The 273,183-nt window shown below is 42.0% G+C and overlaps 2 protein-coding genes across 3 annotated transcripts; one reads left to right on the forward strand and one right to left on the reverse strand.

The window, feature by feature from the left end:
• Positions 1-128,102: 128,102 nt before the first annotated feature.
• Positions 128,103-220,006, reverse strand: LRRC2 (leucine rich repeat containing 2). 2 transcript variants are annotated; one of them, XM_048502713.1, is made up of 10 exons: positions 219,879-220,006; positions 206,718-206,863; positions 188,417-188,624; positions 185,709-185,865; positions 165,934-166,070; positions 144,413-144,558; positions 141,465-141,620; positions 136,654-136,790; positions 136,226-136,327; positions 128,103-129,911 (listed from the first exon to the last, which is right to left on the reverse strand). In XM_048502713.1, the coding sequence occupies exons 2-9, from the start codon at positions 206,840-206,842 to the stop codon at positions 136,302-136,304; spliced, it is 1,092 nt and encodes a 363-aa protein (XP_048358670.1). In that variant the 5' UTR covers positions 206,843-206,863; positions 219,879-220,006; the 3' UTR covers positions 128,103-129,911; positions 136,226-136,301. The 2 variants fall into 2 exon arrangements, with proteins under 2 accessions (XP_048358670.1, XP_048358669.1); XM_048502712.1 differs by lacking the exon at positions 136,226-136,327.
• Positions 220,007-253,993: 33,987 nt separating this feature from the next.
• Positions 253,994-262,209, forward strand: LOC125436713 (cryptic protein-like). Its single transcript, XM_048503942.1, has 6 exons — positions 253,994-254,221; positions 254,605-254,654; positions 254,792-254,971; positions 257,961-258,075; positions 258,172-258,278; positions 260,910-262,209. Exons 1-6 carry the CDS (start codon positions 254,199-254,201, stop codon positions 261,041-261,043), a joined length of 609 nt encoding a protein of 202 aa, XP_048359899.1. The 5' UTR covers positions 253,994-254,198; the 3' UTR covers positions 261,044-262,209.
• The last annotated feature ends 10,974 nt before the right edge of the window (positions 262,210-273,183 follow it).

Genomic DNA, 273,183 nt, shown 5'->3' on the forward strand with positions numbered 1-273,183 from the left:
TCAAAGCGGTTTACAAACCCCCCTCCCTTCCTCTCTTCACAACAGATGCCTTTTGAGGGAGGTGGGGCTGAGAAAGAATTGTCACTAACCCAAGGTCACCCAGCATACTTTGTATGTAGGCGCAGGGAAACCAATCCTGCTCATCAGGTAAGACTCAGCCACTTATGTGGTGGAGTGAAGAATCAAACCCAGTTCTCCAAATTAGAGTCCACCTGCTCTTAACTACTACACCACACTGGTTTAAAAAACAAAGTTTGAAGATTTGCATGCAGATGTGTAGATGTTTGTTCACCATTGACAACTGACACAGTTCTTAATTGGAATAGAAATTGACCGCAGCCTGTTTATTAATCAGCAACATAGGAAGCTGGGCAAGCATAAGGGCCACATCCTGGCCACCAGGCAGCAACTGTGCTGAACCCGACCCTCCGAGTGGCAACCATGCTGAACCCAGTTCCGTCCCCCAGGGGGATTGGGACAGAAAGTTACTAGGTGCCACTTGGGCATGTACCCATTTAGTGACAACCCTTCCTGCTAGGGGTAGCGAGCTCCGAAGCAGAGCCTCCGTGGCTTGTGCCATCAAACCCCCCACTACCCCCAGAGCTCTTATTGAGGGCCCCAGCCACGGGAAGGTCTGGCATGCAAGCTCAGCCTTCCTGATATGGATGTGCTCCCATGCCCCAAAACCGCCACTGAGCTGAGAGCTACCAGCTCCCACCCCAGCTTCTGGAACTTGGAGCCACCATTCTATTGCATACCACCTAGCCACTGCAAGCCTTATGGTGTGTAGCCAAATGTTCATCCTCCACTTGGACAGGTGGACCCCGTCAGGGCGAAAATATGCTTCATGTGCATGGGATATCACAGTCTGCAGGATAACCTCACTGCCCATATCCCATACCACCTGGGCTGTGGCCTGGCAAATTTTCCTCCTGATCCGGTTAACCTTCCCAGGGTTTATCATGTCCCACCATGACCTCCATTCCAGCAAACAGAACCATCTGGCCTTTGGCAGCTGCCAATGCAGCACCTTTAGGTCTGCAGTCATCCGATGCACCAACACCACACCCTTCTGAGCAAGGATGTCATTCTCCCCCAGCTGAAGCACTACACCATGGGGAGGGCCAAAGCACCAACTCATGTACCAAGGCAGCAGAGCGTCCCAAACCATGCCCCAATGTCCCAGCCAGCAAATGTCCCAGCCGTCAAAATATCATCAAGACCAAGGTTCAAGCCCCATCCAGACCTTGCAGTATAACAACTGGCCCAGTGCACGATGCTGTGTCCAACCAGCCATACACAGGTCTGCTGGCCTGGCATAACTATAGAACAAATCACAACAAAAGGTGAAGCTGTACATATGCTTGGTAAGCAAGTGACCTCCACCAGCCAATAGCCCAAATTTGGTCCGGAGAAAAGCCAGCTTGCTCCCCTGACATGGCTGCTCTAATCTGGAATGAGTGCTGGCCGAATTCCTCATCAGGAAGCCCAAAGTCCACCATACGCTGACGCAGCACCACCGTAAACTGGAACCAGAATAATGCTGACCCATCTCTGTGCATAAGGAGGGGACCTGGGATGGCCAGGCAGAAAGCCAAGTATGATACAGTCATGATAACTGGGCAGGGGGACCCCATGGGGGCTGTCGCTAAGTAAATTTGGGTAGCCTGGTGAAGCTGATCAGTCTTTCAACTGGCCAGTCATATGTACAAGCCATTCTCAGCCATTGTTATATTGGCCTGTTGAGTGGCCCGGGGTGCTAAAGACGTTGTCGAAGGCACCTCTAATTCACTGCAGCAAAAGGCAACAAAGAAGGACTAGGTGAAGGCTGCCCGAAATAGCGCTCCCTTCTTTTGGGACGAGCATACAGAGGCAGTGACCATGAGTGATGACTGCAGTAGATCTCTGGTAATGGGCCGATAGCCATCTGGAGTGTGGAGATGGGCCAGAATGTCTATAAATTGTATTTAATCAAGAAATATGGAAATTCATATGAACCAAAGATCCTAAGAATCAAAATGGGTGCTTCTGTATAAGTGACCAGAAGCCTGCATGTTTGCAGCAGATCAAAAGGAATGTTAGAAGCTTGCTAGTGACTATGCAGGCAAGCAAAGATAACATCTTTAAGATCTTGGCCAACGTGACAGCAGAAATATGCAATTTATAACTTTGTTAGACTAGCTATAGAATGTGATTAGTTAAAATAGGAAAAAGTGTTTTTCTATATAGTTAAATGAACTATAATGAAATGATAATGAGAGATTCACATGTATTAGTATTTTACTATAATTCTATTGTTTTAGAATAGAATATAGTATTTTACTATAATTCTATTGTTTTAGAATAAGTGTATGTAAAATCTTTTAAATGTTTTAACATTTCAAACTGGGGAATTGAAGGGAAGTTTTATGATCCTAAGGAATGTCAGAATGCTGCATGCCTTAAGGACATTTCTCTCTCTGGGAGCAAACTTAGAAAACAGGTTTTTCTTGGAGACAGAAGCTAGTTTTATTGCAGCCCTTTGCATATGGGTAGAGGTACATGAGCTAACAGCATGCAGCGTTTGAGTAACAGAAGGAATGTGAATACGTAGAATAAGAGGCTGTCTTACTGTGACAAGGAGACAGAGCTATCCAATGGGATTTTTAAGGTACAATCTTGTAGCACGTGAAAGAGGTATGGATTATGTACGTAAATCTTATGATGATGATTGTGTGACGTCTGTATTTTGTGTCTATAAAAATTGGTCCCTTTGTATGAAGGGGGTGTGCCTCTTACCCTTAAGGGGACACCCTGGTCAGATACTTATGCTGTCCAGTAAATTTATCTTCTGTTTCAAAACTGTTTCTTGGGTGTTTTCTAACTTTAAGTTTTTCTTAAACTAATTCAGCTGTGTAGGACCAGAGACGCGGTCCTGGCCCCACAGGAGGCTGAGGGGAAGCCCTGCGCCAGCCCACCACTACCCTGTGAGCTAGGAAAGATGTGGTTGGGTCAGGGATACCTAATGACTGGCAGCAGAAACAAGTGAGTGCTCCACTTGCTCACTGGCCTTGGAAAGAGGCCAAGCTGGCCAGATGTCACCTTATATAGGTGCTTCTGGCCACTCTTTTAATGTGATGGTCCCCCGTCATGTGACTTGCAAAACAGATCGGCCCTTGGGAGGAGAGCTGTTGCTCACCCCTCCCCTGCTGCAATGGTGCCTCAGGTAAGTCCAGAGGCATGTTCTCTTTAAACTATCAGTTTCCCATCCTTCTGCTTTTCCCCTACAACTCTTAACATTTCAGAGCCTTTCCTTTTGCTTTCTTTAGACTTTCCCCACCGCTTTATTTATAGTTTGAATTTCTGATCGCCAGGGAGTTCAAGATGGCATAAATTACAGTGAATGACAAGCAGTGATTGGCACCTGCTTTGGAATGTTATGCCCAAAATAGTACAGAAATATTCTAGATGAGGCATATGGCCAAGCTACTGTGATTTTGGGGGGGGGGGGGGGGTTGCACGATTTCATAAATAACTTGAAGATTTGTCAACAAAGACTTTTAAACTCGATTGCGAGCCTGACTAAACTCTATATGGAGATTTAATGCTGATCAAATTCTACTTGTCTTAGGCTCTAGCCCCTATGGCTGTAAGTTCCCAAGGTTTCACAAAAAGGCATCCTGCCTTCTCATCTTCCCTATGTCCTTCCTTCTCCCTATGTCTTCTGCACATCCAGGAGCCAAAGTCAGTATATAGCCTTCTCTGCTCCTCTTATGAAGGCAATACTAAAGATGGTGCCTGCTTCCTGAGCATTTCCTTCTCTTCTTTAACAACAGGCTACCATTGAGTATAGCTGGCAATGATTCCCTTCACCTCTAATAAACAACATCTCAGGTGGTGCCTTAAAGGGCTCAATATTGCCACTCTGAGATATGTGCTTTAAAAGGCAGTAGCTTGGGTTACCAACTGCTTAGAGAAAAATTGCCTGTCCTTTTAACAGAATCCTAATGAGACAGTGTTTACCAGGTGAAGTTATTTTCTTCCAGACTATGAAAAGCTTCAATGTCCTATTGAAAGGGACAGGACAATTCTATTAAATTGACAGGACATGCGGTGGTAAAATGTCACCTTGCATTGGCTAAAAAAACCAACAACAGTTGTAGGAACCTATCCTTGAGTTACTTAAGTGGAGTATCACCCCAAAAAATTCATCACCACCACAAAAATTCAAGCACCCAGATATCCAGACTGCTAGGTTTTATCACATGTATTTTCTGTAGCATTTAATGTACACCTCAAAATGAGGACACACATAAAGAAAGAGATCAGATGTGGGCATTTTTCCCTCCTGAGGGGTACAGATGATCTTCTTTCGATAATTCAGCATAGTCAAGATATTATTATGAAATTTGTTTTAATATTGCATGCCTAGCCAATGTTTTAAACAGAGCAATTAATAAGCACAGTGCAAGCTTTGCAAACTGGTCCAAAAACCAATACCAAAAGATTCCTCAGGTTCAGTTATTTATTTAGAAGCTGCAGCATTGGGACAAGAAGACAGGAGGAGGTTTGTGACGGATTAGGCCCAGGTAAAAGGGTTAATTTTAGAAGGTGCAGAAAAGCTAGCCTTAACAACACAATGTAAATGTAGACACCTCCAGATTGGCTGTTGGAGACGCAGTTAGCCTAGAGCCACAGGTTGGGGGAGCTAGGGACTGTAAAAACAGGGAACAGCCTGTCAAAAGGGGAAGAACAAAAAGAGTTTTTGTGAGAGAAGCAGCTGTTTGATTGTTTTGGGAACCGAGCTCTTGAACTGGCAGACAGAGGATCGCAGTTCTGGGCAGGTGGTCAGTCAGATCCTATCAGCAAAACAGATCCTTCAGTCTGGAGATCGTGTCTAGTGGTAGTGAGGCTGGTCAGAGACAGAGAGAAGAAGGCTAGGTGGCCAGATTCCTCTAAAGTAATTCAGACTGTCAGGGAGGAACAGTGGTTGTTATAGGCTAGATAGCCTGGTTCTCTGAATTAGGGAAATTTCACATGGGGGCCCTCCTAAAGTCAGTGACCCTTTTGTGATAAAGGGTGGGTGAACTAGGAGTGTGCTTGACTGCAGATGGGAAGTTTTCCCTCAAGAGGCACCCGTGGGTGAATAAGTCTGTTCTGAAACTGAAACCTGTAATAACTAAGAAGAAAACTGTTTTGTAACATCTAAGAAGTATCTGCCTAAAGTAATGCTTATATGCCTCTCTGAACCATCCTGAGAAGAGAAGTTTGTTAAATAAAAATCCAATTTTTGTGTTTTAAACTTTCAAAAGCCTCTCTATACGTTCCATTTACTTCAGCTTATAGTAACAGCACTTGAAAACTATAGTCAAAGTTTTCCTAATGGGATTTCTGTTAAAAAGCCGGTGTGTGTCAGTGAGTTGAGGGGAGTGCCTTAGGCCAACAAATTCAGCTACCCAAATATCCACCCTCAGGAACAAGCTTCACTCTCTTTTTGGGGCCTCTGTTTTCCCTCAGGGAGTGGGTGCTGTTACAAGGTTCAAAGTGCTGTTGTCTATGTACCTTATTTTATACCTTTACAACATCCCTCCCTGTCTTCTGACCATTGACTGGGCTAAGAGGATGTACAGACTGGTCATCTCATTACCATTCTTCCTCTCCACCCTTTGCCCACCTTCCTATATTTGGTCAAGACTTAAGTCATAAACATCCTACCTTCACTATGTAATGGTTGTTATACCAACTAAGCTCTATTTTGTCTTTATGTTTTTGTGCTCTTCTGCTTTTTCTTATCTCTTGTGGGGCCCTACCTTTCTACATTCCTGTGTGTTTACTTGGACTTTCAGAAAAGTTCAGAATTTTTCAGGCTGCCACTTAAAGTTTTCCGAGCTAGTATATTTTGCATATAGGGTGCTTTGTAAGTTACTCTAATATAATTTGTGTGGTTAAATATATTTCCCTTATGGATTAATACATTATAAGCTAATATCACAATCACCAGTGTCCCTAAATTATAACAACTCAAACACAGTTCATACTGAAAGTGCTGACATAATCTTGATTATAGCAGGTTGAATTGTGTGACTATAATCTAGCTGCACAAACATTTTCATTTAGCATAAATGTCATCTGCAGTTCGAACCAACTAAAGCTGAACACTCACTGAACACAGAGTAATTTGAGTGTCCTTCCATTTTAATTTCATCTCTGATTTATGAACATTTGGACACAGCTACAGATAATTTGCATTTACCACATTTCGTTCCAGTTATGATTCTTAAGCAATGTGAGGCCTGTTATCAGGTGTGGATGGCCTATTTAAGGAAAAAATTAAAAGTGTGTGGGCATGTCTGTACAGGGGGATAGAGAAAGGAACAAAAAAGCTATGATGAGCTGGCAGTTGAGATTCTAGTCAATATCCTTGCTTGGGACATATATCTATTTTTCTCTCATGTTACAAAAAAAGTAAATATTGTCCCCTGTGGAATTTTTCCAAATTCTTATTTGTGCTAAAGGCAAAATTGGTTCATAAAAAGATTAAATTAATTGGATTCCAATGGTGAAACTCAGATCTCTTGCTCTTTAATCTTGCCAATTTTACAAGGCACCATAAACAGAAAACTTAGATGTCCTAAGTGACTACAGTAATATTTACGCTTCAGTTTACCTCAGTCCATACCTAGAATGTGTCAGACCCAAGATCTTGGAAGTCAGTTTTTGGAACCAGGAGCTGAAAGTCAATAATCTCTTAAACAAGAAAGGGCAGATGACCAATGATGGTGATGAGTGTTTTTACCATGCTTGACGTTAATATTATAATCATTTTTTTGTGTACACCTGTAAAGGTCTTTGACACCCATGCATGCAGAATCTCAGGTGACTGAGAGTCATTGTGGAGACAATAAAAGAACACAGTTAAGTTCCAAGAGCTGCTGTCCCTGACAGTGACAGCTGTTGTACTGTACAAATAACAACTTAACACATAGCAGTGTGATATGCCTTAGCTTGCTTCTCAGATATTGCAAAAAGCAATGGAAATTGGAAGCAAAAGTGCACTCATTAATCCACTTTTGGAAAATACTATTTATTATTACTCACCAGGCATTTGCCATGCTCTGGCAGCTGGAGCATGTCAGGGCAAGAAATCTAATCCTGATGTACTTCCTCCCTGGCGTGTGCCTGGATTAGAAGCTCATTAGGGCAAAAAAAATCTTGTCCCAACATGCTTCCTCTTGCCCTGACTGTGTTTCTTGCTTTCCCTGCAGAAAGCAAGAGCACATCTGGCATGACTTTTGTGCTAGAGCGAGGCAAGGGTTAGAAGTCACCTCATTAAAAACAAACCCCCCAAAAGCAAAAAAACTAAAGACCCATGGACAGAATCGCCAGGCTAAACTAAGTTATTCACATACTTTAAACACTGAAACGGTGAATGACTGCAATGCAAGCAGAGGAAACATCTGTGGGAAGCCTTCAGCAAATGGCAGGTGGAATGGAGGATTACTACAGTGGCAGAAAATGATGGATGTAATTGGTGGAGAAAGTGAAAGCAAGAGCTTTGAAATTGGGCAGGAGAAATATGTTTCCTGAACTCCACACAGCAAGCAGGAAATATCTTGAAGCCACCTTGTGGGGAAAGAACACTAGTTTCATGTTTTCAGAACTCAGTGGATTGAGCTGAGGACGTCTTGGGGAAAAAGCTGTGGAAAGTTCTTCCCCAAAACACTTCTTACACCCTTAAGATGTTTTATCTGTGCTGTGCAGAAAATGCCATATTTATGCTTCAGAATATAATAAAGTAGAAATCAGTAAAGTCATAAGACTTGATTGCCATACCCAACCTTTCTCCAAAGAGTTCAGAGTGGCAGTCATGGTTTGCCATTATTCCTTTACAAAAGTAGTGTGAGGAAGGTTAGACTGAACATGTGTGACTAGCCCAAGATCACCAAATGAGCTTCCAGGGCAGAGTAGGAACAAAGGCCTCCCAGATGCTAGCTCACTACACTATGCTGCTCTACCAAGCACCAAGTTATCAAATCAAACATGCCTGGAATACTATACAAGTTACAGTCAGGAGACCTTAAGATAAGAACCTGATGCATCCTTTTTTCTTCTCCCTGCCCTCCTTACTTTTTAACATTTCACTTGTCTCAAAAGCCTGCACAGTATTCTATGCAATTTTTGTTCCTTAAATAGAAGTGTTACATTGCTTTTGTTTTGTATTTTGCTTTGGGCCAACACAGCTACCTGCAACCTCCTTCTAAATAAAGAGTCATGCTAATCAGCGGGAACTTCAATCCAAGCTCCATTGCTATTCTGGTTGTCAAAGTACATTTTGTGTGGCCTGTCTTAATTATCCTGCTATAGCTACAGAACAAAATGGCCAGCATTTATGTATGGGTTGCAGGGACAGTTTAACATACTGAGTTATTTTAACTACTTAAATGTGCAAATTAGCAGTCTCATGCATCCAGCACATTTGGGTCACCTGAAGGGCAAAAGAAAGTTGACACATTTTTAAATGTATGTTTTTGTGAGACAGTTTGCTAAAATGAACAGCCCCAGGGCCAAAAATGCTTTCAAGGTTGTAGGGGCTTGACAATTATTTTAAGCTGTAAACTTCAAGGAAAAGAGGGAGAGATAATGAAAATGATTTTAATATATCTGTAAAGAAACTCTTTACATAAGGAATTGCAGAAAACAATGCATTAGTTGGTTGCAGCAAAAACAATATATAGTCTTGAGGCACCTTAGAGAAAACATTTATTGTAACATAGAATTGATCAGATGAAATGGGTTCTAGTACATGAAAATGTATGCCACAATAAGGTTGTCCCAGTGTAGCAGAGCACTACAGCACAGCATGGAGGTGTTTCTGGGAGACGGAGGCTACTTTAGACAGATTCTATAATGCTTTCAGCCCAGGAATGCCCACAGCACAGCCTTTCACTTACACTACATAAACACATAAACAAATTCCTTTTTTTTAATGGAATTTTTCTGGGCGGCTGCAGGGGATTTCCCCCATTGCTTGCTGCACGCAAACACACACACACATACACAAAGCTCTATGGGAGATGGCGCAGTGTCGCCTCCCTCATGCCATCTTCAACCACTGCAGTGCTCCTCCCATCTGGATTAGGCTGCTCATTTGGTAATCTTTAAAATGGCACAAGAATTAGTTTATTTTTAAAAAAATTATAACGATTATTTTCCTGCCTAGGGTTACCATATGGGAGGCAGAGAGATAGGGCATCACGAATGAAATCGTTATGTCACTTCTGGGGAAACCATAGAAAGACATCAGTCCTCTCAAGAAATTTCTAGAAATTCTATGTTAATTCCTAGAGACAAGTGGTATCAGTTCTGGGTTTTCCCTGGAAGGGACAATCTGCAGTTTGGTTGAAGGCCATTTTTTTTTTTGGCTCTGGTGGGTTTTCTGGGCTGTGTGGCCATGGTTTGGTGCATCTTGTTCCTAACGTTTCACCTGCATCTTCAGAGGTGTATCACAGAGGGTTAGGAACAAGATCCACCAGACTATGGCCACACAGCCTGGAAAACCCACAACAACCAGTTGAATCTGGCCGTGAACGCCTTTGACAGCCATTGTTTTTGTTTTGCAGCTCTGTTCCATACAAATGATATGTAATTCCAGTTGTTTCTTAATATTATTCTATAGTTGTTTGGAGAGGAGTGTTTTATGTCTGCATTCATTCTATGGTTACCAACCTCTAAACAGGGCCTGGTGTTTCATCTAGAATTACAACTATCAGTAATCTCCACACTATAGGCATTAGTTATTCTGGAGGAAATGGCAGGTTCAGAGGACAGATTCTATGGTAAAACACACACACACCAGAGCTCCCTTCCTTTTCTGAGTTCTACCTTACCTAGGCTCTGCCCTCAAATCTTCAGGAATTTCCAAGCCAGAGTTGACAACTCTAATTCATTTTCTCATCTCCTTTATATTTATCTAATATGTTTTAGGGCTTCTGTTCTTTGCAATGCATAATAGTGATTAACCCACATGACTACCAAAAGCAATGATGATTTGCAAAGCTGTATTCCATGCAATGTGGGGTTTTTTTGTATTTAAGTAGACTTACCATGATTCAAACTGGGTCAACTGGCCACCCATCTGTGGATTTGCCCTTCTGCTGTAGCAAATGCCCTGGGGCAAATCCACCAACAAGGCCCTGCACCGGTCCTACCAGTGCACTCTCCCCTCCCTTTGAATGGGGCCATAAATGTATCAACAGGCACACAGATTAGATTATTTTGCTTAGAGTATGTTACACAATTATTTGGTGCCTCGCCAAGGCAAAGCTTGAAAAAAATCCATAAAGTCCTTTGTGCCCACATCACATTTTCATGCACTTGGAAATTTCTAACTTTACTTCAAAGGTTGTACATGCAGCATAGGTTATATGTACAAACAGGCACACTTACAATCTGACATACAGAACATGATGGGTAGCTTTGTTGTCTGTAACAGTAAAAAAAAGAGCAGAAGTCCAGTAGCATCTTAAAGACTAACAAAAATTCTGGCAGGGTGTGAACTTTTCTGAGTCACAGCTTAGTCCATCTGAGGAAAGCATTCTGAAGGTGCCAGTAGGGTTGGTAGAGGGGGAAAAAATTCGGCCCCAGTTCGGGTTCGGGCTTAGTTTGGGTGTATGGGGTCGGATCCGCCAAATTCGGAGCCTGTCAGGCTCGGATACACCCGAACTTGCATTGTCATCCGAGATTCTCGGATGCTTTTTTATTTTTTTGGCTGTTTTGTGCGTTTTGGCCTGCAGGGGGTGCATTTTTAGAGGTATTGGCACCAAAATTTCAGGGTGTCTTTAGGAGACTCTCATGATGATATCTCCCAAGTTTGGTGCAGTTTGATTTAGGGGGGTCCAGGAGTTGCGGGACTCCACAAAGGGGATGCCCCTCATCCCATTGTTTCCAATGGGGAACAAATAGTGATGGGGCTACTCCATTTGAGGGTCCATAGCTTTGTCCCCCCCTAAACCGAACTGCACTGAAACATGGGGTATCATAATGAGAGTCTTCTAAGGATACCCTGAAATTTTGGTGCAGATAGGTCCAGAAATGCGCCCTCAAGAGGCAATCTCCTAGAAATTTGGAGGGGATTCATTGTTCTGGTTGTATTTTCCTTCCAGCAGTTCTTCAGCAGTAGTGTTGTAGGGAGCTCCAGCCTGCTACTGTTCTCATTGACTTAATTCAGTTATGCTGAAGCAGCAAGTGCCGGGTGAGTGCAGTCTATTTTGGGGTGGAGGGGGCTTATTTGGTGGGGGGGATGGAGGGGCTCGGAGGGGTGTGTGTGTGTGTGTGTGTGGTGTTCTGCCCCCCCCCCCCCCCATTCTTGCCGGGCTAGGTGTGGAGTTTCCCCTGCCTCTTCCCTGCTTGTGCTTTTATGAATGAATGGGAGGCCTGGCTGGGATTTATGGGGTGGAGGGGGCGACGGTGGGGATGGAGTGGGATGCCAGGAGGTGTGTGTGTGTGTGTGTGTGTGTCTCCCCCATTCTGCCAGCTAGGTGTGGAGTTCTCCCGCTTCCCTTCCCCCTGCTTGTGTTTTTTTTTATGAATCGAAAGTGTGTGTGTGTCAGCTGCATCTTGCGACGCTTTTCTTTTGGGGGGGGGTCCTCGTTTCAGGCCACTTTGCAGGCTTGTGTTAGTGTGGTTTTTCTTTGCAGGGGATCTCGGCTCGCACTGCCCTTACAGGGCTTGTTCTCAGGCGTTTTTTGTTTTAGATCCTGCCACTCTGCTCTTGCAGGGCTGGGGTCTCGGCCCACGTTTTTTCTTTTGGGGGGATCCCGTTCACCTGGCACGCTGTTTTTTTCTTTTTTGGGGATCCTGGCTACTGCTCTTGCAGGGGCTGTCTCGCTACATGTTTTTTCTTTTAGGGGGTATCCCGCTTGCATTGCCCTTTGCAGGGCTAGTCTCAAGGCTGCTTTTTTTTTTCTTTTGGGGGGATCCCGCTTGCATTGCCCTTGCAGGGCTAGTCTCGCCGCTTTTTTTCTTTTGGGGATCCCGCTTGTACTACCCTTGCAGGGCTAGTCTCACGGACGGTTTTTTTTTCCTCTTTTGTGGGGATCCCACTCCGGCCAGTTCTTTGTATAATTTGTGCGTACGCAAGGGTATTTTCCCCGGCTCGGGCCAACACGGTTCAAGTGAACTGCCGCTCCGAACTCCATGTTCTCGGAGCGGCTGAAGTTCGGAGGGTGCAGGCTCGGGTAAGCAGTGCCCGACCCTCCCCCGAACACCACATGGCTCGGCCGATCCTGTGGGTCGGCCGAACCGAACCGCCAACCCTAGGTGCCAGCCTGCAAATGACTAACAGCACTCATGCCCCAAGAATTCTCTATGGTCTCTCCTGGCTTATCGAATGGCCTCCTGATGAGACCACAAATGGTACAAGTAAGCACTTTTATAAAGAAAATGAGAATGAAATCAAAAAGAGGAAATATTCTACAGGGTTTTTTTTGTTCAAAGTTCTCTAATACTCTAATTTTGTTTTAAAGCACTGCTTGTTATGTGTGTTACACTGGTCTTCAATACATTGTTTTCCAGTTCTGTCATCTGCCTTGAGATTCATGAGAAAAGTGGACTGTAAATAAAAAGACAGAATGAAGAAAAAAAGATGAAAAGAGAAAAAGGAGAAATAGATGAAAAGACAAAAAGAAGCCAAGAAAGGAGTGTGCGGGAGAAATCACTTATTTTTGCATTGTTTTAGGTCCACACTTTATTATTCCACTTTATCTTTGAGTCTTCCAAAGAATGTTCATACTACAGGGATCTATTATCCTAGATTCATTGGCCTTGAACCTTCTAAGGGTCTCTGAAATCCCTCACAGACCTACTGTTCCTAAAGAAGTACAATAAACTCTACTGGCCATGGTTTTATTCTCTGTGATCATCACAGGAACTCAAGTTTATGTGCCAAATGAACATTATGGGAAAGGAGCTTTCCCCCAAGATGCACTGGTAGATTTATTTCCCATACTACTACTACTGCTGCTGCTGCTGCTGCTGCTGCTGCTGCTGCTGCTGCTACTACTACTACTACTACTACTACTACTACTACTACTAATAATAATAATAATAATAATAATAATAATAATAATAATAATAATAAACAACTACCTTTAACTAAAGGAATACCTTGTTCTTTTTCGCACACTGTTTATACTACTAGGGCTGAGTGTGTAACCCCTTCCCCTTCTTTCAACTTTCTAGTTTTTAATTGGCTGCCTTATTCTCATCCATTGCAGCTGATCCTCTGATCCAGAGTGGGGAGGGAAGAGAAACTAGAGAGGTGGAAAGAAACTTTTTTAAAGTGCAGGTTTCTTTCTTTTTCCCGTCTCCCTTCAGTTAGATTGACTGCCTTCTTTCCATCCCGTTGCTGCTGCTCCTCTAATTCAGAGTTGTGGAGGGAAGAGAAAGGGTGGAAAAAACTTTCTTTTTTAAAAGTATGTGCTTCTCCCTCCCCTCCCTTTTTTAAAAGTAATGTGTTGTGTACTCATGACCACAAAGGTCTGTTTTAATTCTCTCTCTCTCCATTTTATAAAAAAGGCATTTAGAATAACCATTATTTTCATGGGAGGGTTAAACAAGAAAGTGATTCACCAAGAGAGGGAGGAACCAACAGAAAGAGGAAATTTTGTCAACTAGAAAAAGGTCTTGAGTGGAGACCATGGTGCTTGACCCTGTCAGTTGAGGCAGATTATTAACTGGTCAGGAAGCCATGACAGGCCCTTTGAACTAGGACTGTCCTGGTCAAACTGGTACATATGGTAAGCCTATGTTTAAATGACTATTCTCACCTCTTGAAAGAACCACAGAAGGTGTGAAAGTCCAATTTTTCAGGCGCTAATGTCAATCTCACCTTAAACTGACAACAATAAGAGCTGAAAATTGAGTACTTTATACTAATGAGTGTCGAAAACATTTGTCAAATTTCTTCTGATTGCAGATGGAGTCCACAGAGGTTATCAGTCTAGCCATGTTGAATTTGAGGAATGGGTTGATCACTATGGCCCTTTCCGCATGGGCCAAAAACGACGGCCTGGGGCTGTAAAAAACGCCACTTGCGGTCAGCTGCTCAAGACAGGCGCTTGCTGCAACGCGAGCAGCCGCTGACCTGACTGCTTTCCCCGGCGGGCGCCAGGGTCAGTTCTAAACAACCCTTTAAAGGGTTGTTGTTAGGGGAAAGCCGCCTTCCGGTGAGCTGCGCTTAACCGCGTCAGCTACAGGGCCGCGAATTGTCGTCTTCATTCGTCAGCGCTGCTGGCCATTGAAGCCCACGCTGTCCTCCGACCCCTGGAGGTCGGAGGGCAGCGTGGGCGGGGCTTCGACGGCCAGCAGGCGACGACGGGGACAAGGTGAGTGGGACGGGCCAGGGAGAAGAGGTGGCTCCATGCGGAGCCGCCTGCCATTTGCCGGCCTCTGCTGCGGCCGCCCGCATGCGTGCATGCGAACGGCCTTCGCCTCCACGTCGGCGGAGTTCTCGCCGGCGTGGAGGCGACAGGGAGGCCGTGCGGAAACGGCCTATGATTTGCCTAAAGGGTTATCTGAAGGATAGTCAGCAGCTTGACAAAAATTGTCCCTTGTATCTGTAGATGTTTCCCTGGACAGACTGTTCTAAGGTGGGTTGAGGCCATTGATTTGCAAGCAAGAAAAAGTCAGAGGAGGAAAGGGCAGTTTTAATTTTAGAAAAATACAATTGATTGGATAACCATGCCAGTATCAGCTAATGCTCACTAAGGACAGATTTGCCCATAATCTCTAGGGGACAATTTTTTTCCAGTCAGCTCTGTTTGAAAAGCATATTGTTTAAAAAGCATATTGAAAAGCATATTGTCATTCAGTACAAGTAAAATTTGCCGGTTTTGAAAAACACCTCCATGTCAGTATGGAGTTGCATGCAAAACTGGCTTCTGCTCAAACAAAATTAGTCAAGCTGTGGCTGCACAAGCTGTTTTTGTTGTGATGCATCCCAGCTGTCAATACTTCATTCTTTTCTTGTCCCACACTTTGTGTGTGTGTGTGTGTGTGTGTGTGTGTGTGTGTGTGTGTGTGTGTGTGTGCACGTGAGAGAGAGTGAGTGAGTGAGTGAGTGAGTGAGTGAGTGAGTGAGTGAGTGAGTGAGTGAGTGAGTTAGTTAATTAATTAATTAATTAATTAATGAAAGTTACTTATTTGAAAGATGGTAATGTTCAGGTGTATAACGTGAAGTATGATTTGTCCTAATCCTTGATTTTGAAGGAAATTAGTATAGGATTTAATGGAGTTTACCGTTTGAGTAGGAAAAGGCATTCTCCACCTGCTCAAAGGCACACATTCCTTCGCAAAGGCAAGTTACAACAAGGTACCTTGCCACTATTAAAAATGGAGACTAAGCTGAATGAGACTTTCTATGACCCAGTTTTCTCTTGGCTTAATTGCCTCATTGAAACACAGGAGGTAAGCCCCAAATAGTATTGATCCCAGGCAAATCTACTTCCTAGTGCTCTTCAGTCATATTGGTGTCAAGGGTGAGAGAAAATGCATAATGAAAGACAGGAACAAAAGATTAGTGGTGGTAGAAAGTGCTGTCATGTCAGAACTGACTAATGGCAACCTTGTAAGGTTCTCAAGGCAAGAGATGACCAGAAGTGGTTTGCCATTACCCTCCTTTCCATAGCAACCCTGATCTTCCTTGTGGTCTCCCAACTGAATACTAACCAGGCAAACCTTACTTACCAGCTGAGATCTGACAAGATCGGGCCAGCCTAAGCTATTCAGTTCAGGGAATCAAATGGTTATGGATGCATATGGGACTGAGTTCAGCTAATGAAGGGTTAACTGGTTCAGGAAAAGAACTGGTTCCTGGAAGCTTTCTATCTCTGAACCCTCGGAAAGTAATAGTGTGGCATAAGCTGCCAACTGGTATTACCTTATATCTTCATATGGCCATGAGCTAGATCTTTACTTTTCTCATGAAAGCTGGAATGTCACAGTGGGAATGGTGTATTTCTAAGGTGCATTCTGTGCATAAAAAAGATCAAGGCATACACTGCAAGAAGCAGGTCTGTAGACTGGAGTATGTTATGTTCAAGCTCATTTCCAGTCTCCAAAAAAATTTAATAGGTTCCTATACATTTCAATTCAGTTAGCAGACATTTAATCAAAAGGCATGAAATAGTTTATAACAAATACTTCTCCATTCAACAAGTAGTTTATAAAGACATGAGTAAAATAATATACATTTCAAAACATTATACAGAATACAATCACTGTGTATCAGTGTAGTAAAGGCCCAGTGAATAGACTTTGTCTCCTCTTTGTCTCATATGTCTTCCTGGAACATTTCATGGTGTGTGTGTGTGTGTGTGTGTTTGTGTGTGTGTGTTATACACTGAGATTTCTTTTGTGTTTGGTAAAAGAATAATAAATTATTACTTGGGGTCTTCATTCATCTAGGTAATTTACTGCCTAGAAATATGTCACAGCTTTCTTTTGTTAACATTTGCATGGGCTTCACTGGCTGCCAACACTGCTTCTTTTATATTTTGCCAAAATTTAGAAGTGACAGAACATAAAATAAGTGGGGGAATGGTGATTACATTCTAATGCAGTGTGTTTTAAAGAAAAATATAAATAAATAGGCAACAAGTACTAACACTTTGAGGAACGAATAGTCAAAGACTTGTATGACAAAAGGAGTGATTTCAAATTATGAAACAGATAATAATGGCTATTAATATTTTCTCCTGAAATATAGTCCCATTAAACTTCACCAGAGTTTGTGGTTTATGCTTAGTGACTCTTCTGTAAAAAAATGCTTAGTGACTCTTCTTTAAAAAATGAACACATATATGCTTAAAACCCATAGATATCTTTTCTTATCTAATTCCATCTTGGCACATAGCAGGACCAAGTCTTTGTGTTGTTAATTCTGATTTATTAACATTGAAGCAATTATTACTGAGTTATGTTCAGGGCACAAGGCATCCCTGTCCCTCCTCCTCAAATCAGATTCAAACCACATGTGCTGTTTCTGAAGAACCTATTTGTCTAGCTAACTCTGGCATATTGACAAGCAAGGGGCCTGCAAGTACTTGTACAGAGCATCTCATTTAATAGCCCTTTCCCATTTCCTTTTCCTTTCCCCACAGAGTCTCCCGCTTCCCTACTTCTTTCTCTCCTTTCCACCCACTAGCTAACTTACATGTTATCTTCCATCCCCCCTTCAGTTTTTCCTCCTTCCCTTCCCCTGGCAGCCTTTTTCTGAGAAAAGTGGAACTCACTGAGCTGAATTAGTTGTGTGGTAGGGGAACTACAAGGACCTAGGTCCTTAGACATCTGGCTTGGCCATACAGCTTATCTGATGTATTATGCCAGTGTTAGTACACCACAAAAACAAAGTACACCTAAGTCTGTTGGAATAAAGAGATACCTTGGCTTGAATAAAAACAAGTACCTTCTCTATAGTAAAAAAAACCCATATGGGTGCTTAAAATGTATATAAAAATATTGAGTGGGTCTACTTGTACCACAACTAAAAGTGGAAAATACCATTCAATGGACCAACACCACTGGAATTTGAGAGGAAATACTTTTGTTACCCAAGTTCATGCTTGCACTTAGATTTTTTTTTTAAAAAACTAATGCTCTTTCTTCTGCAGTGCAATACACACTGCTGCTGTTCTTCCTGCTTTGTTCAGTGATACATAACATTTATGTATTCATCTGATTAATAAAAATGCAGCATCAATAATATAAATAATTCCATAGCATGCCATATATATCTAAAGGTTTAATTTGAGGTGTGGGAGAAGAATGATCATTGAACTTTGAAAAGGCTACCGTTTGTTTTACTAGTGTTCTATGCAACAGAAAAGAGGATCTAACTAGGAAGGGGACAGATATGTCATAGGAACAGCACATATACTTCAGTTTTACATTCCATGAACTATTATGAGAAAATGTAGATTCCAATGAAAAATTACAAGGCCAAAATATGTCTCAAAGGAGCATAATTACCAGAAAAATGCTCTGAAATATCTTCTAATTAAAAAAAATGTTACAGGGATTCCAGAAAGAGGATTCTGGCTATTGAATGGGTTCGGCAGAATCACAGAAATGCTAATGCTTCTGTTAATTGCCATATTTGCTAGAGGGAGAAAGTCAATTACATTCCTTCAACAGAGATATGAATCTACCTTATACTGATCTAGATACTGTCAAGGTCAGTATCACCTACTCTTCCTGGCAGCAACTTTCCAGGTTTTTAGATGGAGATCTTTCACATCAGCTACTACTCTATCCTTTTTTTTTTAAGTTGTGGGTTTAACCTGCAATATTCTGAATGGAAAGCAGCTACTGGATCACTGAATCATGGCTCTAACTGAAACTATGTTTATCGTTCGGCTATAGTATTATGCTGAGTGATCGTATTCTCTAGGGCTAAACTAGGCAATACCACTGGTCAAAAAGCATGTTCAGAAGGTCAGTTTGGGAAAATGGGATGGAGAAGAGTGGAATACTCAGGTGGTTTCTGACTGAAAAATCTGTTTGTTATCTTGCTCACACACATACGGGAGCCAGAGTGATATAGTGGTTAAGAGCATGTGGACTCTAATCTGGAGAACCAGGTTTGAGTCTCCACTCCTCCATATGAGTGGCAGACTCTTATCTGGTGAATGACATTTGTTTCCCCACTCCTACATTCCTGCTGAAAGAATGCTAAATCATGCAGTAATTATGTGTTAGGATCATACGTAGAGCAACATAGTACATACTGACACAATAGTATTGTATTCAGTTTCTATCCTTTTATTAAAGCATTTTTATTAATCATTTCATTATAGCATAGCCCTAATACCTATGTAAAAATGCCCTCATGAATAGTTCAGTTTTACTTAGTTTATAAAATGGCAGGAAAGTTGGAGACTTCCTGATCTCCTGAGGCAGGTATGTTGAATGTGTAGGGTGGCATTTGTAGAAGGCCTTCTCCTGTCATGGAGCTATAACACTGTGCACCAACTGAAGTTTTTTAGTTGTCTTTGAGGAGAGAACTATGTGAAGTGCATTACAGTAGTCTAGTTTCAATGTTACCATAGTATGGATGAAAGCAGTCAGATCCACTATGTCAAGGTAGGAGGCCATTTTCTGGGCTAAACTGAGTTGGAAGAAAACATTTTTGTAGCTGCATTAACTTGGATCTTCAGCAAACAGCATTTGATCGAGTATAACCCTCTATCTATTAACCAAGTCTGAAAGGGAAAGGGAAAATTTCAAGTCTGAAATGGAAACCACAATGTCCTTCAAGGTCACCACCTTCCCACCCAACACTCAGTCATGTTAGGATTTAGTTTCAATTTGTTCATTCTCTCATGGATTCCTCACGGGCCCTACAGTGGCTTCCCACTGGCATATATGATGCTGGTGGAGCCCCGGGGCCATTCACACACTGAGGTACAAGCAGTCTCAGAGTGGCTGTAGCCCATGGAGGTGCCTCCATTTTCTTTCCCCACACTTACCTTCTCTCCACAGAGACAGGGAGACATACCCAAACTGCCCTCTGACCCCCGGGGGTCAAAGGGCAGCATGGACATGCCTTCCCATCCCTGCAGAGCTCTGCAGGGAGAGAAGGTAAGTGTGCGGGGAAATGGAGGCACCTCCAAGGGCCAAAGCCACTCTGGGACTGCTTGTACCTCAGCATTTCCCAAAAGCCTTGCTCATTGAGCGAGCCAGGGAAACAGCGTTTCCACCCCAGTGGGGGGGGGAGCACGGGGCTGCCTCATTGTGGAGGCGGCAGCCATGCAAACAGCGCCTCTGAAATGGTGTTTTTACCATTCCAGGGGTGCTGTTTTTGGCCCATGCAGACTCTGCCTTAGTCTTTTAATCACAGCAGACAAGACCAATTCAGGACCCCTAGTGCATCATGAGGAGACTTGGGTAAGTAAATATAGAGCAGATGTAGTTAGCATATTGATGGCAGCCAAACCCAAAACTATAAATGATTTGTCCTACAGACTTTAAATACAGGTTGAAAAAATTGGGGATGGGGTGCAATTGGTGGAACCCACAGGATATGGCCCACACTGGTGATAGTGGCTGTCCAATGGCATCCCTTTGAGTCTAGTTCATGAAGAATGATTTGAACCACTCCAAAGCACATCCCATGATATCTGCTTCATCTTCCAAATGCCTGGCATGGTCCCTGTATCAAAGACTGCTGATAAACCCAGTGGGAACAAAAGAGAAGCATGTTCTTTATTTACATTCTTGCAGAGGTAATAAATTAAGTTACCAGAGCTTATCCCATAGCTTGGATTGAAACCAGATTGAAAAGGATTCAGAGTAGATAAGTTATTCAAGAAAACTTGAAATTGATCCATTACTTCTTTCTCAATCACTTTCCCCCAAAAGAGTAAATTAGAGACTTGATGATAATTGGCCACCTATTTTTCTGTAGAATTTTTTGTAAAGTAGTGTATAGATAACTGTCTCTTCGGGCCTTTCCACACACAGATGGAAACGAACCTCCACTGGCATAATTTATGCCGATGGAGGCTCTGGGACCTTTTGCACACTAGCGTGCAAGCGGCCCCCACTCTCCCCCAACCGGAGAGGCAGTTCCGCATGGAGCCACCTCTCGGTCAGCCCCCTTGACTCACCATCATGTCCAGCGTCGCCCTGGAAGGCTGCAGGGACCCACCCTCCAAGGGTCGGAGGGCAGCATGGGCGGGTCCCTACAGCCCTCCAGGGTGATGCTGGACATGACAGTGAGTGGAGGTGACGGGGGAAACAGCATCTTCTGAGCGGTGCGGTTCACACAGCGCCACTGGAAAGACGCTCCTTTGCAAAAACCTTGCTTGTTTTGCGAGATTAAAAGTGGCAGTGTCACGCCGCTTTCGGGCAGCCAGGATGGTGCTGCTGCATCACGGATTGCGTTTTTGCAATCCCTGGGCTGCTGTATATCGCCCGTGCGGAAAGGGCATTTGAGTAGCTGAGAGAAAGTGCACTGGTTTAGTGACTGATTTATGATAGATACAAATGGCTTGTTGATATGGTTCTTACAAGATTTTAGCAGCCAGAATGGGTGAGGATCCAGGGTACAAGTAGTACCCCTCACACAGCCCAAAATTCTGTCAATATCTCTCAAGGAGACTGGAAGCATTATATAGCATAGCATGGATTGATATCAGCATAGAAGTTCTTTTTGTTTGGATTAGCATAGAAGGTTGCAGTGTATTTTTTTTCCTTTTTGCTTCTTGCTTTGAAATTCAAACTTCTGTAGCTTCCTTGGCCATTCTGTGAACAATACCATTATATTACACCTAAAGGTTGGCCAGAGATTCTTTGATCTTCAGGCATATAATGACCACGCTGTTGCTGTGAGCTGTAATATTTGAAGAAAATCTGATCTGAAATTCCAGGCTGGAAACTGTGCTTCAGTGATTTGCAGGGGGGAGTGGGGGAGAGGCAAGCTGAAGATGCACAGCAAGTACTGGCTTATTTGTACAGTCTCTGGAATAGTAAATGTCAAGGATCCTGTCTGCTGGAAAGTTCTTTTCCATGAACAGCATTGAGATTAATATGAGCTTTGCCAATAAAGAAACTTAGTTGGTGTTTAAAGTATGCATAAGATTATTCTTTTCCCACTTTCTCTGAGCCTCTACCACTTCTTGTTATGTTTAGGATTCCTGCAGTGACTTAAGGTAACATCTACACAAGGAATGCAGTCTTGTTTACAAGGTGTTTTTAATGACCATGGCTTCCAGCAAAGGAATTCTAGAAATTGTAGTGTAGATTTTCCCTTAGAAAACTGGCACTAAAAATGTGCTTTGGATTTTATAGAAAACACATAGAATAAAGAAGATTTGCTAATATCCCAGAATAGGGACAGAATTATTAAATTCTGCTTCATTATTAAAAGAAGTCAGGAAGGCTCCCATTCACCTGGCTTTCCACAAACTATGCAAAACTGCGTTATTCAAAAGGGCTTTTCTATGTAGGCAATAGAGTAACTCTGCACTAAATGTTTCACAACGTTACTGGGACAAATTATTAGGAACTATAGTCTATACTACTGCATATAGCTTACCAAAACTAGGCTCCTACTGTTTAATTTTTGCTTCTTTAAGGTGTCATGATAACATTTATGCTTTGCTTTAGTTATGTTTTTAGACTCCTAGTTGGTTCTACAATACTAATTCCTATTGCATTGTTAATTGTCTGTCCCATCCTATTGATTGTATTGACTCAGTCTGTATAATCCATTGTCAGTTCAAGTGAGAATAAAATACAAAAATCAATGTAGTAAATAAATAAATAAAATTATAGCCTAACACTGCATTCCAGATGGGGGGGGGGATCGCAGAGATATTCAGGGATGTGCTGCCTCCATGGGGGCTTTGGATGGTGCCGAAAGGAGGGGAAGTTTAAATCCCTCCAGCTGCCTAAATTGGCCCACTGAATAAGAAGGCTTACATCACACTTATTGTGTGGCATAAATCTGCAGGACTGGGCTCTGCAGGCTAAAGGACAGCCACGACTTACTGTGGCTGCCATTGCCGACTGGGGAAGGGCAGTGCTCCTGGCTCCCTGCCTTTTTCCTCCATCTCTTCTGGGCGGCGCGGCTTCATGGGTCCCAACTAGGCATGCAAGGGTCTGTGCAGCCCATTGGACGCAAACCGACGCAGGGCCCCGTCCTGACGTCAGCCTGCGCTGACCTCCCTCTGCCTTAAAAGGCGGGGCCAGGCACAGGCAGGCCCTCTTTGCCCCACTGCCTGGCGAGCAATCCCTCCCACCACTCCCTATTTTCATGGTTTTGTATGCACTGTACTTTTTATTCTTTTGTCATAGCTGCCAGGCCATTTGCGCATGAGGGACTGATCCTTTGCTGGAGCTAGCTGCTTGCTATCCCCTTCTGGGTACCTCCTCACGAGGTTTGGGGTGGAGCAAGCCAGGGCTCAGGGTGCCCAGGCGTGGGTGGAGCTGGCTTGCACCCCACAGCAAATGGGGGAATCTCCAGGCAGCAGTCCACCGCCCATCTGGAATTTCCCCTCATTGCTGACCTTTATTCTTTCATGGTTCAATTTTTTCCTCATAGAGGCGGGTTTGAGGAAAGCGGGTGCTGGGGGACAGCCTTCATGGCTGCCCAGCATGGATCAGACCCCCATGCTGTGCCTTACGCTCTTTGTTCCTCCATGCCAATAAAATTTTGATGGCTATGCCCTATTTTATTTACCACAATATAGTGTTTGTGTGTTTTATTCCAACCTATTAGCCATGTTGTCATATCTAGGCATATGTCCCTCCATCAGGTGGCAATAACTACTCCACAACAGAAATCAGAAGAGCTTTAAGACCAAGGAACAACCAGAGGACTGAGGAGAACAACCCGGCACAGGAGAAATATTTCTACCATACATCAAGGGAATCACAGATCAAATAGGGAAACTGATGAAAAAAACATAACCTACAAACAATCTTCAAACCTACCAGAAAGATACAGCAGATGCTACACTCAGCAAAGGCCAAGAGAGATTCCCTCACTTCTGTAGGAGTCTATCACATACCCTGCAGGTATGGAAAGGTCTATATAGGAACTACAAAATGCAGTATTCAGACTCATATGGGGTGGAGGAGCAGGAGGGTTTTGTTGAGCCAGCGGAGATGTTGTTGCTCCCAAAATGTTGTTGCTCCCCTAGCCAGGATGGACTGTTTTGGTGGGCTGGCAGAGCAGTATGCACCAAGGTGCCACTGTTCCACTGGCTGGGATGGACTGTTGAGGGTAGAGGGGGGCAGGAGGGTTTTGGCAAGTTGGTAAAGCATCATGAGCCAAAATGCCACAGCCAGGATGTGCTGTTGGGGCTAGAGCAGAACCGGGAGAGTGTTGGCGCGGCTGCCAGAGCAGCAGGTGCCAAGGCACCACTGCCCCCCTGGCCAGGCTGGGCTGGGCTGTTGGGGGTTCTGGACAGGTGAGGGAATCAGGAGGGTGTTCGTGGGCCTGGCAGAGCTGGGCTTGCCCCTGGGTTGAGGGAAGGGGGGTGGGAGAATGAATGGACTGTCACCCACCAATGGACGAGCATAACTCACTTTGTCCTGCTTACCAATTGGTGGAGGGTTTTTCATTGTGACATTCCATCACTTAGACAATTATAGGTTAGGATATATGGTTTAAATTTCCTTGAGCTACAAGAGAGAGAGGGATATAGATATCTTAATAAATAATATGATTAGAGATAAGTACACATCTATATGGAAACATCTTATAGGACACTTATGAAAGCGAACATCTTATAGGATGCTTATGAAAGCCTATGAGATGGCGACGGAGGAGGTGAAGAGGGCCTTCTTCTCCTCCTCTCTCACATCCGCTAGCTCCCGCCCAGCACAATTATTTCGTATAATTCGGTCTTTAACCTCCTTATCGGAAGGTTCTTTAAATTCTACATTGAGCATTAGCTGTGAGGCATTTATGAGCTTTTTTGCGGATAAGGTCGCATTGCTCTGCCATGATCTTCCCTCCACATTAGCTACAATTAGTGAACTGGAGACTCCCTTGCCATCTTCAGGCCCTTGTTTGGCCCAGTTTTCCCTGCTCTCTGAAGCTGCTGTCGACAGGACCTTAGCTGCTGTTAGACCTACTACCTGTCCTCTGGATCCGTGTCTGTCCTGGCTTGTGAAAACCTGCCGGGCGGAGCTATGGCCCCATCTGTTGAGTATCATCAATAGCTCCCTTGAGCAAGGAGTTTTCCCGGATGGGTTGAAGGAGGCAGTGGTCCACCCACTCTTAAAAAGACCATCGTTAGATCCTGGGGATCTGGCCAATTACCGCCCCATCTCAAATATTTCGTTTCTGGGGAAGGTAATTGAGAGAGTGGTGCTGGAGCAGCTTCAAGGTTTTCTGGATGACGCATCGGCTTTCGACCCCTTCCAGTCTGGCTTCCATGCTGGGCATGGGACAGAGACTGTCCTCGTCACCGCCACAGATACACTCTGTACGCAGCTTGACCAAGGTGGATCGGAGCTGCTAGTATTGCTAGATCTTACCGCAGCGTTTGATGTGGTCGGCCATGACCTTTTGACCCACCGCCTGGCCGCCTTTGGAGTGCAGGGCACTGTCCTTCAATGGATTGTCTTGTTTCTCTGGGGCCGGAATCAGCAAGTGAGGTGCGGGGATGAGGCCTCCCGAAAGTGCCTGCTTCACTGCGGTGTACCCCAGGGGGCGCTATTATCCCCACTGTTATTTAACATCTACATGTGACCCCTTGCTCAGCTGGTACGGAGTTTTGGGCTGATTTGTCATCAGTATGCGGATGACACTCAGCCCATTCTGTTGATGGAGAGGGGAGCAGTCTTTGCCCCTGCGGCTCTACAGCATTGTTTGGAGGCGGTTGCTGGTTGGTTGCGACAGAGCAGGTTAAAACTGAATCCATTGAAGACGGAGATCCTCTGGCTCAGCCGCGAGGGGGAGGGCGGGATGTTTCAGCTGCTGGTGTGGGAGGGGGTCACATTGGCGCCGACCCCCTCCGTGCGCAGCCTGGGGGGTCCACCTGGATTCGTCTCTATCAATGGAGACCCAGGTGGCCCATATAACCTGGGTTGCTTTTTTCCATCCTCGCCAGGCCCAGCGGCTGGCTCCCTTCCTCTCCCAGGCCGACCTGGCCACAGTGATCCACGTAATGGTCATCTCCAGATTAGACTATTGTAACTCGCTCTACACGGGCCTTCCCTTGTGTTTGATCCAGAAGCTAAAACTGGTCCAAAATGCAGCTGCGCACCTGCTCACAGGCAGCGCCACCTGGGATCACATCCAGCCTGTGTTGTGCCAGCTGCACTGGCTCCCAGTAGAGTTCCGAATCATCTTCAAGGTGCTGGTGATGACCTTTAAGACGTTACGCGGCCTGGGGCCCTCGTATCTTCAAGACCGCATCACCCCATACATCCCTGTACGGCCTCTTCGTTCAGTGGAGGTCAATTTACTGGTGGTCCCTAGCCCCTCGATGATACGGCTGGCCTCCATGCGGGCCAGGGCCTTTACGGCTCTGGCCCCAGCCTGGTGGAACACTCTCCCACCAGCTGTCCGGGCCCTGCGGGACCTTACTGAATTCCGCAGGGCCTGTAAGACGGAGTTGTTCCACCGGGCCTTTGGAAGGACCAGCTGCTGATGGTGCCCCCCCTGGTCCTTTACATCTGGCCTCTTGCCATCTTGGGACTTGCCGCTTTTCCCTCCTGAGAGAGGATTTTTTTTAAAAAATGGGGTTGCTGGACGCCACTTCTATTCATAATAATTAGTTATGTTTAACCTTTACTTTTATCGCTGCTTTTAAAGGTTTTAGCTATTTTATTTTTATATGTGATTGTTTGTTGTACACCGCCCAGAGCCCTTTGGGGATGGGGTGGTATAAAAGTTGAAAGAATAATAATAATAATAAAATGTATCTATAAACACGAAATACCACTCACTGACTGACTCGTGCACAGAACTCAAAAACCACCAAACCTACAATGTTGGAATTTGGCACACTGGTTCATTATGTGGTTTAGGTGCTCGCTAAGAATGGATTTTTTCAAAATATTCAGTTTTACTTGAGTTATTACACATTTACTGTTTTAACTGCTCATCTCTGGCCATCTGCGCGAACATCCTAAGGGCAAACCAGCCCCTCATTCCAGAGACATGCTGCACGAACATTCTAAGGGTGACAGTTAAACACCACCAGCTTCAACAAACAGGCTGCAAAAAAGTATGCTGAATGTCACCCCAAAATTAACAGACAGGCTGTGAAAAAGTACTTCTCCACCCACCCTCACATTAACAGCACCGCTACAGCCAAATACAATCAAAACAGATTACAAACCACACTATCACCTTTGACTACTAAACATTTGTCGGGTTTTGCCTATGGACATCAGATTGATTACTGTGCAGACAAGTTTACTGCTCTCGGACTCCGATCACCCTGTGCTTGGTATCGTGCTCTGAAGTGGTGGGACAGTCCAGCTCCCTGCCCTTCAACCCTACCCTGAACCTCTTCGCAGCCTTCTCACTCATCAGCATCCAATGGCAGAACACTTCCTTTCTGCATCCCGAAAACACAACAGCTGCTTCCACATGACGTCTTTTGGAGCCCACCAGGTGAGAGAGAGCAATAACATATTGCATTAGAAAAAGACAACTACAGGAAGTTGCTGCAAAATATGCAAAAACAAACCCATCAGTCCATAGACAGGTTGTGAGAAGATATGCTACATGTCACCCCAAAGTTCACAAACAGGCTGTAAAAAAGTATGTTGAATGTCACCCCAAAATTCATAGAGAGCCTGTGATGAAGTATGCGTAGCAAAGCATGGGTGCCCTACTAGTATGTAATGTGGACAAGTTAAGTTCTGCCTCTCAATAACCGCAACCAGAAGAAGCTGACAGAATGTTGGTAAGATGCTGAGAGTTAAAAGCTGTTAGTTCAATTAAAGCCATGGTGAGAACTGGCTGAGGGAAAATGTAGGCTAGTGCCAGCATTGTGGCATAACAGCAGCCTGGTGCTGACTGGAAGAATGTCAGCTTGTAATAAAGAATCCTAAATGCCTGAATATAGCTATGGTTCAAAAGTTCAAGTGGGAAGAAACTTTGTATTCATCTACCTGAGGCAAACCAATGTTGGCTATAAGCCATAAATTTGAAAACCCCTCCTTATTTGTTTAATCCTGACAGCTGGATGTGCATGATCTCAGGGAAAGAAACACACACACACAAACTGAGATCATGGTCTATATGCATATACATTTTGATATGAGTAAATGACTGAAACAGTGTGTGAGTTCCAATCACAACAGCTCTGTGAAATGTTTGAGACAGGCATAGTAGTTAAAGGGCACTGAGCTATACTTTCTGGTGGGATCTCTCTGAATGAGAGAGAAGTGACCTTGCATGTGAAAGGGTTGGAGCTCTCTATTTTAAAATAGGCAAGATGAGTGGTGAACTGTGACCTACTTTTAACCCTGCACTTGTGTGACAGAGATTACATTGGATGGGAGGGTCTCTGAGTAAGGAGGGGTTGACAGAATTTTACTGGGCATCTGCAATGCAGAACCTTTAACAAATTTGATCTATTCTGTCCATTCGATTATTTTATCTTTGTTTAACTTTTTCAATTTCAGTGGACATCACCAGTGTAAAACCAGTAATACGGAATCTCCTATCTAGTCATCATGCGCAGAATTAGATTTTCTTTTTCTTTACAGAAGTAATATTTTGTCCTTCTCAAGAGTGAGCTGCCATTGCTGAAATATTGATCCCATCCAAAAGAAATACTGTAAGTCAAAAGCTGACCAGCCTACCCACATATCCGGAGATGCCTACATCAAATTGAGTTTTGCTAGCCAGGCTGTATATGGCCTTAAGTGAATATAAATTCAAAATTAGTGGTTATGATTTATGTCCTTCTAGCAGGGCAGCTATTATTTAAGCATCTTCTGGAGTCCAGGGCCATTGCAGCAATTGTTTCCTCTGTATTGATTAACCTTGAAGCTCCTTGTATGTTTTATCTCCTGAACTCTGTTGTTCTGTAATTAGTTAGTTATCAAGAGAGAGAGAGAGGATTGTTGCATTAAATTATTATCTAAAAGAAACAGCATTCATTTGTTAGATTATTTTTCTCCTCCCCAACGTAATCCATAAATGTGGGTGGGTGGGTCAGTGGTGTTTTTTTTTTTAACATTTTAACATTTTTGTTTTCTGAACCATTGGGCTGAAGAAGACATGCAGTTTGAAATAGATACTACTTGCTGAAGGATGGAACTTAATTATTAATGTCTTCTAGTTTTAAAGAGCTGGGATTAAGTATTTAATTAGCATCCTACAATGATTAATTGAATGTTCGCAAATCAATTAAAAGCTGCTTACCTGTTGTTAGATTAGCAATACCAAATAAATTGCCTGATATTTACCACAAATCTGCAGTCTGCAGAAGAAAGTTTTTTAAAATCCTGTATCAGTCCATTCCTTAGATATCCCCTTCTATGGTCATTCAGTGATCCCTGTTTCCTGCCCTGTTTTAATTGTTATTTTTATGTTTCCATATTTTAGATTGGTTTTAAGTGTTCTAATTATGCATTTTGTGTGGTTTAAATTATTTTTAAGATGTATTTTATTGTGTATGTTTTTACTTTGTTTTACTTTGTTAGCTGCCTTTGTGGCACTGATCAAGTCAGAAAGATGTGATATAAATTTTGTAAACAAATCTTTTCTTCTAAAGCATAATGAAAGTGGTTATGATCATTCACATCAGTGGTAGCCTCTTATGTCCATGAGAAACTTTTATCACATTGAATCATGTAAGTATTGTCTACATATTTCTGGCCTGCTTTGGTGGTTCCAGAATCTTTCATTGGAAACCTACTGTCCACAAACAGAAACCCAGTGGCTATTTGGGATGGAGAAATAGTCCAGCAGACCACATGTTAAAAGATTTTCTGGGATTGTGTACTTCAAATCAAACCACAGATGAGGAGTGGAAAGTTCCTGTTCTAAAAAAACCCCACAAAGCAGGGGTAGGGAACCTGCGGCTCTCCAGATGTTCAGGAACTACAATTCCCATCAGCCCCTACCAGCATGGCCAATTGCTGGAAGAGCTCCTTAGTCAAACAGATGTCACAAATCTAGGTTCCTCCACAGCATGCTAATTTTTTTATGTGCAGGGATTTTTTTAATGTGACCCTATCACTACATAGGTTGAAACTGAACATTTACTTTCTCCATGTGATTGCTGTCTATTTTGACACAAGACATGAACACTCATGAAGCTGCTTCACACTTAATGAGACTATCAAGGTCAATCTTGTCTACTCAGACTGCAGTTTCTCTCCTGGGTCTCAGGCACAAGTCTTTCACATGGTTCTTTTTGATGGAGATGCTGGATGTTGGGATTAAAAAAAATAGTGTGCTTCCTTCTTCTGGGGAGCATAACAGGGTTTACAGAAAGTACCTATTATCATCTTACACTGCCATATTAAAAGCACCTCAGCCCTTAAAGGGAAAAGGTGGGAAAAATCTGACAAGCCTGGTCAGCGAGTACTTTCCCTTCCTGGGTGATAGTGGAAGGTGTGGGGGTTCGTCTCAACTTGTTTTAGCATTCCAAGCTCATCCAGACTTGGAATGTGTCTTGTCTTAATTTCATCAACATGGCCCAAACCTCATCAAGAGTTGGGTTGTCCCAGGTCTTAATCCTATCAAGCCTTTTTCACCACACTGTCCCTGCCTGGGAATGGAACTTTGCTTTGTTTCAGGAAGATTGCTAATCTTATCATAGCCAGAGACTAAACTTTTCCTATAACTATTGCCCCCCGAATTAGGACACTTGGACCTCTCTCCTTGTGCATGACATTATTTCCTGTGAACAATGCTGGCCACTGTCTCTCACTTCTTCACACCTCTTCTGGATCAGTATCACCGTTCCCTCAACACCCTCTTCTGTTCCCTCTATCAATCACCTCTCTATATATCCTAGGCTTCTTAAAATTCTCTCTCTCTCTCTGGGTGTTTTCAGCTTGTGTGTATATTTTTATTATTTGTAAAACCTTTAATAAAATTGTAACCCTCTTCAGTTCTTGTTTTTGAGTAGATTTCTTTAGGAGTGCTTTGTATGCACAGGTTTGGATTTTCCAAATTACCCACTTCTTGCCTCTCAGGTCTTTCCTCAGCTAATTCCCCAACATAAGAGAACAGACCAGACTAATTCAGGTAACACTTTGAGGTTGCCAGATATTGACTTACTGAAGGCCACACAATGAGTACATGATCGAGAACCTACCCTCCCCATCATGTATTCAAATCCTAGTACTTTAAGAGTCACCCCGCTCTTATTCTTCCAGAACCCTTCTCCTCTGCAGTCAGGCAGTCAGAGAGTGAGCAGAAATATCTTACTTGCTAAAAAAATTCAAAATAAAAAAATATAGCCCTCATACGGGTATAGGAAATACAGTTGCCAACAAATCTTAGGGTATGGTTCTGGTCCTCGTTAGTAATTCCCACACCTCCTGCTTGCGGTTTAGGGCCACTTACTATACTTGGTTTCATCTACGTCCCTCCCCATGACTTCTGTGGCAGCAACTGTTTCTGGCGCTCGTTTACCGGTAATGTGTGTCCTGGCAGAACCTGGATGCAAGTGGGTTTAGGCCCGTTACCACAGTTTACGGCTGTTCGAGGGAGGAACAAGGTTTGGAACCTGGGTTGTTTTCCCTTAGGCGTGGCGTGCATTCAGCGCAGCCAATTGATTTGGTACCGCCCAGTCTACTTCGGGTTGATGGAGCGATCACGTTCTGAGCATGTGCAATACAAGTGAAGGATGCATGTTCACGATTACTTGGTAAAACTTTCAGAAAATAGTTTACAGTAAATGACAAGTATTCATAGTGGTTTGCACTTCAAGCGTTCGCTGGGTTTTTTAATGGGTAAAAATGGGTGAGTCGTGTTTCTGAAGTGGCTAACGGGTCTGCCAACTGAACACCGACCAATCACCTGAACACTGGGGTGGTGATGGCTATAACCTGGATAACTTTAAAGGGCTTGGACAGATTTATGGAGAGAGAATCAATCTATGGCTACCAATCTTGATCCTCCTTGATCACAGATTGCAAATGCCTTAGCAGACCAGGTGCTCAGGAGCAGCAACAGCAGAAGAAGAGGCCATTGCTTTCCACATCCTGCATGTGAGCTCCCAAAGGCACCTGGTGGGCCACTGCGAGTAGCAGAATGCTGGACTAGATGGACTCTGGTCTGATCCAGCAGGCTAGTTCTTATGTTCTTATGTTCTTATGTTCAATCAGATTAGGGCAATGAAGCGCGATCACATGGCTGTAGGAGGATTGCTTGATACCTGCACCGAGTGTCTGCTGTGTGTACTTTCGCTTTGTGGTGTGGAGGAGAAACTGCGATGGGAACCGCCAGTTCGAGGAATAGGTTTGGATCCGCTTGCAATTTTCAAGTGGGAATTTGCCCGTTAAGTGCTTTTTTATATATGCAAGAAGAAATTCACTAACATGTTTAATCAAACACTGCATCAGTATTGAGAACATCAATGAATAAATATTAATCTGCATAGTTTTCAATAAAAATAAGTAGTCAGTATCATATGGTTGAATGTGACAAGTGCAGTCTTGATTCCACACCTAACAGAAATTACAGACATTCAAAAATTTCATAGGCTGTTTAAGCAAGATACTCACATATAACAAACTGAACATCAATAAAGCTTTAGTGAACTTGCTGATGTAGTGATGTTTCAAATGTCAGGCTATAAGTAACTATGACAAAAACCAGATAAAGTGATAGATGCATCCCGATAAGCATAGTTCTATTTTAGGCCAGATTCTACAGTCAGCTTTTGCTTTGGGTTGTGGACAGTGAGAAAATGTAACAAGAAGTCCAGGTTTTTCTTCCAAAAAATGTATGAAGTGTGCTTATAAACACAATTTCTCAAAACACTTTCCATTTTCCTGCTGACAGTGGGCAATCCTCTGCCACTAATATCAATCCCCTGCTCTTGGTAATTTGAGGAGAAAGTGAAATATGGGGGAAGGGGGGTTGTAGCATCAATGCTAGCACTCTAAAAATTATCCAGATGTTATGGTACAGGCCACAGAAATTGTAGGGATTTCTAGACTATCACCTGAAGTAATCTCACATCCTCAGTGGTGTTCTAGGAACATCCCAATGTCTATGATGATGATCAAAGAAATTCTTCATGTCATGACAACAAATCTCTTGCAACTCCATTTCCTGCAAATCTGCAGGAATTTATTTGGAAGTGATACCACCAATGAAAACTCTGCAAAGGAGGACAATAGTAAACCACCTCTGCTTCTCACTTGCATTGAAATACCCTTTCTAGGTTGCTATAAGCTCACTGCAGCTGGATGGTATAAAAAGCTGAGGAAATTTTTTATTTTGACTAAAGCAATAATTTATGACTAAAGGAATTCTTTTTAGAAAACCAAGTTAGGGTTAGGTTTAAGTGTACAGCAGGGGATTGGATTCGGGTTAGGGTTGCATTGTGTTCTAGGGCATGGACTAGGAGTAGGCCTATGGTCCTTTTCAGCAATAAAGCAAAAATTGTCAATAATTGTCAACTAACTACAGATAGGACAGGGTATAATATTCCTTTAGAACAGTGGTTCTCATCCTGTGGGCCACGACCTCTTTGGGGGTCGAACAATGCTTTCACAGGGGTCGCCTAAGACCATCGGAAAACACATATTCATTACAGTTATGATGTAACAATGGAAACAATTTTATGGTTGGGGATCACCACAACATGAGGAATTGTATTAAGGGATTGCAGCATTAGGAAGGTTGAGAACCACTGCTCTAGAACCTGTGCAACAGTGCAGAATACGTCCACTGCCGTTGGCAACACTAACCTAACTTGGACAAAAAGAATTCATTTGAATCATAAATGTACAAAACAAACTCTGTGTCAGAAACTGACAAGGACCATAGGCCTACTCCTAGTCCATGCCCTAGAACACAATGCAACCCTAACCCAAATCAGATCCCCAGCCGTACACTTAAACCTAACCCTAACTTGGTTTTTAAAAAGAATTCCTTTAGTCATAAATTGTCACCCGAATCCTAACTATGAAGCAAAACCTGACATGGACCATAGGCCTCCTGCTAGTCCATGCCCTAGAACAAAATGCAACCCTAACCCAAATCCAATCCCCTACCATTGACTTATCCCTAACTCTAACTTCGTTTTTAAAAATAATTTATTTAGTCATAAATTGTCACCCGAAACCTAACTATGAGGCAGTACCTGACTTACACTAAAACCCGATTCCTAATCCATTTCCTAGAAAGCAATGCAACCCTTACCCAAATCCGATCCCCTGCTGTTGATTTAACCCTACACCTAACTTGATTTTAAAAAGAACTAATTTAGCCATAAATTGTCACCTGAATCCTAACTGAATAAATAAATTCACCTGAATCCTAACTATGAGGCAAAATGTGACATGGATGATCTGCCTACTCATAGTCCATGCCCTAGAATGCAATGCAACCCTTACCCGAATCCAATCTCCTGCCGTTGATTTAACCCTAACCCTAACTAAGTTTTCCAAATAATTTATTTAGTCATAAATTGTCACTCAAACCCTTACTGTGAGGCAAAACCAGACACAGATGATAGGCCTACTCCTAGTTCATGCCAAAGAACGCAATGCAACCCTAACCCGAATCAGATTTTCTGCCGTTGGCTTAGTCCTACCCCTAACTCTGTTTTAAAAAAGAATTCATTTAGTCATATATTGTCACATGAACCCTAACTATGAGGCAAAACTTGACATGGACCACAGGCCTCCACCTAGTCTATGGCCTAGAACTCAATTCAACCCTTACCCAAATCCAATCCCCAGCCCTTGGCTTAACCCTAACCCTAACTTGGTTTTTAAACGAATTTATTTAGTCATCAATTGTCACCCGAACCCAAACTCTGAGGCAGAACCTGACATGGACCATTGGCCTACTCCTAGTCCATGCCCTAGAACAGTGGTTCTCATCCTGCAGGTCACGACCCCTTTGGGGGTCGAATGACCCTTTCAAAGGAGTTGCTGAAGGCCATCGGAAAACACATATTCGTTATAGTTATGATGTAGCAATGGAAATAACTTAATGGTTGGGGGTCACCACAACATGAGGAACTGTATTAAGGGGTTGCGGCATTAGGAAGGTTGATATCCACTGAGCTATAGCATTACAGCCCAGCCAATCAGGTTGTGCTCTGGTTATCTCTGGGGTGCTCTTGTTCTGGCTAAGTGCAGCTTTGCAAATTAACCTTTTAATAGCCTAGTCCATCACACTCTCCTTGGAAATTGTTGATGTGTTTAATTGAATTATTTTATAATTTAAAATTTATTTTTAAATCCTCAAATGTTCCATTCTTTGTGTTTGCCACATTGTAAACTGTGATTGAGTGGAAAGATGACATTAAAATGTTTTAAATAAATAAATAAAGTAAATATACCAACTGGGATAATAAAGGACTTATTTATTTATTTATTTATTTATTTATTTATTTATTTATTTATTTATTTATTTAATTTTTTATTTATTTATTTATTTATTGGGTTTATAAACCGCCCTCCCCCGAAGGGCTCAGGGCGGTGAACAGTACATAATAGAGCACAATAATAGGTTAAAATTCAGTAATATAAATTAATATAATATAAATATAAATATACAACATAAATCATAAATATACAACAAAAATCATAAATCATAAGTTTTAGGAACTTTAAGTTTTAGGAACAGTAATATAAATATAAATATAAATATACAACATAAATCATAAGTTTTAGGAACTTTTTAGAGCACTTTGGTCCATTATGCACTATATGTCTGTTGTATGGCAGAGGTGAATGTCCATTGCAGCATATTTCTTGCACAGATGTATTTTCCCAAGACCCTCTTTCAATTTCCATTCTCCTGGAGCCAAGAGAAACCACTTTAAGCACAATTTTAATTTTCTTCACCACCAGAGTGAGGGAGATTTGCTAGTGAGCACAGTTTTGTCCTGGGCATACTCTCTCCGACCACCATCAACCCCTCCCACTCCCTCCCACTCCTATGCATCCTTCTCCCTTCCCCATTTCAGAATTATTACTTCGATTTTTGTTATTTATTATATTGATATAAACAGAGAATCACTGAAAATTGCTGTCTTTTATTGCATTTGAAAACCTCCAAATGGCAGACAACCATTTCCCTTGTGCTCTCACTTCCAGAACCATTGCAGTTAACAGCAGGTTCAGGGGATGTCTGTAAATTGAATTATGAGCTAACTCTTCTCCCATGGCAGCAGTGGCGGGAGGTGTGTATGTGTGTAGGGGAGGAGATATATCAGTTCTGGGACCCAGTCTCCTTCAGCAGAGTGTGGTCCAGGGAATTGCTTTGCTTCTTTTTTGGGGAAGGGGGTTATTTTTGGAAAAGGAATACAATACTGGTGTAACTGCAATCACAGGGGTGTTGATATAACTGCAATCTCAGTGATATTGCTATAACTGCAATTTGTTAAAGCCCTTTATCTTGCAACTACCAAGTGTGATGAGAACTGTGCCTTTAAGAGGGAATTGATGGGCAGAGTTAAGAGAACCAGGAAAAGCAGAAGCCCATTGACACCTCAGCAAGCAAGTTCCAGAGCAGACAGCGAGTGGCCCCTTGTATATAAACAGAGAGATGCAAGGAGGCCCTGCTATAGCCCCACTGTGCATAATGGGCCAATGTATAGTTTTAATTGGATAATTTTCAAGCAACGACTACAGTGCCATCTTAAACAGAGTTACACCCTTCAAGTCCATTGTATCACTTGAGGCTAGGCTTGCCAATAGGCCTGGAGAAAAAATGCCCAGTCTCTTTAATAGGATATTAATGTGTGGAAATGGATATGTGAAACTTTTCCCAGCATGGAAATTAATAACATCCTACTCACCCTCTTCAAATGGACAGGATTTTTTTTCTTCAGACAGCAAGCAACCCTATTTCATGTTCAAGGTGAAAGTTAAACATTTGAATTCTATCTTCCATGGTAAGGGGTGACCCCACAACTCTTACTTGCATAGTTATTGTAACAAGAAGAACGTTACTAGAGCATTTAGTCCCTTTCCCCTGAAATGCTATTTTTCTTAATGCTGAGAATTTTTTGTTTTTAATAGGAAAGCATTCAACCATCAACTTATAGCCTTAAAATGTTTTAGTTCATAAAGAGCTATTCCACTTGTTTCTGTTGATTATACTTTCTCAAAAAATTTCTGGAGAAATTGATCCCTTGACCTTTGCACTTCATTTTCTAAAAACAACTTGGTATTCCCACCACTAGCAGATTCCTGGCTTTTGGGGTTGATTAGTGAAAGCTGAATTCAACTTAGCATGTTAATTTCATTTGGGATTGTTCATTTTGGTCTCTTTAGTAAATTTAGTTCTGCTTGGGTGGTGAAAATGTGATCAGTAAACCTATGGTGTGAAATTTAATTATACAAACCCATTTGACTGAGGAAATTTTACTTAGGGGTATATTTTGATATGAATAACAATGCTGCTGTTTATAGTACATAGACTTTTCAGCATCACCATCATATGTCACATATATTATATTTTCCTACCTCCCTATTGGAAATATCCAATAATTTTATTCATAGACCAGTATATTTACTCCTATTAAAATAATTGAAATCTCAGCACATTTACATCAAAACTGTGTATCTTGAAAGTGATATTATGTTCTCTGTTGACTCTTAAATAATTTGAAAACTTGGTAATTTTACACACACACTGACAATGTCATCTTTGGTCTAAATTAGATAGACAGATACACATGCATACATACATATAAATATAGATATACATCATGTTTAGCCCTAATTAGGACAAAGTTCTCTGATTCACACATCACTTGAATGGAAGTTAGACTACAGTGGTCTTGATTAGTAACATTTTTGCATGATGAATTGCATTTGTAAGCTGCTCTGAGCCCTACTTCAGCCAGGAACTGGGTGGGGCATAAATTTAATACAATTAAAATTAAATAAATGTAAATATTAGAGAATGGCCCAAAAGCAAGCGAAATTTTTCATGCAATATAACATTTGCAGGACTGGTCCTTGGTAACATGCTAGTTGATATAGTCAAAGCTTGCATGGTGTAGTGGTTTAGAGCAGGTGGACTCTAATCTGGAGAACCAGGTTTGATTCCTCACTCCTCCACAATAGCAGCGAACTCTTATCTGATGAACTGGATTCGGGATGTTTTTCACTCCTACAAATCAAGCCTGCTGGGTGACCTTGGGCTTGTCACTGTTCTTTCAGAGCTCTCTCAGCCCCATCTACCTCACAAGGTGTTTGTTGTGCGGGGAGGAAGGGAAGGCATTTGTAAGCCTCTTTGAGACTCCTTACAGTTGAGAAAAGCGAGACAAATCCAAACTCTTCTGCTCTTCTGCAACCCTAAGCAGGATTTGTTTCATCTCATGATTGTAGGCTTCTGGGAAGCATTCCTTGGGCTACAGGATGCTGGAGGAGATGTATATATTTCTAGCTGGCCCTTATTCATTCATTTGTTCTTCATTAGCCAGTTGACCACAAAGTAAATTGCCAACCAACAAGGACCGCCAAATACACCATGGTTTTTTGGAGGAAAACTACCAAATCATCCTGCTATCTACAAGATGTCAGTTTCCCCATTCAGACAATAACTACCTTGAAGGGTTCAAGAACTTTATTGAAGACATGAGAGAGATAGGAGAAGACAGTTCTGGCGAAAGGGCGCCAAAACTGTTGATAATATGTTGCAGCAAATCTCCACCCCCACATGTGAACCAAGACAGTAGAAAAAGTCCAGTCCGAGAGCTCATCCCAGCCACAGAGTTCCAAGGTCAGGGAAACAGATAAGTGGCACCTGCAAAAAGTCAAGCTCTCCCCAACCATACCCCCCCCCTCCCAGCAAATGGAAATCCTGACACAAGGACTGAATTCACACATGCATAAAATGAAAAGATTGCTTAATTCCAGTTGTTTTATCATGGTGGCTTAGCTTCTAGGATAGAAGATCAAGAGAACCAAGCTTTCCTTTATCAAAGCAGTAGTTATTTTATTGCAACTACATTTGGCTACACGTGATATATACTTCCAATTGTTTGCCTAGAGATAAGGGCAGGTTGGTTGTAAAGTGCTGCGAAAATTGCCTTTGGAATAGTTTATTTCTGTATTGAAACAACTGGCATGGGTAGCCATTTATTTGCTTATAGAAGAAGGGTGGGAGAACAATTATACAATATGGAAAATTGATTATTTGCTAACAATCGCATGAATAAATGCAGCCCATTTCCTTGCAGTCAGTAATGGCCTGCCTGGTGAGGAAAGGTCACTTGGGGAAATCCTTCTTGCTAGGCCACAAGCATGGAACAATTTTGACTTTCACTGATTTCATACCAGATGAAACCAGATGAAACTATTGTGCCACATCTGCTGATGCCAAGATAATAATGGGTGTCAAGGAAGGCAAGAACTGCCAGCAGATTCTAATGAGAAATTTCAATCAAACACATACTTAGCATCCCAACAGCAAATGTGAATACAAAATAGCATAGAAAATATATTGGACATAATCATTCACACTGGATAATAGAGCCCTGGCTATCGAATATGCATTATAAAACTACCAGATGAGTGATCTCGCTAAGAAAATGCAGCATTCACTGGAGGAAAAAATGGGCTAAATAATTCATCAAAATCTATTTGCTTTTATGTTGCTTTTTCTCCCTCCCCCCCTTTTTTTTGCATATTTAAAAATTTCAATAAACATTTTCTTTGGCTGCTCTGTGAACAGCATTAGAAGCAGCAGCTCTCCACATTTCCTCTGGTCATGTCCCTTCTCCCCCACTGTCCCCATCAAACAAGTTTCACTTTAAAATACTGCTGTTTCAAACTTTAGAGTTCAGGAGACAAGTATCCCTCATTGGATTAGTTCATCAAAATATTTTCATCTCTGTAGTAAACCATCTAATTCTCTTTACTTACATAAAATGGGAGCCTGTAATCTCTGCCAACGTAACATGTTATTGAATCTCAGGAGGAACTGGTTAGTTAATTAGGACAACTGTCAATGAGACTAACTGTCAGTCTTCAACAACTTAGGCAAAGAAAACACTGGCAAGGGGAGTTAATCCTCATAGGCAGATTTTCTGTTCGCTTGAATACAAGTTTCCCTAGGTAATTTCTAAGTTGAGGACTGATCACATCCATTGACTTGAATGATTAACTCACTAATTGATTGATTTTCATCCTCCTACTTCTCTAGAGAGCACTTGCAACAGACATGGGGCCTTTCCCCACTTACCTTAAGCCCCGCGCTACTTGAGGAGAGTAGTGCGGGGTCCCCCGGCACTCCCCACGACAGGGGCGACGACAGCGCAGCCGCCCCGACGCTGACGCTGTCGTGCCCCCTCAGTGCGTGGCATCCCAGGTGCTCTTCTTAAGGGCGCCTTTTGATGACCCCACGCAGAGCGTGGAGTCATGGGGACACCCGAGAGCAGCGCGCGGCATAGGGGGGATCCAAGAGAGTGGGGAAAGGCCCATGATTCCATCTCCATTTAACCCTCTGTCAACTCCATAATATAGTTTAGGATGAAAGAATAGCTCAACATCATGCCATGAGCTTCATGGCAGAATAGGGAACTGAACTTGGGCCTCTTCACATTCCACACTCTAATTCAGTGATTCCCAACCAGGGTTCCGTAGTTCCCTGGGGTACCGTGAGCACGTCCCAGGGCTACCCTGACAATGCTACTGCCCCCCCTTCCAGTGGAATCAAATGGATTTGAGGGAGGGGGTTTGGAAGCCTCATGGGCCCCCTTTAAACAATGTTGAAAAGCAGCATTGTTTTATTTGCCTAAATTCAGCGTGTATTGGGGGAGGGAGCTCTCCCTTTAAATCCCCCCAATCCACGCCAAATTTAAGCAGCTGTCAACGCTGCTTTCCCTCCCCTTCCCCTGCTTGTCACTACCCCACCTTCTTCTCCCAGTGTCCCTAACCCTAACCCTGGTTGCCATCCCCCACCTACCCCTCCAAGTGCCCCTGCTTGCTACCCTCACCTTCCTCTCCCAGTGCCCCTGCTTGCCACCACCCCACAACAATCACTCATGTGGTAAAAATGCACAGATCATCATGGATCCTCCTGATTTTTCCACTTTGTCAACCCAAAATCACCATCACACCACAGCCCAAGACCATAGCTACATGCCTGAACACAACAATCATGCATCCCACATTTTGTGGTGCTGCAGTGGTGCAAAAAAAGCAGTGGGAGGTATGGGATGGGGTGATGCTTGTTGTTATGCCCAGCAGGCTCTGTGGTAGAGATTTCAGTGGGAGGGGCTGTACTGGGGGTTTTGCTCAGGGTAGGGGCACCAAATTTTCCACAGGGCTGCTGGTTAGTCTCCTGAAAGGAACCAGCAAACTTTTTTGAAATTTGCATGGGAGGGGCAAATGCTGAGGGCACCCAATTGAAGCTGAAGCTGATGTCCACAGAACAAGTGCCCAGCCATCCAAACTTCAGCAAAGTTGACTGGTTCTTTTTAGGAGACTCATAAGCATCCCTGTGGGAAATTTGGTGCCCCTATCAAGAACAAAAAAACCACAAGAGCCACCAATAAAATCTCCATCACAGAGCCAGCTAGGCATAGCAGCAAGCCCCACTGAGGTATATGGTGGTGGTGGGGGGGGGGTAACAATTTTTTCCCACCATAGAAATTGCTGACAGAAACTGGCAGATTCTCTGCTCTGAAGTGGCTCCATTGCAGCCAATGGAGAATTTCTGGGGTGTTTGTGGGGCGCACATTTTTCAAGGTAGAGCCACCAAACTTTCAGGGTATCTTCAGGAGACTCTGGATGATACCACCTTTTTGAGGGTCAATAATGTGGACCCCCTACACCAAACCTCACCATACCTGGGTGGCATCATCAGGAGAGTCTCCTGAAGATACCCTGAAATTGTGGTGCCGCTAGCTTAATTATGCGTCCCCTACAGACTAAAAACAGGAAAAAACCTAAAAAATACCTAAAAAATCAAACAAACCTCAAGGGTACCCTGAGATATGAAGAACGAGGTGAAGGGTACCGCAATGTCGAAAAGGTTGGGAAACACTGTTATAATGACATGATGTTCTAACACCGTGATGTGATGTTATAGCACCATGACATGATGTTATAACATCATGACGTGATGTTACAACACCATCATATGATGTTATAACACCATGATGTGATGTTATAACATCATGATGTGATGTTAAAACACCATGATGGGATGCTATAACATCATGATGTGATGTTATAACACCATGATGGGATGCTATAACATCATCACGCTATGTTAAAACATCATGATGGGATGTTATAACATCATGATGCGATCTCTTTTTTTAATCTTTTTTTTTAAAGTGAGCTATGCCAATTACAGATGTCCTAGGCCTGATGAAATATGTAGTTTGGTCACACATGACCAAGACTATTTAGATCCTGGAATTATATCTTATAAATTGCTCTTCTAATGCTAGGATTTTAACTGACTTACTAATAGACTATTTTCACTAAATTAGTTTTGGCACTTGTCAAAGCAAAATTTGAGATGTCAGCCTTTTGTACTGACAGAAATGATGTGAATCACGAAGCCAGTTTGTCAGATACAACAATAGGCTTCTTTTATTTTGATCTCCTGTCCATCATTATTCACTGCAAAAGACGGGAACACCTTTTGCAATTAAAGGTGGTTCTGTCAGCCCTTATTCCCCTCTAGCAACAAGAGAATGCATGAATACAACTAACTTTTTGACACTTCATTCCAGAGATATTTTTATTCATGGAGAACATGAAGCAGTGGAAAGAAAAGGAGATTAAGGTCACACATAATACTTAAATAGGTTATTTTTAATGGCTTCTGAAACTAATGTAAAAACTGCTCTGGCAACATGTATATTCTGTTTTTTCTTACTGTTTCTGATTCACATGCAACAAAAAAACCCAAAAAGGACTTCAATTAGTTTTTGAATCTTATGCATGAAAATTCCTAGAGATATAGTTGGCAAAACCTGTATTTAAACACGGAAATGCATGCTGAAGTAAGGGAAGGATAAACAGTGCATTCACACTTAATCATAATTTGAACTGTAAATAAGGTTTTAGTGGGAACTGCAGAAGCGTAGCGCCAACAGGGACGTCTGGGGTGAATAGTCCCAGGCACTGCCGAGGCGCCAGGCAGGGGAAACCCCTGTACATGTTGCTAGAGCACATACCTGCTCCATAGGGCAGTAGGGAAATGGTGGGGAAATGGCAGCCATGGCCTGCCCGGTGCTGCCGCCTCTCGTGCTGCAGGAGGCAGCAGCACCAGGCAGGGAAACCTCCTCTGCCCCACAGAGCAGGCAACCGCCTGCTCCATGGGGTGGAGGAGGTGGCGGCTGTGGTCTGCCTGGAGCTGCCACCTCTCACGCTGGGGGAGGCAGTGGCACCAGGCAGGGAAAACCTTTCTTCCCCACAGAGCAGGCAACCTCCTGTACCATGGGACAGAGGGGGAATGGCGGCTGCGGCCTGCCTGGTGCTGCTGCCTCTCGCACTGTGGGAGGCAGCAGCGCCAGGCAGGTAAAAAACGCCCTTTGCCCCACAGAACAGGCAACCTCCTTCTCCGTGGGGCAGAGGGGGGATGGCGGGCTCCAAATTTTATGCCCCCCTTCCATGGATCCCCATGCTGCACCATCAACCTAGAAGGTAAGGTAAGTGGTGGAACGGGGGGTGGGGGCGGGAAACTCACAGGCCGTCCCGGGCACAGCTTTGCCCAGCTATGCCTCTGGGGAACTGTTACCCAAGAAAGCAATTTTGCCCATTGTTAGGGATGCTGCAGGCTAGGCCAGCTCTGCCAAAAGACCACCCACTTCTTCTTGGAACTTTTGACCATTCACAACACATGCCTATTTTCAACATGTAGTTAAGCTCCTTGGTCAGGACTGGACAGATTCTTTCTCTACTCATTCAACTATGAATTCGATGAAAAATGTTGTCCTACAGCTTTCCCACAGCTTGTTCCACAGCTTTCATGCTCTTAAGGCCGTTATTGAGGGCCATTCATAGTCCTTTCATGATCACGAAAAATTGTTGTCCCTGCAAGCCACTAAAAGTTGTCTGCCAAGTGTAGAATAAAAAGAGGCCTTCATAGGAAAATTCAATTTTTATTGTTTTATACAGGAAAAAAAAGGACAAAGGACTCACACTCCAAATACGATGAATATGATGAAAAATGTTGTCCATACTTGTTGAATTTCATAATGGAAACATGACATACCATGAGAAACAGCAAACAACTCTTTGAACAAAAGTGGCCCAGGGAAATGGTTGTATACAGGAGTGGACATGTGCCTTTCCCATGTGGCTTCTTGTGACTGGGATTTCTTAAGGGAGTGTTACACACTGAAAGAAAGGGCACAACAACCCTTACGTTAAAGCTTTACAATAATGTTGGTTAATCCTGATTCCTTGTGAATGGGGCTTGCCAAATATGGAGAGGTGTAATTCCTAGCTTCAACTCTATCTCTACTAGGACAAGTCTTCCTGTCCTTGTTCCCTTCTCATTCCCAAAGTACAGCTGCTTATTCCCATGGTACAACACTCTGGGAGGGATATAAAATTGCATCCCCCATCCTCTTTTAAAGTAATTTCTACTTGAAGTTCAGACAACTGATTTCTGCCCAGAAAAGGACTGGGAACTTTGGCAAAAAGAAAACTGGTGGTCCACTAGGCCATTACCCATCTGATAAATGGCTAGTTTCAAAAATAGGTGCTCCACCATCTGGCCAGTAGATCTCCCACAAAAACCTTGTATTCTATAAGTGGTGTACATTTTCCAGGTATTACACAATGAGTGGCTTCTGTATCAATCAAGAATTCATTGGGATTCTTTGCACATCTATTCTATTGAGGAAATCCAAAGATTTTCCTTCTACCCCCTCCTCACAGAACTTGTTTTCCTTTTGTACAGCTCACTTTTCAGTGTTCTTTTTCTCCACTCAGTGCATACTGTCTTCCTAAATGCTTCCAATCTCAGACTTTCCCATAGCTTTCATGCTCTTTAGGCTGTTATTGAGGGCCATTCATGGTCCTCTGATGGTCCTTTCATGGTCATCCAAAATTGTTGTTTCTGCAAGCCACTAAAAGTTGTCTGCCAAATGTGGAATAAAAAGAGGCCTTCATATGAAAATTCAGGTTTTATTGTTTTGTATAGGGGGGTGGGGGGAGGACACAGGGCTCACACTCCAAATTGTGCCAAAATTCAAACACAGTTCAGACAATTATACAAATTCTCACACCATAGTGTGACATAATAATGTAATATAATGACATAAAGACTAGTATACGTCATATAACCAATAACCATTAATTAAAATAAGCATAACCAATAACATGAATCCCCTAAGACTCTGCCTTCCCCCTGCCTTTGGGATCTGAAATCTGTACAGCTACCCGAAGTGGAAGAAGGGAAGGCAACCTTTAACACAGAATGAGAAAGAATAATAATACAAGGATAGAAGCTGCTACAACTGACTGGAATTAAGGGGCAGGGCACATAGTTAAATGCTGGACAGGCTTCCCCCAGTTGAATGTCAGGCTCAGTCTGGCAGGGTCCAGCAGTAAATTGTCGGCAGCTGATAAAGGAGAGGGAAAAGAGGGGTTTTTTTTAAAATAAAAAGGAAGTGGGACAAAGTGGCCCTAAAAAGGTTTGATTTTTTTTCCAGGATCTGTTCATTTAACTGCTGCCTGGGGGGGGGGGGGTAGAACCCCCCTGAAGAATACCAAGCATCTGTTTTTGCCACTTTATAGAAGGAGTCCGTGCTGGTGTCTTTGGCACTCTTGGTGTGTTTCCCAAAGCCACCAGTGGGGTCACAACTCTGGATCCCCCTCTTTTTATCACATCTATGGTATTATATAACATTGATGTAATATGCTTGCTACTCAATGGGTCCCATGCTGCCATCAAGAAATTAAAGGTGGGGCCTAGAGCTGGAAAGGATTAAGATCATGCGAGTCTAATAGATTTTTATGATTTCTTGGGGGGGGGGATGGAATCTAAGAGTTATAAAAGTGTTAGTGTTGCAAAAGTATTTATATCCAAAGCAGCTGTTTTAGTTATTTCTTCCATGCATGGACTCAGACATGCCCCTTTGAGCTTTATAATTCACAATATTTAAAGTAGAATAAATCTGCAATAAAAGATACTTCCTTTTGCTGTTGATTAAGGCTTATATTTTGAAGACTGATTTCATTATTGTTAAACCACTTTCTTTTTGCTGGGCAAAGACTAATCTTGTCTCAGAATAATTCTCCAGAGAAATACTGTGGACCCCTCTGAGCCCCTCCAGTTCCTTTCAGTATGTTTAAATCCAGCCAAGAACTGAGATCTACCCTGCTAACCCTTCCCCCAGGTTACTCCCTTGCTATCATAGGTATCACCTTCCCAGCACTTGAAAGAGATTCTAACATTCTAAAAACCTCATAGACAACCATTCTCTTGATGAGCCACATCATGGGAAAAGCAGCAAACAAGAAGGGTTTCTTCTCAAGTTTCTGATTTTGCAATCCAGCCAGTCCCTGCACCTTGACAATGCTGCCAGTTTGACAGTTATCCTTTCTTGTACAGGATTTTTTTAAAAAAAATACAGTATGAACACCTGATATTCTTCTTTGTCTTACAAGGTTCACAATGAAACAGTAGACCAGAAAGTAAAGAATATTAGTCTTCTTTCGCAGCATCAGGTAGACACCATAATGTGATATTCCAAAGTAGTATTTGCAAAAAGGGTTGTTATCCCTTAGTGGAAAACCTCAGGAAGCTAAATAATAAAACTATTAGAAACATAGGCTCTGTGGTTTTCTAGCTGTTCCCAGAGTAATTCAGTTTGAAACAGCTTTCCCCCCATGTGGTTTCATATCCATTCATCACTTCTTTCCATTGCAATGTCTTATTCTACCTGGTAGACTTTTTCAGAAGTCTGAACTTCTGAGGCCAAGTCTGTGATTCTTTTCTTATACTGGAATGAAATAAAGACCCTGAATAAGCCCTCCTCTTGAGTATAAAAGTGGTTTTAGAACTACAGGCGTTTCATCTGTCTAATATATTTTACTCACTGTTGAATGTTCAATTATATGCAGAATAAAAACCTAAACAGTGATTCCACCAATCCATGGCCGATTATGCCAGGGAGTTCCACCAGTTAGCCAGTCGAATATGTAATTGGCCAGAATGAATCTTTATCCAAATGCTCATGGATGACTTGGATCCAGATATGCAAAAGTGAGCACTGGTAGCTGGGGACCCAGATACCCTAATGGGGTGGATTTGTCTGGCTGGAGATGCAGAGGGGCACCTGAAGGAGGTGCAACGATCCTGACAGCAAGTGAGGGGGTCACCATGCAGAACGACTCCAAAGAGCGAGGCCAAGAAAGCCAACCTTAATTGCGCCCTGAAGGAGTGAGAAGAAACCATAACTGAATGATGGGGATGTCTGGGGCTTTGCCTGAACTGTGGGGAGAGTGGGTGTGATGGATTACCAAACAAAATGGTTAATTTAAAAAGGTGCAGTTCAGACAGAACAGTAGCATGAGTTAACCAGAGCTCCACCTGATTGGCCGGCTGAGCAGCAGTTAACCAGAAACACACAGAAAGAGTGTTCTCACCACAGAGAGAAACAGATTGGGTCAGACACAGATTGAGTTAGTCTTAGATCGTGTCCATGAGAGTCAAGAGGCTTGGTGGCCAGAATTCTCAAAGAAATCTCTCAAAAGCTGTGAAGAAAAGATCATTATTTCAGCAGAGGCTAGGTGGCCAGGTGTTGGTGAAAGAACAGAGGTGAGTGTAATGAACTTGCCCCACCCTGAAGGGCTGGCGTACAGCAGGCCTAAGGGAGAAGGCCTTAGCAACAGCCAGAGTAAAGAAAAAGGCTCCATAAGCAGAGAACCCACCTGATTGGTTGGAAAAGGTCCAATAACGTTTGGCCAAAGCTAGGGGGAGCTAGTGTGCTTACAGCACTTAGAGTGAGGACAGTTCTAATCAGAGTCTGTCAGAGAGCAGTCCAGGACTGGAAAGACTCAGTCAGAGTTTGGGGTCTGAAACTGACAGTTGAGAGAGAGAAGGATTCTGACTCAGCTGTGTTAGCTGTCAGGATCCAGATAACTCTACAAGCGGAGGAGGCTTGCTAGAGGGTGGAGGCCCTGAGGCTGGGGGAAAGGGACCTGCTGGCCAGAGGCTTGTCAGTAGACCAGACCCCAGGAGTCTGTCCTGCCCAGTTCAACACCAGTCTTGGGAGGCCCAGTCCAGTGGCAGTTTGGCCAGTTTGGGACAGTGGGAGAGGGAGGCTTTGTATGCCAGAATCTCACAGGGCATAGACTGGGTGTGTGTTGATTCAGGGGTGAGGTACAGCAAAAGCATAGTGTCTGTCAGTAAAGGAGGTTAATATTTTAAAGGAAAACTTTTCTCTGAAGAAACACCTGCATGTGTCAGTGTGTGTGTGAAACTAAAGTGCCAACAATGTCTCTGAAACCTAAGTGAAAAGAACCTCTCTGTAACTGCCGAGCTTTAGTACCTCTCTGAGCCAGTTTTAAAGAAGCCTTTCTTTTGTTTTAAAAATAAATTTCAATTACCGTGTTCAAATTCCCCCGTGCCTGTGAGAGTCTCTCTCTGTGTGTCTTTAGAGTGGGTGAAACAGCCTTTTTATGAAACAGCTAAAAGTACTAAGATCTGAAGGTAACATCTAAGAATTCTCTGGACAAGCCTAAAACCTCTCTATACCATCAAATTGAGAAGAATCCTATAAATAAATTCTTGTTTGTTTTACTGTTTTACTATGCCACCAAAAGTCTCTCAAAGTTCCATTTTCCCTCAAAAAGGTGGCAGCATACGTTTCCTGCCATGAATTGCCTAGAAAGCTTGTGTGTGCATGTGAGTGGGGTGTGCCTGGGCTATCAGCAGCTATCAGCTGAGCCCTCAGCCTTCCCTCCTGTAGTGTTGGGCTGTGTGTGCACTGCAGTGGACACCTGATCCCTAGAGAAGGCGATAATTCAGTTCAGTGAATTCCAGTTACCTCAGCCAGGACCAGGGCCTTTTCAGCTGTGACCCTAGCCTGGTGCAATGCTCTCTCTGAGGAGACCAGGGCCCTATACTGTTCCACAGTTCTGCAGGGCCTGTAAAACAGAGTTGTTCTGCCAGACATATGGTTGAGGCAACTACAATTAACCATCTAGGTATTCCCCTTCGACCTCCAACCTCTGACTATCAACTTATTAGTCAGATCCATTAGGACCCCTTGGTGTTGTTGCTATGTGTATTTATTTAATTTTTACTGAATTGAAATTTAATATGCCACTTGGGTTTTATTATACTTTTTAAACGTTTACTATCAGATGTTTCTTATACTTTATTGCTAGCTGTTTCCTTATATTTTATTATTAGATGTTTTCTTATATATTATTTGATGTTTTACTAGATGTTTTAAATGTTTTATATATGTTATAAGCCATCCCAAGCCCAGGAGGAGAATGATTTAATCTAATCAATCAAATCAAGTAGTCTCAGTCTAAAAGTATGCCTCCAGCACATGACTTGCTCATAATTGTGCTGTGAAGGTTATATTTTCAAAACTGATTTAAGCTAACATGCAGTCTTCCCACTCTGTTTGACAATAGGAACACAACAGCATATCTTATGTTGGAATATCCAGTTATTAATACCTGTGTTGTGAATAAGTTACCTCATATAGTATAATCCTTTAGATAAGAAGCTGTAGCTGATTTTTTTCACAGTTTTAGATCAATGATAACTCTCTGTTTTATATTCCTGGTTAGGTCTCATCTATGCTTCATGAAAGCATCTGGCCAGCCACTTTTGAAAACAAGATGCTGAATCAGATGACTCCTCTGGTTTGATGAGGCAGAGTCTTTAGGTGAAACATTGGTACTTGTTACCATTTTAGTTTCAGATGGGTGTTAGCCTGTAGAAGTAGAACACAATACAAATCCAGTAGTACCTTACTTTCCAAGCTTTCATGAGTGAAAGGTCTCTTCAGCAGATGCCTGGAATACCCTAAAAAAGTTGGTCTTTAAGTTGCTTACTGGGTTCAGATTTTGTTCTATACCTATCTCATTAACCTTATATACCAAATTAAATATCCCTGCCCTTTATTTCCTGTCTTTGGTCTTTTCTTCAGTTTGAATCTAAAGTCTAAACTTGTTCCTGTTTGTTCCTACAAAATGAATACCTGCAACATCCTTTTGGACTCTGAATATTATTACTATCTATTTTACATTATGTTTTGTTTTTTTTTCTTTACATGGCAAGCTACCTAGGACACAAATCTGCAATGGTCTTTTGAACACAATTATTGATTGCTGTACATTGACCTTATCCAGCCAACTCAGCCTATATCTTAGCCTCTGACAAGATGAGAGGCTCTTGTCAGGATTTCCACTTTTCATTTTGTAAAACTTCTATAACAGCCACAGGAAAGATAAGCTTAGAAACCCGAGGGTAATATGTGATAAAAACTCAAAACCAATTTAAAAAGCCCAGCTTAATTACTGTTTTTGAGATCCATGCCCATTTTACAATTTTTGAAGAGCTAACTGTAGACTCATCTCCAGTAGTACTCCAGTAAGTCATGACACAATATCACAGACTACCAGAATTCATGCTGACACACAGAAAAACTGTTGGAGTTGGACTGAACTTGTCACTAACTAACCAAGAAGCTTTCACTCCAGTTGGCTCAGCCCCTATAAAACTCTTGAATAATAGGCCCTTTCCACACAGGCCAAATACGGCAAAAACGCCGTCCCCAGGGAGCCATTCGCACAGGTAACGATGACATCCCAATTATTAGGTTGGGAACTTTAAAAACATATTTTAAGCACATATTCAAAACCCTTAATCACTATATGGAATCCTTAAGTGGAAACTTCTGGTTGACAAGAAACAATTGTTCTCCACAGATTTGATTAACGTACAAGATAGATGGATGTGTGTATCAAACTTATATATTTTTTCTATATTTTTGTAGATAACCGAATAGAAATACTGAAACTCGTTTTCACTATTATATGGTTCTTGATTTTTTTCTTCCATGTTATTACAGAAGTAAATATTGTTAACATGTAATAAATCATTGGATTTCGTTGGTTTTCAATCTTATGTAAAAAAAAACACCCTCTCTATATTACTTTTTATTAAGATACACATTCTACCATCATACTTCAAGAAGTGTTATGCAGACCTCCAAGGTATAACTGCACTGAAAAAAATCATCTGTCTCCTGGAGTACAATATCATCATCAGACTTGGGTCTCTGCTGAGCACCAGTGGGAATGCTTCTTCAAGTATTCAGTCCCATCAAGTAGGTTAATGAGACAGTAACAAATCTTGTTGCAAGTGATGCTGCAACAACAATTCTGTATCCTCAAGGTACATCTCCAGTTTAAAGGCAAATCTTCATTTCCAAGCCTAAACATAATACAATTGATAAAACCCTGAGTTAATGCAGTGAAAATACACATTAATAAGGCCATTCTGTTTCTCATTATCCAAAATTTTTTAACGATGGCATCCCAATTATCTTAGATATGTCACCATGTCTGCAAGGAATTTTAAACAATTACTTTTACAAATGTCCTTTCATTCCCACAGCACCTTTCATTTCAGTGGCTTTGAGAATCATTTTTTGTCATCTTTGCTTTGAAAAGATCTGTTAGAACCTGTAAACAGTTTTCCTGATTAGGTGTCTTTTAACTGTATTATTCTTCTATACTTCAATACAAAACTTTTAATAACACAAATGTCAGTTCCGTAAATGATTAGTGTTTAGTCTTCTTATGCTCTGTAACATATGACTTTAGGGTCTTTGGTTGCATTAGTTTTTTTAAAAAAAAAAACAGCTCTTGCTCCATCTAGTGGCATTTTCTTTAGGAATTAAAAATCTACTAGAGAAATTTCCACATGCTATATATGAAAATTTCACAGGCTCTATACAATATGGAAAGGATATCATTACGAGTACATACTCCACTCTCACCTTCTCTGATTCCATTAATACAGTTAACTGCAATATATCTTGGTCAAGATGAGTGTATAAAAGTGTCTACTTTAATCTTTCTCTGTGGATTTTTTTCATCTTTTTTTTCCTTTAGACAAAAATATTCAGGCATATTGGTGAGAAACCCAAGCAATATGCATGAAGTTGCCTTGTATGGAGTCAAACTCTTCGGCCCATTCCACACAGGCCAATAAACATGGGTGCAGGATGGTAAAAAACCTTTTTGGGGAGAAACTTCACACAGATCCCACCCCTAAAATAAGTCTGCCCCATGTTATTTCCTTCAAACCAGGTTTATTGAGAGTCACAGTGGAATCCTGCAATCCTGGGTTGCAGACGTTCATGAGAGAAAAGTCAGACAGGAGCCACTTTATTCACCTCCATTTTCCTTTTTAAATATTTCACAGCTTACATCTACATATTTATGCGGGTGCAGATGGTCATATAGTGAGACATCAGAATGGCTGTGGGGGTTCATTTGTGCATGCCTGTGTAGCTACACATCAGTGTGAAATAAATTAAAAAAGAGAGATGCATCTCTGTGTGAAGGTGCGACAACAATCCAAATTATTTCTGTGGGCTCCAATCGCTGCCTGCACAGATGCATATGAACATGAAAACAGGAAAACGGGGTTACTTTATCCCGACTGCAACCCGTTATACATTTGTTGTGTGGAAGGGGCCCCAGTCTGTAACAGTCGGAATTGTCTGCTCAGACCGATGGTGGGACTCTGGAATCTTAGATGGAAGACTTTCACATCACCTACTACCTGATCCTTTTAGTTGGAGATGTCAGGGACTAAACCTGGGATGTCAGGGACTACACCTATATGGAAAGGCAATAGTTTACAACTGAGTTCCTACCCTAATAGGTTCAGCAAAAAAATCTGTCCCAATTGGGACACTAGTCTTCTGTGGAATTCTAACTCTCTTATTTCTTATGCAGCTGTATTTCAAAGAAAACCAGGAAGCTTACCAGAATATATGCCTATCATGTCATGTTAAGTGTTAGACTCTTGTACTCAGAACACTCTGCCTAGGTCTAGTGATATAGCAAAAGAAACCAATGATATAGACACATTTTAAGAGAAATGTTTTTGAAAGTTTACTAATTATATTAGTTAAGATTAATTTTTACTAGATTTTACTAAACTGCTCTATAGCTAACAGTATAGAGCTAAACAGTATTACAAGGGAATTTTCCCAGTACAATGATACAAGTTGCCCTGATCTCTGGCAATAACCCAATAGGAGAGAAGACATCCCTGTGTGAGTATGACTGAGACACTGTTGGCCTTGTGAAGGAGGGAGCCTGATGAATCTGGTTGAAATGCCTAACCCCTGTCTCATTTAAATGTTAAGATTATTGCTCCTGGCCACTAACTCCCCACCTCTAAATATGCATGTGCCCCATATAATGATCTGTCACAGGTGTAACCTGTAATATCAAGCAAAATATGTTGCTTTTATGATGTAATCAATGATGTACTGACTTTCCTGTATCTTTAAAACCATTGACCCTTCCATATATCAGGGCTTCTGCCACAGAGTTTGTTTGTGCTGCAGCCGAAATAGACCTTTTAAATTTTATTTTAATACCTCTCACATCCTGGTGATCTTATTGGACTTCAGAGTGCTGTGATCTTTCGCCTGTTCCCTAAAGTTGGAATAGCAGTGAGAACTTTATGAAACTTTATGGTATTCTCTGTCGGATAAGATACCTCTCCACCACAAAACATCAGAAGATTCACTTCAGGAAGATTCAGTCCAAATTCTTTCTTGAATGGAATTTGGCTACAGCTACTGATAAGATAAGATTTGTTGTTCCAATCAATTGACCCATAAAACATACATACAGCAGAAAACAGTATCCAGTTAGCAATAGATTAAAAGAACAAAGGAATAAAGTTACATAGACTTAGGAGCAAAATATTAGAACAGGAGAACAGCTTCCTGAGATCTCTGGTTTTTAATTCTGAAAACCTCTGCCAGAAATTTTGCAATCACTAATGTCTTCTAGCAAAAAATGTATGTAGGATTGTTCTGCACTGCCTCTAAATTTTGACAATAGAAAAAAAAATCCTCTGTTGACATTCACCAAGGCCCCTTCTGCATGGAGGCGGAAGGGGTTGGGTCGGCGTAATCTACGCCAACCCGATGATGCTGGGACCGTCCGCATGGACGGTCCCAGAACCGGCTGGGATGACCCACCTCTTCCCCGTCCCTCTCCTGTCGCCTCCATCGCCCTGCTGGCCTCCGTAGACCCGCCCATGCTGCCCTCCGACCTCCAGGGGTCGGAGGACAGCGAGGGAGGGCCTTCGGAGGCCAGCAGGGTGACAGAGACGACGAGGTGAGTGGGAGAGGGACGGGGAAAACAGCGCATTCCCGGCGGTGCCGTTAGCACAGCGCCTCCGGGAATGCGCTGTTGTGCCCAAAACCTCCCTCCAGGAGGGAGGTTTTCGGAGGCGGCCTGAGGCCACCCTGGGGGAGGGAGAAGGGAGCCAGGTCGGCGCTGCTGCATTTTGGCAGCGCCGCCTGTGCGAACGGCTCCCTGGGGACGGCGTTTTTGCCGTCCCCAGGGCGTCATTATTGGCCCATGTGGAAAGGGCCCATGATAAAGCTTGCAAAAAAATGTGGTAAGGTTTTGCTACCCTGAAAGTTACAAGGGCACAGTCTGAGAGGATAAGGAACACCTGTGAGCCTATCAAGAAGCTTTTCAGATGGAAATATATTTAGCCTTCCACTTGTGAACAGCCATCAATAGTGAAAACCCATCAGTGTTTTCAAGTAATTAGCGCAACAGAATGGGACTGCAGGTTAGGAAACAGACCAGAGATCAATGGGACAAGTGGGACCAGATATCAGTTGTAGCAATATCCTACAATCTCTGTGCTAGAGATTTAAGTGCAATGTCGTACTCCAAAAGAGCTAAAAAGGAGAGGAAAAGACCTATTGAGGCAGCTTTTCTTCTACCAGTCTCATCCAGTTACTGTAATAATCTTCCTGAGCTAAGTGGGTTAGTAAATCTTTGCCCCATGAGAAGATCTTTATTTTGCGCCAAAGGTTTAATGCTGTGGAGCAAGCTCTGTAAGTCAAATAATACTCACCCATTTCTATTGGGCAACTCCTAATAACCAGTGAAGAACTTCAGGGTTCTCATTTCATTTCAGGTATTGGAGGAAAGATCTTTAGCCCCTCTTTTTTTCCTGCATCCTATGGGACACAGATAGTCAAATCTATAATAACACACCTATGCTAATGAAAAGAAGCTCTCTTGCAAGGACTTGACTCAGTTACAATTGCTCAGGACAGAAAGGGCAGACATTCTCTACACAAGTTGAAGAAAGTGTCATGCTGATGGCCATGGTCCATTTTTGTATATACCCAAAACTTAACTGTTCATGAAATGAACCCTAGTATCTAGAGGATGAGGGGATATTTATAAAAGTTAACATACATTTAATTGAGAATATTTAATTAGGGTAATAGCACCCTGTCAGGAAAGCCCAAATCCCATTTATTTAAATGTCTAAAAAAAGTAAATCCGTTAAGAACTATCTTCCTCAATGTCCAGTTCTATACACAAGATACACTTTGTTACATCACTTGTGACAGTAATTTATAAGAGTACCTGCCTTCTTAACCCAACTTCAGATTAAGTAACCATGCTGAGTTAAATTCTTTTTTACAGTTGATCACCATGGAAACATCAACAGAACACATTAGTGAGTATTGTATCCACTGGTGGCAGCTTCAAACTTTCACATCTTACTTATTTAGCATTTCAATTATACTTTCACAGAAGTTTGGAAGGAAAAAGAGAAGCAAAGACAGCCTTACAGTCTGATTTTTTAAAAATTCAAGCCTGTTAAAACATTTTTCTCTTGCAATGTAATGATTTCCACAAGCATCCTACGACAGATAAGGCTGGCTATGAATAATATCACTTTGCTCTGCTGATCTCCCCTTCTATTCAAGCACCTTGTTCAAAATGTTGGTGGCTCAGCTCCAGACATTCTAGGTAAGATAAATTAACTGGACCTATTTCAATCTGGTCTCCAGTCTGGTACTGGAATCAAATCTACTTTGGTTGCCCTGGCAACTTTCACTAAGGGAGACGCAAGAACAACACTGTTGTTTGTCCTGAATTTCTCTGAGGCTTTCAGTATCAGCTTGGTATGTTCCTGGATTATTGGTCTGGAATTGGAATTGGAGATACTGTGCTCTGCTCATTTTGTTCCCATTTTGCATGTAAAAGTCCAGAAAGTAATGCAGGGGGACATTTCTGCTTCGTGGTATTCATACTATAAAGTGCTACAAGCATCTACCTTGTCTAACATACTATTTAACATGTGAATTCAACTGGAGGGGAGTCACTAGGAGTTTGAAGATAATACCCAGCTCTAGTCTCTTGCTCATCTGATTTGTGTACAGTAGTAAATGTTATGAACAGGTACTTGTAATTAGCAAAGAGTTAGATAGGAAGGGGCAATACATTCAGATGGAAGTTTTGTTGATAGAAAGGAAGGCCAGTTGTGGAGTTGGAGTTGATTCCAAAGATCCCTGGGCAAACAAACCCTCCTGCCCTCTCCCCACCCCAGCAACCCCAGATGTGGATGTGAAGGGGAGCCTTGCAAGTCTTGATCCCTCTGACCCAGGAGCTTAGAGAGCCCTGGCAGCACTCCCAAGCAATCTCTACTTGGTGACCCTGCTCTTTTCCCCAATGAATCAGGTTGTAGCAAATCTGTGCATCTAGCACTCAGTATTGGCATTGGCATTCAAAACAGGGGTCCCCAACCTTTTTGAGCCTGTGAGTTCATGTTAGTAAGTGCCTTATGTTATCACTATCAAAATTCAGTATCTGCAATTACTATGTAAAACATGACTTGAAATTTGTCCCTGACCTATCCCTCCCTCCCTCCTTCCTTTTCTTCCTGGCTCTGTGCCGTGTTTCCAATGCTGGGGGGCAATTGGGAGTGCTGGATATAACAACATAAAACATTTTCACACCAGTAATAAAACATTTTGAAAGCATTTTAATTCATATGATACAATACTTTAAAGTGTTATAGCAGCTGTTAAACATTTTGAAAGCATTTTTAAAATGTCAAAAATTTTATTTCCGCTGTGTGGCATGGACCATTGCTGTGTTCAGATTTGTGAGTTGGGGCATGTTCTATAATGTGATGTTGACTTTGAGATGACCTGGTGCAAAAAAATCATTTTTTGGTCGTGGTGGGGGAGGGCGGCTGCCCATACGAGGGAGGACAGAAAACTCAGATTTTGCCCCAGGCTCCATTTTCCCCAGCTATGCCTCTGTGTACAGTGCTTTCTTCCAGCATACATCTGCCTACTCATTTGATCTTTCAGCATCTGTTAAAGACCTCTTTATTTACTCAGACCCTTGGAACTTCATGACTCTCTGCAGTCTATAGAATCTGCAGTGTATAAAATCCAGTAACTGTTTGTTTGTTTGTTTGTTTTAAAAAGTGGATGAATTTTCACTGGGGGGGGGTATGATTTATGGTTTTGAATGTAATTCTAAGCCACCTCCAGTGCCTGAACTGTTTTTAAAAAAATCCTGTTCCACATGAACTGATGATGTACAGATAACGAATAGAGACAACAGATTTACAGTACTCTCCAAACACTGCAGTATCAGTCTGTCCATCACAATATGTGGCCCTGTGGGTGCCAGAAGAGAGACACCATGGTCCTTATGTTTACATACTGAGGCTGACACCAGTTAAAAAACTGTGAATACATCTATTTATGTATATTAATTGATCATGCCAATACTCACACATTTGCAAATGAATCATAGTCCTAAAGGGGGGGAAATGCATTGCCTCTAGACAGTATTTTCATGTTACAGCAGACAACATCTTAGGAAAAGCATTATTTTGTAGAAAAAGAAATGTTTCTAAAATGGTACCAAAATTCCTTTTAAAACATTTCTATCAAAAACCAATTCATATAAAATTAAGTACTCTGATAATCATATGAACTTTGTATCCTTTAAAAAAATAAAATTAGATTTAACTACATGTTACATCATAGAAAATTTAAAATGTTAGCCTTTATCTGAAGTTTGAATATTTCAAAGGGCATGGTATCTATTAAACATCTTAACAGAAGATGACATATTTGTTAAATGCCATATTACGAATAGCTTTATTACCATAATGTTGAAAGGTTTTAGTTAATTGATTCAACACATCCATTTCATAATCCTGAACTGTTTAAAACAATGTAGGAATCTGTCATTTCCATAGCAACCCATTCTGTCTTCCTCCCCTCTTCTTTTTCCCACTATGATTCCAAACTAAAGAATCTTCTTCTTAAACAACTGCCTTCTTAAATCTATCCCATACAGCATTCAGACCTGTTACAACAATGATTACAGACAACTTATGCAACTGCGTTTATTATAAAATTTCCAAAGGGTAAGCATTATTTGCAAAGGGAAAGCTGCTCTTTCATTTTCTGGATGTGTTTTGAGAGTCTAGTCCCTATATGCCTCTCCATCTATGGTGGAATACCCATGGTCAATTAATCACATGATACATGAAATATCAAGGTTTCAGCAATAACTCCCCACTGCTTAACTGCTGAACATGGATTCATCCCGATTCTGGCGCTCCCTCTCCCCCTTATCATGTGTTTTTTTAAGAACCTGCATGTAAGTGCACCTTTTTAAAAAAAACACGTGCCAAAGCCAGATCAGTGGGAGCTTCAGGGGTTGAATGTAGATTTGTTTTCCCACCGTTGAGAGTGACATGGAGGCTTCCAGCCAATCAGAGCACAGTGGGCTGTGTGTGATGTGTGCGCAGCCCTTTTCTTGTTTCGCGCTGGTGGCGGCTACGTTGACAAATGGCTGCATGGAATGGGATTTATGTGCCAATTGTAAACTAAAATTAGACTTTCGTCCCAGCACAGCTGTGTGGATAATGAGTGCCGAAGCCGCACACAAACATAGCTTAGCACAAAAAACAGCTACCGCTCTATCTACGCATGTGCGTGGTGATGTAGCTGTGCAAAAAAAAGTTTTTAAAAAATCCCACCCCAACACAGCAGAACAGACTATCAGGATGAGGAAGAACAGAATCACTGAGCTGATCACGCACTCGATCGTGGGGAATGTTGTGTTGCTCGAAACCGCAATAGACATTGAGGTCTTCAGTATAAGCTCGCTGCAGTGGGGAGGGAGAAACTGCAATTAAAAGTTGCTGTTTCCTTTAAAACCTAGTTGTATCTGCCTTTAATTTCTCAGTGGGGAAATCATCTATAACTGTCCTGAATATTAAGCATAATGATGTGGTAGACTAAAGGTGGCAAAACTGCATATGAACTGAATCACTTCAGGTTGCATATGGGAAAGTGGGTCATTTATGGTACTTTCTTCCTTACCATAAAATCCTTCATACATGTAGTACAGTACTATATCACAAACAGGCTATGTGAAGGAGCATTCAAAGTGATCTGAAGTGGTGCAGTACATAATTCAAGCATTCCAGATTATTTCCTTATTCTGTATTCAGTTCCCTGACCGGCCATATTATACAATACAAACAGATCTTTCTAAGACCCCAATGCCATTTTTCTCTGTAGAGAGTAATCAATACATCTTCACTGATATTAGGAACACTCATAAAATGCCAGCCACCATGGTTAGATTCCAAAGGAAATCTAGTGGGCCCTGATGTGTGTTAATAATCACTCCAAATAAGGTCTGGAGATGACCAGCATACTGAAAACCATGTTATAAAAACCATAATTGCAGCTATCTTTGAACAGATTCAATGATATAGTATGGTTTATCAAATAAATCTGTTTTATGGCTATGCTTTCATGAACTGTTCTGTACAAAAGGCCCTTAGATTTTAGTTAGCACCATTTTTTCTCAGTCCTTTCTTTTATACAGTGCAATCCTAAGAAAATTCCTCATAGAATAAGCACCACTGAACAAACATCTGTAGATGTGAGTACATCTGCTTAAAATAGCACTGAAAAACTCTGAACTGCCATACACTCCTTCCAGACCTAGTATTGTGACCAGATAGGGATGCCAGTCTCCAGGTGAGACCTGGGAATTCCCTGGACTTAAAGCTCATGTACAGACTACAAAAATCAGTTCCCCTGGAGAAAATGGATGTTTGTAAAATGGACTACATCCTTCAGGGGAGGGCAGTATACAAATCGAATAACACAATACAATACAATACAATACAATACATTGCACTGTACTCCACTGTATCCCAGGGTCCATCCCCAAATTTTCAGGAGTTTCCCAACTTAGATCTGAAAACCCTACCCCCCATCCCCCACTGGTGGCCAGGAGGGACCTGGCAACCATATAAAATGACCTCTTGACTACTTTCTTCACTTCTCCCTGTCTCTCACAGACATTTTAGCTGCAAGTATGATGTAAAAAAAATAACTGCTACTTTGAACTTTTTGATGAAATTAAATCTATTTAATTTCTCTATATGTATGTGCACATTCTCCCTCTCTTTGTGATTGTTATTATCAATCAGATTATCTCTTTTGCAGTCCTGGATTAAAATTAATCATAACAGATCAATTTATATACATATCATTGATACTCTTAGTCCTCATCTTTTTATTTACAACAAAGACACCCCATGTTTCAATTTTTTTCTACTGTCTTAATTCTACTATACTCCATTAGTGCAAATATTATGTAATTCTATACCCTGAGAAGATTCCAATAAACTTCAACTTTTTGAAATCTTCTCCTAGCCCTTCTATTTAGAGCTGTACATTCATCATATAGGAGCTCTTGGGGGTAGTGATCCTGTGGCAAGTATTGTATAGATATAGTTAGATTACAGTTTCAGAGTATAAACTTTTGTGAATCAAAGCTCCCTTCATCAGATGCAAGTACAAATAGAGATCTATGAGTCTTTTAATCTCAGTTATATTGTGGGAGGGTGTTGTGAAGAATTCTTAGAAAGGGCACACAGATACAACACATAGTGTAATCATCTTGATTAGAACAGAGGGAAAATGCTTGGGGGCAGAAAATTAGCACCTATAGTGAGATAATAATCCTATGTCCCTATTCAGGCCTGGAGGAGTCCATTATTCCCAACCTGTGAGTGAACTCAAATATAACAATCTCTCATAATTTACCCTTAAAATTTCTTTGCTTGAGGACCACCACTATTAGGTTAGCAATACAATGACCTGAAAGATTTAAAGCATTCTCCCACTAGTTTTTGAGTGTTGTGTTTTTTAATGTCAGACTTATGTATAGTTTTCCCTATAGGGACTGACTTATTGGTCCAATAAGGAGAGTGAAAGGGCACTGCTGGCATTTAAACACATTTATAATGTTGGAAAAGAAACAAGTGAATTAATCTGAGATGAACATAAGAACTTAAGAAAGAGCCTGCTGTATCAGACCAGAGTCCATCTAGTCCAGCACTCTGCTACTTGCAGGGGCTCACCAGATGCCTTTGGGAGCTCACATGCAGGATGTGAAAGCAATGGCCTGCTGCTGCTGATGGTCCCAAGCACCTGGTCTGCTAAGGTATTTGCAATCTCAGAACAAGGAGGATCAAGATTGGTAGCCATAGATTGACTTCTCCTCCATGAATCTGTTTAAGCCCCTTTTAAAGCTGTCCAGGTTAGTGGCCATCACCACCTCCTGTGGCAGCATATACCAAACACCAATCACGTGTTGCGTGAAGAAATGTTTCCTTTTATTAGTCCTAATTCTTCTCCCCAGCATTTTCAATGTATGACTCTCCCTTCCCCAAATGTCCCTGAGAAGCCTTCCCTCTGGCTAGTTCCGAGTCCCAAAGGTCGACCTAAAGTGTCTCCTCCCTTGCAACCCAATCTTTCTTTCTTCATTTCTGCTTCCCTCTGTCTTAGACAGATGCAAAGAATTCATTCAGCTTCTCTTCAATCTCCCTGTCATCCTTTAGCTCACCTTTTGTTCCTTCGTCATCTAACGGGCCTACCGCTTCCCTAGCTGGCTTCCTACTTTTCATGTACTTGAAGAACTGTTTGTTGCTGGTCTTGATGTTAGCAGCCATGCGTTCCTCATAATCCTTCTTTCCTCCCTTACTTGCTTCTCTTTTGCCATCATTTTTGTTTTTTTTCGTATTCTTCATCATTTGAGGTGGACTTCGATTTTCTAAAAGACATCTTTTTTTCTGATAGTTTCCTCAACCTCCCTTGTTAACAATGGTGGCTTTCTTTTGGACTGGGTGCTGCTTTTCCTAAACTGTAGAACACATTCCAGCTGAGCTTTTATTACTGTGTTTTTAAATAACCTCCAAGTATCTTGGACAGTTTTGACTCTCTTGATCTTCCCTTTCAGCTTCCTGCCCACTATCCTTTTCATCTTTGAGAAATTTCCCATTCTGAAGGTGAATGTAACAACATTAGTAGTTGTTACTTGCTCGCATGCAGAGATATTAGATCTGACAGCATTGTAGTCGCTGTTCCCTATCGGCTCAACAACATGACTTCCTGCACCAGGTCCTGGGTCCCACATAGAATTAGATCTAGGATCACCTCTCCCCTGGTTGGTTCCACAACCATCTGCTCTAAGGCACAGTCATTTAGCATATCTAGGAATGCTCTCTCCTTACTATGACCTGAACATGCATTTTTCCAGTTTAAGTGGGGATAGTTGAAATCACCCATTACCACTAAGTTTTTGCTTCTGTTGGCCTCTCTAATTTCTTTTTCCATCTCAGAATCCTCTTGTGCGCTTTGGTCAGGGGGACGATAATATATTCCTAATATTAGACTATCCTTCACACCTGGTATTGATATCCACAGTGCTTCTGTAGGGAATCAGCTCCCCTTGCATTATCTATTTTATGTGACACTATGCTCTCTTTGATGTAGAGTGCAACACCATCCCCGATATGCCCTGTCCTATCCTTCCTGTAGAGCCTGTAACCTGGGATAACAGCATCCCACTGGTTCTCCTCATCCCACCATGTCTCTGTGATGCCCACTATATCAATGTCCTCTTTCAAAACTCTGTACTCCAGCTCCCACATTTTAGGTCGAAGGCTTCTACTATTAGCACAGAGACACTGTATATTCTATCTCTGTCCTAACCTGGGATTTATTTGCTTTGCCCTCTAGCCCTTTGTAGACACTATCACTTATCATATGCACGTTGCTATGTTCCACGCTTGTATTTGATTGATTTAGAAAAACCTCCCCCTCTGTCTGCATCCCCATAGATACTGTATTCCAAACCGAAGTAACCTCAGCTCCTGTCAGCTTTTCCCTGGGATCAATTTAAAAGCTGTTCTGTTACCTCTTTAATGTTGAGCACCAGCAGCCTGGTTCCTTTTTGGTTAAGATGAAGCCCATCTGTTTTGTACAGATCTGCCTTGTCCCAAAAGGTTCCCCAGTTCCTAACAAATCTAAAACTCTCTGCCTTACACCACCTTCTCATGCATGCATTGAGACCCTGTATCTCCACTTGCCTAGCTGGCCTTGCACGTGGAACAGGTAGCATTTCTGAGAATGCCATCTTGTGGGTCCTGGACTTCAACCTGTTACTTAGCAGCCCAAATTTAGCCTCCAGAACCTCCCAGCTACATTTCCCAATGTCATTGGTGCCAATGTGGACCACAACTGCTGATTGCACCCCAGCACTGTCTAACAGCCATGAAGCGTGACATCCGCAATCTTTGAGATGGTACTGAAAGTGGTGTTAGGTCAGTTTAATCTGTTGTCAGAGTGGAAATGGAGACAGAGATGGCATCTTGGTTTGCTGCAGTCCCTATTCCCAGAATCTATGTCCATTTTTGGAAAGATATTATTGTCAGACATAAGAAGTTTTTAAAGGTTAGAAGGCTATCTGTGGGTAACAAAAGGTTTCCCTCCCAAAGCCTGTGAGAGACAAGTTCCATTGTCCAGAATAGGTTGTAGGTCATTAATGATGTGTTGAACTGGTTTGAGCTGAGACATGTACATGACCACCAGTAGAGTTTTGTTGTTGTTTTATTTGTACCTGTCTTGTGGCAGGTTATCCTTTGGTATCATTCTGGCTTTGTTGCTCTGTTTCCTTCTAAAATCAGGTAGGTACTGTAATTCCAAGAACGTGATGTAGATTCTGTTGTTTGCTTATTTGTTTTTACAATGTGGGTTTTCATTTATTGAGATATTTATTACACCCCATTTTCCTCTACATTGGCAATCCAAAGCAAATTTATACTATTGGTCTCCCTTCATAAGCAGCAATCCTGTTTGATAGTTTATACTGGGAGAATGACTGGCTCAAATTCACCCAATGACCAGACTGTATAATATACATTCCTCTTCATTGCCACCTAATGGCAGTGACTGACTTATTCTCCCGAGGAAGATGCAATTAATTAGGCCTGATTCGAAAATGGATACCTGGCTTAGGTTTTGTGTGCTGCAGTTCAAATGAAACAAATTTATACACTTGACCTAATGATGTTGACTCCAAATTTTACAAAGTGGGTCTCACTGATCCAAATCCAATATTCCAACTACCACACCACTATTTACTTTGCCGATACATCTATACTAGATTGTACCTGTGATTTTTTTCTATGAAATTCTCTGTGAACCTTCTAAAAATGAACAATTTATGACCCGATCTTATCAATTCTTACTTATGTGAAAATTCCAGTAAGTTGAATCAGGCTTACTCACAAGTAATTGTATACCAGATTACAACCTTAATTATTAAAAATATTAATGTAATATTAATGCATGTTTTCTCTTTCAAATCTTTGAAAAAGTCATTAATGAAAAAAAGAGAGATTCAACTACATATGCATAGGACACCACACATCTTCTATGGGGAAAATTGATTATTTATGTGGAGAGAACAGTACAAAATTGTAACATTAAGTTCAGCAAGATTTTCACATTTAATAAGCCTAGGCAACTTTCACCCCATACTTGCCTTGCTGTGATTCTTCTGAATTGTCACCAATTATAAAGTCTGTATAGGTCAAATCCTCTCCTAATTTATTGTTCATTGCACAGTTTTCCAGTTCTAATCTCCAGAGACACTGTGTTATATGACTTACCAGTCTGCTAAACATATCAGCCAAATTGCTGCAATTGCTGCAATTTGTGTGTGGATGTGTGGAGACTCGTTCCATTAATGAAACAACAACATATATTTGTTGGAAAAAAAGTTGGCCGCAGCCCAATTTATTTAACCATATAACAATAGCCTTGAAGCTGGGTGAGCATAACAGAGTACATCCTGGCCCCCAGGCAGTGAACCGCTGAACCTGGTTATAGAGCAGCCCTAGCTGACCCCTTAGGCCCTTTGGACAGAACCCCTGTCCAGAACATCCCCAAGGGAACTGGAACAGGAAGTTACTAGATGCCACATGGATGCAAACACAATTTGTGACACCCCTTCCTGCCGGGCAGCCAGCTCTCGGTGCGGCCCCAAGACTTGCTGTCAAGAGCTCTATCACCACCTCGGACCTCATATGGAGGCCTCCGATGTGGGAAGGTCCAGCATGCAAGCTACTGCCTTCCCAAATAGGATGTGCTCTTATGCCCAAAACCGCCCAGTGAACTGTGACAAAGCATAACAATAAAACCCAATAACCATACTACCAGGGAGGGAAGGGAGGGCTTTCTCTTTCTCTGAAGCCGGCCTTGAAAGAGGCCTATCACTGCCGGTGCAGCCCTTTATAGGCTTCCAGGCCCTCGTCACATGGCAGTTCCATGCCACATGACTGCCTCAGCTGGCCGGCAGGGAAGAGGCATTGCACTCCTTCCTCCCCCGCCGCAACGGCATCGCCAGGCTGAAGCCTGGGATGCGATTTATTTTATATAAAGAAAAGAATATTACAATTTGACTATCATACTGAAACTAATATATATGTTTTATTCACAATGTAAAATTTATTTTAAAAATTCATTTTATATTTCAAAAAATCTTTTACAAGGAGACTTCATTTAAAAGGAAGACAATGTATTTAAGGCAAATGCTACATTTCAGACATTAACAATCCATGCTGTACATTTAAATCAGTTGAGGTAAATCTGCATCTAGCATGTCATGCAATAGTTAGAGTGCTGGACTGGCACTGAGAAGATGTAAGTTCACTTGCCATGAACCTCTCTGGTAAATTTGAAGAAGTCACTGTCAGCCAGAGGTGGGATCCAGCAGGTTCTCACAGGTTCCCGAGAGTAGGTTACTAATTATTTGTGTGTGCCGAGAGAGGGTTACTAATTGGTGATTTTGCCACATGATTTTTACCTTAGTTACACCCCTCCTCTCAGCAGTAGTGCGCAGAACTTGAAGCAGTCTAGCAGGAGGTGCACCGGCGTGCGTGGCAGTCTGCACCTGCGTGCATTCGTTTCCCGCCCAAGGACCGGCGCAGTGGCTGCATCCTTGCCACAGCCCCGCCCAGGAATGCCCCACCTCGGGAATGCCCAGCCACGCCCCCGTCGTGCCCTGCCCAGCCCCATTGGCGCTACACCACGGTTTGAATCCCACCACCATGGGAACCTGTTACTAAAATTTTTGGATCCCACTACTGCTCATCCCAGTGTACTGAACAAAGTTGTTGTGAGGATAAAACAGAGCTGAGAGAACTATATAGGCTGCTTCAATTTCCTGCAGAAGGAAATCAGATAAAATGTGCTAAAATAAATTTTAAAAGATTGCAGTGTGAGACAAGGGCAGCCTAATCCACAAGCGGGGGCATAGTCTCCAAAGAGAACTCCTTTCTCCCCTGGGAAAACCTATAGGTGCACAAGACTATGCCACCCTTTTTGGTGGTATAAGTCTGCACCACTGAGAGGGGTGTTCCCCAGCCAAAAGTCCTTTGGGAGCTTACAAAGGCAACTCCACTCCATGGAATGCCCCTGGAACACCTCCTCCATGCTAGCATGGCCTCCTGTGACATAGCAGTGATAATGTAGAAGAAAATGTCTTGGTTCTTGTGCCATAAAGTCATGCAGCACCATGCTGCTGAGCTAAGTCCCTCTACACTGGGGTCAGTGCTGCTTTGCAGGGCACTGGTACTGATGCCAGCACAACCCTCCCACCACTTTCTGTCCGGCTTCAGCCCCCTTCCCCTTTGAACTGCAGCCTTAAAGTCATAGCATAACACATAGCATAATAAATCAAAAGAAGAATTAAAACAATGTTGAGGACTTAAACATTTGTTTCCCTTCATATTTGGACACAGTAAACATATTTGCATGTTCCAAAAAGGGAAAAGTTCTGTCCCATTGTTGGCTAAAGAACTAGAACTACTCCAGACCCACTCCTGCAAGTAGTTTCTAACATGCATGTTTTGAAAGAGACTGAATTGCTAGAAATACCAACATATGGAAGTCTTCAGATATTAAAATAAAATGTTATAAGCACTATATATGCACTTACTTATTTCCCTTCTTTGTCATATTTTTTAAAAAAGGCTCCTCACTTGATCTTTCTGTCATAAGCCAACAGAACGAAATGCCTACAATAATTTTAAGAAGTTAAAACCAGTTACACTCTATCTATCTATATAAAAATCTATCAGTTCGTTTTTCTGCTGACAGGTAATCTCCCAAACTACTGGACTGATTGCTTTGAAAGCCACCTGGACATGGCCCACGCACCCTAGCAGAGGAAGGGGAACATTAGGGAGGGACGGGGCGGGGTGCCATGCAAGGGAACGGGAGAGAGGGAGGAGAGCGAGGGCCCCTTGCCCCTCCCTTGCAAGCATTGTGAAATGACACATGTTTGAACAGTTCGCTTCCCCTTTTCTTTCTTTTCCACTTCACCAGACTGAGCCACAGCAATGCGTGGCTGGGCCCGCTAGTATATATAAAAATCTATCAGTGCGTTTTTCTGCTGACAGATAATTTCCCAAACTACTGGGCCGATTGCTTTGAAATTTTCACACAACATCGCATTCGCGTGCAGCCAGGTTTCCATACTGTTTCCACACCTCCTGTTGTGTACATGTCACAACTGTGCCAGTTATTGTGTACATGCCACACCTGTGACAGTTGGAACCACAATTCTGTTCTGCAACAGTGCTATCTGCTGGCCATCAAAGCAACACCCTCTGATACAAGGGAAACAACCATGCCTTCCTTGAAAACCACTGCCATCTGGAGTGAAAAAGATGGGGCCTGCCATCTGGACATGGCCCACCCACCCTAGCGGAGGAAGGGGAAGGTGAGGGAGGGTCCAGGGGTTTGCTGGACCAAACACTCTGAAATTTGAACACAACGTAGCTCATGCTTCCCAGCATGTTTTAAGCTAGGTAATTCACCTGCATGGGAAGGGAGTGAAAGAGACAGGTTCCGTCACCTGGACATGGCCCATCCACCCTAGCAGAGGAAGGGGAACGTTAGGGAGGGACAGGGTGGGATGCCATGCAAGGGAACAGGAGAGAAGGAGGGGATTGAGGGGCCCCTCGCCCCTCCCCTCCCTTGCAAGCATTGTGCAATGACACATGTTCGAACCGTTCGCTTCCCCTTTTCTTTCTTTTCCACTTCACCAGACTGAGCCACAGCAATGCATGGCCGGGCCCGCTAGTATGTTTATAGATAACTAGGTCATTAAAAATTTTAACTTAAAAAGAACTTCACAGATATATTTCAGGAATTAGAAAGGCTGAAAATATACTTCTAAAGCGGGTTTCATTATGAACATTGAAATGGAACCTCTTTCATGTTACTGTTGTACACAAATGAATGGCTTCCACACAAGAAATGAACAGGAATATCTAATCACTAATGCAGTCCAGTCAGTAAGTCAAACAATTCTAAACCATAAATAGAAATCTCTGTTGTCCAATAGATAGGTACATTCATATTGCACACTGTGATGACCAAAGGGGTAATGTCCTCTTCAAGAGATATACTGAATTGAGGAAAGGTTGAAAACATTTTTAAATGTGGTACGTATCAGAGGGAGGTTTGGGCTATTGCCCTGAGTGGGGAAAAAATAGATATCATGGCTGGATATCCTAGCCCAGATATCATAGACCTTGAAAATATTAAAATAAAATAACAAAAGAAAACGTTATGAAATAAAGACAGACAAACATATTCATCACATTTCTTTTCACAACTTATTGTAAGTATTATTATTTTAAGTTATTTTCTACTCTAAACAGAGAGATAACTTGCATTTTTTGTCCTCTATATAAACCTCATGGGGTGTCACTTCCCTCTTTAATGCATTCTGCTACCAGTGCTGTCCATTTTGAGTTATGCTGCTGCCTACAAGAAATGGGTTTTTAAAATGGCTTTCAAGAGCACTTCAGGAAAATAGAAGCTAAACATGCTTCTCAGTTCATGACAGCAAAAACCAGGTAAACAATAATTTTGTGTGTGGTGGAGTGAGAAACCATGAGAACTACAAATTATTAATTCAACTTGGAAATCATCTTAATTTAATGTCTGTGGTTTTGCTAGGTCTATTGAACAATGGTAAACATATTGTGATATTTAAGAAATGGATTCAATACATTAATTTTTAAAGACTTACAGTTCTCAGTGTTTTCAGCACTTAAACTACAACATTCCTCTGGCTGCGCATGAGCAGCTGGTTAAATAGATCAATAAGTCATCTTTCAAACAGCACAACTCAAAATGAATGTTTTATTTGTGTGTGGTACAGGCAAAGATTCCAGTGCTGTCATTCTTCAATATTCCAATTCATTTTTTTCTAGAAAACTTACATCATGTTTTTCCCCATTTGCCCCATTTTGAACATTATGACAAGAAGACATCATCATAAGAACATAAGAAAGAGCCTGCTGTATCAGACCAGAGTCCATCTAGTCCAGCACTCTGCTACTCGCAGTGGCCCACCAGGTGCCTTTGGGAGTTCACATGCAGGATGTGAAAGCAATGACCTGCTGCTGCTGCTGCTGCTCCCGAGCACCTGGTCTGCTAAGGCATTTGCAATCTCAGATCAAGGAGGATCAAGATTGGTAGCCATAGATCGACTTCTCCTCCATAAAAATATCCAAGCCCCTTTTAAAGCTTTCCAGGTTAGTGGCCATCACCACCTCCTGTGGCAGCATATTCCAAACACCAATTACGTGTTGTGTGAAGAAATGTTTCCTTTTATTAGTCCTAATTCCCCCCCCCCCCCCCCGGCATTTTCAATGTATGCCCCATGGTTTTAGTATTGTGAGAAAGAGAGAAAAGTTTCTCTGTGTCAACATTTTCTGCTCCATGCATAATTTTATAGACTTCAATCATATCCCCCCTCAGACGTCTCCTTTCCAAACTAAAGAGTCCCAAACATTCTATTTATTTATTTATTACTAGCGGGCCCAACCACGCGTTGCTGTGGCAATTGTCCTTCTCATCACAGTCTGCAACCCACACAGATGTCCATGCAGGTCCAATGATCCCCAGCATAGCCTTTTGGGGTGGTCAAATGGAATCCCTCTTTCCCTTTTCAATGCACATCGTTATATGGTGGTGTCTTATTTTTCTAGTATAAGGTAACCCTTTCCATTCCACAATGGAACTGTCCAGTGTGAATCCCACTGTCCATGAGGCTGGTTGACACACACAGTCCTGGCTTAGGTAAGGCAGAACCGGGGCAAGGAGGCTATCCCAGTCAGGCAGCAGAGGCAGGTTGGTGAGGCACTCAGATCAAGGCCAGCTCCCTGGGTTCTTAAAGGGCCATGTGCAAAAGAAGCGGAGCCAGTGGTGTTGGTTCGCCCCCACCCCGCGGATTTTCTTAGAGGAAAAAGGCAAACTCCAGCTCGCTTTTAGTAAAAGAGAGCTGTGGTGAACATGGGTGAGGAAGTGGGTAAGTGGTGGTTGGATGTGAGGGAGGGCAGAGTGAGGTGTGTGAGGATGAGCTGGATGTATATGAGAGTATGTGTGTTGTGTGGTAGTAGTAAGTGAGGCACAGAGAGTGAAAGTTACCTGCATGTGAGGGGGGGAACCCCACCTGACGTCTCACACGGCAAAGTGTGTATGTGTTTCACTTCCACTGTATTACCTAACAGTATTACCTATTTACTGTTTTCACTGCTCATCTCTGCCCATCTGCGCGAACATTCTAAGGGCATACCAAGCCCTCAGGCCACAGACAGACAGGCTGCACGAACATTCTAAGGGTGACAGTTAAACACAGACAGCTTCATGACCTGGTGTGCCAGGAAAAATATGTTTTACCTGGCTCAGGTATGGACTTTCGGCCATTTGAAGGTCCGATTACCTGCCCGCAACATGGAGGGACATCCTGTAAAAATTTGGGGGTGATCCGTCCAGCAGCTTCTGAGGGAGACCATCAGGGACAAACACACAGTTAGATTTTTATATATATAGATTACATTTATATACCACCCTTCCTCCAAAGGGCTCTGGGCAATGTACAACATAACAAACAACAATGAACCAGCGAAGCACATAAACAAATTATAAATAAATAATATAAGCCCCCAAAACCGTGAATACTAAAACTCCTTAAAGTACATTGCAGCCTCTCCTCATAAGGAAGGTGCTCCAATCCCTCAGTCATCCTCGTTGCCCTTCTCTGCACTTTTTCTATCTCTTCGATATCCTTTTTGAGATGTGGCAACCAGAACTGAATACAGTACTCCAAGTGCGGTTGCACCACTGCTTTATGTAAGGGCATGACAATCTTTGTAGTTTTATTATCAATTCCTTTCCTAATTCATCCCCAGCATGAGTTTGCCTTTTTCACAGCTGCCATATGCATTGAGTTGGCATTCCCATGGAACTATCAACTAAGACACCCAAATCCCTTTCCTGGTCTGTAACTGATAGCACTGAAATAAATTCTCAGTCACTTCTCTTCATCGAGACCAAATTCATATATTCTATAAAGTACTTTTCAGCCTCTCTGTTACTTTTGATATTCATATGGACAAAATGGAATGATTGTTTTAAACATGCTTCAATGGGGCTTCTGAATTAATTGGTAGTTATGCAGGAAGGTCTATTTGCAATTGTATTCCCTACTTGCTGCTCATTATAATACACATGTGATTTCAGTATAAGATTATGGTTCTGATAATAGGTGGCATAAATCCCATTGTTTCAATGTAAATTCAGCAGCCTGTTTTGACAAAACTGAATTAACTAAACAGAGCCATACCATATAAAATGTATTGCAATAATCCAAGCTACACGTAATCTGAGCATGGATCACCATGGCTAGAACATGCTATGAAGGAACAGCCATACCTGGCATAGCAACCAAAGCTGATAAAAGGCAATATGTGCCACTGGGAAAATATGGGCTTCCAGCTGTAGCCCAGAATCCACCATTCTCCCCAAGCTACAAACCTGTTCCATCAGGGAGAATCCTCCAGGGTTGGCTGACTCCAGGGGAATAAGCAGGGGAAATGGTGCCCAGGGCAAAATGGCACCAGTGCCCCACCCCCATGGGCCCCTGCCCCCTGCAGAGCCTTTCCCCACAGAGCCCCACCCCCTGCAGACTCCCCCCATGCCTACTTACTTTATTTCAGCCAGCAGCTGGCTGAAAAAACAGCCTGCTCTGGCTGCTGGGGTCTGGCTGCTGGGGTGGGGCAGGGTGAGGAGGAAGAAGGAGGGGTGTGGGGGCACCTTCCCTGTGGATCCCCACCCCCTGCATAGCCCTGCCCCCTCATTTACTTTATTTCAGCTGGCAGCTGGCTGAAAAAAATGCCTGCTTTGGCTGCTGGGGCCTGGCTAGTGGGACGGGTGGGTGCAGGGTGTGGGGGCACCCCACACAGACCCTCGCTCCCACCCACTTACCTTATTTCAGCTGGTAGATGGCTGAATAAACAGCCTGCTCTGGCCGCTGGCTGGTGAGGTGGGGCGGGGGTGGGTGAGGGAGAAGGGAGATGGGTGTGGTGCCAATTTACACCCCCCATGTGATCCCAATGGCATGCACCCAGCACGGGGTGCTCCACCCTGTCCCGTTATCACTACACCACTGGCTGACTCATCAGTTCACAAGCAGATTTATCACCTCATGGTGTATGGGTAAGGTTTTAGACTAGCACCTGGGAAACCCAGGTTTAAATTCCTACTCACTCCATGAAAGCTTGTAGGATGACCTTTGACCCTTCACACACTTTCAGTGCTGAATGACTAGTGTTTGGATGTGAGACCTCCAAGTAATACCAGGGTCATGATGTAGAGACAAGCAATGACAAACCACCTCTGAAATCTATTGCCTTGAAAACCCTATGGGTTTTAAGTTGTAATTTGATGGCCAACCCCCCCCCCCCCAAACCAAACACCAAAAAAGCAACAACTCCATTTTCTCTGGACTGAGCTTCAGTTTGTTGGCCTTAGTTCATTATCATCTCCAGTAAATATCGATTGGTACTACACATTATTTAATTTGGATAACTAGATTTAAGTCCAGTAACATTTTAAAGATCAACAACATTGGGTGTGATTATAAGCTTTCAAGAGTCAAAGTTCCCTTTGTCAGAGTATTTATTCTCAAATGCTTGTACCCCTAAAATTTTGCTGGTCTTTAGATTGCTACTGTAGCTGAATCTACTTATTCTACTGCAGACCAACATGACTGCCATCTGAAACTATGTTTAGTTTGGAACTTTCATAATTAGTTCATGCTATTTTTTTTTACAGAAGATTCAATGTCATAGTAAAACATTTTGTATTCCAAAAATCCCACAGCTCTAAAAAAAAAAAGAGGTCATTGTCCAGAACTACTATGACTATTCCCTGTAATTAATATAAATAAATAATATTTCAGAATACTTTCTCTAGCATGCATGCACTCAGCAAAGACTGCTCTTACAGTGTAATCATAAAAGCTAAGGAAAATATTAAGACCACATAATTGCTGAAAAGGACCAAGTGATGTTTTCATTTTGATAATCTGGCTTCAGCGATTAATAAAAAACTTATACAATCCAATAACTGATGTACATTAGGGGTTTTATAAAGCCAAACAATCAAAAGACAAGTGTACTAAATAGAGAGTCAGATTAGAATATTCAGGACTTAGGTTCAAATGCCTGTTCAACTATGAAGCTCCAGGGTGACTTTGAACCCATCATCCTCAGCCTAATCTAAGATTTTTCAATGATAAAGTGCAGAGGGTGAGTACAATGTATGCTATTTAGGGCTCCTTGGAGAAAGGGCAGGATAAAAAATACTAAATCAATAAAAACCCTGACCTGAACAGCCCAGGCTAGTCCAATTTTATCCAATCTTAGAAACCAAACAGGGTCAGCCCTGCTTAGTACTTGGATAAGAAACTACCAAGGACCTCCAGGGTTGCTATAAAGAGGGAAGCAGCGGCCAACCAACTGTGAACATCTCTTGCCTTGAAAAACCCATGGGTTCCCAAAAACTCAGCTACAACTTGACGGCAAAAACTAAATACAATTATACTTCAGGCCTATTAAAAAACCAGTCATCTGGTCACTTGTAGTAAAATATGGTCTCTAGGGACCTGAGTAATAAAACTTGACTTTAAAAAATCTCTTATTTCAAATCACATATGACTGAGCCAGAGTAAAAGTGGACAAGTAATTCTATAGCCTTGCTTGCAAGAATGTGTCAAGTTGCAATAGTAATTCTCAGATAAGTAACATAGTAATGCCAAAGACTCTATTTTCTTAGGACTCTGGCAGCTGGTAGAAGCATGGTGGGCAGACATGTCAGTTTCTAGATCTTGTGATTATTGTAACAAAAAGTGCAGCTTTCATTATGACTGGATTTAAGGTTGTATATTTGTTTGCAGGTTTCTGTACATTATGTTCTTTTTCTGTCTGCATGTTTCTGTACATCTTTTATTGGGAAAGGCAAAAACATACAAATATAACCATTGCTGGAAATATCAAAGATTTGTCTTGTGAAGTCAATAGACTTAATTGACTGAGTTACCAATTAAACATAGAGTTTCACCGAGCAGAAGGTCTTGAACTAAAAGAGCATAAAATAAATGTGTAGTTCGAACACCATTTATTACAGAAACAGTAAAGGAACTTTATAGACTTGGACATCTAGTCTGCATTCCTTGAAAATTGCTTCTATTTGAAACCAGCACCCCACCTTTAAAAGAATGCTAGCAATCACCTTTTCACCTTTTAAAGAATCATAACAGGCTTTAAAGTCATTGTAGAATAACAGGACCATAAAATCAGCATCCTTTTAAAGAAGGCATTCAAAGAAGTGACCACACATTATTTATCCCAGTATTTTCCCTCCATTTTAATGCATGAGAAATCAGGAGAAAGGAGTTTATATGATCTTTACCTGCATTGTTTGTATAGGACTAAATCAATAAGAATATTTGCAGGACAAATTAATTTAAACATAATTTCTTTACTGACTGTTGTGGTTTTTCCAGGTTGTATGGCTGAGGTCTGATAGTTTTTGCTCCTAACATTTCTCCTGCAGCTATGGCTGGCATCTTCAGAGACATGTCATGATAAGAAGTATTTCTCTCAGTGGTATGTTTCCATAGGTGTGGCAAAACATTAGGAGCAAAAACTACCAGATCTCGGCCATACAGCCTGGGAAACCCACAACAGGCAGTCGATTCCAGCTCAAAACTCTCCATTATATACAATACTACAAGAAAGTTTCATATAATTTCATAAACTTGCAACTGATACCCATATTATGTTCAATTAACCAAGTAGTTCTATCAGAAGAACTTAGCAGTGAACCAGTCTTCCAATTCTCCAAGTTACTAGATTCTTCCCATTCATTCCTTCTACAAAGGAATATACTTCCAACAGATGGAACAATATTGTAACAAGATTATTATTTGTAGTTTGAAAAACAGTCCCCTGAAGTAACAACATAATTTTCAACAATCATACCAGTTATACTAAATTTAATCTTTTCATACATACACATTCCATTATATAAGAAAATCTTATCCAGCTCTCCAACAAAGTGAGACAAGACAGCTGTCCCATTCCTGCTTGGCTAAACCAGTCAGTCCCAGCAGTTTGCAGTGGGGTGCAGTGGTTAAAGTGGCACACTAGGACCGAGGAGCCCTGGATCTGCCATGAATCCTGGATCTGCCATGGAAGTTTGCTAGGTAATCTGGGTCAGCCACATACCCTCAGTCTAATCTACCTCACAGGGTTGTTGTAAGAATAAAATGGAGGAGATGAGAATGACGTAAGTCACTTTGCATCCTGATTGGGGAGAAAGGTAGAATATAAATTAAGCAAATAAATAATTTAAATGAGCAGCACTTGGTGGAAGACAGTTAAGAATAAAGAAGCTTTAAATATAGTGAATTCACATAAATCAGTAATTCACTGTCTTAATTGTCCTTTTGTGGAAGTCACTGGTTAAAAATCTTTCCCAAGTCAGTACTCTCAAAAGTGTGTGTGTTTGTGCATGTGCGTGCGTGCGTGCATGTGTGAAGTACCCTCAAGTTACAGCCAGGAGTTTTAAAGCAAGGCATGTAAGAAGCAGAGGTGGTTTGCCATTGCTTTCCTCTGCAGAGCTTTTCATAGTGGTTCCCCTTCAAAGTACTGATCCTGCTTAGCTTTCAATATCTGACAAGACTGGTCTATACCATTCTGCCTTCCCTTGCCTTGAAATGTTGCTATTAAACAGGACTCTACTAGGCAAGTCCTACAGAATAAATGACCATGCAGATTTCTCACGGTCTAGAAGGTGGGGAAAATATTATATGCTAGTAATTAATTTTTTAAAACTACACCTCCTGTTCACTCATGTTCAGTAACATTTTCTTTGTTCTTTTATATTGTGAGTTTTTCTTCAAAAAATTGTTCTACTGTCTTTTGAAACAACTTACTGTCTATTTGTTTCAGATAAGTTCAAGAGTGTCTCATTAAAACTTGCATGTGTTTTAGAAATATTTATATCCACTGCAGAGATCTAGCTACTGTTCTGCCCAATAGTTTTTTACTTCCACATCCCTGGAAGTGAAAGAATGTACTGTACAATATCTATCTGTACCAAGCACACCGGAGAAGTAGAGCCGGTCATGAGGATAGGCCAGTTTCCTATGAATCCTTTCTCTTGCCTGTTCTCCTGTGTCTCTTTATTCACACAGATTGCTACTCACAGGGACTTCCTTTCTCCCAGACGAAGTAGGAGAAGGGGGAAAAAAACCCACAACATACTAGCTGCCCTGGAAGCAGGGGGGGGGGGCAGGGGGAGAGAATGTGTTTTAGGTTATCAACTAAACAATTATTGACATGTAGAATTTGCTGCAAGAGTATGTAGTACTAGTCACAAGTATAGATGGCTTTAAAGGGGGAATAAACAAACTTACTTTAATTACAATGAGCCTGCCTATCCCAGGGGAGTGGAATTCTAGGGTGTGGTACAGCGCCAAAGGGGACTCCTGGCTTATCACCTCTTCACAGTCCCCCAAAAAGGAAAGCCATATCTAGATGTTCCTTCTGCTAACCAAAAGTATTTGTGCAATAGATAATTTTCCAGAATTCTATATTTACATAGATTTATGTAGAAGCCTGACATGACTGCATTAGAGATTTCCTATGAGAAATCAGGATACCAGGAAACAGAAAAAGAGTAGATTTTAGGGTGTTGTAGGTTTTCCAGGTTGTACAACCGTGTTCCAGTAGCATATTCTCCTGATGTTTCACCTGCATCTGTGGCTTGCATCTTCAGAGGATCTGATGGTAATAAAGCAAGTGGAGCATATATACCTGTGAAATGTCCAGAGTGGGAGAAAGAACCATTTGCATTGATTAAAAGGGTAAAGGGTGCAATTTGTGGTAGATTCCTGCAGAAGATGATGAATTGAATCATCTAAACTGGGCTCTACAGGCTAATGGTTACTCTACTACAGACATCAGGAGAGCTGCAAGACCAAGAACATACCACAGGAATGAAGATAAACAGCCACCCAGAAGGAAGGTGTTCTTACCATACATCAAGGGAATCACTGATCCAATAGGGAAATTGATGGAAAAACATAACCTCCAAACAATCTTATGATATGATATGATATTTATATACCGCCCTCCCCCAGAGGGCTCAGGGCGGTGCACAACAGCAAAATAATACATAATGATACGTAATAACATAATAATACAAAACCATAAGGCTAGTACCCATATTCAGTAGCCTCCCAGCCCAACAATTCAGACAATAATGCAATCAGGTTAGCAAGTCATAACAAGCAAATCAACATATAATAACACCAACATTAAATATAACATTTCATAACAGCAGCAATATAATAATCACAGAATCACAATAACCTAACATTTCACATAGCATCGCATAACAACATGATAAATAATTACATAGCAACAATAACAGAACATTTCACCATAGCATAACATTACAATATTATGACCTACTAAGAAAATTCAACAAATGCTATGTTCAGCAAAGAATAAGAGGGATCCTCTCACTTCTGCAGGAGTCCTCCGTGTATCTTGCAGCTGTGGACAAATCTACATAGGAACCACAAAATGCAGCACCCAGACATAAATCAAAGAATATGAAAGGCATTGCAGACTAATTCAGCCAGAAAAAAATCAGCAATAGCAGAACACATGATAAACCATGCTGGTCACAGAATGTTATTTAAAAACATAGAAATTCTGGACCACTCTGACAGCCACTATGTCACAGAGAAGACATTGAAATCCACGAGCACATGGACAATTGCAACAGAAAGGAAGAAACTATTAAAATAAACAAAATTTGGCTACCAGTACTTAAAAATACTAGAATCAAGACAATTGTTAGTGAACACCACCCAGACACAGGATGTCTCTCTGCAGGAAGCAATTAAATGGATTAAAATGCCAGGCAACTGCTATGCAGATGCCCTCACTAGTTGATTATGCAACTTCACACATATATATGCTAAAATGGGTGGATTCCACTTAACACATGCAAATTACACTTGCAAATTGCACCCTTAACACTTTTAACCAATGCAAATGGTTCTTTTTTTCCTCCCTGGACATTCCACAGGTACATATACTTCATTTGCTTTACTACCATCAGATCCTCTGAAGATGCCAGCCACAGATGCAGGTGAAACATCAACAGAAAATGCTACTGAAACATGGCCATACAATCCAGAAAATCCACAACGTAGTGATTCCAGCCATGAAAGCCTTCAACAATACAGAGTAGATTTTGATAGGCATAAACCACACCTGTGACAAAAAATATTTTGGAAACCAAAGTAAATGCTGGTATCAAGACTCTTCATTAAAACGAGCGAGAGATACACAGCAAAAGTGCAGCTTAGCAACAGGATTTATTTGCAAGCAATAACTGCAGTAGATAAATTAGTAGGACAGAGCACAGAATGTTGTATGAAAATGACATTCCTTGTGTCTAGTGCATTTTATAGAAAAAGTTGTGCATGTGTAAGTTTAATTCACAGTTGGAGTTCTCCAGAAAATAGAAACATTAAACAAAAAGCTCTGCCCTACCATAAATAAAAGCTGACAAATCACAGTTGGAGAGCAGTACTTCTCCGAAGTAAAATACACTGATTTTACAATGGCTACCACTTTGCACTTAATAGAACGACTTAAGATGCTGTAGGCACCAAATGTGATACTTCCAGTTCTCACTATTGGCTGCTGCTCAGTTGTAATGCTTTTTAACACATGTCTTGTTTGGCAAGCAAGAAGCATATTATGTCTTTAATACAGAATGTTTCACTTCCAGCAATTTGGTATCTTTATTGAGAAACAAAAAAGTTGGAACTTTCATTTGGTAAGCTTCATTTTACAAAATAGATACCAATGTTTTGTTATATTCTATTTTTTACATACAAAGAAAAAAGGCATAAATGTATGCCCAGCTCTGGAGCCTACAGCTGGGATAACTATCCTCTGAGCAACACTTATTAGGGAGAGAAGTAGAGGTAAAGCAGATGCAATGCAGAGACTGTAAGCAGATTTTTTTTTGGCAAAGGGAATGAGACTGTATGAGGAACAAAGGAAAACAAGGTTAGCAAAAGGTGTGAAAACAGGATGAAGTGCAGCCCAATTGGAACCAAGTCACAACCATACATCATTCACTTGACTACGTGAAATGCCTCTATGAGAAACAGTTAATTTGAAAGTGTCATTTCACACATGGAAGTCATTGCTTGTTGCTGAAGTCATGCAAGGACAAATATTCATCTGTGAGTTTACCGACTAATCACACAATTTCATTCTGACAGACATGCTAACCGCCAAGTAAAGCTTGATAGTTCAGTCCTAAGTTTCAGGCACTGGCATATCACTGGCACTCTAGTGACACCACCCACATCCACCAATCAAGGAGCAGTGCCAAATCGTACCATGCCAGTTATATATGGAGGAAGCCAACCAACTTCGTTATACCTCCCTGATGTAATCTTCCCCCCAATCACACAGGACACAACAAGGGAGGGCTATGATGTGCCTACTAGAAGTACTTCAACTGCCAAGCCATGCTCCACAGGTGACAGCTTGAATCCCCTTTTGCAAGCACATCCCGTTTTTACAGGAGAGATACAGGGAAGGAACCATAACCATGATATCCACATCATCTGGACACCTCCACGGAATGCCTCCCAGTAAAGGTTCCAATTCAAGAGCTGATAGGAAAAAAATGCTATGAGCAAGGCTCCAGTTCCTTTCAAACATAAGAACATATGAAAGAGCCTGCTGTATCAGACCAGAGTCCATCTATTCCAGCACTCTGCTACTTGCAGTGGCCCTCCAGATGCCTTTGGGAGCTCACATGTAGGATGTGAAAGCAATGGCCTTCTGCTGCTGCTGCTGCTCCCGAGCACCTGGTCTGCTAAGGCATTTGCAATCTCAGATCAAGAAGGATCAAGATTGGTAGCCATACTGTCAGGAGGCCTGTTAGAACTGGGGATTTGCTTATGCTGCTTTCTGTATGATAGGGGGTGGTGGAATGGGTTAATGCATTATTGTCTGCCTTTTGACTGTTTATTGGGTGTGATTTCATTTCCCAGGTGCTGACCAAGGTCAGTGGTTGGGCATCTTCACTGTTATCTTTCTTATAGTTACTTTTAGGCATGCTTTCCCAGGATGGCGGGTGCAAGCTGTTTTAATTACTGGATTTTGCGCAGGCAAAACCAGTTCTGGCTTTGTCCAGAGAAGATCCACAATCCTGAATAAACTGCTGTTCTTACACATGAGTTTGTCTCAGTTTTTGGGATTCTGACACATACATCAACTTCTCCTCCATAAATCTGTCCAAGCTCCTTTTAAAGTTATCCAGGTTAGTGACCATCACCACCTCCTGTGGCAGCATATTCCAAACACCAATCCCACGTTGCGTGAAGAAATGTTTCCTTTTATTAGTCCTAATTCCCCCCCCCCCCCCCCAGCATTTTCAATGAATGCCCCCTGGTTCTAGTATTGTGAAAAAGAGAGAAAAATTTCTCTCTGTCGACATTTTCTACCCCATGCATAATTTTATAGACTTCAATCATATCCCCCCTCAGCCGTCTCCTCTCCAAAGTAAAGAGTCCCACTTGCTGCAGCCTCTCCTCATGGACTGTCAGACAACAGAACCATAGGCCAAATTATCCTTATCCCTGCATGTCTATGATAGATACAACTGAGCTGGTCAAACAACTGGCTATGAAACAGTTCACTGTGCTACAGGAGGCTAGAACAAGATAGTTGGCAACCATAGAGCAGGTCAGTTAGATGCACACTAGTCAAAGCAGCTGTTGGGTCATGCTGCAGTTTCAGCAAATGGTTGGCACTGAGTGAGATCCATCATTCCCCTTCTCTATTGGAAGACTGCCTGGATTCATTTACCAAGTTCCGTTGGCTTCCTGGCTCAAGCCTTTAGCTGTTTCATTGCATTAGTTCCTTATTAAAACCTTTCCTTTTCTATATGAACACATTTCAAACAGTGATTTTGTACAGTAACTTTGCCAAAGTAATAGGTACATTTTACTGGATGGGTATAACTTGTATGAATTATGCAATAATAGTTCAGGTACAGCTATATACCATGGCAGATCCATCTATTAGTTGTCCTATTATTGTAGAATTCATACAGTGTTTTTATGGAAAGCAAAAGTTAAGATTTTTCATGAAACCCAACTAGTTATATTCTGGATTTTGCTTGGTATTCAGTTTCCAAAACCTGAGCAAGGATGTTAATGATTGGACTTTTTAGAGGTCATTAATCCATAGGTTAGCCATAGGTTGGAAGGCACTTGAAGACACTTAACACACACACAAAACCATGCACACATGGCATAAGAACAGGCCAGGGTATAGTTTAAAATGCAAAAACTGTCCTTATAAAAATAGAATGTAGAATCTTTGCATTAAAACATTTATCTGCTTAACTTCTGAGATGCCAGTTCTGATCTTGTTAAGCAGAATTTCAGACTTCATATTCAAGCGGAACTCCTGCAACAATTAGGCTCTGAACCTGAACTTTCATTCGAAAGCAGTTTCAAGTTATAGTCAGGATTGTTCCAAAAAGACAGCACCTCTCAAAATTTCAAGTACACACAGTTCATTAATGATTTCACAGGCAGATGCTACAAATGGGTAGAAGAGTCAAATCTCAGAAATAGCAAGTGTATTAATTTGCCCTTTTTGTACATCAACTAGAAGACATACACTTCAGAAGCTAGTTATAGCTCCTTCTCAACATGTCCTCTTGGTCTCTTTTTCCATCCTGCAGCTGCCTATTACTACATTGCTGTGTTTCTCACTGAGCCATAGGGATGCATTTTCACCTCTGCACCACCTGTTAATACCAACTTAAGGGTGTTTTTCTTGCTTTGACTATGATACGCCACTCCCGTTTCATACCATCTGTCAGGACTCCTGAACACCAACTCCATTCTCCATGGCAAGCTAATTTAGATATATAAAAATCTCCTGCTGTGTGTGCATAATCTGAAAAGCACTACACTATCAGAAAGCTCATTAAAGGTTTTCTTCACTGTTTTATTTACATTTCTTAATCCTTTCTTGTTTGCATTATAAAGACAAAGCTGACTGGATAAAGTCAACATATCTTCCTCTTGCTGACTGGTAATACTAAAACAATAAAACTTGTTGAGATGAGACTTAGCTTTTCTATAACATGCTTATTTTTGGTATCTGCATGGAAAACTTTTGTCCTATTGACATCACCAAAACTCTTACTTAACACTAATTGCAAAGAATCCCTATCAGGAAGAAAAAATAACAGGCCCAGCATCATTTTTTCACATTACACAGTTTAAATCTGTGCCCCCACCCTAGGTCAGACATAACCATACCTCTTGAGTTGTGGGTTCCTCTCATTTCCCTCGTGTGTGTGATGCCCAATTTGGATCTGGATCATGGTACACATGGAGAAGGGACTTCAGCCTTTCTACCTCTACCATTTCTCCTGGCAGAAACAGTCCCAAGGTGTACTTTCTGCCTGATGGGGAAATCCATATGTAGGTAAGCCAAGAAACACATGGGTATGGGTTTCCCCAAACAGCAACAATGTGGGAGTGATTAGGTTAGGAAAATAGTGATTGAAGCCTTTTCTCCATATGCACCACTGTCCTGATCCTAACTAGGCATGACAAATTTGGGAATTGGGGAGAGTCTACAACTCCCAAGTGATTGTATTATCTTTGATACAGAATGGGAACCCATTTCCTGTGTGAAAAGAAGCAAATGTTATCAGAGAAGACTGCTATATTACCTGGCTCTTTCTGGCTGAAACACACACAAAAAATGCTTTTTCTAAATCAGGACAGTCAACACTTATGGGTCAGTGAGACATTTTAAGCAATGCAAAAGATTTACTATGGCTGCCTGAGAATGGGCATTTGTAGCAAACAAAGCCTTCATTAGATCCCTACTTTCCTCATTGCTGCACTTTCACAAGGAAATTATATGGGAAGGTTCCCTTGTCTTTTGCCCTGTGTAGTTAGTGAAGTGAGTTTGAACAGTATACACAGGTAAACTTTCCAAAATGAGTAAAATGTAGTAACCAAAATACTCAATATATCAAAATGACAAAATCAGAGAAGAAAGTTTAAGTCTTCTGAACTGTGCATTGCACAGCATAATTCAGGAAATCCCTTTGGAGCAATACTACTAAATCATGTTTGTTGTGAACATTTTAAAAAGTGGCTAAGAGCAACTGACTTGCATCCCACACATTGTTCTATAATAAGCAGAGCAATCCCAAGGCAGTCCTACACCATGGCAGCCACTGCAACATAAATATGGGGCTACTAATCCACTCCCTATAGCAGTGGTTCTCAACCTGGGGGTCGGGACCCTTTCACAGGGGTTGCCTAAGATTCTGCATCAGTGTTCTCCATCTGTAAAATAGATAAATGTTAGGGTCGGGGGTCACCACAACATGAGGAACTGTATTAAAGGGTCACAGCATTAGGAAGGTTGAGAACCACTGCCCTACAGGGTTTGTTCATGCAGCAGCTGGCAAGATATAAATCTGAGTAGTTGGCTTTAAATGGCCACAACCTTGTCAGCAGGTGGGCTTGGATTCAGAACTGAGAGAGGTCAACCACACACTGTGGACTTTGCTCTCCATGTTGGCTGTTTGTACAAAGTGCTCGCCCAGCAGTGTGAAGTGCTCTCTCTGTGCTCTTCCTGCAACCAAGTTGCCTTGGCACTTGCTCTAAATCTGATCAGCAGGGAGCTATCAGGCAATGTCCCATGCTGCTTGCCCTCATGAGTTGTGGGACATCCTTGCTTGGGTCTTTGCAGGGCTGGTGGGATCTTGACTGGGTGCTGGGAAGGGAGCTTGGCCAATTTAAGGAAAGAAAGTGACTGGTAGCTCCCTTACTCAGCATCCAGAGCTGCTTGGGGCTGCATGGGCATGGCCACACCAGTGGGGGAGGGGTGACTTGTTTTTTTGCCATTCTATGGCAATCCATGGGCTGTCCCATCTTTTTCCCTGGTGCAACTTGGCACCTCTGTCAGAGGGCATTCTCAGGCTGAAAGGCATTAGGGAGCGGAGTAAGTCTGGCCACATTCTGCAATCTTCCTAGAACTATGCTGTTAAAGAGCCCTGGACCTGAGTTGCATTAGTGTGCAGCTGCCACATAGCAACACTGGAGCCCAAGAGTGGCACAGCAGCACTGGAAGCCTACATTGATGTAAATGGTCCATATATTGACATACCTGCAAGATATGCCAGTATAAGGGTCAGGTGTCATTTTAAGTCCATTTGCACACACACCCTAGGATTGCACTGTTAGTTATTACCAAGTCTTGTTAAGTGCTGTCAAGCTAGAGGTAATAATGATGGGATTATTTCTATGACCTTAACAAGGTACATTTAGTGTAATGTGCTCTGTAGAGAGCCAGTCTTAATTCTGTCTCAGGTACTTGTTTAGCTGGGAAGTTGGAAGTCCAGCTGGGGGGTGGAAAGTGTAGCAATGACATAAGAAATCTAAATACACATGCTTCATTAATCTGTTTTGTACAAGATAGTGAAATAACCGGTTGTGTGAGGATCAGTTATAACAGATAGAGATAATAAAGCAAATCCAAGTGTCTCAGTTTCCAGAAGAGCCATCAACAAGAAGTGGAAAATTTACTTTCACCCCAGATGTTGGAACGATTTGTAAGTTGTAAAGATAATGGGGGATAAGGTTAGATTGCCCATCAAGGAACATCTTCAAAGTAAGATCAATAGGGCAATTTTCATTAGTCAAGGGATCCTTTCACAGGTTTAAAGGGGAATGAATGACCATCTACTTGCTATTACCTCAAAGAAAACATGTAGTTAGAAGAGATGTCTGCACAAATCAAACAAAGATTCAACATTTATAACTTGCTTTTACATCAAATTATATGCTAATTGTGAAGGTATACATATCTTTTAATCTTTTGAGGCTGTTTTTTCACAGCGCAATTATATCATTGTTAGCACGGGGAATACTTCCGTGCAGCCAGAAATTCTTCACAGCTCCCAGTACTGCAGGGTATCTGCCACATTGTTGCCCCAGCGCCGCCCTGCAGCATTGCCTTTGCTCCGCAGTTTTCAAAAATTTCCAAATTTGAGGATCTTTTGAATGCTTCTGTGTTACTCCGGTGGCTTCAGCTGCCGTGAAAAACACCACAGCAGCAGAACTGGGGCCATTTTCCCCGCCTTGCCGCTCTGGCTCGCTCGACTAATCAACAGGTGTGGAGTGCCCACCAATCAAAAGGCTCTGAGAATCAGCACACACACACACACCCCTTTTAAAATCCATGCGTGTGTGAGAGAATCCCTGTTGATAAGAGACGTGGCTTTCATTGCAGTGGGGAAAAACACAGAGGGAGAAACCTTGGTTTTTGGACAGAAAAGCGGGGTGTGCAGGCCCCGCGAACAGGAAGACGCCGATTCTCTCTCACACACAAGGATTTTTGACAGGGGGTGCTGGTGGAGGGCAGTGATTCTCTTAAGCACACAAGGATTTTAGACAGGTGGGGTGGAAGGTGGATATTCTCTCATGAATTCAAGGATTTTAGACGGGGTGGAGGGCGACAATTATCACACATGCAAGGATTTTTGACAGAGGGATGTAGGGTGGTGATTCTCTCACTCATGCAAAGATTTTAGATGGGGATGGAGGGCAGCGATTCTCTGACACACAGGATTTTACACTGGGGTGTGTGGAGGGTGCCAATTCTCAGCACCTGTTTTGTGTTTAAAGTCATTTAAAACTGAAAGTGAGTGGGGGGAATGGGGGGAGAATCAGCCAATCAAAATGCAGGAAACAGAACTCTTCCACGCATGTGCGGAAGAGATTGCAGAAGAGCATGCGGCACAAATGGAAAAGCACCAGGCTTGTGGAGAAACAGCTGGGGCATGATGCACCATTCCTGCCAAGACTCCTGGGAAGAATCAAGGACCTGTGAAGAGTTAGAAGCAGCGCAAAAAGCACCATGGCAGGTAAGCTTCCGGATCTACTACAGGGCATTTTGACCACAAAAAATGAGCCTGAGAGAGATCCTTTCTCCTTGTGCCAGCTGTGTATATATTTTGGAAAACTGCACCAGACCTTTCAGACAATTATTTTGTCCTAAAAGAAAAAGTGATATTTGAAAAGAAATTGCTATAGCAACTGAATCATCATGAACATCTGTTCTACCATCCTCACTCTCTTAAGCCTTAGTGCTAGCATAAGTAAAATCACATTTTGATGCTTATTTTCAGTTCTTAATTTATTGTATTACTGTTTATTCTATTATAATTGTATATTGTTTTATTATGTTGTTAGCTGCCCTGAGCCTTTCGGGGATAGGGCGGGGTATAAATTAAAATTGAAATGAAATGAAAATATGACTACAGAAAGTAGGATCCTAAAATACAGGAATGGGCTTCTACAATACTTGTACAGGGATGATGATCCTGGAGGTTTAAGTTTTTTTAAAAAAATGCTGGGGGCTAAATTGGGGCAGATATGGAGATTCAATACATAGCCCTACCACCAAACCCACTTATGTTAGTTGAATTAAAAATTCTGTTTAAATGCTCATATTATACTTTATTCTGGGAGCAAAGCCAATATTGTAAGGCTAATGGCATTCCTGTATTGTGGCATTGTGATTTTAAAGAAATACAAGTGCCTCGGCATTTCTCTTAAAAAAATATTGAATTTGGATGCGAGGTCTGGAGCCATTTATTTACAGAGTGAACAGATAGACCAGATGCAACCCATTTGTTTAGCACAGCCTGCTCCTTACTATATGTGCCTTCCAGCTATACTTTAGTTCAAACATACTAAAACATTGTGCCATGTTTTGATCTTACAGCCTGACCCTAAACCTGTTCTCCTCAAAATAAGCCCTGCAGGGTTCACTTGGATTTATGATTCCTGCTGTTCTGAAGGTGGTAACCTTAATTTCTTCCATTGACCCATACACACAGTATTTCAATTTTACACTGGCATAATGTAGATTACAGCATCCAAGTCATGCCCGCACAGAAATTCAATATCCATTTTATGATCCAGAACACATATAGTAAAGCAGAAGCAAAGCAAAAATCCTCTGTAGAACACAAAGCATTTCCATTTGAAAACCTTATCTCATTAGACCATGTACATAGCAAGTCTAAAAGGTGTCTCTTTGTTTCACTCACCATTCTCACTTGTTTTCAACTGTTTGCTTTCCTGCAGCTTCTACACAGTGGGGTTTGACTGCTTTTGCAACTTGAAAAGCTAGGAATAGCAATGATGTAAGAAGAATAGATGTGAGTCCCAACATCTCAGGCTGCTTCAGGGCATGTAGCTCCAATAAGATAAAAGAGTACATTAGAATGAAACAACACTGGGTTTGGAAATTCTTGGAGACTTGGGGGTAGAGCCTGCGGTGGGTAGTGTTTGGGAGGGCAGGGACCCCAGCAGAATACAATGACATACAGTCCACACTTCCAAATAGTCATCTTCTCTGGGGAAACTAATTTCTGTTGCCTGGAGATCTGTTTTAATTCTTGACGAACTCCAGTCCCCACCTGGAGTTTGGAAATGCTCATTAAATACTCACAAGAAAGTTCTTCATTTTCCTCACAATAAATTGTTTGCAGAAAATAAAAAGCCAGGCAAAAGTCACTACCAAGCTTTGTTAATGACCCCATGCTAGCAGATTTGCCCTCCCTGCGATATTTGCCCCACATCGAGATTTATCCCTAGATATTTTATGGAATTATCGATTCTGCATTTGGATAGTGTCTCCAGTTTAATTCTGTTGGTATGTGGGATGTTGCTATTGAGAATTTTAGTTTTCTTCTTGTTTATTGCAAAGCTGGCCAGGTCCCCGAATTTGTTTATAGATTGCAGCAGATATGTGATGTTGTTCGTAGGTTTCTTAAGAAATTTGATGATATTGTCCGCATAGGCCTTAAGTTTCAGATGTTGACTGTCGAGTTCTAAGCTAGTAATGTTCCTGTCCTCCCTTATGTTCCTTAGCAATGTCTCGATCATCAGAACAAAAAGGGATGGTGATAAGGGGCACCCCTGTCTAGTTCCCTTTTGGATTTCAAATCTTTGAGACTAGGGTCCATTTATTCTAAGGTTAGCTGTCTAATGGTATAGAACTTGTATTGTCGAAGGCTTTCACGGCCTGAATCACTTGGGTGCTGGGTGGTTTCCAGGCTGTATGGCCATGTTCTAGCAGCATTCTCTCCTGACGTTTTGCCTGCATCTGTGGCTGGCATCTTCAGAGGATCTGATGTTGGGAAAGCAAGTGGAGTATACCTGTTTGGAGTGTCCAGGGTGGGTGAAGAAACATTGTCTGTGAGTAACAAAGAAGACAGCCAGGTCAATAGGTGAGGGCATCTGAATAGAAGTATGAGTAACAATGAAGTCTATGACATGGGAGTAACAATGGAGATAGCACCTATTGACCTTGCTATCTTCATTGTTACTCCCATGCCATAGACTTCATTGTTACTCATACTTCTATTCAGATGCCCTCACCTATTGACCTGGCTGTCTTCTTTGTTACCCACAGACAATGTTTCTTCACCCACCCTGGACACTCCAAACAGGTATACTCCACTTGCTTTCCCAACATCAGATCCTCTGAAGATGCCAGCCACAGATGCAGGCAAAACGTCAGGAGAGAATGCTGCTAGAACACGGCCATACAGCCCAGAAACCACACAGCACCCAAGGTATCGAACTTGTTTCAAAAGGGCCAGAGGACAACTAAGAACCACTCCGCCAAAAACAGCAGCCTGAGCATGGTAAAAACACTGTACCTGGAACACATTTTGCATGGCTGCCACCTCCAAAACGAGGCAGCACTGTGCTTTCCCACCCCAACTGGCAGGGAAATGCTGTTTTTGAAACTCACTCAATGAGCAAGATTGTTCAAAAACAGAGTTTTGTACCTGGTGCCATGTGAATGGCACTGGGTTGGAGGCACCACTTTTAGGCGTGTCCTGTTTTTTAAAAACTTACCTTCTCTCCCTGCACAGCTCCATTGGGACAGGGGACATGCCCATGCTGCCCTCCGACCCCCGGGGTGTTGCAGTGGTCAGAAGGGGGGTGTCCCCTCATCCCTGTGGAACTGCGTAGGGAGAGAAGGTAAGTTTTTTAAAAAACAGGATGCACCTCCATGCGGAGGCACCTCTGCAGGCAGCGGCAGCTCTAGGGCCACCCATATGAAAGTATGCGAATGGCCCTGGGACTCCACCGGTATCATGTACACTGGTGTGCAGCCGCTTCACTGGCTCATGTGGAATGGGCCTGAATCTGGAATCCCTTTCATATAGGTTCTTCTGAAAAGCAAATAGATTTTTTTAAGATTTCACAATCTTAAGGATAAATGGCTGTGTTTTTAGATAAAAATGATGTTGTTGATTATTCCTCAGTCTCTAATGTACACTTTCTAAGCAAAGTGACTGAAAGAGCAGTAACAGACCAACTCCAGTCACCCTGGATACAGGGTCTAGAGCCCTTACTTTCTGGTTTCAGGCTGTGGCTCTAGGTCAGTGGTGGCGAACCTATGGCACTCCAGATGTTCATGGACTACAATTGGCCAATTGGCCATGCTGGCAGGGGTGATGGGAACTGTAGTCCATGAACATCTGGAGTGCCATAGGTTTGCCACCACAGCTCTAGGTGATGACCTCTGCTTGAATGCAGACAAAGGTCTTACTTCTTTGTTGCTTCTCCTGATAAAATAGACCATACCATCCTATTGAAGCATTTGGAGGCAGAAGTGGGTATCAGAGGATGTGACTTTGACTGATTTAAATTGTTCCTCATGAATATGACTCATGGAAACCAGCTGTCTTCCGTTTGGAAGTTATCTTTTTAAGTTCCTCAAGGTGCAATCTTATCTCACATACTATTCAACCTCTACATAAAGCCTTTAGGATAAATCATTCATAGCTTGGGAATTGGATGTCATCAATATGCAGACACCCAGTTTTACATCTCTCTGTAAAAATCCCATGGTGATGCTGTAGAGGTCCTGAGCCACTGCTTGACTGTTGCTGCCCGAGGGTGGATCCCTTCTTGTGCGAGGCCCCTTTATAATGACACACATCACACCATTGCTGGGATAATAAATTGGCCATAGCCATTTTATTGAGCAGAAGCATGAGGCTAAGCAGGGGTCTGGATCTGGTCATGCGGGTACGTGCTACAGTTTGGCAGGGCGGGTGCCCAGCTCGAGCTTCAATCTACTGTGGGGCTCTGCCGGGCAGCCGCTCCTGGCCAGAGATGTTCCCCTTCGGACCGGTTCGACAGGGCGGTCGCCTCTTGTCACTGTTGCCGTTCCCGAGGGGAAGGTGCAGCTCCCTAGCCCCCTTGCCCTTCCAGATCAATACCCATGCGCCAAACCACCACGAACTAGGCTATGACATAATAAGCATGCAATAACATATAAAAGTAGGGTGAGGTGGGTGGGCAAATCGTTGGCCGGCGAGCACATGGCCTGAACAAAGGAGGGCAAGCCCCTTTAAAGCCTCGGCTCACTCCTCCTTTCTTCCGGTGATGCTGCCCCTTCCCACAGTGGCTCCCTTTCCAGTTCCGCCCCCACCCCGATCAGCAACTCCGCCTCGTGGTAATTCACATGAGCCTTTTATATTCAAATGGCTAAAAGCAAATAGATTGAAACTAAACCCAGACATAACAAAAGTTAGGGAAGGCAAACATCTTGAAAGACCAAGGCCGTTTCTGCACTGCCCTTTAATGGCGCCCTGGGGACGGGAAATACGCCGCCCCCAGGGAGCCATTTGCACAGGCGGCGCTGCTGCAACGCAGCAGCGCCGACCTGACTCCACTCCCTCTCCCCCAGTGCGGTGTCAGGCCCCCCTGAAAAACACCCCTTTAAAGGGTTGTTTTTGCTGCAACAGCGTGTTCCCGGCGGCGCGAAAGCAGCAATCGCCGGGAATCACGCTAAAGCTTTTCTCATTTTACCAGCCGTTGTTCCTCGTTGGCTCTTCCTAAGCTCTCTCCTTCGCTGTCCCTCCCTCGACCCCCTGGAGGTCGGAGGGCAGCGTGGGCAGGGCTTAGGAGACCAGCAGGATGGCGACATGAGAGGTAAATGGGAAAGGGAAGGAGGAAGAGGCGGCTCCATGCGGAGCTGCCTGCCTTCTGCCGGCCTCTCCAGAGGCCGTCTGCATGCTTGCATGCGAACAGCCTCCGCCTCCACGCCGGCAGAATTCTTGCCGGCGTGGAGGCGCCTCGACGGCAGTGCGGAAACAACCCAAGGGGTTCCTACTTGCAATGGCTTTCAGAAAACACTTGCTCACTCCACTAAGATATTTGAAATTATACTGGATCCAGCATTACTGCAGGACAAGAAAGTTAATGCTGTTGCACAACATGTTTTCTTCCAAATCAGTCTACAATGGCCCCCTCCCTTGACTCAGCTGATCTGGTGACTTGGATCCATGCCATGGTAACATTAAGACTAGTCTACTGCAATGCACTCTACATAGATCTCCCCTTAAAGTCAATTCAGACACTTCAGTTGGTTCAGAATGATGCAGTTTGGTTATTATCAGGAGCTAGGTGGAGCATGCATACCATTCCCATTCTGTAGTCATTCCACTGACTGCTTATCTATTGCCAGGTTCAATTCAAGGTATATACAGATCCCTTCATGGCCTTGGTCCTTCTTATCTGTAGGACCGCCTGTCTCCCTGTGTTCCAACGTGACATCTTTGATCAACCCAGCAAGGCCATTTGCAGATACTATCATGTTAATAGGCAAAATCAACCACCCATATTAGTGTATTCTCTGTTGTAGCCCCCACTTTATGGAATGGCCTTCTGACAAGATAAGGAAGGTTCCCACTTTCCTGGCTTTCTGCAAACCATAGAATTCTGCAAAACAGAATTATTCAAGAGGGCATTTTGCACAGGTAAACTGCACTGTGATAAAATGGTCAGAAAACTGCATCAGCAAATGGACAGGAATTGTGGCCCATACTGCTGTATTGCTACCTGACTGCAATTTAGACTAGGTAGTTACTGCACCAGTTAACATATGTCTGAAATGTCATGCTTTGTTTCAACTCTGTTTGAGATTTCTGTTAGTTTTCAGATTTCTGTTATCCAAACCATATTGTACTATTCATTGGGGGTCCTATTCCCTTGGTGGTACTTGATTTACACTATGTAATCCACCTTTAGTCTCAGCAAGAAAGGCATATGATACATAACCACATAAATAATAGAATAGAATAGAATAGAATCTTTATTGGCCAAGTGTGATTGGACACACAAGGAATTTGTCTCCGGTGCATATGCTCTCAGTGTACATAAAAGAAAATACATTTGTCAAGAATCATAAGGTACAGCACTTAATGATTGTCATATAGGTCTAGTAAGCAATCAGGAAACAATCAATAGTAATAAAAACATAAAATGTAAAATCATAAAATAAATAAATAAATAATAATAAATACATAATCATTTGCACTGAAAATTGCTTCTTTTTTCCCCCTGGGGGCTATATCCAGATCATTAACATGATCAAGGTCCCAGGGAGACAGCAGCATGCACTGGTGTAATGCCCATTGGGCAAGGTGGGCAGCTGCCCAGGGCATCACCTTGTGGGGGGCATCAAAATGCTGGGTTCGTTTTTGGGTATTTTTAGTGGTTTTCCATTTTTGGCCTGCAGGGGGGCACAGTTTTTAGGCTAGTGGCACCCAAATTTCAGCGTATCATTAGGAGACTGTCCTTATGCTACCCCCCAAGTTTGATGAGGTTTGGTTCAGGGAGTCCAAAGTTATGGACTCCCAAAGGGGGTGCCCCTATCCCCCATTGTTTCCAATGTAAGCTAATAGGAGATGAGGGCTACAGTTTTGAGGGTCTATAACTTTGGTCCCCCTGAACCAAACTGCACCAAACTTGGGGGGTATCATTAGGGCAGTCTCCTGATGAGACCCTGAAAGCTTTGAGACTGTGCCTTCAGAAATGTGCCCCCCCCCAGCCTGCAACCCCCATTGACCGCAATGCAGAAAACTCAATGCAGAACAAAGATTCTTGGGCAAATTTAGGGATGTTCTTTCAGGGAGGGCATTCTTGGATGTATCATCACCAAAACTTCAGGGTATCATCTGGAGACTGTCATGATGGCACCCCCAAGGTTTGGTGCAGTTTGGTTCTGGGGGTCCAAAGTTATGGACCCTCAAAAGGGTATCCCCCTTCTCCTTAGCAAAGAATGTGGGATGGGGTACCCTTTTTGAGGGTCCATAACTTTGGACCCCCTGAATAAAACTGCACCAAACATGGGGGGTCCCATCAGGACAGTTTCCAGATGATACCCTGAAATTTTGGTGCCAATACATCCAAAAATGCGCCCCCTTCAGGAACATCCCAGAAATTTGCCCAAGAATTTGTTCTGCATTGAGTTTTCTGCATTGCTGTCAATGGAGGTTGCAGGCTGGGGGGGGGCACATTTCTGAATGCAGTCTCAAAGCTTTCAGGGTCTCATCGGGAGACTGCCCTGATGATACCCCCCAGGTTTGGTGAAGTTTGGTTCAGGGGGGCCAAAGTTATGGACCCTCAAAACTGTAGCCCCCATCTCCTATTAGCTCCCATTGGAAACAATGGGGGATGGGGCATCCCCTTTGGGTGTCCATAACTTTGGACTCCTTGAACCAAACCTCACCAAACTGGGGGAGTAGCATAAGGACAATCACCTGATGATATGCTGAAATTTCGGTGCTGATATGTCTCAAAATGCACCCCCTGAAGGCACCAATGTCCTGGTGCAAAAAAAATTTGGTCGTGGTGGAGTGGCCACCCATGGGGGGGGGGCATCCAACTCAGGTTTTGCCCAGGGCTACAGTTTGCCCAGGGCTACAGTTACGCCCCTGGCAGCATGTATTGTGAACTAATTAATGATCAGAAATAGAATGCCTTGCAGCTGTGGGCAACAATGGGCATCTTCTTGTGTGCATGTAGGCGCACACCCACCTGCCTGCTCTCGTGCAACTCTTGTGCTGGTGAGTCTCAGCACACCGAAAGATGCAAACCCACTTCTTGCTTACCTCTCCAAATCAGCCTCTCCTGGCACCTCAGCATTGTGCACAGCTCTGGCAGGCTCCAGCTCTGAGGTGCCTCTGGCTTGACCATGCTGCTGCTGTTGCCACCTTGCTTGGGGGCAGAGGCAAACACATATGGCCTAGCAGCTGTGGGGACAGGAGGATGAGGAGGAGCACCGGCGGCAGTGCTCACGATTTCGCACTCGCCTGGGGGCTGCCATTGTCCCAGAAATATGTGACAACAGTGTGGCAGGGTCAAACTCCTTCACCTGCAGACCATCCATGGGAGACACCTGGGAATGGGTACAAGACCAGGGAAAGGGAGCACATTCCCCGGCCTTGTCTTCGCCCCCAGTCTCTTCCTGACCACTCGCCTGGCACAAAGCTAACTTAAACTTAAAGGAAACACTTTGGACTTTTTATTCTTCAGTGGTGGCGGAGGGGAAATAGCTCATATTTCATTCCTACCTCCACCCCACCTCTACCCCAAAGAATAAAAATCCCAAAGCATTTAGTTGAAGTTTAATTATGTTTAACTTCATGCCAGGTGAGCAGCCAGAAGCTACCATGGGGCGGGGGGGACAAACTCCCCGGGTGCAGGCATGGGGGAATAGGCCATGCCCATGGCCCCCTCACTAAGGCCATGCCCATGGCCCGGAGCAGCCCCCACAGACCAGAGCAGGCTGCTCTTTTTACTTTTAAAAGTAAGTGAGACATGTTGGGGGGGCGCATGGGGACACCATTTTGTCCCAGGCACCAGTTCCCCCCCATGGCACTGCTCAAGGCAGACACACTCTCCAATAGTCACCCAGTCACTTCTTGCACCAAACTGAAGACAACAATGACTTCCCCCTCCCTCTCATGCCCCTCTCTCTCCATTGTAAAGGTGCTGTTCAAAAACCACTGTGGCAAAACGATGGCCTTTCCCCCTTTTAACAATCTTCTTTCTTCTTTCAGGAAAGAGATAAATTGGGGGCTAGAGACTTGGGGCAGAAGGCAATTTCTGAGGAAAGGTTTTCATGCTGGTGGTCCCACAAAGTGCATGACTTTCAACAAGAAGAACATGTTAAAAATCTAGCTCAAGTCAACTAGTGGCGGCTGGTCTCTGCACAACAGGAGGGGCAAAATCCATTTAGGTTACCCTCACAAGTATAAAATAAGACATATTCATAACAGCAATATTCATCAAGCAATCTTTCTTCAGTTGGTTGTCTCATCCTATACAAACAGCTGGGTTAGAGTCAATGATTTCATGACTCAATTTCATCGTACCTAATGACAATTTTATAGTGATCTTTTTGTTGACATAACAGCAGAATACAAGAGGCAATTGGTACGTGGACTTACATAATTTGTACTGTTCTAGTTTTCAAGTTGTTAGGAAAGACGTGGAATGGAGTGAGAGCATTCAGCCCCGGCAATATGCCAGAAAGGCTGCTGTGCTAATGGAGATGCAAAGAGCAGGCTGAAGGTTAAAGAAAATTACACAGAGCTGTTTGTGAAGCAGTGGGGGAAAGCTAACATAAATTTTGCACTGAGCATGATTTACACTAATGCAGCAAGTCATGCATTGTTCTTGTCTTTACAATGTTAGAAAATATGCCATTTTCCTTTTAAAAATGAGCCACCTACGGAGTCAATTGTTGACAGATTGATAGTTATGCAGAGAAGTGGCAGACTCATTGATTAAAGATAAAGTTAAATGTTTATTACATTTCAGATAGGAAAATTGAGAGACGGGGATAGCCTTCAGCTATCTTGCTAGCTAGGGAAGCAGGAAGAGGAGACTTCCAAAAAGGGGGAAATAGACCTGAGATTATCAGTCTAAAGACAGAAGGGAGGTGCTGCAAAAGGATGGAAGGGTCTCTAACCTTAGGGTCTGTATGTAGCTGACCACTTGCCCACCTCCACCTCTTTCTTAATTCGTTTGCATGCTAGATTTCGTTACCTCTGATATTAATTAGAGCCCCCAGGGGATGGGGCGGTTTATAAATCGAAACAATAAATAAATAAATAAATAAATAAATAAATAAATAAATAAATAAATAAATAAATAAATAAATAAATTAGGTCTTTTCAGAATAAAATCTGCTAGGCAAACTGAAGGATAAAGCAGTCCATATGTATTAGGTTCAAATATCTATTGGAAGAAGAAATAGTTTATGTTACAACTAATCAAATCCTTTTACTAATTACAAACAAGTCTCTCACTTAGGTCAATTAATTATTAAACTAATTGGAACATCTGAACAAGAACTTATCTAATTATTATAAAGGCCATATCCTAGCATAGAAGATGGTCCTATAAGTATAATTCTCCTTAATAGTGATTTTGGATTTTTCACACATGGGGTAGAAGGTTGTCCCTGCATGCCAACTTATAGCATTTTCAGAGCTTCCTCATTTCCATTTGTGGTCTTTCCGATTCCCCTTTGGAACTGCATATTTACATGTAGTTTAATTCATTGCATATTTTACCTATGTCCAGACTGCATCTCAGGATGTCTTCACAACATTTTGGGAAAATAAATGGGAACATGTTAAAGTATTCAAAAGATTGATTCAAAATGTGCAAATATCTACATTCCAAGTATTTAAAATGGTCATGGGGATTATTTCCAAACTTATTTTTAAAAGATTATGCAAAATGCACCAGAAAAATTATTAGCAAAATATTCAGCCTCAATTTAAGTTAGCAAAAACATTTTGGTGAAGTCAAAGTATACAAACTGAAGATCCAGAACATTTTTGTGTGTGTGAAAATTCAGGTTGCTCTGAACTTTTAATGCAACCTGAATGTTCATACACACACAAATATTCTGAATCTTTTGCATACTTTGACTTCATCAAAATGGTTTTGCTAATTTAAATTGATGTTGGGTTGTGACAGACCACTGCATAAAGATGAGTTGTCCTGGTCATATTAAACAGAATAGCAAATATATACAGTCAAACCAATACTGAAAGATATAAGGCCAGCCAAGCCTAAAAAACAAGGACTGTATATATAGGGATACAAGGCAATGTGGTATAAGCAGTTATTTTGAGTGTAATTTCAACAGATACTTCATAAACCGTTCATAAAGATTATTCATACAGATATATTGTGGTTATTTAACTGGATAGAAAGGTAATAAACACACATATAATGAGAGCATGTCATAAACATTGTCCATGAGGCACGAAACCTGCAATAGTCATATTGCGTTCCAGTCAGTAGAAAGAGTCAGTATCTCCAAAAATTCAATGAATTAAATCAAAAATATTTAGATGAGTTGTGGTAGTTGCTACAAGGCAACATTCCAGCAAGTGATGAAGAAATCTACGGGCGACAGCAAGCCACATTCGCAGAGAACGCGCCATAGGCTGCCGCTAGTCCATCGCTTTCAATAGAAATTTCTACAGCATGCTTCCAGGTAATTCTATTATTAGAAATAGCTGCATAAATATAAACTGTCATTTTAGATGTTATTTTAAATTGTGTTGGATTATTATATATGTTACATCTTTTGTAGCAATATGGTAACAGTTGCTTCTCATAAAAGCAGCTTAAATCGAAACAATTTAACGGCCATCAATAAGTTAACATTTTAACACAGATATAATTTTGTTCAACTTAAACATGCTGATGATCAGTTACAGTAAATGATACAGTTACTTACAGATTGAATTCTCTTATTTATGAGTTTAGCTAAGTAAAGCAGCATACAGCTTCTACCTTCAGTGAATCATCTAGTTACAAAGTAATGTATAACTGCCTCAGCAGACTTCCAACGGTTACAGTTGCAGTAACTGTCATCTGCAGTTTGAATTTGCTGCATTCCTAGCTTAGTGAAACAGACCCTAGCTTCAACGCTCAGCAAATCAGCAAGTTGCATAACAATGTACAACAGATGTGTTACATTATAAATAACAGCGGAAATCTAGGTCCTTATTCAAACCAGTTTGGCAACTGTTTAGCAAGTGGATCCACCAAGCCTCCTGTCTAAGTAATACACGTTTGACCGTGTTCACATCTTCAACATTGCCCCTATATAAGAATAAAACCATAAATTTGAAATCTCTCTCAGTATGCTGTTTTTCTAAAAAGTGTTTAGTTAATGGTGCCTCTTCTTTCTTAGTGTAAAGGATTCAATGGTGTTGATGAGCGGGTCAGCCGCCTGGCCTTGACTACATTCCACAGCCCGGGCGATGGGCCAGCTTCTCCGGCGGAGACCTTATCTCTGCGAGGGAGATGAGACCTCCGTTCCCATGGGAATCCGGGAGGGGGGATGGGATGGACAGAGTTATAACCTGTGTTTCTGGCGGGAGATCTTATTCCTGCCACCGCGGTACATGAGCTTTCTAAGATGTCTGAATAAACGGTCTTTTACACCCCAAAACCTTTTATTTCTGCTTCTATGGAATTCCTTACATTGTGGCAGGAATCTATCGTTCATCTATCTTCCTAGTGCAGTGGACCTCTGGTGCCTCGGCATGGAGAGAGAGTGTTGGAATATTCCTGTGGAAGGTTCGGGTATTCCCCAAAGAGGGTCTTCGGAAGCTCTCCCTTCTGGATTTAGATCTAATCCCGGGCGGGAGAATCCGGTCTCGCTGGTGACTCTCTTTCCCCGCCCTCGATCAGCATGAGTCTTCCCTTTACTCCGCTGGAACGAGGGACGGAAGATCGGCACTCATGGGGACTTACATGAGTCGCCGATAGCTTGTCCATGGCGGATCGAAATGCCTGTGGATTCGGGTGATTCTTACCCGTTGTGATGGATTTACATAAACCTCAGATGCGTAACCTGTCACGGAGGAGAGACGGGCCTGGACCACCTTTCATGCGCGAAGCAACCCAGGAGTCCATTGAACGATTCCTGGACCTCGTGATTTTGCGGATGCGCTTCTAAAGATCCACCGCGGGCATAAAGGCATCAGTCTGGGGCCCTCGGGTCCGGCGACCACCGGTGACACTGGGGACTATACTTCAGGGATTGGGAGGTATCATATCCGTACTCATCCTCCGGATCGACCTTCCTGGATCTCCGACCAACGTGGCTGCACCTGAGATGCCCCGCGTGGAGCCACCGGTGGGCACGACGCCCCGCGCTTCCAGGTGAAGAGGAGTCCGAGAAAGCCCGCTGCACCTCCCAGCCGGATCTATTCTCTCCCATCGGTAAAGAGAGCTGGGATGAGGGAAGTGGGTTCCCGACTCGCGCAGATGCCCAAGAAGCATGGGCCCGCGGAACAGCCAGCTATGGGAAGAGGAACGAGAACAGCTGCAGCAAGAGAGCGGAAAACCTGCAAAGAGACCGGGAACAGCAGCGCTGCACAGAAGTCCAACCTCGACTGGACCGCAAGCAAAGATGGCGCCGCAACTGGCAATAATGCGCAGAATCTATCGTAGTCCATGATAAAGTCCTGAACACTCCAAACTGAACTTTACAGCCGCCAACGCCGGTGCCGCTTCAGGCCTTAAGCGTATTAACAAAAGTGAACTTCTACTGCAGCTGTTCAACGGGACGAACCTGGCTGTAAATTGGAACGAGAGAAAGCAGCTTTGCATGCGACCACTCGTGATGCATTGACTCGCAAGCGAGAGAGAGCTGGCTGCCTTGGAGAGGGAATCTGAAGAAGCAGCAGACCAGGACAACCTAAGTTGGAGTCTCCACGTATTGTTACTGGTACAGCCGGGCGCCAGAGGGGCGACACGCTGCTGGTCCCGCCACCTTTCCAAGGACCGGCTTCCCACCGGAACGCCAGCGGCACCGGGCGCTTGATAATTCTCCACCGATTCCGCCCCTTCTGGCAGCAAACCGCTGCCTCAACCTGGTTTCAACCTGCTCACCAATCATGCGAATCACGCCAAAGGGCTGGGCGCTAAGGGCCGTGGAGAGAGGGGATACTACAGACCTCTCCAATACCTGCCCAAGCTTTCGATGGGGACCGCCTTCCAAACTTCCCTATTTCATCTTGCAACTCGATGCCCACATGGAAGACTATGACGCATTTATACCGGGTCTGAGCTGCCAAAAAATAATGGACATCGCTCAGTCCTGGATGGGGCATGGCAGCCTACTGGTTTAGGACTCTTTTGAACCTTGTAAGATGAAGTGATACTCGCGACGGTGCCCGCATTCCTCCAAGCCTTAAGGGCTCGCTTCCAAGATCCGGTGTTGAAAATGAAGTGCTTCATCCGCATCTATCAAAACTATTCAGCAAGCGCAACCGGCCAAGCTTTTGCAGAATTTGCCCGTGAATTCGTCTGCGGCGGGCGGCTGCTCGACTCCTCCTGAGTGGCCTGAGCGCATGAAATGCGCATACTCGGATGCTGTCGACGGCAAGCTTCGGGCGCGGAAACGGTAAGCTTTTAATTCGGGTTCCCCGCGACTATTGCTGGATTGGATTGAACTGGGATCCCAGGTGGCTCTCGCTTGAGGCACGCCCGTGCCGAGGCCGCCCACGCCTAAAACCTGCCACCGTAAGGCCCCAATTGCCAAGCTTCCAGTCGCTTCACCGGTGATCTTCACCTCCAGAGCCTTCGCCGCCGACTGGGATTAGGTGTCTTTACTGCGGAGGACCAGGTCATCTGGCCGCCTAACTGTCTCAAAAAAACAGAAGCTAACCGCCCGGCCGCCACACCCCATCTGCTGCCACCACAAGGCAACTGGCCGCCTCACTTCAACAGGTATTCGCCTTAAGGCAGTCATCGGCTAAGCAATTACCCAGAGGTAGGGGAAGCAGCTGTTTGCCTATTTCTTCAGCCCCCCCCCCCCCCATGGACATGGGTTCGACCTTCCAGACGGGTGAGTGAAGGCAGCTTCCCATTACAATCCAAGCTGCTTCTGGCCAACCCCGCTTAAGCATACCCGTATTATATAGCCTCTTACAGCCCTTGTGGGATTCTGGCTGCTCCCCATTGCTTAATGCGTCCCCAGGTGGCGGAGGAGCTTGTGGTCTTAGACCAAGTCCCCTGGCTAAGCTTCCATACCATTCACCCAAATGGACGGGCAGTCCTCTCGAGCTAAGGACCGCTCCAGTTCAAAAAACGCTAACCGGTTCTCCGCTACCACTGTAATTCATTGGGAGAAAATTAGTTTTATTCTGGCGCTTCAGTGGCCAAACACTCTATAGTTTCGGGCATGCCAATGGTTGTTGTTGCATGAACCAAAATTCCTTTGGAAAGAAAGGATCTTAGAATTCACTGACCCTCCCGGGCGTGGAAACACATGAATTGGGGAAAACTCGGCTGCTCCTTAGGACACACACACCCCTTGGCTTCAAAGCAGCCATTGCTCCCGATTCTACCAGCATCCCAATCGGGCTGCATTCAAGACCTTCAGCCAGAGTATTTCAGGAGTTAAAGAATGCTATCAGTTGCCACCCCATAGAGACACTGACTGCAAAATCGCATTACAGCCAGGGGCGAATCGCCCAAGCGTGGCAGAATCTACCGCGATGAGATCCTTAATGAGGGAGAAGGGAAACTTCGTGTCTTCTTAGACAAGAACCTCGGCCGCTGGTCTTCATACGTATGGGCGGCTACCAAACACACACATGCTGCTCCTGTATTGTTCAGTAAAAGAAAAGATGTAAGCTCCTACGGCTCTGCACAGATTAATGAGGACTCAATGCAGGTCTCCCTATCCAATAAATAAATACCCTTCTGCCATTAATCAAGGACCTTTTTAGGACGATTGGGCAAGGGACGATCTTTACTAAATTGGACTTGAGAGAAGCTTACTACAGGGTCAGAATTGTTGAAGCGCTATGAACACTTCTGGACTTCAAGTTAACACAAAGTTTGGACAGTTTGAATACTTAATAATGCCATTCGGTAAGTGGCGGGCCCCCGAGCTTTTATGGCCCTTTATCGTAACGGTTCTCCATGATTTATTGTACAAGGGAGTAGTGGTGTACTTAGATGACGCGGTTGATTTATTCCCACAAACCATGGAGGATATTAGCTATTGGTTCGAAGTATTGGAAACGCTTTGCTCAACAACTCCTCTTTGCCAAACTTTCCAAGTGCTGTTTCCACCAAACCTCTATTGACTATTTGGGTTAATGGATCTCAGCCTCGTAGGGCCTAAAAATGGATCCTGCTAAGGTTGATGCAGTCCCTCCAATGGTCTGCCGTTTCTACCAACCTAAAAAAGTAACTCCAATCTTTTCTAGGTTTTGCTAATTTCTATCGCGGACTTTATACCCCAATTCGCTGAACTGGACTCTCCCTCTCACAGACCTCTTAATGCGATCTAAGGGTAAAGATCCACTGACCGGCCAAGGCCCGGCCCCCCTTTCCTGGTCTGAAGAATGTCAGGACGGCCTTTCAGCTTTTAAAATCTGCTTTTACCACCGGACCTATCCTAAAGCACTCCTGACCCAGATCTCCCGCTTGTGGTTCACGGGATGCCCTTCGACAAAGCGCTTTGGGGCAGCCCCTGTTGCAGAGAAATAAAGATGATAGGCTGGTTCCGCGGTGCTTATTTATCAAAGCAGCCCTCCGGGTGCTGAACTCAACTGGACTGTGGGCTTTATGTAAAGAGATTCTGGGCGGCCATCAAAGTAGGCACTTCTACTTGGCTGTTTCACTGGCTGGAGGGGCTAAACACCCCTTTCAAGTTTGGTCGGATCACAAGAATCCTAATGGTCCGCCTCTCTCCACCCCCCCTCAAGATGTCCGCTGGCAACTTCATGGCCACGCATTTCTTTCTCGCTTCTTCATACAGTCCATTTTTTCCTCCCCGAAAACCAATAAACTGGCTGATGCGGCCTCGCTTCAGCCACCCGAGGGAGGGGGTGGAGCTGCTCCACGGGACATCTTCACAGCGACTGTTCTCTCCCTCCCCAATTGGGGCTGGCTGTCACCCGACATCTCAGACATCCGCTTCCTCCTCTTCTCCGGGCCCCATTCCCAGCCTGGTCTCTTCCCTTCTTCCTAAGGGAACTTGAGGAGGCGGTTGCTCGAAAGCTCTCCCGGCGGAGGGAAGGTGACTCCCCAATTGCATTTGGAGAATGGCTGCTTAGCGGCGGGGAGGTGTTGGTAATGCTGCCTCCCTCCGTAGCAGGTTCTCGAGGCCTGCCATGATGCCCGCCGGGCTGGACATTTTGGCTTTCTAAAAAAACTCTGTGACGGTCCATTTGGCCGTCAGCCTTGGTGGCGCCGCGATGGCATGCAAGGACATTGAGACGCATATTAAAAGGTTGCTCTGTGTGTGCAGAAGCCAAGAACATTCCGAAAACCCCATGGTTCGTTGAAACTCCTCCCGTGGCCTCCTCACTCTGGAAGTCAGCCCCATGGATTTTATTACAGATTTGCCAGAAAGTCAAGTGGCAACACGGTCTTTAGGTGGTGGTGGGACTTATTTTCTGGAACAACAAGCCCAGTTTTCATCCCATGTGCTTTCCATCCCTCCGCCCTAAGTTAGCTGCCAGTTCATTCAGCATGTTTAATACCTGCTTCACACCTTAGCCTTCGCTAAGGTGGTCTCCACGATCACTGCCCCCCAATTCATTTCAAAGTTCTGGAAAGCTTTTCTTAGGGTTGTTAGGTCACCGGGCGTTGCCGCCTCCTTACCACGCCTTCAAAGTGACGGGTGAGTCGGAGAGAACGTAACAGAACTCTAGAGCAGTATTTACGCGAAATACACCAACTACCACCAAGACAATTGGCGCGAAGCTAACTCAGCTTTGCAGAGCACGCCTATAATAATGCGTTCATAGCAGTACAAAACCCCTTCAAATTGTGGTCCGTCAGCTCCTTTCCCGCCAAGCTGTCGGCGAACCAACAGTTCGCGGCGGAAGCACCGCTGGATCCTCCGGAGTTTCAGCAGTGGATTTCATCTCTGGCCGTCAGGTGGAAATGGTCCAGACTGCCTTACAGCAGGCTAAAGACTCCCAAAAGCGTAAGCCGGATAAGCACCGCCGGATTTCCCCCTCGCGGTGGGCTTCTGCGTATTTGTCTACCAAAAAAATCTCTGTAGAGATCGCATAAATTTTCAAAACCAGGGCAAAAGATCTTCATGGGACCTTTTCAGTATTACTAAAGCGATTAATGATGCCACTGCCCGCATTGATTTGCCTTAACTCTCTTGAAGTAGTAATATCTACATCCTGTCTCTCCATTCCAGTTTACTACTGCTGAGGCTCCCGCTTCCTCCGATGCCTTGGACACGCACTACCGGAGAGACCCCAATCGACTATTATTGATGGGTCCAGGTAAGTATTATTTAAATTGACTTATCCTGGACTCTCGCTTTAATCGCGAAACGCTACAATATTTAGGCCCTTGGTGGGGTGGTATTCCCTCTTGGGTATAATCAATGGGTTTATTCCTCAAAATATTGACGCTCGCTCATTATTTCTGCTTTCCACCGCTTCTTCCGCACACAAACCTGGGAGGGCCTTTTAAGGGAGGCAGAGTGTAAAGGATTCACCGGTGTTGATGAGCCGGTCAGCCGCCTGGCCTTGACTCATATCTCCCACAGCCTCGGGCGATAATAGCTCCGGCGGAGACCCTTATCTCAAGTGCTAGGGAGATGAGACCTCCGCTCCCATGGGAACTGGGAGGGGGGATGGGATGGACAGAGTTATAACCAGTGTTTCATGGCGGAGATCTTATTCCCAAGCTACTGCGCGTATTACGAGCTTTCTAAGATGTCTTGAAATAAACGGCTCCTTACACCCTAAAAGCCTTTTATTTCTACTTCTAAGGAATTCCTTACACTTAGTAATGCAGCTAATTCAATATGCTCATACAATCTTTAGTTTCAAAAAATCTGGTGGTCATCCCTACATATGAGAGCTTCTGCAAGGACAGATGATCAGGTATACACATTGCTTGGAGATTACATGTGGAAAAATGAGACATTTCTTCCAGAATCTATTATCATACGTTGTGGATCTCAGATTTCAGTAGTATTTAATGACGGTTACATAAGCTTGCAATGGCCACATTTGAAATGTCCACATGATAGGGCAAAAGCCGCTCTGGTTTGCATATGCCTCGTTCTTATTAAAAAATTGTCTGAGATTATCTGTCCCGGGCGGAATACCAACGCAGGCATAGTGCAGCCAGGAATATGTGTTAAAACATGCCAATATTTATTAATAATAATTTTCTTTTAGGTTCATAGCATTAGGGGTGTACCTTTTATTGGCCATGTAATTCTATTTTGAGTGGATGTCTTTTATATTCCAAGAGTTGTGTCTCTAGGTTGATTTTCAATCCTCGCCATTGTTCTGTGTAAAAATTCTTTGGGGGTATCCCTCTTCTACTGTATTCAGTTAGCGCTCTATTAGCCCTCACTTTGGGAATACCTCTCTAGTAGTGGAGTTAAGTGCGCTTTATTCTAATCAGTTGACTGTAAGGCAAATTGTTAAGAAGATGTTTGGGATGATAGGAATTCGTAATGCAGAGCCATGTTCTTTTCAACTGGCTTTATGATAAGGCGCAAAGTTATTTTGTTGTAAGTCATTGAAATAAATAGTGGTGTCCAAAAAATTAATTCTATTGGAACTTACTCTGTCCTTGTAAACTGAATGGAAATTTCTAATGTGTTTAGCCAAGTGACTAAATTTTTTGAAATTACCGGGTTGGTGTCATAATCGTCAAAGATCGCTCTCATGTATCTTTTATATAGTAAAGGATGTTTGTTCCTCAAAGTGATTACTTTTAGGACATTATAAATGTAGATTCAAAAGTCCCACATATATAAATTAGCACAGCTGAAGCCAGTGGGGACTTATTACTCAAACCATTTTTTAAAGGAAAAGTAGTGTCAAATCTGAAATAACTGTGTTCAACATATAATATCTATAGTAGACATATAATAAAGTGCGTGTAGGTGGATGTTTATCTCTCGGCCTTGTTTCTAACAGATTGTACCAACTATTTCCTCTGCTCTTATCAGTAGGGAACATTATGTAGAGGGAAGTGACATCTATAGTTATTGGGTGCGATCCTTGGGGAAATGTTTTGATCTTCTAGGTCTCTAATCAGGGTGAGAAGTGTTCAGTGAAATATGATGTCATATTTTCCTACTTAACGGCTGTAAAAAAACTGTCAATGAAAAACAGCAAGTGGCTCCAGAATGGATGAAGAGGCTGAAACTATCGTAATGCCTCTGGGGGTTGGTAACCTGGCTTCATGTATTTTAAGCAGTGTGTAGAAAATTAGACTTGGGAGACTGATTGATAAGAAAAAGTAGCTATCTGTGTCGGATTCATCCTAATTGTAACTGCCTCCCTCAGTGGCTATTTTTATAAGGGAGGGCTATATGTCTGGTTGGGTCTTTGATGGATAATAGCATATAATTTTTTTTGTATCAGCTAGTTGGCTTATGTATTTCTGATAAATAATCAGATTTGTTTTTGTACCACAATTCCACCTCCTTTGTCAGCCTCTTTTAATCACTACTGGAGTCATCCTGTCTCAAATTTTTCAATATTTGTTTTGGTGGAACGGCTAGCTATTAACTTGCCGCTTTTACATATTTAGTTGATTGTTCCATCCTTCTTATGTCCTTATGGATTAATTCTTTCAAAAAGTAGTTATTAAGGCTATTTGAAATGTTAGGTAAAAGTTGATTTCTTTAAATCTAGTAAGATTTGAAAGACTTGGTTGATTTTGTTGAGTGTGGTCTCCATAGAACGCTTTTAAGTTTAATATATCTAATTATTTGAATACATTCGTGTTTGGTAAATTGTACGATGGGACAGGGGACATATCCTAAACCTAAGTTTAAAATTTGAACTTCTTGTAATGAGGTATGAAGATAGATTTACTTCACTATGCTATTTTCTTTGTGCCGTGAAACTCGGGCGAAAAGAAGGCTGGTTTCCTTTGTCCCCATCGCCTATATTCCCCACGCTTTAGGATCACCACCTGTACCTCTAGTAAAGGTCGAGGAACTATAATTAGCTTCTTCCTCAGATGTCAGTAAGTTGGTCATCCTTATCTGTGTCCCTCCTTCTGAGGAGTGTATAACCATCTTTCCAGAGTCACTGTTTTAATGGTTGTGGGACCTTGTTTTCAAACTGCCACTTATAAATTTTATTTTGCTCATAGTCTTTTTGATCTCTTTTCATTTTCATTTTTGTTTTTATATTCTAAAATGTTATCTTTGAAAGATTTTAATTCCATGTCTATGTCTTTCATTTTTTGATCAAAGCTAGATGGAGTAGTAGCAGTTAAAAAAGTTGGGCTTCCATAGTTTCTTTTAAATCATTCTTAAGTCCTCTGTTCTGTGGCAGTCTCAACAAGCAGCACCATCAGTGTCTAAGGAGCATTTCTGTTTAAAATATTGGTCCAACGTATCTTGAATGTCTCTGATGTTACAAATAATGTTGGACCTTTTTGTATTCGTAACCCTCGCGGGATGCGATTATTCCTTACATAGTCTGATAGAGAAAGTGCATGAAGATGGGTTTTAATGAATTTTTTCTTTAAATATAAAAAGGATGCCCAATCTGTGTCCAAGGTAGAAATATTATTAAATTCATCCCCTCGAATCTTATTCAGGATACGATCTATATCCTCATCATTGTAAGAAAAATTGCCCTGCCATGTGGCCATATTAAACAGAATAGCAAATATATACAGTCAAACCAATACTGAAAGATATAAGGCCAGCCAAGCCTAAAAAACAAGGACTGTATGAGCAAAATAAAATTTATAGGTGGCAGTTTGAAAGCAAGGTCCCACAACCACGTAAAACAGTGACCTGGAAAGATGGTTATACCTCCTCAGAAGGAGGGGACACAGATAAGGATGACCCAACACTGACATCTGAGGAAGAAACTAATTATAGTTCCTCGACCTTTACTAGAAGTACAGGTGGTGATCCTAAAGAGCGTAGGGAAATATAGACGTGGGGACAGACAAAGAAACCCCGGGCTTCTTATCACTCGAAGCCACGGCACAAGAAAAATAACATGTAGGTAAATCTATCTTCCTCAAGACACTCACCATGCAAGAAGTTCAAATTTTAAACTTAGGTTTAGGATATGTCCCTGTCCCATCGCATTAAAAGTGCTTACTCAAACACCTAATCGGTTTTGTATTCAAACTAATTAGGATATATTAAACTTAAAGCTGCTCGTATGAGAGCATCTCTACACTCAGCAAAATCAACCAAGTCTTTTCAAATCTTACTAGATTTAAAGGGAAATCAACTTCTACCCCTAACATTTCAAATGACGTTAATAACTAATACTTTTGGAAAAGTACAATCCATAAGGACATAAGAAGGATGGAAACAACTAGCTAAATATGTAAACGGCAAGTTAATAACTTGTCGCTCCAACAGAAACAAAATATTGAAAAATTTGAGACAGGATGACTCCATAGTGATTAAAGAGGCTGACAGTGAGGTGGAATTGTGGTACAAAAACAAATCTGATTATTTACTCAGAAATACATCGCTAACTAGCTGATACAAAATTCTATACTATTATCCATCAAGACCCAACCAGACATATAGCCTCCCTTATAAAAAATAGCCACCGAGGAGGCAGTGCCATATTAGGGATGGATCACTTATTATTGCAGATAGCTACTTTTCTTATCAAATCAGTCTCCCAGAGTCCCAATTTTCTACACACTGCCCAAAAATACATAAACCAGGACACCAGCCCCTCTGTATGTCGACATAGTTTCAGCCCTCTTCATCCATCTCTGGAGCCACTTTGCTGTTTTCATTGACAGTTTTTTACAGCCGCTCGTGGAAAATATGACATCATATTTACGAGTGACACTTCTCACCTGATTAGAGACCCAGAAGGTAAAACATTTCCCCAAGGATCAACTTTAATAACTATAGATGTCACTTCCTCTACACTAATGTTCCCTCTGATAAAACAAGAGAAATAGTGTACAATCTGTTAGGAAACAAGTACAGATAAACATCCACCTACACACTTTATTATATGTCTACTTCAGATATTATATTTGGAACACAGTTATTTCAGATTTGGACACTACTTTCTTGAAGTGCCCCCAAAATGAAAGTGGAGTATGGGGTCCCCCCCTGGCCCCTTGTAGCTGTGCTAATTCTATATATGTGGGACTTTGAATCTACATTTATAATGTCTAAAAAAAGTAATCCTTTCAACAGACATCCTTTACTATAAAGATACATAGACGCATCTTTTATTGATTATGACACCAACCAGTAATTTCAAAAAATTTAGTCACTTGGCTAAACACACATTAGAAATTTCCATTCAGCTTACAGGACAGAGTAGTTCCAATAGAATTAATTTTTTTGGACACTATCACCATTAGTTTCACATGACTTACAAACAAACAACTTTTGCTTCTTTATCATAAACCAGTTGAAAAGAATACATGGCTCTGCATTACAATCTCCTATCATCCCAAACATCTTCTTAACAATTTGCCTCTACAGTCAACTGGATTAGAATAAAACGCAACTCCAACTACTAGAGAGGTGATTCCAAAGTGAGGCTAATTTTCAGGAACACTAACTAATTACAGTAGAAGAGGATACCCTCAAAGAATTTTACACAGAGCAATGGCGCAGGGATTGAAAATCAACCTAGAACACAAACTCTTTGGAATAATATAAAAGACATCCACTCAAAATAGAAATTACATGGCCAATAAAGTATACCCCTAATGCTATGAACTCTAAAAGAAAATTATTAATAAATATTGGCATGTTTTAACACTATATTCCTATGGCTGCACTATGCCTCCATTAGTGGCCTTCCTCCACCGTGACAGATAATCTCAGACAATTTTTGGTTAAGAGCAGACATATGCAAACCAGAACGGGCTTTTGCCCCCCTATCATCGACATTTCCAAATGTGGCCATTGCAGCTTATGTAACATGTCATTAAATACTACTGAAATACGTGAGATCCACAACATTGATAATAGATTCTTGAAAATGTTCTCATTTTTTTCCACATGTAATGCCAAAACAATGTGTATACTCTGATCATCCTGCTGTCCTTGCAAGCTTCCTGCCATGTGGGGATGACCACCAGATTTTTCTGAAACAAAGATTGTATGAGCATATTAGTGCTTTGCTATGCATTCAAGAAAGAAGAGGCGCACCATTAATCTAAACACTTTTATGAAAAACAGCATACTCGGAGAGATTTCAAATTTATGGTATTTTATTCTTATATAGGGCAATGTTGAAGATGTGAACACGCCTCAAACGCGGTATTACTTAGGACAGGAGTAGCTTGGTGTGGATCCACTCTGCTAAACAGTTGCCAAACTGGTTTGAATAAGCGACCTAGATTTCGCTCATAAGTTATTTATAATGTAACACATCTGTTGTACACATTGTTATGCAACTTGGGTTGGATTTGCTGAGCGTTGAAGCTAGGGTCTGTTTCACTAAGCTAGGAATGCAGCAAATTCAAACTGCAGATGACAGTTACTGCAACTGTAACCGTTGGAAGTCTGCTGAGGCAGTTATACATTACTTTGTAACTAGATGATTCACTGAAGGTAGAAGCTGTATAGCTTCTTAGCTAAACTCATAAATAAGAGCTAAACTTAGCTAAAGTTTACTTAGCTAAACTCATAAATAAGAGAATTCAATCTGTAAGTAACTGTATCATTTACTGTAACTGATCATCAGCATGTTTAAGTTGAACAAAATTATATCTGTTAAAATGTTAACTTATTGATGACGTTAAATTGTTTGATTTCGCTGCTTTTATGAAAGCAACTGTTACCATATTGCTACAAAGATGTAACATATATAATGTCCAACACAATTTAAAATAACATCTAAAATGACAGTTTATATTTATGCAGCTATTTCTAATAGAATTACCTGAACGCGACTGAAGAAATTCTCTATTGAAAACGTGGACTAGCTGCAACGCTGCGTTCTTGCTAATGTGGCCGCTTGTCACTGTAGTTTCTTCATCATCTTGCTGGAGCTGTTGCTGCCAACTACCACACAACTCATCTAAATATTTTGATTCATTGAATTTTGGAGATACTCGACTCTTTCTACTGACTGGAACGCAATATGATCTATTGCAGGTTTCGCTTGTGCCCCTCATGGACAATGTTTATGACATGCTCTCATTATATGTGTGTTTATTACCTTTCTATCCAGTTAAATAACCACAATATATCTGTATGAATAATCTTTATGAACGGTTTATGAAGTATCTGTTGAAATTACACTCAAAATAACTGCTTATACCACATTGCCTTGTATCCCTATATATACAGTCCTTGTTTTTTAGGCTTGGCTGGCCTTATATCTTTCAGTATTGTCCTGGTCATAGACAGGACAGGAGGTTCAAAAAGAAAAAAAACCCTTGGAAATTCTACAAGTTTCAATTGAAAGTGGCTGTTAAAGAAACTGACCATTGAAAAACTGACTGTTGACGCTGACAGTTGTGAGGAACACATTTGTTTAGAATCTAGAAAGATCCTGGGTGAGAGGCAAGTGGTTTGAGTGTCTTTCATTAAGGGATAAAGCTCCTAAGTGAGGGAAGTGATCCCTAACCAGTTTTAAAATTGAAAACTAGGGAAATTGTGCGTGTTTGTTCCTAACTCTTACAACTTATGAAATAGTGTTTCAAGAAGAAATTGGTACTTGGATCCCAAAGCTGCAGTGAGAGTGAGAAGAGAGTGAAATCATCATCTTATTAATCTTCTGTCAGGGGAACACCACCCATGAAAGAGAGAGGAGAGGACAATTTCATCCCCTTCCCCTTCCTCAATGTAACCTTGCGTTCCATATGGCTGCATTTTTATTTAGATAGCTATGCCTTTTTTTGTGCCTATGCAGACCCAAAGTAAAGTACAGCATCATTATTTCCTCCATTTTATCCACATAACAACAGCACTGAGCTGATTGCATGGCAGGTTGGAGATTTGAACCTGTGGCTCCCATATATGAAATTGTAAGAACTACACTTGCTGGCTCTTACTCCACTTAGCTCTTGTGATGAGAATAAACTTTGTTCGGGCTAAAATGAACTGCTTGGGAGGAGAAAAATATTGTTGATCATCAATGCTTCCAACTGACAGATCACGGGATACAGTCTGTTATCTTGCCATGTGAACTGCCCTAACACTGGCTTAGCAGGGTTCTTTTTCTTTTCAATCTTTCAATATCACTCCTGCCTACCATAGGATGACTTACAGAGCAAGAGCTCTCCGAGAGGGCAACAAGGGTCAGAGCAATTGCTGCCTTGAGTGAGCTTGATCTCTCTACATCTATTGTCTAGCTCTTGGTCAAATGGAAGCATGACCAAGGATCAGCTGCTCTTTTATATAAAAGAAAACTTTGATTCTTACAGTCTGTGTTACAATCAGCATTTTTGATAACTTCTGATATCCACCATTTCCCCCAAGATATTGTTTTTCAACAACAGTAAAAATATCAAGACATCAGTAAAACTGGTTATGATTGTGGTGAACTTTCAGATCTGCTGTATAAGATATAGAAAGACAGGATTTATAAAACTTTCTTTTGCCCCTGCATTCTTCAATGTGGGAAGAACTTATTCGCTCCTGTAAGTACTTACTGTAGCTCACCTTGTCTTCCAGAATTTTTCTAAATAATTTCTCTTCTGCATTTCTCCTTTTTCTGTTGTCTGATATTTTGACATTAGTTTCTGTCATGCCCCGCAGATGCTTTTGTTATTTCCCTGTTAAGCTTCCGTTTCCCCATAGTTAGCATGGGTTTAGTTCATTGTTAAGTCTTCTAAGGGAGGGAATTTTAGTCACCCCCTGTCCCATTAAGACAGGGATCTTCAAAGTATGGCCCTCCAGATGTTCATGGACTACAATTCCCATCAACCCCTGCCAGCATGGCTAAGTGGCAGGGCTGATGGGAATTGTAGTTCATGAACATCTGGGGGGACATAGTTTGAAGACCCCTGCTTTAAGACATTTCCCAAGAGACAGTCTTCCTTCTTTACCCAGCAATCCCCTGTTTTAGCTCTAGCCAGCCAGTCAGAGCAAGATGCCAAGGGTAGCTGGAGACTGTAATATTCGTGATGTATATGGTGGTCCATAGTAGTCTATGGTGATATATAGAGCACAAGTTAAGGTTAACAGCAATTAGAATCAGACAAAGACTGAAGGAACTATAAGGAAGCAAGGCACAGTGGGCTTTCTTGAAAGCAACCAAGAGAAGACACAGTCAACAGCTTCAAATCTGCTCAAGACTAGCAAGTACTTTGATTTAGACAGACCCAAGGGAGGAGTTAGGGTCTTAATTCTCCTAATAAACCTATTGTTGGAACTGTTGAACCTGGCTTGTGTCACCCCCACTCTGTCTTAGCCAAGTACAGGGCACCAAAAACAGATTCACTGGGGGCGGGAGGGGGGAACAGTTTCCTAAAAAATAAAGAAATGTTTTACACAAAATGAAAAATGTTTTTGTAAAAAAATACTTTTTCTATAACAAAAGTAAATTTTACAGGTGATCAAAGTGTGTTCAACTACTAAATGTATATGACATGGCCATTTATGCCTATATTTTTTTCTAGAAGCTAATTTTCAAAAATGGTCTTGAGATCCAGTCTGGGTTTTCCCACTACATCTCTTAGTTCAGAGGCTGGTCAACCGATGCTCTGCTCTCAGATTTGAAGGGTACCCAAAGGGATGTGATGCATTTGTGACAATAAGGGTGCTTTATTAAAAGATTAATTAGCAAGGTGATATCTGAGAGAAGCAAAGTCAAAGCAAAGAAATTATTCAACACTCCAAACAACAGCTGATGAATTTTTGGACCATACGGTCTGAGGCATCTCTGCACAGTTGTAAGTCAAAAGAACTAAAGCCATGTGCCGATTTATAGACTAAAACTCTGCTCTCTAAACAGCTACAAAGCATGCAAGGAGTCACTTGTCTGCTAAAGAAGATTGCCACAAACTCAGCGTTTACAGCCCTTTTGGTTGAAGCTATGCGCTGATGGCATGGTCCCAAGCACAGCTCTGTCTCTAATGACCTGCTGAATATGCCTCACTTCACACATAGTGGGAAGGTGAGGGAAGACATGGTATAGCCCTATCTCATCAGATCTCAGAAGCTAAGCAGGTCGGTACTTGGAATAGAGACTACCAAGGAAGGCATAGCAGGGGGAGGCAGACTACTGGATCCAGAAACTTGTTTTCTAGAAAGTCACAGACTAATTGAGTCAGGCCTGAAAATGAATTGGCAGTCAGTGCAGTCAACTAAAATCTTAATATGCTCTCTGAAACTCCATCAGAAAGCATAATAGAATGCAGCACCAGCTAGAAACACCAGATTCTCAACATAGAAAAGCCTTGTTAAGCACACTGCAAATTCTAAATTATTAAGTAAAGGAATAACAAGCATGCAGATTATGTTGGTAAAAATCACTTTGGGCCACTGCCACAGGCTGCACATTCAAAGCAAAATGGAGTTTCATGATAGTCAACACAATGTGTTAAAGCCAATGTAGGATCAATAGGATCATAAAATCATAGTTTCTCCCTGGCTATTAACCCACTAATGCTACAACAGCAGTTTTTGCTGCCAACCCATGTCCCAATCCATTTGTATCTTGAAAAAAGCCTCTTCCAAAAATGCTGATTAGTTTCTATGTATTTTATACTCTTACCTTCTCCCACTTTACAAGAAATATCACTCTGGCCCAGACTGATTTTTATAAACAGAAAACACATCATGATGTCCTTCAGCAGCAAAGACATCTCCATCCTGTAAAGAACCTTTCCAAACTGTACTAAATTTTCATGGCTTAAAGCAGTACAACAGGCAAGTTCAAATGCACACATGAAATAACCTTCTGCCATCCTTACACATAGCAAGCTTAGTACAGGAAGTACAACAAAGCTAGCTGGGGTATATCTGGCATGCCAACAGAAAAATCTGTTATTATAGTGTATACAGAGACCAATAAAAAAAGAGAGATGTAGATGAAAGAAGTCTGTACAGCTTGAATGAGTGGTAGCACAGTTCTATTCACAGTTGGCAGGCAGATGTGAAAAAAGGGAAACCAAACCCATTTGCTAGTATAAGAGCCATTTAATTAATTTTACATTGAATTAGCATTGCACTGGCCAAGGGTGTGTAACATATTCCTGACAGAATGGATCTAGCAAATTCAGTGTTTCTGAGGCTACACATCCCTTATTTCTTTTGGCTGCTTATGGCAATTGGCAGGCCCTAAAAATGTTGAAGTGGTGGGAGATCATCTGCCAGGCCCTCAGCAGATAAGCCGCGGAAATCCAGGCCATGTACTCCCTGTAACCCAGGACTCAGTTCTCAAAGGAACTATCAACCTGTTTTGCCTTGTGTGTTGCTGTGGAGGACCCCGTGACCCCCGCAGTGTTCCCCGGGTGAATGAATTTAAATACGTCGACATAATAGCCATCTAGGGCCCTCTCTTTCATTTTTTAATTATAATATAAGAAACAAAGACAAACAAAAAACAACAAAAAATACCATAATCCTTATACTCTTTTCCATTTGATTCTTAACCTCTACATTATATCAGACGTGTAACCATTAACAAAAAAAGAGGTGACATTCATATTATGAGGTATAATACTCAAAACATAAAAAGAGGGGAGCCAAAAATAATAAAAATAAAAACAAATGGACAAACAAAAAACAAAGCAAGCAACAAATAAATAACCCTGACTTCCCAAGACCGCCATTATTAATTATTATCAATATTATAGTAATTTATCCTGAACAAACTGGAACCACTATTCCCATTGTTGTTGATAATCTTGATCCATTTTAAAATCAATGTCCTTTTAAATTTTTGCATATTTAGCCAATTTTAGCACTTTCAAATACCATTCAGACTTAGATGGGTTCTGTTTGGATTTCCAATATTTAGCTAGGGACCTCTCTTTCAGTAGTTGGTAAGTGAATGCCTGGGCATCTTCAGCTGACGTCGCCAGTGAAGGGGAGCGGTGGAGGGGCCTCCCCTTCTGGGAAGCTCAAATGCCCATCCCTGTGCCTGCTTAGACCTGGGGGTTGTGAGGGGATGGTGTCCCTGTCACCCCAAAAAAACCTCTCCCTGTGTGGTACATCCCTGTCTGAGGAGTACTGACTGGACAATGATGGTGTGGATGAGCGGCGGCGTGAAGGGTGACAACAAGATGCCTTGTGATGCTTCCTGTGTCCACGGCCCCGGCTGGGGCCCGCCTCCTCTTCTGACATTGAATCTCCTTGGTCCAACTCCTCTTCAACCTGTGAAAGGACCTCCACCCCTTGGTCCCCTGTTGGCCGAGTGTGCTCAACTGACGTAGTTGCAAATTGGGTGGCCTCAATGTGTTTGCCAAATCCTGAAATATCTCATCTCCGAGATCCCAGGCTGGCCACCCCCGCCTGTGAGTGGGGCGGCGGTATTACTTGCACACCCACTTGTCACCACTGTAGTGTTCCGTATGGCACAGCCTTTGGGTTGAGGGGCTGCCCTAGCCTTGCCCCTAGGCTGCCCTTTAGGAGGTGCAGCAGAGGCCCTCTGGGATGCTGTCACCACACCTCAGGCTGAAGCCCAAGTAGGGATTACTCAACTGCACCCCTGTCCAGCCAGCCCCCCACTAGTGGACACCGCTTGAGAAGTTTTTTTCTGGGCCCACTGTTTACAGCTCAGTCCTGCCTGGGCAGAGGGTGGGGTGCGTTTTGAAGCCCTGCCTGCTGGCGGCCGGCCCCCACTGGGTACTTTGCATTTAGTGCTGAAGCAGGTGCCATATCCCAAATTGACAATCTGGTAAGCTAAATAAAGTCAAAAGTGAACCACTGCGGTGCAGTGCAGAAGCCCTGTTCGCTAGATGCTGCCCCTGACTATGAAAACCAATTGAGCTACTGCGGGGGGGGGGGGAGTTTCCAGGAAACAAAGAAAAGCAAACATGAGCCACAGTCCCATAGCCTTGCACTCCCCTGCTCTATGACCCAGGCTGTTGGGGGTCTGGCAGAGACCTTCCCTCTTTCCCCACCTGCTCCAAAAGGCCAGCTGGGATCTTGTAGGCCTGGCAGAGACCTTCCCTCCCCCCCCAAAGGCCACCCGGGACCTTGGGAATGTGGCAGAGACCTTCCGTCTGCCCCCACCCACCCCAAAAGGCTAGCAGGGCCCTTGGGGGCCCCTATAGAGTCCTTCCCTCCACCCTTCCTATTTTCCCCCCACCTCCTCCCCCCCACTAGCCATTGTTCTGAAAGGTAGTGATTTTAGGGTGACTTATCATGTGGATCCATGTTTTCCAAGAAGGTTTTTGCACCACTGTGGTGCCATGGGGCATGGGATACATGATTGTTGTGTTCAGACATGTGGCCAGGGGCTTCATCTGTGATGTGCTGATGATTTGGGGGTGACAGTGCAAAAATCATGAGGATCCATGTTTTCCAAGCAGGTTTTTGCGCCACTGCTGTACCATGGAGCATGGGATGTGTGATCGTTGTGTTCAGGCATGTTGACAGGGGCATGAGCTATGATGTGCTGGAGCTATGATGTGCTGGTGATTTGGGGTGGCCAAGTGCAAAAATCAGGAGGATCCACGAGGACCTGTGTGTTTTAACTACATTTTTGTGCCACTATCGTGGCACGGAGCATGGGATGCAGGATTATTGTGTTCAGACATGTGTTTAGAGGTATGAATTGTGATGTGCAGGTGATTTTTGGGAGACCAAGTGGAAAAATCATGAGGATCCATGTTTTTCAAGCAGGTTTTTGTGCCAGGGGCAGCCTTTTCACAGATACTTCTCCCTACAAAAATATACACATACACAAACTATAAGCACAAACTATAAGCATTACACAAACTATAAGCATGCGGCACCATGAAGCATGTGATTGTTGTGTTCAGACATGTGGCTAATGGCTGGAGTTATGATGTGCTGGTGATTTTGTGGTAGTGCAAAAATCATGAGGATCCATGTTTTTCAAGCAGGTTTTTTCATTAATATTTTAAAACTCTTTCTTATAACATACCGGTAATCTAGTTTTGTGCACCTTTTTTTTGTTCTTATTTAAGTATTAACTGTATGAAATAATAAACTATCTTTCGGTATATCTTTTTTTATACTTAAAATGGTCATTAGGGCAGCAAACTGGTGGTTAAATTATTTGAAACCCACCATTGGTAATAAGTAAGCAAGCATACCAGCTGCACATACTCAGGCAGCTGTTATCCTCTGGCCCTGAAGATCTCAACAAAGCACAAATACTAAAATGGCATGGGTTACATAAGCATCAGATATTTTAAAAACCAAGACAACAAGAAATGTGTGGTTTCTGAAAGTCTTCCTCAATTACAGAAAAATTCAAGAACAATTGATTTACATCATCTGTAATGAGGACAACGCCTGTCAGAGGAGGAGTAGAAATATATTAACATTCTTTGACAATAACAGTATGCCAAGGAGTGTAAAGAACATAGATGTATGATAATTGCCTTAAGGCAATTAGTACTTTAAGAGACAAATTAATTACTACAGACACAAGAAACAAGAAAGACAAGAGTCCAGAACTCACTTATACAGATTTTCTTTCTAAATAGCAGTATGATGAAAATGGTTACTTTCAAGATTACTCAGCTGAAGCTGCAGCAATTAAATTGAAAATGATTCAGCTGACCCACAAACACAATTTAGAAAATATCTCATTATAATCCCTTAGAATGGAAGCAATAAAAGCTAAAATGGGGAAGTATTAAGTAACAGGGGCAGTTTCCGCGACGTGGAGGCTTAAAGCTGCCCCGCAAGATGGAAGAGCCGGAATGACGGGCACCGCAGAGAGCTTCAGTCACCAGCCGACCAGTGATAGCCTTCAGTAGTGTCTGGCACGCCGGGGCCGAGACCTGAGGACACGCCCCTCAAGCCCTGCGCCGCTTCGCTCCAGCATCGCAGGGCGGGGGGCGTGTCCCCAGGCCTCGGCGACGTGCCGGAGGCCCGGGGACAAGGTAAGTGCAGGGAGGGAGTGGGGGGGAGGCGCCTTGAAGCCGCTGCCATCCGCACGGCAGCGGCTTCAAGCCGGCATTCCCCGGAAAGTGCGCTTCCCAGCGCACTCCGGAAATGCCAGCTTGGCGCCGGTCGGGCGGCGCGAGGGCAGTGGCGTACCTAGGCAAACCTGAGCCCTGGGCAAAACCTGAGTCTGGTGCCCCCCCCTCCCTGAACAGATAAGACCTTCAGCCTGGAAGGGCAAAAAGCCTTCAGGCTGCTGCCGGTGCTCCTGCTGTTTTCCTTGGACTTCGAACAAATGGGGAGGGAGGGGTGCCGGTGGAACAGGTTTCCATTCCCTCCGAGCCGCTTGGGGATTACGTCAAGTAAGTTGGAGAGGAGGATCCTCCTGGAAATGAAAACTTGCTTCAAACTCCCCCCCCACCCCCCCTGCTTTGGAAGGCTCGCTCTCTCTCCGCTCGCTCCTCCTCCTCCCTCCTCCGCGACTCTTAGCTCTTTGAACGGGATCCAGGTTCCAGCCAGCTACCGCCAGGGCTTTATCGCCTTCCCTGCCCAGTCTCCGGCGTGCAGCAAGCCAGCCGCCTCAGTCCTCCTCGGCCTCCTCCTCCGCACTCGCCGGGCTGAGCGCCAGCCACCTCGCGGTCGGCCGGGCGGCTGGAACGGACAGCCTCAGTGGGGACAAGCTCACTGGCTGGGGCTCCCAGCCCGAGGCAGCAGCCCTCTTGCTGCGGCTGGTGAGCATCGGAGCTGGGCAGAAGGCGATAAAGCCCTGGCGAAAGGCAGCGGCTGGAGCCTGTATCCCATTTCAAAACAGAGCAGGGAGGAGGGGGAGGAGGGGAGGAGCGAGGGCGGAGAGATGAGCTCAAGCAGGTTTACGGGGTTTTGGTAAGTTTTCATTTCCAGGAGGATCCTCCTCTCCAACTTCACTTCTGACGAAATCGGCCGGGCTGGCTACAGAGGGGGGTGGAAACCTGTTCCACCGCAGCCTCCTCCCCCCCCTCAAGCATTTGTTCAAAGTCCAAGGAAAACAGCAGGAGCACCGGCAGCAGCCTGAAGGCTTTTTGCCCTTCCAGAACTGTGTGTGGACTCGGGTGGAGACCTCTGCCTCCTCCCCAGTCTCCGAACTCAGCTGCGCACTTCCTCAATGGCCAGTCTGCTGGCTGCCGGCACAGACAGCCCGGGGACAAGCTCACCAGCCAGGGCCCCCAGCGGAGTGCAGCAGAGTACCCTCACTGCTCACTTGGAGGGGAGAGTGGTAGTCTGGTTCCTGGTGTTCCTTCAGCTTGTGGGTGGCGCTAGCAGGCAGAGCCAGGCAGGGGAAGTGTAACTCAGCCTGCAGGCTGCTCGGCCAGCCAGAGTGGATGGGGCCGCTCAGACATTTTGTCGCCCATCACGTGACGCACAATTTCTACGCCCAAGGCAGCTGCCCCTTCTGCCCAATGGGTGGTCCGCCTCTGCGCGAGGGCGGCGCGGCTGCAATGCAGCTGCACCCCCTGTGCGAATGGCGGCCTGGGGACGGCGTTTCTGCCGTCCCCAGGCCACCATATTCTGCCTGTGCGGAAACGGCCAGGGATTGCCAGACACAAAACAATCCAGCTTCAACATGATTTCCAAATTGTAAGGCCATGTCAAAATATCTCCTATGAGCACTTGATTTCTTTCAGTATCAGAGAACAATGCAAAACCAAATCAAGGGAGATCAACAATCAGTCAACTTATAAGACCTTACTAGTTTGCAACAATCAGCTTGTAAGTCTTATCCTGCAAGGCATTACACATTATTTTTTTAGATAGTTTTATGATTTGTCGACTGGACAAATTTGGGGGCTTATTTTATTGTGTAATATGGTTAATTGTTTTTATTCCATTTTAAACCCATTTAAATCTCTGGCCTTAGACTGGAGTAATTCTGCATGTGACTGCACTGTAAATCCCTCAGCAAAAATAGTCTCAATCCAAATAACAGTTGGACATATGGGCTGTTTGCTTTTTACAAACTGCTGGAGATCCATGATGCTCATAGTGTCTGTTTTGACCCTTAGTCTAACCTATAAAGTCTCCCAAAATAGTTTACTACTCAGAACAAATAGAAATTTTAAAATAAAAAATAAGAAAAAATGTACCTTTGGACTTGATGCACAAGTTTCAAAAGTTAAATCAGCCTGAGAATAGCTGAATAGATCTGGCTGAATAGATCTATAAGTGGCTGGGCCAGTGATGAAGGGAGGAGGAATTGTGCCAGGGGAATGAACTGCCCATGTGTGCCCTCCCCACCCCAACACACCTTGCGCCACCCCCGAAAATTCCTGACATGCCACCCGGCCCTGCCTCCACACATGACTGCAATGGCACCGCCCAGGACAAGCCACCATAGATGTCCCCATTGCAGCTACGCGCCTGGGCTGGACTCCTCCCATGCTAGAGGGTGACATTAAAATGCACAGGACTGCCATAAGAACAAGACACTGCTCCACACGAAATCGATGCCTCTCAATAAATTTTTGGGATCCATCTTGTGTGAAGTCTAAGTAGGAAGGTGGTTGGCAGCTATACTTTTCCCCTTGGCTCAAAGTGTGCCTGACTGGACAATGAGACTAGATAATCTCTGCAGGATTGTCAGAATTAATGTTTGTATTACTTAAATATGTTTGTCCTATTTTGTAAGTTAAACTAATATAACTGTTTGATTTAACTTAAAAAAGTTAAAAGCTAGGTAGCAAAATGGTGTCTGTATTCAAGCCTGAGAAATCTTACATTGTCAGCAAACAAGGTCAGGGCCGGCTGGTTGCCCAGAACATCTGAATCTCTATCAGTCAGTACAAGATTTTAAAAAGGCTTTTAGCACTACAGTCCTTTGTCTATCCGAACCCTCTGTCTTTGAAATATAGATCTGTTGGTTCTTCGTGTTAAGACAGTCCAGTCAAATGTCTGAATTATAAACCACCAATCAAATTCTACCACTGTTATAATGCAGAAGAAAGGGGCATTATGGAGTATTATAAAGTAACTTCCTTTGTTTTATTCTGGGGGCATATGTACATAGTGTTCTCTATGTATTTATATTTCCCCAAACTTTCTGTTTGCAAATATAAAGTTTGGCTTAAGTAGACAAATCATTTGTCTGGAGACTTTTACTTTCCAACATCTCCATTGTCTCACTTTAACATGATTTAATCAATACTAGGGTTGGAGATTCGGACAGTCCAAATCTGGATTTTTTTACTGAAATCTGTGACCGATCTCGACGGATCTCGGACTTGTTAGCAGGGGCTGAATCTGAGCTGCTGGCCGAATCCTAACAGATCCTAATCCATGGGACTCGGACCTCACCAGCCTAATTCGAGTTTCTAATTTTTGGGTGTTTTTTCACGTTTCCTGGCCTGCAGGGGGCGCATTTTGTGTTTACACATATTGGCACCAAAATTTCAGGGTATCATCAGGAAACTGTCCTGATGATACCCTCCAAGTTTGTGTGCAGTTTATGAAGCTGCGAAGGTGCTGTGGACCACCAAAAGGGTTGTGTCCCTATCCCCATTCTTCCAGTCGTGGGAACTAAGGAGATGAGAGCCACACCTCTTTGAGGGTCCATAACTTTAGTCTCCCTGAACTAAATCCGGCACCAAATCTTGAGGGCGTTCTCATCAGGACAGTCTCCTGATGATACACTGAAATATTGGTACTCGATACATTCATTAACGTATCTCTGTAGACACACCCCCCCCAGGTGAATTTGCTGGTAATATCAGATTCTTTGTTCTGCAGTGAAACCTAGCTGCATTGCTGTTAATAATAGGGAATTTCTGGCAGAGGGCTGTGGAGTGCACATTTTTCATGGTAAACCCATCAAAACTTCTCAGGGTATCTTCAGGAGAGCCTTCATATGACACCATCTAGGTTTGGGAACTTCTTTACTTCAGGGGCAGTGGGAGATGGGCCCTACCCTTTAAAGGGGTCCCCATAGAATTAAAACCCCTGAAGCAAAATTCCCCAAACCTGGATGGTGTCATCCAGACTCTGAAGATGGCTCCCTGAAAGTTTTGTGACCATACCTTCAGCAATGTGCACCTCACAGCCCTCTACCAGAAATTCCTCTATTGATCAGCAATACAGCTAAGTCACTGCAAGAACAAAGTTAATCTTGGGCAAATTTCTAAAGGTGCCGCCTGCAGGGGACTTATTTTGAGATGTAGCGGCACCAAATTATCAGGGTATCATCAGGTGACTGTCCTGATGTTGCCCACCAAGTTTGGTGCAGCTTGGTTCCTGCACGACCCTCAAAATGGTGCCAACTTATCCCCCCATTGTTTCCACGTTCGAGCTGATGGGGATGGGACTACACCGTCCTTTGAGAGTCCATAACTTTGGCTCCCCTGAACCAAATCTGCATCTTCAAACTGTGCGGGTATCATCAGGACAGTCTCCTTCCGATACGTTCCTGAAAGTTTGGTGTCACTTTAGCTTTAAAATGCTGGTTTGGCGTGTTTCAACGCTTCACTCACTCCAGCAGGCTTCATGTGCAGGAGCTGTGAAACATGAAAACCAGAATTTTTAAAGCTAGTGGCACCGGGACTTCCGGTAGTATCATCAGGAGATCTTCGTCCTTGATGACACCCCCAGTTTGGTGCAGCTTGGTTCTAGGGGGGCCAAAGCCTGGACCCTCGTATAAGCCCTATTCCCCATTGTTTCCAATGGGGAGCTAAGGAGATGGTGGCTACCATCTTTGAGGGTCCAGTAATCCTTTGGCCCCCCTAAACCAAACTGCACCAAGCTTTCTGGGGTGTAATTCAGGACAGTCTCCTGATGATACTATGATATTTTTGGTGCTGATATTGCTCTGAAGGTAATTTCATCTCCAGGCACCCCCCCCAAAATTCTGCCCAATATTCTTTTTTTTTCCGCGGTGACTTCTGCATTGCTGGGTCAATGGGGAATTTCTGGTTCAGCGGTGTGGGGTGCACATTTATTCAAGGTACAGCTGGCAAAATGTTCAGGAGATTCTTCAGGAGAGTCTTTGAATGACACCATCCAGCCGTTTGAGGAACTTTGCTCATGGGGGCAGCGGGAGATGGACTCTACCCATAACACTGGAACCCCTCTTGAAGCTAACCGGGTCACCAAAACCTGGATGGTGTCGCGAATAGCACTCTCCGAAGCACACCTTTGAAAGTTTTGTGGGTTTACCATGAGAATGTGCACTCCACAGCCCTCCCACAGAAATTTCCCATTGGCTGCAATGGAGCCAGCCAGCCAGCCACTACAGAGTTACACAGAATCTGGGGAAATTTCTTTGGGTGACTGTGAGGTGCAATCTTTTAGAGCTACTGTCACCAAAAAATTTCAGTGGTATTCATACAAGTACTGTCCCTATGATACTCCCCTGTTTCTGAAGTTTAGTTCAGGGGGTCCAGTTATGGACCTTCAAAAGTGTAGCCCCCATCTCCTGTTAGCTTCCTATTAGGAACAACAATGGGGATGGGGCACCCCTTTGAGGGTCAATAACCGTTCTGCTCCCCCCCCCTGAACTTTCAAACTCGGCACCAACAACTTAAGGAGAATCATCAGGACAGTCTCCAGATGATATCCTGAAAGTTTAGGGCCGCTAGCTTTAAAATTGCGTCCCCTGCAGGCCAGAATGTGTAAAAACACCAAAAATTCAAAAAAAAAAAAAAAACGGACCCGAATTTTTCGGATTTACCCGAATTTTCGGGCATATCCGAATCAGCTATGATTCAGATTCGGGTATACAAATCATTTTATGCCCCAAAATACCCAAATCCGAATTTTAACGAATTTTTTTAGTATTGACCAACCCTAATCAATACTCTGAGCCAACAATTACTTAACCTAACGTGTACCTATCACAGCATTCATCTGCACACATCTCAGCAATTAATCACCATTCAGAATAGCCCAGGCATTTTCTTGGATCATGTTGATCAATCAAGCCTCTCCTATCTTTTTTTTCGAAATCTGGAAAAGCAATCAATTCTTTGTGTCTGGCTTTCCTGCTAGCTTACCTTATATTACCTCAGGACCTATTTTTGAATATACATATTGGTCCTTGGGCCATTCAAACTATGTGTGTATTCTGGATCCATGTATACATCCATGCATATATGAGGGTCCTTCCTTTTGTTCCTGGGAATGCTGGTTGTTTTCATCTTCAATGCCACTTTCCCTGGACCTTTCTTCAAGGCCGGTGACACCCATCTCTTAAAGCCTATCTAGCTTCCATCCTTTGTCCTCTTAGCTCATGTATCCCGTGTGTGTGTGTGTTCATGACTGAAAAATGTATTCCTTGTTTTTCATCATTTTATTAATAAAATTAAATTGTTAATTGTACAACTGATTGCTCATTTAAGAGTTCCCACCTAGACAATCCTGGTATATACAACTTAAAATATTTCAATTATCTGTCTCTGGTTAATTCCTTCCACTTAAAGTGGAGGCTGCCTACTTAGAATAACATATGCAACTATACAGTGGTGGGATCCAAAAATTTTAGTAACAGGTTTCCATGGTGGTGGGATTCAAACAGTGGCATAGCGCCAATGGGGCTGAGCGGGGCACAACGGGGGCGTGGCCAGGCATTCCGGGGGCAGGGCATTGCTGGGCAGGGCTTTGGCAAGGACGCAGTCGCTGCGCCAGTCCTTGGGCAGGAAACGAATGCACGCAGGCGCAGGCTGCCACGCATGCCGGCGCACCTGCTGCTAGACTGCTTCAAGTTCTGCGCGCTGCTGCTGCTGAGGAGTGGAGGAGGGGTGTAACTAAGGCAAAAATCACTTGGCAAAATCACCAATTAATAACCCCCTCTTGGCACACACCAATAATTAGTAACCTACTCTCGGGAACCTGTGAGAACCTGCTGGATCCCACCTCTGCAACTATATATTGGAAGGGGAAGAAAAAGGGAAGTGTATAGAGAGGCCAGTTAGTGTGGACTGATATTAGGATTTTACAAGTGCGGGCTTCATTCAGTCAAGCAAGAGTTAACTGCTGAAGTCACATTACTAGAATCACATGAGCTTCTAGAAAGATATCTGGGTTTCTTCTTCCAGCAAAAGGGGAGAGACGCACAGGCATGTATAGCCTTCACAGATACCCAGACAGAGCACTTGCACAGATAGAGTTTGCTGTTCCTATGTAACTGTTAATGTAACGTTATTTTGTTATCCAACAAAGTTCTAAAAACAATTCACTTGCACCTTTGCTCTGTTATGTACTTTGCTAATTCATTGCAGTACAACTAACCATTTCTGTCCTCAACCACAGACCTGGCTGAACATCAGTTTTGCAGGCCCAGCAGAACTGAGCCAGGGCCTACAAGGCCTGGGTCTCATTGATGGAGAATTCTACCAGGTTAGAGCCAGAACCAGAGACTACCAGTAAGTTGTTTGTTACCAGCTGAATGCAGCACTCTTGGGGGGGGGGGGGTATCACCAGAGATCATCCTGCAAATATGATTGTTTATGTTTAGGACTTTAAAGGTCAACACCAAAACCTTGAACATGATCCAGTATTCAGTTAAAAGTCAGTGTGGCTGGCCAAGCACTGGTTGTATATGCATTCTCCATGGAGTCCTAGTAAGGACCTGTGATGCCAAATTCTGGACAACTTGACGTTTCTGGAGCAACTTGGATAGTCCTATGTAGAACAAGTTGTGGTAGTTTTATATGGAGGTGATTGTTGCATGGATCACTGGCAAATCAAAGCAGAACAGGTAGGGCATCAGTTATCCAGCCTGGCAAAGGTGGAAAAATGCTATCCTGGTTGTATTTGTGACCTGTACCTCCAAAGAAAAGGAGATATTCAGAATCATACCCAAACTTCTACCAGTTGGTGTCAATTGCATGCCATTAAGGGTCAGCAAATTATCTCCCTGATACAGCCACAGAACCTCCATCTTTGATGGATTCAATTTGAGTCAACCACTTCACCACAGCCTCCAAAAACTTGGCTGATATATCTGGGATGGTGTCTTGATGGCCATCCATCAATAGAAACAGCTGGGTGTCGCCTAGATATTGATGATAACACAGCCTGAAACTCTGGACTAGCTTGGCAGGGGGAACATATAGATATTTTAAAACATTGCATTTTTTTTTAAAAAAAATTATCTGATTTAAATTACCTACAATTTAAAGAGTTTGGCTTATTTGGGACTGTATCTTGGGACAGAAATCATGTTTCACACTTCATCTTTATTCAATATTGTCTCAATTATGGCTGCTTCCAAATGGGGTGGAAGATTGTTCACATGCTGCAGCAGCAGCAGTGAATGGAAACAGGTGGGAGAGGCATCTGCATGCCTTGTCTCCATGCTGTTTACTGCCGTCATTGCCCACCCCCACTCCCTGCATGTAGGCACACTATAGTTTGCCTGACGATGAAAGGAGTTTCTCTTGTTTTAAATCCAGGCCTTTGGGGAAATATAAGGGAGTTGCACAAGTTGTGCCTGGATTGAGTATGATGTTGTGTGGATGCTCCCAAATGTAGCAGAGCTTCCCACAGTACACATACATGGAAATCCCCATGCAGTACTAGCTTGTGGATACCATATGTTCTTTGAAATATTGTAACCATTTACTACCTACATCTGCATACATAGATACATAATTTAGCAGAGTAAACAAAGTAATTTCACAATGCAAAGTTCATCAATATGGCTTATAATGGCAATGCAAACCAAAACCAATAATGGCAATGCAAACCAAAAGCAGTTAAAAGTCCAAAGTGCATTTACACAAAGGTATTACAGATTACAGTGTATATAAACAGAACTTAAATTATAACAATGACATTTGCATAAACAATCATATACTAAAAAAACTATCATTCAGAATTATTAACCCAAATAAAAGTGCTTTATTTTTTATTATGACTCCAACTTTCCTTTGAACATAACTGTGTTTCCTGAGCTCTTACTTTTCTTAAAGTTCTCCTATGATTTTCAAAATTGGTGCTAGGTTTATCAGAAAAACCTGATAGAGTTTTCAGAGCTTCCCACTTTTCAAACAGTCTCCATGATTGACAGTACTTTGGCAGGCAGCCTCCCTGTTGTGGAAAGCTTTATTTACTCTTTGCTGTGTTTCAAAGATATGTGAAAAGCATAACAAGCAATCCAGGTCAAAGTTGGCCAACCTAAATATTATTCTTAAACATTCTTAAAAGCTTTCAGAACAGCAGACCTGTTTCCTTGCTATATTCCAAGACAGCTGGTGGAGTTTAAACAGTAGCTTTGGATGTGTTAAGGGATGTGTTCAATAATTTAAAAAGTCCACATTCAATGCTAATATCATGGAGGCATGGGTGTTTTTAATTCACTCTGTCACCACGCAATTGACTGCAAATTGTTTTTCTAACTCTCCTGAGGTTTAAAAGTTGTTGGACACAAGAGGAGTCTGCAGCTGCAGTGGCAAAAATCAATTGATCCCCCCCCCCACACACACACACACACACTTGTGCATAGATCAGGTAGAGCATGTAGGGCTCTAGACTATTTCAACCATTATTTCAACTACAAGTTGGCATGAGGAAAAAGTTTGTGAATAGCATGTTAAACAAGTTAACTGTAAACAATCACTTTTCCTCATAATATACAATTACAAGGGGGGAAAAGCCCCTGCCATTAACGAAGCCTAGAGAGCAGCTTCCCCCAACAATGGTAGCCTTAAATAGGATGCAGAAAGAAAGAACTTTCTGAGAAGTGGTTCCCAACTACATAAGGATTGCTATGATACACTCGCTGATCTGACAGTGACAATTTCATGCAGCCTGCATGCATACAGATCAGCTCACATGAAGCTGTTCTATACTGAATCAGACCATCAGACTGACAACAGCTCTGTAGGGTCTCAGACATATCACCTCCTAACTGGACGTGCCATTATTGGACCTGGGAAAGCAGAAGCTGTTCCACTGAGCACCAGAACCTTTCCAAGTACAATCCTTGTATGTTATTTGGAGTCAAATACTCCTTTTTATGCCTGGCCTCAGGAAGCTTCCATCAGAAAAAGCAGCTGATTTGGGAATTTTAAAATGCTCAGTAGGTAGGGTATATTCATCTAAATGGACATTATACATGTGAAGGTGCACAGTGCTTGGTCAAAAAAAAATACAATATGCCACATATATCTTAAAACATCAACTGTTCTGTGATTTTCATGTAAGAAATATTTTGAAGATGTTGCTTTACTCATGGCTGCAACCAACATATTAGACCAGTCATTTGAAGCTTTCGTTGCATATCAACTACCACAGATACCAGCAGTTTTGGAAAACAATTAAAAGGAAAATAAAAAGAAAGACTAATGTGCAGATTTGTTTATGTTAGTATTCCGTTAATGGTGTTTTCCTTTTTGTTGTGGCAAAATTAAATGCTGGGATTTTGCAGTGATGTACAAATCCAGTTCTCAGATTTGGAGACTAAATGACACTTTTGTAGTATAGCAAGGAACTGACTCTGAAAAGAGAAAATATAAATAAAATACTTTAGATAGCAATTGTAGAATAAGCACAGCTTTGTTGCTAAAATAGTTAGACATGCTGAAAACTTCTCATATCACTTTTTGGAATGTATAGCAGTCCAGCTGGTTTTGTTATCTGTTCAGATATTCCTACACTTGTATTTAATCTCACGCATTTAGTATAGCCTGGGTATATAATTTTGTTCATTTTGCTTATATTTGAGACAAAATGCTACCAATACTTTTTATTCGTTATTACCGTCTCAATATAGCCCACCTTCCAAACTCAGTTTTGGGAGAGAGGTCAGAAGACCTTCAGGAACAGAACAGGGGAAACAGTTGGGGTCTGTAGTGGAAAGGGAAAGTAGTGTAGTTCAAAGTGCAGATCACTGCTCTGACATCTACAAACAGAAATACCATTCCATCAGAGGAAATGCATGGTTGGATATGTGCCACTGTTCTTACATAATAATAAATAACATACGAATAATAAAGAATAATAAATCAAGCAGAAGTTCTTTCTGGGTTGCTTGTAAAATGTTATGGAGTCAAGATCAACTGGCTGGCATTCAGTTTGGAAGGAAGAAGACTGAGACTTAGGCAAAGTTCAAATCCTGAGTACACAGCAACACAAGAAAGGTTAATATAGATAAGTGTAAGATGAGCGCAGCAGAAAGAAGCACCTTCGGTAATAGTAAAAAGGATCAATCACTATGCAGCAAAACATGCAATGAGGATTTAGGAATCCTGCTATCTATAAAATTAACACAACTATGGAGGGATACCTTTGAACAAAAGGGCCATTCTATTTTAAGCACAATTTCCAGGCAACAGAGTTACTGTTTTAAGTACTAGTTGGACCTTAACAGACTATTCAGTTGTTCATGCCAAGAAGATGTAAAAGCATTCAAAACAGGTTTCACTCTAGAAGGCAATCCAGAGCTTTAGACAAAGGTCCAGGGTTGACCAAAGGGCTTTGAGCACTCTATGAGGTAATCACTACCCACCTTCCTCCACCATTCCAGCGAGGCACACCAAAAAGTTCCTGCCTGCCTTTCTTGTGTTCCCCCTGGGATGAGGCTTTACTACAGAACCACCCTCTTCATCCCCCCACACTCTGTGGCAGTACAATGAAACCTGGTAGCACCTGTTCTCCTTGTCCTCTCATAGCAGGACAGAAGCCTTACCTGACCCACCTCACAGTGGTGAGGCGAGTCAGCAGGAGAAAAAGGAAGAGTGCATGAACCACACATGTTCCTGACAGACAAAAGAACAGAGGTAGAGAGCAGGATGTCCAAGACTGGGACTGAGCAGGACATCCGGGATGTCACTGGGACTGAGCGGGACATCGTAGGCTGCTGTTTCCCTGAAGCTGTGGGTGAAGGGGGTGGCAGAGCTGGTCCATTCCCCTCCATTTCTGGCATGCTGCATAGTGCATATGCTAGTTCTGTAGAGATCCACTGCCTTTAAATGGTCAGCCATTGACAGATTTGCCTTTTTCAACTTTATGATGGTGTAATAGGAAAGATCATTGCCCCAATGATAAAAACTGATAAAAGCAGCCTACTGAGGAGAATAAAGTGTGTTTCTTGTTGGCTGATGTTTTTGAGGAAGTTACACATAGGGTTGCTTCATTTATGTTCCTTTCTACTAAACTTAGAATGCAGAAAGGTTGTAGTTTAAAGAATAAGCTATAAGATGGAAGATCTGAAACTTATTAAGAAATGATATAAGATCTGAAAAGTTGTAAATTCCAAAGGTCATGTTTCTACCATTGTGTATATAATTTTGGTTTTAATACGGTTCTGTTTTAATTTGTGAATCTGTCATGTAATTTGAAAGGCCTATGGCTAACAAATAAAGAATGACTGACTGGATAAAAGCAGCCTAGGGGCTGAGTGAAGAATGAATGATCCTGTCAGGCTTATTCTGGCTGCCACCACTGAGGGAATATTCATAGCTCAGTGAGGTGATATTACTTTTCCCTCCAAAAACTGATTGCACTCGGGCAAGACTGCCTAAATGACTTCCTCCAGCTACCTCACGCCTTGCACATACTCAGGAACCAGCATTTGAATATGAACAACAGCACCTGGATAAACCAGTTCTCTTTCATCTATATCTCTAAACCTATTGAAGGCTCTTCCTCTGACTCACCTTCCTTGTGACCACCTATGTCGCAACCCCCATTAAGGGTCATTACCTATTTATTGTCCAGCACCAGCAAAACCCATCAAGATAATGGGTCGGCCATCAGGTCAACAGTCTGACACTCAAGACCATTGCCTCACCTGGAACAGCTGGTAAAATCCTTTGTTCAAAGGATTTTCTTTGCCCCAAGACACGTTTTTCCCTATAAAGCAGTGGTGGCAAGCCTATGGCACGGGTGCCAGAGGTGGCACTCAGAGCCCTCTCTGTGGGCATACACAAACAGAGTGGCCCCCCACACATCTAGGCTGGCCTGGGCTGCTGGGCTTTATTAGCATTAAACCTAAGACCTAGTTTTGCGGAAGCAGTGTAGGTAACCTTGTTAAGTGATGTTAAACCCCACTGATTTTCATGGGAAGAACTAAAGCGTGATCCTTTACCTGGGAGTAAGCTCGATTGCTGGCAATGTGGCTTGCTTCTGAGTAAACCCTCCTAGGGTCGTAATTCACCCGTTGGAAGAGTTGCATGGTTGCTTCAAAGCAAGGCCACCGACTACCACCAAGCTTACTCCCGAGTAACGGATGCCTCGGAGCCAACCGTTTTTTCTAAACTAAAACCTCGGTATTCATATTAAATTGCTATGTTGGCACTTTGCGATAAATAAGTGGGTTTTGGGGTGCAATCTGGGCACTCGGTCTTGAAAAGGTTCGCCATCACTGCTATAAAGGCAAGCCTAAGACCCCAGTTAGGTGTTCAATATTATCACACACTACCTTGCCACTCAGTGATATCGTTCCAACAACACTGATCATTCAGAGCCTAGTGCTGGCCATTAGGTCTCTGTCGCCTGGATGTCCACTATAAGAGTGGCAAACATAATCTTTCATGTCCCATACCTTCTCTCTATATATATATCCAAAACCTGTCTTTCACTTCTACATTACATCCTAGGAAACCTTGTATGTGTGTGTTTTTACCCCCAGTAACTGAGTTATTGTGAGTGGGATTTTTATTCCATTTTCTGATTTTCTCAATAAAATCTTTAAAAAACAAAAAAATTATTTTCTCTGCTGGTTTCTTCTAGCGAGCTGAAACTTGTATACACAGGCTATCTATCTATCTATCTATCTATCTATCTATCTATCTATCTATCTATCTATCTATCTATCTATCTATCTATCTATCTATCTATCTATCTATCTATCTATCTATCTATCTATCTATCTATCTATCTATCTATCTATCTATCTATCCAAACACAGTCAAAAGTAAATCCCATTGATTCATAGGAACTTACTTCAAAGTAGGTGTGGATAATAATTATGCCTTAGGACAACTAATTTTACTTAAAATGGTGGGGCGCAATGACCCTCTTTGGTTGGGGAAGTTATATGCTCTTTAAGCCACGCTAAGCGACCTTTTGCTCTACAGCTAACTTTGGAGTAAGTCCCTGTGAATCAATGGAATTTACTTTTGACTGTGTTTGGATTGGCTTAGGCAGCATAGAGTGCAGCAGCCTCTCTTCCTTTATCACAAACAGCCAATTATCTAATAAATCCAGGGATCAGCAAAAAAAATTCTGAAGATTTCTGGAAAGCTACCTGCTTCTATTTATTTAATACAAATGCACTTCTGTGCAAATAAGAGCACATAGCATTCCAGAGTTCGTTTGAAATACCAAAAGGCAGAATCTTCCCATGGTGTGTGAAGCCTTTGGTACAGAACAACTTGCTGTGCCTATGGCCTTAGAAGAAGAAAGGAAACCTTCTGCCTAAGATGCACAGCAACTGAAAAGCCTACCTCTATGGAATTTTCTGCCTGAAATGCTGCTGTTGAAAGCATAGAATTTAATTAGTGATGGCAAGATGAATAACAACTTAAAACTGCAATTTGGGTCTCCTTTATATTATACCTAATTCTGAACATGGACCTAAGTACAGATAGTTAAGGATCAGGGCTATATACAAAGGAAAGAACTCTACAAACTTGGTTGGAAAAGTCAGATTTGCAGAAAAAAATCTCTTTTAAAAAGCTGGCAAAATTTAAAATGCTGAGATCTTACAAGAGTTTCCTCATGATATTACAAGTATTTTGAGGTGGGATTTAGCCGGTTTGCACTGGGCTAGCTAGTGTTTCATTTAGTTCACCAAACTGGTTGTTAATCCCACCCCTGATCAGAAAATTGTCTTGCTCCCCACACTTCTTGCCTGGCTGGGAGATCCTGCAGAGCATCCCATCCTAGCATTTTGGGGAGAGAATGCTCAAGCTGAAACAGTTGGGGTTGCTGTGATTATTTGACAGGTCTGATATATTTTGATTTAGTTCATATTTGTCTGGTCTTCTAACGTGGGCACACAGGGTGGGTGGCATGGCTGGGAAGGGGAAGAAATTTGAGGGTTTGCCCCAGGCACGATTTCCCATAGATGTGGCCTGGGCGGCGGGGGGGGGTGTTCTTTCTGGCTCTTGGCTAATTCCGTGCCTTTTGCCATGCAGTGTGGGATGTGTGATTGTTGTGTTCAGACATGTGGCCAGGGGCTTCAGCTATGTTGTTCTGGTGATTAGTGGAAAAATCAGGAGGATCCATGGGGATCCGTGTTTTCCAAGCAGAATCTTGCACTACTGCTGTGCCACAGAGCATGGGATGTATGATCGTTGTGCCCAGACATGATGCCAAGGACATGAACTGTGATGTGCTTATGATTTTTGGGTGACTAAGTACAAAAATCAGGAGGATCCATGAGGATCCATGTGTTTTAATCACATTTTTGTGCCATTGTGGTGGCAGGATTATTGTGTTCAGACATGTGTCTAGAGGTATAAGCTGTGATGTGCAGGCGATTTGGGGGTGACCAAGTAGAAAAATTAAGAGGATCCACAAGGATGTTTTTCAAGTAGGTTTTTGTGCCACTGTGGCAGCACAAAACGTGGGATGTGGGATTGTTGTGTTCAGACATGTGGCTAACAGCTGGAGTTGTGATGTGTTTTTCAAGCAGTTTTTTCATTAATATTTTAAAAATCTTTCTTATAACATAATCTAGTTTTGTGTCCCTCTTTTATTGTTCTTATTTAAGTATTAAGTATTATTTAAGGCTGCAAACTGGTCATTAAATTATTTAAATCCCACCACTGGAAGTTTGTTAAATTATTTGAATCCCACCACCAATTAAGGACCTCTGAGATTAGAAATAAGCCCACTGGAACTAAAGGATTCTAGAAAGGGATTTGCAGAGAACAATCAGTGGGCATAGGAAGAGCAGAACTCTTTCTTCCTTGTCAGTCAATCTTGGCAAATGGCTCTATTATATTTATATGATACATGCAAATATGAGCATAGAAATCTGCATTCACCAAGGTATGTAGTCCTCCCTTAAAAAGAAAACTGATGAAATAATAACCATAGTGTGTACCATGCAGTTCCTTCTCTCTGTCCCATCGGATTTTTATAGCAATGCTACTCTGAAAAAATGAATTCAGTACCTCAGTTAACACATTAAGTCTAAATGTACACAGGGGACAAATGTGCTACATATGATCCTCCTGATCAACATCATTGTAGTTTCTTCTCAAAAGACAACACATGGATATTCTATCTTGGGAAAATATTTATTTGGGGTCTGATACACATGTTTGTTTTTATTTTATTGCTATCAAGCCACATCTACCTTATGGCAACCCCTGGTAGGGTTTTCAAGATAAGAACTGTTCAGAGATGGTTTGCCATTGCCTGACTCCATGTAATGACCCTGGTATTCCTTGGAGGTCTCCCTCCAAATGGTCAGTCCTGCTCAGCTTCTGAGATCTGGCCACATGTACTGAAGTAGAAGATCTATATGATTACACATATCTAGGGGGCCAAATATATAGCACTTGTTTCATATGCACAGTCACAGTTCCAGGACTGTAACTTGCTGTTGCAAATCCTTATGTGATAGCTATGCTTTCTATGCTTAAGTAATTCCCATGCTAAGACACAGTCTAGGATCCAAACAAACCCGATGGTTTTCTTTTTCAAATTTACAGCTTCCCCACCCCCCACCCCCCACCCCTTATTTAGAAGCTGCAGTTAAGGTTCTTCTGATTTTGAAAAGTGTATTTTCATGTAGTTTAGGTGCAGTAGTAAAAAGAGAACTTCATAATCTTATACACATGTGAAAGTACATACCACTCCAGGCCATAATATAAACAGTGTTTGTTGGGAGTCAGGGATGGAACTTAATGTTGTCTCCTTTCTCTATTTGTCACCCAGCAAGCATGGGTAGATCGCCTGCAAAGAATTATTAAACAATATGTCCAGATGGCTTTGGAGGACTGACTGGAAAGGAACTCACAATGTCAGGAAAAGGAGTTATACCTGGGCAGGATGCATTTAACCTATACAATTCGTAGACACTTCTTACATATTTCAAACATAGCTCTAACATAAGAGCTGTAATCTCTTTTTGAAATGGCGTTCTCAAAAATCTTCACAAGGGTCTTTGCATGTTAGCTACTATTTTCTGATGTGTCAAGAAAACCTGTTTGAAACTCATATCTAATATAATGAAAGTAAACTAAGCTTGTGGTTTCATTAATACGTGTTTGTGTGCATACCTCTTTCTCTTAGATCTGTAATATAAGCTTTCATAAATTCTTTTTCAAACAGCTCACGATCATGGTCACTTTCAGTTATTTCTTCGGTCTCTTGAAATGAGGTTGTTTCAAGAGGGTTATCCTTGAGGCTTATAAATCTGCAAGAAGATGAAATATTAGCATGAAGGGGGTTATATAATGCTTCTTATCATGAGCAGACTGCTGCTTGCTATATGCCAAATGATTTATTGCCATACAAATTTTCTGTTCTTTCAACTTTGTTACAGAGCTGCAGAAAATTCATCTATAGGGACAACATTTCTACTGTGTTTGTTGACATGTTAGCCACACATTTTAAATGATAATTAGCTATAATAAAATATTAATTCTGAAATGGCCTTGTGCAAGCAAATGTGTAAAACATTTAGAAGATGGGGTGCTGTGTGGTTTCCGGGCTGTATGGCCGTGTTCTAGCAGCATTCGCTCCTGACGTTTCACCTGCATCTGTGGCTGGCATCTTCAGAGGATCTAATAGTTGGAAAGGAAAGCAAGTGGAGTATATATACCTGTGAGTAAAGGTCAATAGGTGAGGGCATCTGAATAGGAGTGGCCTGGCAACTGAGTAACAATGAAGTGTAGCATGTGAGCAACAATGGTGATAGCAAGGTCAATAGGTGAGGCATCTGAATAAAAGTAGTCTGGCCTTTGTTCCCTTTGAATGTCTATAGTCATCCTGTGTCTGTGTGGAGCTGATTAGTCACTGTCTTGACTCTAGTTTTTTTTCAAAACTGGCAGCCAAATTCTGTTCATTTTCATGGTTTCTTCCTTTCTGTTGAAATTGTCCATGTGCTTGTGGATTTCAATGGCTTCTCTGTGTAGTCTGACGTAGTGGTTGTCAGAGTGGTCCAGAATTTCTGTGTTTTCAAATAATATTCTGTGTCCAGGTTGGTTTATTATGTGTTCTGCTATTGCTGATTTTTCTGGCTGAAATAGTCTGCAGTGCCTTTCGTGTTCTTTAATTCGTGTCAGAGCCCTGGGTTTGGTGGTTCCTATGTAGACTTGTTCACAGCTACATGTTATGCGGTAGACTCCTGCAGTAGCTAGAGGTCAGGACGTCAGGAGAGAATGCTGCTAGAACATGGCCATATAGCCCTGAAACCACACAGCACCCCAGTGATTCTGGCCGTGAAAGCCTTCGACAATACATTTAGAAGATATCCTTAACTCAATAAAAATCAAAAGATGTACTTTCCATATGCTGAGGAGTATGTAAACAGTTTACACTCTATGGACCATTATACATGGAATGCTTACATCGAGGCTTTTCACTGCACAGTGATCTTGTAGTGGGGTCCCTTGCATTTCTCTTTTTGCACATGAGGAGGCACTCACTCCTGCCATTCAGTTTTTTTCTGCAGAGAACTCTCCTGGGCCTCTGCTCCTCCTGGTTCTCTTAACTCCACCCATCAATTCAGCCTTAAAGGCACAGATCTCATCACACCCAGTAGTGCCAAGATTTGGCTGGATTTGTAAAAGCTTTTAAATCACTATTATGTCAATATTTCTGTTAATGCAGTTATATAGATATTGTAGCCCTTTCCCAAAATAATGCCTCCCCAAATGAAACAGGCAAAGCTGTTCCCTGGACTACATGCTGTTGAAGAAGGGGACCATGTCTAGACCTGATATTCTCTCCCCCTCCCCTCCCAACCACACACAAACACCCACTCACACACACACTTCCTGCAGCTGCTGCAGGAGAAGTAAAGGTGTGTTTGAAACAGCTGCTGCAGGAGAAGTAAAGGTGTGTTTGAAACAGTTTTCAAAAGCCCTCCCAGTCATCAGGGAGGGTAGAAGCGGGGGAGGTGTGATGGAGCCCAAAAGAGACCCTGCTTGTACTATTCCTTGGAAAAGCCATCTCTGTTATTATTATATCAAGATATAGATATTTTGATATGAGCTTCTTGAGAAGCAGGAAGGAGCCAGCAACATAGAAGGGGGGAGAGGGGAAGGTGTGGACAGTGTGTGAGGGAGTGGGAAGGGTGTAACTAAGTAGACTAGCCATGGGTGGAGAGAACATGTCCAGGATAAAGCTGTGCTCACTGGCAAATGTGCTCACTTTAACAGCAAAGCAAATTAAACATCATGCTACAAGTGGTCTTGTTTGCCATTCAGAGAATGGAAAGTGAAAGCAGGGCACAAGGAAGATGTTCGTACAAGAAATTTTGCAGCAATGGACATTCACTCCCATTGTGCACCAGATACCTTGTGCATAATTGGCCCATGAGTGTGTATAATGGTGCTTCTTTAACATTGGACATGCTGCAAAAATTTCTCAAGGGTTAGGAAGACACGTCCCCAAAGTCATGGGAAAGAAATAAAGTAGCTCACTTTCTTCTTACCATATTTCCATAGTTCAGTTCTATCATCCCTCATATATTGCTCCCCTAACACTGGAAATCATACACAGCTAGACTGTCTGATTTTGCTAGACATGAGAAATATTCATAAACAGTCATATTCTTCTAACCTCATTGACTTCAGTGATCTTAGAACAGTGTAACTCTGCTTAGGATTGAACTGTGTGGGGGCAAATACAGATTCTTTTTCTTATATGTGAAATAATGAATCATAGCAATATGTTACAGTCCATACTGAGGAAACAGTTACTGTGGTTTACATTTCCTCTGAAGAATTCAGAGCAGCATAACTGGCATTCCCAAGTATCCTCCACCCAGGTACTAGCAGGTCCCAGTTCAGCTCAAGGATGGGTGCTTTCCATCTGCATATGTGTGCAGCCCTTTGGGTTTTTAAATTGCAGATCATCAAGACCAGCCTGTTCATTAGGACTGTTAGTCACATTGGAGAGGTCTACATTATTAATCCCATGTGAGCGTAGAATTATGGCAACATATCTTCGTCTGCTGATTAATCCCACCCAGAGGAGAGCTTTGGCTCCTGCAAGATGTATGTGTTGCCATCAACTCCTCTGGGGGGAAGATTTAAGAATATAGAATATTCTAAAAGGGTTTGTCCTTGTGATATGGTCACGGTTGAAACACTTGACCATTCTCTGTTTGTATGCCATAAATATGATAAGATACACATGAAATATATGAATTCTATTTTCTTGCAGTGTTCTCAGTGGCAAGAGTGTTACAAGATACCCAATCTCCTGAACAGCTCTGATGTGCTCTTTTGCGAGACTGTTGCAAATTTTATACTGGAAATTAGTAATTTTAACTGTGTTTTTTAATCCTGTTTTACTTTGAAATTTTGTCCTGTTTTGTATGCCAGTAAAGGCTTGTTGGAAAAAAAACATTAGAGAGGTACCATAATATAGCTGCTCTGAGAAATCCTTGGTTCTTGCATAAATTAACTGTGGTTTTTAGCAAGATATTTTCACAGTGCCCAATATTCAGTATGAGGATAAAGATACTGACTTGAGTTACTACTGAGATAATCTACAGGAAACATTTTTAATACTCAAAATACAATGCATAAATAATAAACAGTATTCATATTTTGAAACCAACTAATAAAAGGAAAATCCCAGAAAGCAAGTTATTCTACATCCAAGATATTAATGCATACATAATTCTGAATGTCTGTCTTGCTCCATTCCTCATTATATGTGAATGTATTCATTGCACTAGTCCAGGGGCATATCTAGGTAAAACAGTTCCTGAGACTTACCCTGGGCACGGTGCCCCCTTTCCCACAGCTGCTTTACTTACCTGCCTCTAGCTGGGCTCTCTCAGCTGACTGCCCTGCCACGCACCTGCCTGTGATAGTCCCAACAGCTCTCTCTTGGGAGTGGGGTGGTGGCGGCTGGGTGGCTGGCAGTGGCCAGCCGAAGCGCAAGGGGAATATGTGGAAGGGAAGCAGCAAGTGAGCAGGGGTGCCAAGAAGTGGTGGACAACCAGGGTGCAGCTGGGGTCCAAAATGTGCCCCCAGAAAGTGGCACCTGGGGCTCAAGCCCAGGTGTGGGATTCAGCAGGTTTGCATCACTTTGGCAGAACCAGTTGTTAAAATGGTGCTTGTAAACAAACAGTTGTTAAATTATTTGAATCCCACCGCTGGAACCGGTTGTTAAATTATTTGAATCCCACCATTGCTCAAGCCCCCTTGTGCCCTCCTGGGTACACTAGTACACTAGTTTTCAGCTGGTACGTGGCAACCCACAAATGGGTTACTATCCTTCCTAAGGTGGATTACATCAAAATGCTATTGCCACTTTGGCTGTGAACTCTGTGAAGAAGTTTACAGATTGTTGGCCAGGAGTAAAGCACAGCAACCTATTATGAATTAGATTGTGTGAAAGATGCACAATGGTAGATTCCCTGCAGGATTTTGAATACAAGCCTCACAGATTCCACATGGCAATTTGGTGGGTGGCAACTCAAGATAGGTCCTTTTACACAATTATGTACATTATGTAGCTCCTTCTTGAAAGAACTCTGCCTAGTTTCTTCCCTGTTGCTCCTTAGGAGTCTTATCAAGCCAACTCTCTTGCAAATGTTGGGGATGTCTGCCAGTCTTCACATCACTTGATGCTGCCATAGCTGTTTTATTTTACTTTGACTTACTTTTATGTGTTTTTAATGTATGCTTTCCTTCTTCATAAAGTTCTGGTTGACTACCTCATAGATTTTAATCAATAAATAAAATACTGAGCCTTGATATTAAGATGTCCCTAGTGATTACAATGGTGTAAATTAAGACTGAGTTTTCTCCCAGAAATAAAAGATTGCATCCAGAATTAAATTAAACAATAAATGAGGGAAGGGATCTGTTCATTTTGTTAATTTTTTTCTGACTGACTGACTTACTTTAAACCTGTGGTTGAATCACAGATAGCTGTGGGCATCTGGACCAAATCGTCACCACTTACCACCAGTAAACTGAGTTTTGGCAAATTGACCAAAGATTGTGGAAGGTAAGTCAACTTGTTTTTCTGCAGGAGAAGAGTTTGTAATTCTTCTAGCCTTAGGAGAGCAACAGAGTAACAAAATTAAATGAGCAATAAATCACACTAAGTTTTATCATATACTTGAAAAGTTGCACTTATTTATTTACAAGACCAACATATTTATTTGCGAGACCAGGATTGATTTATTTAGATATTTATACACTGTTTTTCTTCTAATGGGGACCCAAAATGCCTTACAACATCATTCTTCCTTTTTCTATTTTATTCTCATATAACAACACTGTAAGGTAGGTAAAGACTCAAGGTCACCCAGCAAGTTTCCATGAAAGAGGGGGTTTCAAATCAGGGTATCCCAGATCCTACTCTAATTACTGCACCATGCTGGCAGAAATAGGGCATTCTTCCCACACCCATTCTACTTTCCTGTGTAGCCTCAGCCATTGCTTGCTACCAAATGTCAGTGGTGGAGTATCAGAGCTAGGGCCTTTCCTCACTTGCCCTACTGTGGTAGCAGCAGTGTCACAGCTGGTTGGGAATCTGTAATTGTATTTTTCACTCAAATGCAATGCCACTCCTTATTCATGCAGGACTCCCAATTGGCATATACTGCACAACAGCACACCATACCCAAAATCTCCCATAGCTACAAGAAACTTAAGGAAATACCCTTCATGTACTTGAAGTATATTGTTATCTGCAAATTTCATGTGGAGACTTTGTCAAAGAAAACATCCAGTTCTCACAATAAACCATAGTTTGATCAAACCCTAATGAGGCATGACCTCTAAATGCAGACAGTTCACCAAACCAGGATCTCAAACTAGGACTGATAACTCTTTTATTACCCACAGTTTGTACTGATTGTGGTTTCTTGTAACAAATCATAGTTATAGCACCATGACTGGAGCATTATTCTTGTAGTGTCTTAGAAACAAAAGGTAAGCAATACAGGGATAATATCCCCTCTGAGAGAAAGCAAGAAGCAGAGCATGTAGAACATATACATGAACAGGGATTTGTTGTTTGTGTCTGGTAAAGTGGGCAGGATTGAACAAAACCCTTTTTAACTGTGATGTCTGCATTTTGGCACTATTAAATATTCACTATATCTATGGCCAGATTTCAATCTAATCATAAAAAGTTACATAAGTGGATGCTTATATAAATTGGGAAAATATATTTGGGTGCTGTGTGGTTTCCAGGCTGTATGGCCATGTTCTAGCAGCATTCTGCTAGAATGCTGCTAGAACACGGCCATACAGCCCGGAAACCACACAGCACCCAAGTGATTCCGGCCGTGAAAGCCTTCGACAATACATGGGAAAATATAATTTTTTTTACAGAAATCCAAATTTACTGATCCATTGCAGTTCTGAGGTTTCTGAAAATTTCAGACCTGTCATGATTGGCTCACAATCTGAATCTTCAGAACATAAATCTTATGAAATCATACTTATCATTACCATTTTGAATGGGAGAGTGGATGAGTTGAGTTTGAATAAGGGTGAGCATTCAGCAAATCTGTACTAGAAAAAATAGTCTGAAGAATACCTTATCAGTATTTGGGGGGGAAGGGGGTTTCAAAAAAAGTCAACCATATAAGGTAGCTGGAAAAGTGGTTTTTTTCCCAACAAAATTGCAACAGTTTCCCCTTGGAATCACTCCTTATGCTCACAAAAGTGGAAGCCTTCAGACTAGTTAAGAATAGGCTCTTGGATCTTGATTTTCATAATTTGACTCGTGCTGCCAAGACAACCTGTTCTCCAACTACATTATTAATCCCATGCGAGCGAGGAATTATGGCAGCATATCTTCATCTGCTGATTAATCCCACCCAGAGGAGAGCCTTGGCTACTGCAAGATGTAATGTGCTGCCATCAGCTCTGCTGGAGGGAAGATTTAAGAATAAGGAAAGTTCTAAAAGAGTTTGTTCATGTGATATGACTACGGTTGAAACACTTGTCCATTCTTTGTTTCTATGCCCTAAATACAATAAGATACACATGAAATACATGAATTCCATTTTCTTGCAATGTTCTCAGTGGCATGAGTGTTATAAGATTCCCAATCTCCTGAACAGCTCTGATGTACTCTTTTGTGAAACTGTTGCAAATTTTATACTGGAAATTAGTAATTTTAACTGTATTTCTTAACCTTGTTTTGTTTTAAAATTTTGTCCTGTTTTATATGCCAATAAAAGCTTGTGTTGTTGTTGGGTTTTTTTCCAGCATTTTTCAGGTTGCTTCAACCCTGCCACCATAAAAAGAACAAGATGGGGGACTTTGGAGACAATAGGCAGATAGCAGACAACTGAACAATGGGCCTGTCCCAGTTAGGCCAAGCTTTCAGCAAATTGGTACTGCTTTCAGAGTCCATATGGACTTCGGAGGTGGCACAGAGCTAATGATACAGGGGTTTGGCTTTTTCTGTATTTTTCAAAAATGTTCCCATCTTTTAAACTCAAACCCAAAAAATACCCCCCAAATGGTGAACAGCTCTAATTATGAACACTGTGCACATGAAGTATTATAACCAGAGCACTGTGGATATCATAGACAAGTCTTGACCATTACTGTTCTCAGAACAGGAGAGCATGTGTGGCTTAACCAGCTTCATTGCTCATATTGAACTGAACAATGATCTTGTTTCTTTTTTTCAGGTACAAAAGTAATTTGGAATGGAAAAGTTAAGAAGCAGCTAGGAAATCAAAACCACCTTCTTCAAGTTCAAAGATTCTCTGCATAGATCAAAGGCTTTATCATTGCTACAACACTACAACAATAGTCTACAACAGGTAAACTATTTCAACCCATTCCACTTACAAATGTACATAATATGAGGATATACCTATCAATGTCTTGTGGCAGATCTTTGAGGTTATTGCTGCTAATGTCCAACCACTGCAAACTTGACATCCGGAGCACGCATATTGGAATTGAGGGAAATTTGTTTGCTGACACATCAACATATGTCACTTGTTTTAAATTACTTAGCTGTAAAGAAACACTGCATTACATTATATGAAGAAAGTATGTATTTAACTATCATTGTCGAGTATGAGTATGTTATTTATTTCATTATTTATATGTTATTTATTTCATTTTTTTTTATTTATGAAATTTACAGCCTGCCCTTCTACCCTCAGCAGAGCCACCAAGGTAACTAACAGATTAAAAACATACATGATAAAACCACATTTTTAAAACCAAACTAAAACACATCATTCAAACATTTAAGGCAATTAATAGATTAAAAACATTTAAGACAACTAATAGATAAAAAACATATGTGATAAAATGAACTTAAAATACACATACAATGCAATACAATTCACAGGTATAAAAACAACAATTAAGCCAGGGCAGGTAGGTGGGATCACTAAGGGAAACAAAGAAGTCTTCACCCTCTGAGAAAAAAGGCAACTGAGGGGGGTAGGTGAATCTCTCTGAGCAGTGTGTTCCAGAGTTTCGGTGCCATGACCAAGAAGGCTTTCTCCCAAGTTGCCATTTTCCTAAACTCAGAACATGGGGTGCCTGAAGTAGGGTTATGGAAGATTACCATAGCAGTTGGATAGGTTTGTAATGGAGTAGGTGGTCCTTCAGGGTTTTAAAGATCAATATCAGCACCTTGAATTATTCCTGGAAACAAATTGAGAACTAGTGTAGATAGGCCAAGGCTGGAATGGTATGGTTCCTACGACCTACACATTCCATCATTTTAGAGATAAGAAAAGGTAGTCATAACTTGTCTCAGAAATAATCAGTTTATCACACAAGGTATGTGAAACTGGGAAACCTATTTATGCCTTTGTAGTTGAATAGCAGATAAAATACTATGGCTGCATTTATTTACCCCTTTGGCATCTGGTCAACTTTATGTGATGAGAGGGACTGTAGCTCAGTGGTAGAGCATTTGTTGGCATGAAGAAGATCCCAGGTTCAATCCCCAGCATCTCCAGTTGACAGGACCAAGTAAGATGTGAGTGAAAAAAAGACCTGAAACCATGGAGACCTGCTTCTAGTCTGAGTAGACAATTCTGACCTTCATAGACTGATGGTCTGATTCCGTATTGGCAACTTCATGTGTCCATGTTTCCAAAGATTAACAGGACTGGAGACAGAATTTTGGATTGATCACTCTGGTGAGGTTTGTGGGTGGGAATTTTGCTGCCTTTCCTTCCTAGCTGTTCTTGTTCCTGCTAAAAAGCTGGTCCTAGAGGTCAAGGGGCAATGGATCTGTAACAAGAAGGGGGATTTGTAGAAATCATACACGCATGTTGAGCAAACATCTCCTTATTCTGCTGATGCAATAGGGCAGAGAAGACCGATTTATTTCTCATTCTTACTGTAGCTCCCTGGCTTGTATACGACATTCCTAAGATTATCCTGAACCTCAGGAGCAATTTAGGGTGGGTGTGGGGGTTTCGCTGTATAGGATAAGATGGCAAAGATCTCTTCCTCAGATACATTGCTTTGCAAAATGGTTGATACAACCCAAATTATAAGTTTTCTTCAGTTCTATGGGAAAATATTGTCCCTTACTTCCTGTGGATTTGACTATTTGCACAAACTGTGCAGCTTGTTTCAGACAATTGTTTTTATTGATTATCATTTGATGAGATTGATCTTTTTATGACAGTGAGCTTCTCATTGAGTTGTTCCAAGGATATGTGCCCCTGTTATAAACCATCTTTGGTCCATTGTATGGGGAAAGATGGTCAATAACTTGTAAAACAAGAAACAAATTGTTTGGATTTCCTTTCCCCAAAATGAGTTAAGGGTAAGTATATCCCCAAGTTCTAATATCCCAAAGGAGACTGCCATAGGATCATGAGTAGCTTTATTCTTTCACTTGTTCTAGACACAAAAAAACTTGAAAACAAACATGAGTTTGTTTCTCTAGAAATTCATAACAGAAGTGGAGAAAACAATGTTTTGTTTGGTTATATAGGTTTCCATCTATTAAGCCACTATTAATTTTAACTCAGAGAGGTTGTTCCTCTTAAGTAAAAATGCCTTATTCTACCCAGATTTTCACTTTAGGTCACAATAATAACAAAGGATTTCAGGATTATTTATGGCCTGATAAAAGCAAATGCTTTTAAAGCTTTTGAAATCATTTCATCAGGAATTCTCTGATAAAAGTGGATGAAATTTAAAGTGGGTGAAATTTAAATAGATTTCATAACAGTACTCTAATGTGGTTGTCAAGAATGGAAACCTAGCAAATTAAGGAAAATAGTGAAGAGAGAATTTGTTTAAGATAATAGACATATTACAGAAAGGACAGATAGGGAAGTTAGACTGAAACCCAGGAATCAAATTATAATTCAAGGGAAAATGTGTCACTGGTTTACTTATTTTCAATTAACAGAAAGTTTTAAAGCAGTTTTTTTAAAAAATGGAGCAGATAAAATGTTTTCAGTCAAGCTAGAATGACCTTTGAATAAATACTATTTAACGAGGATGTAAAACTAATAGGGGAAATATATACCATGTTTCCCTAAAAATAAGACAGGGTCTTATATTCATTTTTGCTCCAAAAGATGGTTTAGGGCTTATTTTCAGGGGATGTCTTTTTTTCCCATGATTTTGCACGCCCCCTGCCCACGTGACTAGATCAGCTGCGCCGGGGAATCTGTAACTTGGGCATTTTTGGAGTAGGGCTTATATTTCAAGCATCCTCCAAAAAACCCCAAAAAATCATGCTAGGGCTTATTTTGGGGGTAGGCCTTATTTTCGGGAAAACAGGGTATGTAATTGTTGTTATTTGAAACTGAACAAGAAGAGGTAAAAGAAGTTATGATCAAATGGGCTCAGAACATTGGAAGAAATATCAAGTTAGACAAAGGGACTAAACTGTGGAAATATATTATCACATTTATGTTGAGTATTGCTCAAAGAAAATGTTTATAAAATTTTCTATAGGTGATATCTTATCTCAGTAGCATTATCTAAGATGAATAGACATTGTTCTCCAATGTGTTGGAAATAGGGCACTCTTTTTACTTACGGTAGCAATGTAGGAAGGTGAAAGATTATTGGAAATTGGAAATTGATTAATGAAAAAAACCCAAAAGATTATGAAGATAAAATTTGAAATAACTCCAGAGTCATATTTGTTAGGTATAACTAATAATAAAAGGGTAAAACATAATGTTTTGTTCCTCTACTTGATCACTACAGCCAGGATTATTTTGGCAAAAAACTGGAAACTACAAACAACCCCCACCATAGAAGAATGGATAGAAAAAGTTTGGACTACAGTTGAATTAGGTAAATTGACTGGATTGCTAAGAGAAGGTTCCTTGGGAAAGTTTAAGGCAACTTGGTTCCTATTTTTGAATTATATATTGGAACAATGTAAAATAAGTTTGCCTGTGGTAGGGCTAAAAGATCAGGAGCAAACAAGTATACCCAAAATAAGATACTATGAAAAATAATAAAAATATCTTCATAATAAGGTTATACATCTAAGAAAGCTGGCATAGTAGAAACCACAAAATGGTTAAATGTTGTGAAGTGAAACATACCAAGTTTTTACAAACTTGAGATCAGAGATGGAAGCTAAAGAATATGTCTTGTTGTATATACACCAAGTTGTTTGTTTATGACAATGAACATTCTCAGTTTGTTTTACACTGGTTTTCATTTTTGATGTTTTGAACTCAAGTAGGGATATCTATTCTGACTTGTGTAACGATTTGGTATTGCATTGATTCTTTAATGTGTTTGTGTTTACAGTAGTTTTTAATAAAGTTTTGTGTTGATTTTTTCAAAAAATAAAGAAAGTGACAAAACAAGATTCCAGGATTTGATTCAAATGCAGATATTAAGGAACTATTTCATGAGCTATGGTTTTAAAATAAACTTTTAAAAAGATCACTTTCAAAATAAATTTTAAAAAATAACATTATCTTATGACTTGTTTCTGTTTAAAGTCAGCATCCTGGACTGGGCAACACATATCCTCCACTCATGACTGATATATACATTATAAGTTGATTGACAAATCGTAGATAATCACTGTATCATCACCAACTGTTTGTCAAGGTCAGAGACCAGCCATCCTCCTGTCAAACAGATGTAATGGAATGGGTTGCCTACTCATTCTCTGTAAGGGGATACCTGTTTTCCCATTTGCAGAAAACCCTATTAGACATTACACCCTTCCGGAGCTGCCAAGATAGTCTGCTCTCCAAGCCAACTGGTAAACTGCAAACATTATGTAAAGTTAAGATGAAGATACAATATCTTGAATAATGTTTCACAAGGTAGTAGTATATATAGAAACGGGGTGTTTCTATTTTTTTTATTGTGTTGAAATACCTTGGACAATATATTCAGCATTCCTAATTCTTCCACTGTCAATCTAATGCCTATTCAGACACCTACTTGGCTGATTTTGTTGTTCCATATTCATTCCTGACTATGAGTTTTGATATTTGTTTTTCATAGCCACTAATACCTATTGCCCAGAGTCTTTTGTTCATATTTACTTCTCTCTTACACCTTAGTAATTATCAGTCATTTCTTATTTTACCATTCATATTGATGCTGTTTTTATACTCTATTTAAATGTCATCAGGGAAGGACATGTAGCTCTCTTGAGTGTTGAACTGATCAAAAGCTGCAGCACATGTATCTTCACTTAAAGCATGAAATACTAGGGTATTGATTTAGCAATAAATAATATGCACAGCAATTGCTTGCCAACTAATACTGAGTCAAGGATTGCAATCGAAGAAGAAGAAGAAGAAGAAGAAGAAGAAGAAGAAGAAGAAGAAGAAGAAGAAGAAGAAGAAGAAGAAGAAGAAGAAGAGTTGGATTTATATCCCCCCTTTCTCTCCTTCAAGGAGACTCAAAGGGGCTTGCAAACTCCTTTCACTCCCCTCTTCACAACAAACACCCTGTGAGGTAGGTGGGGCTGACAGAGCTCAGAAGAACTGTGAGTAGCCCAAGGTCACCAGCTGGTGTGTGTTGGGAGTATACAGGCTCATCTGAATTCCTCAGATAAGCCTCCACAGCTCAGGCAGCAGAGCGGGGAATCTAACCCGATTCCTTCAGATTAGAGTACACCTGCTCTTAACCACTACACCACTGATGCTCTAAAGCTGCACTAAAGTTGCACATACAGGTAGCATTATTGTGAGAAAGGGCTGTTTAGAATGATTTGCCACATGTAGGACAGAAAACTAGTAATATCCTCTTTTCCTGAACATTCCTCTCAACAGGCAAAATGTACCAATAGGAGTTAAATGGACTGACTGAAGCCTATTTCACACAATTTGTTGCTGGTGAGTCAGGGAAAGTGCAAATCTGAATATGTATGGGCAAAGATAATAGTAGTGCTTTAACCATCCATGAAAATGAGCACACACATCCATATAAAAGTTCTGAAGGAAGTCAGGTATGCATGTGTTGCACAGATAGAGGAAACTCTGGACATCAGTATAGGCAATACAGTTTGTGCAATCTAATTCATAATTTGAATGTAGGACAAAGGTATCTGCTTCCTTTAGATACCCACTTGGTGCATCTTACATGCTGTTTTACTAATATACCAAACGTATATTCTGGAGACTGCCATGAAAATATACCTTTAAAAATCTACAACATGGCCATTAATTTTTTCACATTTGCTGAACTTATTCACAAGAAGTACCTCTTTTGTACTTTATAACCCCCTGAGATACTAAACTGACACAGAAATATGAAGGAATGACTGGTCAGGTGAGAAAAAAGTTGAGTTTGTTGTACCTCAGAATTTATGGGGATTCTGATTATTCTGTATAAGAAACAAGTCCTCTGAGTTCTTTATTTATGGGGATTCTGATTATATTGTATAAGAAACAAGTCCTCTGAGATCTTTTTTCAGGCTATATTTAACAAACTCTGAGTTTCCACACTGCATTGAAGCAAAATGGAGTTTTATTTCATCTTTTTTCTCTACTGAAATGCTAGCAACAAATCCCTGAAGTACGAGGCACAAAGGAAATTATGGCAACTCAGTAGTATATTTAATAGAGAAAATCTTATATATTTTATTTCCTTTGGAAGACAGATGTGTTATTGCAGCTCTAATAACATTTTATTTTTTGAAACAAATGTGCCAGCCTTATCATTTTACCTAGCTGTTTATTTTGCCACCCTTTCCTTTTTTCTTTTAAGCAGTTTGTTATCCAACTCTGAATCAGTTACAATGCTGACTTTGTGCAAGTTCCATTTTATAGCCTCAGTATTTGACAGTCAAACTACCTGACCAACATTACTTGTGCCATCATTCTTAATCAAAATTGTCATCTGTATTTGACAAATGACCAATATTTCTTATCTTAATAATTTTACTTTAAAATACAGCCTACACAACATCCCAAAGACCTACTGCTTTGCTTCCCAATGCTCTGTCAGTTAAACTTTCACTTGAGAGAAAAGGACACCACGTCCCTGAATAGAAAGGAGTGTTTGATTAATGTGTGCATTTTCAGTTCTGCTTTATTTATTTATTTGTCACTGAAAAGGATTTGATGATAAAGGTCTGTTGCTTCTGAGTTTTAGCATGAACTATCCATTTCATGACATCTACAAATTCTATGGTAATTGGAGTTGCCTAGCTCTGTTCTCTGTCTCGTTTGTCAGTTAGCTGAGTCAAAATCATATTATTTGAAACCAACCTGGAATAGATTATCTAAAGTTCTTTTCACATTTTACAATCATGCAAATCAGGAACCTACAACCAAGGACGTAGGTAAGTGTGGTTCTCGGGTTTAGACACCCCGCATTGCATGTCCGAAGCTCCGCCCCCTCTGTTTGTGGTTTTTTGTATTTTTAAAGTGTTTTTTGTTTTTGGCCTGCAGGGGGAGCAGTTTTTAGGCTAGTGGCACCAAAATTTCAGGGTATCGTCAGGTGACATTCCTGATGATACCAGCCAAGTTTGGTGAAGTTTGGTTTGAAGGGTCCAAAGTTATGGACCTCCAAAAGGGGTGCCCCATCCCCCATTGTTTCCAATGGAAGCTAATAGTAGATGTGTCTACCCATTTGAGGGTCCATATCTTTGGACCCCCTGAATCAAACTTCACTAAACCTGTCTGGTATCATCAGGATAGTCTGCTGCTGATACCACCTCGGTTTGGTGAAGGTTGGTCCAGGGGGTACAAAGTTATGGACTCCCAAAGCGGGTGCCTTCATCCCCCATTGTTTCCAATGGAAGCTAATAGGAGAGTCCATAATTTTGGACCCCCTGAACCAACCTTCACCAAAACTGGATGGTATCATCAGGAGAGTCTCCCAAAGATACCCTGAAAGTTTGGTGCTGCTAGCTTAACAATTGTACCCCTGACAGCAGGCACCCCCCAAATTTTCCCAGATTCTCTTTTTTAAACCCACCCCCTTCAGCATGGATTTAAAGGGAGAATTTGAAATTCCCAGTTTAAACATTGAAAGTGATGTTGTTTCAGGGTGGGGGAGAATCCACCCCAAAACAGCATCACTTTCAAAATTGTTTTATCTGGGGACCTCAGATTCTCCCTTTAAGGTGGATTTAAAAGAAGAATCTGGGCTCCCTAATTTAAACACCATTGAAAGTGATGCTGTTTGGGGGTGGATTCCAGCATCACAGCAGTCGCCCATGGGGAGGGGGTCGCAAACCTCACATTTTGCACTGAGCTCCATTTTCCCTAGCTACCCCTCTGCCTGGAGGGGAGAGAGAAGGGACTGCCAGCTGCCAGCTGAGAGCCCAGCCGGTGGGGGAGGCTGGGCAGGCAGGTCACGGGAGTCTGCCATCCCTTGCCTTGGAGAGCTGCTTTTATAAGCACTTAGGCTGGGGGTGGGGCTTGGGGAGGCATGGCCACTCCCCCAGAGGCAGGTGGGGGCGTGGCCTCACCCCAACCCCCCCATAAAAAATCTATACCTACATCACTGCTACCAACTGTGCATCTGAGGAGTGTGTGCAATCCATGATTCTCCTGAAACATACAGTTGCTCGAGTGAGCAGGGGCAGTGCATGTATTTACCATACTCAGTATATTCAGTATACAGTATATTGAAAAATTCAGGAGACATTTAATATGTACTGGAGTTGTATAAGCATGGTAAATAAACATGCTGCCCTTATTCACACAGTATGGCAACTGCATGTATTAAAGGATCTATGTGATGTTGGTGGACTTCCAATAGACGCAATTGTAATGAACTAAAAGGACTAAAGAGTGAAGATAAATTTGATTAATGTTACAATCCTGTGCTTGATTCCTTGGGAGTAATTTCCAATAAACAGTTTCTGAGCAAACAAGCATATGATTATTTCAGAGGGTAGCCATATTTGGTCTGCAGTAGAAGAGGTCCAGTAGCACCTTGAAGACCAACAAAACTTTCAGGGTATAAGCTTTCGAGAGGGTATCTGATGAAGGTATTCAATTCTCAAAAGCTTATACCTTAAATTTTTTGTTGGTCTATAACTGGATACAAATCAAGCATATGATTATTGCAGCTCCTTTGTATGTACTATTTTTGTAATCACTTGGGCGGGGGCGTGCATTCCACCTTTCCATTTGGGAGTACACCTGTAGCCAGGTTTATTAAAGGGAGCATGGATTATACAAGAAGTATAGATTTTTCTTCAACAGTCAGATGATGATATTCCAGACCAGAGGTTCCCAAATTTTTTGAGCCTGCAGGCACCTTTGAAATTCTGACACAGTGTGGTGGACACAGCTGTCACAGCTTACCTTTAATGACACAGTGAAGATCCATGTGCTGTGATGATCCAGCAAGGCACCTGTTATGCTCTTGAGAAAGAGTGGTACATTTAACTTGTTATGGCTTAAGGGCTCAGTGGCTCCTGAGTGTACACATTTGGCTGTGAATTTTAAGCATTCCACAGTGACATCTAGAGTCTAAGAGCCCCATACAAAGGGGAGTGCTGGTGGAAGACGCATGGGTTTCCCCCACTGGGGATGCCCTCCTCGGGGCACTTGCACCAGCGGGAAGGTGATCCCACTGCTCTTCTGGTGCTCCTGCCCTCCCCTGGTGCTGGATGCCATGCCAGCATCATGAGGCCATAGCCACTGCTGCCAGCATAGTGAGGGAAGGTCATGGCTGTGGCTGAGGGAGGAGCTGACATTAGTTGACTTCCTCCAGGCCAGACATCATGTTATGCTGGCAGCTGGATGTCCCAATTCCCAGGACCTCAGCCAGCAGCATATGGTGGTTGTGGGGCAATGGGGCTTTTCAGAGCCTGTACCACCAGGAAGCCCCTTTGGGAGCAGCAGGATAGCACAGTCACAGTGCTGAGGCTGGCCGCTCAGCCTGTGGATGGGACTGTTAGTATGGTTAAATGTTTAGAATGCTGGTTTGGGGTTGGGAAGACCTGGTTCAAATTTCCACTTAGTCAAGAGGTTCACTGAGGCCCTTTCCGCATGGGCCAAATACGGCGCCCTGGGGACGGCAAAAACAGGGTCGCCAGGGAGCCGTTCACACAGGCGGCGTTGCTGAAACGCAGCAGCGCCGACCGGGCTCGCCTCCACCTCCCCCAGAGCGGCGTCAGGCCGCCTCCAAAAACCTCCCTCCTGGAGGGAGGTTTTTGGAAAACAGCATGTTCCCGCAGGCGCGGTGCAAACGTCACCGCTGGGAACACGCTGTTTTCCCCGTCCCCCCCACTCACCTCGTTGTCCTGCGTCACTCTACTGGACTGCTGAGACCCTCCCTCGCTGTCCTCCGACCCCTGGAGGTCGGAGGGCAGTGTGGGCAGGTCTTGTGAGTCCAGCAGAGCGACGCAGGATGACGAGCGAGAAGCGACTCGTCTTGAAGAGCCACCTCTCCAGCGCCCGGCCTCTGCTGGGGCAGCTCGCATGCTCCCGATGGAAAGCCGGCCCCACCCCTCCACCGGCAGGAATTCTGCCGGTGGAGGGGTGAAGCATTGCACTGAAGGCGGCAACAACAAGCGGCCTTGAAGCTGGAAAATGGCATCTTCTACACCTCTTGAAAGGGCCTGAGTTAGAAGTGGCAATAACTATGTAGGTTGTGGGATGAAGACTGGTATAAAATGCAATAGATAATGAAAATAAAAAAGTCCATTAGTAATCTACTAGTGATTGGGGTGGGGATGTACTCTAAATCTGATGCCAACCTACCAGTTTAGATGCTTAGTTTCTCTTTTCTTTCACAGTTGCCACTTTTTCCAATTTCTTTCTGCTGGCTGCAGAATCAGCTAATAATGAAATGTCACCTCATTGGAACAGGCTACTAAACTTGCTAATCAACAATATTTTGATGCAATTAGGAACTACTGCCATGTAAACTGTTCTATTTGTCGAAAGCTGCGAGGGTTTTATAATTTTCTTTTGAAGCACCAAGTAAATCAATCACCGCTTGCCATGTGGAAAACAAAAAGTTTCTTACAGTGGTAATTTTATTTGCAGGCAATTTAAATTAAAATAGCCTCCCTCTAACTGGGCATAGTTACTTTGCAACCTATGAAATATTAGTTGACAGCTTTTCTCTATCCTGGAAAAGAATACTAAAGGTTCACTTCAGAACAGAAAATATTGAGGACATTTTTAAAAGATAATACCAGAAAAATAGAATGCTGAATAGGGATAGCAATGGCAGATGCTAAATAAATGTCAAGGGAAAGGATGGGAGGTAAATGTTAAGGCTTAGCTAAATGACACTGATCTTTGGCTGAGTGCTATTATAGCAGCAACATTTCAATGACTGATACTTTGAAGATGTTATCTGGTGGTTTGATTGATACTGATGTAGCAGGATGGCAATTGCTTACATGTAGCATTACTAAATCATACATTCCTGATAGCAGTGAAAGCCACTTTGATTCCTGATAAACACCAGATCATCCTTTCTATAAAGTAGCACTGTGACTTGTGAATATCACATTTGATGCTAATATACCTTTTAGATTTACATGAGTGTTGTACTAAAACATTTTCAAAGGGACTAATCAATGCCACTACTGGCAAGAAGAAGGCAGATTTGGGGTGTGTTCCTCAATGTAACAGATTTAATAAATCTCTATGCTTGGCTCAATTTTCCCATAGATGTGCTATGCCACTTAATGGAAGAAGAAAGGGTAACTACTCTCAAATATTTGAACTGTAGCTGGGCTAGATTGTATTTTCAGATGGGCTAGACAGAAGAGCAGTTTCTGACTCTTTAGAAGGGAGCTAGATTTTATTTACATCTCTGTGACATGGCAGCTATTGGCTACCCTAAGATGCAAAACAGCATTTGTGTCAATGGGGAAGACTGAATGGAGGGCTATTTAAAGCAATTGCAAAGTCCATAATGTGGAATTACACTTTATAGTAATTCTTGATGTTCAGAAGATAAGCTCTTGAATCAGTAATGGCTTCTTGTGTGGGATTTCTGTAATCTAAAAATCAAGAGATTAAGGAATTGTTCTGAGTCAATATGAAGCTGTAGGCATATACAATTTGCCATATATAAATGGATGATTAGTGATATTTGTTGATGCCCTTTGGTAATTAGATCTACATGAACATAAAGCTAAACCTATATAACCAGCACTGTATTGAGAGATTGCATTAACACACCTAGTGTGGGTGTGTGCACACACACAAATGTACAGTCTTAAATAGGCAGGAAAAAACAGAGGATGGGGTATTTGGTCAGGAAGCATCTTTTCAGTATGTGCTTAATGTCTGGGCCTCTCTCTGGGTTGCTGAATCTCCCCTTTCATGTTTCCTTTCTCACTGTGCTTGCAACACAGATAACAGTGGCATCTCTGGGCCTCTCTGAAAAGGGAGGGGAGCCAGATGGCTCTTTAATTTCCCCGACTTTGGGAAGGTCTTTTGTTGTCCAACACTTCTTTTCTTGCTTTTACTTTACGTAGATGGGGGCAGGAGAGGGAGTGATCAACAGAAGTAATAAAGCCACTGGCAATAGGGTGATGGGTTAGAACTGTCTTTGCAAAGCCAGAGGTTCAGTGTTCTTCCCAATAAAGTCTACAGCATGATAAATCCCAGTGTCTGTCACTGAATGAATCCTAGACCTGACACATCTCTAGGCTTAGTGGAATGCAGACTGATTTAAAATATAGATCTGGATATGTTATGGTGATGGTCCCTTCCCTGATCTCCTGACACTACCAACAACTTTATTGTGTTGTAGTTTGATACATCTTGTAAGAGATTGGTTAGTACAAGAGATTCCTGGAAGAAATACTGTATATCCTAGGCTATAAAGCTAGGAAACTATGTCAGATTTCCAATATGTCTGCTCATGAGGAAAAAAAAAGAATTCTGATAGTGAGAATGATACTATGGTCCACACTCTAAACTGAATACTAGTATAGATTCAGGAGGTCATTACTAATCATAGTGCACAATTATGTTGATTAAACTTTGGAAAACAGTGCCATGACATCTGGGACAAACTTTGGAACAAGCCATAAAATCCAAAGTGTATGGAATTAGAGAATTCTGGGTATCCTTATGATAATTCTGAATGGACAAAGTGTTGCATATGACCAAAAAGGTGCAAGATGCGAGGTTAGATCCAACAAATTGAAAACATTTCAAGTTCACATTCTCATTGCAAACAAAAAGTCACACTGGTGGGTCACCCTAACCCTTGTTACAAAAACAGACCAACAGATCATCTGGGGGGGGGGGCTGCAATTCTCCTTTTTTTGCTATTATTTCATACCTTTCCCATAGATCTCCTGACTCCAAGAAGCTGCAGGTAGCTGCAGTGCAAAAGGCAACTTTTCACCAGTTTACTCAATTCATGGTTGATTAATTCTAACTCTCAGAAATGTAACTCCCTATCTGCCTTGAAGAAGAAAAGTGTTTATAGGGAAGTTGTACCCATGATGCTCTAACTTTCTTTCTTGGGCACTTAAAAATAATAAATTACATTCTGATAAAGAGTAAGGCCAACATCAAGGAGCACATATGGAGTTGGATCCTATGAACGCAACCAGAAAAACAATGCCATTCCGTTTAGCAAAAGCAGCCCTTCCGTTAGCAGAAGAGCACTTCTGTCAGGATTCTTTGGTTCTAATAAGCCTCTATTGTTCATACATTTAAATCACATGGCCATCTTTGCTTAGTCTTTATTTATATTTTGTAGCTGGTATGACTTAAACTTGTTGTCATTGAAAACTTAAACTCCTTGGCCATTTATACATGCACTGCTTATCCCATGGCTGAGAAGCAGTCAGTTCTCTAACTTCCCTCACAGTGGGGCTTTGCATTTACATCATTCTTCCCACCCCCACCACAGATTTTTGTTTCTACCATTTTGCCAACCCTGCCTCTGTTAATGCCATGCAACCTCCATTTGGGAGATTGCCTGTGCTTTTTTAAAGAGCTGTCTTGCCTAGTGATAGATCATTGAATGCCTTGATGATTTCACTTGGTTTCCTGCCTCAGTCTACCATTTGAGCAATAGACTTTAAATGTGAACATTAAAAAATGGAAGCCAATGAGGTATTCAGTAGAGAGGAATGTCAGGAGCTGAAAGTATAACAGCTGCATGGCAAAACCCTTGATTGCCTTAATGGACTGCTGAAGGACTAACTACAGTCACCTGTTAGCAGTCAGCCAAAGGGAATGACTAAGCATGATTGCATCAGCTATATATATGAGTCATGTGACCTTTGACTGTACTAGCCATAGGCTAATTAATGTATCATAGTGTATATAAGTAAGCTAACTCAGTTAAGCATGTTCCTTGCTGGGGACAGGACCTAAGCCGAAGGCTCTGTCCGTTTAAACTGTATATATATTGTATCAATGCCAATTACATCTCTTTCTTTGGCGTGAACTCCCACTGGCTCCAGTGGTTATTGCCGCGACTCTTGTATATGCTCAGATTGCCTTCAGCTGTCAACTTCGTGTCAGGTTATGGGCCCAGTTGCCGCTTAGGCGTCGTACAACCCACTGGTGAGTAACATTGCCTAGTGGGTGGAAAGGCCCCGAAGAGTGTGGCAGTAGTCATGGACGAGGTCCTACTCATGGGCTGCTGTTTGAATGGCCTCAATGAGTCCAATTATGTCTCATGGGCAGAGAAAATGAAATGCTTCCTCATCCGGGAAGGGACTCTGGAAAGCTGCACAGAAAAGCTCCAGATATGGGCTGATGATGATGAGGTGGAGGCTGATGAGAAAGCCAAGAGCAGCCATTGTTCTAGCAGTGGAAAACAGCCAATTGGTGTTCCCTCGCGCAGGATAAGAACAACAGCTTTGGGGTGTTGGATCTGCCCTGAAAAGAGTTGTACCAGAGGAGGGACAACAGCGGAGCTCCAAGCTGATTCTGGTGCGTAGAGCTCTTTAATCTCAAGTTGCATGAAGGCAATGTGATTTCCCATCTACGCAACAAAATGAGAGCACTCTGCTGATTTGTCCGATAGAGAGGTTTGGCTTTTGATAATAATCCTGCAAGAAGCTTTGATTTTTGCCTCTCTTCTCTTGGCACAACAATGGGACCCATTAGTGGATGGTTTACAAAGTGTGCCAGAGGATTGAATTTAATCTTTGGACTATGTGTCCGGGAGGCTTTTTTGGAATGGAAGGGGGCAAAGGAGTTTCACGTGCCACTACCCTCAGCCTCCAGTGAACAACAGCATCAGCAAGGACCCGAGGTGACAAAGCTCTACGGCAGAAGCGAGATGCTGTTACGCCGAGATGTTACACCTGTGGAGCAACCAACCACCTAGCGAGGAATTGCCAGCCCGCAGGGCGACAGCGTCCTAGATCGTCCAGCAACAGGCTGTGCAGAGGGACCCGGGGAAAGGAAGCCGCCTTTCTGGTGCAGCGATACCCAAGCACCAAAATCTACGTGGCTTTTTTGGACACGTACCGGGGTCCTACAGAACATATAGTAGCAAAGGGCAAAAGTTCGCTGCAGAAGAAGAGGGACACCGGATATTGGAGAAGTGACTCTTGCTGACTGCTCTGCAGCTGTTGTACAGTCCCAAGGAGAAGTGTTTTTTACCTACAGCTATGGGGATTACCCTGCAGAGCGATGTTACACATACTCAAGTATGGCGCATAATCTATTAAGCGTGTCCGGAAGGTTGGCACTGGATGGGTATGTATGTACTTTTACACTGGGACAGGGTGCTCCACATAGCCAGGGATAGGGGACATTGTGGCACAGGGTGTATTAAGTAACAGACTTTATAAATTAACTGTGGACAGTAACACCCCTGTGACATGTGATGTTCCCAACTACTGTAGTCGTGCGGGTAAATGACCCACTGCACTCCAGCTAATTGTGTGCACAACTTCCACAGGAAATGTGGGCATGTGAGCTTCCAAAAGTACTCTCAAACAAACAGCACAAATGTGGCAGTGGTACGGTGCAATTTGCCAAATGTGATTGCTTTTCTAGAGTGCAAAGTGTATTGTTTGAGTGGGAAAGTGAAACGCATGTCCAGTGGCAAGACAAAGCCCAAGGGTAACTAAGGACCCTTTCACTTTGGTGCACTCGCGATATAGCACAATCGTGATGAGTAAGTTTCCGCCGGGGGGTGCCAAATATGTGTTTGTAATTGTGGGCCGATGCCACACGCTTTCCACTTTTCTCCTATTTCTTAAAAAAGAAGAGTGAAGCCTTCCATGTATTTAAATTATGGCATACAAGGATCTGTAAACAATTTGGATGTGATGTGAAAACAATCCAGATTGATGGTGCCGGAGAATTCCTAAGCAACCAATTTACTGAGTGGCTAAAACAAGCGAGGAATAGATAGACTAGTGTCTAATGCCTATGTGCATTCTGAAAATGGTTTAGCAGAGAGAAAGATTGGTGTACTGAAACAAATGGTGCGCTGTGCCATGCTGGACACCTAAATGCAAAGGATAGTCTCTGGGCGGAGGCATGGGCTTACTGTGGCATTATGTCATGAACAGATTATTCAGCGAAGCACTCAGTGACATCCATTATATAGGAAGCTGTATGGTAAGGCACCTAAGTTAGACCACCTTCATACTTTTGGTTCATATGCCAATGTTCTGGTGCCTCCACAGAAAAGAAAACGAAAGGTGCACTCACAAAGGCTTCAGTTTGTGGGTGTCCAAGTGGGTATGAAGGCTTTCAGGTTCCTATTACCAAATGGTCAGGTACTATTTTCCAGAAGTGCTGAGTTTGAGAAGCATTCTGGTTGGTCCCGTCTGCATAGCAATTTAGACTCCCTGCTTTCTAAGCAAGAAAGTCCATCTGTCATTCTGCCATATGCTGATAAACATATTGAGAGAAGGAGACAAAGAACTGAAAGTGAAAGTTCTTCTGAGGTAGAGTGTGAAAGACACAAGTCTAGTGTTCCTTTTAAAGCTGAATCAGACTCAGAAAGTGATAAGGAGAAAGAACCAATTCCCAAAAGGTCTGCACGTGTGACTAAAGGGAAACCACCCCAGAGGTTTGGGTATGACACACAACACAAAATGAAAACAGAGAATGGAGCTGTGAATGTTTTACAAACAAATACTGATGAATGGTCTAGAACCAAACAATTATCAAGAGGTTTTGCACAGGGATGAAGTTGAGCAAAAGCGATGGTTTGAGGCTATGAACTCAGAGTTCAAATCTTTAATCGACCTAGATGTTTTCACTGAGGTTGATATGCCAAAAGGAAGAACTCTGTTGGACTCCAGATGGGTCTATAAAAGAAAGCTTTTAGCGAATGGTGAAACGCTTTTTTAAAGCCAGATTAGTAGCTAGAGGTTTCAAACAAAATTTTCCTGAGGACTTTACTGAAACCTATGCTGCTACAGCTAGGTATGAATCCATCAGGTTGTGTTTGGCTATTGCTGAACAAAGGGGGTATGTCTCCAAGCAACTAGATGTGTGTACCGCCTACCTGAATGCAAAGGTGGATGAGGAGATATATATGAGACCACCACCTGGTTACAGGTGTAAAACAAATAAGGTTTGGTTACTGAAACGTGCTCTTTATGGTTTAAAACAATCAGCACATATGTGGAGAAACCATTTAGATGACCTGTTGGTGAAAGGGTTTTCAAAGTTGTGCCACTGATTCCTGTGTCTATAAAACAGGGAAACCAGGTGCTGAAACGTTCCTAGTAGTGTGGGTCGATGACATCATAATCCTAACAGAAACCGAAAAGGAACTGAACAAAGTGTTTCAGACTTTAAGTAAACACATTAAAGTGCGTGATCTAGGTGAAATAAAATCCTACCTAAGTATGGAATTTGTACAAACTGCTGAGGGTTTATTACTGCACCAAGAGGGTAAAATAAAAGAGCTCTTGGAGAGAACACAAATGGTTAACTCACTCAGCAAGCAAACACCCATGGTAGTAGGTTTCCAAGAACTAGACAGGACACAAGAATGTGATGACTCCGGTCTCTACAGAAGTGTAATCGGGTCTTTGCAGTATATTGCTTCCAGTAGCAGACCAGATATTTCACATGCTGTCAACATACTCAGTAGACGATGCCAACAACCAACTCAAACAGACTGGACTGGGGTAAAAAGGGTACTGAAATACCTTAATGCAACCATGTCTAAAGGTTTACTGCTGTGTCCAGACCAAACTACCAACATTGCTGGATATGCAGATAGCAGTTTTGCGAATGAAGAGAACAATATGTCTTGTACCGGGTATGTGATAACCTACGCAGGTGTACCCATTTTATGGGCATCATTTAAGCAAAAACTAGTAGCACAAAGCAGCTGTGAGGCCGAATACAGCGCTGTGAATAGTTGTGCTTTAGACATGCAATGGGTGTCTGAATTAGCTAAAGACTTAGGTCTCAAGGTACCAAAACCAAGCATATTATTCAATGACTCTCAAAGTTGTATACAGTCTCTTAAAGGCGAATCTGTTAAGACCAGAACAAAGTATATAGGAGTACGCTAACAAAACATCAGACAGATGATTCAAACAGGACTCATAGAGGCAAGCTTCCTACCTTCACAGGACAATAAGGCAGACATCCTGACCAAGCCATTAACCTCTATAAAACATGAAAGAGGCGCAGAGTTGTTGGGTATAACTGATGCATCTCTGAAATAAGTCAGCCATGTTATGGAATGTAAGGCATACACTGAATTGATATATGTGTAAATGTAATTGTTAATGTGATAAACAAAAATGTGATGTAGGTTTGCCAAGCATCTGGGAAGGGGTGTCAGGAGCTGAAAGTATAACAGCTGCATGGCAAAACCCTTGATTGCCTTAATGGACTGCTGAAGGACTAACTACAGTCACCTGTTAGCAGTCAGCCAAAGGGAATGACTAAGCATGATTGCATCAGCTATATATATGAGTCATGTGACCTTTGACTGTACTAGCCATAGGCTAATTAATGTATCATAGTGTATATAAGTAAGCTAACTCAGTTAAGCATGTTCCTTGCTGGGGACAGGACCTAAGCCGAAGACTCTGTCCGTTTAAACTGTATATATTGTATCAATGCCAATACATTCTTTCTTTGCGTGAACTCCCTGGCTCCAGTGGTTATTGCCGCACTCTGTATATGCTCAGTTGCGCCTACGCTGTCAACTCGTGTCAAGGAATACCATGGTGTGAGCGATGGAAGGAGGGGAAGAGAGATAAAACCTGATAAAATGCTAATACAATGGAATCTCCCTCACTTTTCCTGCAAAGGGAGAAAAAAGGTTGAACTTTAAAGCTTTAGGAAACCATGGGGATTACCTGATCTGAGATTATCTGATCTGAGAATGGGGTGAATGCCATAGCAGGAAAAAGGTGTGTATAACTGAGAATCAAACCTGAAAGGATTGTACACTCAAAGGAAAGGACACACATGCATAAATGGCCTTTGCATTCAAAATTCATGTGGAAGGTAAAGTGTGGATCACCATTTTCAAAGTAGCAGATGTATCCGCCATAAGACAAACATTTGGCTACATCGAGATGCTTGTCAATATTGCCAAAATTCACAGCTAGAAAATATAGTATTGTTAAGTGTTTAACAGAGAACTTTTGATGGATATGTTTCATGTTAAGACTAGGTTTTCTTCCTTAGCTACTTGCCCACCATCTTTTTATTTAGCCTCTTCCAAATATTTCTAAGAGCTCAAGGAGGTAAATGGTTTTGTGTATCTCCACTGACATCTGACATCTGACACCTCACCCACTGCCCTTTTCCTTTTCACACCCTTCTGTTAATATTGGGATTTACATGTTATGCCAACCTCAACCTCACTCCTCCTCCAACCCAGCTGCTCTTTTCCTTAGATTGACAGAGTTTTGGCAGACAGTGAGGCTGAGCAATCTTTGGCACAATCTTTACACAGGTCTGAACAGGGAAGAACAGGAGTCTTAAACAGAGATGAGATTAAAAATTTCTGTAAAGGAAACTTGATAAATGAAAACAAGGTAGCAACATATAATTTCAGAGATTGCTGCTGCCAAATCTGGCCCTCCCTCCCATAATGCGTTAGTTTTGTTTCTCTGCACTCACAAATCCAACAGATATGTTAAGCATATAGAAAAAATTCCTTCTGAAATACATTAGGTCTATATTGCCTAAGTATGGTTGCATTGCATCTACTGTTTTAATTTTGTTTTTGTGTATGTTTCAATAGTTCAATAGTGGCACAGGGGATAGCACACAAAATAGTGTGGCATATAAGGAGTTGTTTGTTGCAGGTACTAGCAAATAGATTCTTATGGCATTTCGACAAGCACATAGGAATGGCATCAAGTACTCTTACGGATATTTCAGCTCATTGAAAAGTATCGTTTTCTCTATGACAAAATATTGCAGTATTTATTTTTCTATTGATCAAATGCAATTTCTCCATAACATAAATACTTATTTTGAGGAAATGCAATCTCCCTACAAGTTCCAAACTATTTCTGATTTATCATGCACCAAAATATCTTGAAGAGCTCTAAAGACATTTTTCATAAATTACAAATTATATGTGAATGAACCATACTCATCAGAATGCATATTCTTTTTTTTAATTATTTTTTTCATTTTGTCTATTTCATTAGCAATATTCAGAAGGGACATGTCACAGACAAGTAGATATCAGGGAGCATAGATTATACTGAAAGTCTGATCACAAAGAAATGAGATCCACTGATAGAAGAGTGCTTAGAACTGTATTCTAAGTTGAATATTATAAAAATTGTAGCCTATGTCCTCATATATTATAGGGTCAAAATGAATATGTTTGATATACTGCCTCCTAAACCTGGTTCAAAGACCTGCCTACCATGATGTTGTATTTTAGACAGACTACTGGTTCAGCATCATGGTAAAATCAGTGCTGCCTTCCCTAAGGAAGTAGTAAGCTAAATGGCAATTCTGTTGTTTTATTCTAAACATTTGCTGGGTTAATCTGGTATTGCTTCAATGGCTGCTGCAGTGACTGCAAACATATTATTTAAAGTTTTATTTGTTCAAAGCCTAATGCTTGGCAATTGAAAAAAAATGTTAGCATTAAATTGAATGCTTGTGTACCGTTTGACACAAAATGCCAAGATGCTAAACAGAAATATTTTCATATCCACAAAATTATAATACACCAATTATCCCACAAGATATATTGAGAGTATGGAATAAAGAATACAAGTTTTAAATCAGTGACAGTTTCCATACTTTGAATGCACTGAAGTGTATGTCTACATTGTACAGTTATACCACTGATTCACCAGCCTCATACAGTTGACCTGATGGACTCCCTGAGGTCCCAGAAAGAGTTCTTTCTCAGCATGGCTACCAATCCTTTTGAATGGATGTGCTTTAGAACATCGGATCTTCTGCCTGCCAAGTTCCTCTGTTCTACTTCTGAATACTCTATTCTCTCCATGTAATTGAACAGATATGGCTCCAACTCAATTGAGTATGAACATCTAACTTTAATCCTATTACAGGGTTGAATGTGCTTCACTGTTCTTTAGAAGAGTATTTGCAGCAGCCTAGAGCAGAATATGTAACTGAATCTCTGCCAAACAGTTTTTGCTACTAATGGCAGCCTTGGAAACTAGCCACATGCTTTTAAAGGGCCATTCCCAAGTAGCAGAGAATTGCACAGATAAATCTGTCCATATAATTTTGTTTTTAAATGGCTGTAAGCCATTTATACTATTAGCATTGTATAGAGTACCTCAACATAATTGTGCTCTTTTACATACACAAATACAAATGGACATCAGCAATTAGACAGTTATATGCTCTATTGTGTTTTACCAACAATGAGGGTTTTCATGAATTCTTATTATTTATCGTTAAAATATCTTTGTGAAATAGGTTGGATTGGTGGAAATTGGTTTCTGTGAATGTCTATCAACTGTGTACATCTTTAAATCATACAGTCATCTTTGCTTAGTTTTTTAAAAGTTCACATTCATTAGTATATTGGAAGTTAAAGTTAAATTCTTACTTCGAATGGCAGCTCTATTAGCTCAAGGTTTCCAGACAAATCAACTTTTTCCAGATTTTCACAATTTCCCAATTCAGGAGGAACTGTCTTCAAATGGTTAAAACTGACATTGAGTTCTTTCAGGTTTTTTAAACAACCTGTAAAATAAAGAGTTAAAATCAGCCATAACTGAAAGGATTCAGGAAGGAGGACCAGATTTGATACAATTCTATGTGTTAAAAAGATTAATATAAATAACTTCACACAGAAGACATCTCAAACATGATCCCTTCTAAAACTATTAGAAAACATGAAACCCCTACAGAACTACTCTAGTTATTCTAGAACTGTAGGTGTCTTTGATCAATATATCCCATTCTATTCAATGCTTGAAGAGGCAGCCACTGGTATGCAACATGGTAGACAAAGCCAACTTTTTCTGTTCTGCAGATTCAGCATGTGAAGGCTGCCCCGGTTCCATATCACTCCACAAGCAATAAAATACAAATGGGAGAATTAAAAGGCCTTGCAGAGCAGATAGAACCCTCCTTCACCTTCCTCAATTGTTTTGTTCTTTCTCCTGCATGTTCCCCTTTCATCCCTCTCAGTTCTTTGTGCATTTTTAAAATCTGCAGGTTGGGAGAATCATGAGGATTAAATATATTATAAAATCCTGATAATCTCTCTTTCATTTCATATGGTAAAACTTGAGTTGTGTTCTGGAATTGCAAGGAATTTTAACTCAATTTTAACTGAAGAAGCAAGATTGGCTTAGTATGCACTCAAAATTGAGAACCATTTGGTAACAGGTATAAAACCCCCCCAAAATTGGCTTTCATATGTAGCTAAAGAATCACAGGGAAGGTAGGGAACTACAAAAAGTGAAGCAGGACTTACCCGCGGCGCAGTTGCAGCAGGGGAGGATCGAGCGGCTGCTCTCCTTCCCCTTATGCCTCGGAGGGTGGTCATGTGATGGTTGGAACCGTCATGTGACAAGGGAGCCGGGCAGGCTATATAAGCTGGTGCCCGGCTGGGCTTGGCCTCTTCACGAGGACTGTGAGCAAGCAGACCCACCCTCCCTCCCTAAGTGATGTGGCAGTGTTATGTATGTTATTTAATATTATGATTTTTGTCACAGTCTGGGTGGTTTTTGGGGGCATAGGGGCACATCCTTATCGGGTAGGCAGGCTTGCATGCAAGACCTTCCTGCAATGGGGGCCTCAATAAGAGGTCTGGGTGTTGTGGAGGGCTTGTCGGTGCAGGCCTGGAGGTCCTGTTTCGAGCTCGCCATCCCCAGCAGGTGTCACAAAATGGGTATGCGCCCAAGTGGCACCTAGTAACCTCCTGTCCCGATCTCCATTGGGGATGGTGCTGGGTTCAGCGGTTCGCTGCCTGAAGGGCTAGGGGTCAGCCGTGGGGCTGACCATGACCAAGTTCAGTGGTACGCTGCTGGTGGCCAGGATGTGTACTGTTTATGCTCACCCAGCTTCCTACAGTTATTGTTATTAATAAACCGGGCTGCGGCCATTTCTATTCCAACAAATAAGAGTTATCTTGTCATTACTGGGCAAAGCGAAGTCCGCACATCTGCACTCAAATGTTATGAGCTACTCCTTCAAATCATTGAAGGTGGGCCTATCAGAAGAAACAATGTGTCCAGAGCATCTCACTGATGATAATTCTTGCTGTACTGTTAAAAAAGTCACCTTCTTCTAATGAAGTAGCCAGGGACGTAGGTATAGATTTTTTATGGGGGGTTCAGGGTGGGGCCACAGCCCACCCACCCCTAGGGCATGGCCACACCTCCCCAAGCCCCGCCCCTGGCCTAGCGCTTATAAAAGCAGCTCTTTGAGGTCGGGGATGGCAGTCTCCCCTGCCCTGGCCTACCCTGCCCCTCCCCTCTGGGCAGAGGCATAGAGGGAAAATGGAGCATGGTGCAAAATCTGAGTCCCCCCCCCCCACGGGCAGCCGCTGTGATGCTGGAATCCACCCCCGAACAGCATCACTTTCAATGGTGTTTAAACTAGAGAGCCCAAATTCTCCTTTTAAATCCACCTTAAAGGGAGAATCCGGGGTCCCCAGTTAAACAAAATTGAAAGTGATGCTGTTTTGGGGTGGATTATCCCCCACCCTGAAATAGTCTCACTTTCAATGTGGCGTAGTGGTTAAGAGCAGGTGCAATTTCCTAATCCCTAGAAAGGGAACCAAGGTTTGATTCCCTGCTCTGCCACTTGAGGCTGTAATGGAGGCTTATCTGGGAATTCAGGTTAGCCTGTGCACTCCCACTACCTTTCGCCAGCTGGGTGGCCTTGGGCTGAGTCACAGCTTTTAGAAGACTCTCTCAGCCCCACCCACCTCACAGGAATTGTTTGTTGTGGCGAGGGAGGAAGGGCAAAGGAGATTGTAAAGCCCCTTTGAGGTCTCCACTACAGGAGAGAAAGGGGGGGGATATAAATCAAACTCTTCTTCTTCTTCACTGAAACTGAGGACCTCAGATTCTCCCTTTAAATCAATCCATGCCCGAAGGGGTGGATTTAAAAGAAAGGAAGGAATCCTGAAGGTGAAGTGGAGTGCCTGCTGTCAGGGGTGCAATTGTTAAGCTTAGAAGCACCAAACTTTCCAGGAGGTATTATCTTTTTAGGAGTCTCTCCTAATGGCAATTACCACACACCCAGGATTTAGTGAAAGTTTGGATTTCAAGGGGTCCAAAGTTATATGGACCCTCCAAAGGGTGCCAAGCCCCCATCTCCTATTAGCTCCCATTGGAAACAATGGGGGGATGGGAGACACCCCTTTAGGAGTCCATGGCTTTGGACTCCCTGAACAAACTTTCACAAAACCTGGGTCGTATCATTAGGAGAGACTCTCCTGATAGTACATTCCAGGTTTGGTGAAGTTTGGTTCAGGATGTCCAAAGTTATGAACCCTCAAAAATGTAGCCTTCATCTTCTATTAGCTCTCATTGAAAACAATGGAGGATGGGGCACTCACTTTGGGAGTCCATAGCTTTGGACCCCCTGGACCAAACTTTACAAAACCTGGGTGGTATCAATAAGAGACTCTCCTGATGATACTACCTGGTCTTGGTGAGGTTTGGTTCAGGGGGTCCAACGTTATGGACCCTCAAAGGTGTAGCCCCCATCTTCTACTAGCTCCCATTGGAAACAATGGAGGATGGGGGCACCCCCTTTGGGAGTCCATAAGGTTGGACCCCCTGAACCAAACCTCACCAAAACTGGGTAGTATCATCAGGAGAGTCCCCCAAACAATTTCTGAAAGTTTGGTGCTGGTAGCCCAAACAATGCGCCCCCTGCAGGCCAAAAACCAAAAAAGTACTAAAATGCTTTAAAAACCCACAAATGGAGGGGAGGAGCTTCAGACATGAATGTGGGGGTTCAAACCCGAGAAACCCACCCCCTTACCTACATCCATGGAAGTAGCCAAAGTTCAGATCTAAATCATCTTTAACAAACCCTGAGGGGCAAAACATTTTTCTCTGGAAAACGTGTTAAAGCTATTGTTCGTACTGACCCTGTCCAAAATGCCAGTATAGTACCTCATGCAAGTAACTGTCCCTCCTCTGTCTGCAGAAAGACATTCTAGAATATGAAGGAAAAATTAGGCTTCATCCTGTAGAACTATCACATAAAATATATAGGAAGGAAGGTTAAACCGACTAAGAATGTGCACTATTTATGCCCTTTGGGGAGATATGTTTAAGACCACTTCAGACAAGAAATCTTTTAAATATCTATTGATTTCATGTGGGTGTTATATGTTACAAAGTACAGAGCTCTTTTCAGATGTTTTAACAGAGTGGAATGAATACATTCTGTGTAGTAGAGAGCAACAATTTCCATCTCTGACTTGCATGTTCACTGGAACATATGCTACTTTGGGGACCCTGATCAGGTGGAACAGCAACATAAATATACATTATAAATATACATTATACATAATGTAAATGTAACATGACATAACATAATGTAACATACATCTACATTATAAAACATGTAAAAAAGCAAGACCTGCTGACAAAGAGTCAGCATGGCTTTTGCAGAGGCAAGTCCTGCCTTACAAACTTACTAGAGTTCTTTGAGAATGTAAACAGGCATGTGGATAAGGGGGAACAAGTAGACATTGTCTACTTGGATTTCCAAAAGGCTTTTGACAAAGGCCCCTTCCACACATGCAGAATAATTCACATCCAATCCAGTTTCACAACTGTTTGAAAGTGGATTTTGCTATTCTGCACAGTAAAATCCAGCTGCAAAGTGCACTGAAAGTGGATTGAAAGTCCATTATTCTGCATGTGCGGAAGGGGCCAAAGTTCCTCACCAGAGACTATTGAGAAAACACAGCAATCAAGGAATAAGAGGGGAAGTCCTCCTATGGATTTAAAACTGGTTGAGAAACAGGAAGCAAAGAGTGGGTTTAAATGGGAAGTTCTCACAATGGAGAGATGTAGGGGGTGGTGTCCCCCAAGGATCTGTTTTGGGACCAGTGCTCTTTAACCTATTCATAAATTACCTGGAAATAGGGGTGGGTAGCATGGTGGCCAAGTTTGCGGATGATACCAAATTATGTAGGGTGGTGAGAACCACAAAGGATTGCGAAGAGCTCCAAGCAGACCGTTATAAATTAGGTGAGGGCTAAGAAATGGCAAATGCAGTTCAAAGTAGCAAAATGTAAAGATTTTTTGCACATAGGGGCAAAAAATCCAAACTTCACATACACGCTACAGGGGTCAATGCTATCAGTCACAGACCAGGAAAGGGATTTGGGCGTCTTAGTTGATAGTTCCATGGGAATGTCAACTCAATACACGGCAGCTGTGCAAAAGGCAAACTCTATGCTGGGGATAATTAGGAAAGGAATTGAGAATAACATTGCAAAGATTGTCATGCCCTTACATAAAGCAGTGGTGCAACTGCACTTGGAGTACTGTGTTCAATTTTGGTCGCCATATCTCAAAAAGGGTATCAAAGAGATAGAAAAGGTGCAGAAAAGGGCAACGAGGATGATTGAGGGACTGGAGCACCTTCCCAATGAGGAGAGGCTGCAGCGTTTGGGACTCTTTAGTTTGAAGAGGAGACGTCTGAGGGGGGATATGATTGAAGTCTATAAAATTAGGCACATAGAAGGGTAGAAAATGCTCAAAGCAGAAATTTTTTTCCCTCTTTCTCCACGAGAAGAGTTACACTAGAACCAGGGGGCATACATTGAAAATGCTGGGGGAAAAGAATTAGGACTAATAAAAGGAAACATTTTTTTCATGCAACGTACAATTGGTGTTTAGAATATGCTGCCACAGGAGGTGGTGATGGCCACTAACCTGGATAGTTTTAAAAGGGGGCTTGGACAGATTTATGGAGGAGAAATCGATCTATGGCTACCAATCTTGATCCTCCTTGATCTGAGATTGCAAATGCCAGCAGACCAGGTGCTTAGCAGACCAGGTGCTTGGGAGCAGAACCAGAAGAAGGCCATTGCTTTCACATCCTGCATGTGAGCTCTCAAAGGCATCTGGTGGGCCACTGCGAGTAGCAGAGTGCTGGACTAGATGGACTCTGGTCTGATCCAGCAGGCTCTTTCTTATGTTCTTAAATGTGGTTTAAATAAATAAATGAACAACCATGTGAATAAAAACCATGCACATACATACATACATACCCCTTGTAGAATCCAGCCTTGGTACATGTATTGCAGTAAATGTATATAGATCTGAGGCAGAAGTGCTATAATCCCAATGTTTTTGTTTCGTTTCTGCCTAGTAAGAATATTTGGAAGGGGCTTAATTTACTGAATGATTGAATAAAGTGTAAATCTAAATTATCTTCTGAGGAAAACAGAAGAAAACATGAAGAAAGAATTGTACTTAGATGACACTCATCATTTTGTTAACTGATATGTTTCTCTATATAGTTCAAATCCAATAGGCAAGCAACAAGCAATCCATGTGAAAACAGCAAGAGATAAGATGTTTAATCATATACCATCTCATGGCACTTGTCCCATGAGGCTCCTTCATGCAGTTCCTCCCTCAGCCAATGAGACATGTATCAGTGGTGAACAGCCCAGGATCAGCCAATAAACTTTATGGTAAGGGTGGGGATTTGAGCTTTGGTCTAACCTAGCTTAGTCCAGCACTCTGTCAATAAGACCACACTGATACTTGTGTAAGGATCTTCTCTCTACAACTTGCATCACTGAGACATGGGTGTGAGAGGGGCCAGGCAGTCGCATGTGGTGAGGAAGGAGGCCTTCCCCCAGGTTTCACCATATGTGGCATCCCTACAGCCTCGAACACAGGGCCAGGGGGGACGTGTAGCGATGTTCATCTGGGATTCTATCGCCTTCAGGGCAGTCCCTGCCCCTCAAATTTCCGGGTCCGAGTGTGCTGGGCTGGAGTGGCTGTCAGGGGAGAGGTTGGCCGTTCTTCTGGTGTACTGGTCGCCTAGCACACCTGGGGATGGCCTGCCACAGCTGCTAGAGGCAGTGGCCGAGTGGGCATTGTGATTCCCTCGACTCATTGTCCTGGGAGATTTCAACATTCAAGTGGACACCGCCTCATGTTCAGAAGCAGTGGACCTGGTGTCATCCATGGCGGCACTGGGACTCTCCCTATTAAACACCGGCGCTGGGACTCTCCCTATTAAACACCGGTCACACTTTGGATTTGGTCTTTGGGGCAGGAGTGAATATGGTTGTATCCTCTGTTAGCAGAGTGCCATGGTCTGACCATTTTGCCCTGAAAATCCCAGTGGATTCGCCACGCCAACCCTGTCTAGGTGACGGACCTATTTATGTCCGCCCACAGAGACTTATGGAACTAGATGGGTTCCTGAATGCTCTGCGGGACCCTGAGCCCCCTGGAACCCTCGATGAGCAGGTGACAGACTGGAATTCCAGCTGTCCGATGCCATCGAGGAAATTGCTCCCAAGCACCCTCTGCGCCCCCGTTCACTGTGGGCTCCTTGGTATACCGGGGAGCTGCACCAAATGAAATGGGAACTCAGACAGCTAGAGCGAGCATGGAGGAAGTCTCGTGATGAAGTGACGTGAACAACTTATAGGACATTTATGAAGGCCTATAAGTTGGCGATACGGAGGGCAAAGAATGCCCATTTTTCGTCCTCCCTCGCATCTGCTAGCTCTTGCCCGGCACAACTATTTCGGATTGTTCAATCCCTCACCTCCTTGGTGGAAGGGTCTACAAATTCTCAATTGGCTATTGGCTGTGAGGCATTTCAGAGCTTCTTTGTAGATAAAGTCGCGTCCCTCCGCCGGGACCTTCCAGCCACACTTGATACAGTAAGGGAACTCGAGGCTCCTTCGGCTGATACTTGAGGTCCAAGTCTGGACCCGTTTTCCCTATTTCATGAAGTCCTGAGCGCTGGAACCCAGGGTCCCTAGCTGCTGTCCCAGACCTACTACTCTGTCCTCTGTGATCCGTGTCTCCCTCCTGGCTGATAAAAGCTTGCCGTGGGAGGGAGTTACAACCCCAATTCCTGTTGAATATGAGTCAACTGCTCCCCTTGAGCAAAGGAGTATTTCCGGGTAAGGTTAGAAGGGGAGAGGCTGAAGTGGTCCGCTTCCACTCTTGAAAAGACTCCTGGTGATCTAGCCATTAACCACTTCCCATTTCTCAATTTGCTCCCGTTTTCGGGGAAGGTAATTGAGAGAGTGGTGTTGGAGCAGCTACAGGGCTTCCTGGAGGACGCATCGACACTTGATCCCTTCCAGTCCAGCTTTCGTGCTGGGCATGGGACGGAGACTGTCCTCATTGCCATCACAGATATTCTCCGCATGCAACTAGACCGAGGCGGATCGGCACTGCTGGTGTTGCTCGATCTCACAGCAGCGTTTGATATGGTCGATCATGACCTTTTGATCCACTGCCTGGCTGCCTCTGGAATATGAGGCACTGTCCTTCAATGGATTGCCTTGTTTCTCCAGGGTGCAGAGGTCAGGCAGAGTATATAGGTGCGGGTATGAGGCTCTCCCTATAGAGGCCCCACTTGAGATTGTTAGGGTCCCTCAGGGAGCCTTGGCTTCTCTCCTGCCCTTTTCTTATTTAACATCTACACATGCGACCCCTTGCTCAGCTGGTGCTGAGTTTCGGGCTGCATTTCAGATCTGTCACTACCATGTGGATGACACCCAGCTCATTCTGTTGAAGTGGAGGGGCTGCCTCTGCCCCCTGCAGCCTCTACAGCACTGCTTGGATCTCGGAAGTTGCTGGGTTAGTTGAGGGCATAGTAGGATTTAAAACCCTTAAAATCCAACGTAAGACTAGAGGTCCCATCTAAGAAGCTGGGGGCTGGGGGGAGAGACCGAGGGAATTTCAGCCGCCTATTTTGGAGGGGGTTGCGTTGGCCCCGACATCCCTGGCTCGAAGCCTGGGGGTCTGCCTGGACTCTTCATTATTAATGGAGGGCCAGGTGGCCCATGTCACCCAGTTTGCGTTTTTCCATCTTCATAGGCACGGGTGGCTGGCTCCCCTATCTCTCCTAGGTCCCACCTGGCCACTGTCCATACAACGGTCACCTCGAGGTTGGATTACTGTAACTCGCTCTACTCAGGCCTTCCCTTGCGACTGATCCAGAAGTTGAAGCTGTTCCAGAATGCAGTGGCTCGGCTTCTGACAGGTGGTGATTATTCAGATCATATCACCCTTGTGCTATGCCATCTGCACTGGCTCCCAGTGGAGTTCCGGATCGTTTTCAAGGTGTTGGTATTGACCTTTAAGGCCTTACGCGGCATGGGGCCCTCATACCTACGGGACTGCATCACCCCTCATGTCCCACTGCCATAGGGCCATCAAGGTTCCCAGCAGCAGCAAGAACTGCTGGCTGACCCCTGGCCCCAAGTGATGATACAGCTGGAGCCTCGACTCGGGCCCATTGTGGAGCCTTTACTGTCTTCTGGTAGCCCCTACCTGAGTGCAGAATGCTCTACCTGCACCTCCAGCTGCTCCAGCGGGCCTCCTCTGGGACCCAGTGAGTTCCGCAGGGCCTGTAAGACGGAGCTATTCCACCGGGCTTTTGGAGGGGCCGGCCGTGGCCCTACTGCCCCCCACCGAATCTGAGGCTGCCTGTTTCCATCTTTTTATTCTGGTTGGGCCTGGTCTACTGATGCCATCACGGGCCCTGCCTATTCCCTCCCTCCTTCTGGCCTTAGCTCGGCCGCCTGTTTTAAACAACTTTTGTTTCAAAACTTGTGTTGTTTTAATTTAATGCTGCATAGGTTTTAAGGGGTTTAAGTTTTATGTTGTTGATGTGCTGTTCGTTAGAACAGCCATATTGTGAGCCGCCTCGAGCCCTTCGGGGATGAGGCTGCCTATAAGCTTAATTAATTAGTTAATTAGTTAATTAGTTAATTAGTTAATTAGTTAATAAACTTGTAAAACCTTCCTCTAACAGGTCTAGATTTCAAACTGTACATTGGTGAGCCAACTATCTTAATCTGTGGCTGCTTGGTTAAGTCCCCCTGTCTTCCATTTGTATAAAGTACATATCTCTGTTGCCTTACCTGCTTCCAACCTATAGCAACACTGAGTAGAGCTGTTTAGTCCATTTGTGTATTTATCCTGCCTCTGAAGGTACCCTACACCATCAGCAATTTTGCTCTGAAAGCCTCAAACATGCATGCAGCCTATTACCTAACCAGGAAAAGCTTTGTCACTTTTTCCTTCTGGAATGGCTAATCAAAGCAGGAATGTACTCCACTAAATTCAAAGTAGCTACCTTAACAATCAAAGATGTAGAAATGAAAAGTGAATAGGATAAAGTATATACTTACAATTTATTACAAAACATCTATCATAGAAAACTATTGGCAGGAACAGCACAGACACTGTTCTGTTACTTTTTCATGCCCTGCAACTGAATCATGATTTAGGGGAGGGGGGAACTTTAGTGAGAAGCATGTGTTTAGGTTTGCACAAGGCAAACTCGACTTATTCATGGGTATGTATTTGACATCAAAGAGGAAAGATATCCCAGGTGTTATGGCTGGCAGAGAACCGCAAAAATGATGATGACAAGTCATAGTTACTGATCTGAGATAATCTAGAGCAGGGGTAGGGAACCTGCGGCTCTCCAGATGTTCAGGAACTACAATTCCCATCAGCCTCTGTCAGCAATGGCCATGCTGGTAGGGGCTGATGGGAATTGTAGTTCCTGAACATCTGGAGAGCCGCAGGTTCCCTACCCCTGATCTAGAGCCAATCTAATCAGTGGCAACTAGGTTTAAATTGAAGAATTTTGGCACATGTGGTTTGTGACTCTGAATATCCCTAACTACAAAAAAGAATATAAATTAAAGAACTAACCAACATCTTTTTGTGCCTCCAGAATAGAGGCAGTTAAGCAGTAATGAAATCCAGTTTCCTTGGTAATTTCATGCCTGAGAATATTTTACTTTTAATTAGCAGCTACAAAGCCATCCCACTCACACCTGAGTCACAATTTAGTCTCAGTTTTATTTCTTTTTCTTTTTTCACAAAAATAATTATTAAACACATTAAAACTAGTAATTAAACCACAGCTTTTCATTTTAATAGGCAATGGTTGCTGTCATTATGGAAATGCTACTTCCTGATATAGAAAAGGTATTTTAGAGTTCCTAAGTGGCTGTTAAGAAATCTTTAAGTACAGGTAATCATAAAACCATTTTTGTAACCTAAAGCCTCTCTGGAAGACAGACATCCTTTTGGGCAGTTGCCAGTACTTGTGACCTGGTATGATCTCATCCTACAAACTACCTCACCAAATGATATCTGTAACAAAATGCTAATAGTGTAGTACATCTTTTGTGAGGGAAGCGAAAGGTCAATATGGCTTTAAAAAGTCATAAATGGGCATAAAAATGAGAGGTACTTTGTGGGAAGGCAGGAATTATCAGAACAAATGAAGCAGAACTGAAGAGTCAAATTATGCAGGTCTTGGCTGGATAATGTGAATGAGATGTGCAATCTGAGGCTGGGTAACAAGTGATAACACACACATGCAAGAAGCTAACACACATCAAAGACAGTAGCCAAGGATGAGCTAATTAGGTATCTCTGGGTGAGGATAAAGTAGGTAGAGGCAGGTAATTAGAGACTTGTGGAAGGATGGATAGAGGCCTAAGAGACAGAAGACATGCCATTGATTCAATTAAGATATTTAAAGCCCTGCTGGTCCAAGAGAATTAAAGCAGAGGGAGAACCTTGCAGAGAGGCAAGGGGCAGGAGAGAGCGAAGAGGTCAGCCAGCGAAGCAATACTATGGAAACAAGCAGACAGCAAGAGTTTGGCCATGGTAGGGCAGGATAAAAATCTAAAGTAAAGTTAAAGTTTAAAAGTTAAAGATCAGAAGTTTATGCATGAACTGGAACCAACCACACAACGTGTTTGACCGCAGATCTGTGACATTAGCATATATAACCACACACTCATTCACAGATATGCCTATGAAGGCACAGAATGGAGGCCTCATGACAAGTTCTGGACTTTCATACAAAGAACAAAGCCAAATGAGTCAGGGGGAGAGGGAAGGTTATTGATGCTGAAGGGGAAAAAACTGTCATCTTATCCAATAATTATAAAAAGTGGATCATAATACTAAAATACTGTACAGTTTTAAGTCTGGAGTAGTAAGATTTACAAAGATACAACCAGAGGATAGAAGATATGGACCACTCACTAGCATGCGATCACAATCCATGGCATTCCAAAGCACATGTGTCTTCCATCAAGTGACATCTGCTTTATGGCAACCTCATAGGGTTTTCAAGGCAGGAGACTAACAGAGATGGTTTGTCATGGCGTTCCTTTGCTCAGCGACCCTGCTATTCTTTGGTGGTTTCCCACCCAAAAACTAACCAGGGCCGATGCAGATCCAAATACCCATCATAGAAGCAGGATACTAGAGAATATTTATTATTGTATTTTGATTCAGTCCTTCTCCAGGGAGTTCAGAGTTGCATGCACATTATGTTCTCCTCTCTTTTACCCTCATAACAATCCGGCATATCTGGTTAAGCTGAGATAGACTGTCTGGCCCATTATTACCCAGTATGGGAAGTAGAACTTGAATCTCTACAGTGATCCCTGAATCACTGCTGATTCTTTCTTTAATAACGTTTCTACTAATTTGCTTGGAACAGATGTTAAATTAATTGGTTTATATTTCCCTGGATCCCCCCTGGATACTTTAATGTAAACTGGGGAGATATTTACTATATTCTAGTCATTTGGCGTGGAAGTCAATTTTAGTGGCAAGTTATGTATTCTAGTTAGTGGATCACCACTTTCACAACTGAGTTCTTTAAAAACCCTCAAGTGTATGCCATCTGGACCAGAAAGACGCACCCCTGGACTTAATCGGGACCCTTCTGTGGCAGGCGAGGATCAAGTGGCTGCTTGCCTCCTTGGGCCGATCGGCAAAGGAGTCACATGATGGGGAACCATCACGTGATGGGGGAGGAGGGTGCGCTATTTAATCCAGCGCCTAGCTCCGTTCGGCCTCTTTCGAGGCTGTGAACAACTGGAACAATTGCTCGCGACTGCTGCTGGTTAAGGCCTTGAAGCATGGTGCTGAGGTCGATTGGGCAGCGGTGCCTGAAAGAGCTCGGGGTGAAGGCCCGGGTACTTGGATGGCACTTTTGGAGGGGGCAGGGCTGCCGATCAGGGGGAGAGAAAGCTCTGCGCTCAGAGGCCCCTTAGTTAACAGGCACTTTGCTGGAGCCCTTGCCCCTCCTTTTCTGGCTCATTTTAGTGCCTGTGGCCCTTGGCTTTTGTTAAACAGGGCAGGGCACTCACTTTGATTTAATTTAGCATTGGGGCTTGCAAGCCCGGGAAGGGCAGTTGGCAGTCATTTTATTTGGTTGGAGGCTTGCCTTTGGTGGCCATTTTAGAGAACCTTTTTGCTTTAATAGTTAAGGGGCTTGGGAGTAAGGCTGTTTTTCTCCTAGTTACCCATTATTCACTGTTAAGGTTTTTTTTTTTAAATACAAACAAACGGTTAGCATAGCTTGTAGGTTAGGGTAGGATTGGATAGTGTTAAATTTAATTCATAAGTGTTAAGTTTAATTAATCATAGTAATAAGGGGTTATTATAGTGATAGTTAATTAGGTAGGCATTAGGAATCAATTGTTAGTTGCAGTAAGGGTATTGTTCTATTAGGAGTTATTTAGCAGAATAGGTAGTTATAGTTAATTATTGATAGGGCATAGACAATATATTTGAGTGAGTGGTAGTAGACTGTACAGATCTGGGACTGGCAGTAAGCCAATAGTTAGCACTGCCAGACCATGGCACTGAAACAAAAAAGGAATAGAAAAGGCACTACACAGTGCCAGACCCTGAGTGGGGCGCAGCCCAGAGGCCAGGAGCAGAAGACCCCTGCAGTGGCAGAAACGGGCCAGGCAACATGGCCCTGGACTCGCTGCACAGTCATATGTGCAACAGCAGGGGCAGCAGATCAGTCCACTTGGGAGCAGCCAGCAAGGCCAGAGGCCACACCAGCCCTGCCCGCCTCTTCCTTGGTGGTGGGGCAGTCAGCACAGGAGCAGCCAGGGGAGCCAACTGCTACACTGGGGCTGCCCACACCTGTGACTCTAGTAGGGCCGGGCGTTGTTGAAAATTTGCCATCAACAAGCTACTCGCATGGGACATGTGGGTTCTTCTACTGTCTCATAGCACCTCAAGTTCTAGCCCCCTCCCACCAATATTTTCCCAAGAATTTCTCTTTGGGATGAATTGTTCTGACTTGGAGGCTCTCCAGCTCCTGTTGGTTTCTCCCCAGAAGTTAGTTTGAAGACTGCTTTTTGATATTAAGTGCAGCATCCATAAGAACATAAGAACATAAGAACTAGCCTGCTGGATCAGACCAGAGTCCATCTAGTCCAGCATTCTGCTACTCGCAGTGGCCCACCAGGTGCCTTTGGGAGCTCACATGCAGGATGTGAAAGCAATGGCCTTCTGCTGCTGCTGCTGCTCCTGAGCACCTGGTCTGCTAAGGAATAAGAGGGGAAGTCCTCCTATGGATTAAAAACTGGTTGAGAAACAGGAAACAAAGAGTGGGTATAAATGGGAAGTTCTCACAATGGAGAGATGTAGGGAGTGGTGTCCCCCAAGGATCCGTTTTGGGACCAGTGCTCTTTAACTTATTCATAAATGACCTGGAAGTAGGGGTGGGTAGTGTGGTGGCTAAGTTTGCAGATGATACCAAATGGGTATGTAGCAGATTGTAGTAAGAGAACCACAAAGGATTGTGAAAGAGCTCCAAAGTGGACCTTGATAAATTAGGTGGAGTGGGAAACTAGAAATGGCAAAATGCACAGGTTCAATGTAGCTAAATGTAAAGTGATGCACATAGGGGCAAAAAATCCAAACTTCACATACACGCTACAGGGGTCAGTGCTATCAGTCACAGACCAGGAAAGGGATTTAGGCGTCTTAGTTGATAGTTCCATGGGAATGTCAACTCAATACATGGCAGCTGTAAAAAAGGCAAACTCTATGCTGGGGATAATTAGGAAAGGAGTTGATAATAAAACTGCAAGGATTGTCATGCCCTTATATAAAGCAGTGGTGCGACCGCACTTGGAGTACTGTGTTCAGTTCTGGTCGCCACATCTCAAAAAGGATATCGAGAGATAGAAAAAGTGCAGAGAAGGGCAACGAGGATGATTGAAGGATTGGAGCACCTTCCTTATGAGGAGAGGCTGCAGCGTTTGGGACTCTTTAGTTTGGAGAGGAGACGTCTGAGGGGGGATATGATTGAAGTCTATAAAATTATGCATGGGGTAGAAAATGTTGACAGAGCGACATTTTTCTCTCTTTCTCACAATACTAGAACCAGGGGGCATTCATTGAAAATGCTGGGGGGAAGAATTAGGACTAATAAAAGGAAACACTTCTTCACGCAACGTGTGATTGGTGTTTGGAATATGCTGCCACAGGAGGTGGTGATGGCCACTAACCTGGATAGGTTTAAAAAGGGCTTGGACAGATTTATGGAGGAGAAGTCAATCTATGGAGGAGAAGTCAATCTATGGCTACCAATCTTGATCCTCCTTGATTTCAGATTGCAAATGCCTTAGCAGACCATCCTGCAGGGTCACTCAAACCTTTCAGTTTGAGTGAAGCCCACCACGTGCCTATAGGTTTGTCTTGTACCAGAAAGTTCCCTGGTGCTTAAAAAATATAAGCCCTCCCCTGGCATCACTTTCTTATTCATATAGTAAGATCCCTAATTGGTACTTGTCTAGCTGGCCATGAAATAGACAGGATTGTGAAATGTGAATAACTTTAGCCTTCTGACTAGTTACCCATTTTTATCTCCAGGACCTCACAACTGTTATTGATGCCAACATGCATTATAATCACTGACTCCTCCACCTCCCCCACAGTGGCAATCAGTCTATCTAGACAGTTCATGGTGTCTGCAAATTTCACACTAACCAAGCAAGTCACTATCAAGTTAAAATATCCATCATAGACCCTACTCTCTATATTCCTAATCACTTACTATCCTACTACCAAAAGCCTACCTCCCTTCAACCCCAGGCGGTGTCTTCGGTAAGAGGAAAAAGTGGTTCATTATACAAAGGAGTTCCATCTAAGAGATAATTTCACTTCTCAGTCTTGTAAGGGTTATTGAAAGGTGTTAAAGGTAAGAAAGGGTCCTTACTAAAACAGGCAACTTACTTTTCCATTTCTCATCATTTTGCCTGTTTGCCCAGTGATGGCCTTAAGTAAAAGCTTTCAAAGTACCCTTTCTGTGTTGATGCTTTTCCCCCACCTGTGCTTTGGCTATCTTGGACTGCAGCCAATAGAAATATAATGCAGGCCCTAATTGAGAGTTACACATGTCCTGTGATTTTGCAGTTAATAATGCCATGTAAAATATCATCCATGCAAATTCAGCATCAGCAATTCTAATGGTAAAAGGGATTTCTAAAACACCAGCTGTGTCCAGAGTGTTTCCACATTTGTGGCTTGCCAGTATGCAAATCATCAAACTTCTCCAGCAAATGCACTTATTTGCCTGGCAACAGACAGTTCATCATACCAATTTCTCTTAGCCAAAGTCTCCAAAACATCTAGAGATGACTGTGATTTATGTAACTAACTGTTTCTTCCTCGTTTGCATGGCAAATGATAGCTCAAGAAGTCCTGACACTTTTCAAACTTAAAATGATTGTGGGGTGGACTGGCAATGTAACTACAGGGAAAGTTCCGGGTGGGCCACAACCCTAGAGTACCATTAGTGGCCAGAAATAAAGCACAACCAAGCCCTGGCAACTCTGCCAAAGAATCAGGGACTACTTTTCTCAGTCTCAGATCCTTCATCAGCAATACTGCTTGGTGTCACCTCAGCAATTGTCTGCTCCTGTACTCTGCCAGTTTGGGGAGGATGCAGTGATCACTTGATCACTTCTCACTTCCAGATCCAGATACATGCCCTCCCCCCCCCCACATACACACAAACACCTGTGCAGATAATGTACTTTATAGCAAACAAGGAAATTTTAGATTCAAGTCTCTTCCAAATTAATTATTTTTATTCTAATCTCCACTGCCACCTTGTGGTTTGATTAAACCAATTAAACATGTTGATCTTTTTCATCCCAAGGACTGAGACAGCAAGAAAACAGCTGTTTGTTTTACATTCATAAATTATACTTATGACTTGTTCATGATTTTCTAATGTATGTAGCTGCCTGATTGACCATAAAATACATTTTTATTTGAGCTGGAAAGATTGTATATAAAATGTAGCATACATAAATAAATAAGTTATGTCCATTAGTGATATTATAACAGCTAGAAAAATTTAACTTGACATCAAGTTAACTTAAACCAGTTAAAGTTAACTGAGCCCTTCGGGGGTAGGGCGGTTTATCAAATCGAATAAACAAACAAACAAACAAACAAACAAACAAACAAACAAACAAACAAACCAGTAAAAGAAAGTGAAAGTAAAAATATCTCTTTCTAAGATCTAACTATTTAAAAATGCCCACCATGTACAAAAACAATATCGAGTTTTTATTCTTCACTTTTCATCCCATCTTAAATTAATGAATTGGACTTGTTCACTGGATCATCTGCCAATTACAAAGCTATTCTAGTATAGTCCTATGCAGAGTTATTCTGTAGGGCCAAACTTCATTACACTTACATTGTGATTACTGTGGGGATCTTGCAGCAGGACACAGCTGCAGAGCTCCTATGGACATTCACCCTGGAAGAGCTGCAGGGCCTGGAAACAGCCCTGGAAGGCATTATTTGTCCCCATCTGGAAGCAGCATATGCTGATTTAGATGAGGGGATTAGATGAGTGTAACTGAAACTGTCAATCGAAACTGTGTTACTTCTGGCACAAAGAACTTCTACTGACATAAGATGATTTTTGCCTACTGGATGTATTTAGTCAGCTTCCTATAGTTTCCCAGATGAATCAGAGAGCATGAAGCAGAGGCAGAGTGAGGGGAAACTCCGCCCAGGACGCATGTGCACCCTGCGCACTTATTGCAGTGTCCCCCGCCCCACCCCGGAACACCCCGTCACGTCCTCTCTGCAACCTGGCCATGCCTTCACCACGGCTCCACTCGGGGCATCGCACCCCACCCCACCCCATTGGTGCTATGTCTCTGGCATGAAGACGTACATAACTGAAGTAGCAAAACTGTTGTGTATTCATTCAAATTTCTTCAAATACACCAAAGTTGGGGGGGGGGGAGCTCTGCAAAGGCAAGGCAGAATCAACTGTTCACATTTCTGATTAGCTAGAAAGGTGATGTCTTGAAACTAGGTGATGTCTTGAAACTTAGAAGACTCCTCCAACTGTTTTAAAATGGTTTTTTTCCTAAGTATATTCATACCCGTAATTTTCCATGAAAGGGAATGCTCGAAAAAGCATACAAGTACTTAAAGATGGGATGAGAATGCATTTTCACAGGTTTTACTGCTATACTCAACTGTGGTAAAGAATTGCAGTGAGACTAAACAGACAGCCTAGTTTGAATACTCAATGACCACACAATGCTAAGGACCTCTATTCAGTGCTCAAGTGGGACTTATTATCAAGTCAGTGTGCAAAGGACTGCAGCTTATGATATGTCTCCATGCATACATCCAATTGACATCGTAACTGTCAGTGTAATGCATGCTCAAATTCCTAAGCACATCCCACTACTCATTCAAATGTGAGGGCAGAGGAAAGAAACAAATCTGGATAATTATTTGGATACTGAAACTCTAAGGATTTTTCTTCTTTATTTTCTCCTTCTTTAATGTTCCCTTTTTTTTCTTGCTCTGCCATGTGAGCCTGATAACATTGATAAACAAATCCCAACTTCTACTCCTTTGCACATTCTCCACTATATTCAAAGCAATTGTTTACACAAAATTACTATTTGTTTTTGTTTAGGTGTCAATTAAGGATCATGTAACAAGAAAAAGGATGTAACATCAGCAGGCTGAACTACAGAACAGTGCTGGAAGTATCCTCAAGGCCCTAACAATATGTAATGTTTTCCTGGTCTCCTCTCTGAGTCCCTGGCAATCAGACAAGGTTTAAGAGTTCTGTGCTCAAAACTCATGGTGGCCAGTTCAGATTAGGCTTCTCCCTGTGCCTCTTGTGCCTCTCCCTGTGCCTTTTTCTCAACCTGAAATAACCCCAAGAGAAGCTAGTTGACCTGTTGGGAAAATGACATGTTCTGATGGCCTGCTCACAAGTTTCCACATTATGGCAAACAGAGCCCCAAACCAACCATGGCCATTCAGTGAATCTGGAAACTCCTAAAAAGAGATAATGTTTCATACAATAATGTCTTGATTTCAAAACATTGCCAAATGTAGCAAAGTATGGATTGGGGAGTCCATTGAAAACAATACTCTTTCAGATATATGAAATCCATATTCAGAAGCCAATGTAGATACCATTCATCCATATTGCATTATTTTCAGTGGAAAGAGCCAGCGTGGTGTAGTGGTTAAGAGCAGGTGTACTCTACTTGGAGAACCGGGTTTGATTCCCCGCTCTGCCACTTGAGCTGTGGAGTGTTACCTGGGGAACCAGATTAGCTTGTGCACTCCAACACATGCCAGCTGGGTGACCTTGGGCTAGTCACAGTTCTTTGGGGCTCTCTCAACCCCACCCACCTCACAGGTGTTTGTTTGTGGGAGGTAGGGAAGGGAAAGGAGATTGTCAGCCCCTTTGAGTCTCCTTACAGGAGGGGATATCAATCCAAACTACTACTACTACTACTACTACTACTACTACTACTACTACTACTACTACTACTACTACTACTACTACTACTACTACTACTCCTTTTCCTCTTCTTCTTTAATTTGTGCATTCCTATCCACATTCTGATCCACATAGTCAACTACATGGGATAAGATGATATGAACCCGGACCCCTTGCCAACAGAGATGCATCTCGTATTCCTCTGAATATCTAGTAGTGATCAGCTACAAACCCCTTCGCAACTCCCGCATATCACTGGTAATGCACTTTCACTGACCTACAGCTATCTCACATCTAGATTTTCCTGAACACACAAGAGTATCTAGTTGCAAATTATCTCTATTGAGCAATTAATGACCATATATATACCAGTATGTAGAAAAAATTACAAAAATTGGGATTTGAGCTCCTCACAGGAAAATTGCCACATATAACACACACACATTTTGACACATCTACCTTGGAAACTTTGTGTGGAAAGACAGGGTGAAGCATAAGCAAACATGATAATATATAATAGTTTAAAACTGTAAAAAAACATACCAATTTCAACAGGCAGATCTGTAATCTGGTTACTGGATAATTGCAGTATTCTCAGCTCCTGAAACAAGGCAATGTAAGCTGGAATGGTTGCGATCTTGGTATTGTTTACATGCCATTCTTTTAGATGTGTCTGTTCCTTCAGTGAATCTGGAAACTCCTAAAAAGAGATAATGTTTCATTCAATAATGTCTTGTTTTCAAAACACTGGCAAATGAACTTTGTCAACATTTTTGGACAACCAAATGCAGTGAAAATATATTTTAATATCCCATGGTCTCACAGGCCTCCGTGATTTACTTTACAAAACAGAATTGAAATGACTTGGTATACAACCAAAGCTAACATGCTATTTCTAGAAACTGCTAACACAAAATTCATGGTAAAAAATTTTTTTAAAGAAATACGAAGAAAAAACAAAAAATCTTGTTAAAGGACACTGGAAAAGGTATTATAAATGGCTTTTCACACTAGCGCTTACTGCTATGCACAGATGGCTATGCTTTGCCTGAAATACAAGATATGTGCAATTTTAGTGTTTGCTTCACAAACCAATTTATGGAAGGAACTGAAATTTACACAGGTTTCATTTTGTCTTTGATCTCTGATTCCCTCATGATCCTTAGTAATTTTCAGCCACAGTACAGAAGGCAGCAGCAAGCAGATAAATTGCTTCGAAAAATAGTACTAGAATATTCCAATCTTCATCTTTAACAATAATGGGAAACAATAGGGAAGCCCTTTCCCCCATTTTTACAGTATACAGGGAAAATCTTTTGTCTGCACATTTTAAATACCGTAGGTTGATTCTTTACACACACACAAAAAAACCCATTCATAAATACAAGTACTACTTGAACTTAAATATTATTACATACAATATGTGTTGTGCTTAACAACTGACTGTATATTAAAACAAATAATCCCTGTCAGATAGATTACAGATGAAAAGAAGGAAACAGTAAAGAAAAAGGATACATAAAGGAAGAAAAGAAATTAAGAATCAGAAATTTGAGAGAAGTAGGTTTTCAAATATTTAAATAATACTAAGAAAGAAGGTACACAGATATTATAAATTGCTGAGTTCAAGAAAAAACTAGGAATAGTAATAAGAGAGAAAAGGCCACACAAAGAAAAATAATTAATTAGAGATTTAGCAAATGGGAAAAAATCAGTATACTAAAGAGAACAGAATTCAAATCAACAGAAATAGGACAATACAGGTATGATGGGGAGCTCAAAATCAGAAGTTTGAACATAATACGGAAGTGTGATAAAAAGAGAACCTTTTGCAAAATGCGGTGCACAGGAAACGAAACAACCAGTACAATTAAAAATGGAAGAAAAAAAATATGCCAGACCCGAAGAGAGAGAGAAGGCTCAAGGAGGAGAGAGTTACAGGAGTCAGCATGAAAAAAAAATGATATAAACCTGTTTTATTGCAGTAGACTGAAACAAAAAGAGAGAACATTAACTATATTTAGAACTGTCATATTTGGGTGGGGCTTGAATAATGGAGAAAAGGAGAAAGAGCAGTCAAAGTTGACACCTTGGTACTGCACAGGAGAAGACGACAAAATAGTAACTACCTAAAATTAATAGAAAGGAAATAAGTTTAAGGCATCCAATACGCTCATCTCTAATAGAAAGCCTTCTGTAAGGCCATTTTTTTCACATTATCTGAAGAATGACTCCTCCTTGCATTTCTAAATATCTTTGGAAGCTCTCTTGCTACTACTATCGTTCTAGTTTCCAGAAGCAATGATGTTGTTCAGTTCCATATCGGCTGTTTGGTACAGATTGGGAGCTACTGAGAAGTAGCGTTTTGTTCCACTTCCACACAGCTTCATAGTACATCTATGTGCTTCTCAGCTTTTCAGCATTCTCCAAGATCTGAGCAGATAGGGGAATTCAAATTGTACCTGAGTCCTGCCATCAGGGTTTCCATTTTCACGGCCCTGGTTCTTTGCAGGGGCCATCAGGAAGCTTTTAAAGATTTTTTTTTAAAAAAAAGGTTGTTGCAAAACACTTTATTGGTGTAATAACAATCCATCGGCTAGATCCTCTGAATTCTCACCTTTCTTTTTTATTCATTAAAAAATCACTACCCCTTTTAATTGTAGAGATATAAAGAAAAAGACATTCCTCAGCAACAAAAAGAACTTGGGCAGGTACATTATAGTGATCTAGAAACTTCCAGTTAAACATTCACATCAGTGATGCAGGGTGAAATGGCAGTAGTGGTGGGCTTGGGCAGGGAAAAGACAGGTGACCTGCCATGAGGAAGCCTTCTGATACCGTACTTAATCAGCAGCCACAGCAGCCACAGCAGCAATGAGAAAGTCTGGGATTGCTATGTGGAAAAACTTGCTGACGTGGAAATAAGCCAGAGCACAGACTTATTGCATATGACCCTGAGATACTGAGTGACATGGGAAGAAATCGCATTGAAGAGGTTATGTGGAAAAGACTATTGGAAATTCTCTGAACCTCATGTTCATGATGAATAGCACAGTCTGCCAGATAGAGGAAAATCATTTATCCACCAAGGGGGTACAGCAGATCAGGACATTCCACCATCAGAAGAAGTTACAGAAAACCAAGTCAGTAAAAGCATCAGGTTACAACCTCTGCTTTTAGAGCAACCCAATGATAGAATGGCTCCACCAAATATTTCACCCATCCAAATGTTATACTTGTTGGAAACTTACCGTCCAGTTCTCCCCTGAAAGTTGAAAAATAAATCGGTTTCTTTCTTTCTCTGTTTCATTCAACAAGGCAATCTTCTTAAAAAGTAGTGAGTTCTGTTCAATCTTATCCAAAATGTTGTTGGTTTCTATGAAACCATTCTTCAGATATACAGCTTGTGGAATGCCTTTCCTTCTGCAGTCTAGCATTATGTCCCATTCTTGCTTTATCCTAAAACAGTGCAAAGGAAATTATTTCTCTCTTTTAAAGAACTGTAACAAAATAATATTCTAATGAAGAGTTCATTGTGCATCCCAATGAGCTTGCATTAGTTCTGCCTATATACAAGATAACCGGATGTGATTATCTCACAAACCAGAAGGGGAAAAGTTATTGGTTTAGAAAATATGGAAATGCACATTGACTAATCAAGTGACCAGGCACCCACCAAAACCCACTGTGCTGCACAGTTATATGTGTACTATTTAGTTCCATCTTTTTCCAGGGAAGGGGATTCTCCTTGTCCTTGAATTGTTTTCTGTTGCTATTTCAGCGACAGAATTAAAGAACTATCTGTGACTGAGCACCTCAGCTGACCATACAAAGGTCGATTGCTTGCTCATTTTTTGAATTTCTGATGGAAAGGGAGCAGACTGCCCCTTAAGATGGCATTTGATAGCCACTTAGGCACCTGAGATTTGCTTGAAATAGTAGGCTGAAGCTACAAGAACAGCCCACCTCACTTTTCAAATAATGTCTCTTTAGTTACAGCAAAGTATGTGTATGTGAGAGAGAAAGCAACTAAAACAGAGGAACAGAAGGGAATGCTACTCCAGCACCCAGATGGTCTTCCTAGCATATTGTTTGACACTGAGTATACATGAAAAACTTTAAGTCTGTTAATATGGTATTCCTTTCTGAAAATGATTTTGCAAATGATGTTGCAAATGTGGACCAGGAAAGACCACAAAGGTAACAGGGAATTCACATGAGCAAGACAGTGGTCATAAGGAGAGATTATCCAGACATTACCAGCTACAAAATGTCACACTAATATCACTGAACAAAAATAGACCCAGGAGAGTCTGACACACATTTTCTCTGTGAGCCTTAAATAAGCTAGTGTCCTTACAAAAGTTAGCTGCTTCTGAAAAGAGACAGCAAGAGGCAAAATGCAAGGAAAAACTCAAAAGAAACTCCATAATATGAAGAGGAATGCCATACAAAATCTAACAAAAATGAAAATAAATAAATCTCACTTGGAAGGTCAGAAAACACAACAGTTTGGATTTAGACAAGGTTATAACTTAATTTAAGAGCAGCAGAGTTGAACTCTTGGCCTACTATTATACAACCAGTAGGAAAATAGTCTACCTCCTAAAGACTGCCAAACAAGCAATCCTAATAGCATTAGAATGTAGCTGCCTGATCCATAGGTAGGTTGCCAGTGTCCAGTTTTGAACTGGACAGTTCTGTACTTGCCCTTTGTGTCCAGCAAATAAACTGAAAAACTACTGGACATAGAAATGTCTGGTATTTTCTAAGTAAGCCAGCAACCTTAGCAGCCAAGCTCCATACATGTGCACTTTCTTTCCTCTGTAGCTTGATAAAGCTTTGACTAAGTCCGCGGCTCAGCAGGGAGAAAAGCTTGAGAGGATGGCAGAATTTGCAGAGGAGAATCACCAGACACTAGAAGAGCCATTCCCATTAGGGAGATAGGAAGGTAGAAAGATTCTTTCCCATTCCCTTCAGTACCAGGAATCTTCAAAAAAGGAGACAAACTAGTCAAACTGATGTAAAACTCACAAGTTGCACGCTCTTGTTTTTTGAGAAATTTGAGTCTGGTCCGCTACAGGATAGACAACCATGTTCCCTTTACCAGGAAACTTATTTCATCCAAGGTCCTCACTCACTTCCCCTTTCATTATTGGCATTTTATTACTGTAGTTGTCCCTTCCACATCGCAACTTTCCCAATCGCAGTTCCAGTGTATCGGTGTACTCTAAATTGGGAATTTTGACAACATAACCATTTAATAAAATAAAATGAACAGCTGCAAAAAAAAGACATTCCCATCTATTTAAAACAGGGGTAGGGAACCTTTAACATTCAAAGAGCCACTTGGACCCGTTTTCCATGGGAAAAGAAAACACTTGGAGCCGCAAATAATTTTTGACATTTAAAATAAAGATAACACTATATATATTGGGTTTTTTAACCTTTTACTCCACTCATTCTGAGAAGCGCATGGATGTGCCCGCCCTGCTGCCTGCAGGGCGGGCAAGGATGGGGGCTGGCGGCTCAGCTCATGGAGCCACAGTGCAAGGGCAGAAGAGCCGCATGTGGCTCTCGAGCCGCAGGTTCCCTATCCCTGATTTAAAACATAAAGTTTTGCCCAAATGCCAAAACATCCACATTGATGTGCTGACATCAGCTTGTTACTAGCAATGTCATTATGTCATCAGTAGTGTGGTGTAGCCAGCGTGGTATACTGGTTAAGAGCAGGTGGATTCTAACCTGGAGAACCGGGTTTGATTCCCCACTTCTTTATGTGAGTGGCAGAGGCTTATCTGGTGAACCAGATGTGTTTCCACACTCCTACATTCCTGCTGGGTGCCCTTGGGCTAGTCACAGTTCCTCAGAACTCTCTCAGCCCCATCTACCTCACAAGGTGTCTTGCTAGAAATATATATATATAACCAGCCTGCTATATGTATCCACTGTCATCTGTATCCACTGTATCCACTGTCATATGTATCCACTGTCATCTGTGCATTCTTTCCTTGATATTTACTTTATGGCTTCTCACACTTTGTAGACAACTAGGCTTCCCCTAGTACTCCTGTCCCATGGGAACTGTGTAACATCCATTATCTCATAGGGCCAATTATTATACAGGTTAGCAGGGATGTAGAACACAGTCCTAAATCTGTTGTTTTTGCTATTTCCCTGGGACTGTAGAAGAGACACATACTGAAGAATCTAACAGGACAAATTCATGCCTAATAGGATGCATTCACCTTTATAACTCATAGGCTGTAAAGGCCTGATCCAGATAAACTTTTTAAATATATGAATGATGAACCCATCCTATCAATTTTTGTGGAGTTCCAAGGGCATGCATCTTTCTCAGAACTGTGCTCAGAGAGGCAGTCATTAACATACAAGATGCACATGCATTATTTATACAATGCAGAGATACCAGTATGTATATATCACTGCAGCAAATGCAGACTTGGTGCTAGGTTATGCTCCTTTCCCCTGCATTCCTGACTCCCAGAAAATGATTAAATCTACTGTGCATTATCTGATAGCATACCTGCAGATATAAAACCACAGTGCATTGCAGAAGAACATATTAAAGTTTAGAGACACTGAAACAAGAACATGTGTGTGAAAGAAGGTAAACAAAAGCAAACTGAGAGATCCTGGTAATGGTGTTACATATTTGTATCACAGCCAATCAAAAATACTAGCATTTTGTGCTAATCATATTTCATCAATGCTTTAAAAAGTAGCTTTTATCTTACTCTCCTGCTGATCATCCCAGTCTCTCCTCATATATGCAGCAAGTTGATTTATGCTTGCCTGCAGACACTCATGGATCCAATTGGATTCCAGAATGCTCTGCGGGACCCAGTGCTTCCCAGCAACTGATTGGATGACCTGATGGCCTAGTCAGCTCTCTGAAGCCATCAATGAGATCGCACCCCAACATTCTCTGCATTCCCATTCCTAGCTGGTTTTGTGGTATTCCCTGAAGCTGAGGAGGAAGAAATGAGAACTCAGACTGCTAGAGCAAATGTGGCAGAAGACTCGGGACAAAATAGTAAGAATTTCTTATAGAATGCTTATGAAAGTCTATGGTGGTGAAATCCCCGAAGAAAGAACACTTTGCAGTGAATATCGTGTGTACTCGAATCCAGCACAATTGTTTAGGGTGATTTGGCAATTTTTGGCCTTGTCAGACAGGCCCCCAAATAATAGAGATTTGGCCCTTAGCTGTGACAATTTGGTGAGCTTTTTTGAAGATAAAGTCTTATCACTCCACCAGGATCCTCCAGCCACACTTGATTTGGCAGTATTCTGGAGGCCTCTTGCCCATCTTCTAGTCTTATATTGGACCACCTCAGTAGACTCTCCCAGGATGGTGTGGACTGAGTCCTCATAGCTATGAAGCCTACCAGGTGCCTCTTGGATCCATGCCCATCCAGGCTGATGAAAACTAGTGGGGATCCCTTTGGAGAATACTATAAATCTATCCATAAATATTTATTTATTTATTTATTTATTTATTTTTTAAACTTTTATACCGCCCCATCTATCCATAAATTCTCCAAGATCCCCTTGGAGAATACTATAAATCTATCCATAAATTCTGGGATTTTCCCAGAGGGGTTGATGTGGTGAGACCACTCTAAAAAAATGCATTGTTGAATTCTCATGATCTGTCCAGTGTTGAATATTTTGTTCCTGGGCAAGATAATTGAAAGAGCAGTTATGGAGCAGTTCCAGAGGTTTCTGGATGAGATATCTGAATGAGATCCTTTCCAGTCCAATTTCTGTGCTGGCCATGGGGTGGAAATAGCTCTGACCATCCTCACAGATGATCTCTGGAGACACCTGGACCAAGGTGGTGCTGCTGATTTAATCAGATCTGTCAGTGGAATTTGACTTGATTGATTATAACATCCTAGCCAACATCCTAGCCAGCATGGGGATTCAAAGGACAGCCTTGCAATGGCTGCACTCATTTCTCCAGGGCTGGGGACAGAGAATAGCACTCATTGGTGGGCTGAGTCCCACAGAGGTTATTCTCTTACCAAGTTTGTTTAACATCTTTATGTGACCTCTTGCTGAGTTAATCCGGAGATTTGGATTGTTGACACCCAGTTACATCTGTTGGTGGAGGATTATCCAAGAGCTGCCCCAAAGGTTTTAGCCAGTTGTCTGGTGGCTGTGGTGGGATGGATGAAAGAGAGATGACTAAAGTTGAATCCAGTGAAGGCAGAGGTCATGTGGCTGGATTGACACAGGTTGGGTGGGGAGTGCTAGCTGCTAAACCTAGGTGTTGAACTGCTATAAACTGTGACAACTGTCAAGAGTCTGGATGTGCTTCTCTATATGGATGCCCAGGTAGTACACATGACTCATATGGCCTTTTTCCTTTTACACCAGACAAAGCAATTGACACCCTAGCTTTCCCACCCTACTGATCTTGCCACTATGATCCACTATGATCTAAAGCAACCTTTAGATTAGGCTACTGAAATTCATTCTATGTAGGGCTACTTTTGGTCCTGCTCTGGAAACTCCAGCTCATCCAGAATGTAGCAGTGAGGGTCCTTATGGACAGCCTGTGGCAGGCACACATCCAACCAATGCTCTACCAGCTGCACTGAATTCAGGTGAAGTACCACATCAGATTCAATGTTCTTATATTAAGTACAAAGCCCTAAGCAGTCTGCCTGTGAGACCATCTTTCCTGGTACATTCCTCAAAGATTGCTTTGATCTGTGAACAGTAATTTACTAATGGTCCCTGGCCCAGTGGTGGGATCCAAAAATTTTAATAACAGGTTCCGATGGCTGTGGGATTCAAACAGTGGCACCGCTGCACACACGCACCTCCAGTCCCTATTGGGCAGGGAGGTTGCTTTAGTAACCCCCTTCTCAGCACTCAGAAAAAATTAGTAACCACTTCTAGAGAAGTGGTGAGAACTGGTTGGATCCCACCTCTGCCCTGGCCCAAAGGAAGTTCAGCTAGTCTCAACCAGGCCTGGGAGGCCAAAGAGGCTTAAAGCTAAAGGTAGTCAGTTTCCTAAGCAAGCACTAGGTCATAGAGTGACACCACCTCATGCCATTTACTAGGCAGGCAATGGTTATAGGGTGGTTTGCAATTGCCATCCCTAGTCATCTACACTTTATCCCCAGCAAGCTGGGTACTCATTTTACTGAACTTGAAAGGATGTCAACCTCGAGCCCGGTACCTGAAACCAACTTTCATTGGAATCGAACTCAGGTTGTAAGCAGAGTTTTGACTGCAGTACTGCAGCTTACCACTCTTCCCCACAGGGCTATTCCATAGAGGCTTCAGAGGCTTCAGTAGGAACATATATTTCTTCAATCAATGAATGTCACATTAATGTTATTGTGACTGTTCTGTGGGATTTGACTGTACCAGTATTGTGGAGACATACATTATGCAGCTAACAGCAAACCATCTTTACTCATCTCTTTATTTGAAAACCCAATAGGGTTGCAATAAGTTGTCTATGACCTGACAGCACTTTCTGCCATTGCTGAACAATATTTATGATATCAGTAGAATGTGAACACTGCCTATTCTACATTATGAACTAAAAATGCTATGCTACTACAAAGATGTTTTCCACATTTAAAAATGTTATCCCACTTGTTCTGAACATACACATACAACTACTATTGCTTCACCCTTTTAGTCCCTACCCTGCCAATCTGGGAACATTTCAGGAATATTTTTTAAAAAACCATCCCTGCTGGACTCTCAATCTGCAAAAAACCTAGTGATTTGAACACTCGGTGGGTTACAAAAATGCAACCAGCAGCCTGATTGTCCGCTAGTTGCATAGAAACAATACTACTGGTGCTACGCTGGACTTAGTCAGTATAAAATAGAGATGCATTTGGTCACTTGGAAAGCCCAATTTATCTCTGAATAAAGGTATTGTGCACTTAAGATCAGATAGTCTAATCATCTGAAGCCACTGGGGCATCATCACTAACAAAATGAATCGATAAAGCCTTCCCAGCCTAGAAAAGTAGCATCCAAATCAATTTCTTTCCATTTTATTCAATACATTCTTCTAATTCTCACCCAAGCATGGAAAACCCAAAGCTTGTGCATGGAATATTGATGTGCATGATTAACTCTGGAGATGGATTAGTAATTTGTATGCTACAAGTCAGTGCACAGATTCTCATGGTCCAAACCAGGGTTCATTGCAACCTTCTAGTTAGTCAGTGTTGATAAATGAAGTTGTTGCTTTCTCTTCATGAATGTTCCAGCAGTTATGGATAGATTACATTAATAGTCAAGTAACAATTTATCATTTGCACCCATCTGGCAAACATATGCACAGATTATTACTTGACTATTACATATATGAAGAAAGACTCTGCCTCAGTATCCTTAATTCTATTGGCAACTGTTTGCCCAAACAAGTCTTATGCATGGTTCCCTTCCCATACCCAATGGCTGGGCTTACATAGCCATTAAAATGGAAAACTCCCATTGAATGAACCATGCTATCACCTTAGACTGAACACATTAAAATGGTTCAAATGTAAGAGTTTGATGTTCCTTGAGTGATCCCTGTGCAAACAGGCTGTTTTTATGCAGATCAAACAATTTATGCTGCAATCCTGGAAAACACTCAGGGAGTTCATTATCCACTGTGCTTGCATATCTTAAAGGTATGCCATGCAAGCCAGAGATATGGCAGAGTAACAATACCAAAACCCTGCACCAGAGCACAACCAGCACAATCACCAGCACAGCTAAGCCAGTCATCTGCCAGACCTTTGAGAATAAAGAATCTATGGGACACGTGGGTGCAGAAAGATAATTGTAGCAGGCAGACTCCACATCTTCAGATAAGTGAGCAGAATGGGAAATGGGAAGTCTGGTGGGATGGCACTGTGCACTGGTCTGGTCCTAATGCCCAGTGTAGTCCCCAAAGGGGGTGGGGACTAGAAGCATAGGGTACATGGCATAGGTCTGAAGGCATAGTATGCATGGCCTGTTCAGTGCACCCACACCTCTTTTCATGTGTGTGGCCATTGGCAGGAAGTGGTTAGAGACCAGTTGTCAACAGAGGGATGCCAAGGCCTGGGTTCGGACTTAAGACAGGCTTGTGATGGTTCAGGTAATGGCTACTAGACACCTCAAGCAGTCGATGCTTTTACTGGGGTCACGAGTAGGCACAATCAAGGGCCTGTTCTCCAACATGGTGGCAGTGATACGTGGTCTGGTAGCAGCACCCACCCCTTCAGCCTCCCTCCTGCTTCACCAATGACCACAGCAGGGATCTCCAAAAGTGTGTTCCAGAGCCAGCCTTACAACAATAGCTGTAATGGGAGGCACCCCTGCTGCTCATTACCAGGCACACATTGCTTGCATGGTTTCCATGGGGTGATAGTCAGAAAGATAATTCTTGGGGTAGTGGGGCCTTTGTCCCCCATTTTACTACTTCCATTTGATTTGGAGAAGAAAGGACTGTGGCCATATCCTAGCACAGATGGGCCTGTCCCTCTCAGCCAGTGTGGTGTAGTGGTTAGGAGCAGTGGACTCTAATCTGGAGAACCAGGGTTGATTTCCCTCATTTTCACATAAGGTTTTCTGGATAACCTTGGACTAGTCACAGAACTCTCTCAGTCCCACCTACCTAGTATGGTGTCTTTTGTCAGGAGAGGAAGGGAAGGAGTTTCTAAGCCATTTTGAGACTCCTTATGGTTGAGAAAAGTAGGGTTTAAATGCAAACTACTACTACTCCCCTCATGTGTCCTGGGGCCACATCTCCATGGCTTTCTGTCATGGCTGCACCACCATGCTCCTCTGATGTCTTGTGTGTCCAATGGTAAAGTTGCTGAAGCATTTGCCTGATCCCCAAACTCTGTAGTTTCCCTTTAGGAAACACACTAGTAGCACCGCTGCTGCACAGGTGTCCAACTACTTCCATCACTGCTGTCCTTGTGATTGTGCTCCAAGTCACAAATGCAAAATGGTTTAAATCTGGTTGTGAGGAGAGCACAAGTAATGGCAAACTATAGTTTACCCTAAAGAAGTCAATTCTGGTTACATCAACTTGAAGGTTTTTCTCCATCTTGGCTTCTAAACTGTAGGCAGGGTTTTTGTCTTATTCTTTTGGCCCTCCACTTTTCAGCCTTTCTGTATTATTGGTATATATTGGTTAAATAAGATTTGGTATAATCTTTCAAAAAAAACCCACGAAAGAATACAGTCCATGTACATTGCCAAGACAATTGGCTCTGAATGTATTTTTAAGGTCCCATCCATATTAGCACTGTTTTACTTGCCAAATTCATGTGGCAGCTGTTTCCCCTGAAAACCATTGGTACCAGAAGAAGGGGGGTAAAAAACTTCAGTAATTACTATTGTTTGTAGTGCAAGAACACAGCATCAATCACAAATATGGGTTCATGACAAAAGACCACTTTGATGGAGAACAGGAATGGTTCTCAAATAGTTATTTTTAGCAACTTCTATTCAAACCATATGAGAAATAAATATCCCATGTTATGTTACCCAAAATCATTATAATCAGATGACAAGAAATAATTTTACTCACTTGACAGAATGCACTGGAACTACTTATACACTGAATTGTTAATTTATCCCCCTTTCAACTTTTCCCCTTTTTGGTTGATATGAACTGTGCTGCATTCAATTCAAGTATATATAATTTCACATAAGTATATATAATTATAGTTAGTGCTGGAACAATTTTAACATAACTGCAGCTATTACCAGTCTAAAGAACGGTTACTTTCATTAACATTGTCAAATGCTTTCCCCACCATGTCCTGGTTTCCACATTACCAAACAAGAAACACAAATTGGATACAGTGTAGCAACAATGCTGCATAAAAGAAGTGTGCCTTAGCCAGAAAGAAGATATGTGAGTAGCTACTTCTTTTTACCCGTAATAACATACCAGCAAGATTTGTCTAAAAATCTGATTTAGATTGACCAAAAACATGACCATACTGCATATCAAGTTCTTGTGGTTACTGACTAACTGAGTTTACTTTTGGGGTTTGCAGCCTGATTTAGAACTCACTGATTTGAGGGTGGTCCACGGTATCCATAACACTGTCTTCCAATTCCACATTCCAAAGGAATCTACTTATTTCCTGTCAGCTTTCTGCACTGTCCAGCTTTCACACCCTTGGTTTTGGTTGCCAGTGACACGTCCTTACACTTAAGAATCTTTTTTATCTTCTTAATGGCTGCCCTTCTATATCTCAATCTCCCTTTGATTTCTTGGTTGCAGTCTCCTTTTTGGTTAATGATGGACCCAAAGTATAGAAAGTCTTGAAGAACTTCAATTTCCTAAATGTCAGCCTTAATGTTGTATAATTCCCCAGCAATCATTACTTTTGTCTTCATGATGTTCAGCTATAGCTCTACATTGGCACTTTCTGCTTTAATGGTAGTTACAACAAAATATATCCATACATAATTTCTGTCAATATTTCTCTGTCACAAGTTGGTTGCTTACATAAACAAATGGCTTTTCAAACTCCAGATTAAGCCACTGCAGCATCTGCAAAATACAAACTGATATACCATGTCTGCTAAGTACAAACTAGTAAAAACATGCTCCCAAATGATACCAAAATAGATGAAATTTTCTGTAGCAGACCCTAAAGTGGGCAAACTAGAACAATAAAAAAACTTGATTAATTCCAATTCCGCAACATATATTAAATTGAAAGTTGGACTGGTCAAATCCTGGGGAATTTCCAGCTCATTACCCTTATGTGCTTATTTAATTATTAATCTTGATACATCAAATTATCATTAGCTCTGCTAGTGGGGAACAGTCTCACCTGTGCTGACTGGATCTTAAGATTCTATATTAAGTTGTGCTAACTATACTATAACAGTTTTGTAAACATCTCTTGCATAGCTCTCACAATCCCATTTTTTAAAAAATGCAGTTCTTACAATTAGAATATGTATTATAATTAAAAGACCACTTCAAATAACTGGCAAATGGGCTTTAAGGCATAAGACTGTGTGCTAAAATAAATTTGACAAACTATTAAATGCCACAAAAAGATTATTGTGTTGACTATATGCCTGCTCCTCTGAAACTTGAGAAAAATGTGCAAGGTCAACTATACTGTTCAGAACTGGAAGACAGTCAACATTTAAATGAATCTGGAGTGAAGAGGAGTCAGGAAGTTGCCAGCCAGCTACACTAATGTTGTCTAGGCCAGGGATCTGCAACCTGCAGCTCTCCAGATGTTCATGGACTACAATTACCATCAGCCCCTGCCAGCATGGCCAATTGGCCATGCTGGCAGGGGCTGATGGGAATTGTAGTCCATGAACATCTGGAGAGCTGCAGATTGCAGACCCCCGGTCTAGGCAAATTGCTTGAAAACATATTCAGCTAAAATAACATATTATGACCTCAGCCTTGAGCAGCCAGCCACATACATAAAAGTAGAAGCAGCTCAAGACATCCAAGTATCTGGTGATGCAGTCTTCAGAAAAACCAAGGTACAAGTCCTTTTTTTTTACTGTCAAGTCACAGCTGACTTATGGTGACTCAGTAGGGTTTTCAAGGCAAGAGACTGTTCAAAGGTGGTTTGTCATTACTTCTGAGTAGTAATGACAAATACTCTGGTATGACAAATACTCTGGAATACTCTGGTATTCCGGTTGATGTCCCATCCAAATATGAATGAGGGCCAACTCTGCCTAGTTTCCAAGATCTAACAAGATTGTGCAAGCCATAGAAATCCAGGTCAGATCATAAGCCCTATACCAACGTTTATTTAGAACCCAGCATCCCCTTAAACAAAAGACCACCTACAAAGTCTCCTGCTCCATCTCCCTAGAGATATCAAGAATAACACAAAGAAAATAAACTGCAGTTCTTTACGCAAAAAACTGGCCTCCTTAAGGATCTTGATTCTTGAAGAAAGAGCAACCCCTGGGGTGTACAGTAGGACCACCATGGATAAATTGGTTACATTGGCTCCAGGAGTCACATAAGTGATGAGTTGCCTGTTTCTTGGCAACTGCCTAGTTCATTAGTTGGGCTACTCTTGCTGTCACCCCTTGATTATGTTTGAGTGAATTGAGGCAGAGCACTTGTGGGATTGGTCATGCTAAAAATGGAAAATATGTGGGACAAAAAGTTTCACTGTAGAATAATCAGTAGTATTTTTTCCAAGGGTCTGTATTAGGATCAGTGCTTTTTTTTAAAAAAAAAGTCTAGAATCAGGAACCAACATTAAAATAGATAGAGGTGCAATTCTAAGTAGCTCCACCCACACCCAATGGCAATGAGGCTACCACTTTCAGTCTATCATTACAGATTACTGCAATGTTCCAAAAGCAGAAAACAAAACCTAGAAACATGTTCAGGCAAAAACTGAATCTATTTAATGGTGTGTATATGCAATCTTTTGATTAAAACAAAATAAAACTGAAATTCAAATTTCTAAATATGTTGTTCTTTTTTGTTAACCTAACACAAGTCAAAGGTGAAACACTAACAACCTGGATGTTTAAAAAGTTAAAGATGGTAATAAATACATTGGCAACTAATTAAAATAACTATATAGGTTGGAACTATCCAGAAGGCAGGCAAGCGTGTGAAGGACACCAAAGATTTTAGAATAATGAAGGTCTGAAGAGGCTTCTACTATGGTTTCTCCAGACTGGTTGAATTGGCAATGAATTGGAAAATTAGGATCAGTATAAGAAAACATAAAGCAATGAACATTGAGACAACCCCCCCCCCCCACAACTCAATTTCAAGTGTATTCTGATGTGAATTGACGTAGCTATAAATATCCAGGAAAGATCTTGCAGTCGAGGTGGATAATTCAATGAAAATAGCAGCTTAGTGTACAGCAGCAGGGAAAAAATCCATGTTAGGGATTATGAGAAAAAGGATTGAAAATAAAAACAGCAAGCATCAAAATTCTGTGGTGTGGAGACATTTAAAATACCTCTTGCAGTTCTAGTCACCTTATTTACAAAAGGATATTTTAGAGTCTAAAAAGTTACAGGAAGTGGTAGATAAATATGGAACAATAAACATCATTTTTTTACAAAAAATATTTTAAAACATTGGAATTATTTCCCATTATATATTGGCATCAGGACCTTGCTGGCCATTTATCAAGACAAAAGACAGACAGACAGACAGACAGACAGACAGACAGACAGACAGACAGACAGACAGACAGACAGACAGACAGACAGACAGTATAAGTAGTAGTATTTCAACTTTTCCAAGCATATTAATCCAAATAGGTATCCCAGAAAGAAATGTTTCTTTGCCCAGTATCTGGCCATCATATCATCACTCAGAGTTCCCCAAAACTGTGCCTTTAGCCACAAGCACAATGTCACAATACCACTTCCCAAAGAAAGGATTTACCACCACGAACTTGCTGTTCCAATTAGATTATTTAAATTGTTCACTAAAGCCCACTTTTCTGATCAGGCCAAGGCGGATTCTACCTTGCTACCTGAAAGCCTCCCTCCCCTCTTTTACCTTATTTGGTAAGGTTATTTACCTTCTCACAGGACCCTAGACCACTCCTCTCATTTTACAAGTAGTTTACATGCTCGTGAGAAGCAGGAGAAAGAAGGTAGCTTTTTATGATTAGGCTATTTTATTGGAGCTCAAACTAGAAAGTATGCTATCTGACATACCTACTATGCATGTATCGTCCAACTACATTAAAACAACTTTGCACTTGCCTGTAACACATTGAGACTGCGCTTGCAGAAGCCAACCATGGTAACAAATAGCAATCTTTAGTGAAGAGTAGAACTCTCCAGAGTGCTCTTCCCCCCTTCCCCCTCCTAACCAAAGCCTCGGGGCAGGCTTTCCTGCCCAAAAAGTCACATGACTAGAAGGAAGAAGGAGCACTCTTGTCATGGAATCTGTCCAAAATCAAGGTAAGCAATCCACAACCAGTAGATGATCAGGAACAGACCACAGTGGGGAAGGAAGGGATGTGTGGCTGCACAGAAGACCACTGAATGAGCAACAAGTACAGGCAAGTGCAATGTTGTTTTACATCTTTGTGCCCCTCTGTGCAGTCCCACATTTGGAGAGTTGCAAGCTCATTCCAAACCAGGTGGTGGGTGTGAGGCTGTTACTGAAGCAGTAACCACCACAACATAGCAGAGTGAACATGCTTTATTGACCCAGTCATTTGAACAAAGAATGCAGAACCGCGTTCCCCACATCAGCATCATGACAAGAGTCAATGTTCACTCCATAGTGACGAATGAAAGTGGAGGCAGAGGCCATGTTGCTGTTTTGCAAATGTCCAGAATTCTGAAAACAGAATGGAAGGCAACCAAGCAGACTGGGAGCAAGTGGAATGAGCATGGACTGGAATGGGGGCAGTCCACCTTTGCAACAAAAAAGCATGCACAATGGCTTGAGAAACCCACCTAGACAATGTTTAGGTAGAAACTTGAAAACTTTTGTGAGAACTACTAAAACAAACAGCTGATTGTCTTTGTGGAAAGGTGCTGTGCAATCGAGATAAAACAACCCCCTTTCAAAGTCAAAAGAAGAGTGACAGAAAAACACCAGGAGGACTGTGTCTTGTCCCCAAATGGAAGGGAGACACCACCTTAGGGAGGTGCTCCAAACTAGGTCCAAGGATCACTTTATCTCCATGGATTTTAAGGAACAGTGGATCACTTTGAAGAGCCCATAGGTCACCAGCCTTCCTTGCAGAGGTAATAGCTTTGGGGAAAGCCATTTTGTAAGACAAATAAGTTAAGTCGCAGGTAGCCAATGGCTCAAATGGCTTCCCCATGAGATGGGACAGAACCAGGGCCAGGCTCCACAGGGGTCTTCATTGGCAGATAGAGGTTTGATAGACCTTTCAAAAACCATTTACCAAAGGGGTTAAAGAAAAGTGAATGACCATTGAAACCCAAATGGAACAATAAAATGGCAACTAGGTGAACCTTAATAGAGGAATTAGAAAGCCAGAGTCCTTTAAGGATAACAGATAATCAAATACAACAGGGCGCTGAGAGAAGGTAGGGTTGATAGATCGATTCCATGTCCAACAAACCAATCAGCACCACTTGGACTCATAAGAGTGCCTAGTGGATGGCTTACATGAGGACAGAAGGACCTGCCAAACCTTGTCAGGCCACAGTTCTACTGAAAGACCAATATCATGGTGCCAAATCAGGACCCTGGTGAAGAGCTCATCCTCTGGGGGGAAAAAACAGGACATTGCCCTTAGCCAGCCATTGGAGGACAAGGAACCAGGGCTGCCTGGGTCAATGAGGAGCAATTAATATCCCCGAGGCCTTGTTCGCCAATATCTTGTCCACCACTCTGTGCAGGAAACTGAAAGGTGGGATATACAGAAACCTTTCATTCCAAATGTGTCCCACATTGAGTTGTGGCCCACCCTGTCAGGTCTTGGGACTGAAGTCAATAACCAGACCCTGGTGGTTAGCTCAGAAGTCTTTATTGATGACAGCAAATACCTGGCTTCCAGAAAGCCAGTTCTGCTAGACCCGTAGTGGCGAACCTTTGGCACTGCAGATGTTATGGACTACAATTCCCAATGGGCCATGCTGGCAGGGGCTGATGGGAATTGTAGTCCATAACATCTGCAGTGCCAAAGGTTTGCCACCACTGTGCTAGACCATGAAAGTACAGTTGCCTTTATTCCCCCAGAATTCCCCCAGAATTCCTGCCATAAATCCCTCCTCCCATGGAATGTAAAAATAACACAATGGAAAGGGAGATGATGGGAGTTGAGCATCCCAAGGCCAGAGCAGTGATAGTTCTCAGACATCTGTCACCCCTCCTGCTAGGAAGGCACCAGGGTTGCTCTCAGTTAGCTACAGTTGCAAGCATCAAAGGAAAACAAAAGGAAGGGAAAAGGTCCATTAATATATTAGAATGTGAAGACGGTTGCCCCCTCCCCACAACCCAGGTGTGAGTCTTTGCACCTCAATCAGCTCATTTTGATGAGAGGGAGAAGCACATCCTGACACATCCCCACCCGCAAACAAAAAAGGTGACATTGGCCAATCATGGGTGAAGCAAACAAGTCAACCTCGAGAGTTCTCCACATTTGGAAGACAGGTCTTAAATAAGATGGATTTAAGGCCCAGTCCTGGTCTGAGAGAGTCCCAGCTCAGAGAGTCCACCAGAATATTGAGATGGCTGGCAATGTGAATTGTGGAGAGCTGTAATTGGTGGTCAAAGGAGGTGAGTTCCCTGCAACAACAGAGTGAGGCAGTTGTATTGTCCTTTATCAATCTGCTTGGAAATTCAATGTTAGAAGTGTTAGAAAACCTTTATCAATCTGCTTGGAAATTCAATGTTAGAAGTGTTAGAAAACCTCATGACCTGTGACCTACATAAGTGGAGGACCAGATCCTACCTTACAAGTGAGTACACACAACAATTAAATCTGGTAGTGCTCCCATCCACAAAGCAAGCACAAAGATTACTTTTCCCAAAGCTTTTGTAGTAACAGGTCCCACTCTCCAGAACTGGGTTCCAGGTAGGTTAATTATGCTGGACCTGCTGCTATCTATGTCTGTCATCTCTCATAGATACAGTACCAAATTCCTTAGTTCTGTCCATGTGAGCTCAATCACTACTTACTGAATGTATCTGATCATGAAGATGGAGTCTACACATGACCATTTGCTCCCATACTAGAGTGAACATACACAGACCAGCATGCATGGTCAAGATCAACGCACTTGATCTTGCTCTCTCACTAAGTAGGTTGTCCTGCACCTATAATGTCATGGCTGCAGGGCTTCTTTGTTAGAGTCTGGGAAGCACTATTTTGTAAACACTTAAGAAGAAATTAGAAATAATTATCTGTGTTCGTTCATGTCCCTTATCATTGTTTAGGTATATGTCACTTGCTTGTAACAGCATAATTTGAGCACATGTGCACAAATAGGCACTGAAAGAGATGGAAAGAATGCTTTGTTTTTAGAGAAACCCACAAAAAAGTAAGAATTGGCTGCTTGCTTTTAGCCCAGACAGCCAAATATCTGCAGCAGTACAGAGTCTGAGTACAATGAAGCAGCCTAGGGGAAATGTGATGTAGCATGAGAATATTAACTGGAAGACAGATGTCTGTGGGACCAAATGTAATATAAATCATATGAGCACAGAAGAAACAAATCTCTCAGACATACTTTATGTCTGTGTTTACATACCTAATAAATTACGTCACAAATATTGACATACGGTGCTGATCATATATTTTTTTTCTTTTTAGTACAAAAGAAGGGAACAGCTACATGCAACCATTTTGACCTAGAAGGAAAAACACAGCTAAAACAGCACGTCTGCATTCACTTTCCCCCACACAGACCATAATTTAAGTTCAATCAATGATTTGTATAGATAAACTACTTCCAAATAATGCTAGCATGCATCTTTTGATAGGATTCAGACATTAACCAGCAATCAACTCATACATACAATTCATCTTAAAATTTTTAGCACAAAGAATTGCCAGACATAGGTTCATTGAAGAATGGAAGTAGAATAGGTAATATTTTGACATGGATCTATTGATCAGAAACAATTTAGTAATACATGTGTCGGTAACAATGAAAAACATATCAAAATCAACCCCCCATTTTTTCTGAGGCCCATCACAGCGGAACAATTTCAAGTGGCAAACCTGCTATCTGAAATAAATTGCCTTTCACAATATTAAAATCAGCATTACAATTTGAGGGGAGTGAATATGAAACATTTTTTATTTTCAACTGGGGGGGCAGAGGAGAATCCTTTCTTTTCATGGTTCTGGGACAATGCTAGTTTTAAATGTTGAATGTTTTAATGCATACAAATGTGTTATAAAATGTGAGTATAATTTGAGACACTATATTTTTGGAAAATTATTTTCTGGAGCAACACTGGAAAGCATATGATGCAGCTATAATGTTGAAGCTGAACAGATCTACAATGTCCCGTTGTGTGTTGGGCAGGGGGGTTGGATCCAAAATTTCTATTTTGCTGATGTCAACTTTGCTCCTGAAGAAGTGCACTGTATTGGCCAAGGGCTCTTTGTCTCTTTGGATACAACCCTCTGTGGTTATTTCAAAGCCCAACTTGTGGGCCATTTCAGAAACCCCTGGTTGGTCACTCTGCAAACAAGATTCAAGACTAGTGGGCACTTGGTAACAATAAGATGAGTTCCTCTTTTGTTCCCATAACTGTAGGATCCAATTTGAAATGTTTCCCTTAACAAATAGTGACTTTGCACTCTCAGTTCCTTATATAGAATAACTATCCCAATAAATTTAACATGAGCTTAAAACTGAAAGCATCTTGAGATGGAGTTCTGAAGTAATTCAGCTTACAGACAATGCAGCAAGCATTTTTCCTCTAGCAAATCACTAAAGTACACAGTGCAATGACGTAAATTCCCTTCAAAGGAAAAATAATGAGACTGCAATAGTCATTGTCAATGAGTAATCCATTGTTTGTTTTATAATTCAGTTAGATTTAAAAGAGGGGAAAAAGCATTTTCTTACTTTTCTAATGAGCTTTTGGTCAGTCTTTCCTGCTCCTTTTTTTGCTGTTCCTTGTGCTTCTTAACCCGAATCTCCCACATACCTCTTATGGCAGAGAAGTCGAATATGATCACCTGATGCCCCATACTGTTGACATTAAGGATTGCCTGCAACAGCAATTTTATTAAGACAGATCTATCAGATTTCTGTAGCATTTTCAGAAGTAAATTGCTGCCAGTAGAGAAAAGTTTGAAAGAGGACTTGGTGCAAGAGAGAAGAAAGGTTAACCCTCATTTAGTATCAAAGTGCGTCAGGCAGTTACCCGGAACAGAAAGGCAGTGTTTTATTTTGTTATTTTCTTGCCAGGGCTAATGACAGTATAAAAATAATGATAGTATAAAAATAATAATTTTACATCTCTATATAAGACTGCATCTCCAGTCACTCAGTGCCCTTAGGTCAGCGTTCTGGGGCAATACTTCAATTGCTAACACGGAGACAAGCCTGCCACCTCCTAAATCACCAATATAAATATAGCTATAAATCGAGGTAAAACACCTATCCTTTGCTCAGAGTCACTGTTGAAGATATAATCATTTCAGCTTGATTTTTATCAAAAAATGCACCTAAGCCTTCTATATAGGGTTTATGCTTTGTGTTCATAAAAACAGTTCACTAAGACCATTTGAGCAAATTCTATCTAAAAGTCAGAAAGACTTTTAAAAATGATTGCTTCTACTGAGACCAAAAAATGACTGTTTCTTTTCCCCTTTTTAAATTCACTTGAGATTTCATTAGATGGTGGATGCCATTTTTATGACACTTGTTAATTAAAGAAAAAGAAAACAAGGAAGGGAGAGTTGCTCTATTATCATAGAAACAGCCTATCTTTTAAAAAAAACCATGGCTGTCAAAGGACTATTTACTCACCCTCTGCTGTTGCTATTGAGAGGTAGGAGCTTTGAGCCTTTGAACTCTAAAGCTACTCCTCATCACAGGCATGAAAGGGCAAAAGCCAAAGGGTCCTTGGCCTTGCATCCCTGTAGGAAATGAAGGTTTTTGCATTCCTATATGTGTTTACCACTTTGGTTTTGGTAGATGTTAGGACAGGTTCCAGATTACAACAACAAAGAAAATTCTATGGTGCAGGAATCCACTTGGAAGGTGATGATAAATGCTTTGTGTCCAAATCCAGTCAATGGCATGGAGTGTGCCATGTTTGTTTTCTTCCCTGAAGACAAAATGGATTTCACTAGGCAACAATCTAAGCTGATAGAACTCTTAGAAGAGAAGGTTTGGAGCTTATGGAAAATGGAAAATGTTGCTAACCTTCTTGAGATTAAGGAAGAGGAGGATTTCATTAACAGATGACATGAGGCCCTGCATAGGGATAGGGAGACAAGTCAAGGAGACAACACAGAGTGGTTAACTTTCTTAATGAGCCTCCTCTGAGCACTACAGCACAAACCTGAAGGCATTGAGCAAAATGGTAATCAGTGCCATTGGAGCTCAGGAATTGCTTACATGCTTTTGCAGTGGCAACAGAGATGGAAACACTTGCAGAAGAACCATAACCACAGGTATCATGTGTTTTTGTTGTTCTAGATGTTTTTTCTTTGTTCTTTTAAAAACTACAATAAAAATATTTCTCCCAAAAACCTTCTAGTCCAAGAAGTGTGTTGCTTGCCAGAGGCAAAGTTTAAAAATAGTACAGATTAGATGCCAAACTGATCAGATCTACAGATCATTATTCATTGGTGATGATCCACCTGGGAATGAACAAAATGGCCATCGACACCATCACATGCATTAAGGCAGACTATGAATTTCTCAGGAGGCAGCTGAAGGGAATGGGGTCACAGGTGGTATTCCCTTCAATCATTCCCATCAGAGGAAGAGGAATGTGATAGGAATAGGACATAATGAAGGTGAATCATTGGCTGCAGTGGTAGTTCCAGCAGGAGCAACTTACATTCTAGGACCATAGACTAGATTTTCTGGAAAATGGCCTATTAGCACATGAGAGACTTAACTTATAATGCTGGGAAAGGTGAGTTTGACGGGAACTTGGTTAGATTCAGGAGGGTTTTAAATTGTCACCACAAGAGGAAAGTTATGACCTATGTAAGAATGTCAATGAAGAAGAGCAAATAGGCAAAGGTGAAAGGCTTCAGAGATCTATGTACCAATGTGTAAAGCTCTGGCAGTAAGGAAGAAAAACTTGAGCTTCTAATGCAAACAAAGGGAAATGATTCAGTAGGCATTACAGAGTATTGGTGATTTCCATGACTGGAATGTAGTAGTGGATAGATAGAAGTTATTTAAAAAAACAGTGTCAAAAAGAAGGTGGTGTTGTGCTGTATGTGAGGAGATGGTTTGCTTGTCAGGAAAGAAGGACAAACAATATTGTGACTGGAGTTTGGTACAGAGTGCCTGATCAGAGCGAGGAGGCAGATGCTGCCCTCTTTGGGCAGCTTGATAGTGGCTGAATTGCCACTGAAAATATAATCTAGGTACAACCAAGTTTCAAAAGAATTAGCACCTTTTCATCCAGGTTCCAACATCCTCACTATAGCATGTTTCTAGTGAAGACATCTAGGCCTGTCTCGGGCGGGGGGGCGGGGTGTGTGCCTGCTGTCAGGGGTGCAATTATTAAGCACCAAAATTTCAGAGTATCTTTAGGATACCCTCCTGATGATACCACCCAGGTTTGGTGAAGTTTGGTTCATGGGGGCCAAAGTAATGGACCTTCAAATATGTAGCCCCCATCTCCTATTAGCTCCCATTGGAGTGTTTTTTTTTTCAAAAAAAAGGTGCATATACAAGCAGGTCCAGGAAAATCCCGTGATAAAGGGAGGAAGGAGTGCCAGAAATGAAACTGATCTGTGTTCTGCGGTTCGGCTGTGAGGAGATCTTGAGGAAACCTGGCTATTTCAGGTAACTATCCCAGGATTAATTCCCAGTGGGAATTCACCCAGTATGTCCAAGCAACTTCCCTGATCTGAGTTGGGTGACAAACTCTGCTAAGTATCCAAAATGACATAACTTCCTGACCTACCTACCCATCACCAATGTGCAGTTCTGGAAGATTCTCCTCCAAAAGGATGTAGACAAAATGGAGTGGGTGTAAAAGAGAATGATGAGAATGAATAGGGGCCTGAAGACCAAGCCTTATGAGGAAAGGCTGAGGGGATTTAGAATGTTCACTCTGGAGAACACTCTAGCCTTATCCATCCTGTATGCCACAGACTTATTGAAGCCAAGCTGACTGTCCTGGGTCTAACTGTGGACACTCTAGCCATGTTACCATCAAATGAAATGCTGAAGACAATCAAAGGCAAACTTTTTGAGGCTGAGTACCAGGGCCTGATGGCCCAGGCTAGTAACTACTGTTCGCCAATTTCCCTAGGTATTCTATACGACTCCTGGGAAATAGCCAAATATCTGTTCTTACTTCCTAACCCCAAGCTGTGCCATGCACTAACTTTAACCAGGTGCAATGTCTTACCTTCTGCTGTGAGATAAGGAAGAGGTACAAGACCTTGTGTATGTAGCTTAAATAGTAGGGAATCTATACACCTTGTTCTACTGCCCTCTATATGAGATAACTAGATCAAAGTTTCTGCTACCTTTTTTTGTCAGTTCTGAAGTGTAACGACCCAAAGGACCCCCAGAATATTATTTATATATATTTCTGCTTTAAAATCATATTGGCAAAAGCCAGTTGCCAAAAGCACTCCTATGGGTGTAGGTAGCAGCATGTCATAAGGTCAAAACTACTTTAACAAAAGCTAAGATGATGAGTTACCCCAGCATAACCTGGAGGTCTCATTTGAGTCACGAGAATGCTTGATTACCACACCTTGAATAGAAACTGTTAAAGACAAAGAATATGGAAAGCCACCTCAGTATCAGATTCTGCATTTCCCTATCTCTTCTGGAAACCAAGTTAGCAACAAAGGGTTGCTTCTTTGCATCTCCTCTTCCCATTGTTATGAATTTTCCTAAAGCACCCACCTTTCCCCAGTCTAATGTCTCAGCCCAAAATCAGAGTTACTTTGCATAAAGCCATTCTGTGCTTCCTGACTTAATCTAGGACCAATTGACTCCCACTGTCCCAAGGTGTAGAACAATAGAAGAGTCGCTAATTAGCTCACCCAGCAAGCCCAGCATGGGAAATTCCAGAGAATTTGGAAAAAGGAAACTTAAAACTCACTTGTTCCCGCCTCTTCCTGGGCAAAAGGGTATAAAAGCTCAGGTCACCCCAACACATGTGCTCTTGGCCACATGTTCCTCTCTTGGTCATGTTGGTCTTGAGACACAATATCATCTTCACTGGGTCTCTGTGCTGGGCATTGCGGATTCCCTGCCTTCTACTTCTACTCTTCTAAGAATCGTTAGGTAACGTGATGTACTCCCACAAAAAAACCCCTCCCTCTCTATCTCCAATCTATATTTTAACACCTTTCTATATCTCAGGAACTTGAATGTATGTGCCCTTGTGTCTTACTGTGTGTGTGTATTTTTAAACAAATTTATATAAAGCATTTAAATTCAATTTGGACTCTTGCTTCTCTGTGGAATATTCATTGCCAGAATTCATTCCCCGTATTATACAGTCTAAAAGATCTCCTCTCGGCCCCTCTCCTGATCTGCCAATGTGAGTGTTCATTCCCCTTTGCTACTTTTATGTGAGCTGTTACACTTTTTAGCAGCTGGTGGAGAATCCTATCCCAAAATCCCCTTCCCCTGTTAAGGCCGTAACAGAAGGCTGGACTGATCAACAAAAGACATCATTTTTTCTGAATAATTATTTGGGTGCAGCTTTAGAACAAATAGCTAGGTTTCTTAGTATTGTTATAAGTATGAGCTCCTATTCAATTTTTGCCTGGTCACTGTAAGTTCATGTTTGGTTACTGTAGCATGTGTGTTCTTTTTTATTTGAATGTATGCCATTAAAGGTTCTTGACATGATACATAGTTATCTTCTCCTCAGTCTTACTCTCACAATAAATTTGTGATGGAGGTTAAACAAAGAGCCTAGTCTAAAGAACCCAACTGAATGATATGGCCAACCAACATTTGGATTACATTTCCTCAAGCTTGGTCTAACACAGGGGTAGGGAACCTGCGGCTCTCCCTACCCCTGGTCTAACATTTAACCAATACATCACACTGGCTCTCTCTCTAATGCAGAAGGCAGGAAGCAGTGGGACTTCCTTATATCAGGTAGGGTATTCTACAACATGAGGGCAACAGCTTAAAAGACTCTATAACAATTACCTATCAATATCATGTCTGAAAGTGAGGATTCCTACAACAAGAAAGACCAGCATATTTCAGAATCTGTCCAGGTTCATATGATTGAACACAAACCTTCAGATACTTCATCCCCAAGTGGTTTAAGAACAAAAAGATTAAAACAAAAACAATTAGAGACACATGGCATTTGGTAAAAATTGATGTTTTATTTCTCTTAATTGCTAGCCTTAAAGTTTTGCTTCTCTAAAATGTCTCATTCCACATCTTCAGTAATTCATGAATGTTTTCCATCACTGGGTACTATCTTAACTAGTACAACAACCTCCCAGATAAATGGCCAGTTCCATCAATCAAATGACTAGAATATACAACTTTCATTATATTTTATATCGTGCTGTCTTTTTAATTGATTTTTTTAAAAGTACAGTTTCTATGTATTAATGTATGTTTTATGATACCGCAGGTAGTCTTGTTGCACAGCGTAGAACTCACAAATTCTGATGGAGTAGTAATACATTTTCTTGGTTGAAATCTCACTGTTATATTACTGTCAGAGACCAGAGTTTAGCTGGGCTTTGAGAAGGAGTGAAATTCAGAAGCTGTATTAGTGACTGTTTTTTGCCTTTCCTTAACTGCTGGGGAAACTGAGGTTACTGCATGGAAGCATAGTGTTTGAGAATGTGTGGATGTGTATAGACTGCTGGGGAGTGGTATCTGTCAGAGGTGCTCATTCCTAACTATAGCTGGATGTAAATTTGTCTATATTGGTTCACTTAGAATTTCTAGAGATGCAGCCACAAATCTTCTTTTTTTAAATGTACACTTAGCCATGTTGGTCTACAGCAGCAAAAAATAAACAAGAGTCTTTGTGGCACTTAAATACATAGAAACTTTATTCTATCATAAGCTTTTAAGGACTATGCTTTAATTACACTTTGTTAGCCTTTCAGGTGCCACAAGGCTGTTTATTTTTATCAACAGCAGGGAATGAACAAGCCCTAATCTTGCCAGTTTTCCACTAAAAAAAGTTCTAACTGCATCCCTTCCTGCAATCATGAACAGTTTATCTTTCAGCATACTTATATTTCAAGGAAAGGAACCCAACTCATTAACCCCAGGAAGGGCAACCCCAAGGGAGAAAGATTACTATGTAAAAGAGTGCCACAGGCCCATTATGCATGGAACAATTTCCCATGATACTCCTTGCCCCACAGTGCATTCACAGTGACGTCCTTTTGCATTTCCTTGTTTACATGCAAGGAGGTGCCCCAATGCCTGCTGCACAGCTTGCATGGTTGCCTGCCCCCACTTCTGGGTCACTCCCCCTTCAAGCGCAAGATTGAAGATTGCCAGTGTGTGTGTATATGTGTGTTTTGAACCCTTTAAATGTACTACCCAGGTTTTCCTGAAAACAAGACAGGGTCTTATATAAATTTCTGTTCCAAAAGTTGTGTTAGGGCTTATTTTCAGGGGATGTCTTTTTTTCCCCATGATTTTGCCCCCCCCCCCCACATGACCAGATCAGCTGCATCGAGGAATCTGTAACTAGGACTTATATTTCAACCATCCTCCAAAAATCCCGAAAAATCATGTCAGTCCCTGAGAGGAATGAGGAAAGGGAAAGGCTGAGCTAGCATCCAGTCCCAAGAATAAAAAGGGGGAGGGAAAGAGAATGAGAACACAAGCAAACTTTCTGAAAGGGGCAGGCAATCCATATCACAATCCACTTTCCCCAATGATTCCTTGGCACGCAAGCCAGACACCTCCTCCCTCTTTCAATGAGCTCTCCAGATAAGAAAGATTTTATTCCCTTTTCATATATTCCTCAAGCCAATGCCACTATGGGAAGGCAAGGGTCCTCAAGGGGAGGGGACACATGGAATGAAAAGCTGGCAGTAAGTCAAAACTGATGTAAGAGGCTCAAAGCTGGAAGTGGTAAGGCTGGAAGGAGTAAAACCTTGATGTGAGGAGAAATATTGAGGTTTCCCTGTTCTCACTAATCATGGGAGTTCCAGGATCTTCAGTGCCATAGTGGGATCGGTTCCGTACAAAAATCTCTGCAGTGGAAGAAGCTTCCCCTCACTGCGGGGCAGAGCACCAGTGAATAATCGGCCTCAATCTGAAAGGAGCATCTCAGAATAAACCTAAGTCTGAAAGACAACTCCCAAGGATACAATATGCTACAGACTAATTGTCAAGCCACTTACACATTACATATATTTTCTGTCGGGGGGGGGGGGTTAGATGTCAATCAAGTCCACATTTGCGAACCTCTGCTCAAGCCTTGCACTCTGTATTTCAACATTTTTACTTTCATTGTCTGACTCACTGGCAATTTATCATCTGCATCATCTCCTATAAATACGCAGCTCTGTACTAGCAATCAAGTGTTTGAATTACTTATATATGAATAAGATATATATTTAGGTAAATCCCTTCTTGGATGTGAACTTTTGCACCACTGCAATTTAGAGGCCATGGATGGGGGAACACATTTAGTTGTGTTTTCCGAACGTCTTTGAACTACAGAGCCTGCTGCTGAATGTCAACTTTCCTAAACGACATCTGCTTCTGAATTATTCTTTAGGTCACAGCATGCCTTCCTTGGATGATGCATTGTTATAGTATCACTCAGCTTTATGATCTATTAGTATGAGAGATCATGAAAGCCCGTCATTTTGGCAGTATACTATACTATACAACACAGAGATCAGGCACAGAAAAAAGGTCCAAGATTGTAAAAAGGGAGCCAGTGAATGATTTATAATGGTGTCACCTTTGACAAAGAAGCTCCTATGTTGGAGTCTATTGTAGCAGGTAATCTTGTCCTTAGCAATTCCCATTTACACATGGAAAATTTACTGGGCCTCAATCAATATGCTCATGTTTAACACATAGAGCACGATTCATCCAGTGCCTCTCCAATGATTTCATCAGATTTATACAAGCAACAAATCAATGCATCAACTTGAATTCATGGCTACTGCAAAATCCATTGCTGCCTTTCTCACAACATGGGATGTAACACACACACAACTTTTCAGAGAATCTGTTTCCATTAACACCACAGCTAAATTGGATGCTTTATTTTTTTCAGGATTGAGTTTCCAAGCGTCACATTAGAAAGCATCTACTGAATCTTTGTTCCTGGAGGGCTTAATAACATCTACACATCCTCCAAGGACACTCTCTCCTCCAAGATTTCATCCTCACAATGATTCCATATGGTAGGTTTGATTGGGTGAGAGAGACTAGATCTTTCCAGGCCTACCCAAACACTTCAACATTATATAATTTTAAACTTCAGGAATGGGATTTTTAATATTTTCTCCTCATATTCATGAAGCTGTCTCATATTATTATACACACCCAGGACTTTCTCCTAACAATTTTTAAACAAAGTAGGAAGGCAAGCTTCTAACTTAGCATGGAAAGGCTGAGGGACTAGGGTCCATTCCACATAGCATGAATAAGATGTCCTGAGGATGCTAAAAAAGGCATTCTGGGGAGGAACTCTGCACAGCTTTTTCCCCAAGATGTCCTCAGGATGCCTTATTTCTGCTCAAATTGTCTTTTTCTGAGAATACTTTGAAGTGCAGCTTTTTTCCCTAAGCCGCCTGCAAGATGTCCACTGTGTGGTTGTGCAGAATGCAAAGCTCAGGAGGTGTCTTAGCAAAATGGTCAGGTAGGAAATAGTCAGAGTTTCCACTGTGACACCTTTGCTGTCTGGAAAGCATCCTCTTTTTAAGACATTCCCCAGACATCTTATTTTGGGTGCACAGAGTGAAAATAAGTAGTTGCCTCCTTTTGAGACATCCCACAGATATCTTTTAGGATGCTTAACCCTTGCCCTACAGTATCTTATCAAATAGTCTAATCCAAGGAGCTTTTTTCCCCCCAGTAGGGGAGAAACATTGCCTTATTTACCCAATGAAATAATAAATACAACCGGGGTCTGTTTCCCCAGTCAAATTAGCAGCCACAACCTTATGGCTATATTTGGGTATTCAAAAAGTCAGGAGATAAGTCATAGATCTTTCAGTGGAACATGTAGTTTGAACCTTTGGTCATCATAAAGTTTTACCTGTTTGTTGAATAGTAGTTTAAAACATTGTCTACTTCTTTCCCTTCCCCAGAGTATCTTGAAATAAATGATGGAAAAGGTAATTTTATAATCTACCTCCTACATATACCTCATCATTTCACACATCTGATTTCACACAGTGCTTTATTGAAGAAGCTGTATGGTTAAGACGTTCACTTTATGATGGGCCCCTGGAGAAGCTGGACTCTGGCAATTCTCCCTGGCTTCCTGACCACTCAAAAACTCAGCCTGTGGCTACTGCTCCCATACTGGTTGTCCAAATGGAGACAGAAAACAAACACCTACATTTTCCTCTTGTTCCTAGGGTTTCAGGTTGTGATGAAAGATGTCAGAGATCTGTATTTTTCCCATTACTCTGTGGTTGTATCAGGATACATCACTCATATAATTTAAAATGGATGAATTCTCTCTCATATCAAGTTTTGATATATGTCTTACTGATCAAGTGTAGCTGCCATCAGAAAACCATGACTGGGGCTGTGTATCAGGTAATGCAGGTGTTGCACTTCACATGTCCATACCAATTGACATTGGCAGAAAAATTATCATCATTATAGTCAGGTTGCTGCTTGCATATGTTACTACTGCATCCTGAAATCTCAAGTCCATGGAACTCAGATTTCATGACAGTGGTATTAATTTGGTAAACCTTTGGAGAAAGGGGGTTGATTTTTCTTAATGATAAAACAATATTTCTCATTTGGTTTTAAATAGAATGCCACAACATGCAGCTGAACAGTCCTGGGGCCAAGTATAGTTTCTGTGGGCATGGTACAGATTTTAAGGACAAGCCTCCTTTCCTCAGTTTTTTCATGCACTTACAATTACATGAAAGGTCTGATCTGTTTCTAAAACATATTGACCATATTATGGCAACCAACCTGCAGCACAGGTCTAGTTCCCCTAGACTCCCTGGTTTCCAATAAAATATACCCATTTTTTGTCCTGCAGGATGAAGTCCTGAATTAATCTCATTAAGGAAAGGAAATATCTTGGGAAGGACACATAAGGAAAACCATAAACTAGATATTAAGACAGTAGTATAGGAAGAGTTAAGTAGCTTCATTAAAACAGCAGGCCTAAGGTTTCACTGAGTTTATTTCAGAAATTAATTGCTTATCTGTTGATGTAGCTAGTCTATGTCCCTATTCCAATGAACCTCCTCTGCATTCCAAGCTTACGATTACAGACCAAATATCCCAATACTTTGTTGCAACGTAGGATGCTCTAGGCCTATTTCTAATTTCTGCACATTCAAAACTGCAGGGAATTTAGGATTCACATTTTGGACTGCAGTCTTGGAATGCAAATTATTAACAGGGTCCATGTTGATCACAATATTGTGTCCAAGCTCATTGGAGGGATATTCATTAATTAAATTTCAAATTACAATCAATTAATGTCTTTGCTGTATTTTTCCTATTTACCCTACTCATAAAGTACTAATGTGCTTGTCATCAAGTATTATAAATGCTACACAATTGGGCAAAGTGTTAGGTCTCAGAACCTTAAGCCAATAAACAGACTCTGAAGTATTGATCAGCAGCATTTATTGATGAGGTATTGAAGCACTATACTTGGCAAAGCCAGTTCTGATGAAATTGGCATTCACAGTCCCCTTTATTCCCTGTTGAAAGCCCCCCTCCCGGTTTCCCAAGAATTCATGAAAAACACTCTTTGGAGCCAAGGTGCCCCAAGGTTGGTGGCAGATAGTGAGAGAGCCACCTAGCTTTCTGCACCACGAGATAATGGATGTAATTATTTTCTTATGGGACAGAGGTGCCAGGGGAAGCCTAGTTTCCTACAAAGCATGTGAAGCCATAAAGTGGAGAACAAGGAAAGAATGAACAGATGGCAGTGGTTACATATATTTTTGAGCAGCATTGGTTTGTTATTTCAATCAGTTACATAGAGTTAAGAACGCATCCCAATCACTCAGATAACATCCCCCTGACATAAAGGTTGCCCCTGTAGGTAGCCTTATAATGTTTTATCATTGGTTTTCATAGATGCAGGCAAGTATTGCAGCCTAAGCAGATGTCATCCATGCATCCTCCCCAACTTCCATGAGAAGTTTTTATTTGTATTTAGAACTTATTTTTAAAGTTTGTGAAGACCTGATTCAGATCAGATTGAAGAACATGGGAGAAAGAACTTAAGCCAGATTTGAACTAGATTTGTTTCCCCACTCCTACATTCCTGCTTGAGTCACCTTGAGCTAGTCACACTTGACTCAGAACTCTCCCAGCCTCACCCACTTCACAAGGTGTATGTTGTGGAGAGAGAAAGGAAAGGAGTTGTAAGCTGCTTTAAGACTCCTTATAAGGCAGAAATGTGGGGGATAAATCCAAACTCTTCTTCTTCTCTGCATGTGTCACAGTCCCTATCAGGTCTCCATACAGCTGAGAACAAAGTTCCAAGTAGGGAACTCACAGGGTCAGTTTAATCAAAAGACCTCAAGGCAGATCTGGGGAGGATGAATATACAGGTAAGTTCACAGTGGGCCCAGAAAAGGGCATTCCTCCCTCATGTCCATTGATCCTCCCATGTCAGTGCTCCTCTCCCTAACTTCCTATGCTTGTTAGGCTCAGTAAATGAATGGTGGAATTCATTCTTTCACTAGGGCCCCTTCCGCACATGCAGAATAATGCACTTTCAATCCACTTTCAATGCACTTTGCAGCCGGATTTTACTGTGCGGAATAGCAAGATCCACTTGCAAACAATTGTGAAAGTGAATTGAATATGCATTATTCTGCATGTGTGGAAGGGGCCTAAGAGATGAAGGTTAGTTCTGCTTGTAACTTAGTGTTGAATGTGGGTGGAATATTTTTGCTGCTACACTACAGCATACCTGGCAGCTTCTCTCAACCCTCTCTACTGCCTTTCACCATTTCTGTATTATTCCAATAAATCATCTAATAAAAACAATGGGAGTTCTGTGCTATACAGAGGACATAGCATGCTGGTTATGTTGGAAATAAGCTGAGAATGCAGTAAGACAGTTGTTGAAGATGTTATGATAGAGACATAATTAACTGCCATGTGTTTACTATTTCTTTTGCCCCTTTGTCATCTTTTCAAACAGCACAAAAATCTGCAAAATCTGCTGAGCTAAAAAAAAAAAAGAATGCTCTATTCATACTATGTGCCCTCTAGTTCTAATACTTACTCCCTGGGGATTAAGGTTAAGTATTTTCCTATTGACTAACACACATCCTGATTTTGCAGAGATGTGAGCAGTAGGAGAGGGAGAAATTGTAACATCAATCTATACTGGAATGTTTTGAGCAGAAACAGCACATTTCTCCTAGCAAATGCCTCTCAGTTGACCAGATTTCCTTTATCTGTGTTAGATTTGGCATAAGTGGCCTTCAGAAACTGTCATTCGATAACTCTTTTAAACTTCACTCAACATCCTGACACACAATAGAGATAAATAACACGCCTCACAACACACACACCCCTTATAGTAATTCATTTTCTTACCAACCTCTGCCCTTGAGAGTTAATAGTGCAGGTTTTGTATAACAGAGAGGCAGGGAGAAAACTAGAAACAGCAGTGAAGAAAAAATGAAGATGATAATGATAATGAATTATAACAGAAATAATCCTACTGCATGGGGCTGTACATTCTTCAATTACATTTGAAACAGCAAGTGTTTCAAAAAGTTATAATAGTCTAGGATGCCACTCTTTCCACCTGACTCTTTCTATCTCACATATACACACACGTTGGCAGGCACCATAAATACTCCTAGGAGTATCGAACCGTATCAAAATCTGATTCCCACCATCAGCAAAAAGACCACTTACCTACACCTAAAGAGCACTATTGTTCTGAGTTCCGCAATGTACCCTGCAGTAAGCAAACTGCAAAGTTTGAGGTTGTTTACAGCAACAACATTGCTGTTGGTCAGCTCAATATCACCATTTGTTTAAACTTGCCAGTATGACCAGTCTTCAGATTTGCTAATGTTCTATATTTGTAAAGTGCTAACATGATCTGGGGCTTCAAAGCAGCCATGTGCGTGATTGGATATCAACACTGAAAGGTTCCACTTTGCAAAAAGTAGAATGCTTTTAACAGGATAGGCATCTGACTGGCACTTTAACAAGAATGGTAAGCACAACCGTGCTCTGACCTGTCACCCAAACATTACTTAAAATCATACATAAGCCAGTGTCATTCTGGAAGAGGGTCGGCAATTAGCAAATGTTGATGTACTCTGAAGAAAAACCTGCAAATGAAACAGAGGGAAGGAAAAGGGACCTAAGACATAATGTCTGCAGCTGTCAAGTCTACAGAGTAACTGGAGCAATGGTCCAAGTGTCCAAAAGTACAGTAATAAAATCTCTCCAGCAGGACACCGCTCTCCATTTTTCTGGTCTTGGCAAATTCATTCTTTTCTGAAATAGTTGCAAACATGAATCTAAAAAAAGGATCCAACTTCTCATTCCTGGCAGAGCTTCAGCTCCAAGACAGCCACTCTGAAATATGCATAGAACAGCAATGCCAAGAAGTCACTAAGTGCAAGGGTCCTCAAAGTAAACAATTGGACGGGGGATGCAAGAAGGGCTGTCAGGGAGGGCTTTCATCACATTATGAGGTTCTGCACTTTCCACAATTGTGTGAAAGGAAAGATTTGACTTTTGTATGCTTCTCAGCAGTCAAAAATCCAGTCCCCAAGCTACACTTGTTTTAAAAATCAGAACCTTGAATCCATTACTCCATGTCCTAAATTCCATCAAAATAGAGGGGATGAACAGGGTTGTATTCTCGCCCCTACACTCTCTAACCTTTTCTTAAATGACTTAGCCCCGGACCTAAGTGGAGTGGATGCACACAGCCCTACCTTCGGGAAATCCTGCTTTTTGCAGATGATGCCATCCTACTTTCACGCACAAAGATGGGCTTAAATCAACTTCTAAACCAGTGTGTGGAATATTGCAATACCAACAACCTTGTTATCAAGAAAACGAAGTCTAAAGTTATGGTTTTTTCCAAGATCTGGTACCCCTTGAGATGGCTTCTTGACAGTGAAACAATTGAGCAAATTAAGCTATTTAAATATCTGGGCTTAAACTTTCACTTCAGGGCTGGATGGTCACTTCACAGGAACTCATCAAGACCACCAAGAAAATAACAGACTAAAAGCATACCGAGCAACACCTTTATTAAAACCATTACAATCAAACATTTTAATTAAAGCTGTTCAGCAATTGTAACATTCAAAGCAGCACAGAGCCTTTCAATTACAACATTCAGAGCAGCACAGAGCCTTTCAAGCCATTCAAGGCAAGCAGCAGTGAGGGAAACACAAATGTGCCTCCTGCAAAGAAGGGAGTGTGGTAGCGGTACTTCAACAGCAGGGATCAGGGCTTGTGGCGCTCCTTGGCAGCCCTGTTTCCCTGCTGCCCTTCATGCCATTCCGGCTCCCTCCCACCCCTGGGAGTGTTTTCACAGGTCCAGGTGGCTGCCCCGCCCAACTTGAAGTGGCATGGGCCAGCAAGTGAGTGCAAGATGGGCCAGGTGAGTGGCAGCAAAGTGATGTGGGCTGGGCAGGCAGGGTGGGGGAGAAGGGGAGAGGCAAGAGTGGGGTCCCAGGTGACCCAGGCAAATGGCACCTGGGTCATCTACCCTTTCTGTCCCCCCCATATATGCCATTGACCTCCCCCCACCATCATTTTCCTGATTCAAAGCCTAAGCATTGCTATTTGACCCTCTGGGAAGCTCCACGTGTACTGATGGAATATATGTCACATTGCCCAATGGGGCAAATGTTACATTGCCCAATAGGGCAGCTTCTTGGGGCGAATTCGGGTTGCAAGAAGAGTGACACCGGGGGGGGGGGTTATGCTCCCTCTCCCTACATATCATGGTCCTAATCCAAATTGGGCCTATGCTCATCTGGAAAGCACAAAACTCCAGAATACATCTCTTGAGCCCACCTGGGAAACATGTGAACATAGGTCCTTTGCTCAACTGTTTCAAAACTGTTTGAAAATGTTAAACATGCTATATATTAAAGTTTTAAAACATCATATTCCTTAAGCTAGTCAGTAGACTTCATGTTGACAAAGAGTGCATGAAACCCCATCTGTATCATCTAAAAAAGTAGTTAAAATGAAAGATGTCAAACTGGCTCTGACAAGACATTTTGCATTTGTAATAGGATATGGACATGCAAGTGCAGGAAAATGAGATGATCAGTGTGTGGCAACAGGCAACAAATCACTAGCTAAGAACCTGACCCCAGTAGCTTAGCAAATCACTAGCTAAGATCCTGACCCTGCAAAGCTCCTAGGGAAAACATAAAACCTTAACAGAGATAGATGAGAAGCGGCAAATGGATGTTTCAAGGAGTGCTCAAGAGCCTTCAAAAATCAGAGGAAGACTGCGGTAGTAGGAATTCTCTATCATTTCCATGTTCACATATGAAACATAAAGGAATTTTTGTTTCAATGAGTTTGCAATGAATATGCAACCCAACTCTTCACTTCAATAGGTGGGAAAGAAGATTTTACCCAGGGCCTGAAGCATAAGCACTCTGTCTGCTCCCATTGGTGGATGAATGTAAACATTCGTGAGATTTCTCCCAGTTATTGAGCTTGAAAGCTAGCAGAAGGAGAAGAAACAACACTTGTTTTCTTACAACACTAGGATCATAGCAGAGAATGGAATGGAACAAGAGGATAAGGATGGGGATCCTGGGAACAAACTATGCAGAAGTGGGATTCCCTCCTTTGCTTCCTGGAAACACCTTTTACATGCAAACCACTGATTAAGATCAATTTTCAGTCTGAGACAAGGGGCTGTTCTTTTGCTTTCAGTGATATACACCAGCATTCCCACTGAAACACCACAGAAGCAACATGACTAGCTCACTTTGCTTCAGGAACATTTTCTATGGGCACCAGCGTAATGAGAATGTTATCTACCAGCTGATCCTTGGCTACTTTCATTGTGTAAGAAACCAAACACTGGAGAAGGCTACAAGTGTCACATCACATTCTAGCCTTTTAGCTTAGTAAATAACTGAAATTCCTTCCAAGGGGTCATGGCTTCAGCAAGCTCAGCCCTTTTGCCATCAGATTAATCAATATGAAAGGATAAACAAGGGTAAAAGGCCATTCTGATTTTTATCAGAATGCTGAGAAGCAAGTTTCATGATTAGAGAGGAGATCTTGCTAGAAATGTGTAGGTTTGTGCAGGCGAAGGATTCAGAAATCCAGTGCAAATGAAAGCTCCAGTGTTTGGTTTCTTACACAATGAAAGTAGCCAAGGATCAGCTGGCAGATAACATTCTCATGACGCTGCTGCTCATAGAAAATGTTTCTGAAGCAAAGTGAGCTTCTGTGGTGTTTCAGTAGGAATGCTGGTGTCTATCACTGAAAGCAAAAGAACATAGAGAGCAGCAGTTGTGTAGTGGTTAAGAGCAGGTGCATTCTAATCTGGAGGAACCGGGTTTGATTCCCCGCTCTGCCGCTTGAACTGTGGAGACTTATCTGGGGAACTCAGATTAGCCTGTGAGCTGCCACACACGCCAGCTGGGTGACCTTGGGCTAGTGACAGTTCTTCTGAGCTCTCTCAGCCCCACCTACCTCTCAGGGTGTTTGTTGTGAGGGGGGAAGGGCAAGGAGATTGTAAGCCCCTTTGAGTCTCCTACAGGAGAGGAAAGGGGGATACAAATCCAAACTCTTCCTCTTCTTTTTCAAATATCCTCAATTATATATTTATTTCAGGCTGCTAAATGAATTATGATTTTCATTATTATTCTTCAAATGTATAATTATTCCATGTATATAATGATGACAGTTTGGGTTGCAGCAGCTGGAATTCTGATTACTTCCAGGTTACTAATAAAAATCATACAATATGATGCCAAGCCAGCTTCTTTCTTCTGGATGATCATTCTTCCTGGTAACTGCATGTAAAATGAGAGTTATTAATCAATTATTACTTGCAAAAAAACCTGATTCTCATGTTTTTATGCCAGAAATCTTTTATCATAGAGGAAGCAAACATCTACTAATTATATCTTCTGTCACTATTTTCACCATTTTTGGCAATATTTTAGACATTTTTTGTGGGACTATTGATTCTTTTCTGGCATTTTAGCTATTGAATTTTCTTTATGGAACTGCATCAAAAGGGAGGAGAAGATGATAGCTATTGCCAGTTATTCGGCTGGATGCAGCAGTTAGCCCTTAACCAGTGGCTTTAAAAGCAGGAACTAGCAGGTGAATAGACACATGTTATACCCCAAAGTTTTGCTTTAATTACGTCAAGGCTCTGGATCTTTTTACTTGGGGGGAAAAAAGCACCCCAGGAATGGGTAATGTATTAAAAATGAAACTAACACTGCCATCTGTTGACTGAAAAGTATTAAGACTTCCCATCACATACAGAAAGCACGGCACTACTCATCCACTGTTTACATTTACATTCATACACATATGAAAGTGCAGAGATAAGCTCCAGCTTGTACAAATGCCACAGCTCATGTCCTTTGAGTAACAGTTTCTTTTATACATTGCAATACATGGCACATACATGATATTCCAGGTTGTGCATTTTAACAACAACTTAAACCAGGAAAAATGTGCCATTTAACTGAATAGAATGGAATGAGAGAGTGATCCCAAACAAGTACGCTTAGTCCTACTGAAATCTATGCAGCAGGGTTACTCCCAGGAAAGTGTTACTAGGATTGCACTGTAAGAGTCTGTGACCATCAGGAGATTCCAACAGACAGATATCAAGTCTTCAAGACAGATATTCTCGGCAGATATTCGAGTCTTGTAATTAATTGGGGGGCGTCCCCCATTGGGAGGATTTGTGGTGAAAAGCAGATTACAGTGAAATTAGCTGAAAGTATCACTTTCTGGATTTTACTATTTTAAAAAATCTTTCTGGATTTTGCTATTTTAAGAGACTTGTAAATGTAGTTTTGAGGACAAACCTATCTAGTATGTTTCTTGCACGTGGTAAATAAGAATATGTGATGTTCAAAAACATATATGTTAACACTTGATTTTGTCACACGTGAAAGTATGGTTGTCAGCCTCCAGGTGGCGCCTGATGATCCTCCAAAATTACAACTAATCTCTAAATAACACAGAGAAATTCCCCTGGAGTAAATGGCTATTTTGAATGGTGAACTCTATGGCATTACATCTCCACTGAAGTCCTTCCTTTCACCAAATCCCACCCTTCCCAGGCTCTACACTCAAATCTCCAGGAAATTCCCAAAGCAGAGTTAGCAATCCTAGCCTCAGGCATAGAAAAATCTGTGCATCTCCAATTTGAGATTGCATTAACTAGCTATGCCAGAAATTACTAAATATTTCATCCATCTTTTCATATGTGCAGAACTGTATGCACACAAAAAGATTCCTCTACAGGCCCACACCCTAAGCCAGGGGTGGCCAACCTATGGCGCTCCAGATGTTCATGGACTACAATTCCCATCAGCCTCTGCCAGCATGGCCAATTGGCTGATGGGAATTGTAGTCCATGAACATCTGGAGCGCCATAGGTTGGCCACCCCTACAGCCTAATCCATATGCAAATGTGTACAGCTGTATGCACTAAATACTGTAAACAATTAATCGTCTCCTAATTATTTTATTCTTTGGTTTGGCCTCCAGTTGGGGTCTGGAAATCTCCCAATATTATAATCTCCAGATGACGGAAATCAGTTCCCATGGAGAAAATGGTTGCATTCATTCATTCATTCATTCATTCATTCATTCATTCATTCTTATTATTATTATTATTATTATTATTATTATTATTATTATTATTATTATTATTATTATTTTATTTATTATTGGGTTTTTTATACCGCCCTACCCCCGAAGGGCTCTGGGCGGTGAACAACATAAATCACATGTACAATAACCCTTAAATACATTAAAAAGTTTAAAACGCAGCGATCAGTAAAACAATGTGAAATCTAAGGCATTGTACCCTGTTGATGTTTCTTCCTTCTCCAAACCTGACTGTCCCCAGCATCTCCAGATATTTCCCAACCTAGAGTTGGCAACCCTAGGTGAAAGGCCCCCTGCATTCCAAAAGGTATAAAACAAAGTAGGGGATCTTAAAACACTCCATTAATATTCTGTACGAACCTATGTTTTCTCCAGCACACATTGCAAGATGTATGATGAGAACTTAACCCCAGGCATACACAGACTCAATTCAAATTAATACCATGACACAAGGAAAAATAAAATTTCAGCTCTCCCTTTTTCCTGACCTGAAATTGTTCCAAGGAGTGCTATTTGTCTCACTGGAGGCTCCAGGTATACTGATGGCCAAATACAGCCACCAGATGAGGAAAAATAACATGATGGGGAAGACTTAAGCCATGTACTAGTCTCAGTTTGAATCACACATGTCTGCAAACACATTCTCAGTACAGAACTCATCACACACATTTGATTATGTAGACTCAGAGGAATAATGTAGTGGACCTTAAAAACAAGAAAAGAAGAACAGAAGGCTTTTGTATCCCACTTTTACCTACATTAAGGAGTCTCAAAGCAGCTTACAAACAGCTTACAAAACAGCTTGCATTCCCTCCCACGCTGCACAACCGGCATCTTGTGAGATAGTTGGGGCTGAGAGAGTTCTGAGAGAACTGTGACTGTCCCAAGTTCACCCAACAAGCTTCATGTGGAGCAGTGGGAAACAAACCAAGTTATCCAGATTAGAATCCACTGCTCTTAACCACTATACCACACTGGCTCTCAAGCAATTTACCTAAAGGTAGGACAGACGTTTGCTAGGCCTTGCAATGTATCTTCAATATCAGGTGGCAATGTAATGTCTGAAGCAGTCACCAAGGCTGTGTGCCACAGAAAGTAATACACACACACACAATGCAATGCCATTTAACACAGACAGATCACATATTCAGTTGTAAGTTATCAAGTGAAGAAACCTTGCAGAAAAAGTAAAAGAATCAGAAAAAGTAAAAGAAAGGAGAGAGATTAGAAAGAGAATGGCATGATAAAAGACTATATTTCATGTGAACTACCATTCTGAAGTGTTAGCAACAATGATAACAAGACCTAAGTGAGAGCACTCCATTAAATATACTGTTTCTTGCTCTGTCACACAAATATCATAATAAAAGGGAAGGAAGAGGTGCAGAAGTGATTACAAAAGGTAATTACAGGTGGGGACAATGTGCTCCATCATGCAGGTTGACAAATTACATGAAGGAATAAAGAAGCCCTCCACAAAGAACTAATGACTTCTATATATGATTTACACAGATTAAATGATAACTTTAAAATAATTAACAAGAGAGAAGGACATGATGGGAAAAGACCAACTTAAATGGCACTGAGTGCTTAATTTGTTGAAATGAGTCAGCCCATTAGGACCAGCATTAATCACTGCAATCTGTAAATGAGTTTTTAATACTTCCAACACAACTGAAAGTTTAACAACAGTATAAGGCATTTACAGGTGCCCTATGAAATTTATAATCACTGAGGAACTTCAGGAGGTAATCATTCTCATTATGCCATGCCATGCTGTAGATTCATCATGTTAAAACATCATCAGCATCGCCTCCCAAATCAAGAATATAACCAGCAACTAGCTTTTTTTCTCCCTCAAAATGATAATTCTCATTTATTTTTCTTTGATTTTTGCCATTCTTATTCTCTCCTTCTCTCTCACTCGCTCCCTCTTGTCCAACTGCAAGAATTCACTACTCTCCAAGACTTCCCCTTTTATTCAAGGGAGTGATAGCTCCATATTTACTGAGGGATGCCCTGTTTTTATTCTTTACCTACCCTGATGATCTAGGTTTATAATCTAATGCACACATGCACACACACAACTGGAGTGGTTATGCTAAAAAGAAAAACTCCAATAAACTATAAAAATATCTATTAAGCTTAGAAAACATAACAGAGGAAAAACCACCATTGCAACTTATATCCTTCCTGAGGGTTAGTAGTGCTCTTAGTATCTGGATGCCTGGCAGAAATGCTAACAGGAGACTGGAGAGGCTATGAAAACAACAATTTTTACATTTTTACCAGTCAAGATACAGATCATTTTAATTATTTTATTTTAATTTAATATCCCTCCCTTCCAACATACAATTAAAATAATTTTAAAAGTCAGATAATGAAAATTTGAGACAACTCATAAACTGAACAAGTCCTAACAGTAAGCATCAAACTTCAGGTGGCAATTTAAACCAAGTCACATTGCTCATACAAATCCAACTTCGCCGGGTCTTAAAATTTTTATTTGGGTGATAGAGGAGGAGTATATGTGTCGGGGCCAACATATTCTGCATAGCTCTTGCTGGCTTCAGTTGTATGCTCTGCAGAACAACATAGTCTTGCATGCTCTGCGGAATTGTCAAGCAAAGACTGTATTCCTACTAACATGGTATCCTGGTATAAAGCCTTTAAAAATAAAAACAAGACCTTTGTGGTACTGATAAATGAATGCCAAATAAATTTAATTCTATTTGTGAAGGTCTACAGAAACAGCACAACCGCAGTCATCTCCCTAGCAGCAGCTCCAGCAATCCAGTTAAGTTCTCTAACATAACCTGAGTATGAGGGAATCTAGAAATCATAGAAATTGCATTAAGATTTGGAGGGGGCGGGTGGTGGTGAACTTTTCAAATGGAAACTTTGAACATCCAGGCTTGCTAATTCACACAAAAATAATTAATCTCTTTGTCATTGACCTTGGAAGGGTTTTAACACTGTAGTAATGCTCAGAATACTTCTACAAATGACAGCTATCACAGCTTCTTCAGTGACTCCATGCTGACAGCTTCACACATTTTTGTAGTTCTGAGAGCATTGATTACAAATGGCTGTATGTTGCCAGCTCAATTTAACACCAAGAAAGAACAATGCAAGAGAAAACAGCACAGAACAACTGACATTTTTAAAAAACAGATTTCCTTTTGTTCTAAAAAAAATTCCACTTGTGTTCTTTTTTTCTCTTTCTCTCTCCAATCAAGAACAAAATGACATCCCAGAATCCATGTTCTGCCCAAAGCAAAGTTAGTACAAATGACTATTTATCTCTCTCTAAACACTCATCTCTTATATTGAATCAGTTTGCAAGCCACTGCACACACTTTTCATGTTCCTGGACATAAAAATAAATATCTGACTAATTTTAAGTCCTTTTCATTCTGCTGAAAACCAGAGTCCTCTTAAGCTATTACCTGCTTAAGGAATTGTTATTCTTGTCTCAAGTATATGGAACACAAGCAATAGCTGCATTTTAACAGAATATGGCAAAAAAGAATATTTTCCAATTTGCAAATGTATCAGATAAGAAAGCACTTTATCTTCTTATTGCCCCAGTCAGTACTCAGAACTTATCACAAGGAAAGCTGAATTAGAGTTAGATGAAGGTAAAGTGAAAATTGGTAGAAGGAACATTAACAATGAGATATGCAGATGACACTACCTTACAGGCAGAAAAAAGTGAATACTTGAAACAACTACTGTTGAAGGTTAAATCAGAAAGTGCCAAATTACTGCTGAATATCAAGAAGACAGAAGCAATGACTGCTGACAAATTATACAATTTTAAAGTTGACAATGAAAATAAAATTGAAATTGGTCATTTTTTTTGTACCTTGGCTCCAAAAAGACTACATCCAAGAAATCAGAAGGAGATTGAGACTGGGAAGGACAGACATGAAGGAGCTAGAAAAGATTCTTAAATGTCAGGATGTGTCACTAGCAACCAAGATCAAACTAATTCATGCCATAGAAGTCCCCATTACTATGAACAGGTGTGAAAGTTGAATGGTGAAGAAAGCTGACAGGAAAAAATGTGGTACTGGAGGAGAGTTTTACAAATATAATGGATCACCAAAATAAACAAATCAGTGATTCTAAATCAAATCCTGAATTCTGCCTAGAAGCTAAAATGACTAAACTAAGGCTATCATACTTTAGTCACATTATGAGAACAAAAGAGTTACTGGAAAAGACAATAATGCTAGGAAAGTTGAAGGCAGTAAGAAAAGAGGACAGTGAGATGTATTAACACAATCAAGCAAGGCTGTGAACAATTATGCTTTGGAAGACATTAATTCATGAGGGAACTATACATCAGAAATGACTTCAGCAGTTAACACACATACATCCAAAGTAAATTTCCTGGCAGTGATTCATCTGAGCAAACCAAGCTAATACTGACAGCAGCTGCAACACTTCCTCTCATGCATCTGACTTATGATACTTGCATAAACATTGTATTAGTGGTGTGATGTTGTCAATTACTTCAACTGGTGTTTAAAATGATGACAGTAAGCTTTGAGGCACACAGGATTCTCCCAAAGGTGAGATGTTCAGGGGATTAATTGGTACTAGTTACAGGGTTTCCCAATGTATTGGGGGCTTCACTTGGACATAGGAAAAAATAGGAAGAATGGCCTATTGCTCCATTTTCCTGAGCTGTCAACCTCCCACAATTATTTTTAAGATAGGATAAGGTCAGTTGAGCATGCTCAGCCGATCGTCAGTGATCAGTCAGACTCTGAAGGCCCAAATCTTCTCCGCAAGCCACGTGCAATCCTCTGGTGCTATGGTTTGCCATTTCCCTCAGCCCAAGACGTCCCCCCCCCCGAATCTAAATACCGTGTTTCACAATAAAATAGAAAATAGTTTGAATTAGCATAATATTGTCAAGTGAGGTTTCATGGATTGCCTGTTTCATCAGAAATGTTGTGGTATATGCCTGAGTGCTCCTCCTAATTTCTCTATTGGGAGTTAACTGGTGAATCTTAGGTTCAGTTGTTTTTTTAGCTGCTTCTTAATGCATACAAAAGAAGAAAGGAAGTTATGACTACAAAGATTCACTTTGGTTCATCAAAGTGAGGACCCACAAAGGATTAGCCAGGCTGATGTGGGAAGCAGTAGGAGCCCTCAGAGATTATGTAGTTCTTTAAACTATTATTCATAAGGAAATGCAGGGAAACCAATGAAACAAAGTCTCTTTCTTAGAAAGGCAGGGGGAAGGATGCAGAAAGTAGAGCACTTGGGTTGATTTTTTTAATCTACTTATCTGTTTCACTGTTTTGTTAGCCAGAGGGAACAGCAATTTGTCAGCTACAAAATCAAATGCCTGCTGCTTTTTTGGTTGTTTTGTAAGGGATTTTATTAAAATCTTTAATGTGGTTTTTGGATCATATTGGAGACTTTAGTAAAACTCCCTCAGTAGTTATTGAAATTTTAGTAATGGACCCACAGAAGTGCTAATCTTCTTTGGTACTTGTGCCCACTCTACAGCTCCAAGTGGAAGTGCCTGCTGTGCTCAGCTGGAGCTGGTGCCAAACTTACAGTTTGTGCAGAATTGACAACCTATGGCCGTTTTCCATTTATTTAAAATAAGCTTTAACAGACACCAACTCCTTCCATGTTTCCCTTTTAATATGATGCAACAGCCAATTAGTAACATCTGATTTTAATGCCATCATCTATCTGATTTTTCAGGGTTTTCCCTTTTAAGGCAGAACGTCTTGATACAACCAATTTTCCTTTTTTAAAGCTTGTTTTTTCTTCTTTTTACTGTGAAAAAGAGACATTTGAGATGCCAGAAGGTACATGCTGTGATATCAGACAAATCTTTGATCTCCATTGTTTTCAGACATTTGTAGTATTACAGTAATGGTACTACAGTAATGTATATTTAATACATCTTGTGTTGACCCAGTATCTTCTGCTAATGTTCTTGCATTTAAATAGTAAATTCAGTACCATCCAAAACTGCAGAACAAATGGTTTATAACATTGTGACTCTTAGGCAGAGTCCACATGGGCCAAAAACAGCGCCCCAGGGATGGTAAAAATGCCATCCCTGGGGTGCTGTCCACATGGCTGCCACCTCCACAACGAGGCAGCACCATGCTTTTCCTCCTCCACGGGGGTGGAAATGCTGTTTCCCTGCCTTGCACAATGAGTGAGGCTTTTGGGAAACAGTGTTTCCCTGCCGTGTTTCCCCACAAGTGGGGGGAAAGAAAATGGAGACTTGGAGTTGTCTCTGAGGACTGCGGCCCAAGGGCTCCAGTGCCATCATATATGTTGGTGGGAAGCCATTGAAGGGGCCCATGCAGAATCCACCTCAAATTGGAGCTTCAGACTATAGTTTGGCCTTAAAAATAGTTGTAAAGGAGAATTCAACATGAAGCAGGGTCAAGTGATGGGAAAAAGAAATAACTTGACCACTTCCTTCCAAAGTCTTTACAATTCCAACAGGAAAAAAAGGCAGCCACAGCATGGATTCCTGTCCTTATTTCCTTTCAGGAGCTAAATTCAAACCTATTTCACAACACAACAACCTTTATTAGGCATATTAAAATAGGCTTCAGAGCATTACAGACATTTCTGAAGTACAAATCAAAAGTACATTCAAAACACAGACAGATAAACTGTATCTAGCATTGGACATTACTTAGAAAGTTCTGTCACTTGTAAAAGAAATTTTGCTACTTTTTCCAAGAGCACGGCCTCTGTATTATTTAACAACAGCTCCACAACAGAGTTGTCAGAGTCTCCTTCCGATTTGTCTAAGACCAGCCCATGAGAGAAATTCCTAATACCCACATATCTCAGACAGTCAAGTATAATGTGAGCAAGAGTCTCCACTTGGTTTTTACAGTGTGGACAGACCTGATCCTGGAGAGGGATAGAAAGGTAGCGACCCTTTGTAATGGCCAATGGAAAAGTATTGCATCTTGCCCTTGTAATAATCCATCTCTGTTGGGGTTCAGTTAATAGTTCAAGATATTTGGCTATGTGCCCCTGTTCTGGTACTATTCCAACAGAAAGAGGTGAGCATGATTTATCTGCTTGCCCCAACAAGATATGGTATTCCTGTTCTAGAAGTCTGCTTTTTAAGGTTTGCAGAATCTCTCTGGATGGCAGCATACAGAGATCATCAATTATTAAACCTAGAGAGTAGATTTTTGATTTAAGAAATTGATACAATTCAGAGGCAAATAGGTCTGGGCGCACAATATATGTTAAACTGCGCTCATCAGAGTTAAAACATAGTTTGATCCAATACTTGAATGTATTCAGCCATGCTCTTGTTTCAAGTAGGTTCTGACCAGTTTCTAAGCATAGTACAGCATATGGTACAGAGTGTGGTACCCCAAGTATTTTGTAGAGAAAGCCAGATTATATTCTTTCAACTGAGTTGTTCCATGCAGTTATCCATAGGGGAACTCCATAGAGAAGTTGCTGAACTACCTTGGAGTTGAAAACCTTTAGAGCTGCGGGGACATATCCCCTTCCCCACCGCTGAAGCAGTGTGATAGCTTCCTTTTATAGCAGTGTCTCTGTGTCTGGCCCACGTGGCTTTGTGATGAAAGGTTAGGCCTAAATATTTAAAGGACTTGGAGTGTTCAACCTTAATCCCATTGATAAGCCATCTGGAAGGCTTAAACACATTGGAAAAAATGACATTTTTTATTTTTCTGGATTTAAGGATAGGAAGTTAGATGTACAGTACTCCATAGTTTTTCTAAAAAGCCTTTTAAGACCCACTTGAGACCTAGAGATCAGTATCACGTCATCAGCGTAAAGTAGGAGTGGTATGGGTTTGTTTGAAAGAACTGGGCTATGTGAGTTAACATCTGACAATGCGTGTACCAGATCATTAATAAATAAGTTAAGCAAGACTGGAGCCAATACACAGCCCTGCTTAACACCTTTCACAACGGGAATCCTTGGGGTTAGGTCTCCAGAGCTTGTACATTTTATCTGGCAGGTTGTGTTTGAGTAGAGAGATTTGATAAGTAATAATAATCTAAGATCGATTCCCATCTCTGCTAGCTTAAGCCATAGCAACTCTCTAACAATTGAGTCAAAGGCACTTTTCAGGTCCAAAAAGGCAGCAAAGATCTTAGATCATGCCCTTTTTTTGTATTTTAATAACAGGAGGTTAAGGATCATACAGTGGTCAAGCGTAGAGCAGCCTTTTTTAAACCCTATTTGCTCGGGGTGAATGATTTTTCCATCATTAATCTATGTACAAAGCCTATTTAACAGATGTTTGGCATAAAGTTTACCGGAGACAGATAAAAGACTAATGGGTCTGTAATTAGCCGGTGACATGTGGTCACCCTTTTTTAATATTGGTGTTATTATTGCATTTACCCAAGACCCCGGGACAGTACCTGAACTATCAACCATAGTAAACAGAGAGCCCAAAAGGGGGGCCCACCAGTCCAGAAATGCTTTATAAAAATCTGGGGGCATTAGATCTGGGCAAGGTGATTTGTGCAATTTCAGCTGAGCAATTAATAGTCTGGTTTCTGAGACTGAGACTGTGGGCCAAGGTGCTACTTGATTGAGTACTGTCAGGTCATTCTGTAAGGCCGATACATTATCTCCTTCAAATAGACTTTGAAAATATTCAGACCAATTCTGGGGACTGATATTAGACATTAAGAAGGTTGAAGTGCGCATGGCTCCTGCAACTCTCTTGAATTGTTACTCCTTGTAGCTTTCAAACCTATTTCCTATTTCCAGTTGGGACTACAGTGCAGGAAGAAGAATTAAAATTTACCTTCCCCAACACCACAACTCCAACTCATCTCAAACTCACTTGGGACTGTTTATGAAGGCCAAATTACACATCTAGAATTCCAGTCTCAGAGCTTCAGCATCACATAGGCCGTTTCCGCACGGCCTCCTTGCGCCCCCACGCCGCCAAGAGTGCGGGCGGCGTGGGGGCGCAAGCCCGTTCGCATGAGCGAGGCGGAGGGAAACGACAGGCGGCGAGGCGGCTCCGCATGCAGACGGCAGGCTGCTCCGCATGGAGCCGCCGCTTCCCCCTTCCCCGCCCCACTCACGGTGTCCTCGTCATCGCCTGCTGGGCGTCGCAGCCCCGTCCACGCTGCCCTCCGACCCCTGGAGGTCGGAGGACGAGTGTGGCGAGGCTGCGACGCGCCAACAGGCGACGGCGAGGAACACCGTGAAGTCGGCGGAAACGAAGACAGCGTCTTCCCAGCGGCGCGGTTCGCACCGCGCCGCCGGGAAGACGCTTCCTCCCCAACAACAACCCTTTAAAGGGTTGTTGTTTAGGGCGGCCTGAGGCTGCCCTGGGGGGAGGGAAGCGCAGTCAGGTCGCCGCTGCTGCGTTGCAGCAGCGGCGCCTGTGCGAACGGCGGCCTGGGGGCGGCGTTTTTACCGCCCCCAGGCCGTCGTTAATTGGCCGTGCGGAAACGGCCATACAGTTTATCCCACAAATACATTACTTTTGACTGTATTGCATAGCTCAAGCACAGAGGTTTGGATTCAGTGATGCACAAGTTGCAACAGACTTAGTGTAGTTCTGCCCCTGTAAAATCTTCTGCAACACCTAGAACTTCCCTTTCTAGAACACCTTGCATAAGTAGAAAAGTGGCACAGAATAAACAGTTAGTGTAAGAGACCATCCCAATGCGGGGGGGTCCCCCATATTTCCAATTGCAGAAACCTTCTGTGCATACAAGCCACAGTAGTACAGATTTAATAAGTGAAGTAAACAGACGGTTTTTGAGCTTTGCAGAACTTTAACTTATGGATTTGGGCAGTTGCAAAGCTTTGCTATGAACACATTATTGACGTTCATGGACCTAGCACTGAATTGCCACTTTGTCTAAATTTACTTAATTTGCAAATATGTATTTCCCTCTGGAGCTGGATGCTTCAGGTCTTCTCAGGTTCTTCATGTTGGACCAGAGATCTAGGAAACAATATGGCAGCTGACCATTTTACAGCTAGCAGTTGCTACTCCAGAAAGAGAAGCCAGAATTCCATAATTATTGCCATCAGCTCTGCTGCTGCCTACAGCTCTGGGCTTTGGATCTGTTTCTTTGGCCTTGCCTCCAGACTGTTATCATTTTAAATTTCCTACAACCTTGTTGTACCTTCATGCTGTAACATCTTACACCAGCGTTTCCTGTGCAATGATCCTTTTAAAGGCTGATGCCAATTTCCAGATAGGTTTTCCACCCCAGGCTGATTTTGTGCTGTACAGAATAAATCTGAATATATGTATACAATAGTTGTCCTTCCTACCTGCTAAACATTGATGTACATGGCTGGAGGGATGCAAGGATTGTTTTCTCTAGGATACCCATGCCAATAATGCAGGCTAGCCACGCAGACTGTATAGCTAGTGACTCAGAAACTATCATCAATTGCAAGGGGAAAGCTGAAAAGTGTAACTTATGAACTAAGGGGACCAAATCTGCTATATGATTGTATCTGATCCCCACAATTGACTGTTGAGCAGACACACATGCCCTTTTCATCTCTGCCATCCATGTACATTGGTCTGTCTTGAGAAAATAGCAAGTTAAAATTGTGTCCTCAGAACTCTAAAATTGACTACATTAAACGGCCTTTTGTGTCAGTTACTGATGCTGCTGTGAAATGATTTGACCTACTGTTGGAAGCCATTGATTATCTGTCAGTGACAGGATCTTCTCAGCAAGCGCTCTTGCATGAAACATTTCTATTATTAACTGGGAACAGGAACTAGAGAGAATAGTAGTTCTGTCTTGATAGAAAATGGTTATCACAAAGCAAAGTCCAAAATTCTGCCATGGATCACTGCAGCTGAGGTTTGTGAGCTACCCAGTCAAACATCAAATGCAAATGAATTCTCTGAATAAAGAAAGCAATATATTGTAACATGTGAACCAACTTTTCCTTCCTCTTTCCCATACGTGCTAGCAAGATGCTGACTATCTTGCAGAGAACAGACTTGTGTTTGCCTCCATATTATTACAGAACTCTCCAAAGTTTATGCAAGGGTTGTAGCCAACAAGAAACAGAGGCCAAGGCCGTCCCATGATGTTGTCTCCCAGCATTGGTAGTTACAGGTTAATTTAGCTTAGATATTTATCATCTGTATCTAGGTGCTATGATAAACTATGGCTTTTGCAAACTTGGTTATACTACTACACATGCATAACAAATACTGGTTTGTCTTACTTTTATCTAACCTCCCACAAGGGAGACATTCTCCCTTTACTGTCATTTCTGGGTCAGGGGACTAGAATAGGTAACACTACACAAATTGTAGTTTGCATATTCAGACATCAGAACAAACCATTAGCAGTTTGAATTGTAGTTAATAAACCAACTGCAACCCCTGGGATTCTATCAAAGCATAGTTCCTAAACCATAGTTTACTGTAGTAAACACAGCCTGTCTTCTACAGAAATGACTGGAGCTTTGACAGAATTTTTGCAAACTATTCTTGGTTATGCTGAACAAAAACTTGTGATAAAATTAAATTTTAAAAGATTAAAATTATAATTTGGAAAAGCAATTTTACTATAACAGATATAACATTTCAAACTAGGAAAGCTTGTTGAGAAAGAATGGATTGCATGTCATTTCATAGTTTGAAGTCTTAAAAAAATCTTTGCCCCTTCTTTTCTCCCATGACAACATTCAGCTTTTATTGTTTTTCCTTATTACTTCTGTATTTTAACTTGAGGAACAAGTTCAAAGTGGTTTTATTTTTCAGAATGAAATTTCAGTAAAAAATGTCCCAAGAAACCTGAACAGTTCAATGTGTCACAGAATTGTTTTCAGCTTTCTGCTCCTGTTCTATCTCAGCATTTACAGTGGAAACAAAATTTCTCACTTTATGGTGGTAATTGGTAAGTGGAGAAATATGGCCTCATTCTAAAAGCTTATGGGTCATCATCAGGTGCCTCAGTTAGTAATATGGGAAGAAGGTTTGCACACAGCTATATAGGTTAAGTAGGCTTTCTATATGCACCAGTGGAATATTTGGCTTGTTAAAAGTTAATAGCATTTATAAAAGCTGAAAGAAAAGGGGAAAGGAATGAATGTGGTGACCCCAGTAGGAAAAGCAGACAGGTGCAGAATTCCAAGTACTGTTCAATGCAAAATTATTTTCTTTGGATAAGAACTGGTGAAATTAATGCATGTAATACCCCAAAATATTGAGAGTAGCCTCCAATAAACATTATTCTATATTCAATTTATTGAATATATATTTATGGGTTTGCTGGGAGACAAGAAGAGATGAGCTTAGAAACCATCTTCAAGAGGTTTTCTGCCTGGTTTTTGTACTATTGCCCACATTTGTCATGCAATTCTTCTTGGTTATGTATATTGGCATATCATATCAGCTGTGCCAAGGCCAGGCAGCCAAAAGTGTCCCAAAGAGTCATGTTTTCCTCTTTCATTCTTCTGGGGTAATGTACAAGAGGGAGAAAGTTGAATATTTTCTCAGGGAAAGATGTGAGGGGATGAATTCACAGCTTGCAAAAGCCTACTATCAGAGCTGATGAATAACCTCATGATTTAGATTTTCTACATAAAACACACAAAGCTGCTGTCAGCATTAAAATCCAAGACCCTGCTGCATCATGAAAATGTGCTGATGTCTTGCAATAAGTCATTTGGTTTATCTCCCCCAATATTGCCTTGATTGATAGGATGTACAATACCTCCAGGTGCAGATACAGTTTTCAACCTCCAGGTGGGGCCTGGAGATCACTCAGAATTGCAACTAATGCACCCCAAAAATGGCTGCTTTGAAGGGTGTGCTCTATGGAATCATACTGCACTGAAGTCATTCCTTTCACAAAACCACATACTTCCCAGGCTCCATACCCAAACCAGAGTTAGTAACCCTAGTCCAGAGGTGTATGGTGGGAAAATGGCACACGGAGACAGTCGTTCTCTGGGTGCACCCCCGCTACACCAGGGGTGGGGCTCAGGGGGCGGGCCACCACCTTCCCAAGCCCTGCCCCAAGTCCCAGTCCCCGTGCTTATAAAATGGCACACAGAGACAGTCGTTCTCTGGGTGCCCCCCCGCTACACCAGGGGCGGGGCTCAGGGGGCGGGGCACCACTTTCCCAAGCCCCGCCCCTAGTCCCCATGCTTATAAAACCAAACGAGCTGAGGACGGAGCGTTTCAGTTGATTCTGCTCTCCCCTGAGGCGAAGACAGAAGGGACTGCCGGCTGCCGGCTGGGAGCCAGGGGGGAGGCTTGGGGGGTGTCCTCAGGCTTCCTTGGCCCAATCCACATTGTTGATGACATGTGTGTGGCTGAGCCCAAAAACAACAAGGCAGTCAGGAATTACTAGCAATTTCAACTATCTTTTCATATGTGAAGAACTGTATGTATACAAAAATATTCCTCTACTGGCATTCCCTTCATACACTGGCCTACCTGCCAAAATAGATTGACCATTTTTTATGGGGAAAATTCCAGTATGTCATTGTCCTAAGCTCTGCTAGGGTTGTCAGGTCCTGCTGAGCTACCAGTTGGAAGATGTGGGGGGGGGGGGGGTTAGGGCTGCCAGATCCAAGCTGCGAAACTCCCAGAGGTTTGAGGATGGAACCTTAGGACAGGAGGGACTTCAGTGGATGCAATGCCATAGAATCCACCCACCAAAGCGTCCATTTGCTCCAGGGGAACTGATCTCTGTAGTCAGGAGATGAGCTGTAATTCCAGGGGATCTCCTGGCATCTGTCCACCTCTGCAGTGTGCCCAACAAGGCTGCAAGGATGAAGCTAGGAGCCACTGTGCCTATGTACATCCTTGCCAAAGTCAACAATGAGGAGAAACATGGGCACTTTGGCCTCCAGCTTTGCCCAGTCTGGCAACATTCACTACTTCTTACAAGACACACTGCAACCAGGTCACCAAAGAACAGCACAGACACAGTGATTCTTGGGTTCATCCTATGCTGGCTGTTTGCAGAGGAGAACCATGGTAGTGGCTGCCCTTGTCTTTAGGGCTCCTGCATGGCAGCACCGCCTTTCTTTCCAGCCAGCTCTCCACTACAGCCCTTCAGCCAGTGGGTGGGGATGGGGGGTGGATGTTGACTCTCAATCTGGCCCTGCACAGAAATTAGATCTCTTTGTAGTAGAATGTTGGTGTTTCTAGCCACAGAGTACATGCAGCTGTGCTCCTAATGTCAAGGATCCCTTGTGAACATTTTAACAACTGTGAATAACTATGTATAATGTACTGATCTATCTTGGATTCAATCTGTCCCATACTTGCACCAGATAGAATGGAGTTTTAACTATTTTTAGTGTGCTTCATTGTTTTTGCCTTTGCAAACTCCTCCAAGACACAGAAGAATGAACTTTTTAAAAATTAACAGAGAAACCCTTTGATAACCTTGGTATAATCACCCTCAGGTTTTTAGTGAGCACAAAAAAGTGAAGGCAGTTCTTTTACCCTTCCCCCCTTCCCAAGTTAAAATTAAGCAATCCAATAAGAGGAACCGTATAATTTATTTCTGTACAATAAGCTGCCCACTGATTTTACTGACAGTTTTAATTGTTTCAAGTATATGAAATCTCAGGAAGATTACAAAAAGTACATGTTTATGCAAATATGTCAATGTGTGCAAATATTTAATCATCTGGTTTTTCCTTACAATTAAATTTTAAGCTAATTAAAAATTCCTACTGCAGAACAAACAAAATGGGATTACCAGAACAAATATTCCATGTTATACTCTGTTCCACCAAAAGATGACAGTAGAATTGTATATTCATCTGCCAGATACTGGCTCTTCTTCATTCTAGAATGCTCCTCTTGGGTTTAATTTTCTTTGCTTCCGGAGCAGGGGAGATTTGCCAGTGAGTACAGCTTTGCCCCAGACATCTTCCCTCCATCTAACACCAACCCCTCCCACTCCCGTGCACACGTCTCCCCTTCTCCCTTTTCAGATTTGTTATTATTTCAATTTTTGGTATTTATTATATTGCTATATTGATATCATAGTTTTTTTTTAGTTTAACAGTTCATAGGCCATACATTCATTTAAAAAAATTTTTTTACAACAAACTGCAAATAAACTATGATGGATCAATATCTATATATATAAAAATCTAACAGTTTGTTTTTCTCCTGACAAGTGAACTCCCAAACTACTGGACCGATTGCTTTGAAATTTTCACACAACGTCGCACTCACGTGCGACCAGGTTTGCATACTGTTTCCACACATCCTGTTGTGTACATGTCACAACTGTGGCCGTTATTGTGACTCTGCCACAACTGTGACAGTTGGAACCACAGTTCTGTTCCGCAACAGCGCCATCTGCTGGCTGTCAAAGCAACACCCTCTGATACAAGGGAAACAAGCATGCCTTCTATTCCAGACTATTCCAGGCTATTCCAGCCTTTCTCAAAGCAAAAAGGACTTTCAAATCCCCACAGGCTAACCGTATATATGACCGCCTGGAGTGTGCATTAGTACGTGAGAGAATTCACACCACCCGCAAAGAACTTGCAGCCATAGACAAGGTGTTACTACTTCTCCACATCCACATCAGTCAAAAAATGAGAAGCCAGGACTGGGACAAAATTGACAACCTCACCTACAGAAAAATGGAGAAAGACATTGCCAGCCACACAAACAGCAGAGGAATTAAGAGGAGAAACAGCAAGAATATTGCGAAAAGCAAAACTTCCCCCCCTAATATTACACAAAAGGAAAGAAATGCTATTAAGAATCTCAGCTCAGATCCAGAAATCATCATCCTTCCAGCAGACAAGGGAAATGCAACAGTAATCATGAAGACTGAACAATATAAAGAAAAAATCAGAGAACTCCTGGATCCCACAACATACAAAAAACTGAAACAAGACCCAACCAAGAAACTCACTCGCCAAACCATCACATTGATTAAGAGCTCCTCCATTCAACCAGACACATGCCAACGACTCTGCAAGTCAGAAGCGCTTCCACCCCGGTTATATGGACTCCCGAAAATTCACAAGGACTCCATCCCACTCAGACCTATTGTTAGTGCAATTGGTTCCCTCAAATATGAACTGGCAAAATTTTGACTTCACAGTTACAAAGCCACATCGGACACACAACACATTATGTTAAAGATTCAGCCCACTTCATCAAAAAAATTAGCAATCTCCATCTCAACCCTAGTGACAGACTTATCAGCTTTGATGTTGTCTCACTGTTCACCAAAGTTCCAGTAAAAGACACACTTGCACTCATCAGCCAAATGTTTCCAAATGACATCACTGCTTTATTTCAACACTGCCTAACAACCAGCTACTTCCAAGGGGACAATGATTATTATGAGCAGACCGATGGGGTGGCCATGGGAAGCCCCCCTCAGCCCAGTGATAGCCAATTTTTACATGGAACATTTTGAGAAAGAAACCCTCAACACAGCACCCAGGAAATCTGCAACTTGGTTCTGATTTGTGGATGACACTTTTACAATCTGGAGCCATGGTGAGGAGGAACTGCTGAATTTCCTGAACCACCTTAACAGCATCCACCCAAACATGCAATTTACCATAGAAAACTGAAAAGAAGGGAAACTGCCTTTTTTTAGATGTCTTGGTCTTTCGCAGACCCAACCACCAACTGGGCCACACAGTATACAGAAAACTGACACACAGAGACTGGTATCTACATAAAAACTCCAACCATCATCCACAACAGAAAAAGGGCATAATCAAAACTCTGACAGATTGTGCAAAACGAATCTGTGAACCTCATCTCCTCCCTGATGAAATCAACCATCTAGACTGGGCTCTGCAGGCTAATGGCTACTCCACAACAGAAATCAGAAGAGCTTTAAGACCAAGAGAAACCAAGAGGACTAAGGAGAAACAGTCTACCGCAGGAAAAATATTTCTACCATACATCAAGGGAATCACAGATCAAATAGGGAAACTGATAAAAAAAGCATTACCTATAAAACCATTTTCAAACCCACCAGGAAAATACAGCAGATGCTACGCTCAGCAAAGGACAAGAGAGACCCCCTCACTTCTGCAGGAGTATATCACATACCCTGTAGCTGTGGAAAGGTCTACATAGGAACCACAAAACACAGCATTCAAACCTGTATTAAGGAACACGAAAGACACTGTTGGCTTAACCATCCTGAAAGATCTGCAGTTGCAGAACATGTGTTAAGCAATTCTTAAATTCTGGACAATTCAGAAGCCCACTATGTCAGACTGCACAGGGAGGCCATTGAAATTCACAAACACCAGGACAATTTCAATAAGAAAGAAGAGACTTTGAAGATTAGCAGGGCCTGGCTCCCAGTACTTAAAAAATGGACTGATAACCCCACCTGCAATACAATGCACTCAACCACACCTTTGAATAGCAAGTTCCACCCAAACAGTTAATGATTGGTTCCCCACCCTGGGACATGGACAATATACCACACTAAACTTTCCCTTCTCACTTAGACCCAGTAAGAAACAAACTTTTCTCTGTGATACATCTCTGAAGATGCCAGCCACAGATGCAGGCGAAACGTTAGGAACAAAATCTACCAGACCACAGCCACACAGCCCGGAAAACCCTCCAGAACCAACCATGCCTTCCTTGAAAATTGCTGCCATCTGGAATGAAAGGGATGGGGCCCGCAATCTGGACATGACCCACCCACCCTAGCGGAGGAAGGAGAAGGTGAGGGAGGGTCTGGGGATTTGCTGGACCAAACGCTCTGATAAAACGTAGCTCATGCCTCCCAGTGTGTTTTAAGTTAGGTAATTCGCCTGCAAGGGAAGGGAGTGAAAGGGACAGGGTCAGCCACCTAGACATGGCCCACCCACCCTAGCAGAGGAAGGGAAACGTTAGGGAGGGATGGGGCGGGGTGCCATGAAAGGGAACGGGAGAGAGGGAGGGGAGCGAGAGGCCCCTTGCCCCTCCCCTCCCTTGCAAGCATTGTGCAATTATACATGTTCAAACCGTTCGCTTCCCCTTTTCTCTCTTTTCCACCTCACCAGACTGAGCCACAGCAACACGTGGCAGGGCCCGCTAGTATCTATATAAACAGAGAAGCACTGCAAAACTGCTGTCTTTTATTTCATCTGAAAACCAGTAAAAATGTGTGAGTGTGGGTGTGTGGAGGGGAGAGACTTTCTCCCCTTCTTCAGCATATGTGGTTCAGAGAACTGCTTTGTCTCTTTTTTGGGGAGGTTATTTTTGGAAAGGGGCTACAATATCAACATAACTGCAATTACAGGTGTATAGATATAACTGCAATTTAAAAGGCTTTAACAAAGTCCTTTATCTTGCAACTACCAGGTGTGATGAGATCTGTTCCTTTAAGGAGGAGTTGACAGGCAAAGTTAAGAGAAGTAGAAAAAGCAGAGGCCCATTGAGACTCCAGCAAGCAGCTGCAGGGCAGGCAGTGAATGCCTCCTCACTTGTTAATAGAGAATCATGAGGAGTCCACACTGTAGCTCTCTGTGCAGCTAAGAGCCCTGAGGTAAATGTTCCATGCATAATGGGCCTAGAACAGAAGATTAAAATTGAATTTTAAAAGAACTGGGAGCTCTGTGTGCACAAGCTCCAAGCCTAGGAAAAGAGCAAGGAATAAGCAGGGGCTTTTAAAAGTTTGATGTCAATATGCTGTATTGGTTAAAGTGTTGCATTAAGATCTGGATTTTGGAGATCCAGCTCTGAATCTTCACTTTACCATGGAATGTTGTTGGGTAGGGTGCCATGACATCACTTCCGCTGGAAGTGCCATTATGGTGTTATGTGACACTAGGAATTTCACACAGCTCTCTGGTTTTCACCTTAGAGATTTGGAAAATCCCCACAGTATCTTGCAATGGCACGATAGCATTACCAGGTATGTAAGTGCAAGTGATGGCATGGTTTTTCTTCATACTGCCCCTCTATTTTCTCCTGCTGTTCCACCAAGCAACAGTGAGAGCCTGGGGCCAAGGTCAGGATGTTGCTCACCATAGCAGGTAGCCTACATTCTCATTGCTGGGTGACTCTGGGTCAGTCACACACACTCAGCCTAACAAACCTCACAGAACAGAGAAGATAAAATGGAGGATAAGAATGCAAGCCATGTTGGGTTTCCATTGGGGATAAAGGCAGAGTATATTTGTTTACATTATTTATAGTTCACTTTACTCACTTGATCTCAAGGCATAGAGTGAGTCAATACAATTGATTAATAGGACATTCAACAAACAATTCAATAGGATTAGCACTGTGGAACCAACCAAAAGTCTAAAAACAGAACTGAAGTAAAATATAAGCATTAACATGACAAGTTAAATGAAGTAAATAATCATGATGACTCTGTGGAGGATCTATGCCTTTGGAACTGCTTACCTAACCTAATCTGTCAGGGTCCTGGCTATTAGACATATAAATAATGTTAACTATGCAATTATTTATTATGAATATCCATTCCAGACATTATAATTACAGTATAAACATATATTTAATCAAATGTATGGAGGCACATTTATTCATTTATGAACTAAAAAAGCCCTATGTGTTGCATGCCTGAGCAGACCAAATTCCTCAAAGCTAATTAGGATATCATCTTAACTAGAGAGAGCTTACAACATTCCCTACCATCATTTAAGCCTAAACACAATTAAGAGCTTGCTGCTTCAGGCTCTTAGGCCCTTGGGTGGATATAACAATACTGATTACTTTCTCTTAAATGTTTTTGCCTCCATGACACCACCACTCCTTCCTGAAAAAAAGAAAAGCAATTTCAAGAGGTAATTCCCAAGTTAAGCGTAACATGTTATTCAATAGTTTCCCTTAAGAACTTGATTCTGTCTCTGTAGATCCTTGAAAAAACCTTTGTTGCTCTTCTGTATTATCAACTCTAATCTTGTTTTTCAACTTACAACATCAGGCATGCAGAACAGACTTAAGGTGGATGCAGAGACTGCAGTCCTAGGCCTGTTTTTTTACAGCTGTAACCAACAACTAAATCCTATTGTCATGATTTGTGTTGGCTTGTGGTTACTCTTGTTCCTCCCACTGGGGAAATTCTGCATTCTTAAGAGTTAGTTTAGGCCATTCAAATACCTGTAAAACATTTAAGTCAACCTATATTCAAAATTGGGTAGCTTCATTCTTGCAAGGTCAAATTCAAAATACCAAGGAAGCAGATTTGAAAACCTTTCTTGAAACATTTTACAAACATTCCTAGTGTTCATTTACCAACCCATTCTCTGACTTTGTTCAGTGTCTTTGCTAGGCTTGAACAAAACCAAAAAAAATTGGTAAAATTCAGGTTTGGGTTTTTCCAATTTTCCAATTATCAGTAAAGACAACAACAAAAAATCTGATTACCTGAAAATATCCAGGTCCATTTTAGCCAGGGGGGCGGGGGTGTTGAAGTTTTTGTCAGAAGTGGTGGTGATATTTCTCAAGTTAGAAGAACCAAACCAGGGTGGCTTTGGGAGACTCTCCTGAGAACAGCACCCATATTTGGTGAAGTTGGGTTCAGGGGGTCCAATTCTATGGGCCCCAAAGGGAGTGCCCAATCTCCCATTATTTATTATTGTTTCTAATGGCCCATCAGCCACTAGCAGCTTTCCTTTCCCTCTCCTCTCTTCTCTGCAAAGGTTCTAACTCTGCAAGGAACTCAGCTCCCTGCTAAAATGCATGGCAGCTATTAGAGAATCTTCAGCAATCTCTCCCATTTTCCAGTGAGAAGGCTTCCCTGCTGCCCTGAAAATCACACAAAGGCCATGCAGAGGGCAGAAGACAATCCAGTTATGGCCTTCCTTAATGCAGGAGAGGCACTTTAACCAGCCCTCCAGAGCTCACCAGAAACCCAGCCAAGGTAAGTTGGGAGGGGTAGTTGAAAGAAAATTCCCATTTAAAAAAAAGCTTTTTAAAGAGTTTTCTGGGGGCTACATGAAAAAACAGGTCCTTTAAAGTTTAAATATATATATTTAGGTTATCGGGTTTTCACTATTCAGTTTGGGTTTTTCCTACCTTTTGGTATTCAGCTCCAGAAAAAGACAAATATGTCTTTCAGTGTTATAACACCAAAATGAGCACAGCTAAGAGAAAAACATTTGGAAGAGGAGATGCAAAAAAGTAAATGGCCCCCATGTGCCTCTTTTAAAGTAAGAATTCTCACCACTGCATTGTACATTCCTGCTTTATATAAGCCAAAAATATGATGCAATAAGCAGTTAGTTAGGAAATTGGATAAGATTATGCTGGTATTTCGGATTCCCAACTAGCTTGGCAACTGAGGATATTAAAGTTGACATTAACATTGACAAGCAACCAGGAAAAATCTAGTCTGGCCATTTCTATTTATTTATACTTCCATTCAGTCAACAAAAAGGGCAATGCCTGTTCTGCTCCGCAAGCAAACTAAAATTCAGGCCAGAACAGAGTGTAAGACCTACAGACAAATAAGTAACAGTTCAAAAACTGTTTAATAATATTGAAAGTTTAGGGCTCTGACTTCTCCCATGGAGACTAACTAAATAAAAAATACTTGCAATTCTGGAAACTTTGGAAATGGTTTGAAGAATTTGCAGTCATCAAATCTTTCCATAACTGCTTCTTATTTATTTTATTTATTTATTATTGTATTTATAAACCGCCCCATCCCCTAAGGGCTCTGTGCTAAGGAAGTCTGTGCTGCTGGCTTCTTGTTGTTCTAAGTTCTCCCAGTGTCCTCTGCTAGGACCCGTGCTCTGTCAGACATAGGCGTATCGAGGCAAACTGGAGCCTGAGAACAAAACCTGAGTTTGGCTGCCCCCCCCCCCTGTATGGGTGGCCACCCTCACCAACCACAACCAAACAATGATTTTTGCATCAGCTCACAAAACATCTCCCACCCCCAGCAAAACATACATGGCTCTCTCCCCACCAACTCTCTTTCCTAATTTTGTCCTCATTCCAACCCTATGAAGTAGGTTATTAGCTTGAGAAACAGCTCCAAGCCAGTGCAATTGGGTATTAAACATGGAAATATCTCACAAATCACCCCCAGCAAAACAGTTACCAAACAAATGTCAGCATAATCTCTCATAAAACACTTCCAGTGGAATCCATCCCCAAACAGCACCACTTTCAATGGTGTTTAAACTAGGGAGCCCAGATTCTTCTTTTAATCCACCTTAAAAGGAGAATCTGGGGTACCCAGTTAAAACAACATTGAAAGTGATGCTGTTTTAGGGTGGATTCTTCCCCACCCTGAAACAGCATCATTTTCAATGCTTAAACTGGGGACCTCATATTCTCCCTTTAAATCCATGCCAAAGCGGGTAGCTTTAAAAGGAGAATCTGGGGGAATTTGGAGGATGCCTGCTGTCAGGGGTGAAATTGTTAACCTAGCAGCACCAGAATTTCAGGGTATCTTAAGGAGACTCTCCTGATGATACCACCCAGGTTTGGTGAAGTTTGGTTCAGGGGGTCCAAAGTTATGGACAATCTAAGGTGTAGCCCCCATCTCCTATTAGCTCCCATTGGAAACAATAGGGGATGGGGCACCCCTTTTGGGAGTCCATAACTTTGGACCCCCTAAACCAAACCTCACCTAACTTGGGTGGTATCATCAGGAGGGTATCCTGAAAAATCCCTGAAATTGTGGTGCCACTAGCCTAAAAACTGTGCCCCCTGCAGGCCAAAAATGGAAAAAAAACACAAAAAACCCCCAAAAACCACAAATGAACCTGAAATGTTTGCGTCCTCCACTGGGGGGCTCCTGGGGGCATGGGGTACCCCATGTCCCAAGGCAAATACGCCACTGCTGTCAGAGCCAACTTGGAGAGGAGAGATTGCAGCATCACCAGACTCCACTCCACCATCCTGAGCCAGAATAGCACTAGTGTGTATCTACTAAAGAGAGTGCCCAGGCTTCATCACCAAATCTCCTGGAGTTTCCCAACCTCAATCTGGCAGTCCTAGGCAGAGATATTACTTGTATCACAGAGAGAACGATTCAGGTAGTATGCACAGGGATAGTGTTTGCTATAGGGGGGAAATAGCTCTAGTGGGTCATTTCAAGTCAGGAAAATTTTCAGGGGAAGGCGGGCCTCATCCTGTTATCCCATGTCCCAATGGGGTTATTTATAAATAAAAATGCTTATTTATTTTACATATTTACATCCCAGTTGCTCTTTTCAATATTTTTCTTTTAAATATTGATGTCTTATTTTCTAAAAGCAGTTTACATTATTAAACCTAGATAAGAAGAGAGCAAGCAGTTTTTCCCCATTGTAGTATTCCCAGTTTTTGCTCCAGTTGGTCCCTAAAATTATCTGTGGCAGTGGGGTGAGAATATGAGAGGTTTTTAAGAAACAAATATTAAACAACATAACAAGTATGCTGACTACATCAGACACATGGTACAAATTAAGCAAAGTTATTTGACCATCTACAGGAGGCCTAACTTTGGAAAGTTCGATCATCATGTGGTCTTAACGAAGGTGGTAAACTGCTGCAAAACCAAAGTAGACAATTCTAGTCTGTCATGTGTATAGATAGTGTTACCCTAAAATGCGTTACACCTTTTCACATCTACCAAAGTCAATGAGTTTACAAGGACTCTGTTTAGTATTGCACTGATAATCTTGCAACAATCTCTTTCTTGATGAAACTATTTTGGAACAGTCCTGAGTATCTTTCCATTCTTATCTTGTTTTCATGGCTGATAAAGATGGAGGAGAGAGATATTATTACCCAGTTCCTCAGATGGGGGCAGGGGCTCAGCAATTACTTATTGATTGACTTTCTTGACACTAAATATTGGAGAGCATTCAGCAGTTGATTGCCAAATCAGTATTTCTAAAAGCAGCAGCTTGACATCCCATGACTGCTGTCTCCATGTATATACATGTGTGTGTGTGAAACACATATGTTTTCCCTTTGTGGAAAGGGGGAAAAAGAACATGGCATCATGGTGAGAAACAGTTCCCCATTGATTTACATTTGCTTGGGCATTTAGATCTTTCACTTAAGACAGACTTCTGAACTTCAGCAAATGGCATGAGGTGTGATATGTCATCTATTTTTTTATTCTAACACAGAACCAGGTCTTTGTGTCAGTAAAATACCCATGTCAAAAATGCCATTTAAAGAAAGGTCATGTCTTGTGATATATTCAGCAAATATTCTGTTTCTACATTTTGCTTTACTTAAGGCTTCTCAGTTCAGTCTGTTTTAAAGGGCAAATGCTTAAATGCCTTTTGGATGGACAGCGCTGTTTTTTTACATTGTGATATTAATTTAAGCTTAGTCCTAAATGTGTTTATGTAGAAGTATGGCTTATTTATTGCAATGGGACTTTTTCACAAGAACTTATACATCCCGGTGCTATGAATATTGACTTGGAAACACAGTCCACTTATTCAGTGGCACTTATTCAGAAGTAAAGATGCGTAAGATTGCAGCCTTTGCAATTTCTAAACCTTGGCTGTTTTGTAAGATGCCTCAGGCCCTGTGGAGGAAGACAAGATTTAAAATATATTTAAATGTATGTAATAATACTAAATATTTCAATTTAACTTTGTTTAAATTTATTTCTTCATAGCAAAAATGTTAATTCTTACAGCTGTTGGAACAAACAAGCAACCCTGCTAAATCAAACCACTTGCCCATCTCATCCGGCATCCTGGTTCACAGTGACCAACCATATGTCCTTGGATGGTCTGCAGTATGACACAGAGGCCACAGAATCCCCCAGTTTCCACTAAATGTAGGTTCCATTTAATTACCATGGTTCATAGCCATTGACAGATTTACCCTCCATTAATTGTCTCATGAAGTTCTAGTAGCATTACGGAAGAAAAGGAAAACATTTTCTTTATCCACTTTCTCCATCTCATGCAAAAATTTGTATGCCTGTGGTTTCTATCCCTGAAACTTTTTTTAAAACCTGGAAAAAATCCTCACTGTGCCATGGAGAGAAACACATCTCACCGTGACATGCCTCTGAAGATGCCAGTCATAGATGCAGGTGAAAAGTCAGGAGCAAAAACGACCAGGCCACAGCCACACAGCCCAAAAAACCTGCAACAGCCAATCATTAAGTCCTTAGCTGTTTCTTCTATGGAAGATCTTCCATCCCATCACTCAGTCTGGTAACAATTTTGAACCTCTTTTCCACCACTACAATGCCCATGTCCAGTTTTGGTTGCTGTACTTAAAATGTGAGTACTACAAGGCATTATAATGTTGAGTATTTAGTTTAACTTAAGAATACGGTTGCAAGCATTTGAACTGTTCCTGTAAATAACCCTAACTGAACACAGTGGAATTTACATCAGAGTAAACATGTATAGGACTGGTCTACACAAGCACTTGAAATTTCAGTGCAATAACACCATTTTCTATACTTAATATCTTGTAAATATCAGCTGCACTGAAGTGAGCCACCAGCAAGCAGCATGAGTAAGTATACTAGACCACAGTGTCCAAATGGAACATTTTAGTCATGATTTCACACTGTCTTGGACTTGTTGGTTGGGATTAAATCCATGCCAAGCTTTAGAGCTCAACTGATAAATTTGAGTCTGCTCTCAATGCAGCCTACCACACAGGACTGTTGTAAAAATAAAATACATAACGGATGATCATACCATGAAACTGAGCTGGTATAGCATAATTAAGCTGAGCTGGTATAGCATAATGAAGTGAGCAAGGAAGTTTCCTGTGATCCATAAATTCATGAATACCAGTATTCTGTAAATGGCAGTCATCAAATATTGTTTATTCATTTAGCTTATTTATAGTATTTTTCACTAATAAATATCACCAGAAATATTTGCAAGCCCTTTCTTGCAAATGGAAATCAAAGACTTGTAGCCAGTTTATAGTTCAAGGGCTCTTCTGATTAGACACTTCAGTTTCTTTAAAATTCCTGTCAGTGTTTTCAGACATCTGAATTTCCAACACACAACAGCAACCAACTTTTCATTTTTTACTAATCTTTCTGTTGCTCTGGCAACCACATGCAAAAGAGAACTGAGTTCTTATACCAATAACAGTAGCAGAAAATAAAAGCACTGCTTAGCCCTCCAACTACATAACAAGCCATACGTTACTGCTGTTATACTGTCCTTCAAGGCATAGAAGTCTTGCCTTCTTTACATTAAAAAACCCTTCATCTTCCTCCCCTCCAAGAAGGTAATTATTTGCAGGAGAAAAACACCTTTTAGTAGAACCAACTAAAATGTCATGTGATCAGACTTTGGATTTCCCTAGAATTTTTCTAGCTGGTTTATTAGTCTGTCACATGTCTGTCCAAAGATAGTCTAGTACTGCTTTTACTTTTTTTGTTTTCCAATAGGCCAACAAAGCTGCTTTGAATTTTAGTCTGCTACACTCAGCTGCTTTCTTAAAGCACATTATTCGCACTGGTTGTTTCTACTGTATTAATTACATTTTTATCCCAACTTCTCTCCATGGAATCATTCTCCCCTCTATCATGTAATCTTCACAACAACCCTGCAAGGTAGGTTACACAGCTGGGTGGGACCTTGAACTCGAGTCTCCCTGAGCTTGGCCCTGCACCCTGCATTCTTACTAATCCCTCTTCTTTTCATGTTAATTTGTCTCATCTTTAATCTATAATTCTAAGTCTATGAGCTGCATAGTATACTCTGTGGCATGGTGAATAGGTATGGCTGCCAATCTCCAGGCAGTGGCTGGAGATCTCCCACTATTACAACTAATCTCCAGGTGACAGAGATCAGTTCAACTGGAGAAGGAGGCGGCCCGCAACTTACTGCGGCCGCCATTTGCCGCCAAGGGGAGGGGGGCGGCATCATGCTGCTCTGCCTTTTCTGGCTGGGCGGGGGTGGGCTTGTTGCTCAGTGATGAGGCCAGCATGGCCTCGCCTGCTGATTGGCTGGGGGTGACGTCAGGTCGCAGAACCCTGGCGTCAGCCACCCAGACCGCCCCTTCCCCATTTAAACTGGGGATGGGCCACGTGCGGCCCCCCTTTCGCCCCACTGCCGAGATTGTCCCACCCACCTCTTCCCTTTCTTTTCAGGGGTACAGAGGCTTTGTTCCTGCTTATCCTTGTCATAGCCATCTGTCGGTTTGCGCATGGGGGACTGATCTTGCCTGGGGAAGCTGCTTGCTTGCCCCCTTTGGGAACCTCCCTATGAGATAGGGGTGGAGCAAGCCTGGAGTCTGGCAGCCCTGCTTGGAGTTTGAGGACAGCTTGCTCTCAGCAAATGGGGATTCTTCCAGAATGCAGCCCCTCCGCCTGGTTCATTGGAATTCCCCACTCTCATTGCTGCCCTCCTTTTTTAACTCAAGGGGTGAGGCTTCATTTTCCCTCCAAACAAACAGCGGGTTTTGAGGAAAGCTGCTTTGGGTCAGCCTGCCTGGCTGCCCAGCTATCAGATCAGACCCCCATGCTGCGCCACTCTCTTCTGTCTTCCTGCCAATACACGCTATGGCTATGGCCAATTTTATTACCACAAATAAAGTGTCTGTGTTTATTTCAATAAGTTGTGTGTTTGTTGCCATGATGTTCATCCCTCCCTCTGGGGGCAAAATGACCACTTTTGAATGTGGACCCTATGGCATTACACCCCATTGAAGTCCCGCTCCAAACCCCACACTCCTGAGGCTCCACTCCCAAAATCTCTAGGGATTTCCAAACATGGAGATGGGAACCCTATAGATAGAGCTGAGTTTACCTACTTTGGTTTATTCAATTCCCGTCCTACTCTGTAGCCAAAAACACAAGAGAATTCTGGTAGTTTCAGCAGCATGTCTCCTTATAGCTTCCTATTTGGAGAAAAGATTTACTAATGGAAAAAATAATAATACACTTTTAGGACCTACAACAGGAGCAAGACTCACTTAAAACTATACACAGCATCCATCATAAGCAGGGCCTGGTTTATTTTTCACAGTTCAGTTATTTAGATACTTCAATAAAATATTAATCCTGTTGATGCTATTGGTATAACATCCATTGCCCACTGGGGATTTCACCCCAGGAGATGAAGACCAATGTTACAGGGAATTTCCTGAAAAGGCTCAGCATTATCTCCTGCTGTGTTTGTGAGAGATTGCTCCACCTCCTGCATGATGCATTTTTTGTAAGTTAGGGGAAGGGAGGGGAGATAAGCCAGCTCAGGAAGATTTAGAATTTACTGTCAGTACTTCAGAGAGGAGCCTACTAGAAGTTGTATATTTCACCTGTGAGGCACTAGGCTAGAGAAGAAAGTTTTCCCTTCTTTTCTTTACTGCTCTGATATTTCTTTCATGTTGCTTTGGCTCCTGTGAATGGAATGAAGGTAACTGCATAGATCAGCCCAGGATTCTGTTTCACTTTTGAAATTCTTTGCTACAGGAAAATGTCTTGGAGGGCATGTACTAGGTAAGTCTGTTTGTCATGACTGTGCCCTACAACTGTCTTAATTTTTCTCAATGTACATTTTGTTTCTTATATGCAGAAAAGTGAATTTTAATTGGTGTAGAAGCAAAACAAAAATCATTTTCAAATTTGTCTCTAATCGTGCCTTAATTTTTACCAGTTTAAAATGCTGTACTCATGAACTGCAAAAATTATTTAGGTTTGAAAAGAAAGTGATTATTATCTCACAAAGAAACATAATACTTGGTTCTGTTTGGTAGTTTTGGCTGAAATGTTCAAGGCATGATTAGAGGCTGTTTTTCTCTCTAGTTTCTTTATGGAATGTGCTGTTCTTTCTATTGTCCATTTCCTATGTATTCTAAGTTCCTCTTGCTTTGCATTTGTAGATTTGCTTTAGTATGGATTTTGGCCTTGCAGAGTATTCACTTTGGAAAAGGTGAGGAACTCTTCTTGCTTCTTTCTGCTGCCGGTTGTTAGTCTCAACACTATATGTAATGTATGCATGTATAGATTTGTGTTCATATATGTACATTTAAAAAAAATGTTTCTTCACTTTATTTTGTACTGGATAAGGCTATAAAGAAAAAGAACATCATCATGATAGTGGAGAAAGTGCTGATGCTGTAGCCCAGAAGCATCACACATATGATCAAGCCACAACATTAAATATCTTCAATAATATGAATCAGAACTATGAGAGCAAAAAGCAAAAGAACTCTAAGCCAATGGTTCCTTTTACGGGACTTACAGAAAGTAAGTGCTTCTATTACTTTTTCCATCTTTATGCAAAGACACAGTGTAATCCTTTGTATGTATTCTCAGAAGTAAATTCTATTGATTTCAGTGGGACTTACTTCCTAGTAAGTGTGTATAGTATTATAGTCATACTCATCTTCATTATTTACAGAGAGTTCTCAGCTTTCTGCAATTGTATCTTTGTGCAGTGTAGTGACTGGAGCACTAGACTGGGACATGGGTTTAAATCCCTACTCTGCCAAGAAACTTGCTAGGTGTACTGAGCCAATCATTCCCTTTCAGCCTGACCTACCTCAAAGTGTTCCTGTATAACATCTGAACTTCTTGGAGAAAGAGTATGATGAAATATAAACAAACTACAGTAACTAGTTTTTCAAGAAGTTTTAACCAATGGTAGTTGAAGCCCATTTTATATGATTATCACAAGGTGAGGTATAGTGGGTAAAGTACACTCAGTGCTGCTTAACCATCTCTGAGTCTAACAGATCTTTCTTGGGGTTGCCAATTGCTTAGAGGGAAAATGCCCTGTCCCTTTAATATAGATTTAATGAAATATTGTTTGTCTCTATGTCATAGAGTTTGTCTATGTCCCAAGAAGCCTTTGTTTAAGGGACAAGAGATTTTCTCTCTCCATGCCTGTTGTTTAAATAGGAAGTCTTGTAGAGCTTACATACAAGTTGTCTCTAGATGTAATGATTCTTTAGTATTCCCTTCTTTCCTTCCAAATGACATTTATTGCTGAAAAGAACCCCTTTAAAACAAGTGCAGCTAGAAGCTCAAAACATGAATTATAGTTTGATCTAACTATCTTTGCTCATAAGTCCTACTGAGTTTATTGGCATTTATCATCTTGTAAATGAGATTAGGATTGGAGCCATGCAGTACAAAATGTACAGATATTTTCTCAGAACCAAGTCCTATTGATGAAGCTTATTCCTAAGCAAATGGGCAAAAGACCACAATCTTGTTACATTCTACATTGATGGATAAGAGTTCATTCATTTCTAGTGCCCAGCCATCTGCTGTGATTTCCCGCTGGATAAACTAGTTATCTAATATATTTCTAGATCATGTCATTAGTGCTTGTTCACTGGATCCTTGTTTGCAGTGCCAGGCAACATGCAATTCCTGGACTAAGTACAACAGTAAAAGTTCAGTACAAATGTATCTCAAGGAAACCAAAATTCAGGGTGAGGATGCCATTAATAGAATAGACTTTATGCAGCAACCCAGCCCTCTCAGAAATTGCACTTATTCCAGAGACTTCTCCCATCACTTCAAGGGAAAGGCTATCTGCACCCTAGGAGAGCAGGGTTCAGATCTCCACCTGCCATGAAAAGATCAATGATCTTAGGCTTTCCATTCTCATGTTAAACAGTCTTAAATGGTCATTGTAAGGGTTAAGTGGAAGATAATCACTTAGAGGAATGGTGGGATTAAAAAAATTGATAAATAAAATGTGTGTTGAGTTGCAGGTGGAACAATTTGATGCACACATTGGACCTTTTGTTCCCAAAAGCAATTCTTAGATAGAGACAAGTGGCCTTCAGGCTTAGCTAAATGCCTTTCATTTAACACACAAGGTGTGCTCACCAGGGAATTCTCAGGAAACTCTTGGAGATTTGGGTGCAGAGCCTGGGCAGGAGAGGGTGCTCAGCAGGAAGCTGCCATTTTCTCCAATACAGTCTGGAGAATATTTGTAATTCCAAGGAGACTCTACCTGGAGGATGGCAACCCTAGGAGGCACAGTTATCTGGGAGTCAGTCCCACTGAACTCTGTGGGAAGCAAAAGATTACCCCATTAGGCTACAATCCTGTGTACTCTAATTTGGGAGTAAGTCCTATTGAATTTAAAACTAACCTTCTAATCATAGAGTGTGCATAGAGTGTCCCTGAGCATGTGTTCTTACATGTAAACCTCATTCAGTTCTACTGGACCTGCTCTTAGTTTAGGAGTGCACCCATGGAGTCATTTAAGATATAACATTCAGGACTCTTGGGTGCACCTCCATAGGGAAATTTTCTGTAGGGATGAATAACTTAGAATGTGGGTTATCAGGGAATTGCTAGTCTGAATTTAAATCTCCACTCAGCTCCAAAGCTTGCTAAGTGATCTTGGACTAGTCAGATTAATCTAACCTGTAGGGTTGTGAAGATAAAATGGAGGGGGTAGGACCTTGCCACCTTCAAGTCATCAGAGGAAGGGTAGGATCAAAATAGCCAGATGAATAGAGAAAAGAGATTTACTTTACTTGGGCCTTTCCTCAGATGGGGCCTGACAGTGATCTAGGATCCTGTTCCTAGTTATGCCTGGGAAATGTTGGTGTCTCCATGCTGTGTTTCCATAACTGGTTAAAATGTTTATCTATAAGTGCCAAGATGGCTCAAAAATTATTTAATATGGGAGCCTGACAATTAAGGAATGTGTTCTGTTTAACGCTTATGAAAACACAAGCATAAATTGCTTTCAGTCAAATAATTTGTACATTAATTTTTCACAGGCATAAAACTGGCTGTAAACCAGTGTAAATTGTAGAACCAGTGTCAAATCTTAGCTTCACAGTTTCCAAATGTTTAGCAATTCAGCTCAAGCCTGATTTCTATTATTTTTGGTAAATCTTTGTGATAGTGAAGAAAAGGAAAATATAATGGCAATTTTGTTCAAGATTATTTCCTTTTGAGTGTTGAATGAGATCTGTTTCTGCCCAAACAATAGATGCAGGTAACTGTCCACACATACACACACACAACATGTCAGGAGTTGCTTGCTGGGCCACTAAGTAATCTCTAGTAGTTTGTGTCTAATCCTTATCTAAACAAACTGGGCTTAACTGAACTAACAGTTTTAACAGGCAGCTAATTGTATTGATCCCTTAAGGACATCTCTGTAAGATTCTTTGGCAGTTAGGGAAACCCAAGGAAATGGGTGAAAAAGCAGGTTCAAAGAGAGGTATAAACTGGTAAACTGTGGAATATTCACTTTCAGGTAAAACCCTTAACCGGCATTGCTGTCAAAATGGAGGGACTTGTATCCTGGGCAGCTTTTGTGCATGCCCCAAACACTTCATTGGCAGATACTGTGAGTGGGATGAACGGAAGAGGTATGGAAGAAGACTGGACAGCTTGAGATTCCAGGGTAGCTGGGAGGGTTAATGCAATATAATAAAAGGTTGAACCTTCTGATTTGTCATTGACAGCAACTGTGGCCCATTTGGACATGGTGAGTGGATACAAAAAGGTTGCCGGCTGTGTCGATGTGGTTATGGTGTTCTGCATTGTCTAGCTGAACAAACACACAACTGTGGTAAGAAATAATGTTCTTGGAAAATCAACTATATATGAAGGTTGAAGGCAGCCAGCCACATTGTGACTTTTTACGATGAACCAAAATAATACAACAATCTGCAAGCTTTTGAGTTCTCCAGATATCTTCAGTAGGTGAGATCTTAACCAGGGGAAGCGGGTATTTCTGACCTTAATCTTAAGGATTCTTCTCTGAATCCTCTGTAGAATGATAAGTAGATATGAACAAATAATGCTGGGTATAGGTAGTATTAGGTTACACCTTTGGGCTTCTTGCAAGGGGCAATAGCTGAAAGTATAAAAACCAATAGTCAATTAAAAGTGACACCCAAATAGGGTAATGTTCAAAAAGTTGTGGATGCAGTCTAGATATTGCATGCTATTTAACTCTAAAGCAGTTGTCAAAAATTTGGTCACATATATATATCTGGAAATAAATCCATGTACGTGAGTTTAAGATCAATCTGCTAAACCACAATGTCATGAAAATACTGTAAACAGTACTAGTACTGTTTAGAACACCGTGACCAAAGGCTATAAATGAAAAAAATGATAGGGATGAAAAGGACTTCTGTAGCCAAGCTTCTCAAGCCAAACTCCACTAAGATGTTCTGGAGTTCTCAAGCTTAACACTCTAGTCTAAAGAATGTGTAAACCAGTCCTCAGAACACTAATGGAATGACTGAAACCTATGAGAAAGCAGAACTATGGAGAAATCACAGGAAATAACAGGAATAGCTGTGGAATTCTGGCCTGAGTCATGTAGGATTGAGATTAGATTATCATAATGGCCCCTTCTGGCCTATCTATGAAAAACAGGCAGTGATGAGTATCTGTTCTTTAAATACTCAAATTGAAGTCTTTCATTGGGCAATTAGACTCAACAAGGAACTAGCTGTTCTCCTGCTCTGCTTCTATTTATATGTAAAACTTGTGCTTAGTTGAGTAATTTTTACTACTGCCTCTCATGCATCAACCCTCAGGCCAAAATTCCAGCAGCATTATTCTCCACTAGGTCTCTGCAGGGGAGCAGACTTCTCTCTGTGATACACCTCTGAAGATGCTAGCCGCAGTTGCAGGTGAAATGTTAAGAACAAGATCTACCAGACCACGGCCACACAGCCCAGAAAACTCAAAACAACCAGAATCTTGTTAGATTAGAGTCTAGTAGAATCTTAGAAACAACTAATATTTTCAAGGTATGAGCTTTTAAAAGTAAAAGATACCAGAGCTTTGACTCTCAGAAGCCCATACCCCAAAATTCTTGGTGGTCTCTAAGGTGCTACTGGACTTAAATCAAGCTGGTCCTACTGCAGACCAGCATACCTGCCCTCCGAAACCAGAATCTTGTTGTCATCCTAGTTGCAGAGAATTAATGGGTAATGAAAATGTGGTTATATTTTTGAAGTTTCACTCTGGAGCAAGTGGGTTCAGCTGTGGGAGATTCAGTATTCTTTAAGCAGCCTGGAATTAGTTTGTGAGTGATCACATTTTGTATTCTACCTTTCTGCCAAAGAACCTAGGAGTATTTATGTGTTAGTCTCCTTCACAGTTTATTCCCACAACAACTCTGTGAGGCAATTTAGACTGAGCAAGAATAACTGGTTCAGGGCTCATAATTGATTTTGAGTAAGGATTTGAATGTGGTTGTCCTATAGTCACACCATACAGGATCAAATTTATTTATTTACATTATTTATACCCCACTTTTCTCCCCAGTGGGGACTCAAAGTGGCTTTCAGTATTCTTCCCTTTTTCCATTTTATCTTTGCAATAGCCCTGTGAAGCAAGTCAGTCCAAGGTCACCCATGAAGCTTCCACAGCAGACTGGGGATTTTTAACTTAGGTCTGCCAGATCACAGTCCAGTTCTCTAAGCACTGCACCTTACTGATCACATTTCATTTTATGTAAGCAATGTTAATCCACATGAACTGTGGCCAAATGGATGAGGGCAATTTCACAAGATACATGGCTCATTGAATACATTATTTTCACACAAGTACCAAGTTGGGTAGTGATCACCTTCTTTCACAGCCACAATGATCTTTAAATCTGCCTAACATTAAAAAAAACAACTATTTTTCAAACAAAGAGTTAACTGTTTCTTTCTCCCTTACTTTATAGTCAAAGGAATTACTCAACTATATTTGGGTTGTGGACATCATAAGTATAAGAAAACAAATCCTCCTAGTTTTATTGAAACTTTTGTTTCCACTAAATTGATAAGAATTAGAATGTAACTCTAAGCCATTATTAGAAGTGAACTACCTTTCAAATATGTGATCCATCTAAATAAGCTCAAATTTGAGGTATTAAATTTCTAGTGTCTAATTTTTTTCCATCTGAGAAAAGGTTAAGAATGTATAGGCAGCCTATTGGTTAACACCTTTGCCAGTGGTTTTATTTACTTTTGATTATTCTGTGATTAATGCCTGCAAGAGCTGATAAGTTGCTATCAGTTGTTCCTCAAAGGGTTCTCAGTGGCCTCTATTTGCATCTCTTCTCAAATAATAGACTCTGTGATTGGCTTCTACAGATGATAGCTTTAACTTAAGTACCTGCCAGAGGAAATTGGAAAATCTGTTGAAATTATTTGTATGGTGATAGCAGTTCTTTCTTCTTTTTTCTCAGCTGTAAGAGAGGAAGAGGAATTTATTCATTTGCGTTCAAATTGCCTAGGATTACAGCAAACAATGTGTTTTTTTCTGATCCTAGTGGGCTGCTTCTTTGCATTTTTTTGCACCAAGCTCTTCCATCAACTATGAAAGATTCTGTTGGCTAAGACTGGGGCTCTTACAGTGATTTGCCTTATGATGAAACTTGATTTTTTGAAAAGCAAGAAGACTGGAGATGGTTAAAAATCAACCTCTGCATAGTTACCTGTTTAACAGGGTATTTTTTAGAGTTCTAAAATTGCAGTGTGTTATCTTTGAAAGCTTCTAATTTTAATCTTGCAGCCAATTCAGCACTGTCTCACTTCTGAGGTATTCATATATTCCATTTAAATACAAGACTGAAAGAAGAAGAAAAAGCTGTGGATTGTAGCTGAAAATGAAGTTTTGCTTCCTCAGCTTCCTGTCAAGCTGATAGAAGAGTTGCAACTGCACTTTGAAAGGGAGTGTGGAAGCTGTTACATTTTGAAAGGGTGTCCTGGTTCAGTAGGACAGCAGTCATAGTTATTCTGGACCTTAGAATCACTCAGTGACTCTTTAATACCAGTTCTTCCAGAATACTCAGAAATACTTACTATTTACTTCTTTCTCACTGAGGGTAAATATAAGACGATGGAATTGTCAGTGGTAAAGTTATGCTTTGCAAAAAAACAAGCTTTAACGAGTTAAAAGCTGTTTTAAAGAGTAGTTCTAGGATTTAAGTATTGATAAAGTGTTAGTGTGACTGGAATCAGAATTAACTTCTTTTTAATGAATAGTGCTGTGTTGCATAAATGTTACTTATTTCTGTTTGAATATGATTTAAGCAGTTCTTTGTTATTTTTTAACTATTCTCTTCCAATGGAAGAAAAATATTTTATGCTCTATGGCTTAAATATTGAAAGCAGTAAATACCAGTATACATTCTGAAATGATAATTTTATAAAGAAAATATTATATATTTATAAGTAGTGCTTTTCATTTATTAAATTATTAACATTTCTCAAGCTAACTGGAAGGAAAGTTTGTTAATTTAGATATTATCATGTTAATTAGGACATTGTGCATACAGTCAATAGTTATATGACAAAGTACCACTGTGACCAGTGGACCCTGGCAAGTAGACCAGTGGACCCTGGCAAGCTAAGGTTGTCATACATTCATTCAGTTTATATACCAAATACTAGGCATGGATTTTAAAAAACCATACATTCTGGACCTGCTCTCGAGCTTCAATTTCAATGCTGCCCTGCTTTGAAACATAGATTCTTCTGTCTGATTGTGTAACTGTTTATAAAATAATACAAAAATAATAAATATTGCATTTGTGCAATTGTACCCATTGGTCCTGCAATAAATTTGATTTGGTTTTTGGAAACCAGACAAATTAATAAAATGGTTAAATTTACCACAAAAAGAAATAAAATAGCTTTCAAGTGGAAGAAAGGGGGGACAGTAGCCCACAGGAAGCCAATTCCTAAAATACTGGCTTTATTTGGTCACTTCACTGGGTACCTGTATGAATCCTAGCTGCCACATTTTGGACTAACTGAAGTTTCTGAATGATCTTTAAGGGAAGCCCCATGTAGCCCATTTTGCTCTAAATCAAGTTTGGATGTTATGAGGCTAAATAAAGACTTGATGGTTTGAGAGAGCTGGAATTGGGGTGAGGGGAGGAAATGTCACAGACATTGCTTTGATCTTTTCCCTCTCTTTCAAAATATCTCCTGTATCTCCTATTATAGTAATGGCAAATCAGGGACTACTAGCCACTGATGTTTGTGTGCTGGTGATTTGCCTTCATTGACTGAGTGATGTATAAAATGTATTGCCACCTGAGAGTGGGACTGGTCCCCAAACCACAGTAACGACACAAACACTCTCGTCTGTGTGGTAAAATTTCTGGCCATATCCGAACTGTACTTATTGACAAAGAAGCAAAGAAGTGTGAGGCACAGCATAGGATCTGATTTGTACACTGGGTAGCCCGAGTGCTGTCCCCCAGTGAAACCTTCCTCCAGCCTGTTGGAGGGAACAGTTAACCTTGCGCAGCAATTGTTAGGTAGAATCTATGGTTGCAGGCTCTGAATGTCAATAAGAACACAGCAATGACAAGAGGTGAAAGACATCATGGTTTTGATTTTTTTTTCTTTAATGGCCATTGCACAATCAAACTTACATTTGTTCCTTGTGTATTGCATGTGGCCTGTATGGCACTGCTCATCATAGCACTTACTGACATTTTTATTTTGATGGCACATAGTATATTTGGTAGCTGGGAAGCTATAAGGAGCATCCAAGTATGTAACAATATTGTACAACATAATGGTTGGAGCATCAATTTCTTCAGGCTTTCATGATTATTCAAGATATATGGCCCCAGAAAAGGGAACTCACTGATTGAAAATGCCTATATTGGACATTGTGTCCTATGATATCCATTTTATGCCTGGCAGTATTAAACACATTAAAATAGTATAGTAATTGGAACCAGATCACAGTGTGAATGCATATAAAGAGGAAAAATAATCTCTGTAGCACTGTGATCTTCCATAGATTTTCACATTTTTGTCTCTGGGAAATAGTTTAACTGATTTCAGGAAAGACCCTACATTATTTAACCTGCTCAGAGAACTTCTCCCAGACACATTATTTTATTGATTTTATTTAAAGTGTTTTGTAGAATTTCTAATATTCTACACTTGTTTTAGAAAGCCCTTTCTCAGACTGCTACCCTTCTACTCAGATGGCAGAGGCAACCAAAGTAGACCCTCCAAAAATAACCGGACTGCACAGGCAGGTTCATATGAGACAACACTGTCCTGGTACATTGATCTCTATTTCCATTTACTCCAGTATTCCATTCCTCTTCAGACACCATTCTCAAAGGTTGTTTTCACAAGCTTTTGTCAATATGTACTCCTATCATGATTTTTATGTTGCATAATTGTATATTTAAATGACATCTCTTTCTAGCTGCTTTGTGTATAGTAAACAAAAAAATAGAGAATGGAGAAGCACAGTGATGCAAATAGCTAAGTAGACACATATAGTAACAGAGAAACATGATCATATCCAGAATGTTATTGCTAGTCATTTCAGCCGGGGAAGTTACATGTATCAAAGTCCTTGTCCTGTTGAAAACTTACTCTCCAAATTTTAAAACAGAATTTCTGTCTCTCTACCCATTTGTATTACTTAGATGTCTATGCCAGTTTAAGGTGAAGAGTACAACAGGCATCTCAAAGCGTTTTTTGTTCTTCTCAAGTGCCTCTGTAATGTGATGCCATAAATGTTATATTGACAGTTCCCCCCACCACCACCTCAATTATTAGGGGTTTTGGAAGAGGGGGAAAATGGGTTTATGTAGGTAAAGTTATGGATAGGTGGCCACATGTATACCCCTTGAAGATACAAAGGTGGGTTAAGAATGATGTCTTATAATTATTCAGGGATTCATTATGAATGAGTTCCTTCCTATGGGTCTTTTTTGGGATGAGAGAAATATGCTGCTCCAGTGTTTGACCTGTGACTTCACAACAGGATGGCATGGGACCAAGTGTGTATGTGTTGCACAGGGTCACACCAGGGTGGGAAAAGCCACACCAACTCTCAGAAACTTATGTGTAAATGTAGTGCAAAGAAAACAGTAAGAGTCAAAGGAATTCAAGCAGACTCTTTGACTAGGCCAGAACGTCTCCACTCTTATCTGTCTCCAGCTGTTCAGGAGGACAGATAAAAGCAATGGTTCCTCTGCCATGTAGACCAAGCTGTTCTTCTAGCAAAATAAATTACAAGCACTTGAGTGAGGATTGTTTATAGCAAACACTAAAGTTTGCTCCACAGCTCCCAGGTGACTAAGGACTACAAAATGATTTCTTACGAACTAGGTATCTAGTCATCATGTATGTCACTTTACTATGTAGTTTGAATTTGGGGAGGATGTCAAAGAAAAATATTAATCACCCACTTCACAGCTTCCTAAACTATGAACTCTTTCTCTTTTCAAAATTTACTTCAGAGCTGAAACAAGTGGGTATATCATTTGGCCTTCCTGGCCTTAGCCTGGAACAATCCTGTCATCAACCATTCACAGCCATTAACACCACACTCTTTACAGCATGTTGATGACAGAGGCATGAAACATAGATTTCTTGATGGACAGGACAATTCTGATACTAGCAGAAGGCACTTCCTCTTATCCACAACAGTTCATAAAACTCTTCAGGCAATCCTGTTCACCTCTGCACATAGAAATTTATTTGTCAAGACAATGAGACATAACTACTGTAAGTTATACAAATTAAATTAATTGATAGTATTGCTTATTACATGACTGTTCTTAATGAAGTCATGTCAGTTTCCCTTCCACAGGCAACAACGCCTATGTTGGAGCACCATAGTGAAGCAATTAAACATGAAAAAACAACTGTTATCAATGTTATCAAATATATTTCTAACGAACAATTATAAGCTTAACGACAATGGTTTTCAGTAGTGCCTTATAGCATCCCAGAAGTGGCTTTTTTTGTTCCTAGTTTATATTTAAGGTCAGAACTTTGAATGGTCATCTATCAGATGTTGAAGCTGCATATTGCAGCACTGAACAGTAGGTTGAACTAGATTTCCTCCATAGTACCTTCCTAGGGCTTCCAACTACAGGATGGAAAATTCCTGGAGTGGAGCCTTGACGATGGCAGGATTTGGAGAGGGGAGGGGAAGGACCTCAGCAGGGTATAATACTGGAGACCCCTCCCTCCAAATCAGCCATTTTCTCCATCACTGTTTTCTGGAGAACACCACTCCTCACCTATAACTTCCAAAACTCTGTAAATCTGTACGTTTTTAGTATTTGGATTTTGTCAATTGTACTGTGAACAAAACTTGAATGTCTTCATTTGTTCAGCACATTTGTCCTTCAGGAACCATGCCATGATTCGCTGGAGATATAGTTCACATGGAGAAAATAGCCACTTTGGAAGTTGAATTCTAAAGCATTATACTCCATTGAAGTCCCACCCCAAAGCCCAGCCTCCTCAGGCTCCACCCCCAAAACCTCCTGGTATTTCTCAAGCTGAAGCTGGCAGCCCTGACATCTTCATGGTCTCCCTCCCTTTTCCAAACACCACCCTTCCCAGTCACAGGGAAAACAGACTTTCCCCTACAGCCACCAACTACTACCTGCTGTTGCTGTAGGAGCAAAATGGGGTGGGTGTTGCTGTAATATCACTTCCAGTTACATGGCTGGAAATGACATTGCAGAATTACATGATTATTAGACCCAACCCCTTATCTTCCTGGAGACTACAAGAGGGAGGACAACCTTAGGCAGTGCTCCTAAATCTTCTGGGATTTCTCAAGCTAGAAATGGGAAACCTATTCTCCTCCTTTTCAGTTTACCCAAACCACATATCTTCTGCAAAACTCTGGAAAGCTACACATTTTCTGCAAAACTGTTTGATGATCCCTGAAGGCACATGCATGGGGGTCTCGATAGTGGATCTGATAATCCCCTTAACATTCTATCTCATCCGTACATTTGTGGTGTCAGTAGATAATGACATATGAATTCTGGTAAGAATAATATGACTTTCTGAGAATTCCCTTTTCAATATTAAAAGGTCAACCATTCTCTAACCCTGCTTCCCAGGGCTAACTGTCCATCTGTCTTATAGCTTCATTTTATCTTATTTCACAACCTCAGTACTAGCCCACATTATTCAAATTCTCAAAAAGAAGCACAAGCATTTAGAATGAACTGAGTGAATAGATGAAACTCTGAAACTTGGATAACATACACCAGTTACATTGACTATAGAAGTATGATTGGGCTCAGAATTTTTATTTCTCCACCCCAGTTTCTTTTACAATATTTATTCTTAAATGAATTATTAGTTGAAAGTCACTTTGGGACAGTTTTGCTATGGTTTCTACAGCTGGATATACTATATTATGATGCTAAAAGGAAATCCCCCAAAGGACTTTGAGATGATATTAACAACTGTTGTTCCCAGCTGTAGATGGGGCGAGAAAGTCATACAGGAACTTGAAAATGAATTAAGTGCCTCTGATCCTAGCCAAAAACCTGTGTCGTTTTATTAGATACTTCGAATTCATTCATGTAAGATCAAGTGTAATTCCAAAAGAATTCCAGACACTACCTTGAAGTTGGTAATCCTAGAGGAAAGGAATTATTTGCAGGCCTAAAGAAACTGCTCAGAAAAGGCTGAGGGATGACTTGATGAATCAGTAGGATTGCTAGGTCCCTCAAGGTGGGGGGAAGGGTTGCCAGGTTCAGGTTGGGAAATTCCTGGATATTTTGGGAAAAGATCCTGTGGAGGGCAAGGATCTCAGTGGGGTGCAATACCTTAAAGTCTGCCTTCCAAAGCATCCATTTTCTCCAGGGAAACTGTAGTCTGGAGATGAGGTGTAATTCCAGGGGATCCCCAGGTCCCATCTGGAGGCTGGCATCCCTAGATGAATAGTATCTTCCTCAGATGTTAATATTTGCCTCCAACAGCTTTTGGGGAAGTGCTTTTTCCATTTCCTGTTGAAAGACAACTGGTTAACACTTACACGTCTGGTAAAAAGGTTGGAATTGACTTCAGAAAAAAGTCAGACTGAAGACCTAAGCACACAAATAAGAGTAACTTCATTTGCACAAACCAGCAGATGGCACTGATGGTAATCAGCCAGCACTGATGAAAAACAACAGGTTACTCAGATCTTCTATATACAACTAGCAAAGTAAATTTAAAAGTAGTTACATATTCAGAATGAATATTACCACCATTAAGTGGCCCTAACTGAATATTTTACGAAAATGAAGTCAGCCTCTTACATAATTAAAAACAACCATTTTTAAAGTTCTCCTTAGTAATTTTGTGTGCTTTCTGAAGATGAACATCTTGCCATTTCTTAGAAAATACAGAATTCTCACAAAATGGGAAATATTAAAATGTTTGACTTAGTTAAGAGAGAATATACATATTTCCTGCTATGACAGTAAACAATACCACACAAGGATTTTCCCCAAGGCTTTGGTGTACATATCATATCCCTTATTAAAACTCAAGAGAGCCAGTGTGATGTAGTGGTTAAGAGCAGCAGACTGTAATCAGGAAAACTGGGTTCGATTCCCTACTCTACATGAGGCCTGTTGGGTGGCCCTGGACCAGTTACAGTTCCCACAGAACTCAGCCCGTCCAGAGGCAGGCATTAACTAATCCCCTCTGGACATCTCTTGCCTAGAAAGCCATATGAGCATGCCTTGAATGTCAGGTACGACTTGACAGCACACACAAACGCACACATACATTAAAACTCATATCATTTTAACAACATACCCATGAGCCTTTGCGGGTACTCTGTTAAAATGATCAGTATAACTTGAGAACTTAGTCCAAGGCACTGACCTTGGAGATCAGGAACATGGCCCTGTCTCCCTGCTTTTAGCAGGCCCAGTTCTGCCTTGGAATATCTTTTCAAATTATTTTTGAAATGCTCACCATAACTTGAAACGATAGTTCAAGGAAGGACCAGGTCTGCTGAAAGACAAGAAATAAGGCCATGGCTTGTACCTCCAGGCAGGCCTTGGGGGTGGGTGCTCTGCACTCAGGGGGTGGGGCTGTGCATTCCCAGCTCCGTGTAGCAGGGAAGGGGTGCTCCTCTAGGCACCCCTTCCCTGGGGGTGCCTATTTGTAAAAATAGGGGTGCCTATTTGTAAAAATAGATTCATAGCTTGCTCTGGCAAAGCTGTTGTTCGCCCAAGCTGCTCTTCCTCCAAGAGCACCGAGCAGAAACACCTCTGGTTCCATTCCATATGCATTGTCAGCTTCCGGACATGTGGGGGGGGGGGGGGTTGAACCCGTGAACCCACCCCTTACCTATGTCCCTCAGCCAGTGTTATGTAGTGGTTATATTTTCAGATTAGGATCTGGGAGACCTAGGCTACCATAGAAGCTTACTGGGTGATCTTGGGCAAGTGACATATACTCAACAGGGTTGTTGTAAGGATAAAATGTTGTGATAATAGAAGAGAACATGCTGCTTTGGGTCCCTGTGGGGGCTCTAAATGAAGTAAACAAATAAGAACAAATCAGATGGGATGAAGCAGCTATGTCAATTGGTCAGATTCTTACATTACCATGGTAGACTCCTGAATCTTCATATGATATCTTACTTCATATGATACCTTACCATTAAAAGTTATAAAGGTCCAGTGGGCCTGAGTTTTCAAGAGAAGAGTATTAATATCATTTTTAGCATTCAAATGACAAGTGCAGTCCTTTAAATATTGGCTCTTTATATCCTCTTATAAATTAATTTGCTGCCTGGTTTCTGAGAGTCAAGAACATGGTAATAATTAAAGTGATGCACACTAAACATAGTGCTTAAGAACATCAAAGACAAAGATTAACTTGCAAAGTAAATATTGAGCGTATGCAATACTTCATAGAACTAGTACAATAAACATTTGAAGGGCTTGGAGGGAAATAATTGAATATTTAGAACGTGATCTTAGCCTTAAGTACATAAAATTCACTATGATAATATCCATGCTAATTGGAAAAAAGTATCAGTGCATGAAATAATATTCTGAAGGGATATATTCGTTGCCACAGTATACCGACAATGTCCCTAATAACATTATAAGCAATCTTATATGCTCAGTTTGATTTGAAGAAAAAGGACATATTTATTAACAGAATATATACTAACACTTTTACATACATTTAAAGTATCTTGACAGTAAAGTTTTGCTTTGCTGATGTCTACTAATGCAAATTTCCGGTTCCATAGATGAGCACATTATTACCGTATATACTCGCGCATAAGCTGACTTTTTCAGCACAGTTTTTGTGCCAAAAAAGCCCTCCTCGGCTTATATGCAAGCCACCCACATGCCGCGCCACCACCCACTGCTCGCAGCCGCCACCCGTCATTCCCCTCACTTACCCACTCGTCTTTTCCTTTCCCCTGCCAGCTCTGAAGGCTTGGCTCTAGGGCAGGGGTTGGGAACCCGCGGCTCCCGAGCTGCAAGTGGCTCTTTGCTGCTTCTCCTGCGGCTCCCGGCGTGGCTGCCCCTTCCCGGGCAAGCCAGGCAGAAATTAAAGCCAGCGGGCGAGCAGGGGGGTGGGGGAGCGAGCGAGTGAGCGAGCGAGGGGGGAGCGAGCGAGTAAGCGGGCGAGCGAGTGGGCGAGCAAACGGGCAAGCGAGCGGGGGGTGGGCGAGCGGGCTGGCGGGCGGGCAAGCAAGCAAGGGCGAGCGAGTGGGCGAGGGAGCGGGTGAGCGAGCGGGTGAGCGAGCGGGAGGGCGGGCAAGCGAGCGGGCGAGCAAATGTGAGAGCAGGCGGGCCCGGGGGGGAGGCAGTAAGTGGGCTAACAAAGCGAAGGCGGAGACAAGCGAGCGGGGGGGTGGGCGAGTGGGTGAGCGGGCGAGCGGGCAAGCGAGTAAGCGGGCATGCAATTGGGCGGGCGAGCAAACGGGCAAGTGAGCGGGGGCGGGCGGGCGAGCGAGCAAACAGAGGAGCGAGTAAGTGGGCAAGCAAGCAGGCGGGCAAGCAAGTAAGCGGGCTTGCAATTGGGCGAGCGAGGTCAAGCGGGCGGGCAAGCGAGCGAGGGCGAGGAAGCTGACTGGCCAGCTAGACAAGCCCGAGGCTGGCCAGCTGGAATAGCCCGAGGCAAGGCAAGCAGCGGGGAGCGAGTGGTGAGCAGCAAGTGGCCCGGGGGGGCCAAGCAAGCGAGCAGGTGGCGGATTCAGGCAGGCGACGAAGCAAGAGAGGCGGCGGAAGTGGGCGGGAGGCGAGTGGCGGGGGGGGGGCAAGCGGCGAGGGAGAGCAGGGAAGCGGGCGGGGGGGGCAAGCAAAGCGAGTGGGGCGGTGGGGTGAGGAGCAAGCAGTGAGGCGGGGGGGGCGTGGGGGGGCGAGAGAGCCAAATGGCTCTTTGAATGAAAAAGGTTCCCGACCCCTGCTCTAGGGAAACTGTCTCTATCTTGCAAGCAAGGAAACGCCAGAGCAGCCAACGGCTGAGGCTGCTGTGGGGATCCGGGAGGTGGCGGCGGGGGGGGGGGGGGGCGATCTGGTGGGAAGCAGGCACCCTGGCTCTTCCCTGCCCCCACCTGCTCTGGTGTTTCCTTGCTTGCAAGCAAGGAAATGCCAGACAGAGCAGTCATCTGCTTTTTGGGTTTCCTTCCTTGCAAGCAAGGAAATGCCAGAGCAGCCAAGGCGATCCAGGGCGAGCCAAGGTTGCTGTGGGGATCCAGGAGGCGGCGGGGGGGGGGGGCGGCTCTTCCCTGCCCCCACCTGCTTTGAAGTTAACCACCCTAGGCTTATACATGAGTCAATAAGTTTTCCCAGTTTTGGGTGGTAAAATTAGGTGCCTCGGCTTATACACTGGTCAGCTTATACACGAGTATATGCGGTATTTTTTATCATGTCTTTATTACTCGATAGTGCATAAAGTGTTCCAAATGCATTTTACCTTCACAGTAGATCTCTAAGATAGTTAAAAGTAATTTTACATCAAAAAGTTGCAAAATTGTGCTTTCTGACAGGGTTGCTCACTGGAAAAGATCCCCATTAATAAAGGAGTTAAGCAGGGCTGTGTTCTGCCTCCTTTTTTATTAAATTTTTTAAAGGACTTAGCTCCTCATCTTTTGGAAGTGGATGGATATATCCCAAGATTAGGCTCGACCCATGTACCCATTCTGCTACATGCAGATGATGCTGTATTGTTGTCATCTATCTAGGTGGACCTAAAATGCCTGATAAGATGCTGTGCTGAATATTGCTCATTCAGCAGATTAGAACTTAATTATGAAAAATCTAAGGTACTTGTTTTTGCTAAAACTTGGTGTTGTTATAACTAGAAGTTAAATGATCATAGCCTGGAACAAGTCAAACAATGGCTTCTCTTCCAGTAAAATACTTCTTGGACTCCCCATCAAAAATCAGCTATAGCTATGGCCAATATCACTTCATTAGCTACCACCTTTTTTTAATAATAGAGGTGATCAGTTTGTCCCCGTAGCTTTAAAAATCTTCAAGATAGGCACTCAACTTTTACATAGCGCCCCACTGTGGATTGGAGCTGTCAGCTGCTTAATCAAGCTCCTAAAGTCTACTTTTCTACATAAAATCATGGGAATGCTGAGATATGTTTCTTACACAGCCCTGTGTGCTGAAACTGGCCAGTACAAGATGGAGACTTTAACATGGCTTAGACCATTTAAGTACTGGCTGCGGGTACACTATAACTCTGATCCTTCAAGTCTAGTTTATCAGATGCTTACTGAATCATGTCTGTCTAACTAGCTAGTTATAATCGAGCTAGTTATGACCCATTGAGGCCTTTCATTCCTGTTCTGCATAAAACATAGATTTTTGGAAATTGAGGCTCAAAACCATATTTGTGCTGCCTCTAAAACATGCTCCCTGTTGAGTCTGGGAGTCCCAAGCATGCCAGGCCATATAGCTAAATATTGTTCCCTCTTACAAAATCCAAGGCAGAGCTGACTTTACACTCTCGCTTGCTTTTAATGGTATCCCGTTTATCCTACTCTCTGGAAGATTCTGAAAAATTGTACCCCTGTGATTCAGGCAGTATTGAAACAGTACAACATATTTTATTTTTCTGCTCATTCTATGCTGAGATTCGAGCTAAATTCTTAACCCCTAATCTTGCACTGAGAGCTGACCCCTGTGTTGCAGCTTTGACATCCTTTTCATTAAATTTCCCTTTCTGCAGGTCTGTGTGAGAGGCTAGCTTGTTTCCAACAGGGTGCTATAAACCTTTTCATGGTTAGAAATAAGTATTAATCTAGGTATTGTAAAATATATAACATATGCATTTATTTAATTTTGTTTTCTACTCTATTTTGTATTTTTTAATGTTAATCAATAAGAGCCGTGTGGCGTAGTGCTTAATAGAATAGAATAGAATAGAATAGAATTTAAGTGCTTGCACTGCCACTCACACGGTCAGGTGTTCAAGCTCCCTGTGGGTCAGATATCCTGGCAGCTGGCTCATGGTCAACTCAGCCATCCATCCATTTCTTGGTTGGTAAATGAGTACCTAGCTCATCGCTAGGGGGTAAAGAATAGCCGGGGAAAGAAATGGCAAACTACCCCACAAAAAAAGGCTTGCCTATAAAATCACTGCTCGCAGTGGTACCCCAGGGTCAGACACAACTGAAGTGGAAACTTTACCTTTACTTTAATGTTAATCAACTATGTCTGCTTTTTAATTATTATA

The sequence above is a fragment of the Sphaerodactylus townsendi genome, linkage group LG07, assembly GCF_021028975.2.
Source record: "Sphaerodactylus townsendi isolate TG3544 linkage group LG07, MPM_Stown_v2.3, whole genome shotgun sequence".
In the NCBI taxonomy this organism is placed as follows: domain Eukaryota; kingdom Metazoa; phylum Chordata; class Lepidosauria; order Squamata; family Sphaerodactylidae; genus Sphaerodactylus; species Sphaerodactylus townsendi.

Bases quoted from the DNA above. Each gene is read 5' to 3' on its own strand.
- LRRC2 (XM_048502712.1), bottom strand. From the start codon at position 206,842: ATGGGGCATCAGGTGATCATATTCGACTTCTCTGCCATAAGAGGTATG. The intron at 144,559-165,933 runs GTAAGAATTTAA...GTTTCTTTACAG, and splicing joins TAATAGAGCTGCCATTCGAA to CTAAGTAATTTAAAACAAGT. The intron at 141,621-144,412 runs GTATATCCTCAT...TGCTCTCCTAAG, and splicing joins CTGCCACAAGACATTGATAG to GCTAGAAGAATTACAAACTC.
- LOC125436713 (XM_048503942.1), top strand. From the start codon at position 254,199: ATGTCTTGGAGGGCATGTACTAG. The intron at 254,655-254,791 runs GTGAGGAACTCT...GTACTGGATAAG, and splicing joins GAGTATTCACTTTGGAAAAG to GCTATAAAGAAAAAGAACAT. The intron at 258,279-260,909 runs GTAAGAAATAAT...CTTTTTTCTCAG, and splicing joins TGAACAAACACACAACTGTG to CTGTAAGAGAGGAAGAGGAA.